Raw genomic sequence first — 212,148 nt, 5'->3', positions numbered from 1 at the left:
TAGGAATGTAGTTTGACTTATTAAGAAAAAAATGTAACTGGGAGTTGTCTTCTTTATTTGATTGGGAACAATTTTATAACGCTATCAGGTTTCATTGTACTGTTTTGAATCTTAGAGAAGATGTTTGAAATTTGCTAGGTTATTAAAAATATACATGTGGACAACAGTGAAGCCTATTTCATGATGTAATGGAAACACTTCCAAGAAATAACTGGTTAGGCCCAGAATTTGCACTTAACATAATTACATCACAAATCGAAGTTCCTTAATACGTTTGTTTTGAACTGATGTACGAAGCACGATATGCTAGGCCTGTTCAGCATGAAGAAAAGAGCAAGCAGCTAAGATATCCACGCCATGTGTAACACGCCATGTTACATGTCTGTTTTTCCATTCTACTAAGCACTGCGTGATTATGAATATTAACTAATACCTTGAGGCACATTTTCTAGGTCAGTGGTCTCCCTTTTTGATCACGTACCGCTATCAGTGACCATTTTTTGAAACCGTACCCCGTGATGTGTATACATATATATATACACAAATTACATACCTTACTATTATAAATATGTATATTAAAGCTGAAAAGTTTCCTTATTTTTATTTTTTTAATTTTTTAAACATTTGTTTCTCACAGTTTGTTTTTTTATATAAATTTATTTATTTTATTTATTTATTTTTGGCTGTATTGGGTCTTCGTTGCTGCGCTCGGGCTTTCTCTAGATGCATTGAACAGGGGCTACTCTTCGTTGCGGTGCGCGGGCTTCTCACTGTGGTGGCTTCTCTTGTTGCGGAGCACGGGCTCTAGGCGCGTGGGCTTCAGTAGTTGTGGCGCACGGGCTCAGTAGTTGTGGCTCGTGGGCTCTAGAGCTCAGGCTCAGTAGTTGTGGCACAGGGGCTTCATTGCTCCGTGGCATGTGGGATCTTCCCGGACCAGGGCTCAAACCCGTGTCCCCTGCATTGGCAGGTGGATTCTTAACCACTGTGCCACCAGGGAAGCCCCAAAACTTCCTTATTTTTAGATAAAAACTAACTATAAATGAGAGTTACAATTTCTACTTCTTGCATCCCAGTGGAGCATCCAGGTGTGCCCCTACTTTGGAGACTGCTGCTCTGGGAGATGTAAATACTCTGTGAAGTCTAATTCTACTCAGTCAGAAAGCAAACAGGTACAAATTGTCCAGGATATTGGGAAAGAGGCACCACTCTCGAAGACGCATCCTGGTTATGTAGCCAGAATCCTAGGCTGTTGAACTGGCAGGAACTTCAGAGGTCACGGGGTCCAGCAATTCCCCTGAGTTCTAATTCTGTGAAATGTGAATAGGTGTTGTATAAAGAGGGGGTTCCAGGGTCAAAGAAGGTTGGGAAATCCTGGTTTAGACAGGTATCTTTATAGCAGAACTTATAGAACATTTATTATGCCAATAGAGGTTGTGAATCTGGAAGAGGAGGATAAATTATGCAGTTTTTCTTTAAAAAAAAGAAAAAGAGCAACACTTTTTTTTTTGGACTATCTGTGGGATTCATAGTCCACAGAGCACACATGGGGAAACACTGTCTTATTTTACAGATAGATGCTAAAACGTCGGCATGAGTAATTCATACAGCTCGGTAGTAGCTTGACAGGACCAGAACCTAGGATCCTGATTTACTAGGTCTGAAGGGAAATCGTGGTCTGAACCTGTCTCTTTTCTAATAATGGTGCTGGGGTTCAGCACAAGCCCCTCAGGGACCCTCAGGGATCCCACTTGGCAGCCTGGGCAGTTACAGCATCTCTGTTGCTCTCAGAAGACCCACAGTCTCATTCCCAGACACCTGCATGAGCTTGTGGACAGACTGAATTTATTAAAAAAATTTTTTTAATTGCAGTATAGTTGGTTTACAGTATTGTATTAGTTTCAGGTGTACAGCATAGTGATTCTAAATTTTTATACGTTATACTCCATTTATAGTTATTATAAAATATTGGCTGTATTCCCTGTGTTGTACAATGTATCCTTGTAGCTTATTTATTTTATACATTGTAGTTTGTACCTCTTAATCTCCTAAGCCGTATTTTGCCCCTCCCCCTTCCCTCTCCCCACTGGTAACCAGTAGTTTGTTCTCTATACCTGTGAGTCTGTTTTTTTAAATATTCACTAGTTTGTTTTGTTTCTTAGTTCCACATATAAATAATACCATACAGTATTTGTCTTTCTTTGTCTGACTTATTTCACTTAGCATAATACCCTCCAAGTCCATCCATGTTGTTGCAAATGGCAAATTTTCTTTCTTTTTTATGGCTGAGTAGTATTCCATTGTATATATAGACCACACTTTCTTTATCCATTCATCCGTTGACGGACACTTAGGTTGCTTCCACATTTTGGCCATTGTAAACAATGCTGCTATGGACATTGAGCTGCACATATCTTTTCAAATTAGTGTTTTCATTTTCTTCAGATATATACCTGGGAGTAGAATTGTTGGATCATATGGTAGTTCTATTTTTAGTTTTTTGAGGAAACTTTATACTGTTTATGGATGGATTGAATTTGACCCTTAGGGGTGAAGATAACTTTTTGAAATCTATCCCATGAGGTGTTAAAGTGGATGAAAAGATGAACATACACATTCAAAGAATATAAAATAATTATTGAACAGAAGCTGGGAAAAAGGATAGAGAAAATGTATCAGGGAACATGCTTCTAGGCCTTTCTGTAATCCACCAGGGCGTGCACACGCTCAGACAATCATAGAGCTACGTCTGTCTGTGAAAAATTTCAGCCAAACATCTGACTAAAAGGTACTTTCATTATTGACACAAGAGTTAAGCTATGCTAATAAATAGGAATGAAATGACCTGAACCTTTCTCATTACAGTCTTAGAGCAGTTCAGCTCTGTGGAGTAGCTCCTTCTCTTAGAAGTCCTGTTCACACACACACACACACACACACACACCGAGAGGACTTCTTCTAACCTGTCAACCTTCCCTGTGTCACCCTGGCCAACACACCCTCGCAAAACAATTATTCTGTCCAGCAACTGCTTTTTCAAAACTGCTTCCGGTTTTCTGATCCTTTGTGTCCCTTTACTGAGTTGCTGCCAAGTGAGCCTGTTTGCTCTTAGCTGTTTGTTTTGTTCTGTTCTTCCTGCCTCTCAGCCTCCCAGGTTTATTCCCCGCCCTGCTGCCTAAGGCGGCCTCCCGACCACATGACTGCTTTCCTGCAAAGAGACGCCCTTCTCCCTTGAGATCTGAAAATACACCAAGATCTGGGAGTCTGGGCTCTGCCCTGATCACACTGTGTGGCCCCTCCTGGTCCCGAAGCCTGAGGTCCCCTTTCATCTTTCCTTCCCATTTGCTGCCCCTTTGGTTCCACCTGCCCTTGGCCATCCTTCTCTCCTTTGGCATCATGGTTCCAGTGCTGGACCCAGGAGCCGCTTTGCTCTCCTGCTACCCAGTGACCCTCACCCTCCCTAGGGTTCTGGGGAAGGAAGTGGGGTTGGGAAGTCAGGAGAAACCAGGTTCAGGCAGGTTCAGGCCCTGCTTCTGCTGCTCCCTGGCTGTGTGGCCCTGTTTCCTGACCTTTCTGAACCTGATTTCTCCAATTGAAACCCCCTGGAATGGTGTGTTGATTGCCGCTCACCAGCCCTGCTTCTCAAAGGCACAGTGAGCACTTTTTCTTCTCTCCCCGCTCCACACCCCGACAAGGCTGGGTTTGAGGTTCCGTGAAAGTTCTGGCAGCCCCGCCGCGGGGCTGGGGCTCGGCATATGGCCCCTGGAGTCTGGGGTGGGAGAGCTGGGCCCCTGGAGTCTGGGGTGGGAGAGCTGGGCCCCTGGAGTCTGGGGCAGGAGAGCCGGGCCCCTGGAGTCTGGGGCGGGAGAGCCGGGCCCCTGGAGTCTGGGGATGGGAGAGCCGGGCCCCTGGAGTCTGGGATGGGGCAGTGGCTGGCATCTCCTGTGGAGGATGGGTGCAGGGCATCCAGCTGACACCAATAGCCCAAGGATCAGGATATCAGCGGCCTGTGTTATCAAATAACTGGACCCGTAAGAAAAATTCTGGGTCCTTATTAACGGAACTGGGATTTCAATCTCCTCCCTCTCTCCAGGGTGCTGGCATGCTGGAACTTCCCTTCCCCTAATCCTCCCCTCTCAACTGAGAAACTGTGCTGACCGGGAGGGATTTGCTCCCCGCGAGCCAGGGCTGCCCTCACAAGTTAATGTCTGTGATCGGCTAAGCCCTCAGACTGAGCTCTGCTTCCACGTTCCCAGGGTGTCTCTGCTGGGGCTTCTGTATACGGCCCCCCAGCAGTCGCTGCGCGGGGAGCCGGGCCTGGTCTGGCTCCACTTCTTGCGGAAGAGACCCGGGAGGGCAGAAGCTCCTTGGAAGGGCCCCTCCATGACCACACGTGTTTCTAGGGAACTTAGGTCCCACCGCCCAGCTACAGGAAGAAGCCATCGGCCTCTCATCCTCGGAGTGTGCAGCTGCAACGGGCTTGTCCAAAAGCGTATCTGATCATAGCTTCTTTCTCCAAGTGCCCAACACCCTTCCTCTTCTTCCTTGGCTTTTGGATAAAAATAAAAAATTTTTTTTTCTTTTTTTGGCCACGCAGCACACGGGAGCGCAGAGTCTTATCTGTGCCCAGCTGTGGCCTTGATGGCCGCTGGCTGTGAACTGTCTGTTCTCCCGAGGGTTGAGGCTCTCTCCACCAGGGTGGATTCTTCAGACAGCTGCCAACTGGATAGATGGAAAGAGCATCAGGTCTGCCTAGGATAACACCAGCCTTTTAAAACTTTAACTACATTTGTCTCAGAATTTTATTTTATTTTTTTAAATATGCCACTTTGGTATATTGATTTTAAAAACTATTTATTTATTATTTATTTATATTGGCTGTGCCGCGTCTTAGTTGCGGCATGCAGGATCTAGTTCCCTGACCAGGGAACGAACCCGGGCCCCCTGCATTGGGAGCGTGGAGTCTTACCCACTGGACCACCAGGGAAGTCCCTAAGAATTTTCCTTATCTCAAAACCAATATTATAACAACACTGAAGAGATATTTTAACAGAAAAAAAAGACCCATCATAATTCTCCACCATTAGACCCAACCATTGGTCATCCAATCATGACTTTGGGCAAGACAAGAGCTTGCCAAGGTAGGATGGTGTCCTGCCTCGGGGGGGCCAGGTCCTCGGGCCAGCCCACCTGTGAAGGCCCGGGGTGGTGGAGGTAAGGGGTGAGGGGGACCCTTTATCTCTCGACCTCCCTTCAGTGGAGAAAGAGATGGTAGGATGGGCGAAAAGGTGAGTAACACGTAGACCCTGCAGGAAGCCATCTCCCCAAATCTTCTCACGCGATGTCTTGGTGGGCTGACGGAAAACAGTTTCTTGCTTGCCTTTGCAGTCACCTATATAAGAAGAACCTTGATGTGACCAAAATCCGAAAGGGAAAACCTCAGCCACTTCTCAGAGTGGATGACCATGATTTCACCATGAGGCCCGCCTTTGGAGGTAAGACTGCGTCCTCCCCTCGGCCCTCTGGGGACTGATCCCAGGGCTGCTTCCTGCTGCTCCTGCACTGGGTTCCCTCAGACACAGCCCTCCCCCCGGGGTCCCTGATTTTCCCTCACACTCAGAGAAGCCCAGCTGGCTCCTAGTCACTAATTATCCCCAGGAGAAAAGAGCTGGAAGGAAGTGAGTGGAGAGGGCTGTTGAGAAAAGGACCTGAGGGTGATTAAGCTGTTTACATTCACGGAGGCCCAGCACTGCTGCTGCCAACTTTCCTTTATGAAAAACATAAGAGCATAAGAGCTGCATGGGCAGGGGGCAGGGGGAGGGTGGGTGGCAGGGCTGGAGCGTCCACACAGAAAAGGACCCCCTGGCTCTGCTATCCCATGCCTGGCTGGGAATTTGGGGTTCTGAGGGGGGGGGCCCTGCTTGCCAATGCAGCGATAGTTTAACGCCTGGCAAAGCTGCCTTGCAGAATTGCCCCAAAGGAGCTTCCCTGCTTCGGCGGGGTGGGGAGGAGTGGTGGCCGGAACAGGAGGAATGCCACAGAGGGGAGGGGGCTGGGAAAGGAGCCAGCCATCTGCACCCACCAGGCAGGGAGAGGGATGAGAACTGCAGAATGCATGAGACACGGGGCCCACGTCCCCCCTGTGCAGGTGGGGAAACTGAGGCCCGGAGCATGGCCGCTGATGGGCCTCCGGCCAGAGAGACCCAGGCAGGCGAGTTTCCATTTCCCCTTTATCTCGCTCTTGAGCTCCTCTCAGGTGCAAACGTCTGCTGGGGCAGCAGGAAGAAGTAGAGGTGACTTGTGGGCAAGTCACCGACCCTCTCTGAGCTTCTGCTTGCTGGTTTGTGAAATGCGGATAGTAATCCGTCCATCTGGGGTTGCTGTCAGGATTAAACGAGATCATGTATGTAAAGCCCTGGCACATACAGGCTCACAGCCCCTTAGAAAAACCCAGCTGTCAGGCCTCCCTCGTGTGACTGTTAGGGGATTAGGACATTAATTTATCCCAGAGGCCGTTGCAATTTACAAGGACTCAAAGCCTCCCACTCAGTTCCCTGAGGCCTGATACCTGCCGAGCAGGAGAAGAGAGCAGGTGACAGATGACAAGCCCCTGCCTCTTCCTCCTGCCCGATGGAATGCTGCACAGCTAGGGGTTCTGGTGCCCTCGAGGGCTTGTTTTGGGTAATGCCACCAAAGAGTTTTTTCTAAAATTCAATAACATTTCCGTGAATAAGCAGCTTTAAAATTAGCTGTATGTGCTCCAGGAAGTCCAAGCGAGACATCCTTGCTCCCCTTGCCTTTCTTCTAGAGGGTCGGGTAAGATGCAGAGGGCGACTGGAACAAGGTTGACAAACAACAGCATTAATGACAACGAACAACTTCTAGTGACTTCTGTTTCAGGCACCATTCTACTCAGGGTGCTTACAGACACGATCTGACTTCATTCCTCACAACTCCGTGAAGTAGGTACTATTATCATGCCCAGATGGGGAAACTGAGGCGCGGAGAGGTGAGGTGACTGGTCCAGGTCACACAGCTACTGAGGCAGGCCCACTCTCCTAGCTGGGTCTCTTTCTTACCCCCTCAATCCGCATGTCCCCCAGTGCTGGGCCACTAGGCAGAGCAGGCGTGTTTAGGGCTCACAAGGAATACTCCTAGGGGCCCCTGATAAGATGTTATTTTAAAGTCAGAAGAAAAAAATAAAATTTTAGGTAGAAGAAAATGTTAATATATAATATTAATATATTCATCTTTATACCACCACAGTTGTATGCTTTTTAAATATGTTTTTTCTGGTGGAAGGGCCCACGAAGGCAAAAGTGCCCAGCACCCTCAAAAGTCGCAACGTGACCCTGCCTCAGTGCACAGTGTTGTAGGGCAGCTGTGTGTGTCTGGGTGTGGGTGATCTTCTGAATAACACATTGTAACATTCTGACGGACGCTGATGTTGCGGCAGGAGCCTGAGCCATCACCTGGTTAGGACTTTCAGTTTACAGAAGAAGAGCCTGGGGTCCAGGGGGTTAAGTGATTGCCACAGAACAACTGGGGGCAGAACTTGGGTTTCCTCTGTGATGTCACATGCAAAAGTGAAAGCCTCATTAAAACGCCCTCCTCCTCTGGGAGAAAGCCAGGGGAGCCAGGAGCTAGCTCTCAGGACTGGCAGGTGAAATCCTGCCACGTTCCCAGAAAACCCAGCTCTGAGTAGAATCATCCAACAGGCTGCGGCCTCAGTCAGGGTGCTCCTTCCTCGAGCCACGTTTGAGGAGCAAATTGGACTTCGTGTATCCTGATCCCTGCAACTTCTGGTGCCGCCCAGAGTGTGGAGGATGAGGACAGTCCCTTGCCCCTGCCTGAGTGAGCCTCTGAGGCTGGGAAAGACCCTGACTTTAGGGAAAGCCGCCGGGGAAGGAGGTGTCACCTCCAGCAGGTGCGGTAAGACCTGAGGCTCTTACATCAGCCGTCAAGATCTGGGTCACCAAAGCCAAGGGGGGGGCTATACCTCCTTTCCGAGCCCTCCCCCCAGAGCAGCTGGTTTTCTGGGCACCGTTTCTCCCCTGCAGGGCTTTCCTGGATGTCTAGATGTCACTTGGATGAAATAGGACCAGGGGAGCACATGGTGAGGTACACACACATGAACTCATAAATAAGAATCTTTGCAACTCGTGGAGTCCTGGCTGTTGCCAATCTGGCTCCCTGTGCACCGACGCCAAATAAAAATACGGAGACAGAGAACTGGAAGATAAGAGATAGAGAGGCTTTTGATTTTCCTTGCCAGGCAAAGGGAAGACACAGGAGGCTAAGGCCTCAAGAACTGTGCCCGCCTCCTTGGGGAATCGGAGAAGGTTTTACACGTGGGGCTCGGCTCGAAGGGGTATATGATAAGGATCAAAAGTAGTGAAGGTCTTGCATTTCTTTTCTTCTGCAAATTCATGGCCAAAGCTGGCATCAGGCAGCTCAGCACCCGGGTCTGGTGTCCCTGAAGTTATCGGCCCGTGAACTCCTTTCTGAGATGAAGAGTGCTACAAGGGAGTGTAGGGGGAGAAGAAAGGCCAGGTGCAAAGGGTAATTTGTATGGAGTCAGAGAGGAATCAGCTTGTGAAGGACAAGTCTAGCTACAAGTGTTTGTTAGTAGTAACAGCTAAACAATAACCAAGACTGCTTAACTCTTTCAGACCTGTTTATGTTGATTCCCCAGCCTGTTCATTGTTTCCTTATTTTCCTTGTTTATCAGAAAGGTCTCATTTCTATTTTTGCTGCAACATGGCCAAGCAGGCTGGATGGGGCCATCAGAGGAGGGAGCTTCCCACCGCCTGGGGTTCCAATGATTGCTATAATTCATAATCCCTGGAGCATCTGCCGATGGTTTAGAGCCAAGAAGCCTTCCTTGCAGGTCCTCCTGAGGGTCTCCATTCCATCCAGCCCCTCACTTCTGCGCAGAGGCACTGGCCAGGGGGTGGGTGTGTCTCTGAGGGAGGAGGCTGGCAGACAGCACATAGATGGCTCTGTGTGAGTAAGAGAAAGCCCGCCTTCCTTGGGGGCAGCCCTGTGCCAGATACCTGGTCCAAAGCAGAGCCTGGGCTCAACCGGCCCTAATGCCTGCCCAGCCTAACACGCCCCTCTAAAAGGCAGCCATGCACGCTCAGCAGGCCACGCCAACAAGATGCCCGTCAACAACTGTGGGGTATGTGTTGCATCCCTGTCTTCTCTTCCTAACTTGTTTTTCGAAGAGGGGCTTCCTTGTGGACTGACATTTAAAAATAATTGCTAGAGAGGAATTTGCCTAAGGCTAGATATCCCTCGGATGACCTTTTCAGTCTGGAAAAAGAAAAGATTAAAAATCTAGCAGCTTCCTAATAATCCCAGGGATCAGTTGAAACAAAAATATCTGGTCTAAGCTGCCAGCTGCCTGGTTTGCTGGTGTGTCCTGGTTAGGAGAACCTCCAGAGGCCTGGGGTTTCCCCTCCATTTGTTAGGAGAACGAGTGCAATGCTGATTTTTTAAAACTAAAATTAAAAAGACTGTGCTAAAACGTACATAGCATAAAATGTACCAGTTTAACCATACAGTTCAGTGGCGAAAGAATATTCACGTTGTTGTGCAACCGTCACCAGCATACATCTCCAGAACTTATTCATCTTCCTAAATTGTCAATGAAACAATAACTCTTTTTTTGAAAAAAACAAATTTATCTGTTTATTTTTGGCTGCGCACGGGCTTTCTCTAGTTGCAGAGAGCAGGGGCTGCTCTTCGTTGTGGTGCGTGGGCTTCTCATTGTGGTGGCTTCTCTTGTTGCAGAGCATGGGCTCTAGGCATGCGGGCTTCAGTAGTTGTGGCTTGCGGGCTCTAGAGCGCAGGCTCAGTAGTTGTGGCGCACGGACTTAGTTGCTCTGCGGCATGTGGGATCCTCCTGGACCAGGGATCGAACCCGTGTCCCCTGCATTGGCAGGCAGATCCTTAACCACTGCACCACCAGGGAAGTCCCGAAACAATAACTCTTTACTCCTGCTTCCCCCTGCCCCTGGCAACCACCATTCCCCTTTCTGTCTCTATGAATTTGACCGCTCTAGGTTTCTCATGTTAGTGGAATCATACAGTATTTGTCTTTTTGTGACTGGCTTATTCACTTAGCATTATGCCTTCAAGGCTCATCCATGTTGTAGCGTGTAAGGCCAAATAATATTCCATTGTATGAATATATCACATCTTGTTTAAGTGCCATTCATCTGTCAATGGACATTTGGGTTGTTTACCTTTTGGCTCCCGGGAATAATTCTGCCATGGACATGTGTGTGCAGACATCTATTCAAGACCCTGTTTTCAATTCTTCGGGGTATATACCCAGAAGTGGAATTGCTGGGTCACGTGGTAGCTCTATGTTTAGTTTTTTCAGAAACTCCCACACTTTCTTCTACAGCAGCTGCATCAGTTTACATCCTCACCAGCATGATACTAATTTTTAAATCAAACTGTAGAGATGGAAGGTAAAGGAGGGGTGTAATGTCATCACGGATTCTTTTGAATTACATCCAAGGAGTTTGTTAGGATGGTCAGGAAGTGACCACAAAGTAGGTTACGTTCTCCAACCAAAATACTTTCACTTTCATTCATAAGACAAGTACGGTGTGTTTTGGAGCTGTTATGTGTGAAGCAGGGTCCGTGGCATTCGGGGACCCAGCAGTGAGCAAGACAGCCACAGTCCTTGGAGTGTCAATGCTCTGGTTGGGGAGACCAGCGTTAATGAAATCCTCACATCAAGTTGTTAAATTATGGAGAGCTGCTGGAAGGACAGGGGAGCCGTGGGGTGCGAGCAGCAGGGTCTGGCCGTGGGCACCAGGGAAGGGTGGCCCCGAGGAGCCTGGGAGGATGAAGGCCAAGGAGCCACCCTTGCCGGGAAGGGTGTGCATTCGGTCACTCCGCCTGACATGACAGAGTGTTCCCAGGAAGCTAACAGTCTACAAGGGAAACAGAGAAATGACTAAGTGCAGTCAAGTATCACAGAAGCAATGTAGGGCATCTCTGCTGACGGGGGGAACTGAGTGGTCAGCTCCATCCAGAGAGAGGAAACCAGCAAGCTGGCAGTGACGCCTTCATTCAGGAGGCGATGCTCGCAATGAGTCGGGAAAGATGCGCAGGGGTGAGCCCAGCGGGTGGGAGGGAAGGAGGGATCAGGGAGGAGGGTGCTCACGGATAACAGGAGGGCAGCGGAATGCGAGCAGCGTGTGTGTGTGTGTGTGTGTGTGTGTGTGTGTGTGTGTGTGTGTGCGCATATGTGTGTAGAGGGGGCAGTGCAGCCCAGGCTGCGGAAGGGCAAGATGATACCTGTGCTTTAGAAAGCTCCCTGAGGGTCTGCTAGGAAGAGGCTGGAGCAGCTAAGAATGGATGCGGGACGCTAGCTGGCCACTTCAGCCATGGTCCAGGTCTGAGTTGATGGGGGTTAAGCTAAGGCCTAGAAAGAATGGATAAAGAAGATGTGTGGCTTCCCCAGTGGCGTAGTGGTTAAGAATCCGCCTGCCAATGCAGGGGACTCAGGTTCGAGCCCTGGTCTGGAAAGATCCCACATGCCGCAGAGCAACTAAGCCCGTGCACCACAGCTACTGAACCTGCGCACCTAGAGCCCGTGCTCTGCAACAAGAGAAACCACCGCAATGAGAACCCCTCACAACGCAACAAAGAATAGCCCCTCTCGTTGCAACTAGAGAAAGCCCACGTGCAGCAACGAAGACCCAACGCAGACAAAAATAAATAACTAAACTAAAAAAAAAAAGATGTGGTACATATATACAATGTAATATTAGCCATAAAAAAATGAAATAATGCCATTTGCAGCAACATGGATGAACCTAGAGATTTTCATACTGAGTGAAGTAAGTCAGACAGAGAAAGACAAATATCATATGATATCACTCATATGTGGAATCTAATTTTAAAAAATGATACAAATGAACTTATTTACAAACCAGAAACAGACTCACAGATTTCAGAAACAAACTTATGGTTACCAAAGGGAAAATGTTAGGGGGACGGATAAATCAGGAGTTTGGGATTAACATACACACACTACTATACATAAGATAGATAACCAACAAGGACCTACTGTATAGCACAGGGAACTCTACTCAATATTCTGTGATAACCTATATCAGAAGAGAATCTGAAAAAGAATGGATATATGTATATGTATAACTGAGTCACTTTGCTGTACACCTAAAACGAACACAACATTGTAAATCAACTATACTCCAATTAAAAAAAAAAAAGTGGAGGGATCGTGAGAAGTGAAGGAGGGAGACAGCCACCGATGGAACCGGAGGAAGCTGGGACACCTGAGTGTCTGCCTGGGGGCGGCGATCCACCCAGAAGGAGCCCAGGCGGGAGGCATTGGGAAAAGCTACAGTAACAGTGGGGGGACAGTGGAGAGTTTAATGAAGGTCTGTTCACAAAGGGGTGGGCAGGGTTAAAGGAAACCAGCAAGCTGGCAGTGAAGCCTTGAGGGCTGGAAGAGTGTGGAGCCTTCACCAGGTTAGGGGTGGAGGGCAAGAGGAAGGAGCAGTTCCCAGAATCTGGAAAAGAGCCAGAGCCTTGGGAAGGGGGTGCCCTACAGGGGAGCCCTGGCGTCCAGGAGAGGACGGGCCCGTGAAGCCTGCAGGGAGGGCTGGGGGAGAGAATCAGTTCGTCTTCGTCTCCTCCAGCCTTCTGAGACCCGCTGGCACCTTCATTGGCTGAACCAACCAGAAGGCAGAAGACGAGGGCCCGCTGTGAGCAGCGGCCATAGGTCAAGGCAAGGGGGTCCTGTGTGTGATCCTCACCTGCACTCAGGGCGTGGTCTGTGGGCCAAGAGGACGTGCCCACCTGAGATTTCCCTTCTAGGCCACACTTGGGTACTGGGACCCAGAATCATGTCCACACAGCCCAGAGCCCACCTCGGGACCTGCCCGGGCCTCCTCCCTAGGCGAGCCCTGGGGGTGGGGTTGGGGGCTGTACTGCGCATGCGGGGTCCCCCTCCCCTCCCCTCCCCTCCCCTCCCCCTCCCCTCCCCCTCCCCTCCCCTCCCCCTCCCCTCCCCTCCCCTCCCCTCTCCCCTCCCCTCCCCTCCCCTCTCCCCTCCCCTCCCCCTCCCCTCCCCCTCCCCCTCCCCTCCCCCTCCTTTCCCCTTCCCCCTCCCCTCCCCTTCCACCCCTCCCCAGCCCTACCCCACCCCACCCCACCCCACCCCCCGGTGCTGAGTGGGGCTGAGGGCTGCCTTTCAGACAGCTTTGGATAGAGCTCAGATAGTGGGCAGGGGTGTCCACCGGCACACGCCAGGCTCTTCTCTGTGCCGGCTGCTGCTGTGGGTGGGAAAAGGGCAGCTCCGGAGCTGGGCCCGCTCTCCCTGCCCTGCCATGTCCCAGCCGGAGCTCCCAGGAGTCAGAGTTCTGAGGCTGGGCTTGGCCTTCCGGGTTGATATGAACGTGTATTTGTCAGAGAAGTAGGCGAGGCTATATCTCGATTTGCAGTTTCTTAGCTTGATTTATAACCTTTAGACATTCAAGCGTGTGGCATATGGGCCCCCAGTTGTGCTCCTGCCTGGGGGTGGGTTTGTAAATGTGGACGCTGCCCTTACTGGTCAGCTGCCCAGCACAGAGCAGGGCGGAGTGTGGGTCTGCTTTCCCAGAGGGGCAACGACTGGACCGGCTGAGATTGAGTGAGCGGGGGAGGTGGGACCAGGGGCAGGTTGGGGCAGTGGCTGGGCCTGCAGTACTCTCCCCATGTCAGCTTCTAGAGCACAGGAGAACCCTTCCTGTGCCACATGCAACCACCAAAGGGCTGAATTTAGGAGACGAAATACTGGCTCCTGTGCTTTCTTGAGATAATTGGAAAACCCATACTTCCGGCCATCACTTAGGCAACCTGCTGATTTTCTATCAGCTTTCTCTTAGGTGACTCAGGCAGGGAGCTGTGGAGACCTTGCTGATTTCACCCCCCTCCCTCCTGCCCTTTCCCCTCCTAGATCAACCAAGTTGAATCAATTCATGCATCACAGTGTCTCTCAGATCTGCCCCCTCACACCACACATTCTCAATGCCTTCTTGGGGGGGTGAAAAAAATCTTAGACATTACAATGCTTGTGGCCCTCCAAAGCTCCACCTGACCTTCCCATCTTATTCCTTAGTATTTAATTTAAATTTAAATGAATTCATACTTAAATAAATTAAATTTTCTCTTTCGTGGATGATAATGATAAGAAGGTTGGAAGCACTACCGAAACCAACACCATGGCCCCCAAACCACACCTCATAGCCAAATTCACCTTCTGGAAACACCCCTTCCCTGTGCTGCTCCCTCAGAAACTTCAGGGCTTCCCATATTCCACGGGATGAAATGCAGACCCGCCTCTCCCCTCTGTGTCCCGAAAGTTCCACGGTCTGGCCCAGCTGCCTCCCCAGCTTACCTCCCCCTGACAGGACTCTTCTGTCGTAGAAGGCTGTCTCTTGCTGCACGTCCGTTCTCGAGTCTGCTATGAACATCTGTCCATGGTGGCCCCCTTGCTTCATCTGACAGCCTGTCCGATGAAAGAGAAATTAAGGAAAGAATCCCATTCACCATTGCAACAAAAAGAATAAAATACCTAGGAATAAATCTACCTAGGGAGACAAAAGACCTGTATGCAGAAAACTATAAGACACTGATGAAAGAAATTAAAGATGATACAAACAGATGGAGAGATATACCATGTTCTTGGATTGGAGGAATCAATATTGTGAAAATGACTATACTACCCAAAGCAATCTACCGATTCAGTGCAATCCTTATCAAATTACCAATGTTTTTTTAACATAACTAGAACAAAAAAATCTTAAAATTTGTATGGAGACACAAAAGATCCCGAATAGCCAAAGCAATCTTGAGGAAAAAAAAAACGGAGCTGGAGGAATCAGACTCCCTGACTTCAGACTATACTACAGAGCTACAGTAATGAAGATAATATGGTACTGGCACAAAAGCAGAAATATAGATCAATGGAACAGGATAGAAAGCCCAGAGATAAACCCGCGCTCCTATGGTCAACTGATCTATGACAAAGGAGGCAAGGATATACAATAGAGAAAAGACAGTTTCTTCAATAAGTGGTGCTGGGAAAACTGGACAGGTACGTGTAAAAGAATGAAATTAGAACACTCCCTAACACCATACACAAAAATAAACTCAAAATGGATTAAAGACCTAAATGTAAGACCGGACATTATAAAACTCTTAGAGGAAAACATAGGAAGAACAGTCTTTGACATAAATCACAGCAAGATGGTTTTTGACCCACCTCCTAGAGAAATGCAAATAAAAACAAGAATAAACAAATGGGACCTAAGGAAACTTAAAAGCTTTTGCACAGCAAAGGAAACTATAAACAAGACCAAAAGCCAACCCTCAGAATGGGAAAAAAAATTTGCAAACGAAGCAACAGGCAAATCTCCAAAATACATAAACAGCTCATGTAGCTCAATATCAGAAAAACAAACAACCCAATCCAAACATGGGCAGAAGACCTAAACAGACATTTCTAAAGAAGACGGACAGATGGCCAAGAGGCACATGAAAAGCTGCTCAACATCACTAATTATTAGAGAAATGCCAACCAAATCTACAATGAGGTATCACCTCACACCAGTTAGAATGGGCATCATCAGAAAATCTGCAAACAACAAATGCTGGAGAGGGTGTGGAGAAAAGGGAACCCTCTTGCACTGTTGGTGGGAATGTAAATTGATACAGCCATTATGGAGAACAGTATGGAGGTCCCTTAAAAAACTAAAAATAGAATTACCATATGACCCAGCAATCCCACTACTGGGCATATACCCTGAGAAAACCATAATTCAAAAAGACACATGCACCCCAGTGTTCATTGCAGCACTATTTACAATAGCCAGGTCATGGAATCAACCTAAATGCCCATCGACAGATGAATGGATAAAGAAGATGTGGTACATATATCACTCAGCCATAAAAAGGAACGAAATTGGGTCATGTGTAGAGACGTGGATGGACCTAGAGACTGTGATACAGAGTAGAGTAAGTCAGAAAGAGAAAAACAAATATTGTATATTAACGTATATATGTGGAATCTAGAAAAATGGGACAGATGAACCGGTTTGCAAGGCAGAAATAGAGACACAGATGTAGAGAACAAACGTATGGACACCAAGGGGGGAAAGTGGGGAGTGGGGGTGAGGGGGTGGGAGGGTGGGAGGGGGTGGGATGAACTGGGAGATTGGGATTGACATGTATACACTAATATGTATAAAATAGATAAATAATAAGAACCTGCTGTATAAAAATATTTTTTTAATAAATTAAAAAAAAAAAAAGGAATGCTCTGGTCAGCATAATGCATTCGTTAGAGCAGGGGCTCTGGAGGTGGACCCCTGGGATCAGCTTGTGGTGTGCCTCTCTCTGATGGGAACCTCTGTCGCTTCTCTAGTCCTCAGATTCTCACCTGTAGAATGGAGGTAATATCAGTACCTTCCTCAACAGATTGTCATGAAGATGGACTCAAGTGTCCTACAGGAAGCACTGAGCACAGCAGAGACCGTGTGTGTGTGTGTGTGTGTGTGTGTGTGTGTGTGTGTGTTGGGGGGGAAGGGGATGGTGGACGCAGTGCATCAAAGCACTGGTTGCTGACGTGATAAAGACATGGCTACGGCCCCAGGGAGCTCATGGCCTCCTAGACTCACAGCATACGCTCCCTTAGGGCCTCTCCTGGGATAAAGGCTTGTACTGTTACTACTACTATGATCTGTTCTGCTCACAACGCTTCTGACTCAAATGTGTGGGTTTTCCGCACCAAGCAATTCCCCTGTTGTCTGTGGACACCAGCTGGGTGTCCTACAATTTAATTCGGTTCTAACGCTACCTGGGGTTAGTGCAGACACCACAAGGTTAAGGGCTCAGGCCCAGAAGACTGCCCCTCAGTTCAGATACCAATCACAAGTAGTGGGTCCCCGAGTTACCTGCACTTCTCTCTGACTTGGCTGCAAAATTGAGGGTTCCCACAGCCCCCTTCTCAGGTGTGATAATTTGCTATAATGGCTCATAGAATCAGGGAAACACTTTATTTATGGTTCCCAGCTTATTATAAAGAACATTATATAAGACACAGATGGATAGCGGATGAAGAGGGGCATAGGGTGAGGACCGGAAGGGTGCTGAGCTCAGGGGTTTCTGTCCCGCGGAGTTGGGGGCACTACGTTCCTGGCATGTGGATGTGTTCACCAACCAGGAAGCTCACCAAACCCTGTTGTTCAGGGGTTTTATGGATGTTCCACTGTGTAGACACGATTGATGAAATCATTGGCCACTGGTGATTAATTCAACCTCCAGCCCCTCCCCCCTCCCCCTCCTTGGGAGTTGGGAGGTGGGGCTGAAAGTTCCAACCCTCTAATCACATGGCTGTTCCTTGGCAACCAGCCCCATCTTGAAACTATCCAGGAGCCCAGGAGAGCCACCACACTAGCATAAACTCAGGTGTGGTTGGTAAGGGGTTGTTATAAATAACAAAATACACTCCTCTCACCCCTCTCACTCAGGAAGTTACAAGGGTTTTAGGAGCTCTGTGCCAGGAACTGGGGCTGAGGACCAAATACATATTTCTCATTATATCACAATATCACATCACGATATCACAACTGCTGTGTCACTTTGCAAGGTTAATGCCTAGTTACGTCTCCAGCTGGACTGTCTCCAATGTGATGCCTTCCTAGGGAATTTTCTAGGAACACATGTGTTTCACCCAGTATACTTTAGCTCCACCCCCATTTAAGGTGCCCTCTGTGTTTGGGGCACCCAGACTGTGAGGGGAGACCCTCCCGAATGCTCCCATGCTTTACTCCGTAGCCTTCAACCCCTGAACTTCCAAGCCACTGGAGTCTGGCCACCAAGGCCCCAAATGCCACTCAGCTGGCCCAGCTGAGGCCCATGGAGCCAGTTCAAGGCGGGGTCATGCCTCATTTTGGAGCTGGGGTCTCCTCCCTGAATGCTTCTCAGGCCTCCCTGGCTCTGCCTCCCCTGTTCCTCATGCTGGGTAAGGTCTAGTGCTCCATTGTTACAGTGAACGGGTTAGAGCGCCAAAGCCAGGGAGAAAGCCAGCCTTCTGGGTCTCTGGCAGCCTTCTTCCCAGGATCTCCTGCCCTCAGAGGAGACCCCTCTGATTCCTCCTCAGTGCCTTTGGCCCTTCCCTTCTGGAGCACAAACCCTCACTCACACTCACACCCTGTTCCCGTTACCAAATTGAACTTGGGTCCACTTGGCCACCTCATAGCAAAGTCAATCTACTGTCCCTGGGTTGTGGTGAAGGGCAGCTTGTGCTCCAAAGACCTGACCACCCTGATTCCTTTCAGGGAAGGGTTTCTAAAGGCAACATTTGGAGTAAGTGTTGCAACTTGTGGACTTCCTTCTGTTTGGTTGGTGGTGGGGTAACAGGGAGAGGCTTGGGGAATCTTAATCTTCAGCCTTTTGGTTCCAACCAGTCTGCATGTAATCACCATCCTCCACTTGGGTGGGGGGCTCTTAGTTTCTGCAGAACAGCTCAGAGATATGGGTCAGATCATTATATATACCTGTTGAAGAGGAACTAGGACTCTGTTTTATCGCTGAACTATTGTTTAAGCTATCATTACTTTTCTTGTTTGACTGCTCTTCCTTTGTTTCTGCATTCCCTCACTTCCCTGATTAGTAACTGCTTGAGACTGGCACTCAGGAAAGGCCTAGGAGAATAAAGCCTTTTTCTACAAAAAAAAATGGGGCACATGGTAGGGGGTATTGTACCCAAGAGGGCCTCACAGGGTCCTGTTCAGTTTCAACCGCCACATTTCTTTGATGCTCCTCAATCATCAGGGGAACAAGGGCAGGACAAGAAAGGGAACAAAGTTTTGGATAGAGGGGTTAATGATAAACTCGGCAGAGGAGCTCAGTTTCAGTGGGACTCAGTTTCACAACTACTGGCTCCTTCCCCTAAAATTAAACTCCTCTTCCTGGCCTCTTCCTCCTCTGCCATCCCCTCCAGGCAATCTCACTCCTTCCCTCCCTGACCCCATTTAACCCCGGTGACCAAGCAGGTCACCATGTGCCTGAAGGACGGGGTGCTGGGCAGTGGGGCAGGGCTGGGCCCCGAATAGACAAGTCTGTTTGGGATGTTAAATTTAAGAACTTGGTTAGATATCCAGGGGGGACCTCTGTTAGACTTCAACAACAACAGGGTCAGAGTCCGGGTCAGAGATCGAGCCCAGGAGGGGCCCAAGGACCTCAGAGAAGGAGCCGGGGAAGAGCTGTGTCACAGAGATGGAAGAGGGACGGGGTTTCAGCTAAGGAGGTTGGTCATGGGAGGGAGGTCAGGCTTGGGTAAAGACTGCTCGACTCAGCAAGTATTATGGGGGAAGGAAGGCATGGATAGGTAGGAAGTGGAGCAAGCTGGTGGAGATGGGATCATGAAAAAGGTTGAAAACAAGAGAAAAATGGTAACCAGGACATGGGACGTTGTAAAATCTCACTCCTGGGGGTTCCTTAAAGATCAGTTGTCCTGGGCTTCCCTGGTGGCGCAGTGGTTGAGAGTCCGCCTGCCGATGCAGGGGACACGGGTTCGTGCCCTGGTCTGGGAAGATTCCATGTGCCGCGGAGCAGCTGGGCCCGTGAGCCATGGCCACTGAGCCTGTGCGTCCGGAGCCTGTGCTCTGCAACGGGAGAGGCCGCAACAGTGAGAGGCCCGCGTACAGCAAAAAAAAAAAAAAAAAAAAAAAAAGATCAGTTGTCCAGTGCCCTCAGACTTGATTGTGGATCAGCAGGACTTGTGATGTCTCCGGTGCAGGAGGCTCAGGGTGGGGTCCAAGAATTGCATCTCTAACAAATGCCTGCTGATGCTGATGCTGCTTGTGGAAGGGAGAGCCCCTGAGTCCAGCCTCGCCCACCCCACCCCAGGTGGATGGTTAAATGCCTGCCACATGGCACTCACTGCCTGCTCAGGAAGCAGTGCTCACCATGAGAAAAGTCAGGCCTCTTTTAAAACTGAAATGTTTGATTACACCCAACAATAAGGGAAAGTGTCTCAACCAATATTTCAAATTAACTCAGACTTTGCAAGAAGTCCTCAAGGAAAGGGAAGGGCCATGGAGGAAAGTCAAGCCATGCAACCTGCAGTGATGAAAATTTTATAGTGTTGTTGCGTGTAACTATACATTCCATTGTATGAATATACCACAATGTATTTAACCTATTCTGTAGATAGACTGCGTCATGAGGTTTATATATCTTCCATTTTGCTGGATAATGCCTTCTAAGGTAGTTGTACCAATTTACACCCACCACTGGCAGAGTATGAGCGTTCCTGTTGCTCCATATCCTTATCAACACTTGGTGTAGCTACTCTCATATGAGCCAAGTTTGTTAGTATATAGTAGTAATATCTCACTGTGGTTCTAAGGGAGCTGTTAATGCAATTGAGTACTTTCTCATTTGTCTATTGTTTATTTCTTCTTTTGCAAAATGCCTATTCAGATCTCTTGCCCCTTTTTGTATTGGATTGTCTGATTTTTTCTTAATGGAACTCTTAGGAGTTTTAAATTTTTTTTATTTTATTTTTTTGCGGTATGCGGGCCTCTCACTGCTGTGGCCTCTCCCGCTGTGGAGCACAGGCTCCGGACGCGCAGGCTCAGTGGCCATGGCTCACGGGTCCAACTGCTCCACGGCATGTGGGATCTTCCCGGACTGGGGCACGAACCCGCATCCCCTGCATCGGCAGGCGTACTCTCAACCACTGCGCCACCAGGGAAGCCCCCTATTATATCCTTTTTATTGTCCAACCTATTCTTTATGTTCTCTCTTTTTTTTCTCCTTCCTTTCTTGCTTTTGTTTAGACTGATTATTTTTGGTTATACCTATTTTGGCTTTTCTATTTTAGTTTTGAAAATATATACCTTTACTACTTTTTTTTTGTGGTTCCCTAGAAAACAACATGAATCTTTGGCTTATAGTACTAGTATGTTAAGTAACTATTTTTACTGTCCTCCAGACAATGCAAAGACCTCAGAACACTTTCACTCCATTTATACCTCTCCCTTCTTAAATGTTGTATATTTTTATTTAGTTTTTTCAATCCTACAACACATGGTTAATATTGTTTTATATAGTCAGTGTTCCCTTAGAATCATACATATATTTACTATTTTTGTTGGTCTTTCATTCTTGCGTCTCCAGCTTTCTTTCTGGATCATGCTCCTTCTGCTTGAAAAACACCTTCATTTAGGGCAGGATGCCTGTTGGCAAATTCTGTTTTAGTTTGTCTTAAAATTCTACCTCACATTTATTCTTGTAGAGTCAGTGGAGAAGAAATGACATATAGCTTTATTTCAAAAATGGATAAATCCCTAACGTGTGCTTTCCAGGACCATGTGAGGAGAAATAATTGCAGAAAGGCTAGGAACCAAGAATAGCTCTTGGCTAAACACGTATTTCCCTTCTGAATTTGTTGCCTCACTGGCTACACTGCCTGAAATTCCACCAGTGACTTCCATTTGGCTCACCAGATCCCTCTCTGAAAGTAGAAAAACCCACGTCAGTGTTCAGGGGCCAAGGCACAAATGCCTAGTTAGCTTATCTTCTTTCTAACACCTTATAGGACTCAATCATACTCTAAACATAAAACTGCTCACAGAAAAAGGAGAAAGACCAGTCATTTGGAAGAATTTCTCGAAAATCAGGTTGGGAAGGGCCACAAAATGAAGAGCTCGGGAGATCCTGGGGGTGGAGCGTTAGTCTTGGGCTGTGGGGCAAGTCAGAGGCAAAGGTCACCTCCATTGCACTTGGACCAAGGAGGGCAGAGCTGTTGGTCCCATTCAAGCTTGGGGTGCGAGTCCGCGAGCGCAGCTCTGGAGCCTCCTGAGCACACAGATGTTTTCCAACAACCCAGAATCCTTGGAGCCTGACCTGCAGTCCCATGTGGGCAATACCTCCAGAGGCTGAACGCCACCCTCACAGCCGTTATCAAATTTCTCTCCAAAGGACGGCTGGAACTGCGGAGAGCAAGGCAGGCCCCGGGGGACAGAGAGACACAGTGACAGGCACCAAGCAAGCTGTTGTACTTTATCTGGAAAATGTCCGTTGCCAAAACCAGCTGCTGGTCAAACACTGTGCCCATTATCTGAAAACCAGGCCACAGGGAAGTGGGTCCAAAGAGGGTGATGGCTATACTGTTTCTGCCCTTTGGCTCTTGGGACGACTGGATGTGGCACTTTAGAGAAAGGGAACAAGGGGGAAAGGTGATGAGGGTTAAGAGCTCCAGCCCTGGGCTGTTTTAATGTCTCAAGTGAAGGAAGGTCCGTCCAGGGGACGGGGAATTAACCAGCCCTGCTTCCCATGGTGATGTTGGGAACACACGGTCCTGCACAGGGGCTCAGGGGTCTGGGTCCTGGGAGGGGGCCCCAGCCAGGCTGCTGGCAGACCCTCCCTCGTGTTGCAGGCCCCTCGGGGGAGGAAGGCTGGACAGTCAGCCCTGAGGAGGGGGCTTCAGCCTCACACTGGCCATTCCACTCTGCCCCTTCAGTGCCCTCCTGGAGCCTGGAGTGAGAGAAGGCTCCGGCTGCTAGAGCAGTCATCTCTCATGGGGCCTGACCTGAGCCCTCGGTTGAGAGCACAGGAAAATAAAAAGATCAGCTTATGACCCAATTTATCTGGGAGGGAAAAATAAAAAATAAAATGTTGTGGGAATTCCCTGGCGGTCCAGTGGTTAGGACTCGGTGCTTTCACTGCTGTGGGCCCGGGTTCGATCCCTGGTTCAAAAAAAAAAAAAAAAAAGGTTGTGCTCATTTGCTTTCACGTTTAAGAACACAGAAAATATCCACTAAATCCCACCAGTAATAAATAAAATGCTGCCATTCTATCGGGCTCAGCCACAAGCCCCAAATCTTTCATGGTGGGATTGCAAGTCTTAGCAAACCTACCCGGGGGGAGGTTTGGGGAGAGTCGGCGAGCCCATTCGATGCCCTGGCCCACCAGATCCTGTCGGGATCTCTGATCCTCCTCCCCTGCCTTCAGCCAAAGTCCCCGGCCCTTCCAGTCGTCATTCCCTAAGACCCAGACTCCCCCTGCCACCCTAAGCTTCTCCCAGCTCAGACCACGGTGGGTCGGCACGCCCTGGTCCTGCACTCCCTGGCCAGGGCCCCGAGGACCCAGGCGCAGTGGGCTGGCCTCTCAGGAGGCCCCGCCCAGATGCCGCCTGACGCTCTCAGAGACATTTTTTTGCCTGTGAATGGAATAGCATTTATTAATATGCTTGACAGACACAGGTTTTTTCGTTTTCCCCATTTAAGGCTTTTTTTAAATATTAAAATCTAAAAACACATTTTGTGGAAGCATAAACATACATAATCTAGCTCATCCACTCATGCAATAAGCATGGGTTAAACACCCATGTTGGCCCAGGAAAGGCACTTAAGGTAGACACAGTCCCCGCCCTCATGGAGAAAGCTCAGGCACCCAACCTGCCAGGAAGTAGCGAGAAAACCCTCATGGAATCTGAACCACTGCCTCACCCCTGCTCCGCTCAGGCTCCCCTGGGAAGGGGGTAGGGGCTGTCTGCTTGCCCAGTGCTAGAGAGGAAGGCGCCTTAACCAGCCGTCTTTGCTTCTCTGCAGGCCCTGCCATCCCGGTGGGCGTGGACGTGCAGGTGGAGAGCCTGGACAGCATCTCGGAGGTGGACATGGTACGAGGCGCGCAAGGCGGGCAGCGCCGGGGCGGGCTGCTGTGGCCGAGGTCCCTTGGGGGCCTGCGGTGGGTGGGGCCACGCTGGGGCAGGCTGCGTCTGGGGGCGGGGCCAGAGCTGGAGGGGATAAAGCCGGGATTTGGAGGTTGGCCTAGGTTTAGTAAAATCCAGAGCCTGGCTTCTGCAGTTTCGTGGGTAAAAATAACTTGGGGGCGGGTGTGTGTGTGTGTGTGTGTGTGTGTGTGCGTGTGCGTGTGTGTGTGTGTGTGTGTGTGTGTGTGTGTGTGTTGGGGCGTGTTAAATGCAGATCCAAGGTCCCGCCCCAGACTTCCCGATTCGGTTTATGGGAGTGAGGCCCAGCCCTGAACGCGAACGCGCCCCTTTAGCGGTGTGAGGGGCTGGACCCGCCACACTTGGAGGAGCCGCGGAGGTGGACGTTATTCCCCTTCAAATTCTGTAGGTCTCTGCGCGCCAGCGCCCGTCGGGAGCACAGCTTCCCGGCTCACTCCTTGGCAGCGCCCAGCAGGCTCAGGCGGGTACCGGAGCGTCTTTGAAGAAGCCTCGTTTCAGCTGAGACCTGACAGCTGTAGGGAGGGCCAAGCAAGAGCACATACGAGGTCTCTGAGGCAGAAGAACAGGGAGTTTGCAAACTGAAAGAGTGGCGGACAAAACGGGGAAGAGAGGGGCTGCCGAGGTGGGCCAGTGGGGCGGTGCCCCCCTCCACGGGCGGGCCTCCGGAACAGGCAGGAGGAGCCTGGGTGTGGTTGGCAGAGCAGACGTGGGCCACCGCATGCGTCCTTCCAGCCTTCCTTCACCTGCTCCTGGAACAGGCTCTTTTGGGTAGTTATTTATTCATTGGCGTTCATGTATTAGCTCTGGCTACAGTGTAAGGGCTACACTCTTGGTTTCAGGCATCGGCTATGCAGACGAGGAGACACTTTTTAACAGGATAAGCCTTGAGGCTGAAAGTATACTAGACATGCAGCTGCCCATCTCCTCATTCATTCATTTCCCCCCGTTTTTCCATTCTGCAGATATTTATTGAGCATCCACTATTGTGCCTTGCCAGGCACTAAACTAGGGTCTGGATATTCAGGGGTGGGCAGGAAACAATTCTGCCTTTAAAGATACTACAAGCCTAATGGTAGAAACCCTCCATAATTGGACACTTAGGACTTCCCTGGCGGTCCAGTGGTTAAGACTCCATGCTTCCGCTGCAGGGGGGCACAGGTTTGAGCCCTAGTCAGGGAACTAAGATCCCGCATGCCACGCAGTGTGGCCACACACACACCAAAAGGCAAAATGGAACACTTGACTGTTCAGGTTTCTAGAAGTGTTTGCTAAGTTGAATTGAATGGTTAGCCAATAGGTAAGGAGCCATGTGTGCATAGGTCTAGGTGAGAGTGCAGGGCTTTGTGGGAATCCAGCCCTGCTGGCCCCAGGGCAGGCGGTGGGCATCACAGCTGCCATTTTCCTTTGCAAAGCCTGAAGGAGGGGCTGTGCTGTCTCCAGCCTCATGAGGCACAAACATGAGCCGTTCTCTTTCCTGTGGCAGCAGCGCCACTGCCTTGGCCATTGTCCCGCGGGGCTGCAGAACTGTTTCCTTCAACTCGGGAGGCTGAGCCTGAGGTGTCCGTCACAGCGGTGGACGGAGGGTCGGCTGTCAGGAAGAGAGCTTTGTAAGCCATCTCTGTCTGGTCTCCCCCCGACTCCCACAGGACTTCACCATGACCCTCTACCTGCGGCATTACTGGAAGGATGAGCGGCTGGTCTTCCCCAGCACCAGCAACAAGAGCATGACCTTCGACGGCCGGCTGGTGAAGAAGATCTGGGTCCCCGACGTCTTCTTTGTTCACTCCAAAAGGTCATTCATCCACGACACCACCACGGACAACATCATGCTGAGGGTATTCCCAGATGGGCAGGTGCTGTACAGCCTGAGGTAACTGTCCATGGGGTCGTGGCATCCTAATATGTGTGGACAATGCCAGGGATCGTTTGACTGATTTACCACTGTCTCATCAGAGCTAAACTGTGCTTTTCACAGTAGGTGAGAAAACAGTATTTGTGGAATGAATTAGCTAGTCAACTCTTGGTTTAAAAACCACCACAAAAAAACCCCTCTATTAAAAAAAAAATGTATATGTGTGGTCTGTCCCTTTGGCCCCGAAGAGTTTGTCACTGTGTTTGGGTCTGCGGGTTACATGGGAGGGTCTGAACCTTCTGATGATAGTTAGAACTCTCTAAAGACGAAATGAGCACCGTTGTAGGTGCTGACTTCCCTGTCATCGGGGGTCTTAAGGTTAGGTTAGGAGACTAATTGAACCTGAATGATCTGAGGGAGATGGTGACCTTCTATGTACCCTCCACCCCTGAGAGCCTATGATTCTAGTTTATTGGTAATAAACAAAAATAGGTAATTATTGGTAATAAACAAAAATTAGGGAAATAACCATAGCTACTCTTTATTAGGTGCTACTGCAGATTGGCTTCTGGGCTGACTTGAGTGATTACACAGTTTCATCCCACACCTTGTACAGTTCGCCAGAATTCAGTGCTAATAGCCTTGAGTCGGGGCTAGGGAGGCAGGGCATAACCTCCGGGCATCTCTGGGGAAGACGAGTCTCTGGATGCAGGCAATGCCCAGAGAAGGGTCCAGGTGTGGGCCATGCACAGCCAGCAGCCTCAGGAGCTGGGATCCCGGCAGAGCAAATACCATCATCTACAGAAGACAAAACTCTAAAAGTTAACTTAGAGGGACTTCCCTGACAGTCCAGTGGTTAAGACTCAGTGCTCCCAATGCTGGCGGCACGGGTTCGATCCCTGGTCAGGGCACTAAGATCCCGCATGCTGCACCGTGCGGCAAAAAAAAAAAAAAAAAAAAAAAAAAAAAAAGTTAGAGTCCTGGGTTTCCGAGCTTCTGATGTAGACGTGAAGAGGCAGCTGCCCTTGGTCGCGTCTTTGTCCTCCTTACTCTGGGCAGGTATATGAGCCAGTAACTCACTGCACGAGCCAACATGTTTGTTTGGGTTCTAGGATTACAGTCACCGCCATGTGCAACATGGATTTCAGCCACTTTCCCCTGGACTCCCAGACCTGTTCTTTGGAGCTGGAAAGCTGTAAGTGTCTGTATTCGTAATGACAAATCTTCGCCTTATTCCCTCTCTGTGCCATTTTAGTAACTATGAGACTGAGTACTGCCTGCCAGGGATAAGACCTATTTAATCCCTGGCTGAGGTAGGATGGCCCTGTTGCTCCTGCCTCAGAAGAAAAGGAGTGAAATTAACTTATTTTCCTCTTCCCAAAGATGCATATACAGATGAAGATCTGATGCTGTACTGGAAGAATGGGGACGAATCCCTGAAAACAGATGAGAAGATCTCCCTGTCTCAGTTTCTGATTCAGAAATTCCACACCACTTCCAGACTGGCCTTCTATAGCAGCACTGGTAGCTAACTTCTGCCATGGTCAGATTCAAATGTGGAAGAAAACACATTAGAATTCTTTTTCAGTGTTAACTTTTTCCCCTTCCAATAAAAATAACTTTTCATTATTCTAATAATGCCCAGTCCAACAAGACATAAACAACACTTAAAAGCAGAGGCTTTAAAAGTTGCTGCCCTCTGAAACTCCATGGTCAGAGGTAGTCATTCTGAACAATTCAGCAAACACCCTTGCAGACATCCTGCTTTAATTATGTAATTTTACAAAAGTAGGGTCAGAGTGTACACGCTATTCTGCAACCTGATTCGTTTGACTTAACGATGTGGGGAAATGTATTTATTACCTATTTATTTATGTATTTATTACTGGATTTACCTGTGTATTTATTACCTATATTCAGAGCTATAGATTCATTTCTTATGCGCAGTGTGACCCCTTCTTGGACCTTGGGGCCATGGTTGAAGTTTTGAGAGGATCCATTTGTCCGCTCTTCTTGAATCTCACCGTCAGCCCTTGTGTTAGTTTCCTAGAGCCGTCCTAACAGAGTACCACAAACTGGGTGCTTGAAACGATAGAAATGTGTTCACTCACAGTGCTGGAGGCCAGAAGCCTGAGCGCCATGCTCCTTCTGAAGGCTCTGGGGAGGACTCCTTCCTTGCCTCTTACTGGTCCTGGTGGTTATGGCATCACTCCAACCTCTGCCTCTGTTGTCACATGGCATTCTCCCCGTGACTCTGGTATTCCCATGGTGTGTCTCTGTGCATCTATGTGCAAACATCCCTCTTCTTTAAGGACACTGGTCACTGGATTATGGGCCACCCTAACTCAATATGACCTCGTCTTACTTTGATTACATGTACAGAGACCTGATTTCTCAATAAAGTCACATTCGCAGGTGGTGGGATTTAGGACTTCAACATACCCTTATATGCTACACAGCTCTGCAATATAGAGCTGCAATACACAGCTCTGCCGCAGCCACGGGACCCTGGAGGACTTCTCACTTCCTTACCCTTTGTCCCAGTGCTGAGAAGCCTAGGCCTGGCTGTGAGGAGCTTTTGGGCTACCGTCTGCCCCCGCATGGCCACCATCCCCCCCGCCCCCCCGTTCGCCTGCCCCCAGCCCCACCCTTCTGTTTGCAACATCAAACACTGGAGAAGAGTGGGCCCCAGCCAAGGTTGCCTTGGTGTCAGGACAGCCCACACCTGCTTTCCCTTTATGCCCATACTGCTCACCCCATCCCTTTCTTCTCCTTTGCTCTGATGTGCATTGCCACACAGTTTTCTTTTCTCATCTGTTCTTGGCAAGTCCAAATCAACTCTCTTTCTAAAACCATTTTTAAGAGTTCCTGGTATAACTTTTACTATGTGTCACTGTTTTGAGTGCTTTGTATGAATTAACTAATTTCTACCCAACAAATCTATGGTGTAGATCGTAGTATCCCCAGGTTACAGATGAGAAAACTGAGACTCAGAGAGATTAGATTTTAGAAAGGAAATGTATTATACGAAGCCAACCAATCATTAACTTTTTTTTTGGTTGCACTGTGAGGCTTGTAGGATCTTAGTTCCCCGATCAGGGTTTGACCCCAGGCCCCAGCAGTGAGAGCAAGGGGTCCTAACCACGGGACCGCAGGGAATTCCCTGTTTTTTTTTTTGATCATTAACTCTTTTTAAATTTATTTTTGGCTGTGCAGATCTTAGTTGTGGCACACGGGATCTTTGCTGCAGTGTGAGGGCTCTTCGTTGTGGTATGCAGGCTTCTCTCTGGTTGTGGTGCCGGGGCTCCAGAGCATGCAGGTTCAGCAGTTGTGGTGCATGGGCTTTCTAGTTGTGGTGTATGAGCTCAGTAGTTGCGGCATGCAGGCTTAGTTGCCCTGCAGCATGTGGGATCTTAGTTCCCTGACCAGGGATCATACCCACGTCCCCTGCATTGGAAGGCAGATTCTTAACCACTGGACTGCCAGGGAAGTCCCTTGGGTCATTCACTTTTAACTTTCTGCTGAAGATGAGTGTGGTGACAGGGGAGGAAGGGCCCCCAGGGAAGGAGTTTGTTTTTGCCTCTGCGATGGAACCTCACTGGCTTCTTCCTGTGTCCCCCAGGCTGGTACAACCGTCTCTACATTAACTTCACGTTGCGTCGCCACATCTTCTTCTTCTTGCTGCAAACCTACTTTCCCGCCACCCTGATGGTCATGCTGTCCTGGGTGTCCTTCTGGATCGACCGCAGAGCTGTGCCCGCCAGAGTTTCACTGGGTAAAAGCATTTGATAAGGTGTGATAGGGTGGTTACTTTTTTTCAATCAATCACTATGTAAAGAAGAAGTAAAATCATCATTCAGGGTCCTTAACCGATGGGCTGTCAGAGTCAGAAGGAGCGAACTTTCCTCCTGCTTCTTGCTTTCCATTCACATACTGCCCTCAGTTTCCCAGACTACACTGTGAAAACCACAGGGCGCTCAAACCGCATCAGCTCTGCTCGAATCGTTTCAGAAAGATAGCACCTACCTGGGGTGTAGACTTCCACCACTGGCAGTATCAGAGCTCAGTACTTTGATAAATAAGACAATTTGACAAATGCCCAAACTTACTGTGCAAATACAAAAACTTCGTTGGCCTTATTTAGATAGACTGAGAGTTTGGGAGCAGGGCCCATATTTCATGATTTCTGGGAAGGAGAGGGCTGTACTCCCTGGAGCTGTGGTTTAGTCCTTCACAGACCCTAAATGCCAGAGTAAACATTTGCAACTCATCAGAGATTTGGACAAAATCAGGTTGGGCACTGAGACATGTGAGACATGCAAGGCACAGTGAAGAAGAAACCTGTATGACAGGCTTCGAGGAATTTCCACAGTCTTCCTGGACTCAGGTGAGGGAGGATGTGTTCTTTCCCTGAAGTTTGGGAAGTTTCCTTGAGAGGGGTCCTGTAGCCCCTGCTTTTTAATTTTTATTTTTTATTGAAGTAGAGTTGATTTTCATAGCCACTGTTTTAAAGTCCACATCTGAGCAGATCCTTTGGGAAGCTCTGCTGATCTTAGCAACCACATCACAGAAACCCAGGCTCCCAAGTGGCTCAGAGTAAAAGGGGACAGGCGGTTGGCTGGGAGGAGAATGGGTTGGCTGCTCGGGAACAGATCCTTGCAGATCCTCACACCTCTATGAGGTGGAAACGTGCCCTGGCCACTTCCTATTAGATGTAAGAGAGAGCAAATGGGGCTTCCCTGGTGGTGCAGTGGTTGAGAGTCCGCTGCCGAAGCAGGGGACACAGGTTCGTGCCCCGGTCCGGGAAGATCCCACACGCCGCGGAGCGGCTGGGCCCGTGAGCCATGGCCGCTGGGCCTGCGCGTCCGGAGCCTGTGCTCTGCGGCGGGAGAGGCCACAACGGTGAGAGGCCCGTGTACCGCAAAAAAAAAATAAAAAATAAAAAGAGAGAGCAAATGTAAAATGGGACTTAGTGAACTTATTTACAAAACAGAAATAGATTTACAGATGTAGAAAACAACCTTATGGTTACCAGAGGGGGAGGGATAAATTGGGAGATTGGGATGGACATATACACACTACTATACATAAACTCTCTTTAAGCATCATAAGACCTTGGAAGAAACATACTACAAAAATCAATATAAAATGGTTAATAGTTGAAAAAAAAAGGGACTTAGTGAAATGTGAGGGCAGCTGTGTACCCTTGTCAGTGGCTGAACTAAAGCTGGATGCTGCAGGGATCACCACGGTGCTGACCATGTCCACCATCATCACGGGTGTGAACGCCTCCATGCCCCGCGTGTCCTACATCAAGGCCGTGGACATCTACCTCTGGGTCAGCTTCGTGTTCGTGTTCCTCTCGGTGCTGGAGTACGCGGCCGTCAACTACCTGACCACTGTGCAGGAGAGGAAACAGCGGAAGCTGCAGGAGAAGGTGAGAGAAGTTTCATTCATTTCCTTGTTGGAGCCCATGCTGCTGGTTGGATGAGAATAGCGGGAGGGAGCTTTCATGGAGAAAAGGGAGATGTTTGTGCAAAAGGAGGAGGATCCATTTTACAATATTCTAGCTTCCATCACAAAAGATCCCAGAAAGTAGAAAGCCTTTGGACAAAGACTAGGAAGACTTGGGTTCTTGGGCCCAACTCTGCCATTTATGTTGGGCCTCAGTTTCCTCATCTGTTAAAAAAAAGTATAACAGAACCCTCACCCCACCTTCCTCCCAGGGTTATTGTAAGGGTCACAATGCCCTTACAAAAATGTATATGAGAGTTGTTTTGAAATTGTGTGGTTCTAGATGCACATAAATTATCACTATCATTACTGAACCTATCTAGGGAGAATGTCTCTACGTCCTGTGAACAGACAGGAGGAAAGTTCTAGAATAAAAAACTCCTGTATTTATCAGTGCTCTGGCCCAGTGAAAATTCAGCCACACACAACCTTAGCCTTTAGACTCATTGGAAATACTATGCTATCTATACGATACTGCACTATAGCAAAGTCTACTATGGGATGGAATGCAAAGGGGGAATTCAGGGCAATGCACCTGGGCAGAGAGGGAAAATCTATCCTATTCATATGCGGACTCTTATTAATCACATTAAGAAATAAAATGCCAACTTGTTACCAAATCCTTGCTAGTCATTGTACTGATCAAAATGGGTGTTTACCTAAAAGTTGTAGAGATCAGGGGATGTGAAAATTCCACATTTATGTGTGTCTAGCTGGCTGAGAGCTCCTTAGCAAAGGGAGCTTTAAGTTTTAGGAAAGAGGACCTGTTGCCTTTTTAAAAATAGTCTTTTAATGCCCACATTATACCTGTTAAATATTTCCAGTTGTCTTCAAATATGCTAGATTGTTTAAGAGTTTATATTTTAAGTTGTCTTCAAAATACTTTTGCTTCAGCATTTGAGGATTTGTTCAATTTTTTTCCCAGCTGGTGGGATCTTAGTTCCCCAACCAGGGATCGATCCCAGGCCCTTGGCAATGAAAGTGCCGAGTCCTAACCCCTGGACCACGGGGAATTCCCTCAAATTTTGATAATCTGTGCATTGATCATTATCAAATGCCTTTGGAATATACTTAAACACTTTTGATTTGTAATCTGTTAGGCTTTCCTTGTGTAGAGCTGTTCAAAAAATAGCAAAGCCTTCATCTGACAGATATGCGCCCATGAACCATTAACAGCGCATAACTTGTACTCAGGCAGATCATTATTAACCTGTTACCATCTGATGGGCCCAGTGTTTGCCAGTGATGATACGATGCTGGCTAAAGAGCAATGAGGAAATCATACGTGGACAGCCCTTTGGGCTCCGAGTCTAGCTCCATGTCTATGGGAACAGACAGCCGGGAAGCGAGGGCTTGTTCTCCATTGTTGTCAAGCACGCGGTTGAAAGGCTGAGAAGCTGTGGTTGCTGGGGAGGCAGACCGGTGGGAGGACACGAAATCTCTCTCCCGCTGCCCCACAGAGAAGCCACTGTTCACAATGTTAACATGGCCCCCAGTGGAGCTGAGGTTCCCGAAGTGGGAGCCCAGGAGCACCTGGCCTGGATTCGCCTTCTCAGCCTATTAAAGATGAAGATTAAGGGCTGTACCCCAGACCTACGGGCTCAGAATCTCCAGAGATGGCACCCTGGAATTGGCCTTGCTGACAAGCTCCCAGACAGTTCTGATGCTCACTGAGGTTTGACTTCTGCTCTGCAGAGGGCAAAGTTGACTGGAGCCTGCTGGGTTCACCATGGTTCAAAAGGGGACCCACGCTGCTTTGGGTTGAAGCCGGCAGGCAGAGTATAGTTCTGCTTCCCTATGTGTGCTTGAATTCTTTGGCTGGTCATCCAGACCTGTCCAATGCGCCAGATGCCACTTAATTTTTCTTAGAAATGAGCTGATGTGGGAAATAGAGATTTTCCATAATTTGGGGCATTTCCTGATTCTAACTCAAAACCTTAAATGTCTCTTTTTATTTTAGCAGAAAGAATTTCAGTTTAGAGCAAGGAAAAAGAAGACCCATGTCTTACAAAAAAAGAAGTCCCCAGTGATATAACAATATCTCACAATTTTACCAAAGTTTGGGTGTGATTTTATCTAAATGCAAGGAATTGAATAGATGACCTCTCACTGACCTTCTATCCTTAAAATCTATGAGTTAATTATTCTAGGAATGTATTAATGTGCTACTTAATTATTGTTGCTGATGGGACAAGACATAGAAATAGTAATGAAACAATCAGGCCTGATTAAAAAAATAGCTCTCCCAACCACAGATTTCTTCAAGTGTAAAAGTACGTCAAGTAATTCTGATTTGACATAAAATCATTCATCTATTTTTGCATTCTAAAGCTTCCTGGTATCCATCTGCGTGCATATTTCAGGAGGCACCTGAAACAGAGGCACCACAGGGCTGAGAGCCAGGTTAGAAACATATTAAAGCCAACAGGTTGAGAATAAACCCAAGGTCAGTTGGCTGGATCAGGCAGGCGTCATACCTCTGGCCAGCAACAGCCAAACACAAACCTGTGTTACTTGGGTGTGTGAATCCTTGTTTAAATTTTCAATAATCTGTACATTGATTATTATCAAATACCTTTGGATTATATTTAAATACTTTTGATTTATAATGCATTGGACTTTCCTGTATAGAGTCATTCAAAACATGCCAAAGCCTCAGGGCTTCCCTGGTGGCGCAGTGGTTAAGAATCCGCCTGCCAATGCAGGGGACACAGGTTCGAGCCCTGATCAGGGAAGATCCCACATGCCATGGAGCAACTAAGCCCATGCGCCACAACTACTGAGCCCATGCACCACAACTACTGAGCCCATGTGCCACAACTACTGAAGCCTGTGCACCTAGAGCCCGTGCTCAGCAACAAGAGAAGCCACTGCAATGAGAAGCCCGAGCACTGCAATGAAGAGTAGCCCTCGCGCGCCACAACTAGAGAAAGCCCGTGCCGCAGCAATGAAGACCCAAAGCAGCCAAAAATAAATAAATAAAATTAAAAAAAAAAAACATAGCAAAGCCTTCATCCAACAAATATGGGTTCATGAACCAGCTGTTAACCGGAGCCAGCTTTGCTGACTCTAACGGTAGGGAGGAGTTAGACAAGACCATTCCCTTTCCCTTCCCTCCACCTTATAATTTCTTATAAACATTTTCATACTCACGGAAATGGTTGAAAAAAACAGGATAATATACATTCATACACCCTGCCCCTCCATCCAACATTGTTGACATTTTGCCATTTTTGTGTGAGCTTTTTCTCATATAAACATACTTTTGTTGGTGCAGCTGAACCATTAAAAAATACATGACAGGGGAAAGTGGGGAGGGGGATAAATTAGGAGTTTGGGTTAACGGATACAGACTACTATATATAAAAGAGATAAACAACAAGGTCCTATTGTATAGTGCAGGGAACTATCTTGTTATAACCTATAATGGAGAAAAATCTGAAAAAACGTTTTACATATATGTGTATGTATCTATCTCTCTCTCTATATATATCTGAATCACTTTGTTGTACACCTGAAATTATGCAACACTGTAAATCAATTATACGTCAATTAAAAAAAAAACTTGGAGGATTATCTAAGAAAAAATATATAAATAAAAAAATAAAAATAAAAATACATGATAGGTACCATGACCCTTTACCCTTAAATGGAACTCTTTAGAATAAGGACACTCTTCTACCTAATCATCTTTTGATTCACGGCTGGAACCAGAAGATGTGTGTTTAAAGTCCTGAATCTGACACTAACTGTCTGATCCCAGGAGAATTGTATAGCCTCTCTTGGTCTTAGTTTTTCCTTCTGCAATTGAGGGCATTTGGACTAAATCAGTGGTTCTGGACCCTGGCTGCATAGCAGAATCACCTGGGAGCCTTAAATTAATTAGTCTAGAGTGGAGCCTGGGCATGGCCAGTTTAAAGAGCTCCCAAGGTGACTCCAATACACAGCCAGGATAGAGAATCGTTGGACAAAGTGATCTCTGGAGATGCTTCTAGTTCTGTCTTTTCTGTGGTTCTGAGAAGCCATGGGCTTTACTCTCGGCCCAGGCAGCCTCCTCTGGGCCTCTCACAGGCCGAAACATACCTGACATCTCCCCTTGTGTTTGCTGCCCACAGTTCCCATGCATGTGTGGAATGCTCCACTCAAGAACCATGATGCTGGGTGGAAGCTACAGTGAGTCTGAGGCCAACAGCCTGGCCGGGTACCCGAGAAGCCATATTCTGACAGAAGAAGAAAGGCAAGACAAAATAGTGGTCCACCTGGCCCTGAGCAGTGAATCCAACTCCTCCAGGAAGAAGGGGCTTCTGAAGGGCCAGGTGGGTCTTCGCATCTTCCAGAACACTCACGCCATCGACAAATACTCCCGGTTGATATTCCCAGCTTCCTACATATTTTTCAACTTAATTTATTGGTCAGTGTTAGCCTAGGAGCTCTGAGGCTATGCCTGGGGAAGGGCACGGACATCTCCGGTGTCTGGCCGGCCGCCCACACGTGGACCTGCTGAGCGTGACCCCTCACAGACAGAGCAGCAGCCCCTGGACCACCTCAAGCAGCATCCTGGCTCCCGGAGGAGCCCAGGGGCCCTCCATCTGCCCTCCCCCAGGCCTCGTGGGCTTGCTTATCGTTCATGCTGTGTTGTGTCCCACTTCTTGCCGCTCTGGGACTGTCTTCTTCTGTTCTTGTGTGTGAACAGGTTCATGAGAGCCTCCCTCCAATAAAAAAAGACTCAAATGCCTCCCAGATGAATGTTCTGAGACCCTTATGAAGCCTAGGATTCAGTTATAAAGGGAAGGGAAAAATGAAGGGCAAGCTTAGGGGCATTCTGGATAGGAGACAGGAAATTAAGATTCAAAATAGGAATAAAAAAATCTGTAAACCCTACACTGGATTAAGTGCCTATCTAGGAAAGAAAAAGAAAACTCAGATCCCAGATGAAATGATTTGACCTGGGTGAGTCTGGCAACTCGCATGATTTTGCAATATTAAGGGACATCATTCATTCATACATCCATTTAACCGTTCATTAAATATTGAATACCTGCCCTGTGCCAGTGCTTATTTTTCTCAGCAATGTGTGATGACATGCACTGAGTATTGCCAACCAGGGAAACATCACCCAAACCCATCAAAGTGTAGAGTTTTTACTGGGGGCTGGCCATCTGAATACAGCTGACCGCCTGTATGGCTGACCTTAGTCTCCAGTTCCTTCAGAGGCTGAGCTGATACATCTCAGCCTGAGACCCCATCATAAACCACATTGTTGGCTTAGACCGTCTGGCATGGCCGTAGGCCCCCAGGTGAACAAAGACCCTCCAATCAGGCAGGACAGTCCAGGGGTTTAGAAGTTACCGCCCAGGAGCTAGAGGCCAAGGCCCAAACCTTTCTTTTGTCAAGGTTCATCCTTTACTGCACAGCAATCATTGTCAATTCCTCATTGTTAATGTGAATTACTCTGCTTCTAGTATAGATTCATGCAGCAAACATTAAAAAACTCCTGCACTAGATATAGTAGGGTCCACCTTAAGAGTAAGAGATCATCTTATTCTTGTATAGCTCTCAGAAAAAGGACTGGTCAAGGATATCGTATACGATTACGTGTAAGTTAAAAAAGTATTAAGCACAGCAAAAATGGTTCATCATGTAATGGGAATTCTAAGGAAGGAAAGAATGATTTCCAGTGGAAGACTGGATCTCGTGGAGAAAACAGCGTCTGAGCTGCTCCTTGAAGGTTGGGGATTTGGAGAAGAAATGTTCATGCTAGGTGCACATGTAGAAAGTACATGCTAGATATGTGCGGTCCGATGTGGTAGCCACTGGCTATATATTTATTTAAATTTAAGTTAATTAAAGTTAAATAAAATTAAAAACTCAGTTCTTGCCACGTTGTGCTAGCCACATTTCAAGTGCTCTACTCAACAGCCACATGTGGCCAGTGACTACTGTATTCAATAGTGCAGATCTCGAGAACATTTCCACAGTCACAGAAAGTCCTGTTACACAGTGCTACTGCAGATGGAAGGATTGGCCTGAGCAAAGGCATGAGAGAGGCAGGAAAGTTTGGGATTGCAGAGTATAGTTTGCGGGGCAAGTCATCTGTTTTGGCTGGATCCTAGGTTGTAGGAAGAGGTGAGAGACCAGCTTTTTCTGCAACTCTAGGAGTCACAGCAGGTCCCCCATCCCTCCCAGTGTTCATCAGGACAGCTTCCCCTCCATGGAGTTGCCTGGCCCAAGACCAGCGGCTCTCCCAGCTTCAGGGACAAATGAAGAATGAAGGTACATAAACAAGGAAATTGGATGGTACAGGGCACCTGGACATGTTTAGAAACTTCTACCCTTTAGAGACTCTCCTAGGCCACAGTGCTACTCAGAGAATGAGAATTATTGATACATTGTCGTTAAATATATCCTATTGCTTTGGTTGTCTTATGTAATTCCAATACTGCTCTGCTGCTGACTACGTTATCTTCATAAATTGAGGCTCATATAACATGGTGGCCTGATCACACTTAAAAAAAAAAATAAAGATGTATTTTAACTAGCTTATACAGTGAAACTGGAGTTCGTTCTGTAGCAAACATGTAGAATTGTAAATAGCATTTTATCATGTGGGACCATGAACCAATGACACCATCAGATTTAGCACAGCTTTATTGCAGTGTGATAATCTGACTCTACTTGAGAAAAGTAGAAAATTAAATGAGGTAAAAAGGACACAACAGTAGGAGTAGAGAACAGGAACTAAGGAAATTTTGAGAACTGAACGATTCACCTTAAAGACAGGAAGATAGAAGAGTAAACATAATTGTTATCAGGGATGCTTGAATAATACTTTATTCCACTGAATCTAAGACACTATCGAGTGTAAGATGCACCCATGGTTTATGTACCACCAAGAAAGAAAAAGTGCTGCTAATTAAATTATTGCAGCCAATGATTATAAGATGAAGCCTGACTCCACCCATAGTAAATTGTGAAAAATGTGCATGTAAGAATAAAAGAAATAGGTGTTATACAAAAACTGATGATCAGACATACCTCTTTGACAATAAGGAACCAACATGTATGGTGCACTTGTCTTCAAGACCTTGTTCCTGGGTGAGGGGAGGGGGCGGTGACAGATAAAGAAATGCATGGGAAACAGCTTTCAGTCATTAAGAAGCTTACAGTGGCAGCGGGCATGGTTCAAAGGAGGGGGAGATTACAGCATTTGAAGAGTAGTGTTATTTATGGTAAATTCTGAGCAATGGATAGGTATAATTTCAACTGGGGAGGGAATATTAACATGGAGAAGGAAAGCTTGGGTGTGTCTAGGGAACAGCGAGCAGACACTCCACCAAATGCACAAAAGTCTTGGGTTCTCATCCTTCTAGTTCCATGACCCTGGTGTCAAGGGTCCTTCCAGGTTCATTCCGCTTAGAATAAACCTGGGGAAGAAACTGGACGGGTCTGGTCTGGGCCACGTATGTCAAAGATTATCAGTGTTCTGGGCTGTGAGTAAGTTGAGACAGAACTCTTTGAAACCACTTTGATTTGGTTCAATCTTTTTGTAAACCTCAGCAGAAGGGAGAGCATGAATTTGGAAAATGGAGAGCTGCTGAGTTTCAGGGAATCAATGAGGCAGGAAAATAGTGATAATAATGTTAAGCTCAGTGATGTTTGAGAACCTCTGCCTGTGTGCTGACACTGGCAGAGACCAGGAAGCCAGGCGAAGGCGCTATTCCAGTGGAAGGTGAGGAGTTTGGTCTGGCAAGCAAGTGGAGATGTCAAGTAAAAAGTTATAAACACTGGTCTGCGGCTGGAGGGAAGTAAAGATTTGGAACTACCCTCCCCGATGTGCTCAATGAATGAAGCTATCAAGGTGGACAAAACTCCTAAGGAGAGAAGCGGAAGAGGGAAGGCCTGCAAACGAGAGCTTGGGAGTGTTTATTTAGGTGGGAAGAGAAGGGTTGATCAGAGACATGGAAGGAGAACCAGAAGAGTGTGTCACAGATGCAGGAAGAAGGCATACTCTCAAGTGGAGGAGGGTAGGGCTGGGGGCAAATAATAACCACAAAACTTGAGAAGGGTAAGGGCTATGAACAGACATGGCAAGATGGAGTCCAGAGGCTAGGTGGGATAAATCATGCAGGTAGATGGCCTTCCGTGGCAAAGAAGAGAGACCGTTCTCTCCAGTGTAAGAGGTTTATGTCGGTAGAAGGAAAAGTGTTCAGAGAACTGCTATTTACAGTGGAAAACTGGACTTCTCTGGTGGTCCGGTGGTTAAGACTCCGCGCTTCCAGTGCAGGGGGTGTGGGTTCCATTCCTGGTCAGGGAGCTAAGATCCCATAAGCTGCGTGGAGAAGCCAAAAAAATAATAATACCATGGAAGACTATTTTAGACTCTTGTTTACTTGAAGAACTTAAAAATAACACTATGGCATACCTTGTGTGGGTGAAGGTTGTGGTCTCAATGGTGCGTTCCCCAAACTCTTCAGTTGGAACTGGGGGGCGTGGTCCAAGAACAGAGTCTATAACCCAGCTACCAGGTCTGTGGACAGAGCTTGGGGAGCAGCAGTCTCGAGGACTCGTGCCGTCCTCCGTCTCCATACACGTGGGGTGGGCGCTGCCGGGCGGGAGCGCGGCACCTGCCTCAGACACCACAGAAGACGGGAGGACAGACATTAGAGCAACTGCTCCGGGACTTCCCTGGCGGTCCAGTGGTTAATGCTCTGAGCTGATACTGCAGGGGGCGAGGGTTCGATCTGTGGCTGGGGAACTAGGATTTTGCATGCCGCACAGTGTGGGCAGCTGCGTTGTGTAAAGGATGGCATATTGAGTGCCTTCTCTGTGCCTGGTGCCACGGTGAGAGCGGGACGTAGGGTTCCTAATTCAGTTCTCACATAAATCCTGCCAAGGTTGGAAGGATTTCCCCTAGTACACACCCACGGAAGAGTGCTGCCTTCCATAACTGTGTGAACACATCAGGTAGGTGGACTTTGCATGAAACAATTCATTTCGCACAGTATTTTCAGGGAAAAGTGACTTATTTCCTTACTTAGATGGACAGAGAAGGGGCTGAAAATAAAACCCAAATTGGCCTGGGTTGTGCTGAAACATGTCGGCCTGGAGTTATCCCTACACCCAGATGGAACCTGGAATTAAACTAGACCACGGGGTTGGCTCCTTGAGGCTGGAAGCTGGCCTGTGGGACGTGCAGCCATTCAGAGGGTCCTACCCACCCCCAACTCCCCACCAATCCCTAAGAAATATGACACAAGTTAAAATGGTACCCACAAGGAAGGCTGTGTGCCCAACATGTGTCTGAGGGCGAGTACACTGGTCTACCTGCACTGAGAGCTAAATCTGGTGCGAGAAGGGCCCTACATCCCAGCCTGTCCAACCTCCAGAGCCATCGGAGAGTGTCCACACCCGTAGTTTAAATACATTCCCCACTAGCAGATTGACTAAAACACTCAGTCCTCACCTTCAGACCTGCAGATGTCATCATGGAATGGCATTCGGGTCAACCCTTGAGAACATTATATTTGGGGTTTAAAAGATACATAGAAAAACCAACCTCAGGTGTAGGAAACCATTGATGAATCTAAACTGGCCAGGTTTATGATGCAGATGCACTTCACCTTGCGCATTTAGCCCAAGGCATCTCACACTTTAACGTGCCTATTAGGAACCTGGAGACCTTGTTAATAAACTTTATTTATTTTTTAAACTTTTTAAATTAATTTATTTATTTTGGCTATGCCGGGTCTCAGTTGTGGCCCATGGGATCTTTAGTTACGGCATGCGGACTCTGAGTTGTGGCATGCATGCAGGATCTAGTTCTCCAACCAGGGATCGAACCCAGGCCCCCTGCATTGGGAGCGCGGAATCTTACCCCCTGGACCACCAGGAAAGTCCCTGTAGACCTTGTTAAAATGCAGATTATCATTCAGTAGGTTTGGGAGGGGACCTAGGATTATGCGTTTCTAACGAGCGTCCTGGAGACATCAGTGCTGCTGGTCTGCAGACCATAGCTCAAGTAGGGAGGCCCTAGAGACCACCTTCCCTCATTTAAAGTTGAGCTCAGATGTCACCTCCCCTTTGTGACTTTTCCTGACATCCTCTCCCTTGCCCAGGCTTAATTTATTTTTAACTCACCTGTGTTTCCAAAGCATCTTATGCATTTGTGCACTGACGCACTACCTCTATGTTGTGATTATTCTCCTTAATCCATGCTTCCCAGCCCTGGTTTAGTCACCTGGGGAGCTGTTGAAAAAAATCTCAGTGCCTGAGCCCATCCCCAGAGTTCCTGGTTTTCTTGTACTCACAACTCTTTTTTTGGTTTTTGTTGTTAATAACATTAACTCTTTTTTAAAGGCTGGTACTAAAGTCTGAAATAAATTTCTCTGGGAGAGTTTTGCATAGTTTGCAAACTGGGTTCCCTGGGATACAAGGGGCTCTCTGGGGGTGCTTCAGGGTCTGCTCTGGGGGAGGACCCTGGGAGATAGGAGAGCAGGAATGAGCAGAGTGTGTGGGGACTGGGCTGTGGACCCAGTCAGAAAGTGAGGGAGGGCACTGAGGAAAAGAAGCCCACCCTTCCTCTTCCCAGCGATCTGTTCATCCCAATCTTGGGCAAACAAACCAGCCCAACAGGGACACTTAACCTACTATGAGCAGGTGCTTCTACAGGAACCCAGTCCTTGAATCCTTCCAAGAATCCAGTGAAGTAGGGTTTAAAGGCGGTAAGAGGTAAAGATGGCAAGTTACAGGCCAGAAATGGAACTTCTGGCCCCAAAACCTTTTCACTTTTTACGTTTTCCTCCTATAAAGCTCTGGGGTCCAAGACACAAAGGGCCCAAGGGAAGTTTCCATCTTCTCCTATCAACATTCCTCCCATCAGTCCAGAAGGTACCTGGCCCCCTGGCATGGGTGGAATGGAGGCCGGAGGTGGGAGGGACAGGCAGGCACCACCACCCGCAGAGCTTTGGTTTTCTGCTCTGACATCAGATTTGCCCAAACTGCTGGGAGGAAGATTCCAACCCCAGGTCCTGGTCCTCCGGTTGCCAGACTCTTCTAGCCTCCAGCCTTTATCCAGGTCCTCCTCCTGGCACCTTTCCTCTTCCCCCAGAGAGCACCTCTTCTCCCCCATGTCTGCGCTGCCGTGGTATCGGAAGGGCTGCAGAGTGGAGCATGGCCACGAGCCTCTCTCCTTCCTCCTGTGAGCAGAGAGAGTACACCTGGGTGAAAGCTGTAGCAGAGGATGTAATCACAGAGGTAACAAGCCCTAGAACGTCAGCTCCAGGGAGAAGGGTTTTTGTCTATTTTCTTAGCTGCTGTATCTCAGGGTACATAACAGTGTTTGGCACATGTTAGATGCTCAGTAAGTACTAACAGAAGGAATTAATGAAAGCTACTGGTTTTTTTGTTGTCGTTTTTTTTCCTTTAATTGAAGTATAGTTGATTTACAATGTTGTGTTAGTTTCTGCTATATAGCAAAGTGATTTTGTTACACATAAAAAATATGAACGGTTCACAAATTTGCTTGTCATCCTTGAGCAGGGGCCATGCTAATCTTCTCTGTATTGTTCTGATTTTAGTATACAGTATGTGCTGCCGAAGCGACACGAAAGCTACCGTTTGTAAGTACCCACTATGCTCTAGATGCTGTGCTACACACAGATTATGGTCATTTTTCTCTCCAAAAACCTTAGGCTTTTGCATTTGTTTAATTTTAATTTCACTGTTTTCCTTGATTATTTTCTTTTTTTAATTGAGATGTTGGAGAAACAGGAGAGAGTTGTGCCTCACCTATTGCAAAAATGTAACAATAAACTTCCTCAAACTAAGATATTCTTCATAGTTACACTGTTTACACATAAGGACACAGGTATGTTTTTTACAGAAAAATTTTTTTAACTCTCCTGTTTGTAGAGAAATTGTTTCAAAGATATTGCCTTATAGCTTTGCAATTAGAAAAAAAAGATGCTTTACTTACGTCATGTCATTTACTCTTACCTGTTGCAATATCTTATTCCTGTTCAATATGCAGGCAGGAAACTAGAGATTAAGTGAATGCATTTTGCCAGCTGTGGGACCTTGAGTAATCTACTACTCTCTCTGAGTTTTAGTTTCTCCATCTGAAAAAAAAGAAGGTGATAATTTTGGCCTCTTAGGATGGATGTGAGGACTGAGTTAAAGTGTCTGAAGTACTCAGCCCAGTGCTGGGCCCAGAAAAATAAGAAGTAGACAAAGGAGAGGAGAAGGAAGAAGGAAGAGAAGGAAAGGAGAGGGAAGAAGGGGAGGAAGAGCGTTGCCAACTTTTAACTTTGCTAGATGAAAACATTTAAACCACCCCATAGGGCTTCCCTGGTGGCGCGGTGGTTGAGAGTCTGCCTGCCGATGCAGGGGACGCGGGTTCGTGCCCCGGTCCGGGAAGATCCCACGTGCCGCGGAGCGGCTGGGCCCGTGAGCCATGGCCGCAGAGCCTGCGCGTTCGGAGCCTGTGCTCTGCAACGGGAGAGGCCACACGGAGCTTTTGGGGACCACCTTTCTAGGGGGATGTCTCGCCCTTCGTTTTGCAGATAAAAAGACCCAGAGAGGTTGAGTAACAGGCATCATGTGAGACAGCTAGTTTTTAAAGGAAAAGTGCCTGCCCAGATATCCTCTTCTGCTGGTTATAGAATTCAAATTAGTTAATATGCATCGAATTACGTGAAGTTGGTGACAGCACGTGACCTGGGTTGAGACTTGTCACTTTGGCTACAGATTTCAGCCCTCTGACCCACTGGGACACCTGTGAACACCCAGACTGCACAGGTTCTCCCTGAAGTTGGAATATGATGGCCCACCTCTCAGGATTCTTCACTGAATCATGCTTTTCACTGAGCATCGTGGAGTATATTTCTGGCCTCAGGAGAAGTCCTCTGAAAAAATTTGCTTGATGTCACTGAATGTCATCCAGGTTGATGCATTTGCTTTCAGTGACTTGCTGAATGTCACCTGCCTCAGTTTCAATTAGACTCAGCTACGAGCGACAGAACATGGGCTTAAGAAGAAAGAAGTCTGGAAGTGGCAGTCCAGCGTGGTATAGCAGCTCTGCTCTATGCAATCCTCAGGGACTGAAAACTCAGGCTCCTCCCAGCTCACGGCGTGTGGCCCTAGAGTGTGACCCTTGACCTCATGATCTAAGATGGTGGCAAGAGCTTTAGCCATCTTTTCTGCCACTGGAGAAGCAGGAAGCTTAAGGGGATAAAGGAGAAAAAGGGCATGCTGGCTAGCTTTCAAGGAAAGTTCCAGGAGGCTGCCACACACTTTCCATTGGCCAGAACTTGGTCCCTTGGTCACATCCACCTGCAGAGAATGCTGGGAAATGTACTTATTCTGAATAGACATATACCTAGCCCCAAACAGGGAAGTCTGGAAGAAAGGGAAAGCATAGAGCGTAGGAAAGAGCAGTTCCTGCCATACTAGACAAGAGCACACCCACTGGTTTCCAGTAAGCACCAGCTGAGAATTGTGAGGAAGCTCATATCAGAGAACAAAATATTTAGCCTTTGCCTTCTCCCTCCCTTTCTGTTCTACCTCAAGTGTGAGGCGGAGAGAAATGGGGCTTTCTAAAGCATTGTGGTAATACCAGGAGCTTCTGTTACAGCTGAGCTCAGAGAGACTTGGAATGTTTCTGTGCCTAGAAATAGGACCTGGGCAGTGAGTCCCCACCGCTGTTTATTTTGGGAGAGGGTAGGGTTTCTCCCTTTCCCTCCAGCTCTGCCGATTTGAGGGGCAAGCAATAGGGGCGGTAAATCTGAGCAATTCTCCTTGGGGTAGACTGCGGAGTCCCAAAGCCCCCAATTCCACCGCTGCCCCCTGTCCTCCCCACACTCTAAGGGGAGATTGATCACCAGATTCAAGAGGGCAGCACACGGCCTCCAGGGTGAGTCACCGCCTTAGTTGTCTTCCCAGGAGTGGTGGAGGGTTTGCCCAGAGTTACCCCCATCCTCATCGTCAATAATAGTACATTGTTTTGAGATGTCCTGCTGGCTGAAGGGATGTAAATGTGATCACAGAGGAGAGGAGAGGTTCTTCTGAGTTTGACTATTTTTAAGAAATCGAGTCAGTAAGTAAATATGATAGACATGTATTGAAAATAAGAAGAATACCGGAGTGAGATAAGTAGCTGGAGTTTATTGCTCTGGAAGTTCTTTCTTAATAAAAGAAAAAAGACTACATTTAAAAACAACATTGTGAATAACAATGCGTCACTAAAGGAGTTACTAGTCTGGACCATTTGATTCAAGTTACTGCTTACCTTCAGGTCGTAGTGTCCAAGAACAAAGGTATCTGTTGTCTTCTACCAAATTATCCTGCTCTTGTCTATTGAATGTTAGTCAATAGTCTGCATGAATATGGACATCTAAATAGTTGGCATGTCTAGTCATATCTGTATTTCTGGAAGAGCTACCTTTTAATAAACAATTATTACATAACCTACAGCTGACAGTTTTTATTGGACATGATTTACATGCGCAGACCTTAAGTGTACCGTGCAATGAATTTTAATGTATATAACCTTTAACCCACCTTCCCGTCGAAAGATAGACCATTTCTGACACCTCATAAAGCCTCCTCGCATCCCATTTCCAGTCAGTCCTCACGTTCACCTCCCCATGACCCGACAGCCAATGTTCTGTATCACCGTTAGATTTGTTCTGTCATTTCTAAAACCGCATATAAATGGTAGTATAAGGTAGGCACCCTTTTATGTTTTTTCACTCTACGTAACATTTTTGAGATGAATTCATGTAGTTACATGTATCTGTAGTTCATTCCTGTTTGCTGCTGAGAAGTAGCCCATTGTTGGAATAAATTGTGATTTCTTTATCCATTCTCCTGTGATAGATATTTGGATTGTTTCCAGTTTGGAGAAGTAAAGCCTCTTATAATAATTAAAATAAATAAGTTAAATAAACAAATAATGACTTTATAACTCATAAACAAAGAAACTGGCAGGTGTGCAGGTGTGTGTGCCTGACTTAGCAGCACAAAAACATGCTCATCAAGAAGTCCCTGGACTACATCGACAGATGGATGGATAAAGAAGATGTGGCACATATATACAATGGAATATTACTCAGCCATAAAAAAGAACGAAACTGAGTTATTTGTATGGAGGTGGATGGACCTAGAGTCTGTCATACAGAGTGAAGTAAGTCAGAAAGAGAAAAACAAATACTGTATGCTAACACATATATATACAGAATCAAAAAAAAAATGGTTCTGAAGAAACTAGGCACAGGACAGGAATAAAGAATTTGTAGAAGTTGGTAGGATGAAGCAAAATTCATGCAGTTTAAAAAAGTTGTTATTTATCAGTTGCAATCAAATGAGGAAAATAGGCTTGGTTTGAAAAGGCATGTCTACAATTTAGAGATGAGGCAATCCTGACGGGCTCTTAATTGTTCCATTTTACAGTGGAGAACATCCCTGGGCTCTTAGTTTCCTTAGCTGTAAAGCGGAGGCACTAATTCCCACCTAGCCGACCTCCTAGGGTTGGTGTGAGAAGCAAATGAGAGAATGTTAGCTTAAAGCTCTAAGGGCAAGGTGGTAGTGGGCTCTATCACAGCTTCACAGTCTTCCCTTGAGAGACTACAGTGGAACATTTTACATGTCGCACACTTTTTGTTTATTAACTCATTTACCTCCCTAAGAAGTAAGTGCAGTTGATGTCTTTCCATTTTGCAGATGAAGAACTTGAAGCCTGGGCAGGTTTACACCCAGAAGCCACCCAGGTATACATGGCAGCACTGGGATTTGAACCCAGGTCAAACTAGCTCAAATCTGAGCTGTTACTATTGTGCCATCTGCCTTTCTAAGCACTTGTCATCATACCTCCTCCTAGCCGCCCACTGTACAGTAAATGTCTTCATCCACAGCCTTTCTTTCCTCGTGGGAGGGTTGCTATATTCAAATTCTTTGGCATGTTATCTACTAGATGTAACAGAAGGAAGCTGAAAGTTTGCCTAAAATCTTAATGATTTCCCTTTTTGGTCTTCCTGGAGGTTTGCAGTGAGACGGTTGAGTCAGCCGTATTCTTGGGGTAAACTTTGTATTTGCAAAACAATCAAAACCTCTAACCAGCTGAAACAAAATCCCCTGAGCTCCTACATGTGGCTGCCTTTCTCAGGACACACAGCGAGGTGTCCCACGGAGGTGGGTAATGCCCCATGGCATTGACTGCTAAGAAGAGAGCCTCTTCACACCCAAGGCCATTTGGTCATTTACTCAATGTCTCTGTCCTCAGTGCCTGGACGGTCTGGACTTGCTTCTTATAGAATCCTAAGGCACTTCAGGGCCCACCTCCTTCTGTCTGAGAGGTTGTGAATAACCGAGTTGGGGAAGCCGTTTGCAAGACTGAGTATGGACAGGTGGGGATGGGCAGTCCAGCTTTCCTTTTTCTTTTCCATTTAAAAATTACTAGGTGGCAGGGGGGGAGGGATAAATTAGGAATTTGGGATTAACAGATACACACTACTATATATAAAATAGGTAAGCAACAAGGACCTACGGTATAGCACAGGGAACTATATTCAATATCTTGTAATAACCTATAATGGAAAAGAATCTGAAAAAGTTATACATATATACACACACATATATATATGTATAACTGAATCACTTTGCTGTGCACCTGAAACATTGTAAATCAACTATACTTCAATTAAAAAAAAATTACTAGGGACAATCAATTAACGCCTGTAAATGGACCTGAAAGAAAAATGTGGTTTTTAAGCAAACGAACCATGTCTAAAAATTATATGTCCCTAACAATGAGGTTTCAGAGCGTGAACTGTGAAAATTCTAAAGTTAGATGAAACTTCATTCAGCAACTCCTGAAACGACTGACTATACGCTTCAAGAATCAACTGAGAAAACCACAGGCATTGCTCTCTTTTGCATTTTCTACAGAACAGTTAGAAGCAGGAGTCACGGCTCCAATCCCACAGTCACCAGGGATTGGCCGGCTCTATCTCCAGCACTGACTAAAACCAGGAAATACTAGTTGTAACTAAATGGAACCAATAAAACAAGAACCTCCTTTGACTTTATAGCCAGTTGGAAAAAGCAACTAAAACCAAATCACCCATCTGGACCCATTTTCTGGTGGTAAATGAGGTAGGTTAACCTGGGGGAGTCCCAACACCTATGCCAGCTGGAAGAGTCATGATTCTGTACACTTGGGCCACCAACAGTCAAGGGCTGCAATCCTCCACACACCTGCGATGTTCACCTCTGAGCTGTCCTGGGTGGTCTCCCGGTGGGGTGGCAGGGTGATTGCAGAAGCCCCCAGAGAAATCCTAACCCTAACCCTCAGAGGGCAGAAGGTGGACACAAATCTACAAAAATCCTTTGTGTCACTGACTCTTGAAGATCTCCAGTGGTTTCTCTCTCCTTAAAGCAAAGAACCAAATCATTTGGAAACATGGCAACAAATGAATACACTCTGAAGCTTGCTATTAAAAAAATTTTTTCAACGGATTCAAAGAGAAAATGGAATTTATGTTAAATTACTTTAAGAAATTATATGCAACCAAAGTTAATCTGTGAGCCAAGATAGTGACATGCTGGGACTTCCCTGGTGGTCCAGTGCTTAAGACTTCTTGCTTCCCCTGCAGGGGGCACAGGTTTGACCCCTGGTCAGGGAACTAAGATCCCACATGCTGCGTGACCGAAAAAAAAAATGGAAAAAAAGAAGATAGTGACATGCTGAAAAAAGTTAAATAGTGAGGGAGAGCAGAATAGGTCACCTCCAAATAGGCCAATTTGACACGTGGATTATTTTGAGCTGAAGGTAATCAAGACCCAGCAGACTAAGGGAAAACTTTTACCTTTCCCTTAATTGCCTAAAAGAATTTAGATAACAGGCCTGGTCCTGAAAGAGAGATACTACCAGAGATAACGTTTTACTGAATGACCTATCTTCATGGCAGGGTGAACATCTAATCGTCAAACACCCGCTCTTCTTATCTTCTTGTGAATTACCCTCTTCCCCTTTGAAGACCCCGGGCCCCTATCCCAATCCTTGACTCAGGAAGACATATAATAAGCCTCAGTTGCCCAACTTACCTTTAGGTCTCAAATTTTTGTGGGACTCTTGTCAAAATTAAATTTGTTTTTCTCTTGTTAATCTGTCTTATGTCAATTTACTTATTAGACCAGCCAAAGAACCTAGAATGGAAATTTTTGCCACCCCTAGAATAGTCATATATTAAATTGCCCAACTGTCCTTTTCTGTTGTACATTTACCCATGAGTTCAGTTTAAGTCTCTTGTTTATTTTGTCATACAATTAAATTACATTCTTTTCTTCAACAGTTGAATAGTTCCAAATGTGACTTTTCATTCAAAGAATTCATTCTTACCATCGCCAAAAACCCTCTATTTCATTCAAATGAATCAGCTCCTCTAATTAGCAGGAAATAATCTGGAACTAATTAACTAAAAGATCTGAGTTGTGGGAACCCTCTTGCACTGTTGGTGGGAAAGCAAATTGATACAGCCACTATGGAGAACAGTATGGAGGGTCCTTAAAAAACTAAAAATAGGGGCTTCCCTGGTGGCGCAGTGGTTGAGAGTCCGCCTGCCGATGCGGGGGACGCGGGTTCGTGCCCCGGTCTGGGGGGATCCCACATGCCGCGGAGCGGCTGGGTCCGTGAGCCATGGCCGCTGGGCCTGTGCTTCCGGAGCCTGTGCTCTGCAGTGCGGGAGGCCACAGCGGTGGGAGGCCCACGTGCCGCAAAAAAAAAAAAAAAAAAAAAACTAAAAATAAAACTGCCATATGACCCAGCAATCCCACTACTGGACATACACCCAGAGAAAGCTATAATTCAAAAAGACACAGGCAACCCAATGTTCATTGCAGCTCTATTTACAATAGCCAGGTCATGGAAGCAACCTAAATGCCCATCGACAGACGAACGGATAAAGAAGATGTGGTACATATATACAATGGAATATTGCTCAGCCATAAAAAGGAATGAAATGGGGTCATTTGTAGAGACGTGGATGGACCTAGAGACTGTCATACAGAGTGAAGTAAGTCAGAAAGAGGAAAACAAATATCGTATATTAACACATATATGTGGAATCTAGAAAAAGGTTACAGATGTTACAGATGAAACAGTTTGCAAGGCAGAAATAGAGACACAGATGTAGAGAACAAACGTATGGACACCAAAGGGGGAAAGCAGGGTGAGGGGTGTGGTGGTGATGGTGGTGGGATAAATTGGGACATTGGGACTGACATCTATACACTAATATGTATAAAATAGGTAACTAATAAGAACCTGCTGTATAAAATAAAAGTAAATAAATGAAATTTAAAAAGATCTGAGTTGTCATCAAAATGCTTTGGGAAACATGTTAAGTAAGATAATAAAAGTAAGCATCACTTTACAGAACAGCCAGGAAGGGAGAAGAGGGTATAGAGTCAATGGAAAAGCACAGGTCCTGGGATTGAAAGCACAAATTTTCCTATTTATTAACCACGTGTCCTGGGGAAAATAACTTAATGTTTTGGGGCCTCAGGTTCCTCACTGATGAAGTGAAGGTAGTAACCTGTTATGATTGCTTCCAGAGCTCATTCTTGGGACCAAATGAAACATGTAAAAATGTTTCGTAAATGCCAAAGGACCATTCAATTGCAAACTACAATTATTCAGTAGTTGGGTTGCTTTGGAGACAGCAGAAAAAGCCCTTGTGTTTTACATTCAGCCCTCAGACCACGTAATACTGCTGAGGGAACCCCACATTTGCATGCCCTCTTCTAATGCAGCAGACCCCCTAAGGGGTTCCTCATGGTTTCTGTGGCTTTAGGCCTGGATTGATCTCATAGAATTTCCTCTTTTCTCCACAACAATTCTCCTGGAGCCATGACAAGCATATCACAGTCTATCAACAAGAAACTAGGCAACTTTTTGCGAAGTTAGACTTGAACGTAGAAGCCTATGCATTTCGGTTAAAAACAGACTTGGAAACAAATAAAAAGTTCAACAATTTTGCTATGAGTCCAGTAGAGGGCGACAGGGCCGCAGTGACTCTCCCACAGGAACTGCAATGTAATTCAAAGGTTAACAACACACAGAGCCTGCCTTCCTTCTTTCCTTTCTAATCAGATGATTATAGTCATAATTTTAATACCTCTTTGTAGAGAAAAGACATGGCTGAAGGCCATTATGCATTCAGCTGCACTTCCCAAACACTTCCAGAATGGGTCTGCATTTTTTAAATCACAGGAACCACTAGGGCATTTGGAAACAGCAACAAAGGCACATAATGTGTTCAGTCTCCGGATGCTTCACACCTGTGGGCACCATCGGTGGCAGAGCCAGCATTCACCCTGTTTTCTTCCTTCCTGAATCAGAACCTGGGGGTTGTTCAAGCATCTGTCCCATTTCCAGTCCAGAAGAGGGTCCTGATTAGTCTAAGCCAATCAGAGCATGTTTTAACCTGGTAAATGTAACTGGTCCAGGGATGGACTTAGGGCTTTACTTGGCCCAGTCAGACTGAAGTGTAGGGCTTATCTTCTATGATCTGGGAAAAAGTTTTCCCTCTTTCTCTCCCACTGGATATGAATGAGGAAACTTGTTGCTATTGGCAGCCATATTGTAAGGGTGGGTAAGATGGCCAGAGGAAAAATAAGGAGGGAAGGAAATAACCCAGGTTTTTGGTGACGCCACTAACTCCAATAACCCTGTCACCTGGACTTCTTGTCTTGTGAGATAATACATTTCTGTTTAAACCTGCTTTGGTCACGCCTTTATTTTTTGCAGATACCATACGTATATGGATTAATGAGCTCCCTTCACTTTTCCCAAGGCCACCCACTGGGTGAGTTGAAATAGTGGTTGAGAGCAACTACTTTGGACTATTTTTTATCTTAAACTATCTATTGGTTTTCCGTGGGTCACTTGCTGAGGATGTTGTTGCATATTATTTCTGTGATACTATCCTTTTCATTAACCCAGTGCTTTAGAGACACTTGTTATTTATTCCTAGTCCTAGATGGATCTATAACTTAGAGGGGTTATCTCTAAGTGAGAGACTGCAGTACAGTAAGTCAAAACATGTACAAAGTCACCCAATATGTCCATGACTGTGCTGAAAATACTGTATACTTCATAAGTGCTCTTCTCATTTGTAGTGCTAGCCTGATGGAGGGAAAAATTCAGGTTATCTAACATAGCAAACTATGGTAGTTTTAAAAAACAGAAATCTTTAGTGCTGTCTTACTTTGTTCTCTTTTTCTTTTTTTAATAAATTTATTTTATTTATTTTTGGCTGTGTTGGGTCTTCATTGCTGTGCACGGGCTTTCTCTAGTTGCGGCGAGTGGGGGCTACTCTTCATTGTGGTGCGCTGGCTTCTCATTCTCATTGCAGAGCACGGGCTCTAGGCGCACGGGCTTCAGTAGCTGTGGCTCGCGGGCTCAGTAGTTGTGGAGCACGGGCTTAGTTGCTCTGCAGCATGTGGGATCCTCCCGGACCAGGGCTCGAACCTGTGTCTCCTGAATTGACAGGTGGATTCTTAACCACTGCACCACCAGGGAAGTCCCTGTTCTCTTTTTCAAGGTTGGGGGATTATACATGTGTTTTTTCTTACTGATTTTGCATTGCTAGTTTATATTCATAACTTCTAATGAATTTAAACCAAAAACCACATTTTAAAAGCCTCTTGTGGCTCCTGGTGGAAAGAGCTTGCCAAAGCAGGAAGTAGTGGTTGCCTCACAGGAAGGAGACCAGGGGGCCCAACATTCCAAGGATTTTGGCCAAGTGTTTGAGGGATTGTTCAGAGAATCACCAGATAAATGGTCTAAGCATGCATGAAACAGTTATTATTTGGTCATAATTATGAGAAATAAAGAATCAAAAAGGAGGGGAGTTCCCTGGCGGTCCAGTGTTTAGGACTTGGTGCTTTCACTGCCATGGCCCGGGTTCAATCCCTGGTTGGGGTACTAAGCTCCCCCAGCAAGCTGTGCAGAACAGCCAAAAAAAAAAAAGAAAAAGAATCAAAACGGAATGTAATTTTTCAGCCAACAATATACAAAGTCTTGTGCTGAGTAATGTTGTGATTAAAAGATGTCCTTAGAGAAAGAAGACTCATACAGTATATGGGAAATAAGTAGCCAAATATTTTAGGCAGCAGAAAATGAAATGCTCAAGTTAAGAGGTATAGAATAAGTGTTATCAGTACACAGCGAAAAGGGCTTAGAATGAGCTATTGTGATCAGGAGAGGTTTTTTATGGAGGAAAAGAGCTAAACAGGATGGTTTGGATGTGGATGAACTTTCAAGGTGAGAAAATTGGGGCAATTATGGTATGGTGTTTAAAAAATTAAATCAATACTAGTCATAAATAATTTTTGTTTCAAACATTGTTGTTAAAAATGCTCCCAAGATGTATTAATACATGAGGATCTGAAATTGTTTATAATATTTTAGAATATTTTGAAATTAAACTTAGACAAAAATGTAAACAAATTTACACATTATCTTCCTTAGGAAATAAAAGCATTGGGCATTTAATAGGTTCATTTATTCATTTACTAAATATTTATTGAGCACCTACTGTTTACCAGCTAATGTTCTAAGTGATGAGCAAAACAGATATGCCTCACTGATGATTAAAATCTTAGGGATATCAACAAGGTCTGTTCAGATCACAAGATTTACACAGTTAAATAAAGTCAACTCTAGGTAACTAGAAGCTTCTTGTTAATTTAGACTTCCCACCAATCATGCAGATTTCAGTATAGATGGTGGGTAGTCTCCAGATAGCCTATTGTCATTGCTATATTAAATAACTTGAATTAAATAATCTAAGTGCTTTTAGTGGGATTGGTGGTTCAACAGGGAAGGGGCCACAGGGAAATGACAAAGAGAGTGCACATTACAGATGGGCTTTAAAAGACCTAGGGATCAAGGACTCTGACCTGAATTAAAATAGCGATGCAGAAGGGGGTGGATGCTTGCCATAAATACCACAGCCTTCTCAACATGCCTCAGATTAATGGCCTGACTGACATTTTGTCCCCTCTCTCTTTAGTCTGGATGCTCTGACCGATCTGGAATGTTTAGCTCTACATATAAAGTGGACCAAGGAGGAAAGGGGCCCAGTAAACCCCAGCAAAAGGGGTTTATAGGAATCGAAGTTGCGATTCAAGTCACTGCTACCTGATTCCTAAGATGGAAAGCAAAACTGGGCAGTTTGGCAGACTGTTGAGTGTTCCCCCCAGTTTATTCTCCTTTTTTCCCATAGTGATGGAGTTTTAGCTAGACAGAAGGTGACTCAGCTAGAGGCTGCATTTCTCAGACTCCTCACAGCTAGGAGTGGCTACGTGGCCAAGTTCTTGCCAATGGAATATGAATAAAAGTGATGAGTACAGCTCTTGTGTCACTAGCGAAATTGCTTGCCTTTCGTTTCTTCTCTTTGCCTCTCCCGGTGGCCTGGGCCACAATCTTAGAGGCAACCCAATTTTAACCATGCATCTAAGGACCACACGCTAAGAAGAAGCAACAAGACAGAAAGGCCATCATATGGAGCAGATATCCCCATCAGCCTGGACTATTTGCCTCTGAACTTTTACTTTTCTACCTTATTTGTTGATCTTTAAATGTCTTGATGACAGCAGCAGCTGAATTTGTAGGCTAGGCAATACAGTGAGTAATACACTGTTGTATCAGGGATGCTTCTGGTCATTGTTTCAACAGATTCCTTTCCTTTGTTCTTTCACTTATGCCTAATTCCTTACCTGGCAAGGTCCAGTCCAATCCATGCTGGGAAACCACATTTAGGCACTGAACTCAGAGCCAGAGAATTATTGGTGGGCATGTAGCTAGAGAATGTTCTAGAGGGAGCAACTCGAAAACAGTTAATGTGGGCCTGGGGTCATCGTCCGGGAGCAGTTGGGAGCATGGTGTCTGAAGCTGACCCTCTCAGTCAGTGAGTGCCTATGGTGTGGAGTGTTGGCTGGTTCTGAGGGCGGCAGCCAAGGGGACACTTGCAGAGCCTAGAAGAGGCAATGAGAAAGCAAGCGAGCCCCAACTGCTGCCTGGTCCTTTCTCCACGGAAGGAGTTACTACCCTGGCTGCCTTACGTTGATGTAGGGAAGGGCATGATGATTGAGGAATAAAAAGGGAAGTGGGAAAAAGAGAAGACTGGTATACTGAATAAAGGGAAAGGAGGGTTTGGTAAAACAAAACAAAACCAAAGAAAGAAAGAAAGAAACCAAAAAACACAGTGGTTTTTAAAATTGGTCTGGAAATCCAATACTTGGGTAAGTCAGTCTGGATCCCCAGTAAGGCTTGATTCTGCTTCCTAACTCCTCTGCCTTCCTGAATCTGGGGGTTGGCCCCAGCTGGTTCTCTCAGGCCCATGTGCTCTTGACAACTCCTCCCATGTCTGTGTCCTGCAGAGAGGGCACAGATACTCTGCAGCAGAGTCATGTGGTGTTAATGGGAAAACAATTTTTTTATTAAGAGCACTTACAAGCAGGGAAGTAGCAAAGTGCACATGGCTTTCTTATCCCCCTGAGTTGGGGTGGGCCAAGTGCACATGGCTTTCTGATCCCCCTGAGTTGGGTTGGGCATGGTTGGCCAGGGCCCTCCCAAGACAGGGCCCTTGCCCTCCGGTTCTGCCATGGGAACTTCCTGGTAGAGGAAGAAGTGGCCTTGTTGGGAAGGCTCAGCAGCTGGTATCAGTCTGTTCTCCCACAGAGCTAACCCAGACCTACTGAGCCAGCTCTCTGCTAAGCTACAGAGAAAAGGTTAAGAAATGCATGTGTGAGGCCATCCGGATTTGCTCTTTGGTTATGTCCAGGCTCCTGGCCCCTGGCGCTAGTCCAGGGTCCTCCAAATAAGAAAGAAAGACATTTTCTAATCTGAGCATCAAAAAGCCATTTAGGGACTTGCCTGGCGGTCCAGTGGTTAAGACTCTGAGCTTTCACTACAGGGGGCACGGGTTTGATTCCTGGTTGGGGAACTAAGATCCCGCAGGCCACACAGTGTGGCCAAAAAAAAAAAAAAAAAAAAAGCCATCTAAAGTCTCCCTCAGTGCCTTTGTGGCCTGAGGTTTTTAATGTACTCAACTCCAGAATGTTACCTATTTGCTACTTTGGCTCTTCAGATCAGCAAGTCACTATCAGTTAAGTATCTAATCGTGCTTAGCTTATAAGATGTGATGGAGACATCACATATTCTGCCTTTATTTCTGTATGTTGAACTGTTTCCAACATGTGTTTATTTAAAATGCTTTAGGCTGATTTATATAAGAGGATTGAATCATGACTCATATAACTATAAAATGAGCATGTGTCAAAGATTTTGTTTAACTCATTAATTAGTGAGGGGACCAGTAGGATGTTATAACTGGTTCAAATGAGGATTTGATTTACAGAGATTTATATTTCCTAGTGGACGAAAGGAATAATTTGCATAGCTATGGACAGGAAAGATATGCATTACTATCAGTTTTCTACATGTTAATATATACCTTTCACAGAGTTGTAAAATAGCCTGGTCAAAGACAATCAACCCTCCTACACTGTTGGTGGGAATGTAAATTGGTATAGCCACTGTGGAGAACAGTATGGAGGTTCCTTAAAAAACTAAAAATAGGGCTACTATATGATCTAGTAATCCCACTCCTGGGGATATATCTGGAGAAAACCATACTTCTAAAATATACATGCACCCCAATGTTCATTGCAGCACTATTTACAATAGCCAAGACATGGAAGCAACCTAAATGCCCATTGACAGACGAATGGATAAAGAAGATGTGGTACCTATATACAATGGAATATCACTCAGCCATAAAAAAACGAATGAAATAATGCCATTTGCAGCAACATGGATGGACCTAGAGAATTCTACGTGAAGCCAGACAGAGAAGGACAAATATCATATGATATCACTTATATGTGGAATCTAAAAAAATGGTAAATGAACTTATTTGCAAAACAGAAATTAGACTAACAGACGTAGAAAACAAACTTATGGTTACCAAAGTGGAAAGGCAAGGTGGGGAGGGATAATAGGAGTTTGGGATTAACATACACACACTACTACACATAAAATAGATAATCAACAAGGACCTACTGTATAGCACAGGGAACTCTTACTCAATACTCTGTAATAACTTATATGGGAAAAGAATATGAAAAAGAATAGATATATGTATATGTATAGCTAAGTCACTTTGCTGTACCCCTGAAACTAACACAACATTGTAAATCAAATATACTCCAATATAAAAAATAAAGAAAAAATGAAAAAATACAATAAAAGAACATATTTACCACTCTCCACATCAAAACAAAACAAAACAAAAACGAAGATAATCCAAACCACATCCCTAGAGGATCAGAAAATCCCTGGAGGGTTCACTGGACAAGACTTAGCCTTCTGTTGAAAGGACCCCCAGTAATCTCTTTTGCCCATTTCAAAGTTTGACAGCTTTTCCTGACAGTCTTCCTTCCCCTGTGATCATACATAATTTCAAAGGAAGATTATTCTTGATCAACAAGATTCTTCTTTTTTTTTTTTGTGGTACGCGGGCCTCTCACTGCTGTGGCCTCTCCCGTTGCGGAGCACAGGCTCCAGACGCGCAGGCTCAGCGGCCATGGCTCACGGGCCTAGCTGCAGCATGTGGGATCTTCCCGGACCGGGTCACGAACCCGTGTCCCCTGCATCTGCAGGCAGACGCTCAACCACTGTGCCACCAGGGAACCCCCATAGCAGAGTCTTTGATCAAGCATCAAAGGAAAAGAAAAACTATCTACAGTGTTAAAAAACAAAATTCAAACAAGTAAATTTTGAAGCTCTTATTGACTTTATTCAATTCATGAATCAGGCAGCGTTCAGTCTAGCAAGGAGCTAGAAAGGAGCTCCGAGAAGTGCTACAAAATAAAAGACTGTTACAGGCAGAAGGGAGTGGGAACACTAGGTAAAAAAGCAGGTTGGTTATTGCAAGATTACTTTCCTTTAGGGGACAGCAGGGGCCAACCAGGCAGATTAGCTAGCTAGCGCTTATCAAGTGACACCTCATTGGCTGGTTTAAGATTCCATTTCAACTTCCGGGAAGATGGCGGAAGCGTAGACGCGGAGATCACCTTCCTCCCCCCAGATACACCAGAAATACATCTATATGTGGAACAACTCCTACAGAACACCTACTGAACGCTGGCAGAAGACCTCAGACCTCCCAAAAGGCAAGAAACCCCCCACGTACCTGGGTAGGGAAAAAGAAAAAAGAATAAACAGAGACAAAAGGATAGGGACGGGACCTGCTCCAGCGGTAGGGAGCCGTGAAGGAGGAAAGGTTTTCACACACTAGGAAGCCCCTTCACGGGCAGAGACTGCGGGTGGCGCAGGGGAAAAGCTTCGGAGCTGCGGAGGAGAGCGCAGCCAGAGGGTGCGGAGGGCAAAGCGGAGAGATTCCCGCACAGAGGATCAGGGCCGACTGGCACTCACCAGCCCGAGAGGCTTGTCTGCTCCCCCGCCGGGGCGGGCGGGGCTGGGAGCTGAGGCTCGGGCTTCGGGCGGAGCGCAGGGAGAGGACTGGGGTTGGCGGCGTGAACACAGCCTGCAGGGGGTTAGTGCGCCACGGCTAGCCGGGAGGGAGTCCGGTGAAGAGTCTGGAGCTGCTGAAGAGGCAAGAGACTTTTTCTTACCTCTTTGTTTCCTGGTGCGCGAGGAGAGGAGATTAAGGGCGCCGCTTAAAAGAGCTCCAGAGACGGGCGCGAGCCGCGGCTATCAGCGCGGACCCCAGAAACGGGCATGAGACGCTAAGGCTGCTGCCGCCACCAAGAAGCCTGTGTGCAAGCACAGGTCACTATCCACACCCCTCCCGGGAGCCTGTGCAGCCCACCACTGCCAGGGTCCCGTGATCCAGGGACAACTCCCCCGGGAGAACGCACGGCGGCCTCAGGCTGGTGCAACGTCACGCCGGCCTCTGCCGCAGCAGGCTCGCCCCGCACTCCGTACCCCTCCCTCCCCCCGGCCTGAGTGAGCCAGAGCCCCTGAATCAGCGGCTCCTTTAACCCCGTCTTGTCTGAGCGAAGAACAGACGCCCTCAGGCGACCTACACGTAGAGGCGGGGCCAAATCCAAAGCTGAGCCCCTGGGAGCTGTGAGAACAAAGAAGAGAAAGGGAAATCTCTCCCAACAGCCTCAGGAGCAACGGATTAAAGCTCCACGATCAACTTGATGTACCTGCATCTGTGGAATACCTGAATAGACAACGAATCATCCCAAATTAAGGAGGTGGAATTTGAGAGCAAGAGTTATGATTTTTTCCCCTTTTCCTCTTTTTGTGAGTGTGTATCTGTATGCTTCTGTGTGAGATTTTGTCTGTATAGGTTTGCTTCCACTATTTGTCCTAGGGTTCTATCCGTCCGTTTTTTTTCTCTTAATTATTTTTTTATTTTAATAACTTTATTATATTTTATCTTACTTTATTTTATTTTACTTTATCTTTTTTTTCCTTCCTTCCCTCCTTCCTTCATTCCTTCCTCCTTCCCTCCCTCCCTCCTTTCTTTCTTTCTACTTCTACTAATTCTTTCTACTTTTTCTCCCTTTTATTCTGAGCCGTGTGGATGAAAGTCTCTTGGTGCTACAGCCAGGAGTCAGTGCTTTGCCTCTGAGGTGGGAGAGCCAACTTCAGGACACTGGTCCACAAGAGACCTCCCAGCTCCACATAATATCAAATGGCGAAAATCTCCCAGAGATCTCCATCTTAACACCAGCACCCAGCTTCACTCAACGACCAGCAAGCTACAGTACTGGACATCCTATGCCAAACAACTAGCAAGACAGGAACACAACCCCACCCATTAGCAGAGAGGCTGCCTAAAATCATAATAAGTCCACAGACACCCCAAAACACACCACCAGACGTGGACCTGCCCACCAGAAAGACAAGATCCAACCTCATCCACCAGAACACAGGCACTAGTCCCCTCCACCAGGAAGCCTACACAACCCACTGAACCAACCTCAGCCACTGGGGACAGACACCAAAAACAACGGGAACTACGAACCTGCAGCCTGCAAAAAGGAGACCCCAAACACAGTAAGATAAGCAAAATGAGAAGACAGAGAAACACACAGCAGATGAAGGAGCAAGATAAAAACCCACCAGACCTAACAAATGAAGAGGAAATAGGCAGTCTACCTGAAAAAGAATTCAGAATAATGATAGTAAAGATGATCCAAAATCTTGGAAATAGAATGGACAAAATGCAAGAAACATTTAACAAGGACCTAGAAGAACTAAAGATGAAACAAACAACGATGAACAACACAATCAATGAAATTAAAAATACTCTAGATGGGATCAATAGCAGAATAACTGAGGCAGAAGAACGGATAAGTGACCTGGAAGATAAAATAGTGGAAATAACTACTGCAGAGCAGAATAAAGAAAAAAGAATGAAAAGAACTGAGGACAGTCTCAGAGACCTCTGGGACAATATTAAACGCACCAACATTCGAATTATAGGGGTTCCAGAAGAAGAAGAGTAAAAGAAAGGGACTGAGAAAATATTTGAAGAGATTATAGTTGAAAACTTCCCCAATATGGGAAAGGAAATAGTTAATCAAGTCCAGGAAGCACAGAGAGTCCTATACAGGATAAATCCAAGGAGAAATATGCCAAGACACATATTAATCAAACTGTCAAAAATTAAATACAAAGAAAGCATATTAAAAGCAGCAAGGAAAAACAACAAATAACACACAAGGGAATCCCCATAAGGTTAACAGCTGATCTTTCAGCAGAAACTCTGCAAGCAGAAGGGACTGGCAGGACATATTTAAAGTGATAAAGGAGAAAAACCTGCAACCAAGATTACTCTACCCAGCAAGGATCTCATTCAGATTTAATGGAGAAATTAAAACCTTTACAGACAAGCAAAAGCTGAGAGAGTTCAGCACCACCAAATCAGCTCTACAACAACTACTAAAGGAATTTCTCTAGGCAAGAAACACAAGAGAAGGAAAAGACCTACAATAACGAACCCAAAACAATTAAGAAAATGGGAATAGGAACGTACATATCAATAATTACCTTAAATGTAAATGGACTAAATGCTCCCACCAAAAGACACAGATTGGCTGAATGGATAAAAAACAAGACCCATATATTTGCTGTCTACAAGAGACCCACTTCAGACCTAGAGACACATACAGACTGAAAGTAAGGGGATGGAAAAAGATATTTAATGCAAATGGAAAACAAAAGAAAGCTGGAGTAGCAATTCTCATATCAGACAAAATAGACTTTAAAATAAAGACTATTAGAAGAGACAAAGAAGGACACTACATAATGATCAAGGGATTGATCCAAGAAGAAGATATAACAATTGTAAATATTTATGCATCCAACATAGGAGCACCTCAATACATAAGGCAAATACTAACAGCCATAAAAGGGGAAATCGACAGTAACACATTCCTAGTAGGGGACTTTAACACCACACTTTCACCCATGGACAGATCATCCAAAATGAAAATAAATAAGGAAACACAAGCTTTAAATGATATATTAAACAAGATGGACTTAATTGATATTTATAGGACATTCCATCCAAAAACAACAGAATACACATTTTTCTCTAGTGCTCATGGAACATTTTCCAGGATAGATCATGTCTTGGGTCACACAAATCAAGCCTTGGTAAATTTAAGAAAATTGAAATTGTATCAAGTATCTTTTCCGACCACAACACTATGAGACTAGATACCAATTACAGGAAAAGATCTTTAAAAAATACAAATGCATGGAGGCTAAACAATAAACTACATAATAACGAAGTGATCACTGAAGAAATCAAAGAGGAAATTAAAAATACCTAGAAACAAATGACAATGGAGACACGACGACCCAAAATCTATAGGATGCAGCAAAAGCAGTTCTAAGAGGGAAGTTTATAGCAATACAATCCTACCTTATGAAACAAGAAACATCTCGAATAAATAACCTAACCTTGCACCTAAAGCAATTACAGAAAGAAGAACAAAAAAACCCCAAAGTTAGCAGAAGGAAAGAAATCACAAAAATCAGATCAGAAATAAATGAAAAAGAAATGAAGGAAATGATAGCAAAGATCAATAAAACTAAAAGCTGGTTCTTTGAGAAGACAAACAAAATTGATAAACCATTAGCCAGACTCATCAAGAAAAAAAAAGGAGAAGACTCAAATCAATAGAATTAGAAATGAAAAAGGAGAGTAACAACTAACACTGCAGAAATAGAAAAGATCATGAGAGATTACTACAAGCAACTCTATGCCAATAAAATGGACAACCTGGAAGAAATGGACAAATTCTTAGAAATGCACAACCTGCCAAGGCTGAATCAGGAAGAAATAGAAAATATGAACAGCCCGATCACAAGCACTGAAATTGAAACTGTGATTAAAAATCTTCCAACAAACAAAAGCCCAGGACCAGATGGCTTCACAGGCGAATTCTATCAAACATTTAGAGAAGAGCTAACACCTATCCTTCTCAAACTCTTCCAAAATATAGCAGAGGGAGGAACACTCCCAAACTCATTCTACGAGGCCACCATCACCCTGATACCAAAATCAGACAAGGATGTCACAAAGAAAGAAAACTACAGGCCAATATCACTGATGAACATAGATGCAAAAATGCTCAACAAAATAGTAGCAAACAGAATCCAACAGCACATTAAAAGGATCATACATCATGATCAAGTGGGGTTTATTCCAGGAATGCAAGGATTCTTCAATATATGCAAATCAATCAACATGATACACCATATTAACAAATTGAAGGAGAAAAACCATATGATCATGTCAATAGATGCAGAGAAAGCTTTCAACAAAATTCAACACCCGTTTATGATAAAAACCCTGCAGAAAGTAGGCATAGAGGGAACTTTCCTCAACATAATAAAGGCCATATATGACAAACCCACAGCCAACATCATCCTCAATGGTGAAAAACTGAAAGCATTTCCACTAATACCAAGAAGAAGACAAGGTTGCCCACTCTCACCACTCTTATTCAACATAGTTTGGGAAGTTTTAGCCTCAGCAATCAGAGAAGAAAAGGAAATAAAAGGAATCCAAATCAGTAAAGAAGAAGTAAAGCTGTCACTGTTTGCAGATGACATGATACCATACATAGAGAATCCTAAAGATACTACCAGAAAACTACTAGAGCTAATCAATGAATTTGGTAAAGTAGCAGGATACAAAATTAATGCACAGAAATCTCTGGCATTCCTATACACTGATGATGAAAAATCTGAAAGTGAAATCAAGAAAATACTCCCATTGCAACAAAAAGAATAAAATATCTAGGAATAAACCTACCTAAGGAGACAAAAGACCTGTATGCAGAAAATTATAAGACACTGATGAAAGAAATTAAAAATGATACAGGTAGATGGAGAGATATACCATGTTTTTGGATTGGAAGAATCAACATTGTGAAAATGACTCTACTACCCAAAGCAATCTACAGATTCCATGCAATCCCTATCAAACTACCACTGGCATTTTTCACAGAACTAGAACAAAAAATTTCATAATTTGTATGGAAACACAAAAGACCCTGAATTGCCAAAGCAATCTTGAGAACGAAAAACGGAGCTGGAGGAATCAGGCTCCCTGACTTCATACTATACTACAAAGCTACAGTAATCAAGACAGTACAGTACTGGCACAAAAACAGAAAGATAGATCAATGGAACAGGATAGAAAGCCCAGAGATAAACCCACGCACCTATGGTCATCTTATCTTTGATAAAGGAGGCAGAAATGTACAGTGGAGAATGGACAGCCTCTTCAATAAGTGGTGCTGGGAAAACTGGACAGGTACATGTAAAAGTATGAGATTAGATCACTCCCTAACACCATACACAAAAATAAGCTCAAAATGGATTAAAGACCTAAATGTAAGGCCAGAAACTATCAAACTCTTAGAGGAAAACATAGGCAGGACACTCTATGACATAAATCACAGCAAGATCCTTTTTGACCCACTTCCTAGAGAAATGGAAATAAAAACAAAAATAAACAAATGGGGCCTAATGAAACTTCAAAGCTTTTGCACAGCAAAGGAAACCATAAACAAGACCAAAAGACAACCCTCAGAATGGGAGAAAGTATTTTCACATGAAGCAACGGACAAAGGATTAATCTCCAAAATTTACAAGCAGCTTATGCAGCTCAATAACAAAAAAACAAACGACCCAATCCAAAAATGGGCAGAAGACCTAAATAGACATTTCTCCAAAGAAGATATACAGACTGCCAACAAACACATGAAAGAATGCTCAACATCATTAATCAGTAGAGAAATGCAACTCAAAACTACAATGAGATATCATCTCACACCAGTCAGAATGGCCATCATCAAAAAATCTAGAAACAATAAATGCTGGAGAGGGTGTGGAGAAAAGGGAACACTCTTGCACTGCTGGTGGGAATGTGAATTGGTACAGCCACTATGGAGAACAGTATGGAGGTTCCTTAAAAAATTAAAAATAGAACTACCATATGAACCAGCAATCCCACTACTGGGCATATACCCTGAGAAAACCATAATTCAAAAAGAGTCATGTACCAAAATGTTCATTGCAGCTGTATTTACAATAGCCCGGAGATGGAAACAACCTAAGTGTCCATCATCGGATGAATGGATAAAGAAGATGTGGCACATATATACAATGGAATATTACTCAGCCATAAAAAGAAACGAAATTGAGCTATTTGTAATGAGGTGGATAGACCTAGAGTCTGTCATACAGAGTGAAGTAAGTCAGAAAGAGAGAGACAAATACCGTATGCTAACACATATATATGGAATTAAAAAAAAAAAAAAGTCATGAAGAACCTAGGGGTAAAACAGGAATAAAGACACAGACCTACTAGAGAATGGACTTGAGGACACGGGGAGGAGGAAGGGTAAGCTGTGACAAAGCAAGAGAGAGGCATGGACATATATACACTACCAAACATAAGGTAGGTAGCTAGTGGGAAGCAGCCGCATAGCACAGGGAGATCAGCTTGGTGCTTTGTGACCGCCTGGAGGGGAGGGATAGGGAGGGTGGGAGGGAGGGAGACGCAAGAGGGAAGAGATATGGGAACATATGTATATATATAACGGATTCCTTTTGTTGTAAAGCGGAAACTAACACACCATTGTAAAGCAATTATACTCCAATAAAGATGTTAAAAAAAAAAAGATTCCATTTCTGGGAGAGCTAAAACGAATGAAGTTGTCTCCTTTTGGTGATGTGGAGCTTAGCATAAGCAACTCCATTTTGGGCCTCTGTCTTGTTTTTAACAATAGATAACTCAGACTTAATTGCTATTGTTAATTTATTACTGATATTTTCCAAGTGTGAAAAGTCTGATGAGGTTCACAGTATGAATAGTACTACTGATAAGAGAATTTCACTCTTACTGTGCAAAAAACAAAGACCAAAAAAAAAAAGCCTCCTTCCCCCTAGCCCTCCCAACCGCAGCCAGATAGATAACGGCACAGGTACAGAGCCCTGAGTTTCCACAGATTCAACCACAGGAAGGAGTGAGGGTGGGGAACCATCCAAATCCAGCCCTCAGCTAAAGCAAATAATAATGGCGAAAAGCTTTAAATAGATCCAGGGAGGAGCTCATTTTCGGGGCATAAGAAGCAGTGCAGCACCTCAGGTATGCCTTGTTTCAGAAATTGCTTTGGTTTGTTTTTACTTCCTTCTATTCTGTTGGAACAGAAAATACAGACCTTTTACGAACGTATTCACCACGTCTGACGATGAACTCATTTAGACCAGCCAAAATAATTGTCCGACAGGGACACAGGACTTCAACCTCAGTTCAGAAAATCCCTGACATCTGACGTAGGAGGATTTATAGGTTTAGTGGAAATTGCTTTTTCTCCTGCCCTCCAGATTACAGACTGTGGGTTGATTTTTTTTTTTTTTTGCATGAGTAAACATCTTTCTAATAATGAACAGAACAATAATGTGTTAAGAGAGAAAAAGAACATCCTTTTCCTTTTTTGCTGTTTCTTGAGAGAACTGTTTGGATTTGGAAACGCATGCTGGCTGTCCAGAACATGAAAGTTGGCCTTTTCCTTTTGTGGTGGCCATGGGCTTTGGCTACTGAAAGCAGAGTGCACTGGCGAAAAAGAGACGTACAGGAGATGTCAAAGAAAGGCAGGTGAGTGGACTTCCCCTGATCGAGAATTTAGGGGAAGAGGGTATGTAAAGCAAGCTTCTGGTTTTGTTGTGGAATCGTTTACAATATATGGTGTTTCCCGTGGATGCCTTTTGCCTTTTTACTCCTTTTCCCTTTGTTTTCCTGCTTCCGCCTACTCCCCCATTTAGGAAGTTAGAATTATGTTTTCTTTTTAAATGATGCTAGATTTGATACAGTGCTATCATTGCATATTCTTCAATCTCTTAGGAATTGTCCTGGGTAAAAGTAGATACTGGATAAAAGAATATATGCACATTAAAAAAAAATAAGGGCAGTTATTTGATGTGTGCATCCTAGGTTGGAGCAAATCTGGGAATTCTCAAATAACCCATGGGACCTCTAATTAGTGAGAATGATTCTGTGAGTTCTAATTATTTCTGCTAGATGTGTAAGTCCCTTTTAACATCTTTTAAAAGAAAAGAAAGCAGCTGTCTTCAAGCTGTGTGGCTAGGAGGATCGTTAGGTTATCCCCGCCAGTAGTAAATCGGGAGGAGGCAGGGATGGACCTGCCTGAGGACCAGCCGCTGCTGGTTACCAGCACGGTACACGTCACCCTGGCCATACCAGCCTGCGGAGGGAGCTTGGACAGAGCCAGACCGATCCTTCAGCATTGGTCTCACCTGGGCAGCTCTGTGACAGAGCTGGTAATGGAATACCTGCATACCTGCTCGTCCGATATGCATGAATAAAATAGTACATTTGGAGATCCCCCAATCCAACTCTCTCTCTTTCACTGAGGAAGAGATGGAGGCAGGAAGGGCACTGATTCTTGGTTCTTTATCAGCCTGAGTCCAAATTGAGCTTCAGCTTTCTTCATCTCTGAACGTAACATGAATAGAGGTCATAAAAAAGCAATTAGTATGGAAGGAAGTCCAGCTTTCTGGAGTTTGGGGCTAGTGGTTGGGCTGGGTGTCTTGTTCCTCAGTGCCCAGCTCTGTGTTTGAGAGAGCCCTCCACACATGGGATCCGGAACAGCCAGGTCTGGCTCACAGTGCTTGTCTCAAGCTGTTTTAGCAACATCACAAAGCTAGGAGCTGAAATATCCAGTGGTCATGGTGAGCCCGGGACACAGACAGAAACCGCTGTGCACAAGCCATATGTCCTGTTACAGTCAAGAGTCAGAAGCTGCTGGGCAAACGGTGGAATCAGTGGAGCGGTGCTGCCACAGAGATGCTCTGAACCAAATGTGCTCTCGAGGATTAAAAACAGCGACAGCAACAAATCCTATGGGTTGTCGCCAAAAACTTCTCAGCCTCTCTCCCAAGCCAGAGCTAGAGGGGGAGCTATTAGTAAATACCATTGAGGAAGAGAAGTCTAGAGAGTGAAATAGATTTTCTTTTAAAAATTACTTAAAAGAACTTTCACTTTTTTTAAATTATGAAAGCCATATATGACCATTACTTTAAAAACCATAGGAACAAAAATTTTTTCAACACGCAGAAATCACCCATAATCCCCAAACCTAGAAGTAAGCTTGTTAACATTTTTGTGTATTTTCTTCCAGTCTTTTTTTTCTCTAAGCATATATTGAGTATTTACTAGCCTGGGATTATTCTATGCATATAATTTTGTAACCTCATTGTATTTAATACAATGATTTTGTTTACTTATTTGAAGTCTATAGAATTATCGTTTGAATGCCCACACTATAATGCATAATAGTGTATAATTACCACCATTTAAGCATCTTCCTCTATTTGTGGACATTTAATTGCTTCCTCTTTGTTATTATAAATATTCTGTATGGATATCTTTGTACATAGGGTAGTTGCTTACATACACGATTATTTAATTAGGATAGACTCCTGGAAGTGTACTGGGTCAAATGGCAGAAGAACATTTAAAGCTCCAATATAACTGGCAGAATTGCCTTCCAGAATGGTGAACCCAGCCAGGTTTTTGTTTTTATGTAGCCTCGACTTTTAAAGGCTCACTTTAAAGGCTCACTTAATTTCAGCCAGACTCTAAACTCATAAGCTGCTGGTAATTTGTATCCAGGCTTCGTTTCATGGGTCATAATAATAACATAGGAAGCAAGGTGAACTCATGCACACAATGGGGGTGAGGCAAGTAAGGTGGCTACGATGCAAACTTAAAGGAGGCCCTTGCACGACCTGAGAGGGAGTGCCTCCTTACGTTTTGTGCTTTACTTGACTCTCGGTAAAGATCAGAATGCCAGGGCAGTGTTTCTAGAATAAATCAATACTTATGGTCTCTCCCTCCTCCCTGGAAGAATGAAGATCTAGGGACTTCCCTGGCGGTCCAGTGGTTAAGACTCTGTGCTCCCAATGTAGGGGGGCATGGGTTTGATCCCTGGTTGGGGACCTAAGATCCTGCAGGCCACACTGTGTGGCCAGAAAAAGAAAAAGAATAAAGATCTAGCCTATCTATACCACAGGCCCCTGGACAAATGCTGGCTCAAGCTCTAGGAGGGTAAACTGATAACATCAGAAACAAAGTACCGTTATCATATTGCTTTGTCTTGCTAAAGAATTCAAATTTACTCTGAAGGTAGAGAGGATCTAATAGTTTCAGCTGATTTCCATTTTGGAGAGATGACACTGGTGGCAGGATGGCAGGAGGATGGGAAAGTGCTACAGGGGGGACAGAGAAAGTCATCCAGTGTGTCTGCTTTAGACCAGATGAGAGATGGTGAGAGCCGGAACCAGGATATGAGTAGGATGAAATGAACAGGGATGGGGAAGATGGATGAGAGCTTTAAGGAGGTAGAATTGTCAGAATTAGACTGGGTGAAAGTCTAGCAGGTATTGGGATGGTATAACTGGGTAGAGGGTGGTACCAGGGAAGGGAGAGCAGGAAGAGAAGCACGTTTGGGGGAAAAGATGATGATTTTAGTATGAGCATGTGGACCTGGATGTGCCTGCAAGATACCAGGAGATGGTTGTCCAGTTGACAGGAAGGCCTACAGGTCCGCAGCTCGGGAGGGGATTCGGGCCTGGAGACGTAGTTGTAAAGAGAGTCCTCCTAGGGCTTCCCTGGTGGCGCAGTGGTTGAGAGTCCACCTTCCAATGCAGGGGACACGGGTTCGTGCCCCGGTCCGGGAGGATCCCACATGCCGCGGAGCGGCTGGGCCCGTGAGCCATGGCCGCTGAGCCTGCGCGTCCGGAGCCTGTGCTCCGCAACAGGAGAGGCCCCAACAGTGAGAGGCCTGCGTACCGCAAAAAAAAAAAAAAAAAGTCCTCCTAGGTGGTGGTGGATGAGGTGACCCAAAGACAGTGTGTAGCGTAAAATAAGAGCAGGACAAAGGACAGAGCCTTGGGGACAGACAACATTTAAGGAGAGGTTGGAGGAAGAGGACTCGGTGAAGGAAGCTGAAAACGAGGGACCAGAGAAGTAGATGCAGCGCTGGAATCGAGAGGTATCAAGAGGCGAAGGGAGCACCTTTGGGACAGTTATCAGTTGCTTGTTACGGGGCAGGCACTGCCCTGGGCAACGGGTGCCTCGCCAATGACTGAATCAGATACAGTCTCTGCCTGCAAGAGGCTTACAGACCAGAGAAGTGTTCCAGTGCTGTGTCAAGGGTTTCCAGAAGGAGGGAGCGATCAACAGGGTCAGATCCCACCAGAGTAAAAATCAGTTAGGCAGAGGGCCAAGATGTGAGCGGGCCAAGAGATACGGTATGAAGAGCCATTAACAACCTCAGCAAGAAGAGACGGGTGGTGGTGTGTTAAGAAGAGAAAACGGAGTGAATGTGGTTCACTCTTAACAAGAAACCTGGCTGTGAACTGGGAGACTGAGACTAGAGAAGGCGAGAGGGAGAGACAGGCAAGAGCTTCCAGGCAAAGGGAGACGAGCGGGTGCAGGTGATGAAGGGCAGAGGCCGGGAGGGAGGCAGTGATCACGCACGAGGCACTGCTGTCACATCCTGTCCTGAGAAAGCGCAAGCCTCTGGCTTATGGACAGCATCTCTCTGATTGCCCTAAACACCGTGGAATGTGATTTCCTCTTAAGTTACTAGTGTTCTCTCTGCATCTCATCCCTTCATTCTCCAGAGAGTTTGCTGGAACTTTGAGTCTCCACTTGGTGCTTCTCTCTCATCTGGTATGAGCTGCCCCTCATAGTGATGGCTTCCTGCGCCTCTGCTGGGCTGCTCCCATGCTTATGACACCCGTCTCTTCCCACTTCCTCTGGCTCAAGTCTTTTCCTCCTCTAATACTTAGCACAGATGTCACCTTCTCTGAGGAGCCTTCCTTGGCCCTCCCCTACCCCTGCCTCTCAAGTCTCAGGTAACTTTCTTCCGAAATTCCACGGCCCCTGATCGGTCCTATCTCAGAGGACTAATCATTCAGCATTATCACTTTTCTTCATCTGTCTCAGCTTCTAGACTGTGAGCCCCTTGCGGACTGTCTGCTCAGGTAGCCATAACAAAACACCACAGCCTGGGTGGCTTAAACAACAGACATTCATTTTCTCATAGTCCTGGAGGCTAGAAGGCCATGACCAAGGTGCTGGCAAATTCGATTTCTGGTAGGGATTCTCTTCCTGCCTTGTAGATGCCACCTTCTCACATGGCCTTTCCTTTGTGCTCGTCAATGCGGAGTGGGGTAGTGGGGGAGGATCCAGGTGTCTTTTCCTCTCCTTATGAGGACACCAGTCCTACTGGGTCTGGGGCCCACCCTCATGATCTCATTTAACCTTAAGTACCTCCCTAAAGGCCCTATCTCCAAATACAGTCACACAAAGAGTTAGGGGACTATATGAATTGGGGAGGGGCACAATTCAGTTCAGAACAAGGGCTCAACCAGCACATTTATTCTTGTCTCCCCAGGTTCAAGTACAATATCTGGTAGATAGTAGATGCTCAAGAAATGTTGGGCATGAATAAATGAGTGACTCCTAACCCTTGCTATTCCTGTACTTCACTCACTCATTCCTTCAGTCATTCATTCATTCAACAAATATGTGTTGACCACACTGCCCCAGGCACTGGAGGCAACGGAGAGGAACGTGGACCTCACTCCTTCCCGTGTCATGCTGACAGTTTAGTGGGGGTGACAGACCTTAATCCAATAATTTTTACAGAATGTCAGAATATCAAAGACTTTAGAAAGCCCCTCCTTTTAAAGATGAGGAGAGAAAGGCCCAGAAAGGTATGGAACTCATGCCACCCCGCGTACCCTCAGAGTTCCGCGTCCCCTGTTTCTCTACTTCCTGTGCCCTACTATGACCACCATAAAATGAGAACAGGAAGTTCTATTCATGGATGTGAAAGTCAGGTTGAACCATATGAGAATGTTTTGATACTTCAAAAACAGTGGAATATCAGCCATTTCCCGTGGTTCTAGCTAACATTTTCTTGTTTAATTCTTACAGTGACCCCCTAAGGTTAGTATTATTCCCCCATTTTATGGGAAACTGGGAAACAGAAAGATCAAGGAACCCACCCAAGGTTAACAGCTAGTTGGTGGCCACCCTAGGATTCAAACTGAAGTCTGAATGGTGCCAAATCAGTGACCCTTCCAATACCAAGAGCAGCCTCGTTAAAGAAATCTAACTTCCAACAAGTGATTGTAACTTGTGATTTCTGTGACATTGGGATCTGTGACCCCCTGTTCTAGGCCTGGTCTCCTCCCCATTCCTTGGATGAGAGGGCGGGAGGTCACTAGGCTGAGAAGTCACCCAGCAACTTCTCATTCCCAAACGCATCACAGGCTCCTTGATGTACATACGCTTTGTTTTGTTTTGTTTAACAGCTGGTGTATTTAATTAGTGATGGGAATTCCACTCATAAGACATTTATTGCAAGTCTAAAATGTTCAAAGCCATATAGGTACATTGTGAATAGGATATGATCACTAAACAAAGGTTGCTCATAAAGCAGGTGGTGTTGGTATTAGGGACAGATATTGATCTACAAGTTAGAAAGTAGAATGTTCTATAACGTATGGGAAAAATACAACCTGAGAATTCTGATAAAGAGAATAGGTGGGGAAAATTCAGAGCTTTAAACTAAAAAAAAAAAAAAAAAAGTAATGGTGTCTTCGAATGGGAAGGCATAGAGAATTTATGTTCAGACATACGAACAAGGAAAAAGGGATGATCTAGGTCGAGATTTTACCTGAAAAGCAGGTGGACAAACATGCTCCTACTGTGCCCTCTTGTCTCCCTGGGAGGGCCACAGCAGGCCAGGTCTGCGAGTTGAGGACCCATCAGCTTGGTGGGAACCTGGGTCTGTCATGGTGGCGAGAAGAAGGCTTGATCAGAGGAACCCAAGATAACACAGAAGCCACATCCAAGCTGGGCTGGTCCCACCCACACCAGACACAGCCTTCTGGGTCCAGGTGACTCAGGTCTGCCACAGGTATGCAGACTTCAGGTGTCAAGGAGTATTCACACTCTGGATTAGTCAGGGTTCTCCAGAGAAGTAGAACCAATAGGATATATATAATACCTATTTCTCTCTCTCTCTCTCTCTATCTTACCCACACATATGTGTATTGTGTAACATATATATAGTGTAATATGTGTGTGTGTGTGTGTGTGTGTGTGTGTGTGTGTGTGTGTGTGTGTGGTGTGTATGGAGAGATAGGGGGAGGAGGATTTATTTAAAGAATTGGTTCACATGATTGTGTGGGCCACCAAGTCTGAAATTTATGGGGCAGGCAGGCTGGAAATTCCAGAGGGAATTGATGTTACAGCTCTAATCTGAAGGTAGTCTGGGCTTCCCTGGTGGCGCAGTGGTTGAGAGTCCACCTGCCACTGCAGGGGACATGGGTTCGTGCCCCGGTCCGGGAAAATCCCACATGCCGCGGAGCGGCTGGGCCTGTGAGCCATGGCCGCTGAGCCTGCGCGTCCGGAGCCTGTGCTCCGCAACGGGAGAGGCCACAGCAGTGAGAGGCCCGTGTACCGCAAAAAAAAAAAAAAAAAAAAATTAAGGTAGTCTGCAGGGAGAATTCCCTCTTCCTCAGAGGACCTTAGGAGAAAAGACTGAGTTGATTAGGTGAGACCTACCCACATTACGAAGGGTAGTCTGCTTTATTTAAAGGCTACTGATTTAAATGTTAATTACATCTTAAGAATAGCTTCACAGCTACATCTTAAGAATAGCTTCACAGCAACATCTAGGCTGGCATTTAACTAAAAACTGGTACCATAGCCTAACCAAGTTGACACCAAAAATTACCTATCACACCTTCTTAGAGGCAGTGGTTTGAAAAAGAGATTGTTGGTTACCCCAAAATCCACTTAGTGAGGAATCAAAGGAAATAAACTATTTATACTTGAGGGAAAATACACAATACTGACTCATGATGTGGACGAATGCACAGCCTCTATAGCAATTCAAGAAGTGCAATGTAAATAACATTATGATAACATAAATAAATACAATAAATACAAATTAAATGCACACACACACACCCCATGCTGGCGGGTCCAGGGGAACACAAAACCGTCTTTGTGGGGCCCTGACAGTGGACTGACCCTTTCCACATCACCATCTGCCAACAGGACTAGAGCTGTAAAGTACGTCTGAGGGATGATGCTTCTGGAACAGACTTGAAAGGTCTCAAAGCTGCCCTGTGGCCCAATCCCTTATTTCATGGCAGAGGAAACAGACTTGGAGAGAGGAGGAACGTGCCGTGTTCCCTCATCAGTCAGAAAAGCCGGGGCTCCCGGCAGTGTGCCAGCCCCCTAACTGCCCAGTGCCCTCCGTGCCACGACAGGTCACTGCCTCAAAGACCTGTGCAGAAGAGCAGGGTGTGCAAACGTCACAGCAGCGTCACTTGGGTGGAAAACCAAGACACCAGCCCATGTTCAACCCTAGCTCAGTGGCAGAGGGAGCGCAGCTGGTCTGGCATGGGTCTCCTCTCCCTTCTGCTGTCCAACCAGCTTGGCCACACCGAGCAAGTCCCATCTCATGGCCTTTGTCCCTGCTGTGCCTCTGCCTGGACCACTCTTTTCCAGAATCGGCAGGTTGTTCTCTCACCTCCCTCAGGCCTCTGCTAGGTTGTCACCCTCTCAGGGATGTGTTCCCTGGCCACCGATATAAAACAACCCCCCCAGCGGCCCATTCCCTAACCCCTAACCCTGCTTACCATCACAGCCCCGAATTTTGTTCCCATAAGGTAAGATGGAGCCCTGGATGTGTGTCCGTGAGGATTTCCTTCGAAGTCTTGGCTTGGGCACGAACAGTTACGGGCAACCCCAAGAATCCGTCACCAAAGCTCCCAAGCTAGAGGGACCAAGTCAGGCTCAAACTGAAAGAGTGCCTGGCTTTGGGACCCGCCACTGCCACGTTCTCACACCGTGACTTTGGACAAGTTGCTGGATATCTTCAAGTCTGCCCCTTCCATAGAGCGGAGTCAATTATGTCTGTCACCTCAGGGTTACTGTAAGGATCGTGTGGACCAATGCATGTCAAAGAACTTTGACGGTAAAGCTCGAAAACCCATAAAGATGCTGGGCCTCATTTATGCAGTCCTATGGCGGACACAGGTCAGAAAGGCCAGTGTAGACCCTCATCCACCAGGAGCCCCGTAGAGGTGCCTTTGCTTTGAGGACAGTTATACTCCACACATCACCCAGTGATACTCCCTGATTTGCCAACATGGGGGTCCTGCCCAGGGGAAGGAGACCACTTCAGGGTGTCTTGCCCTGTCTGAACTCACACTGAACTCATATGCTATTGACATGATGGGACCCAATAACGTTCCTAAGTCGTCTGTGTAATCAAAGTTCTAGAACATGGCCAGGAATCAACCTGGAGCTTAACCTCAGCAGTTGCCACGATACTCTTTTTTTCTTCTTTGTGAATCTCAAGAAAGCGGCTTTCCGTCTCCAGTTTTCTGGCTTCTCTCCTAGTTTCCAGGTTTTCTCTGCTGCAGGATCCTTAAGTTTCTTGAGCTGTAATTCATCTGGGTCTGTAGGCTTGAGTTCCGTTTAAAAAGCTAGAGCAGTTGTTCTCTATGTTGGCTGAGGAGGTCTGCAAGCTGTTGATCGCTGGGTCCCACCCTTGGTCTGCGGTGTGGCCTGGGAGTTTTTAAGTCTCTCAAGTGAACCCAATGTGTGATCAAGGCTGAGAAACACTAAGTGAGATTATCTCAGGTTATCATTTTCACCACGCTGGTCAGCCGCTAATTCTTTTCACTCTTCCCTTCCCAATTTGAAGACCATTCTCTTTGATGGAGAGTAGCAAAGTAAAATTGGATTCTGTTAGCAGAATTACTGTCTTATTGTAATTGTTCACATTGCTCCATCTTTTCCAAGCAGTACTTCCTTCTACTGACTGTCCTGGTTCAGAACCCAACTTTAAAGAATTCTGCTTGTCTTTAGCACCTTTTTTGAGCCTTGCCTCGTTTACACCTTGGTCTTCATGCCATATTGCTTATGGACCCATTCATCTCTTTGGAATGCACCTGTGGGTTTGTGTTTCTCCTTCCATATTTTGTATATATCTTAGTAAAGTCTGAGCTCTGCAAACCATTAGGAGCTGGGGCCACAGAGATGTATGAGATAGAGTCCCTCCGACAGAGAGTGCACAGGGAAGTGGTGGGCTGATCAGAAAGCCCCCGCTGTGCAGGATGGAGCACATTCTGATGAAGGTATTGACTTCAGTGGGAAGGAGGGAAGCCCAGGAATTCTTCCCGGAGGAGGTGATATTGATCTGGGTGTGCAAGGCATCGTCTGGGTAAGAAAGTGTATGAAGACTAGTGGAAAGGACCTTCCAGATAGATGGGACAGCAGGAGCAAAGGCATGGGGCATGGGGGGTATAACTGGCAGCTGCAAGAAGAGGGGGGCAGAGAGGGAGCTGCGGCTGGGGAGGTGGGCAGGAGGCTTATTATAGGCCTTGTATGCCTAAGTTGTATAGATTTCACTTTGAGGGTGAAGGGTTTTAAGAGGGGAAGTGGCATGATTGTGATTCCCATACCATGCTGTTGGTGTGATGGTGGATTAGAGTAGGGTGAGACCAGAGGCGAGGAAGTCTTCTCCCTCCCATGGGAGAGATGATGGGCAGAGGGGGTGGGAAAGGAGAGGCCAGGATATGGAGAGAGGCCATGAGGGGGAAGCTCATCCAGGACTGGCTGAGCGCCTGGGGTGGGCGAGGCTGGCCGAGCCGGGAGGGCAGCCCTATGAACAGATACACCTCCAAGCAGTGCAGCTAGGGCTGCACATGCCCCACTGCTCTCCATGGCCCTGGATGGGGGTGTGAAGGAGGATGACATCCAGGTGATTTGGACCCACATTCAGGGTTTCTCTCCTTGGCTATTCATATGCCAAGAAAGCAAGAACATTTCATGAGCAGGTTCTTTCTTTCTTCTTTTTTTTTGTTTAGATTTTTAAAAAAATTGAAGTGTAGTTGAGGTACAATATTACATAAGTTACAAGTGTACAGTATAGTGGTTCACAATTTTTAAAAGTTATACCCAATTTATAGTTATTATAAAATATTGGCTATAGTCCCTGTGTTATACAATATGTCCTTGTAGCTTATTTATTTTATACGTAGTAGTTTGTACATCTTAATCCCCTACCCCTATCTTTCCCCTCCTCCCTTCCCTCTCCCCTCTGGTAACCACTAGTTTGTTCTCTATATCTGTGAGTCTGTTTCTTTTTTGTTATATTTAGTAGTTTGTTTTATTTTTTAGATTCCACATATAAGTGGTATACAGTATTTTTCTTTCTCTGTCTGACTTATTTTACTAAGTATAATGCCCTCCAAGTCCATCCATGTCACTGCAAATGGCCTTATTTCATTCTTTCTTTATGGCTGAGTAATATTCTGTTGTATATATAGACCACATCTTCTTTATCCATTCATCTGTTGATAGACACTTAGGTTGCTTCCATATCTTGGCAACTGTAAATAATGCTGCTATGAACAATGGGGTGCATGTATCTTTTTGAATTAATGTTTTTTGTTTTTTTGGATATATGCCCAGGGGTGGAGTTGCTGGGTCATATGGTTCATTAGCTAGCTCTTGCTTTCTTGTCAAAATTAAGTTCTCTACCTTCAGAGGTGAAATAATCAGCAAAGTGAAGTATAACTTATCAAGTGCTCTGCTATTGGCTGAATGAGACTTCCGGCAGATCCCTTGTTTCTCACACTCCCCCATCCCTGTTTTATCTAACCTCTGGGAGATGTTCTGAGAAAACATCATCCACTTACAAACTGATGAGGACAGCACAGCAAGGAAACATCAAGAAGAAGAACCATAGGTCAGAACTTTTCCTTTTCTCCAAGAGGATAGAAAAAACATATCAATAGATGTTCAAAAAACGTACACCCGCTGTTCATTCTAAAAAGCTGTCTCAAATGTCATCCTGTATCATCATAACTTGGGACATGTCAATTCCTTCTTCATAACTTTCCAGGGACTCATTCAATAAATGCACTCGTTTCATCAGTGAGTGGCCACCAGTTTTCTGCAAGGTCCATGCTGGCTTCTCTGTGAGGGGAAAGGTAAGGTTGGATGTTCCGCATGTAACCCACATTCCAGGCAATGGGAGCCAGGTCTTCCATCGAGACACTGTGGCCAACCTAGCCTCTCACCCTTGGAACCAGAGCCTCTGGATTTGCCTCCTGGCTCCTTCACTTTTACAAGTTATTCAAACCCTCTGTGTCTTAGTTTCCTCGTGTATAAAATGGGGACAGTGGCAAAGCATACCTCACAGGGTTGTTCTGAACACTAACCCAAGTTAATACATGTAATATAGGTAGCGTGATAACTGGCAGAGCGCTCAGGCAGTGTTAGTTATTCCTATTATCTGATGTGTGTCACACTTCATTTCAAGGTTAATAATCATACCTCGGCTGGTAAAAAGATGCTGATGACAGGAAAAATATTTGAAGATGTATTGTAACTTGAGTTAAAAGCAATATTTGAAGATATATTATAACTTGTGTTAAAAGCAAGTTACAGTATTTCTCTCTCAGGAGTGTAAGGATATACTCAGGATGGCACAGGTTATTTCTTAGTGGTTTTCAGCCTCTCCTTTATGTTTAAATCTATTTTTCAAAAAGTTTTAACATGGGCATGTAAACAGAAAAAAAGTTATTTTAAAATATACAATAAAACAATAACAATATTATATACAACAACAATAAAAAAAAAGACTTTAAGGGAGTTCCCTGGAGGTCAAGTGGTTAGGACTTGGGACTTTCACTGCTGTGGCCCGGGGTTCAATCCCTGGTCCTGGAACTAAGATCCTGCAAGCCGTGTGGTGAGGCCAAAAAAAAAAGACTTTAAGTATCTTATTTATCAGTTTTTTCTAAGCTAGAATCTAAGCTTCATGACGGCAAAGGCAGTGACATCTCAGAATTTGACAAACCTCCCTTTAGTCAGTGCCCAGTTCTGTTTCAGCCGGGCCCAAAGCCACAGTAAGACCAGGGCCAAACCTGATTTTCATTCCTGCCCCCTCTTTTGGTCCCTCCTGGCTCTCTTTCCTGGTGCCTGTCCAAGGCGCTGATCCCTTCCTTCATTCACGAACATGTGCTGGGAGTCCACAGGGGCCCAGCACTGTGCAAAGTGCTGACGATGAAGAGGACTCTGCCCTTGGTGGCCTGTGATCTCATCCTGCCCCTCCTGACCACCTGCCCGTTGCCCAACAGGCTGCCCTCCCTGTAATCTTAGCCCTTCCCACCCCCTGGGACCTGCCCCCGCACACCTGTCCCTGCTCCGCTTTGCCGCGGATGACATAATCCCTATGCATCAGCCCTGACGTGTCCCTGGGCATCAGTCTGGTCCTGACCGAAAACAGCGCCGCACTCAAAAGGGCTTAAGCAATCATTGAACAAAGGGACTGCTCGCAGAGCTGTGCAGAGGGTTCAGGGAAGCACCCAGGCAGGTGGCTGCCCCCCAAGCACTAGGAACAGAAGGAAGCCATGATGACCCACAGGCCTGAAGGGTAAATTGTGTTATTGGAGCTTATCGACGATACTGTGATTACCTGTAATCACAGAGCAACACAGACATTGCTAGTCCCTGGCATCAAAGCAGAGAGAGAAGGAGGAATAAACACTCTGTGTTTCATCTCCTGCCAGTGCCCATTTGGCCGAATCCCTAAGCCCGGGGGCAAGGACGCCCAAGTGATACAGTCCACCTGGCAATGTTTTCCTCTCCGTACTGACAGCTTCATGGTAGATCCAGGTTAAGAATGCCATCAATTTCAGTGGGGGAGATAGTTTAGGTTAGACCTTTTCAAATCAGGCCTACTGAGTAATTAATCCTCCAATTCCTCTTCCTGTGGGTCCTGCGAAAATGCTCATCAAAAAGCTAAATTAGGGCTTCCCTGGTGGCACAGTGGTTGAGAGTCCGCCTGCCGATGCAGGGGACACGGGTTTGTGCCCCGGTCCGGGAGGATCCCACATGCCGTGGAGCGGCTAGGCCCGTGAGCCATGGCCGCTGAGCCTGCGCGTCCGGAGCCTGTGCTCCGTAACGGGAGAGGCCACAACAGTGAGAGGCCTGCGTACCACCAAAAAAAAAAAAAAAAAAAAGCTAAATTAATGCATTGCAGCTTCATAGTTGTTTTTTTTTTTTTCTTTCACATTTTATTCTGGTTAGATTTGAAGCAAATCTGGAGGGTGAGGGATGCTTTGTTGATTTGAGTACCTAGACTCTCTAGAACACTTTTATTTTTAATTTTCATGGTAAGCCTCAAAGACAGAGACCAGGAGCACACAAAGATCCCCTCACTGGCCAGAGGTACCCACACACCCTCCTAAGGGGGTCTCTTCCCCACACCTCGGTTGCAGTGATTTCAGCAGCACCCCAACCCCTGGCCAAGGGGCGGGAAGCAGAGGGTGGGACAAGAGTAAGGGGGAGCTGGAAAGGAGGAGAAGGGAGGTGGCTCCCGGCTCCAGTGGGAGAGAGAGAGGAGGTGGGCGGCCATGGGGACCCCAGCTTCCTCCATTCCATCCACCAGCAGTGTAGCTCTGCCTGATTCACTAGTCCCAGTTCTTCCCCTGGGCCGCTGCCTTTGCTGCCAGCACAATGATTTCCTTCCTTTAGGAGGAATCTTCCTTATTGGCTCAGAAACGACAATGGCTCCTCCCATTTGCGTTTCCACCTTAGAGTTTGAAAAGCACACGCACGATCTCATTGGCCCCTCACACCCCTGGTCAGGTCACAGAGCTTCACCTTTAATCAGGCGAGAAAACCGAGTCTCAGGGAAATAAGATGCCCAGAGGCACAGAGTAGGCAGGTCAGTGGAGGGCAGAGCTCTGTTTTTCTGTCTCCCAGACATATATCCCCCCCACCCCAAAGGATAAGGAATTTCTTCAGGAAAGCAGATAGCAAAGGACTTTAAAGGTGGACGGAGCCAGTTATAAGGAAGGAAACTGTGTGTTGAGGATGAAGGCATCAGGGCCGTGGCTCTCAAAGTACTGTCTGCTGACCACCGGTAGAAGCAGCAACTGGGAACTCATTAGAGATGCAGATTCTTAGACCTCAGCACAGACCTACTAAATCAGAAGCTATGGGGCAAAGAGAGGTTCAGGAACCTAGGTTTGAACCAGCCCTCTAGGAGATGCTGATGCAGGCCAAAGTGTGGGAAATGTGCATTGAAAGGAAGAAGTGTGTGTGTGTGTTACCCGGGAGAGCACACACACTGGTGTTGGAACCAGGAGGAACTAGGAGAGCAGTTCATTGTTTCTGTGGGTTTTAGAGATGGTGATGATGGGTAAATGAAGGCCGTGCACTGATTGAAACAGCAAAAGACTGGCAGCAACTCACATGTCCACCAATAGAGGACTGAGTGTGTGAGCGACGGTGCATCCGTGCAATGGAACACTGTGCAGTGCGAAACAGAATATGAGGCTTAGGACATTTTGCTATGGGAAAAAAATCCAAGTCATATATAAAGAAAGAAAGAAAAAGTATAAGAGTTTATATAATATGTAAACTTTGTGTATAAAAATAGGAGACCCTTTGTGACAACGTGGATGACAAATACTGTGTGATCTCACTTCTATGTGGGATCTGAAAAAACGAACTTGTAGACACAAGAGAACAGACAGGTGGTTGCCACAGGTGGGGATAGGGTGTGGGTGAAATGGGTGAAGGGGATCAAAAGGTACGAGCTTCCAGTTATAAGATAAATAAGTCCTGAGGAGGTAATGCACAGCATGGTGACATAGTCAGCAATACTGTATTGTATATTTGAAAGCTGCTAAGAGAGTAGCTCAAAGTTTCTCATCACAAGGAAAAAACAAATCTGTGACTATGTAAGGTGATGATGTTAACTAGATTTATTGCAGTGATAATTTTACCGCAAAGTATGCATGTATCAAATCATCATGTTGTACACCTAAAACTAAGACAATGTTATGTGTTAATTATATTTCAGTGAAACTGGAAAAAAGTAGGAGATCTAAGAATATATATTTGTATTTACTTGTACCTACAAGATACTCTGGACAGATAGACCAGAAACCAATAAGAGAGGTACCAGAGGATGGGGGAATGGGATGGGTGGAGGCACAGGTAAGAGGCCAACTTTTCACTGTATTTCTGTTTTAAAAAATTGTCAAACCCTGCAAATATAATGCCTATTTAGAAAAAGTGAAAATAAAATGGCCCTAGATGCTATTCAGAAGCAGAAGCACAAGAAACTGCCTCCCAGGGAGCCAGGATGATTGGCATTTGACCCAAGGGCAAGTCCATGCTCCCTCCACAGGATGGGCCAGCAGAGGCCAAGGGAGCTGGGCTCAGCCCACACCCGCCGCCTCTCTCCTCTAGCTCCAACCTGCCCAAAATGGCCGAGGAACTTTGGGTGAGTTAGACTTATTAGTAAGCCCAGGACCAGCAGTTCTCAGCCTTGGTTACACATTAAAATCATCTGGGAAGCTTTTAAAAACACCAATGTCCAGGCCCTATTCCCAGACCACACAAATCAGCACCTCTAAGATGGGGCCTGGATGTTGGTATTTTTAAAGTTCCTCATTCACACTCCTAAACCCCTGTCTTGGACCTTCTGGGTCAGTTCATTTATCCAGAAAGCTGGAGGAAGAGAGGATTTCCATCAGCTTTAAAGAAGAAATAACACATCCCATCAAACTTGTCAAGATCAAGTCTGAATGCAAATGGGTTTTATCTGGCTTAATTAGGTTATGTGATCAACCTGTTTTCTCCCCCTCTGCAGCCCAGTTCTTAAACGCAGCCCTGATATTACCAAATCGCCACTGACAAAGTCAGAACAGCTCCTGAGGATAGATGACCACGATTTCAGCATGAGGCCTGGCTTTGGAGGTATGAAACACGCACTGTGGGGGCTTGTCTTCTTTCTACAGGTCCTTCTCTCTGTCTGTGGGCAGAAGTCAAGCCAAGGGTCCGCTCAACGTCGCTCCCTGCATTCAAGTCTGCCTTGGTTGTGCTTGGTGAACAAGGCCCCTGAGCCCCCAGCATCATCTGAGCACCTCCCCTGGCCGGCCTGCCCTGGGCTCTGCTGAACGCATTCTTGGGAGGCGGCTGCTGGTTGGTGGCCAGGCCAGCCCAGCCGAGCTGTGCTCGGGCCACTGCTGACAGGGATGGCTCAGCATCGGGGAGCCCAGCAGCTGGCTGTGAGGACGGCAATGGGAAGACAGGGCAGCTGCATCCCAAAGCTGCCTCCCGAAAATGCTCGGAAAGCACGATCTTGGACTAAATTTGTTCTCGTCTGGGAGCTGGCAGACAGAACTCTGGGTCCACATCCAAGGGCAGAGTGTGGTCTGCTGGGTTTAATTAAATGAAAGTAGTTAGAGAAAATAATGATTTAGTGCTGAGGGATGCCAAAGCCCTCTGAAGCTTAGCCTGCAGCTGCCAGGTTTCAGCTTTCTTAGTGTCAAATAGGGTTTTCATCGTTATGGGTTTTTTCCCTGGAAAAAAAAAATATTTATTTCAGAAATCATTCTCATGCCTTTTATTTCTTCCAGTCACCTTTGCCTAAAGAATAAACAGGTTCTGGAAGGGAGTTTCTGTCCAGTCCATAATCAGCTGCTGTTGGATCCAAACCCACCTTTTTACTCTGTGATGATCTAAGTGTGTTCCATGCCTGCCCTACACGCCTGAAAGCAGGGAGGAAAAGAGGCAACAGTTTACTTCCCTTATAATACTTTCTTTCTCTTTATGAATATTGTGTTTATGGCCTATAAACACCCCCCCCCCAAATCTAATGTTTTCATATCCATCCCAGTGTATCACATCCCCCATGGAAGCTACTCCATCATGTAGCAAAGAAGCAGATCTGTGGGCTTGGCTAATGTTTTGAATATGACTTTGGGCACTGATTTACCAAGCAATGCCTTTCTTATGGCCAGAGACATTGGCTTCCAAGATGAAAGAGGGTACAAAACCAGGAGGTAAATATAAAAATATAAAATGTGTGACCTCATGCTGAGGAGTAACTCCTTAGATGGGACCTGACTTTGATCTAGGTCTTCATTGTCCCCTTAGATGAGCATGTGTAACCAAAGACAGATGCTTTATATTAATCTAATTGTTTCAGAATCACCTGGATGATTCAGACCAAAAACATTTCTTTTCACTTTAGTTGGAATATTCTAGGGAGCCAGCCCATGACTCCACCCTTTTATCTCTGGTTATCCTGGCATGTGGGACACCAAACCTTCAAATCTGACAAGACACGGAGGTTCCAGGGGAAATGCTCCTTACGCCTGTCTCATTCACAGTCAGAGTTCAAGTGAAAAGAATAAATGCTCTTGCTGTGCCCTGTCCCCAGGCCCGGCCATTCCTGTTGGCGTGGATGTGCAGGTGGAGAGCTTGGACAGCATCTCAGAGGTCGACATGGTAAGTGCTTCTCTAACCAGAGCTGCAGACAGGGAGATTCCCACAGGGCCTATGCCGGGCCAGGAGCTCCACACACCAGAATTCACCAGGCTCATAACTCCCCAGGTGGTGGGAATTCCCACACTCGTTTTACAGTTCAGGGAGGTTGAGACACTTGCTCAAAGCTACACAATTGGTATGAAACAGAGCCAGATGACAAACATGATCTTCCCTGCCCCAGTGTCCAGGGTCTTGCCACTGGGATTGTTCTCCGGGCAAAGGCTCTCCAACACAAACAGCAGGGTCCAAGGATCCAGATATATGCTACTGCTGTGGATTCTGTGTCTGGCTGTGAAAATGCAGACAAAGCAAAAGTTTGCTTTGTTTTTCCTTTTTAGTGGGCTTAGATAAAAGATAGAACATTCCACAGCTCCTTGACTTACAGGACTTTGTAGGGCCTTATCTTAGTTTCGGTTCCCCAAGAAGCAGACCTGAGACAAGCATTCCAGCACAAGCAGTTTATTGCAGGCGATCCCGGGAAACACAAGAGGCTGGGGACAGGGGAAGGGAAGGAAGCAGAAAGGGCCATGCCATCCAACCAGATCTACGTGAGACTCGGTCCCTTGGGGGTACTCCGAGTCAGCAAAGAACTCACCTCAGCGTTGTCGCAGCTGAGGGGCCGGGAGCTGGGTTACTTATCCATCTCCCAACCCTTCCCCCAGCTCCACTCCCTGGCTGAGGGCTGCTTCCAGAGGCTTGAACTGTCTGGCATTTGGGGCTGGCCCTGTGCGTGGGCTGGGAGCCCTCAGGCTGTGGGTCTCATTGCCGGCGGTAGCAGCCTTTGCCCAGCGGAGGCGAGTGTCAGAGGATGGAGTGGGGCTCAGGTCCCCGCTCTGTAGAGCCTCTTGCTGAGTCCCCCTGCCCCAAGCAGGGTTCGAGAGCCTCCTGCGGCAGCAAACCCCAGGGACTAGAAGCAAGGCCTTCCCGGGCTCAGTTTCCTCCCCAGCCTGGAGTACAGAGGGTCCTGCCATCACCCAGGTGTTCAGTGGGTGGGGTCTCCCTCTCTGCCCTCGCCCCCCAGGACTTCACGATGACCCTCTACCTGCGGCACTACTGGAAGGACGAGAGGCTGTCCTTCCCGAGCACCAAAAACCTCAGCATGACGTTTGACGGCCGGCTGGTGAAGAAGATCTGGGTCCCCGACATGTTTTTCGTGCACTCCAAGCGCTCCTTCATCCACGACACCACCACGGACAACGTGATGCTGCGGGTCCAGCCCGACGGCAAAGTGCTCTACAGCCTCAGGTGAGCCCTTTCTGGCCTCCCTCTTTCCCTCGGAGTCCTCTTACTCCCGAAGCTGGGAGGAAGGGAAAACTTTTGTCAACCAAGAACATCACTGGTCCCACCACGGCAGTTTTGCTTTTACCTTTTTTTCTGGCCACGCCACGTGGCTTGTGGGATTTTAGTTCCCCAGCAGGGATGGAACTGGTGCCATCCTGCAGTCGAAGCGGAGTCCTGGTGCCATCCTGCAGTCGAAGCGGAGTCCTAACCATGGACCGCCAGGGAATTCTGCTTTTTGGCTTTGAACAGCTTAGCTTCTAACTTTCCAGGAGCTGCCGACTTTTCAACATCAAGAAAACCTAACTCTACACACGAGTAAACATTTATTTATTTATTTATTTATCTACCTTTGGCTGCGTTGGGTCTTCGTTGCTGCACGTGGGCTCTCTAGCTGTGGCGAAGGGGGGCTACTCTTCATTGGGCTCAGTAGTTGTAGCACGCAGGCTCAGTAATCGTGGCGCATGGGCTTAGTTGCTCCGCAGCATGTGGGATCTTCCTGGACCAGGGCGCGAACCCGTGTCCCCTGCATTGGCAGGCGGATTCTTAACCACTGTGCCACCAGGGAAGCCCCAGAGTAAACATTTTAAAGAATTATTTCGTCTTGCAAATACACTTGGGGAAATTTCTCAGGCTGGTGCTTATGATTTATGCCCTATTCAAGTTCAATTTCAAACGTTTAATGAAAGTTTTATTTCTCTAGTAGGGGTCAGAGAAGCAGCTAACGTATTCTTCTCAAAGACCTGCCTCCTTCAACTCCTCCGATTCCCAATTTCCGATTTGAAATTTTGGTTTAGAAAAAAAATTGTTTACCTCGCCTGGCCAGCTCAGGCTTGTTTTTTGTCCCTTCTCCCTGGTGTTCTCCTTGAGAAACTATGGGGACCCTGGGCCGCTTGATGATTTTAAATGCTATTTTGAGCATCACTTTGAAAACATAAAGAATAAGATCTTCTCACAAGCTTAGATACCTTAGAAATGTTTCTTTCTTTCATTTATTTATTTATTTATTAAAGTATAGCTGATTTACAATATTACATTAGTTTCAGGTGTACAACATAGTGGTTCAATATTTTTATAGTCTATACTCCATTTACAGTTATTAGAAAATATGGGCTCTATTCTCTGTGCTGTGCAGTAGCCTTAGAAATGTTTAATTGCTCATCAAGCACTGACGTGGGGAAGCTTTCCTTAAGCACAGGCATGCAGTGGGGCTTTCCCTGTACGCCCAATTTAGAAACTTGTGGTGCTCGCCTCCCCCTGGGAGGGCGTGTGGAGATGAGCTCAGGCCTTCACAGAGAAGCGACTCAGCTGCTGCCTGAGATTGACTCCTTCTGTGCTGTGCTGATGGTACATTTCAGTTTTACAGACTTGGTTTCGGTAAAGCTGAATCCGCACACCAGTGCCTACGTAGGGGGCGTCTGCGTGGATGCAGTGTATCTTTAGAGTCAGAGATGGCAGTGTCGAAGCTGACTTTCCGCCCCCATCTCCCAAAGGAATATTTATAATAAGCCTTCATTCCTCATGCTGGCTTGGAATCTAAGCAGTTAGATACCAGACTCAGAGCAGGGTCATGGGGTATTCCTCTGCAGGGCCTGAAATACCTCCTCTCACAGGAGTACCCAGGTGGCTCAAGGGTGTGCAACCCCTTCCCCAAGCCATGTTGGGTTGATTTTCCCAGGAGTCCTCACATCTGAGGCAGCTGCCAAGACATCTTCAGCTCAACAACCACCAACAAAATAACCCGATCGAATAACACCAGGGATTCAGAGGACTAGACCAAAACACTAGGTAGCTTGAAAAACCAATCCCATGGCTCTTGAATTCCCAGTCAGCTTCAAGATATGAGAGTCAGTGATTGTGGGAGGAAGAGATGTTTTGGGGGAGAGCTGGGGGCACTGCATGAGCGGGCCTGCAGTGGGACCACGGGGACCACTTGGAGAGCTTGGAGCATGTGTGCCTACAGTTGGGGGACACTGCAGTTAGTGGGCGAGAGAAGAGCTACCTAACCACCTAGGGGCAGAGCCAGGTGGGCTCGGTCTGCATTACCAGGGTTGTTGGGAGTAGTTCAGTGTGTGTGGGATGGACAGTGGGTGAGCCAAGCGCTGGCATGGGAGATGCGGCTGAAGGATGCTGGTGTCCAGCGGTGGGAATGAAGGACACAGGAAAGAAAGTCTCCGCTTCAACTGCATAGCAGGCCCAGAGAGCTTGAAGCCACCCTCACCAGAGAACTGTCCTGCCCCCCCCACCGCCCTCACTTCCGCCCACGTAGGTAGGAGGCGACCAGAGATGGGCAGACACTGACCAGTCAAATGTCAGCTCTGCCTTAGCTGGGGACGGGGAGAAGAAGTCTCAATGTGAATGAAATTTGAAGTGTTGATTAATATCTCGGACCAAAATTCTTTTAATTTCGGAAGCGAAATGTGTTTTGTTACTTCTGAGGGTTTTGACTGCCTGTCACATGAGAGTAAGCAGGAAAATCCCAGGACCTGGCAAGTTTTCATCCAAGACAGGGGATGATCCTCCCACTGGAACAGTTTAAAGGGACTTGTGGGAAGCATAATAATAAACACGGGTGAGATCACACCACACACTGTGCTTGTTCAGTGTGTGGGCTACAAGTGGAAAAGCATCAAGTCAGGGTGCCAAGAACCAGTCTGATGATGTCTGTGGTTCTAAAAACATCTGTTCCTGTACCTACTGATACAGAGAGTAGAGCTATTTAATCCTTTTGTTCACAGCAAAAACTGCCTGCATTTGACATTTCATGTCCCCAAAGTGTGCCACAAGTGTCTCCAAGCTTAGTTCCTAGTTTCTTTCTTGCTGGTGATGCTATCAGGTGTGGTTATCTGGTGATGTGCCCGGAGAAATGGGAGGCTGGCTACTCACTAAGTGTCCAAGTCAGGGGCCAGCCTGACAACCCCCCAAAAACATCCTGTATATCAGTATTTCTAGGGGAGATGAGATGACCCAGCTGTTAACAATACAGAAACCCTCCCAGAACACGACCATTCCAACACTCAAATGGAACGAGGAAAATAAGGTGAATATATGGATAATTAATTTCTTCAAGAAAGCTCTTTTCCTTGAAATTTCCATTTACAAGTGAATTTTTTTCTTTTTGGCCGTGAATTATCCAGATAATTTTTACAACTTATACATAACCAATTTTCTGTGGTTGAAGGAAAAATAGTATGTTCACTAGCCAATGACTGTTAATTGTAACCCGCCATGGGATTCCACACTGGGCGGGAGGTCTTTCTTCCATGACTGACAATCTGTATTTGCTTCTTCTCTGATGCAGAATCTTACTTTCCTGTGTAAACTCTGAAGCAAAACCGTTAGATGCCAACAAGTGCTTGCATGTTGATACCGTAAGATCTTCCAGTGTTTTTCCATTACTGTGATCTCCATGGAATTACCCATTAAAAACACCTGCGTCCACTAGTAGACGTTATTATCAATATAGAAATATCAACATTGTAAAAAAAAAAAGTGCCGATTTGGCAACTGGCATAAGTACTTCATGAATATTATCTGTAAGACACTGGACACAAATATTGAATATCAATAAAATCAGTAAAAGAAGAATTTGAATGATCTGAAACAGGAGAGCAATAAATGCTCCTATGGTTTAAGGAACCATATCAGATGAGTTGTGATTTCACATTGTTTTATCGAATGAGACCATTGCTTTACTACAATGCTTGCATGTGATAGGAGTTTAGTGCAATCATTGTTTTCCCCACACTGACCCTGGGGTTAAACATAAACACCAAGAGTACTCCAATGTGGGTATCACACATAAGATGCTTGGTTCTCTAAATCCTGGCACACTGCTTATGAATTACAAGAAGGAGGCAGTTGTATTGGGAGGAAGCAGAGGGCTTTCTGCTTGTTTTATCATTTTGCACTTGTACTTTGCAGCCTCTGCACACTTGGATTTTGTCTTTTTGTTTCTAGGGTTACAGTGACCGCCATGTGCAACATGGACTTCAGCCGGTTTCCCCTGGACACACAAACGTGCTCGCTCGAAATTGAGAGCTGTGAGTAGACTTGTGCCCAGATATCCACACACACATCTGAAGTTACTCTAAACACCTCTGACCCTCAACAGGAGCAGGACGTGTTCCTAATCGTGCCTATGCTTTTAAAATGACTTTTTAGATAGAAGCGAAGTCTGGGGTAAGTTTGAAAATCGGAAACAAATTTGGGACTCAAACCTTCTATTCCCATAACTGACCCTTTTAATGCCCATGGCAATGGCTTTGAACTTTGGTACACACGCACGCACGCGCGCGCGCGCGCCCTGGAAAGTTAAACACCAGCCCCAGGAAGAGCAAGGCTGCGGCAGCATCCAGGACTAGCCGCTGGCATCTCTAGCTCTCTGCGAACCTGCCCCCATGCCCCAATCTCTGCCAAAACGTTTCCTCTTATGGGCACAGTCTGGACCCTCCCATGACTCCCATTCCTATACTTCTCCCGAACCAACACACACCCACTGCCACGTCTCAGCCTGTGTCAAAGTCCCGTAAGGAGTCATGTTGGCCCAGGGCACCTTGGTAAGCCTCCCCGGGCGGTGGTGGTGCAGCAGGGGTCCCCTGGCTCCAGTCAACCAGGGCCAAGGAGCGCAGGGACGTGGACCCCCATGTAGCAGGGGCCGCATGGACAGCTCTGCAGGACGCTTGGTGTGGGACCAGGGGGAATAAACCCCAGGACCAAGGGGGTGACTGCTTCCTGCACCACGGCTTTCCACCTGCTCTGTCCTTTAATCCTCCCAAGCTCCCTGTGATCTCCATTACACAGAGGAGGGGCGTAACACAGTGAAGGACTAATCGTTGGCTCCAGAACCTTGCTTTCCCCACAATACCCAGGCGGCAGCATCTGTCAGGGTTCCACCAGAGAAGCAGAACCATAGGAGATACACAGGGAGAGAGTTAGTACAGGGGACCGGAGCGTAGGGCTCGGCGATCACCTGCAAGGCGGGCCATGGGGAAGGGCAGGCTGGGGACTCTCGGGCAGGAGCCCACCCTGCTGCCCACAGGTGGAATGTCTTCTTCCTCTGGGAAACCTCAGGTCCGCTCTTAAGGCCTTTCAACTGATTGGATCAGGCCCACCCAGATTAATCTGGGTCATCGCCTTTACTTCACATGAACTGGTTGTGGATGTCACAACTACAAAGCATCTTCCCAGCAGCACCTGGATTAGTGTCGGATTGAATCACTGGGTTCTTACTATAGCCTGGCCAAGGGGACACGTGAAAGCAGCCGTCACACAGGTCAAGGGTTAGAGGCAGAATAAAAGAGGAATAAAATAGAGCCTCAGGGAGCCCCAGAGAGAACTGTTTACACATGAGCAGACTGGACCGGCAACCCCTGAGGGTTTTATCCCAGTTCTGCCCCCGAAGCAGGTAGGTCTGCTTGGCTGGGGTAGGTGGTGTGCTCAGCCAGGTGGGCACGGTGGGGAAGCGTAGCGCCAGAGGGGAAGCAATCCTCAGGGGAATCGCTCTGATTCTACCCCGGGCCGGAGCAACCGGAAGCCTGCAGAGAAGGAACTTGTTCTGCTGCATCTCTTTATGGGTCCTTTCTTGCTGGAATGCAGCCCTTATTACCTGAGAGAGTGTTTAAAGGTATTTGCCGGGCTTCCCTGGTGGCGCAGTGGCTGAGAGTCCGCCTGCCGATGCAGGGGACGCGGGTTCGTGCCCCAGTCCGGGAAGATCCCACATGCCGCTAAAAACAAGAAAAGAACAACAAAGGAACAAAGGTATTTGCCATCAATAATGCATCGTCACCCTTTGAAAGAAGAAAGGTGTAAATCACCCATGGTTTAGAAAGCTGAACCATATGAAATGTTGCCGCTATTTAACCTGCAAACAAATTTTTTAAAAGAGCAAATTGTAGTTTCTGGTCTACAAGTATAGCAATTTCATCTGGTTTGAGGCTGAATTGAGGGGTGAGCGCTTTTGCAGCGATGATGATCATTTAGGCCTGAGGGCTTTGCCCTGATGACTTTTGGAAGGCCGAGGAGAATTAGATTTGTCTTTTTGGATTTACTTTTGCTTCATTTAGACTGCGGTTTGTTTATTCAGACCATCTTATCCCAATCCCCACAGAGCCTCACAGGCTCGTCGTCTTTCCTGGCGTCTGACGCTGTCTCTGTCTTTCCAGATGCCTACACGGAAGACGACCTCATGCTATACTGGAAGAAAGGCAATGACTCTTTAAAGACAGATGAGCGGATCTCACTCTCCCAGTTCCTCATCCAGGAGTTCCACACCACCACCAAACTGGCCTTCTACAGCAGCACAGGTGGGGGCGGGGCTAAGAGAGGGGCGGGGCTGAGAGGGGCGGGGCATCCTCCATCTCAGAAAGCCTGTGAATTTGTGGTCAAGTGAGCAGAGCCTGTGCCACTTGGATTTGAAACCAAGGATCTGGACTTCTAGATCAGGTCTAGAGGGTGGTGAGCATTGGGTGGGGGTGATTTTTTGATACTTCCAAAGCATCAGAAGTGATAACCTAGAAAATGCTGGTAAGGGCTCCAACATAAACCCCATGGGGAGGTCTGCTTGAGACGACAGCATCGCCAGTTTAGCAGCAGGAATCTCACCCTGATATAACTCCCAGAGCGCCCTCTCCTATGGGCAAGTAGTAGTCCAATTTCAGGTTTATTGTTTTCCGTTCACGTTCTCTTGGCTTCAGCCCCTTTGAGTGCTTCTCTCTTAACCAATCCCCTCCTACCATACGGCTTGCACGACCCTCTTGGTGAGCCACGGTGCAGGAACTACTCGTCATTGGTCATTCTCTGTGGGCAATGTTGTTGCTTTCTGAACCAAGGGCCTGGGCAAGCTTGCCAACCCTCCCCCCCACCCCACCCCCCACCGCCCGACGTTGCCTGAGGGCAGGCGCTGTGGTATTCCTCTTGGCCGCTGAGGTTACAGCTGAGCTTCACTCTTTCCAACCCTTGCCTCTTTCTTGACCAATTACCTTTCAGGCTGATTTTGCTCTAATCTTTATGCAGTTTCTGTTGCTAAAACATCGCATGGTTGACTACCCAGAGAAGTACCACCGTTTGAGTCTCTCTGATCTGTAACAGAGGGCACTGCTCCCTTCCAACACGTGGCGATCCCGCGTCTCTTAGCTTTTGCATACATCACCCACCAGTCTTGGTCCTTTGGGGGATCCCCCATTCCTTTGACTCTTAGCATTTTGACCTTCCTCCTTGCGTGAGTCCATTTCAGGCTGCTATAACAAAGTACCATAGACTGGGTAGCTTCCAAACAACAGAAATTTATTTCGCACAGTTCTGGAGGCTAGGAAGTCCAAAATCAAGGTCCTGGCAGATTCAGTGTCTATGAGAGCCCGCTCCCTAGTTCAGAGACTCACTGTGTCCTCACATGGGGGAAGAGGCGACGGAGCTCTCCGAGACACATGTTATAAGGGCAGCAATCCCGTTCATGATGTAATCACCTCCCAAAGGCCCCACCTCCAAATACCATCACATAGAGGATTAGGTTTCAACACACGAATTTGAGAAGGACACAGGCAGTCCGGAAGCACCTCCACAGTCACTTTTTGGAGCTGTTATAATTATAACCGTTGCACTAAAATTGTCCTGGATGCGAAGTTTTCTAGTTAATGTTGCCAAGTCCCCATTTTATTTTCAGCCCTCATCATGTCAAATTTATCCTGCCTTTTCCTCTCCTTCCACCATTCTCCTGTTCAACTCCTCCCTGTACGTTTTCCTTGTAAAGAACAACAGGGTGGAGCTAAAGCATAGCCTAAATGCATTGTTGTAGTTAGCTTGGTATTTTAACTTCAAACATATTTTCCCCCGTAAGAAATCCAACGGGCGTTGTTAAATCCATACATCTCAAGCTTTAACGTGTACAGGAATCATGTGGAGAGGAGTGTTAAAAGGAGGTTCTGAGTCAGTAGGATCTGGGGCGGGGCCCAAGAGTCTGCAGTTCCAACAAGCAACCAAGTGATGGCGGTACTGCTGGGCCCTGTGCTGTAGTTTGAGTAACAAGAGTCTTCAATGGCCTGGTTCCCTTTACGTACAGAACGAGGGCCAAAATTCCTTGAGATGGACTCACCCATGCGGTATGAGTTATCGTATAATCACTCTGTTCCATGTTTTTTCTCACTTCCCCTTTATAAAGGTAGGGTAAGTTTCCAGGGAAGCATCTAAGGCATTTATGATTCTCTGAATAAAGTTTGTCCTATGAAGGAGCTGAGTGGCTCTGCTGTGTGTTCTCTTTTCTTCCTGTGTCCCCCAGGCTGGTACAACCGTCTCTACATTAACTTCACGTTGCGTCGCCACATCTTCTTCTTCTTGCTGCAAACCTACTTTCCCGCCACCCTGATGGTCATGCTGTCCTGGGTGTCCTTCTGGATCGACCGCAGAGCTGTGCCCGCCAGAGTCCCTTTAGGTAAGAAACCTCTCAAGTGCACATTCCAGATATCTGAAAATACAAGTAATTCCTTCCAGATAAAACCATTCTTTCCAAATTGGCCCTGAACCCCTGTTGGTATTATAACTTGGAAAAACTTTGTTATTCACTCACAGGTAAAATGCCACTATTAAGAATCTATGTAGCAGGAATTCCCTGGTGGTCCAATGGCTAGGACTCTGTGCTTTCATGGCTGAGGGCCCGGCTTCCATCCCTGGTCTGGGCACTAAGATCCCAAAAGCATAGAGGCCAAAAAAGAAAAAAAGAAAAAAAAAATCTGTGCAGCAAAGCTGTTTCTAGGTCCCCATAGGTTCCCATGTAAACAACTCATCTTTAATCTTGTTAGAGCTGAGTTCTGGGGTGGGTGGTCCTGGTCTGTGGTGCTTTCTCTGCCCACCTGCCTAAGAAAGTCACATTCTGTAATGGGGTTTCTCCAAAGGTGGCCCAAGGGATCTTTGTGACAGTCTTTGGGGGAAATTGTTTAAAATGAAGAATCCGGGGTCCCATCTACATGTACAGGATCAGAAGCTCTGAGAGAGGACCAGGAATTTGCATTTGGAACAAGCTCCCCCAGTAATTTTTTTTTCTGTAAATGTTTTATATTTTGATTTGTATGGTAGTTATAGAAATATATAAATTCATTGAGCTCAATATTTAGGATTTATGCACTTTATTGTAAGCAAATTATTCTTCAATTTATCTCTCCGTTTTTAAAAATTTATTTATTTTCTTTTGGCTGCATTGAGTCTTCACTGCTGCGCACGGCTTTCTCTAGTTGCGGCGAGTGGGGGCTACTCTTCGTTGTGGTGCGCGGGCTTCCCATCGCGGTGGCTTCTCTTGTTGCGGAGCTTGGGCTCTAGGCGCATGGGCTCAGTAGTTGTGGCTCGCAGGCTCCAGAGCGCAGGCTCAGTAGTTGTGGCGCACGGGCCTAGTTGCTCCGCGACATGTGGGATCTTCCCGGACAAGGGCTCGAACCCATGTCCCCTGCATTGGCAGGCAGTTTCTTAACCACTGCGCCACCAGGGAAGTCCCACATTCTTCAAGTTAAAGTCAGAAAACTAACCAGATTTTAGGAAGTCTCGCTTTTTTAAATTGCTTGTCCAAATTTCTTTTTTTATTGTTATTTTTCCACTTTCTTGCGCATCTATTACCTTTTCCTGTCTTGACTGGTTTCCTCTTCTTACTCATTGATCTGTTGATCAAGTCTTTGTGATCTTTTGCCTTAGTTCACAAAGATAAAAACACCTTATCATTGGTGTCTGTCACTGCTTTCAATCCATAAGGTAACATAGTAACAGCTAATACTAATTGTGAAGTATTGGGCTGTTTTACATACATTATCCCACTTAATTCGCATAAAAAAAGCTCACGAACTAGCTATTATTATCAGTTTTACTGACCACCCCCCCTACCCCGCCCCTGTAATTCCTATACATACTCAAGTCTGAGAATCCCCACTCTACAAGCCTTCCATCAACAGCTATTTGCTATCAACTCTCTTCCCCGCTTTAAATATCGCACCCACTCCGCACACGGCACCATTGCTAATACGTCCAGGAGCTTCAAGGGAGAGATGACCCACCAGGTTTTAGTGGAATAGGATTGGCGCTGGCCCTTAAGATGACCCCAATCCGCTGTGATTTGGTTTGCCAAGCAAATGTTCTGAGCTTAATTTGAAATCTTGGGGAAATTTCCACTGACAGATGCCCTGGCCTTTAACGGTTGTTCTGTAGCTTGAACAGTTACTGTGCTCAATAAATAAACATTCTAGTTTAAAAAATCTGTTTCCCATAAATGAGGTTAACATCATTCTTGGTAAAATTGACTGAGTCCTCAAGTCAACATGGCAGAATGCGCAGCCAGGTGCAGCATAGTGGGATGGGGCTCTGCCAGAAGTGCCCTGACAGCTGGTAATATAGGCCCAGGACTGCTACACCAGCAACAAGGGCACAAAGATTAAAATAAAACTTGTGTACCTTTTTTCCCTTTTTTGGAGAAGGAGTTACAAGAAATATACATACCTGCTCATATATGCAATCTTTGTTTTTTTATTCATTTATTTTTATTTTATTTATTTATTTTTTGGCCGTGCCCCGCGACTTGCGGGATCTCAGTTCCCCGACCAGGGATTGAATCCGGGTCAGGGCAGTGATAGCCCAGAATCCTTACCGTTAGGCCACCAGGGAAGTCCCCGGCAATCTTTGTTTTGAGCAATTGAATGGGAAGACCCTGCCAACCTGTCAGGGGCTCTCTGCCGAAGAACAGAGTGATGCAAAGGCTGTGATGAAGATGCAGGGACACAGCTGGGAGAGGGTGAGCACGGGGGATGGAGAAACAGGAGAAGCTTCATAAAAGCTAAAACTGGAAAGGTGAGCAGGTGTTTGCTAGACAGAGGGGGCAGGGATGGAGACATTCTAGGCTAGAGGAGCAGCTGGGAGAAAGAACAGAGGCACGAAGCCATCCAGTGGGTTTGGTGAAAGACAAACCCATGCTTCTTTCTCACTGTGTCTGCAGGGATCACCACGGTGCTGACCATGTCCACCATCATCACGGGTGTGAACGCCTCCATGCCCCGCGTGTCCTACATCAAGGCCGTGGACATCTACCTATGGGTCAGCTTCGTGTTCGTGTTCCTCTCGGTGCTGGAGTACGCGGCCGTCAACTACCTGACCACCGTGCAGGAGAGGAAAGAGCGGAAGCCGCAGGAGAAGGTGACTTTACCATGAGCTGGAGTGTCTGCCCTGGAATGGGCGCCTGGACTAGCTCTGGACCCTGGCCAGGTCCAACCTCCTCTGTAAAATGGGACAATGACACCCCCTCCTCCACCTACTTCATGGGTTGGTGTGAAGAGCAAACAAAAACGGTGTGAAATTTACTCTGGGCTACTTCTTTCATTCATGCAAATATTTATTTGGCACCTACCATATACCAGGAGCTGGTAAGCCAAGTTAACTAAGACGTGGTCCCTTTAATCTTGGTGATGTTGGTAGTTTAGTGATAGAAATAAATGGCAGTTCAACACAGTGGAACAAATGATTTATGAACATAGAGGTATCATAAAAGAAGCTTGCAGGAATTTCTTTTTCCAAGACATTCTTTTTAATAGTGGTATAATAATAAGTGCCTTGGATGTAACATGATTTATTCCCCTATTAATGGGCAGTATATTGTTTCCATTTTTTGCCACTATAATAAATGCTTCAATAAACATTAATATATAAATATATATACATATATATTTATATATATACACATATAATATATATTATACATATTTATATATATATAAAAGCTTCCAGGGAAACATATCCTCCATTCTAGGAAATTTTCCTCCACATGTGACCTCATACATCTCCCATCACTTCCCAGATCATCTTCCCTCCTACCTGGTTTCCCTTTCATCCTCCTGTCTGCAATTCAATGGTTATCTCCTCCAGAAAACTCTAGCTACATAGGAGGAACTATCCCCACAATGCCACACCTTTCAAATTCCCCCCCCATCCCTCCCCCCCCAACCCCGCCGCGCTCTCTCTCTCTCTCTCACTCTCTCTCTCTCACTCTCTCTCTCTCACACACACACACACACACACACACACACACACACACACGCAATAATTGTAAACATTTTTATCAGGGCTCATATCAGTTTATGATCTCATGGAGAACATGCCGATTATCTGATCATGAACCTTCTTGTGCGTCTCTGATATGACGTGATGTTTCCTAACAGTTGACGGGTTACCTGCTGTTTTAGAATGTTTACTGTGCCACCACCGTTATTCCCCCAACCCCATAATAAAAACTAGAAAAAGGCAATGCTCTCCACTAGGCAGCTTCTTTGGAAGGGCTTCTGAGAGAGGATGCTGAGCTCACATCCCAACGTGCGTTTGCTGTGTCCGCAGCTTCCCTGCACCTGCGGGTTGCCTCAGCCACACGCGGTCCTGCTGGACGGCAGCTACAGTGATGGGGAGGTGAATGACCTGGGCAACTACACGCCCGAGAACGGAGACAAGCCAGACAGGATGATGGTGCAGCTGACGCTGGCCTCGGACAGGGGCTCCCCACAGAGGAAAAGCCAGAGGAGCAGCTACGTGGGCATGAAGATTGACACTCATGCCATTGATAAATACTCCAGAATCATTTTTCCAGCTGCATACATCTTATTCAATTTAATATACTGGTCGATTTTCTCATAAATGCCTGTAATTCTATAAATTTCACATTCTTCTATCTGTACTACAGAAATACCTGAATGATGAAAAATAACTTAAAGTTATGATGAAAAGAAAGTTCACAGCACCCACCCTTCTCCATCTTTCCAAAACTACTGACAAGACACTTACTGGTTTAATTTGCACTTACTGACCACCTATTGTGTACACAGCATTATACTCAGTGCTGCAGGTATAAACACCCATAGCAACTGATGATAGTTGTTACCGAGATCCCCTAGAAAAGCACGCTGCCAGTGAGGTGGGCACACTGTGGTTCAACCTCTTTTAGACCCTAAATGCTTATTCATACGAACCATGTCCCTTACGTGAGTGTCATTCTATTCTCTGGACCAGGTGGAACTGGGAAGCACCTAAAGTTCATTTACATAGAACATACATGCACCTAAACCCCACTTCGATCAAAATTCATACTTCAGTTTATAGCCTCTTACCTATTTTATATGCATCTCCTCATGTTGATTTCAATACAAGGCAATAATAATATTCCTCCTTTTATTTACCTCTTGTGGTTCCTGAGGTTTTACCTCTTCACCAGAAAAGCTCTTTTGACTGGGTGCAATGGCTTCTGATTTGGGTAGGAAATTTCCCTGGTAGGGAAACTTTGAAGAAGAGGGTATATGCATGCATTTTGTCCGTTTTGTCATAGAGGTAACTAGCCTAGAAAACGTGTTGTGTAAGTGTTCCCTGTTTAATAGTTGCTGCTTCATGGATCTCCACCTTGGAGCATGTCCAAGTTCAAAGTGAAGTCAGTAATGTGATATCTTCACTGAGGAACTTGGGAATAGACTGATTTTTTTTCTGCATAAACTTTTCAAGGAAATGCATAATTTGGGACTACCTGTAACTCTTTAGGATGAGAAATACACGGTTTCTGAATTTTGAAAAAAGAAACGGGAGCACATCACTGGTCATCTCCATTTATACTCAGTGAATACCAGCATTTTCTGTGAACCAGAAAACAATGGCCACTGATGTAAGAGCATGGGGTAAAGGAGAGTGTTCTATTATTTAAAAAACAAATAGCTATTCATACCATATATCTACAGGATCAACCCCTACCAAACTTATCCCAACAGCATTTGTTTGAAACTCAACTAAATTCTGTACACAGTAATGCCATTTTTATTCCAAAGTTAATTTGATCTCTATACTAAATAATATCATGTTATTTCTTAATGAGGGCTATACTTTAATCTTTAAAAAGACCCAAATTTGCAGAAAGCCTAATTACAAGGCAATCTCCCATTTCTTCCAATAAAAGCTCATCAAAAAAAAAAAAAAGATTTTTTAGCAAACTCTAGTAGAAAAACGTAAAGGAATATAGATGAAATAGTTGAACGTCAACTTTTAGTATTAAAAAATATTTTTAGAACATTACCTTTTTCATGCTTATTTTATGAAACAATTTCAATCAAACTTCATAAACATCTTTGCCACTTGCTTTGTCCTCATGAGCAAGGCCACTTTAAACCATCTGGCAGGTTTCTGGGGCACATAATCTGAACTTCCATCTACCCCATTTGGGAAACTCCACCATTTGAATCAACATATACGATGCTGTATTAGTCTGCTCAGGCCGCCAGAGCAAAGTACCGTTGACTGGGCAGCTTAAACAACAGAAATTTATTTTCTTTCAGTTCTGGAGGCTGGAAGTCCGAGATCAAGGTGTCAGCAGGTTTGGTTTCTCCTGAGGCCTCTTACCTTGGCTGGCAGACGGCCACCTTCTTGCTGTGTCTTCACATGGCTTTTTTCTCTGAATACATGCATCCCTGGTGTTGCTTCCTTTTCTTTTAGGGACAGTAGTCATGCTGGATTAGAGCCCAGCCCTTATGATCTCATTTAACTTAAATTACCTCTTTAAAGGCCCTATCTTTTAATAAGTTGCACTGTGGGGTGAGGGCTTCAACATACGAATTTGGGGAGGACACAATTCAGCCCATAACAGATGCCCATGGGAATTATTCAGCTGCATAATAGTGATATCCAGTGCATCTTATAGGTATTTATACTTGATCTTTGCAACATAATCATATACAGTATTGTTTTTTAAACTTATCTTTAAAAGGCTTGTTTACATTGATATCTATACTAGTGATTATGAAGAATAAGTTATTAAATTCATGTTGTTTCTTTGCTATCTTTTCTAGCAATTCTCTCAGGTGACCTCTACAAGCATTTAAAAGTAGCATCGACTGAGGTGATTTCCATGGTAATGTTTTCCCAAGACAGTACTTTGCTCTCAAAGCTATGTAACTGAGAGAGAACTCTGTAATTTGACTTTGTAAAGACCCAAATACAAAGCAACTCTCTTTTCTGATAATTTTGGAGAAAACCTCACCTTATATGTGGGCATCTGTAGTACTTAATCAACTTTTGCTGGCATGACTGGAGAATAGGAAGATTTGGTTAATAATATTGTCTGGTTAATATGCAGGTACCATATGGCCATATTGAATAATTAATTTTTAAAGAGTTAAAATACTGGGCTTCCCTGGTGGCGCAGTGGTTGAGAGTCCGCCTGCCGATGCAGGGGACGCAGGTTCGTGCCCCGGTCCAGGAGGATCCCACATGCTGCGGAGCGGCTGGGCCCGTGAGCCATGGCCGCTGAGCCTGCGCGTCTGGAGCCTGTGCTCTGCAACGTGAGAGGCCACAACAGTGAGAGGCCCACGTACCGCAAAAAAAAAAAAAAAAAAAAAAAAAAGTTAAAATACTGTAAAGTACACTTGACTAAAACTATATCAAAAATAATTTATTCTCTGTTGGATAGTTCAAAAGGCACTCCAGGAGTCTGAGGGATTCTTATTATTGTTGTGATACAATGTGGACATCACAAAGATGTGCAGAGTGTTAGCCAAGAGAGCACTGGGGCTAGTCAGACCAGCTTTTATTTCACGGCAACATTCTCTTCCTGAGTTTTATGTTCCTAACCAATATTCTTTAGTTTTTTCATAATTCGTATTTCATAGAGAAGTGTAGTGATGCTAGGTTTTAGAGAGAATAAAAAAATGGAAACAACCTAAGTGTCCATTGACAGATGAGTGGATAAAGATGTGGTATATGTATTACACAATGGAATGCTACTCAGCCATAAAAAATAACAAAGTCTTGCCATTTGCAACAACATGGGTGGGCCTAGAGTGAATTATGCTAAGCAAAATAAGTCAGACAGGGAAAGACAAATACCATATGATCTCACATATATGTGGAATCTAAAAACAAGACAAGACAAAAACACACAAAAAAATGAACAAGCAAAATAAAACAGAACCAAACTGATAGATACAGAGATCAGATTAGTGGTTACCAGAGGGGAAGGGGTTGGGAGGGTGGGAGAAATGGGTGAAGGGGCTCAACCATACGGTGATGGGTGGTAACTAGACTTGTGGCAGTGATCACTTTACAGTGTATACTGATGTTGAAGTATAATGCTGTACACCTGAAACTTATACTTAAAGAAAAAAAACGGTTTGTTAATAACAATGAAACCTCACATTTGTAAAACCCAGTTTTATAAAAAAGGAAAAAGTACTTTCACATTCACTGTTTCATTTGAAGCTGAATGAGGAAATTTTAAAGGCAGAGAAAGACTGACTGGCATGTATTGATAACATGGCTAACAGGTAGAAGACTCCTAACTCAGTTCTCATTCACCTTATTACAGATAATGGATGAATACTGAACAAGTAAACAAACTGTCACACACAATACATAAACATTAGTATGAGGGGGCTTCCCTGGTGGTGCAGTGGTTGAGAATCTGCCTGCTAATGCAGGGGACACGGGTTCGAGCCCTGGTCTGGGAGGATCCCACATGCCGCGGAGCAACTAGGCCCGTGAGCCACAACTACTGAGCCTGCGTGTCTGGAGCCTGTGCTCTGCAACAAGAGAGGCTGCGATAGTGAGAGGCCCTCACACCGCGATGAAGAGTGGCCCCCGCGCACCACAACTAGAGAAAGCCCTCACACAGAAATGAAGACCCAACACAGCCATAAATAAAATAAATAAATAAATAAATAAATAAATAAATAAAAAGCCAAGCATTTGAAGCCCTTTTTAAAACAACAACAACAAAACATTAGTATCAGGAAATTTTTTTTACCAGTGGCACCTTTTTATCTATTCCTTCATTCAGCAAGTAATTCTGAGCACCTACTGTGTAGCACGCAATGTTCAAGACCAGTGCTTCTCAAACCATCTGTGGTGAAGGACCAGTTTGTTTAATTATTTTATATTTCCAATCCAGTGGAGAATTCCTCACAATCCCAGGTCTGAGCCTGCATTCCACCCTTTAGGAACACGGACTTGTGGGTTTGACCATGGTGCTCAAAACCGTGTGTGGATGTGAGTCACAACGATCACAATAAAGTATGTGGAGAAAGAACAATTTCATTTTGATGTTATTAAGAACAACTGTTACAACTGAGTTTCTGTGTATGGGAAATTCCCATATCTGCAGTAATAAGGAAGCACATTATCCAGTGAGCACACCAGTAACGTTAGAATAACACCATTTAGTTAGGTTCAGTATTATCACAATTCTCAAAATAATGGGACGCTTTAACTTTTCAATTTCATATTCTGAATTTAATTTTAATCTATTTTCTTTCAATCATTTTTTAGTATTAGTTCCTTTGTGTGGAAGGAGACATCTTTGATTTTTGTTGACATCAGAGTATTTTATAAACTGTTTATTTCAAAAACAATTTACCTATTGGTGAGTTTAGTGGGTTTCAAGTAGCTCTTTTTTAAAAAACTAAATTTATTTACTTACTCATTTATTTTTGGTTGCATTGGGTCTTTGCTGCTGCACGAGGGCTTTCTCTAGTTGCGGTGAGCAGGGGCTAACTCTTCATTGCGGTGCGTGGGCTTCTCATTATGGTGGCTTCTCTTGTGGCAGAGCACAGGCTTCAGCAGCTGCAGCAAGTGGGCTCAGTAGTTGCAGCATGCAGGCCCCAGGGTGCGTGGGTTTCAGTAGTTGCGATGCATGGGCTCAGTAGTTGCAGCACACAGGCTCTAGAGTGCAGGCTCAGTAGTTGTGGTGCATGGGCTTAGTTGCTCCACGGCATGTGGGATCTTCCCGGACCAGGGCTTGAACCCGTGTCCCCTGCATTGGCAGGCGGATTCTTAACCACTGCGCCACCAGGGAGGTCTCCAAGTGAGGGTTAAACACAACCCTAGTGACTGTGAGATAAAATTCAATGCCTTTTGGGTCTATACAATGTCTGACAGTTTGACTAGTCTGATCAATTGAACAGTAGCTTTGGCATTTTGTAGACTGAACCCTCCTTACTTATCTGAATTTTGATTCTCCAATTTATAAACATTGTGATTCCCCGGTGGCTGGGGAAAAGCCATTGGAGCAAGAAAACTGGTGTTGGCAACAAATAAAATGTGAATTTTTTGTTGTTGTTGCAATGTAGAACCTAGATAAATGTAATTCCAGAACGTTGTCCCTAAAAATGATGGATTCCAAGGAAAAAGAAATTTTTGCAGAGGTCAACGTAATTGTTTGATAAGGATTAAATAAAGAGTCACGGAAGTTGCTTTAGGAAAATTTCCTGGCTACTACAGCAAGATTTCCTTTGAGCAAAGGCCAAGTTTTAAATCTCACTCAGGCATGTTTTAACAGGATTCCACTTGTAATTTTCCAGTAGGTTTCTTTCTCTTAGAGCTATTGGAAAGCAACCAACTTTAGTATTGCCCAACTTAATGATACACCCAGAAAAATAGTTCAAGTATGAAAAAATGATAACTTAAAAAATTATCTGAAAATGATAATCTGAAAATTTCTCAGTCTTCACCCCAAATTGGCACCGTTTTCTCATGTTGTGCGTCTGAATATAACTATCCTTATTTAAAAATCAATTTTAATGTTCTGGCTTTTCCCAAATATACCATGACTACAACTTAATATGAACTTAGTTAACATAGTTACTGGCTTTGCCGTTACAAATAGTTAACAATCTTTGCACAATGGTATTTAGTTATGAAATACGGCATGACTGTACTGCAATATATCTGGGAGCTAAAATCCAAGGATTTAAGCTACAGTATTACAACTATTTTCCCATTTTGTAATACTGTTCCATAATAAGATTTAATTACCATGGAATTCCTCAAGTTGGAGTTCCATTTTGGGGTAATCACTGCACCTCTTTTTAACTGGGACAAATGCAATTCCCAGAACAGTGCTGGCGTTACCTAGGAACACGTTAGGAAAGCAGAATCTCAAGCTCCACCCCACACCCAGTTAGAACTTTTATTTTAACAAGTTCCCTAGGTGAGTCTTATGTGCATTCAAGTGAGCAAAGCACTGAACTAGCGTTCGCCTAACCATATGCCTTTGAGTATCATTCACAAAAAGTGATATGAGAGCTGCATTTATACATTAATCAACTCAATATTGCGGGCTTACTGTATGTGATAAGCACTGTGTTCCGAGCTGTAGCTGCTTTGTTGATCTCATTCAGGTTGGTAAAGAACCCTCCTAAAGTCTACAGCCCTCAAGCACCAAACCCACATTAAAGAAACACAAATGCCTCTACAAAATAGGAAGAAATGTTTTTCCAGGAATATTTTAAAAATATTCCTCTACCACAAAGCTCAATTGAGTTAAAAATTTTTTTTAATTCTAAGGGAGTATGAATCTGAGTTACCAGAAATTTAAGTACAGATTTGGGAGGTGTATTTCCTTTCTTTTCCACCTTTATTTTGGTGGAGCAGGGGTAATTTGTAAAGTTCAAGTTATAAAAAGCAGGAAAAAACCCATTCATAATCCTATCAGCCATGGGCAAGTATTACTTCTCATCTTTTTTTCTATATAGTTTTATATAGTTGCCATCATATTTTAGATACAAATTGATATAGGTTCTTTTCCATGACATAGTATGACCGTTTTTCCTACTAAAAACTCCCTGTATTTTGCAGCCAATAAAATCACTCCATACTATGGATGTACAAGGCAATCTTTTCTTTAACACGGGATAAAAAATACTGTGATGGATATTCTTAAGCATATATTCTTGTCACACTCTAGACTACTTCCTCATATTAACAACGAATGTATAGAATGGATGCTGATTAGAGACCAATACTCTGTTACGTTGAACAAACTGTGTGTAGTATAGTTTCAGGTCCTTAGCTTTTTAAGACTTTAAAAATCACAAAAGGTATTACACTATACCTTAGTGGTATCTGATTCTGTGGAATAGTAACCCACTCAAACTAGCTTAAGAAGAAGAACACAGGAATTGCACAGACATGAAGTAAATAGAGAGAGGCAGAGCTGTGCCTGATGAGAACTGCAAAGATTTCAGACAGCTTCTCTTTCTCGGCAGTTACCTTTACATTTTTCTGGTTGATTGCTTTATTTGCTATGAAGAATGTCCTCTGCCCACACATGACATTCAGGCTCCAGATTTGTTGACCTTAAAATTCCAGGGCTCATCATCATCTAAATGGCCGCACTTCAGCTCTAAATTTCCAGGAGAGCTAATTCAAGAGTCTCTCCACCCTTATCAGAATTCCATTTCAGTTTGTACAGTTTGCCTTCTAGAGAGCTGAAAGAGGGTGAGCTGGCCCTTCAGGAGATGTGAAAGGAATTAGTAACCAGAGCTGGAATTAGATTTTTTTCTACTCAAACTACCCTGAGCTCAATGATGGCTGTCTGCAAATGAGGCCAGAATAAGGATCCTTCACACTGTTAAAAACAAATAAACAAACCCTCCAAATAACCAAAACATCAACAACTGGTTCAACATGAAGAACATGCTTCTGAATATGCAGAAAATATATTTCTTTGGCAGTGGGAATGGATAGATCAGGCCATATATTAATAGGTAATAAATGTGGTTATGACATATTGGAGTGAGGACAGAAAACAAGTTTTATTAGTCAAATTATCTGTTATCATCTTAGAATAAGAAATTTGTGCTTTGTGCGTTAATTTCTAAGCCTTTGTAGCTTCTTCCCCTTGATTTTCTAAATTCACTTTTGTCCAACCTTGGATCAACGGAATAAATATTTAGGCCAGAACTTAAAAAGTGGCAGAGAGTGGGTGGGGTAATAGCAACGTCAGAAGCTGGAGAACACGGGCTAAAATCTGATTGGAGACACCTACTTTATCTATTGGAGAGATAAAAATCCAAAATAACCATGGTTGCAATCTCTTTCTGGCTGGGATTTTCTATCACAAACTCTTCTTATATACATATTGTTTTACAAGGAAGCTTCTCTTAAGAAACACACAACCCACCTAAGTGGGTTTTGTGACTTGGGATAAATGGGCAGAAGCTAAAAGCTTTCTAAAGACAATGGGAGGACTTCCCTGGTGGCGCAGTGGTTAAGAATCCGCCTGCCAACACAGGGTACACAGGTTCAAGCCCCGGTCCGGGAGGATCCCACATGTCGTGGAGCAACTAAGCCCGTGTGCCACAACTACTGAGCCTGCACTCTAGAGCCCGTGAGCCCCAACTACTGAGCCCACATGCTGCAACTACTGAAGCCCGTGCGCCTAGAGCCCATGCTCCACAACAAGAGAAGCCACCGCAACGAGAAGCCGGTGCACCACAACGAAGAGTAGCCCCCACTCGCCACAACCAGAGAAAGCCTATGCGCAGCAACAAAGACCCAACGCAGCCAAAATAAATAAATAAATTTATAAAAAAATAAAAATAAAGACAATGGGAGGTATACCAAACAGTTGCTATGGGTAACCGCTCCATCTCTAAAGAAACATTAGGCTGAACGATAACTTAGTACCCATTACCACTTTCAGCGATTAATGGGGCTTGGACAATAGTTTAAAACTTTAGGCTTCAACTGCATCTAAGTCTACTTCTTCAAAGGTGGCATCCTACCCCTCTATCAAGCTATAAGCAAACTTGAACTCTTTACTCACAATCAAGGGGTACTTAGGTTCACATCAAACTCTTTAAGGTCCTCATACACAACACATGATCCTCCTACAGGGAATGACTCAGATCAGATGACAAGGCATGAAGTGGTTGTGAATCCTGAATCCGTATCATTTACAGGCAGCAACAATGCTTGGACCTAGAAGGTTTGGTATTCTTTGAATAAATTAAGCTCAAGTGGGAAAACATGAAGTTTTTGAACTGCTTTCCATTGTCTTGAGCCAAACAAAATATGGTCAGGCATTAGTGACACAACAAATAGATAAAAGTTCAAACTCTCTCAAATGCAATTTATTGTTTACCCAGTGGGGCAATGTCTACTTAGTCTTTGACCTAAATGAGATTCTTGTCTATTTAAGACCTTGACCTGATATTCTTTTGTATTTCTGAGGTTTATATTTTAAGGTGATTGGACGCTTTTATCCACTAAACCAACCAAAGCTAATCTTATATTTTAATCACTGGAAAAAAAGAACAGACTTGAACTCTATTTTGAAAGCAAGTTTCAACCAAAAAACACAGACACCTGTAATTTTTCTTACGTGAGGCACTTATTCTTTAGCCATTGTTAAGAATCTAAAAACCTGCTCTACTGCATTTGAGTTATTACATGAAATTACTTTGTATTGAAGTTGAAAAATAATTTTTAAAGAAAATTCAATACTGTAATTATGTACCTACCTCTTACCATGTAAAACTTGCATTGGCATTTTTCAGCATCCGAGACTAGTAAAACATTTATTTTTACACAAAAGAACTTAATTGTTCTTTTAAAATTCTCATATAAATAATACGACATTTAAAGTTTAAAAGCAAATCAACATCTGTAATACTGATGCATAAGAGAATATAATATATCACATTGTATTTGGGTAACTGTGCTTTATCTTCATATATTTTTAAAACTCCTTAATTATGTTGAAAAAAACCCCAAGACCATTGCTATTTGATAAACATATTTATTAACATTTTAGATTTTTTCATACATACTTTAATATGTATGTATTAAAATATTTTAAAAATGACTATGATCTGATGGTAGTAGAGACTGATTGCTTACTTGAAAAAATTATTTTATACATGTCAAAATGCACTATCCTCAACTATTTAATTGGTTTGTAAAATGCTTGAAGTATGTAAAAAAAATAAAGATGTAATTTTTCATACCTTACAGACTTATAAAGAGTTGCTAGCTGGCACAAAGACAATTAATTTATTTTACAATGAAAATTTACTTTGATAGTTTGAAGGCTAGCACTATGTAGGACATTTTCCAAAAGACTAGAGATGCTTCAGATAAAAAGAAATGTATAAAACACAGCTATCGGAAATGTTTTTTTAAAAAGAATATACTATAAAATAAGACAATCATTTTTTAAGAAAAGACTTTTCATATCGATTTCTTTTATTCAAACAGACTGACATGACTCAGGTATTTTTAAGTGTTTTAGAAACACTTCCTCAAAAATTTCCAAGACAGCAGCCTTCAGATGTTCCCTCAATCCCAGTGTGCTCAGATGAAGCAAATCTTATGAGAACTTACCACCAACCACAAGTTTTTTTGGGGCATGGACCATATCTTACTCTTTGTCTTCCCCCCAGTGCTTAGAAGTAGGCTCTCCTCGACAAACGTTCACTGAACTCCATTGCTGAAATTGTAACAGCAAAAATATCAACACAACTCATCAACAAATAAACAGTCCTTTGGAGGATTGTGGGAAATCAAAACACTTTCAGTTTATACAAGTATTCATAAAACACATGAAAATGTTCTAGTTTATCCTAAATGCCCCAGCCCTTATGAGTACTACACGAAGAAGCAATTAAAAGGGAAAATCTTCCTGAGTAGTTCATAAACTATGGGTAGTTTTTAAAACTGAATAGCAGTCTGATAATTTTAAGAGGCAAGCTAAATATTAGCTATACTCAGTCTAATATAATTGTTCAGTATAACTGTTTTATACAGGTCCCATATTAAGTCAGGCCTGCTTTTAAAATTAAGTCACAAAAGAGAAAACATTTTCAATCTGTAATTAAATTTAAACCATTATTTTGAATTATACCTTTAAAGTCTATTAATTTAACAAAGATAGCCAAAAGTTGCTATTTGAGGAAAAGGCCTTTCGTTCGGCCTGTGAACAGTGAAAGTTAAAAAAAAAAAAAAAAAAAAAGGGCATGTAATAAAAGCATTTTCCATAAAAACAAAGATACCTCAAGCAGGTCCACCTATATCTCTAGTTGAGGTCAGAAACTAATTCCATATTTAAAAAATTATATTATTTTAAACTTTACATGAACTCAGCTTGGCCTGTTTTTTTCCAGATGAGTCAGGTTTTAGTGTACTTGAAGGAAATTAAGCATATTGAGAAGACAATGGCTTCAAAGAACATACAGTCTAGTGGAGGAATAACACACAATCACCGAATCCAAGTGACAGTAAAGTGTCATCCTTCAAATTAATTCTGGGAGAAAAACTTAGTTGCCCCCTTCCTCAAAATCAAGACACAAAATTTTGAAAAAGTCCTATTCATGTGTCAAAGAGCTATATATAACCCTTTTTATCTAGAAGTGACACTGTTCTCCTGTAATCGAGTGCTTCCCCATTTATCTTCCAAAATCTTTGGAGACTTAATCCAAAGTATGAGGACAAATCAATAATGATAATTTAAGCTAAGTATTAATGTTTATGAAAATTTAGCACATTCCAAACATGCCACTGAAGTATGAGGATAAAGAAAGAACTTAGTTCCAAAAGGAAAAACTACCATTACAAATGAAGTAGTCTCCCAAATTCAAATGGCAGAGTGAAGATTAGCTACAATTGTTCCTCTGGACAGATTTTTTGACTCAGCATTTATTTATGTTATTTATTTACACTTTTCAGTGTAATATGGCTCAGTTATTTCACTGATATATAAAAAGGGATTTAAAAAGTCTGAATTATATTAAATAACTTAAAGTAAAATAATGTAAAATGTCAAGGTGAGATCTGGGGAAAAAAATATATACTTCTAGATAGACTCTGGAGCATTTCAACCTCTTTTCTGACATGATAAATCCAGGACATATTTCAATGGGTAATCCCATATTTTGACCAAGTTTTTTAAATGTTGAAAGGAAAAAAAAATCTTACAGAAACTCCGAAGGGACAGAAATCTTAGCAGTATTGTCAACATTACCTCCTCTGACTGGGCTGTGGCAGATAGCACTGGTACAGACTGTACCTCTCCCCTGCACATCAGCAGCAACTCGACACCTTGCCCTCTCATGCAGGATGCTTATCAGAACACAAGTGAATCGGCAACAACAAAATGCTAACCTGACATTTTCTCTAATTCGTTTTTAAAAAGTAAATTCATCACAAATACTTTGTATGAGTAACAAGAAACTTGTGACAGTTCACAAGAGACAGGAGAATATCAGTGTGTCAGGACACCAGTTAACAATCACTGTTCTAGAATTTTAGGGAGGCTTTAGAAAATAAAACCACATTCCTTAGAGTGCAGGATTTATATAAGGAATTTGAAGCTTGTAGTTGAGAAATGTATTAAATTGATAATTAGGAAACTAATTCTGTTTTTATAAACCAGAGGTCTTGGACATATCCTATTCTCAGCGTGAAGCCGTTGTTGATCCCTCTTCTGTTTGTAAAATACATACCAACCATGCCTGTTTGAGGTTATAAATAATCAGAGTGTCATGGAGGATCATGTTCTAAAAGCTGATGTGAAGGGTTAGAAGAGCAGCTTGCATAGAGGACAGCCTTAAGGCAGCAGGGTACCTGTATCCCAGAACAAAGTAAATGCTAAAAAAAAGCGAACTTCGAAAGAGCCAGAACCCTCAATGAAGAGAAACCACTGATGCATTATAATGGTCAACACAGCACTGCTGTCTAAATCCCTTTCTTAATGTTTTCAATTCAGAGGCTTCAAGTTTTCTTCTAGGAGATCTGATTATAAGATGTAGTCAAAGAGAAACAGTTTTTATTTTACTGTTACATAGGATGGGCTGGCAAACTTTATCTTACAAAGGGCCAGATTGTAAATATTTTAGGTTTCGCAGGTCACACGATCTGGTCTCTGACGCTTTATTTTTTTCTACAACCCTTTAAAAATGTACAGGCCATTTCCAGCATGCTAGCCATACAGAATCAGGCTGCTTGCCAAATCAGGCCGCAGTCTGCAGACCTCTGATACAGAAGAAAAGCAATTCTCAACTACTAACTCTCCACCCAAATTCCCTTCTCCTTGTTTCAACTTTAAATAATTTCAGGTAGAATAGGAATTAGAGGTTTAAAGGACTGTAAGGATGAGGGATCTAATCTAACTTTCCAAATGAGGAGCTGAAGGCACAGAGCACCCAAGTGACTTGCTTACAGCAGAGGCCAAATGCTCACTTTTCCCTCCTTCCCCTTCCATTTCTGGAATGCTTACACTCAAACTTGAGGACTCCCTTTAAAATAAAGTCTACTGGACCTTTACTATATTCACAGCGTAAAATATTCGTTTTACCGGATACTTGTTTCACATTCTCTTATCGTGTTCAAGAAAGTCACATCAGGAAAAACTTACAATACTTTTTAGTTTATATTGAACTAGCATGGGGCTTAAGGAGGCTTAGAATTCTGTCCCCTAAATTTAATAAACTGCTGAGTTTACTCAAGCTGGACAGGCTAGCTTCTGAGAAGAAACCTGAATAGGCCTGCTAGGTGGAGGGGATCAGTTATATGGCATTAACATTCAAGATAAGCAGACATCACTCCTCTAATTAAGTTCCTCTGGAACACATGGGGCTACCAAGCAAACACCTTACAGGAAGAGTCTAATCCTATCCATTTACCATTTTTTCTATTACTGAAATATGGAATGAGGAATAGCACTTTAATGCCACCTCTCAGAGTAAAGTATATATAAAAAAGAACATTTTCATTTTCCTTCAACTGGTAAAACAAAAGCTTATTCTTTGTACCTGAGTTTCTAGTTGTTTCCCCACAGCATTTCTGATAAAAAGCATACTTTTATTGTCAATGAAGAAATTCTCTAAACCAAAACAGATATAGTCAGATATTCCAAATGAACCTTCCCTAAAGTTAGAACTTGAATTTTAAAGCAACTTTATAGAACAATGTTACCACCCTATATCAAAAAAAATCTTTCATGTGGCAATTCTGGATATAAGGCTTGAAATCTCTTGGATCTTTCAAAATACACTCACACAACATATGGATTGATAAAATGTTATCACTGATAAACCATGTGTCATCCAGGTTCTTTATGAAATGCCATTACATACCAGCCCTGAAATGTCACAATTCCATCATATACAGATTTGTGAAATTTTCACTCTAGATATGAGGTAATGTGTTTTCTCCACATCGTGTCCTCACTTTTCAGGTAAGGGGAATATGACTCCCTTAAGACTGAAAAACAAGCCATGCCCTCCTCCCTCATTAAAAAAGATTAAAGAGGAAAATCATCACTTCTTCATGATCCGTGAGTGGCTCCTAAATCTTCCTTTTATTCTACTGTATTTAAAAACTCTTCTTCTTGAAGTTTCAATTTAAAATCCTCTCTGATTCTTTCTAGCAGCTCTGGTTTAAAAATAACATCCAATGCAGTCATTGCCAGAGCTTTGGCCGTTCTCAAAGTGTAGAACTGAGCTTCTTGTGATCCTAAAAGGTAGATAAAATGAATAAAGATAACCTCATACGTATTACAATTACTTTATTAGTTTTCTGGTTAGCTTTCAATATCTAAATTGCCTCTCCAACTGCCCACCACAATATAGTATTTCCTGAGGTGTTGTTAGGTAAAGAAGTAATAACAGGCTAACCTAAACAGTTAGAGAGGCAACTACTACTACGAAAAGAGTATATGCCAAAACATTCACTTGTAATAACACTTACCTGCAGCTTCAGTATATTGTTCTGTATGATTCAAGGCATTAGAGCCAATGTAAAAATATGGATGAATCCCAGGAACCACAAAAGTAACATTTCCAAAATCAGTAGATCCTTGGAAAGGTAAGACAAACCATGAATTTCTAATTGCTAGTCCAATGGACGCTAAAGCACACTTATCTTAATCTCTATAGCACCTGACATGATTTACTGCTCCTTCCTTTCTAGAAACTCTCTACTCTTTTGGTTTCCATGACTCCACTCTCCTGACTGTCTGGCTTCCTCCGTCTCCCTCTCTAGTCACTTTCCTTCACCTGTCACCTGAGTACTGGTGATCCCTAGGGTTTCATCTCTGGGCTACTCCTCCTCCTGTGTACTTGGGCAACCTCATCCACATTGAAACCTATGTTTTCAATCACCTCTCGTGTATTGACAACCCCTCAAGTCTCCACCCAAACAACTTTTGGAACAGGCTACTGGACGGCTTTCCTTAGAAGTCCTGTGAACACCTCAAATTTAACAAACTAATAATTAATACCAACCCACCATACTCCAGCCTGCTCTTTCTCTTGAACTCTTTATCTCACTGAATGACATCAACACCCTGTTTTTATCTCCAAGCCCCTCTGAGTCTATTTCATCAACATTTATTATTATATTTTAAGAGAGGCTTTTCTAACATGCAAACGTAATAATGCTCTTAAAAGGAAAAAAACCTAAAATAACCTGATATGCTTATGATTATTTAAATTCTAATAACTGTTTGTTACTCCTCAGAAACTGAAAATGCCCCCATATAACTAAGTCCTTAGTAACCTGTGTACTGATGACTGGAGATGAATTAAAATTCTATTTCCCCTTTAAGTAGCTTACTTAAAAATTAGAACTAAGCAAATTTAAACACTAGAAATATTTAGAATATAAAGCAAAGAGTATGTTGGCTATTTCTAAAAACAAATCTGTTCACTTGACATTCTACATTCACTGAGGGGTGCATTAGTGTCTTTCCCCTACCCATTAAGTTTGCGAAAAAACTCATTAAAAATCAGGAGCAATACCTCCCCCAACCTCGAAAGCTGTTAAACAAAACCATTTAACCATGGGTGGTACTTCCCTTCCTCAAATAGCATATGATATGTTTGAAAGAACTTAATCACCTGAAGGGCCATTCAACATTGCATCTTCTGAAATGAAGTCTATTCCCAGCTTTTTTCCATTTTCAATATAAGCTTTCCACAGGCTCTTATTGGGAAGAACATTGTAATAATCATGTGCTCCACCTTCAATTTCTACCTAATAAAAAAATTATAAAACAAATTTTGAATTAAGAAACTCAAATTCACTATCTAATTTTCAAACCAGCAATAGTTCTCTAACAGAAAGAGGTTTAAGAGGAGGCACCTCCCCTTCAGGATATAAACTCAAATCTTTTACCTTAAAAAAGTATGCTTTTCTATAATGGGAGTTCCTAGGACCCTCTCTCCTTTACATTATATATGCACCAAAGCACATGAGGTCACCTAGTCAGTGAGTATCAACTTCAGTCCCTAAACAGGGTGTGGGAGAGGCCAGGAGTCTCCATTTTAGCCAGCACCCCCAAGTAATTTTGATGCATGTGGTCCCAAAATCACATACTTAAGAAATACTGCCATAGGCTATAGCCTCTAAAAGAAAGAAATCAAGATTTACCAATTTTCAATATACAAACTGACACTGACACCACTGCCAGGTCTGAAAGGTATAACATATCCTGAGCAAGACAGAAGATTCACAATGCAGAAGGGTTGACTATGGTCCTCATTTATTAATTTCGGTGCATGAAAATACAGAAGCAGTTTATATGTGCCCAGTTAAGAGGATTTACAGATTTAGATTTGACTAAATCAAAAATGGGCAATACTCCCACAAACTAAAGATAATCCCAATAGCATTAGCAGAAACCAATTATAAAATGGCAGAGATAATATTCTACTTTTAGCAACATCTAAGTTAGAAACAATGACAACCTAAGTAGATACTACAAGTCAGCCAAAACATAAAAAATTATTAAAAGACTATTTAAAGTATAGGAGAAGAGGAGATAAGCAATCGATCTGATAAGATGTTTAAGGTAACAATCATAAAGATGCTCAAAAAACTCAGAAGAATGGATGAACAGAGTGAGGAGTCAGAAGTTTTTAACAAAGAGTTAGAAAACATAAAAAAGAATCAGAGCTAAAGAATACAATAACTGAAATATGAAATACACTAGAAGGAATCAATAGTAGATTAGACGATATAGACGAATGGACCAGCAAACTGGAAGACAGAGTAGTGAAAATCACTCAAGCTGAAGAGAAAAAAGAAAAATCAATTTTTAAAAATGAAGACAGTTTAAGAGTCCTCTGGGACAACATCAAGAGTACTAACATTCATATTATCAGGGTCCCAGAAGGAGAAGAGAGAGAAAAAGGAGCAGAGAACATATTTGAAGACATAATAACTGAAAACTTCCCTAACCTGGGAAAGGAAACAGACATCTAGTCCAGGAAACACAGAGAATCCCAAATAGGATCAACCCAAAGAGGATCATGCTGTCCTTAAACGGCAAAAATTAAAGATAAAGAGAGAGGGGCTTCCCTGGTGGCAGTGGTTAAGAATCCACCTGCCAAGGCAGAGGACATGGGTTCGAACCCTGGTCTGGGAAGATCCCACATGCCGCAGAGCAACTAAGCCTGTGCGCCACAACTACTGAGCCTGCGCTCTAGAGCCTGCAAGCCACAACTACTGAGCCTTTGCACCACAACTACTGAAGACCACATGCCTAGAGCCAGTGCTCCGCAACAAGAGAAGCCACCGCAATGAGAAGCCTGCACACCTCAATGAAGAGTAGCCCCCGCTCGCTACAACTAGAGAAAGCCCGTGCACAGCAATGAAGACCCAACACAGCCAAAAATAAATAAATAAAATAAATAAATTTTAAAAAAATTTAAAAGATGAAGAGAGAATATAAAAAGCAGAAAGAAGAAAACAACAAGTTCCGTACAAAGGAGTTCCCATAAGGTTATCAGCTGACTTTTCAGCAGAAGCTCTGCAGGCCAGAAGGGAATAGCACAATATATCAATCCTTAAAGTGATGGAAGGGAAAAACCTACAACCAAGAATACTCTACCTGACAACACTTTCATTCATTTGAAGGAGAGATCAAAAGTTTTACAGACAAGCAAAAGTTAAGAGTTCAGCATCACAAAATCAGTTTTACGAGAAACGTTAAAAGGACTTCTCGCCACACAGCATCTATATCCGCCACACAGCATCTATATCAGCATCTATAGCTGATAATACTATAATAAGGAGTTTAGGGATACACAGAAGAAAAGGGTGTGTAAAATATGATATCAAAAACAGTAAAGGTGAGGTGAAGGAATAAAAACACAGGGTTGTTAAAATGCATTCAAACTTAAGAGATCAGTAACTTAAAATAACCACAAATGTATATAGATTGCTATTTATAAACCTCATGGAAACCACAAACCAAAAGTCTATAATAGATACATATACAAAAAAAGAGAGAAGAATCCAAATATGGGGAATTCCCTGGTGGTCCAGTGGTTAGGACTCATTGCTTTCACTGCTGGGACCCAGGGTCAATCCCTGGTCAGGGAACTAAGATCCTGCAAGCCACATGGCGTGGCTGAAAAAAAAAAAAAGGACACAGAGTGGTTGAATGGATACAAAAACAAGACCCATATATATGCTGCCTACAAGAGACTCATTTCAGATCTAAAGACACAGACAGACTGAAAGTGAAGGGATGGAAAAAGGCATTTCCATGCAAATGGAAATGAAAAGAAAGCCAGGATAGCAATACTGGCAATACAGGATAGCAATACTGAGCAATACTCAGACTAAACAGACTTTAAAACAAGACTGTAACAAGAGACAAAGAAGGACATTACACAATGATCAAGAGGTCAATCCAACAAGAAGATATAATATTTATAAATATACATGCACCCAACATGTGGAACACCAAAATACATAAAGCAAATATTAGCTAACATATAGGGAGAAACTGACTGTAACACACTAACACCCTACTTACATCAAGGAATAGATCATCCAAACAGAAAACCAATAAGGAAACAGTAGCCTTAGATGACACATTAAGGCCAGATGGACTTAACAGATATATATAGAACATTCCATCCAAAAGCAGCAGAATACACATTCTTTTCAAGGATACATACAACATTCTCCAGGACAGGTAACATGCTAGACCACATAACAAGTCTCAGTAAATTTAAGAAGACTGAAATCATATGAAGCATCTTTTCTGACCACACATGAGACTAGAAATCAACTACAAGAAAAAAACTGCAAAAATCACAAATGTGTGGAAGCTAAACAATGCTCCTAAACAACCAATGGGTCACTAAATAAGTCAAAGAGGAAATAAAAATACCTGGAGACAAATGAAAATGGAAACACAACAATGCAAAATCCATGAGATGCAGCAAAATCTGTTCAGAGAGAGAAGTTTATAGCAATACAAGCTTAGCTCAGGAAACAAGAAAAATCTCAAATAAACAATCTAACCTTACACCTAAAGGAACTAGAAAAGAACAAACAAAACCTGAAGTTAGTAGAAGGAAAGAAATCATAAAGATCAGAGAAGAAATAAACGAAATAGAGCGTAAAAAACAACAGAAAGTATAGAAACTAAGAGCTGGTTCTTTGAAAAGATAAATAAAATTGACAAATCTTTAGCCAGACTCATCAAGGAAAAAAGAGAGGGCCCAAATCACTAAAATCAGAAATGAAAAAGGAAAAGTTACAAATGACACCACAGAAAAACAAAAGGATCCCAAGAGATTACTATGAACAATTATATGCCAGTAAAGTGGACAACCTAGAAGAAATAATCAGATTCCTAGAAATGTACCATCTCCCAAGACTGAAACAGGAAGAAACAGAAAATACGAACAGTCCAATTACCAGTAATGAAATTCACAAAATGAATCACTAATGAAAAGAACTTCTAATAAACAGAAGTCCAGGATCATGTGACTTCACAAGTGAATTCTACCAAACAATTTAGAAAAGAGTCAATACCTATCCTCAAACTATTCCAAAAAGTTGCAGGGAAGGAACACTTCCAAACTCATTCTATAAAGCCAGTATCGCTTTGACACCAAAACAAGACAAAGATGTCACAAAAAATGAAATTATGGGACAGTATCACTGATAACATAGATGCAAAAATCCTCAGCAAAATATCAGCAAACTGAATTCAACAGTACATTAAAAGGATTATATACTACAATCAAGTGCAATTTATCCCAGGGATGCAACAAGAATGGTTCAATATCCACAAATTAATCAATGTGATACACCACATTAATAAATTGAAGAATAAAAATCATATGATCATTTCAGTAGATGCAGAAAAAGCTTCTGACAAAATTCAACATCCCTTTATGATAAAAACTCTCAGGGACTTTCCTGGTGGCGCAGTGGTTAGGAATCCACCTGCCAATGCAGGGGACATGGGTTCAAGCCCTGGTCCAGGAAGATCCCACCTGCCACGGAGCAACTAAGCCCGTGCACCACAACTACTGAGCCTGTGCTCTAGAGCCTGCGAGCCACAACTACTGAGCCCATGTGCCACAAATACTGAGCCCGCGTGCCTAGAGCCCGTGCTCCGCAATGACAGAAGCCACTGCAATGAGAAGCCCACACACCATGGCAAAGAGTGGCTCCCGCTCACCGCAACTGGAGAAAGCCTGCACGCAGTAATGAAGAATCAACACAGCCAAAAATAAAATAAATAAATAAATTAAAACAAACAAACAAAAACCTCTCCACAAAGGAGGTGTAGAGGGAACGTACCTCAATAACAAAAGTCAAACAGAAATATAGATCAATGAACAGGATAGAGAGCCCAGAGATAAACCCACACACCTAATTATGGTCACCTAATCTATGAGAGAGGAAGCAAAAATATACAATGGAGAAAAGACAGTCTTTCAATAAATAGTGCTGGGAAACTGAACAGCTACACATAAAAGAATAAACAAACTCAAAATGGATTAAAGACCTAAATGTAAGGCCAGACACTCTTAGAGGAAAACATAGGCAGAACACTCTTTGACATAAATTGCAGCAAAGTCTTTTTTGACCTAACTCCTACAGTAATGAAAATAAAACCAAAAATAAACAAATGGGACCTAATTAAACTTAAAAGCTTTTGCAAAGCAAAGGAAACCATAAACAAAACGAAAAGACAACACTCAGACTGGGAGAAAATATTTGCAAATGAAACAACCGACAAGAGATTAATCTCCAAAATGTACAAACAGTTCATGCAGCTCAATATCAAAAAAAAAAATCAAAACATGGGTGGAAGACCTAAATAGACATTTCTCCAAAGAAGACATATAGATGGCCAACAAATATATGAAAACATGCTCAACATCACTAATTATTAGACAAATGCATATCAAAACTACAATGAGGTATCACCTCACACCAGTCAGAATGGCCATCATCAAAATATCTACAAACAATAAATGCTGGAGAGAGTGTGGAGAGAAGGGAACCCTCCTACACTGTTGGTGGGAATGTAAACTGGTACAGCCACTGTGGAGAACAGTATGGAGGTCCCTCAAAATGCTAAAAACAGAACTACCATATGACCCAGTAACCCCACTCCTGGGCATATACCTAGAGAAAACTGTAACTCAAAAATACACCTGCACCCCAATGTTCACTGAAGCACAATTTACAGCAGCCAGGATGTGAAAGCCACCTAAATGTCCATCAACAGAGGAACGGATAAAGAAGATGTGGCACATATATAAAATGGAATATTACTCAGCCATAAAAAGAAATGAAATTGTGCCATTTGCAGAGACATAGATGGACCTAGAGACTGTCATACAGAGTGAAGTAAGTCAGAAAGAGAAAAACAAATATCGTGTAATATTGTTTATATGTGGAATCTAGAAAAATGATACAGATGAACTCATTTGCCAAGCAGAAATAGAGACACACAAGTAGAGAACAAATGTATGGATACCAAGGGGGGAAGTGGGAGGTGGGATGAACTGGGAGATTGGGATTGACTTACATACACTACTATATATAAAATAGGTAACTAATGAGAACCTACTGTATAGCACAAGGAACTCTACTCAATGCTCTGTCGTGACCTAAATGGGAAGGAACTCTAAAAAAGAGGAGATATATGTATACGTATAACTGATTCACTTTGCTGTACAGCAGAAACTAACATAACATTGTAAAGCAACTATACTCCAATAAAAATTAATAATTAAAAAAAAGTCATATACGACAAGCCCACAGCCAACATCTTAATCAACAGTAAAAAGCTGAAAGCATTTCCTCTAAGATCAGGAACAAGACAGGGATGCCCACTCTGCCCACTTCTATTCAACTTAGTATTGGAAGTCCTAGCCACAGCAATCAGATAAAAAATAGAAATAAAAGGCATCCAAATTGGAAAGGAAGAAGTAAAACTGTCAACTGTTTGCAGATGACATGATGCTATACATAGAAAACCCTAAAGATACCACCAAAAAACTACTAGAACTCATCAGCGAATATCGTAAAGTTGCAGGATACAAAATTAATATAGAGAAATCTGTTGCATTTCTATACACTAGCAATAAACTATCAGAAAGAGAAATTAAGAAAACAATCCCATTCATGATCTCATCAAAAAGAATAAGATACCTAGGAATAAATCTAACTAATGAAGTAAAAGACCTGTACTTGGAAAACTATAAGACACTGATGAAACCAAATGAAGATGAGACAAACAGATGAAAAGATATACCATGTTCAAGGTTTGGAAGAATTAATATTGTTAAAATGACCATACTACCCAAGGAAATCTACAGATTCACTGCAATCCCTATAAAAATACCAACGGCATTTTTCACAGAACTAGAACAAATAATTCTAAAACTTGTAAAGAAACACAAAAGACCCTGAATAGCCAAAACAATCTTAAGAAAGAAAAACAAAAGGAGGTATCATGCTCCCTGATTTCAAACTATACTACAAAGCTATGGTAATCAAAACAGTATGGTACTGGCACAAAAACAGATACATAGAGCAATGGAACAGAACAGACAGCCCAGAAATAAACCCATGCACCTCTGCTCAATTAATCTACAAAAAAGGAAGCAAGAATATACAATGAAGAAAAGACAGTCTTTCCATAAGTGGCGTTTGGAAAACTGAACAGCCACATGCAAAAGAGTTAAACTGGACTACTTTCTCACACCATATACAAAAATAAACTCAAAATGGATTAAAGATTTAAATGTAAGACCCAAAACCATAAAAATCCTAGAAGAAAACATAGGCAGTTCGCTCTTTGACATCAGACTTAGCAATTTTTTTTTTGAATATGTCTCTTCAGGCAAGGGAAAAAAAAGTAAAAATAAATGAATGGGACTACATCAAACTAAAAGGCTTTTGAACAGTGAAGGTTACCATCAATAAAATAAGAAGGCCACAACTGAACGGGAGAAGATGTTTGCAAACAATAGATCCAACAAGGGGTTAATATCCAATCTATACAAAGAATTCATACAACTCAATAGCAGAAAACCAAACAGCTTCATTAAAAAATGGGCAGAGAACCTGAACAGACATTTTTCTACAGAAGACATACAGACAGGAACAGGCACATGAAAAGATGCTCGACATCACTAATCATTAGGGAAATGCAAGTCAAAACCACAATGAAATAGCACCTCACATCTGTCAGAATGGCTATTATCAAAAAAGACAACAAATATGTGTTGGTGAGGATGTGGAGAGAAGGGAACCCTTGTGCACTACTGGTGGGAATCTACATTGGTACAACCACTATGGAAAACACTATGGAGATTCCTCAAAAAATTAAAAATAGAACTACCATACTCTCTAGCTATTCCACTTCTGGGTGTGTGAAGAAAATAAAAACGCTAATTCGAAAAGATATATGCACCCCTATGTTCACTACAGCGTTATCTACAATAGCCAAGATATGGAAGCAGTCTACGTGTCCATCAACAGATGGAACATAAAAACAACAGCTAAAGGTATAAATATATACAATGGAATATTAATCAGCTGTATAAAAAGAATGAAACATTGCCATTTGCAAAAACATGGATGGACCTACAGGGTATTATGTTAAGTGAAATAAGTCAGACAAAGAAAGACAAATACTGTATGATTTCACTTACATGTGGAATCTAAAAAACAAAACAAATGGACAACTATAACTAAACAGAAACAGGGTCATAAGGAGAACAAACAGGTTGTTGCCAGAGGGAAGGGGGTTTGGGAAAAAAGAGTAGTAGGTGAGGGAGATTACAAACATTCAGTACAAAATAAATGAGTCACAGGTATGAAATGTACAGTGTGGAGAATACAGTCAATAATTCTGTAATATCTTTGTATGGTGACAGATGACAACTAGACTTATCATGGTGGTCATTTTGAAATGAATAGAACTATGAAATCATTATGTTGTATACCAGGAGCTAACATAGTGTTGTAGGTCAATTATACTTCAAAAACAAGCAAACTCACAGAAAAATAGATCAGATTTACGGCTTCCAGAGTCAGGTGCTGGCGGGAGGGGGAATTAGGCAAAAGGTACAAGCTGCCAGTTATAAGGTAAGTAAGTACTAGGGATGTAAGTACAACATGATAAAGATAATTAACACTGCTGTACATTATCCATGAAAGTTAGGGTAAGTTCTAAGAGTTCTCATCATAAAGGAAAAAAATTTCTTTTCCATTTCTTTAATGTTGTACCTATGTGACATGATGGATGTTCACTAAACTTATTGTGATAATCTATTTCATGATGTATGTAAGTCAGAGCATTATGTTGTATACCTTAAACCTATACAGTGCTGTATGTCAATTTTATCTCAGTTCTATATAGACTCAAATCTAATTACAATGAACATTATTATAAGGCAATATTATACCTTGGGGTATTAGCTAGTGATAATAGTTCATGTTTTATGTTATAAATATTTTAAATATCTATAATTATAAATGAATAAGGGATGAATGCTTAAATTTTTACTCTTTGGACACTTAACATATACTGTCTTAGAATCACTCTTACTATCTGAATAAATCATATATCTCCAGTCTACTGAGGGCAGAAAAAAATAAGGTATGAGGTGTTGGCCCTAACTCTTCACAAACATTATGCCATTTAATTCTCATAAGAACCCTAAGATAGATTATATCATTATCTCCATTTTTCAAGAAAAAATGGAGGCCCAGAGATATTAAATAACATTTCCAAAAGTTACAGAATCAGTGAGGCTGAGAGGCACAAATCCAGATCTTATCTCTCTCCAACCAGACTACAGGCTTGCCCCAGGGCAAGATTTATGCAGTGCTGGAGCTTCTCATCCCACTGTAGGCCCTATATGATTAGTACATAAACGTTGCCGACTTTATGAGTCAAATAAACAAAACCTCTTGACTACTGTGTCTATTTTAACTTTCATTCCAGCAAGCCATAAGTATTTATATCACTATTACACACACCTGTGACTTCACCAAAAATAGGTTTGGCTGATTTTGCCATAAAGCTCCCTTTACAGGAACTATATACAGCATTTCCAAAAGCATAACTGCCAGTAAGGAAAAATATAACTTGCAAAAAGGCAGGGAGTCTAGCTCAGCAATATCAGTTATTCTAAGTCCTGTGTAATAAGACGACTGCAGTCTTCCCTATGCAGACACTGAGTAAAATAAATAAGAATGAAAGATTTTCACATCAACTATTCAGTCAACTGGTTTTGCATATTCAAGGCACTGATTGCCAAATAAAAGGGAGACAAATTAGGTTCTAAATGTAACTTAATATAAACAACCCCGGCCCACATATATACTTCTGATTATAACTTAGATTAACTCTTAAAAGTTCTTACTGTGCACCCAGTAGCCAAAGCTGCAGCTCTGAAGCAATCTTCTGCCTTTTTGGTCAAAACTGGAAGTTCTTTCATTGAGGGTGCACGGAAGTAATAGATTAGTTCAGAATAAGAGGGAATGATATTGGGTTTTACACCACCATTTTTTATTATACCTATAAAAAGAACCAAATTACTGGAATTGAGCTTGGAGCTTGGAGATCATTTCTTTAAGCTTAAATACACCCATAAAGTTTTTCAGCCAATATATACATAAAGAAAAATAATTTAAACTTATTAGCGTCACATATATGCCAACCAAAGATTTTGATGTTATACAACAAGTTTCTATGCACAGTGTGACACTTTCTTGCTAATAGGAAAAAAAATAACTGTCTATATGTACTTTAGTCTGAGGAATTTATACGATGTTAAGAAATTATGATTCCCGACTATAAAGAAACTGCTACAAATTTTTACAACTATCTTAAGCCTTCTGGGAGAGACTTTTATTTCAGTGTGTTTTGTTACAGTTGTACATTTTGATAAACTTTTGACATAAGGAAAAAAACCAATGGTATGAGCCTCTGTAATTACCCTCATACCTCAGGAATCCCATTTTAAATAGCATTTGGCTCTGGGAGAATAATTTTCATGCCAACAAGAAACCAATGCAAGTCAAAGATGACAAAATATACTACCACTGTCAAAACAAGTGCATTTATTTGGAACTAGACTGAGAAGGAAGATGTATCCATTCAAAATAATAATGAAAATAAGTATGCAAAACCTATTTTATATGACCTGTTTTAAAAAATATATTTTTTACATATTCCTGTTTATTCTTTTTAAAGAAACTAACGTAGAAAATTGGTAAAAGTGCAGTTACAAACTAATTTCAGACTATAGCAAAATCAGGCAAAGAACAGACCTTAAAGTATAATAATTTCTTAAATCATAAGGAAATAAACTAAAAAATAAATCTGTACCTTCAAGACAATACTTTATTACTGTATATATATTAAGTTGATACACATAATTTAAAAAGATGTTACTTAGGATTAATAGCACTTGGGTACATAAAACCAGTAACCACCACTTTTTTTTAAATGAGAAAATGATGAAATTTTGTTATTAAGAGACAGTGAAGATAACTGAAAAAATCAACTTCTAACTTTCAAATACCCACAGAATATTAAGAGACAGTGAGGATAACTGAAAAATCAAGTTCTAACTTTCAAATATCCACAGAAAGAACATAGATCCTTACATAAAAACATTATTTCTAATATTCAAAATGACCATTCTATTTATGCACAAATAATCTTAACTATCTTCTTACCCACACATAAATGAACATCTAGTATCCTGTCCCAGGAATTTCTGAAAATGTTAAAAAATTTTGGAATATTCATAAAGTACATAAAATGTTCCCAAATGTTTTTTTAATCCAATATTAAGGAATAATATTGCACTGAAATATATTAAGCGCCATCTATTACCCAAAGTATTTGACATTCGTACCATGAACTCTCCAGGTAGGTTTCATTTGTTGTCTTAACACAGACAGATTGCTGTAGGCAAGGACAGCAGCATCTAATGCATTTAGTCCTTCCCAGGGATAAGCAGCAGCATGAGATGCTTTTCCATAGTACTTCACAGTCACACTAGGAAATAAAACATCATTCGGAATTACTTTTTTCAATATCACCAAAGTAAGAAAATCCAAGTAATTAGAACTACCCAACTATTATTCAAAATTAATTCACACTGCTGAATTAATTTGTAGCAATAATATAGCAATTTACATACCTTAGTTTTAGTTTATTATTATGTAATACAGTGACTAACACAAAGAAGGCATTCCAAAAAAACAGAGAAAAAGAACTTTGCTCAATCGAGCTCCTGTACAAATTAAATCTGTACACAATTCAATTTAAACGAACAATGCAATACTGTATTAAGTGCTGGAATTACAAAAGAGATGGCTCCTGTCTCCTTCTACACTGTACTGTGATAGCTCTATATCAAAGGTCTACAAAAACTCAAATAATTCTTTCTGTCTTAAAGGTGGGGAAAGGTCAAGGAAAGACGGAAAGAAGGTGACATTTGAAATGGGTTAAGACAACCTCTAAAAATCAGATTATATTCACAGTATTATAAAATATTCTAGCGTTAAGTCAGTTGTTCCTGACCAATATTTTATTAATGTTCCAGAATACCTGTATCACTAATACCTTAAAAGTTTTTTAAAAATTAATTAATTAATTATATTTCTGTCTGGGTTGGGTCTTCGTTGCTGCACGTGTGCTTCTCTAGTTGCGGTGAGTGGGCGCTACTCTTTGTTGCGGTGCGCGGGCTTCTCATTGTGGTGGTTTCTCTTATTGCGGAGCATGGGCTCTAGGCGTGCGGGCTTCAGTAGTTGTGGCACTCAGGTTCAGTAGTTGTGGCTCATGGGCTCTAGAGTGCAGGCTCAGTAGTTGTGGCACACAGGCTTAGTTGCTCCGTGGCATGTGGGATCTTCCCAGACCAGGGCTCGAACCCATGTCCCCTGCACTGGCAGGAGGATTCTTAACCACTGCACCACCAGGGACATCCCCCTTAAAATTTTATAAATTGTTTTTCCACTTCCCAATAGTTCTCATACCAGTCTACTCAGATACAATAAAAAACAATAAGGTTTAGAGAAAGAATTGTATATTAAATAGTTATTTATAAAGATGACTTGCCTCCATTTGTTTTTTTAACTCTTTGAACACATGACTCATGGCCTTGTCTGATAACTCCAAAAGAAAAAAAATTAATAATGGTGACTTGTTTGGATAACACTTTTTAAGCCTGATTAATAGTACCCACATTTAAATTATTAAAAAGTCACTCTAGGGCTTCCCTGGTGGCGCAGTGGTTGAGAGTCCGCCTGCCGATGCAGGGGGACACAGGTTCGTGCCCCGGTCCGGGAAGATCCCACGTGCCGTGGAGCGGCTAGGCCCGTGAGCCATGGCCGCTGAGTCTGCGCGTCTGGAGCCTGTGCTCCGCAACGGGAGAGGCCACAACAGTGAGAGGCCCAAGTACCGCAAAAAAAAAAAAAAAAAAAAAAAGTCACTCTAGACTTTTTTTTTTTTTAATGAGCTAGATTCAGGAGGCTCATGGCATTTCTTTACTGATTCCAAACATTCTATTTAAAAAACAAAATCCAAATATATATTTTAAATTTTAAGATACTTGTTATTTCCTCAATCTATATCTATCACCATCACTCAGAAACTGGAATTTTAACAAAACTGGTGATAAATATTATAAAATGGAAAAAGATGTCCTTTATGAAAATGGCTCTAGCACCATTTCTTCTAGGGTTCAAATCTATGTACAATTAAAGCACAACTACAGGAAAACAAATGTTAATGCCTGTTTTATATCAGCATTAGTATTTTAGGCTTAAAAAGCACATTTAAGGGCTTCCCTGGTGGTGCAGTGGTTGAGAATCAGGCTGCCAATGCAGGGGACACAGGTTCGAGCCCTGGTCTGGGAAGATCCCACATGCCGCGGAGCAACTGGGCCCGTGAGCCACAACTGCGGAGCCTGCGCATCTGGACCCTGTGCTCCACAACAAGAGAGGCCGCGATAGTGAGAGGCCTGCGATGAAGAGGGGCCCCCACTCGCTGCAACTAGAGAAAGCCCTCGCACAGAAACGAAGACCCAACACAGCCAAAAATAAATAAATAAATAAATTTATTTTTTAAAAAAAGAACATTTAAAAAAAACTGATATGGAATGATATTCAAGACACATTGTTTAATTTTAAAAAGCAAGAGCCAGATCAACAATATATTTAGCAGACTATTTCAGAGGGGGGAAAATCCTCCTTTAAGATTTAATTTATACATGTACCTATTTTATGTCTACAAATATACCCCCAAAGTCCTGGGAGAATATATATCTCTAGAAAAGGGACTGGATGTGAAAAAAGGTGATTAATAGGGACATAGTGCTTTATCTTATTTATTGTCACAGATTTTTAGCATGAATAGATTAGTAATTTTTTAAATTAAATTTTTGTTCTTGCTCTCTTTTCCATCTTAAAAGTTGGCAAATGAAAAATCTAAGAAGCCAGATATTAAGAAAAGGCCTGAGGCCCAATGGACTGACTTCAGAATCAAGGCCAAGAAGCCTAACTAAACCTAAATCCTAGAAGGCTAATGGACTGGGAAGCCTGCCTGCAGCCACTGGTCCCTTCTAGCCAGAGGCATTGGCAGAGGTTTCTAACCTCTAAGGTTTTCCAGAGGTGTACTACTGTACAGCATCCCTGAAACGGAAGTTGAAAGATTCTTCCTACTGTCACAATACCAATTCCTGGTGATAAGACCAAAAATACCAGAACAGTTAAAATAGTCACCCTCTGAAAACAAGGCATGCAGAGAAATGCAGGATAACTGAACACACAATCTAGAAGCACTGCTGGGGTGGTTCTGCGATTACTTCCAGGCTACTGTAGAGGAGAACATGGGGTCTTCCTCAAGCAGCTGAGCCATGGCTCCTTGGGACCAGACCCCTAACTGGACCATTAAATATTATGGTTGAAATTTCTGATGTAAAAAATTTAAACCACTTAAATGATGCATGCTCCTAGGTACCAAAAAAAGTGAGCTTTTCAACATAGAGAAAGATAAAAAAGAAAAAAAAAGTTTCAGCACCAGACGAATCAGAAAAGGATATATTGGCAAATTCCAATCAAATCCACAGCTAGTCAGTTTCTGTATTTTTTCGTCAGGAACATAATTTATCCTTTTTGCAAAGAGCTCAAAATAAGTAAACTAGAGAAGTGTGTTTTCTTCCCAAGACTAACAAAGCTGTCTCTTGCAGATCTATTCAGCTGCAAATGCAACTCCATATCAAAGGACAGACATTGTCCAGAAACCAGATTCCTCTCAATTCAAAATAGAACATACATGTCAACATATTGTTTGCTATTCTTACGCTTTTTAGGCAGTATTTTAACAGTTCAATTATGAACACCATATTAAATCTCAATTAGAAGGGGCCTACAAAATGTCGTTCAATGGAAATCAAATATCACATCATTATCTTTCAATTTACTGTTTTTTTTCAATTTACTTTTTAAATGCAGAAGTACCGAGTTTTAGCCTCCAGTTAAGTCACTAAAGTATTCTAATAGCCTGTTTTCCACTACGAAGTTTATTTCAACTTGATTACTCACTCATGTTCAGCCACATCAGGTAGATAAGCAGCATTCTCTTGAGATGGATGGGCCATAAAAACAACATCAAGATTTTTAAAAGCCCCTGCTTCGATTAAATCAATTTTGCCACCACCATCTTCTTCTGCAGGGGTTCCCAGAACAATTACCTAGAAAGAAATACCTGTGTCAGAGCAACAAAAAATCCTAGCAGGCAATATCAGTCAGGTTCCCTTGCATATGTATTCACAATCTAAATCAAACTATGAAGAGAGGTTTTGTTCTCTGACTCAAATAAGGCAGTGGGCATAAATCTACCATGCTAAATTCACCACAACTTGCAATTGACATTATTATACCAATTTGGCTCAAAGTATGTACTAAAGCCTCTGTAGGAAACTTTTCCCAATCTTATAACACAATTTTATAGAACTAATGTCAAAGATGAAAAGAGATAAGTACTATATACTAAGTTCCTCAAAATTATTTAGGACTTACTTCTTAAAGCTTATTTTTGACTGTCTTTTAGTATATGTGTATATAATTATTCATAAGCCTTTTACTGGTAAGGAACTTTCTAGTTACTTATTAGTTATCCTCACAACAACCCTGTGAGGTAGGTGAGCGATCTGTATCATCATTTTAGGAAGGGTGGTTTTGAGGCATGGAGTGAAATGTCTTGCCCCAGATCACAGAGCAAGGCTTAAAGCAGAGCTGGGATTAGATACCCTGACCTTCAGGCCCGAACTCTGTTTCCTTACCAAACTACCTCTTTAGAAGGTCTTAACGCATTCATCCTTTATGAAAAGCATTGAATAAATCTTAATACCACGGTTAGAAACGGCCAACTATTACACAAACTTACTAATTCGATTCCACCAGCTCAACCAGGCAGATTTATTGGTCACCAAACACCTAATTAAACAAAAGAGAACTTTACAGAATAAACATTTTACTTTGATATTTAAACTTAACTTCTTCAAACAATTTTTAAAAGCAAAGAAAAATTATAAACAACTAATATACTTTCAAGGTCACGTATAAGAACACAATGAAACAAGTTGGAAAAGTTCTTGGCTTGCAAAGAGAATCAACATAAATTCCATTTTCAGATAAGACAGATAACCTTACTAAAACTGAGTATTACCATTCAAAATCAGAAGTGTGTGTATTTCCCAAAGTCTTGCTTTAGTCAGAAGTTATAAAGCACCCAAACTCTTAAACTGCTTTTTATTCTTAACCCTTGACTCATGAAATCTGATGACTTTTCAGGTTAAATCTTGTTGACTTCTCTGAACCTTTCATAAACCTGGTTAAAGCTAAATCTCTCCAGTGCTTCATGCAATGGCAAAGGACATCTCCTCCCCCAAACAAAACAAAAACCTAGCCAGATGAAAAACAAGGCCCAGAGGCAGAAAAGAGAAGGCAGCTAAAGAGAAAAAGCCACAAAAGATGGAACTGTAAGGATAAAAGAGAAAGGTTACTGACACTGGAAAAAATGGGCTAAAGAATATTAAAATATAACATTAGTCTTCCCCTTAACCTGAGCAGTGGTGATTCAATCTTAGCCCACAGAAAGAATATACCACCTGGAAAAACAGAGTAACATAACACAAGGTTAAACTTGTCCTGTGGCTAACATAAACACTTCCCCGTTTAAAGGATCGAGCTATATCTTAAAATCGCGAAATAAACTTTAAGACTTAAGGATCATGTAGTTAATGTTCACTCTCTTCCCATTTTTTGTATACTTCTAGAGGTTCTGTAGTTCTAACGACTGAACATTTCCTATCCAAATTCCAATGATTCTAATCACAACAGCTCCTAGGACTGCCACAAACAAAAGATTTTTTGGAGGCTAACGAAGAGGGTCTACAGGTATCCCTATAACTACCTCCCAGAGATTGCACAACCTTGTCAGCAAATTGCGATTGCCCGTTACCAAAAACAAGCCATCACGAAAACCAGGCTTGGTTCTAAGTCCTTTCCTAAGGGAGAGAGTTCACTCAATTGTTTACAACTACGCAGGAGAGAAAAAGCAAAAATCTGCAAAATGTCGCTAGGTCGGCAACTCATGCACTACTGACTTTGATCCAGGGGTTCTGCCTACTAGAAAAAGCCAGGACGTCGAGTGCTGTCCCCTACACCTGCCCCGGGGTGGGAAGGGACGGAGGCGCACGGGAAGCGCCGGCTCCCGCCCTTCTCGGGTCGGTCCCGGCCTGGGCTGGCGATGGGAATCCCAAGCCCGCGCCCCACCTCACCTTCACTGGCAGAGGCGGCCCAGGGAGGCTCTCCAGGGCCCCCTTGACGCCCAGCGCGGCCGCCGCCCCGACCTCGGCGATCAGGTTGTGGCCGCAGGCGTGCCCGATGCCTGGCAGCGCGTCGTACTCGCAGAGGAAGCCCAGGTGCAGCGGGCTCGGCGCCGCCCAGCCCCGCGGCGGCCCCCACTCGGCACGGAAGGCCGTGACCAGCTGGTAGTGCGGCTGCACCACCCACGACGCGGCCGGGCGCTCGCTCTGGAAGAAGCGCGTCAGCACGTCGTGGGCATGGTGCTCCTCGTAGGCCAGCTCGGGCTCGCTCCAGATCGCGCGGCTCAGGGCCCCCAGGCGCTCGGCCGCCTCGTCGATGCACTCCGCCGCGCGCAGCTTCAGCAGCTCCACCTCGAAGACGGCGGCGCAGGCGCCCCCCTCCACCGGCCTCTCCTCTCCGGGTCTCATCGTGCTCACAGCCGGTGACCGGTCAGCGCTCTTCCCGACCGCCCGCTAGGTCGCTCCCTCCCGGCGGCCGACTGAGTCTGCGTACATGCCCGGCGTTCCCTGCGCAGGTTGTCTCCGCAGCTCCCGGGAGACCCACCCCCCGAGCCCCCGCGCCCCGCCTCCAGCGCCTCGCCGGAAACGTGCTCCGCCCCTTCTGCCGCCGGTCGCTGGGAGGAATCCGAGTCTTGGCGCTAATCGTCTCTCCTTCGTCCCCTTGGCTGTCCTGACAACTTATTTATGGTCTAAGGTCATTACTCCTTTTCGTTGTTGCTTATGTCCCAGAGCAGCAGAATAGAACGGTTTTATTGGTTAATAGGCCTCAGAGACAGACCAAGTGGAATACAGTCCCCTGAAAAACGGCACTCTCCTTTCTAGAATAGTAATACAATTTTTTTTTTTTTAGAATAGTAATACAAATTTATACAAGGGTTTTAGTTCCTAAAACTGGGTGTCGATATAAATGTTTTACAAAGAACACTGGTCTATAGACTACGTAGTTAAGTTTTCGGAACGCCCTCACTTTCTTCTCCCTGAGGTTACTGTGTTACATAAAAGCTGAAACTGCTGTATATGGCATTCTTATTAGAATCAGAACTTACTAGTAACTCGAACAGCAGCTGGAATGTAAATAGTAAGCACTAGATATGTATTCGCTATTATAGTCTACTTGAGTAGAGTAGAATTAGAATTAAGTATTTAAAATGAGGTTTTTTAAAAAGCCCAAAACAATTAATAAAAACATTTATGGTCATATATATTCATACTATTTTGTTGATTTGAATATGTTTTGTTAAATAGTAACAGCTTTGAGAGAGAGCATATTTACTATTTTCGTTTACAACTTTGATGCTGAACTCAAGTAACATGTGTGCAGTTGGTGTCCACATTATAACTCGGTTTTAAATTACCCAGTGAAGAAATTCAAGATGCCGTACTCTTTTCTCCAGAGTGAAGCACAAAGTCTGAAAAAATGTTGTTGATGACATAACTATTAATAGCACTGTAGAGATTTATATTCTAAGGTGTTCCACATAGTAAAAGCTTCCATCAACATTTCATACTCTATCACCTCTTTCCTTCATTTGTTACAATTTGGTTAAATGGGACACAATATATTCATATAATAAGACGAATGTATTTTTTCAAAATAAGTCTAAAGGAAGCTAACATACATGAACACTATCTACTACTATTTTTAACTACTACACATATTAACAATATCAGAGTAAATGTCACATTCTAAATCAGAAAATACTGTCATTCTCAGGCAACACCCTAACTGAAACGCAGCTCTAAAGACAACAAATGTGGTATTAAATTCCTGACCCCCTTGTCTATGCTTAATAAACCTTACTGAGATACACTTCCGCAAATATCCCCTCTGCGACTATGAGATTCAGTATTATTGTGTTCAGATAGTTGGCTAAAAAATGGCCTTGTTTGAGCAAATACAGTAGGTGACATTTGTAGAGCACTTACTCTGTGGCAGGAGCTTAACATGTGCTAAGTGCTTTACGAGCATTAACTCATTTAATTCTCATAATAACCAATGAGGTTGTTAATGTGATTATTTATCTTCACTTTACAGAGGCACTGTCTGAGATTACACAGCTATTAAGTAGTGGATCCAGTATGGAACAGAGGCCAGTCTGGCTCCAGTGGGCTACTTTCAGCCACCGTGCTCTATTGTTTATGTAAGTAGACATCCAAATTCTTAAATGCATCTACAGCTTGTCTATTTGCATGAGAACCCATAAATATCACTCAGTTTGAATAAGTTTACTGCAGCAACCCTGCCTGTTGCCATCAATAGTACCCGTGTTTGCTTGCTCTTATCAGGCAGCTATAAACAACAGAAAAGGGGTACATATAAATTCTATATAGAAGCTGCTGTTTATATTACGTGTTATGAATTAATAAAGCTGTCACTTGAGGTAGAGAAAAGATAGATTCATTTCAAGCTCTGTTCTGTGTGTATGCACATGCATGCATGTATGTGTTGGTTTTCCATTGTTGGCAGCCTATATTTCTTACTTATTGTATCCTTAAATTAATTTATTTAATAAATTGTGATAATTTGTTCAATATGTATCTTCCCCTCCAGTCTTTAAACTCCATTGCTTTCTCACTGTATTCCCCAACACCTAACATGGTGCGGTGGTGATACAGCCCTTCCTCGTCAATAAATGTTTGTTGATTGATTATTTTTGAATCTAATAAGCTAATTGAGTAATGGTAGCAGTTAACCACTCAACTATGCCAACTGCCTGCAGATACTGTGTGTATCAGTGTGATGCTTCTCCCCAGACTTCTCAGTCCTTTACCTCTGGGAGTTGAGAGGCAGGAAGAATGGCTTCTGGAAGTTGATAGAGTAGGACATATGGCCTTGAATCTGATCAACTCAGTAATTCTTACTATCACTTTCATTTGTATCCATAATGTTCATACAACTGTCTACCTCTATGTGCTGCTACTAAGGAGCCTGTAATTCTTTTTACCAGAAACATTAAAAAAATGGAGAATACTTCTCTTCCTTTAGTAGATGCTATATCTGAAAAAAATAATACAATACCCAGAGTTCAGTATTAAGGTGTTAATTTTGACCTTTGCTTTGGAGGGAAGGTGGGTAGAAAGAGTTCTCATCAAAGAACTGGTTTTTAAAGTAGAAAGATACCTCTTCTCTCACTGCTCAGAAAACCAGCCGCCATGACACCCAACTCCATAACTTTAAGGACAGCAAATTCATGACAAATGAGTGCTTTGGTGGGGATAGTAGATCAATTATTTCCTTTACCTTGGGAAAGCAACGTTGTCCATGGCTGAAATACTAGCCAAATTGTACAAGACTAGACTGGATATTATTCTGGACTTCAGATTCAGAACGCTTTTTGGCAAGACAACAGACTTGGATATGGTTGATATTATTTTAATTAGAATAAAATAAAATCCTCAACATAGTCTTGCAAAGCATGACCTAAATGAGAAGACAAAAATATGTTGAGAACCCAGAAAAAGAAATGGAATGAAAAACTAGATAGCACATTAAGAAACCACTTCTGGGACTTCCTTGGTGGCGCAGTGCTAAGAATCTGCCTGCCAGTGCAGGGGACACAGGTTCGGGCCCTGGTCCAGGAAGATCCCACATGCTGCGGAGCAGCGAAGCCCGTGCGCCACAACTACAGAGCCTATTCTGTAGAGTCCACGAGCCACAACTACTGAAGCCCACATGCCTAGAGCCCGTGTTCTACAACAGGAGAAGCCACCGCAATGAGAAGCCCTCGCACCACAACGAAGAGTAGCCCCTGCTCGCCGCAACTAGAGAAAGCCCACGCACAGCAATGAAGACCCAATGCAGCCATAAATAAATAAATAAATAAATAAAATTTATTTAAAAAAAGAAAAAAAAGAAACCACTTCTGGGGACTTCCCTGGTGGTCCAGTGGTTAAGACTCCACGTTCCCAATGCAGGGTACCCAGGTTCAATCCCTGGTCAGGGAACTAGATCCCGCATGCCGCAACTAAAGGATCCCACATGCTGCAAGGAAGATCCCACGTGTTGCAACTGAGATCCGATGCAGCCAAATAAATAAATATTTAAAAAAGAAAAAAAAAGAAACCACTTCTGGGCTAAGGTGTTGGGAAAGCTGGCTGTCATTTGGCAGAAAGCAGTGAACCAAGAGAACAGGTAGGGAGAAAGGTGAATTTTGATGGGGTGGGGAAGGGACATAGAGGAATTCTGTATACATTGTTAAAGAGATAAAACTCTATCCAGACAGTGGATAACTATCGAATGTTATTAAGCAGGAGAAAAGTAAAACCAGATTTTTGTTCCAGAATAGTAATTGATGACAATGTGGAAGATAAATGGAAACAGAGAGACTTTGAGCTGAGACAAGCTAAAAGCTTCCTGCAAAGTCCCTGGAATCCAGAAACATTCCACAGACAGAAGTGGCCAAACCTGATGTCTGATGGAATGTGTTTGGAGGAAGGGGACATGATGGAGAAAAGGAGGCAGGATGACTGAGTTTTCTAGTGTGAACGGCTGGGTGGATGGTAAAATCATTCAACCACATAGGGGCAATGGGAGTGTAAGGGGCCAGTGGATGGATGTGTGTTAGAGGAGGTGGATGCCACCATCCAAAAGACTAGCAGTGGCGCTAAGGAAAGTGGAGGAGCTAAGGAACAGTGCATGTCCATGTATCTACTATGCATAATGGTTATACCCAGAAGAGAATTAAACCATCCGGGGAGTGAGTGAGTAGGCAGGAAATAACTTAAGGTGAGGAAGAAACTCTGGAAAATAAAAGCAAAGGAAATGAACAAAAATGTCTGGCGAGACCTTGCTTCTGTTGGGTAAGGTTCTATTACAGCTTGTTTTCAAATTCTGTATAGATTTCTTCAAATGGCCCATGAGGTAAAGGCAGCTATTTTAAAGCCTGGAATGTCCTGGTACTAAGTTACTTGAGGCTCTCTTTGACTTCCCTCCCTCTTGGCAATGAGATTAGCTGCTCTGCTGAACATAACTGTTACTGAAATGAGGACAGTGAGGTTCTCTTAGAGGAAAGGCTTCTCCTCTGCCTGATTCCCTGAGGCTGGTAGACTACAACACTGTGAAGACACAGCCCGGCTTGCTGGATGAGAACATTTCTCTCCTAAGGTTATGGTTTGGGAAAATGGAGAGAACTTTTTTGGCTCCCCTGCCCTTCTTGATACAACATTTAGAACTTGGACCCAATGCAGTGCTTGAGGGTCCTTCAAGAGATTCCTCTCTTAAGCAACGTGTACACTTTCACCATGTGCGTATCTACTAAGGATTCATCTCTCAAACTTCTCAGTTATTTTGGTGTTACTTATTTTACATTGCTAGCAGGAATGGATTACGTGGATGGTCACAGGGTGCTTAAAATACTCAAGATGTTTTATAAAAGATGTGGTAATGAAGAGCCATAAGTAAAGTTTAAAATGTGTGGTCTAAAAATTAGGAAACATCTAACAATTAGAGGTATGATGGAACATGAAATAGGAAGCAAACTGGAAATATCCAATAAAACTGATTAGGAAAAATGCAATTACAGTGTTCCCAAAGGTCTTCTACATAAAGTGCTTCCTCTTCTGTTTTGCTACAAAGTGTGAGACCAAAATAAGAAAAGAGGAGACACTGGTGGAAACTTGTAGCAGACCAGAAAAGATACAAAAGCCAAGTTAAGTCTTTTTACTAGATAACATTTAAAATATTTACTGTTTGTTAATATGACACAAAATAAGCTTCTGGCACTTGGTTAAATTGAAACGGGAGCAAAGCTAGAGGGTTCAGTGGCTGGAGAGAAGTGGTCAAAGGGTACAAAGTTTCAGTTATGCAAGATGAAAAAGTCCTTTTCTATTGGACAGCGTAGTGCCTGTGTTGACAATATTAAGAATTGGCTAAGAGAGTAGATCTTATGTTAAGTGTCATTATCACAAAAATTAATAATAATAAAGAAGGCAGGAGGAAACTTTTGAAGGTGACGGCTATGTTTATGGCATACATTGTGGTGATGGTTTCACTGGTATATACTTATATCCAAAATCATCAAGTCATATACGTGAAATATGTATAGCTCTTTGTATGTCATTCATACCTCAGTAAAGGGGCTTATTGAGAAAGAAGTGCCTGCGAGAACCTCAAAGCCTTTCCAAGTGCTGTAGGTATTTCTCCCATAGCATGGTGATTTCCAAGTTAAAAGGTTTCAGGGGACTCTGCTCAACTCTAGGGATAGTTCCTAGCTTAGCTTAAGAAGTAGCTGAGAACATTTGAATATTAGTGGTTGTGGTAACATTATAGTTGAGTTCGCATTTTTAAATTTATTTATTTCTTGGCTGTGTTGGGTCTTCGTTTCTGTGCGAGGACTTTCTCCAGTTGCGGCGAGCGGGGCCCACTCTTCATCGCGGTGCGCAGGCCTCTCACTGTCGCGGCCTCCCCTGTTGCGGAGCACAGGCTCCAGACGCGCAGGCTTAGTAGTTGTGGCTCACGGGCTTAGTTGCTCCGTGGCATGTGGGATCTTCCCAGACCAGGGCTCGAACCCGTGTCCCCTGCATTGGCAGACAGATTCTTAACCACTGCGCCACCAGGGAAGCCCGAGTTTGCATTTTTAAAACATGCCTGTGAATTGTGTAGCCTCTGTTTATGTAGCAACAAGAGATGGATCTCATCCAGGTCCTTGACACTTTACCCGTGTCTCCTTGGGTCCTTCAGGTTCTCACCTGTAAAATGAGGAGATTAGACTCAGTTATGGGTAAGACCCATTCTAGGGTAAAGATACTCCCCTAGGATCCCATTCTTTAATCATGCTGCTTATCTGCTTCAATAAAATATTTTCTTTTTTAAAGCACAATTGACTAGTAAGACATGCTTTTCACTGTGATTTAGTTGATCATGGGTGGGGAGAAAAAAGGACCTAGCACAACCTAGATTCTGATTGTTTCCTCCCATCCCCACTCTCCCTTTTGCTCTCTTAATTTCTTTTTAAATATCGTTTTCCTTATTTCTGATTTTTATTTATTATTATTTTTAAAAATTTTTGGCTGTGTTGGGTCTTCATTGCTGCGAGCAGGCTTTCTCCCTAGTTGTGGCCAGCAGGGGCTATTCTTCATTGTAGTGCGTGGGCTTCTCATTGTGGTGGCTTCTCTTGTTGCAGAGCACGGGCTCTAGGCATGCGGGGTTCAGTAGTTGCAGCATGTGGGCTCAGTAGTTGTGGTACGCAGGCCCTAGATTATGTGGGCTTCAGTAGTTGTGGCACACAGGCACACAGTTGCTCCGTGGCATGTGGGATCTTCCTGGACCAGGGATCGAACCCATGTCCGCTGCATTGGCAGGCGGCTTCTTTACCACTGCACCACTAGGGAAGTCCCTCTGATCTTTAAATGTAATACGTCGTAAACATTTCCTCATCTGTAAAATGGAAGTAATGGTCCCTGTATAGCAATCTCACGGGTAGGTTGTTATCTGAATTAAACAAAGTCAGTTTATGTAAACACTTGGAACAGGGCCTGCCATGTATAATCATGTAAGCACTCAAAAATGTTAATTATAAGAGTATCAAGCCCTTGCCTTGCATCTCTCCATTTGCAAAAGTCCAGGCATCCATAGTGCTTTGAAAGAAAATAATAGAATTTCTACAGTAATCGAAATATCAACAATAATAGAAATTGCAAGTCCCCAGTCTCTTCTGCAGTGCTTGAAATACTGTTAGCATCTGTAATTTAGTGGCCAGCTGAATGAAGTCGATGCATCACCACCATCAAATTACTTATGTTGTAATGTTTTTACTGGAAATATCGCCTCTGTTCAAAAGTGGTATTTTGATGCTTTCCAGGGTGAATCTGGTGCTGCCATCTCCACACTGTGCATCACATCAGACCTTGCCAATCTGCAGATTCAGAATTTTATAAAATGTACAGCCCTTTTATGTCTGTACTGTGCCTTTATCTACTATATTAGTCTGCCCAGGCTGCCATAACAAAATACCAGAGCCTAGGTAGCTTGAACAACAGAAATTTATTTACTCACCGCTCTGGAGGCTAGAAGTCCAAGATCAAGTTGCTGTCAGGATTGGTATTTGGTGAGGCCTCTCTTCCTGGCTTGCAGACAGCCATTTTCTCACTTTGTCCTCAAATGACCTTCCATCTCTGCTGGGGAGGAAGAGAGGGAGTAGGGGGGAGAAAGAGAAAAAGAGATGTATCTGGTGTCTTTTCCTCTACTTATAAGGACACCAATCCTATTAGATAAGGAGTCCATCCTTATGACCTCATTTAACCTTTATTACTTCCCTAAAGGTCCTATCTCCAAAGACAATCACACTGGGGGTCAGGGCTTAAACCTATGAATTTGGGGGAACACAGTTCAGTCCATAACACATACCAAACACCAGCAGTCCAAGCTAACTACATATCAGTAAAGCAGATGATTTATTCTGATATTTCATTATAGGCTATAATAATAAGTATTTCTAAAAAGAGACACGTATGATAAACACCTAACAGAATTAGATAAATTTTTCATAAGGGCTTCCCGAGTATTTTTCTTGAGAAATTAAAAATTCTTAATATACATTTATGATAACATTAGAATTGAAAATGTTCATTTCCTTTCAAGAGATCATTCCTTGAAATTTCATGTTTTTTCATAGTGATAAATATGAATCAGGTTAAAGTGTTCCTCAAAAGCTGCATTTCACAGTCCTATTTGCTCTAATACATTTTATGTCAACTAACAAAATTTAATTATTGTTATTATTATAAGCTACTCAGCTTCACTAAAACTAGCTTCATTTGTTATAAATTAATATGGCTTAGGAGAAAAATTTAGTCAAGCTGAATTATGAGAAAAGAGATATTTCATTCAATATTTTAATTTTTTTCAGGCAAATATGATAGCTGGCCAATTTTTAAAAATCTAGACTGTCACTTCTATTATCATTTCACAAAAAGAAATATTTTATCATTGTCTAATTCATACCAAATGGCAGCAATTGATGCTCTTGTTTTTTTTCTTGTCCAAAATTAGTTTATAATTTCACCCAAGAGTTGTTGTTGCCAAGAGGTCAGTTTCTTTCTCCAGGAACACTTGACCATGCCGAGATCTGCAATCATGAGGACATGTAATATGGATCTATCATGTTGCTTTGAAAGCTTTGAAGCCCAGATTTGAACATAACATTTAGTACCAGAGTTTAGCACAGAACAAAGTTAATTGTGGAACAGTGTATACCACTGAATGGAAGTGAACCAAAATTATATTTGAAGTGGGAATAAAAGGCCTGAAGTCAAAGTTTCTACACTGAAATGTCCAAGGTTTATATTCATCATTAAAAGAGATAGACCTTATACCACATAATTTTAGAATACTAGAGAAACTATTAAGAGAAACAATGCAATGTATATGAAGGGGAGACAGAGAAAAAGAGGGGGAATAAGGAGACATTTTGCAGCTGTGAAATGTTACTACTGCTGTAGTCTTATTTAAATAGCTTTATTTTTTAAATTAAAATGTATTGCATTTAAAATTAAATGCAATAAATACAATTAAACACACAAACAAATATGCATTTTTTTAACCCAGGAATGCACAATGAAGGTGAAGTTGAAGAAAACAAACTAGGCTAAATTAAATAAGTAAAAAGGCCAAAACTGCCAATCCGTGACCAGCCTATCTGTCTATTTTCAATTAATGGCTAAATGAGTTTTACGTGAGATCATATTAAACCTGAGTGTCTACATTGCACAATAGGATGATGCATCGTAGCTGCTAAGCCAAGCACTGGGAAATAAACAAACTCCTCAAACCTTAGCCTAGAATCTAGTTTCAAATTCCTAAATTCTCTCTATAAAGTGCTTCTTATGTCCCTTTTGGACAGTACTAATATTTCCATTAGCTTTATTGTATATTTTTAAATCAATATAGAATCTCAGCAAGTATTTGTTAGTTAACTTTGGTTGACTTGTTTTCTGAAACAGCAATTATTAGCAGTTATTCTCTACAGAGAATCAGCTAAACCAACCCACGATCCTGATAGTACAGCAAGCCTGTGGAGGTTGAAAAACCTAAAAAGCTGGCAGAACACTCCGGAGGAAAAATCTTGTGAAAAATATCGACTGCTCTGTAAGGTGAAAGTACTGTAGTAATGGTTCTACTTTTAGCCTCTGCTACTCATACCAGAGAAATTATCCACCGTCCCATTGCTACACTGCCATTTTCTTTAACTTATAATGAAGTGTAGAATTGATCAAAAGAAGAATATATTCTGAGGAAATTTATAAAATTAATAAGTATATAAAACATGGAACTTTTCTGAGTATAAAATTTTGCATGATATATCTGGATAGAAGTTATATAAAGGATTAAAGCATCATGTGGATATATGTGTTTGAAAACTACTTTGTGTATTAATAAGTTAGAAATAAATTGTACTGAATTAGCAGGTAAACATGACTCATTTGCTAAGAATGTTAGAAATAAATTGTACTGAATTAGCAGGTAAACATGACTCATTTGCTAAGAATGTGTCTTGGTCAGCAAGATACTTGGAAATAGGTCCAACAAAGAGGATGAAACCTCACAGTTTGAAGTTCCTGCAACCACAAAAAAAAAAGAAGGAGAAACAGAAGTGAAATTTGGGAGGAATTTATGCAGAAGCCAGTGATTAAGACCACAGAGAAGTGTGGGGTTTGTGAGTAAAAGAATGTCCCCAAGTCCCATTCAACACAAGAAATTTTGGGCATAGTGACTGTTGTTTCTCCTGGTACTGTGGTTGCCACAGCATAAATAAACTAAGTGTTCCTGTTTGTTAAATGTTATTCCACCTGTCCTACCCAAGGCAGATATACTGTGAAGCTAATGGAGCTTAAGCTTCAGGGTCCCTCACTTACACAGACTCCTTCCAAGCCCATTAAGGGCCTAGAAATGATCTCATGTGGTCATATGTTTGAGTAAAATTCGCCCAAGGTATTTCCATCACGATCAGTTAAGATCTCTATTTCCTTCCATTCTGATGTTCCTTCTGATAGACTTCCCTTAGTCATGTCACATTGGAATGGCCACAGTGTGGCCAGTTAATGGGATCCAGTTAATGGGAAGTTGAACTGAGCATACATTGGTTTGGGTTTTGTGGAATGGGATTATGTGTGGTGCAGTATCTCTAAGTATTGCTAGCCATCCAGGAAGAGAAATGGCTCCCAGGAATATTCCTACTGCCCTCTGTGCCAACTCACCTGGGATCCTGTCATGTAAAGGTGCAGGGCCAGAGGTTACACTGCAATGTGACTTCATCCTGCAGTGGATGGCACCATATATACAAAGACTAAAAGGAAAGGAGGTATGAGTCAGTCTATTGGAAATTCTTCCAATCACTAGATATGTAAAATTGTTAGGGAGAGAGAAGTCTATTTTTATCCTCCTGGTCAGAAAGGAAGTTCTGTCCTGTCGGCAACGTACTCAGTAATGCAATGTACACAATTATCAATGTATCATAGTCTTTCCCCCTCTTTTGAAGGAAATTGTACATGATAGAATTTATCAGAATTACTGTTAGTATAAAAGAAGTCCGCCGTTAGTCTGGGATAACTCCACAGCCACCAGGGACCAAGGCTCCTATATTTCTGCTCTGTCATCCTCAGTATGTGGCTTCCTTCCTCAAGCTTCCCTCATGAGTTCAGGATAATTGCTGGCGTTCTAGCTATCATGTCCACATTCCAGGCAGTAGGAAGAAGGGAGAAGAGAAGGATAAAAGGATGTGCTCCACAGCCGAATCAAATCCCGTTAAGGGGCCATTCCTGATGTTTCTCATAGCATTTCCCCTTTGGCCAGAACTATATGCAAAGGAGGCTGAGATAGGTAGTCTTTTCAGATAGGTGATTTGCTGCTAGAGTACAACTTGGAAAATGGCAAGCAGGTGGACAAGTGGAAACTTAAAAAAGCAGAGAAAGCTGAAATTTAAGCATCTGCACTCGGAAAAGCCATAAAGCAAGACAAGAATGGCTGCAGAATTGGAGGCACCTGTCACTTTGAATGGGGTATGGATTAAAAACAAGATTAGTTGAAAGTCTAATAAAAAGCAGCTAGCTCTCTAGATGCCAGCCCTAACATTGCATAGCCAGGCACCTAAACCTTTCCCACCCCAACAGAGGAAGACATTCCAGGTATTCTCACTGGAAAAATTGAAACAGAGCTCTAGCCTCAGGAATATTTCAGGGAAGTAAGACAAAAGGTAAAATAGGGAGGTAAAGTTAAATTTTACATACTGAGTTGTGAGAACTTTAGTCCCCTGCCCTTACTCAACTCCTAGAATAATAGCAGCCAGGCTTACACCCTCTCCTGAAATACAGAACAATAACAACAGTACAAACAAACAGAAGACTAGCCCAAGAGAAAAAAACCCTACAGACGCTAACATTTGGGCATCTACAAAGTAAGGCCTGAGTACAGATCTACAGTAAACTGTACAGTGAAGCCACTAGTTAACATCCTGGCCAAGTTTCCAAGCCATTTTTGGTGTTTCTCTCTTAAATAAGAACAGAGAGCCAAAAATCACTAGACTTTTAAGAATGTCTCTACAAGATCGCCTTTATTGGCAATCTAAAGGCCTGTGAGCATAAGTCCCAGAGATGCTTGCAACTAACATTTATGCTACTTCCGAAGCTCTCAGTTCAGAGAAGCATATGTTGGCCTGAAAGGCTACAGGTGATTAAAAAGAAAAAGAAAAGACAGTGTTCATGCTTGGTATTCTATGCTGTACTCTGCTCGGTCTTGTTTATCGCACCACAAGATTGATGGGGTGCAATAAATGCTCTAATGAGATGGTCTCTGACGTATATCAGGATTGGCTTAAGGATTGAGGCTCTTGGCCCCTAAAATCACCCAATGTAGCTGCTTGCTACTTCTCTACTGAAAACGAATTACTAGCCTGGCAGACACTGGTTGAGACGGCACCACAGTTGAGGGACAGCTAAGACCAAAGGTTCCAGTAATTTCCTGGGTGATGTCAGAGAAACAGTGGAATAAGGAAGGAGCAGCTCAGTTAGTCTCATTGATTTAATGTGACCGATACATTCAGGAATGTGTGGAAGGGGGCAGGATGGGAGGGGTCTAGAGAATTCATGGACCGGAGGCATCCACTGCCTGGAGATGACACTGTCCCCATTACATGCTGTCTTTCTAACAACGGGGACTGCAGTTCAGAAAGATGTGACCAAGCTTCATTTATTGATGACAGTGTCCACACCCCTCGTAGTAGAAGGCGAGGGAAAGTCAGCCCGAAGGGCCTAGTTATATATTGTGTGGCTGGCTGTACATTCCAATGTCTGTCTTAGCTTAGTTTCCCCTGAAAGCAGAGCCGGAGACATACTCTCAGGTGCATGTAACTTATTTGGAAGGTAATCCCAGAAAATGGAGAGTGATACAGGCAAGGAGAGAAAGCCAATAAAATGTGTGTCATTGAATGGTTATCACCCTGTACAGCTCAGGCTCAATCCTGCTTGGGACCCTCTAAAGAACTATAGAATCTTCTTGGAATTGTATGCTATTGATAAACTGCACGTATAATTAAAGAAAACATCATATTTATATTATGTATAGAGAAAAATTAAGTAAAAATAATTTAATTATAACATTTATATAAAAATAATTTTACAAACCCTATTCTGAGAACTAAAGTTCTATTGATTGTTATTATGAGCACAAGTATGGCCCTTTAAGTTTTTGTTTTTGTTTTTTATTTTTGCGGTACGGGGGCCTCTCACTGTTGTGGCCCCTCCCTTGTGGAGCACAGGCTCAGCGGCCATGGCTTACGGGCCCAGCTGCTCCGCGGCATGTGGGATCTTCCCGGACCGGAGCACGAACCCGTGTCCCCTGCATCAGCAGGTGGACTCTCAACCACTGAGCCACCAGGGAAGCCTCCCCCTTTAAGTTTTTTAAATGCTAACAAATGAGATTAAAATTCATTTTGAAGAGGCCCGATTTTAAATCTCTAGTTTCTTGATGTTGGTTCCAATGGTTCATTTGAAGTTTGGACTAACTTCAAAGGAACTCACTTTTGTTTTTAGGATTTGAGGGTAGAGGAGAAACTCCAGCCCAAGAAGGGGGCTCTATAAGCTCTTCCCAGAGGAGGATGAGAAGGAAAAGGAGGTCTCTACAGGAACTGCTTGCATCTGGAGTGACGATAACATATGAGAGGGAGGTGGGTGAATGTGGCCTGGCAGCACAGGAGGCCTCTGCTTTCAGACCAAGGCCACCATCTGGAGGGACAACAGGGAGTTATTGTTTGGAAAATTTATTGTGATGTGGTGACTCCTAGTTCAGTGACCAGATCATTCTTGCAACTTCAGCCATCAGCTCCTTTTTTCTTGAGTGTCTGGATCTTTCATCTATTTCTTTTATTAGGGAAGTATTATTTTATTATTTCCTCCTTCAGGATAGAGTTGGTACTCGTCAGCATTCCATAGGTGTCCGCCAGGCTCTGAATTTTTGTTGACTCTTTCTCTAGGCTAATATCCTCCAAAGATGACTCAGTTGCTACAGTCCCCCTTTGAACAGTGCCATCCTTGCCAAGGAGTTGACACTTCTCTTGAATTTGTTATGCCAATGTTTGTGAAATTTCAGCCAGCATTGTGAAAGCAGCATTTCCCATTTCACATGACGCCAGCTTCCAGACAACTAGACAAGTCTAAACAAATATGAGACCCACTAAAAAGCCGATGACGGGCGCACACACCATGGACTTGGCTGGAGGCTGCAGAGGGCAGGGCCCGGATTCCCATCATCCAGCCATGGCTCCACCACCACTGCTTGTGGCTTTCCAAGGATGCCTGAAGCCAAGCTCTGTGGTGGCTTGAAGCCCTTCCGTGGCACTGAAGCCCACCACAGAGCTCTATGGAGTAACCACACCTCTCCCAGCTCACGAAAACTTCTGAGATCCCTCTACTTAACCCCCGCAACATCCCACACTGGCAGCCTAAGCAGGCCACCAGTGGAGCTGGCCCAGAGAATGGAGAGATCAACTTTAAACAGTTTCTCAAAATTACTGCCCACTACCCCTCTTCTCTTCTTAATTAAGAAAAAATTATGAAACTTTTTATTTCTCAGCTGCATTGCACAGCATGCGAGATCTTAATTCCCTGACGAGGGATGGAACCCATGCCCCCTGCAGTGGAAGCTCAGAGTCTTAACCACTGGACCACAAGGGAAGTCCTGAAACATTTTTATTAAGGTAAAATAGAGGGGACTTCCCTGGTGGCACAGTGGTTGAGAATCTGCCTGCCAAGCCAGGGGACATGGGTTGGATCCCTGGTCTGGGAGGATTCCACATGCCGCAGAGTGGCTAAGTCCGAGCGCCACAACTACTGAGCCTGTGCTCTAGAGCCCGCGAGCCACAACTACTGAAGCCCACGTGCCTAGAGCCTGTGCTCCGCAACAAGAGAAGCCACCGCAATGAGAAGCCTGCGCACCGCAATGAAGAGTAGCTCCCGCTCGCCGCAACTAGAGAAAGCCTGCGCGCAGCAGTGAAGACCCAATGCAGCCAAAAAATAAATTAAAATTAAAAAAAAATATATATATATATATACACACACACACACACTCTGTGATGTATTCATATCGTAAATGTATACGCTTTGATGACTTTTGACAACTATATACACCTGTATAACCAATATGCCAATGTAGATATAGAACACTTTCATCACCTTCAGAAAGTTCCCTCATTCCCCCTTCCAGGAGACCCTACTCCCTAAAGGCAATCATCTCTTTGATTTTTATCGACATATATTAATTTGGACTCTTTCTGAACTTCATACAAATGGCATCATGCAGAATGTATTCTTTTGTATCTGGATTCTTTTGCTCAACATCATGTGTTTGGGGTTCACCCATGGTGGTCACCCCTTCTTTCGTTCTGAGTCGAATGCCATTGTACAGGCACACATGATTGGACATCAGCCCACCCCTCTTGCTCCCCATTCACTCCACCTCCTCCCAGCCCCCTCCTTTATTTTACTGACTGAAATACTTTGGGAAAGAAAACTTCCCTCATCAACCATTTGGGTTTCCCTGAGGTATAAATTTGTACAGAAAAGTTAGGCTTAAAAGGTGATCAATTAGACTTGCTTTTTAGTGTACATATGACCCTGCACTCTTACAGATATTTGATATGTTTTAATTCGTTGCAGTTACTATTATTATCAATACTCAAATTATCCCTTCTTTAGCTAGTATTGTCTTTTGAATCCTTTTGACAGGACCCCAGAAGCCTTTGATGGCTTCTTTCCTTCTGATGTGACAAGTTATTCCGGGTTTATCTTGTACATTTCCTGCCCCAGACCTGACATTAGCCACTCATTCAAAGTCATGGCTCCTTTGAGGAGAAAATGATATTTAGAGACCATAGTCTGTGCTCGGGGTGCTGAGTGCTACTGACTGGTCATTGTTTCTAAGCCTTTTCAGTGAACAAAGCTAAGAAATATTATTTAAGTTGAGATATATTTGATATATAACACTATTAGTTTTAGGCATATAACACAATGATTTGATATATGTATATATTGTGAAATGATTACCACTAAAAGTATAGTTAACATGCATTACCACACATAGATACAAATTTTTGTTTTCTTATAATGAGAACTTTTAAGATCTACTCTTCTAGCAACTTTCAAATATATAATACAGTATCGTGAACTATAGTCACCATGCTGCACATTACATCCCCAGGATTTATTTTCTTATAACCGGAGATTTGTACCTTTTGATCACCTTCACTCATTTTGTTGAGTGAAAATGGTAACCACCAATCTGTTCTCCGAATCTGTGAGCTCCATTTTTTAAGAACCCATATGTAAGTGAGATCATATACTATTTGTCTTTCTCTATCTGACTTAAGAAATATATATTTTTTTAAAGAGAAAACATATCAGGGACTTCCCTGGTGGTGCAGTGGTTAAGAATCCGCCTGCCAATGCAGAGGACATGGGTTTGATCCCTGGTCCAGGAAGATCCCACATGCCACGGAGCAACTAAGCCCATGCGCCACAACTACTGAGCCTGCGCTCTAGAGCCCATGAGCCACAACTACTGAGCCCATGTGCCACAACTACTGAAGACCACGTGCTTAAAGCCCAAGCTCCTCAACAAGAGAAACCACTGCAATGAGAAGCCCACGCACCGCAACAAAGAGTAGCCCCCTCTCGATGCAACTAGAGAAAGACTGTGTGCAGCAACAAAGACCCAACACAAATAAATAAATAAATAAATAAAAGAATGTACTCCCAGACGTATGAAAAAAAGAAAAGAGAGAGAGAAAACTTATCACATGCAAGAACCTTTTAACTGATCTGCCTATACCAGTTTCTACTTCACTACTCCTTCCAACTCATGCTCTGCATTTCTGTCAGAATCATCCTTATGAAACACAGATCTGATCTTCATAATCCCCTGCTTAAAAACTTGTGATGGAGTCCCATTGCCAAAAGGATTAAGCCAAAGCTCCTTGGCATGGTATACATACAGATCCTCTAAAAATTTGTCTCCTGGTTTCCATTCCAACCTCTTTAACATTCATTCTTCCCTCTCCCATAGTTCAGCACACCATACTGCTCCCGCCACACTGTGCCTTTTCTCATCTGGTTCACTTTCTCTGAAACGCCCTGATTTTTCTATTTCTTGGTAAATTTGTATTCATCCTTCAATAAATATCTCAAACATCAATTTTCTCTAAAATAAATTGCAGTCTCCTTTCCCTACAGAGGACTAATCTGTTTCCATCATATCCTACACAGTATTCCAAATGTCTTTACATAGCACTAATGAAACTATATAATAATGATTTGTTTACATGCATCTCTCTCTAGCTAGAGTGTCCCCCAAAATGTTGGACACTTACCATTAGTGGTACTGTAGATGGTTTTACGTGTTACACTGATATGACGTTAAATATTGAATTGCATAGTGTGAGAGTTATCCCCTTTTTAATACTTTAGGGAGAAAGTTTTAGTTTTGTGCTTATGGCTTTAACATCTCTCTATTATTGTGTGATTAATTTCCCTTTTTTAAGAGAGAGCAGGCCTCAGGCTTAAAACTTTGTAGATAACAATAATTGGCTAGAATTTATATATTTCTTCATGATATTTTCTGATGATTATTTTCTGTCTATGAAACTTTAAAAATGAATATTGATGAGTGACTTCCCTGGTGGTCCAGTGGGTAAGACTCTGTGCTCCCAATGCAGGGGGCCTGGGTTCATTCCCTGGTTGGGGAACTAGATCCCACATGCATGCTGCAACTAAGAAGTCCACATGCCACAACTAAGAAGCCTGCCTGCCGCAACTAAAAGATCCCGCGTGCCACAACGAAGACCTGGCGCAGCCAAAATAAATAAATAAATAAAATATTTTTAAAAAGATAACATGGTCAACACATAAAATCAATTGTATTTCTAGGAAAAATTAATATTGATGATAGATTTTTCTTTTAAAATAAAAGTGAGATAAAGAAAAATAGTAAGCATATAATGGTAACAAAGTGCATCATTATGGCAAAATTCTCGTAGGATATGTGAAAATGACTTAACTCTGGGAAACATTGGGCTAGGTCCTTCAGAAGCAGGAGGCATAACTTCTATTTTTATCCCCAGTTCCTAGTACTATGTTTAACATACAGTAGATCGTCACTAAATATTTGTCAAATTAAGTTAGGAAGAAACACTCACCTCCAACATTTTCAAGATTCAATGTCATTTTGGGGGATATATACCTAAAGTGAAAGGCCTTCTGTAACTGACTTTTCTGAAAAAGTTAAATAATATCCATTGTTATCATATAAATGACCTTTAAAATGATTTCCTATAGCTACCATGGAAGAAATCAAATTCACAAGAGGATACGACCATAGATTCTCCAACTGGGTTGTGTGGAATGAGGTCTTAAAAGCCAAAGTTCAGGGGCAATAGAAGAAGGTTAACAATACATTCTATTACAATCATCACATCAGTTTTCACCATCAAGGTCACGGTACATTTTAAGGGAGGGTAGACCAGAAGAGCTCTCACTAGAGGTGAGCTAGCACCATCTGTTGGGGAGTGAGTTCACAGCATAAGATGATATCAGCTGACTTCGTTACTCCGGAATTTATTTCTCCAAAGTACTTTCTTTCCATCATACAAATTTCAAGACACTCATGCATACCCAAGTACAATTTAATTTTCAGTCAGGTCTACTATGATAGTCAAAAACAAAACTCTTTAATTAATCTGATTATAGTGTACTAGTTTTTCATGATTTGACTCTTTAATTACAGACCTGATAATTAGACTACTTTGACCCATTTAAGAAATGGAAAAAAGGTTAGTAACATTATACAGCCACGTGGATTATAGGTTTGCTGTAGAATGACAAATATGTGTTGCACAAAACAAAAACAAACTCATAGATACAGAGAACAAGTGGGTGGCTGCCATAGGGTGGTAGAGGGGTGGGCAAAATAGGTGAAGGAGGTTAAGAGGTACAGACCTCCAGTTATAAAATAAATAAACAACGGGGATGTAATATACAGCATAAGGATATGGTCAATAATACTGTAATAACTTTGTGTGGGGACAGATGATTATTAGACTTATTGTGGTGATCATTTCATAATGTATGTAAATGTGAAATCACTATGTAGTACACCTGAAACTAACATAATGTTGTACATCGACAAAACTTTAAATAAATATAAAGCAAAAAACAAAAGTACATTGTTTGTTCTTATAAACCAGCCTTGATTATCTGTGGTTATTAGAAATAGAGGTAGCCTTAAATTTTAAACTTTACAAATAAGCTAGAGACAGTCATTTTCTCCTTTCATACTCCTTCCCAAAAAATCTATAGGTGAAATTGAGAGGGTAGTGTTTCTCTTGTTTACCATTTGGAACAGATGCTCCAGAGTGACAAAAAGGGAAGAGATAGCCAGCTGAGTGTGTGAAGGTAGGTGGAAAATGAGGGGGAAATCATAAGCGCTTGGATTCTAAATGACAACAAGTGTGTTACCAGCAGTTTCCCCAGAGACAGGGCTTAGGAGTAAAGTTTCAAACATTAGAAATAAATTCGTATGTGCCTCTATTTTAATTTTTTTATTTTTTTATTTTTTGCGGTACGCGGGCCTCTCACTGTTGTGGCCTCTCCCGTTGTGGAGCACAGGCTCCGGACGCGCAGGCTCAGCGGCCACAGCTCACGGGCCCAGCCGCTCCGCGGCATGTGGGATCCTTCCAGGACCGGGGCACGAACCCGCGTCCCCTGCATCGGCAGGCGGACTCTCAACCACTGCGCCACCAGGGAAGCCCCTTTTTTTATTCATCTTCCTCCTCCTCCTCTTCGTCCTCGTCTTCCACCTTTTTCCGGGCAACTTTAGCAGGACCCTTGGCACCATCAAACTTCCCTTTAGACTTACAGTCTGAGACATCCTTCTCGTATTTCTCCTTCAGCTTCGCTGCCTTTTTGATATATGGCTGCTTCTCGCTGTCACTTAAGTTATTCCATATCTCGCCCAGCTTCTTTGCCACATCTCCAATAGAGATGCCAAGGTTTGTAGATTTGACCTTGGGGCGGAATTCGGAACAGAACAGGAAAAATCCAGACGGTGGCCTCTTGGGGGCATTCGAGTCCTTCTTCTTCTTGCCTCCCTTAGCTAGTCCGTAATCCTTCATTTCCCGATCATAGAGCACTTTATCTGCCTTTGCCATTTCATTAAATTTAGACTTCTCTTTCCAGGACATTGTCTTCTACCACTCAGAGCACTTCTTGGAAAATTCTGCAAAATTGTCAGGGACCTCGGGGTTTTTCTTCTTATGTTCCTCTCTGCACCTCTGCACAAAGAAGGCATAAGCAGACATCTTGCCCTTTGGTTTCTTGGGTCACCTTTAGCCATCTTGACTGTATTGTTCGCTAGTCTGGGCAGCGCAGGGCATGACGCGTGGCTCAGTGCTCCACAGCTGTGCGCTCCATAACTTATTTTAAATCAATTCCAGCTACCTTTAAAGTTCAAGTTTCTAATTGAACCTCCTTCCACAGTTTGTTCCTTTCCTCAAATACTTCTATCAATAGGAACAGGAAAAAAACCTCCTACCTAGTCACTAAGTCTTTTCAGATATCCCAATAAAAGCTTTTTTCAAACTGTAAAGAGCTTTGTAGGGTTTTTCCAATTATAAAAAGTATTTAAAAATAATATGACAGGGGCTTCCCTGGTGGCACAGTGGTTAAGAATCCGCCTGCCAATGCAGGGGTTCGATCCCTGGTCAGGGAAGATCCCACATGCCATGGAGCAACTAAGCCCACACGCCACAACTACTGAACCTGCTCTCTAGAGCCTGTGAGCCACAGCTACTGAGCCCTCGCGCCTAGAGCCCGTGCTCCACAACAAGAGAAACCACTGCAATGAGAAGCCCGCGCACCACAACGAAGAGTAAACCCTGCTCACCGCAACTAGAGAAAGCCCGAATGCAGCAATGAAAACCCAATGCAGCCAAAAATAAATAATTAAAATAAATTAATCTGACAGTACCAAAGGTAAGAAGTGAAAATCAGAGTGTAATGCCTCCACCTAGAAACAATTCTATTTATAAATGAACATACCAATACACATATTTTTAACTAAATAGGTTCATGGTTTACACAGAGTCTACTGAACTTATACTCCACTTAATATGTCAGGGGGGAGGTTTATTAATAACGCTCACCTCCTCCCAAGTCTCTTTTCTCTGCAAGGTCAGTGTAGTGGGTTGAATGGTGGCCCCAGAAAAGACATAACCAAGTCCTGATCTTATTTAGAAAAAGGGTCTTTTCAGGTACAATTAAGGATCTTGAGATGAGATCATCTTGGATTACCTGGGTGGGCCCTAAATCCAATGATAAGTGTCCTGGGACTTCCCTGGCAGTCCAGTGGTTAAGACTCCACACTACCACTTCAGGGGGCTCGGGTTTGAGCCGTGGTGGGGGAACTAAGATCCCGCATGCCACGTGGCACAGCCAAAAAAAACCAAAAAAATTACAAGTGTCCTCGCAAGACAAAGAGGAGAAAGCCGCATGAAGACGGAAGCAGAGATCGGAGGCACCAGGGACCAGAAGAAGCAAGGAAGGATCCCCCCCGAGTGCCTTTGGAGAGAGTGTGACCCTGCCAACACCTGGACTTCAGACTTCTGGCCCCCTGAACTGTGAGAGAATACGTTCCTATCAGCTTAAACTACTGAGTTTGTGGTAATTTGTTCCAAGAGCCCTAGCAAACCCATATGGTCAGCATTCCAAACTTCCCTATCATACACTCAGCCTGCTCCCCAGCCTCATTTTCCTGTTCTTCTCCAGCCTGACGCTCCTGTTTGCCTCCTTTCATTTCCTGTATTGCCTCAAAGCCTTTGCACATGCTGTTCCAGTGCATGGATTGCTCCTCTTCATTCTTCAAATATTTCTCCAATACTCCTCAGGGAAAAGTTCAGTGACCCTCTAGGCCTGCTCACCAAGCCCCATAAGGTACCCTTCTAGCAGCATGTAGCTCTTTTCATAGCCTTTAGCCTAGTTTGTGTGTTTATTAGTGCCATAATTCGAGTCTGCCTCCTCTGCCAAACTGTAAGCTTCCTGAGAATGGGGGGCCCTCACCCACCCCTTATATTCCCAGGCCAGGCCTGAGCTTGCTTTGCCATAGCAATCACTTTTTGAATGAATGGCCACTATTCCAGAAGCATTTGCCGACTTTGGTAAACTCTCACAGCCTTTGAGACCGCTGTGGGCTAGGTAGGGTGACCATATTATTTACCCTCCAAAAGCGACCACTTCTGAAAAGGGGTGCTACTAACAATTACAAGTCACCTGGCTACAGTCCTGGTAACAGGCTGTACTGACCACAGGAGCAAATGTGAAGGCAGGAGGATAACCAGAAGAGGATGGATATGTTTGGAGAGACGTGAAGAGGATAATTTAAATTTGCTTAATTGCCTCTGCATTTTCATTGATTCCCTCTACACCATGTATGCATTTGTTCATTCTTTTATTGTCTGGTCTTCACTCATCGATGTGATGATGTAAGCTCTCTGAGGACTGGGACTTGGCCTCTTTTGTTCGTTGCTCTAAAACGCACCTAAAATAGTTCCTGGTGCATAGCAGGTGCTCAATAAACACTTGAATGAACGTACTCAGAGCTGAACGGCGTACCCTCAATGAATAATGGATGAAGAATCAAAACACATAGAAAAAAATCCTCCCAGTTTGAAAGCCTAAAGAGACTCAACACTAAAGGGGACAGGAGGCGGAACAATTGCCCCCGCCTTGGGCTGAGGATGCAAGAATGAAGGCCCCAGCGTCCAAGCGGCCGTTGCGCGGTTGAACTCAGCCTTCACCCCGCCCACTCCCCCCTCGTGACACCCTCTCTCCGGAAGCTCCCTAGCCCCCGGCTCATCCGCTTCAGCCCCTACAACCGCTCTGGTTCCTGCCCTCCTGTTACACTCTGACCCCAGTCGTCTCCTCCCCGAATCCCATTTGACTCCGGGACCCCCGCGCGACCCCCTCTCCCGATCCCCTCAATCCCTGGCCTCCTGCACCGCCCCCGTTTCAGACGCCCTGGAATCCTGGCACGCCGCGTCGCCCCCTCCCCGCACCCCGCTGGGCGTCGGCGTCGGCGCCGCCCCCGCCCCCGCCCCCGCGAGGTCCGCACAGACTGACTCGCGCCGCACAGCGCTTCCCCCGCGCCCGCCTCTGCGGCTGCGCGCTGGCGGGGCCGAGGCGGAGGGGAGGGGGTCGCGCCGGGGGCCGGCGGAGCTGCTTTGGCTGCGGCGGCAGCAGGAGACGGAGCGAGCCCGGCGGCCACGGGCAGACCCGGAGGGAACGGAGGAAGCGGTCATGTCTCGCTACACGAGGCCCCCCAACACCTCCCTGTTCGTCAGGAACGTCGCGGACGCCACCAGGTGAGCGGCGGTGCCGCCTCAGGTTGGGGCGCGGGGGAGGGGCGGGTAACGGCCGCGGGGCGGAGCCCGGCGGCGGCCCGCGGGTCTGCCTAGCACCTCCCCGCCGGCTGGGCCGGGGCGCTCCGCGGAGGAGCCCTTCCCGGGACCGGCGGGAGCCCTCGGGCTACTCGGGGCCTGGGCGGGACTCGCGCCTCCGCCCTCCCGGCCGGCGTTCCGCCCCGCTGCGGCCCCGCTTCCGGGCCCCGTAGCGCTTGACCGCCCCCGGCACCTGGGCGGCGGGCCGGTACCCATCCCCACCGCGAGAACCGGCGGAGCGCCGGCTGACTCTTGCCCGGGAGCCGGTCCCTCCCCGCCTCTGGCCCTCAGTGTTCCTCGGGTGGGTGCCTGGGTCTCGCCCCTTTGTCGCTGTACTGGGATAAAGCCGCGCATCTTGCCTCCTAAATGGGAAGGAATTGGGGATGGTGAGAACGCGTTACGGAATAATGCGTACCTTGGGCCTTACGATTCCCTTTGCCTGTAGTCGGTAGTCTGGTCTACTTACAGGTGGTGCTGGTTAAATTTTATTCGTTGCACAGTTTTATACTATATACAAAGGATAACTTCAGTGGATGAGATTTCTGTGTTTTTCTTTAAAGTTCTGAGTGCAATATAAACACCCATCATAACGGTTTGGATAGACTTCCCTGGTCGGTTCTGATGCACTCAAACCACCCGCCCCTCTTTGGAGAATTCTGTCTACATAGTACCTGAACATAGATGTTAAGGAATGACTTCTTATAACAGTGTCTTTCTCTCTTAATAGGGGCCAGAGGAATGCCGGGGCGGGTGGACATTTTGATAAATGTCTAAAATAATAGACATTTTCGTATCACTGGGCTTGCTTAATTTACTCTCCAGCACCATCCCAAACTTTATAGGTATGCAGGATTATCTTATTGTACATAAGGGAAAGCTGCAAGTCAGCGTGTTAATGACTTACCTGGGGCTTCACAGCTGGAAACATATTGGAGCGCTTGACTCCAGAGCCATCAGGAGTAATCATCATAATTTACCTTTGAGAAGTAAATGTTAGGTCTTTTTAAAAAATTTGATCCCTGCTATTATATATATGTGTCACAACTGTAAACTGTGAGTTAATATACTTTAACATCCTAAAGATGCCTGTGTTTACATTTCTTCTCTCAACCTGTTTAATCAATATATTACATAGAAAACAAGCAAAATTTATAACTTGGGTAAGATTAAAACAATTCCCACAGTTAAACAGACCACTTGAATACTGAATAAGATCAAGCCTCTCCAGTGTGCCTACAAAAAAATGAAAGGTTTCCAATTCTAATGGCCACAGGGGCCAGCCAGGGTAATATGAATGAGTGAAGATGTCACGTTAAGGGACAGTAGGATGGTATGGACCCTGGCAAATGAAAAAGAACATGTGCCATCTCAGCGGGACAGTGACTGCTACCAAGCTTCAGCTGATAACTGCTGTATAGACATTTGGACTTGTTTTAAATGTTTAAACATTGTGTAGGCCAAACAAAACATATACACATGTGACACATGACCTCTGATCTAGATAATCAAGACTGATAATTGAGATTTATTGATTTCCTTTTCCATTTTTTTCACGACTTTCTATCACTGCCACTGGGGGACAGTCAAAATCTAGGAGGTTTGTATTAATGAAATTATAATAATCGCTAACATTTGTTGAGTACTCACTGTATACCAGGCACTGTACTAAAAACTGTACTATGTTATCTTATTAAATTTTCAGTAACCTTATATAACAGATAAGAATCTGAGATTTAGAGACATTAAGTATCTTTCCTAAAACTGCACAGCTGTTGAGTAATGTTATGAAAGTAGAATCATCACATGTAACCTTAATTAATAGTTTTTTTTGTACAAGGTGGCATATAGTCTAAGTTAACTAGCAATATGACACCTAGACACATTTTATTTATTTATTTATAATTAATTAATTTTATTTTTGGCTGTGTTGGGTCTTTGTTGCTGCGCGTGGGCTTTCTCTAGTTGAGGCGAACAGGAGCTACTCTTTGTTGCGGTGCGTGGGCCTCACTCATTGCAGTGGCTTCTCTTGTTGCAGAGCACAGGCTCTAGGCACATGGGCTTCAGTAGTTGTGGCACGTGCTCACAGGCTCTAGAGCGCAGGATCAGTAGTTGTGGTGCACGGGCTTAGTTGCTCCATGGCATGTGGGATCTTCTCAGACCAGGGTTCGAACCCGTGTCCCCTGTATTGGCAGGCGGATTCTTAACCACTGCGCCACCAGGGAAGCCCCCTAGACACGTTTTAAATTAGCTTTAACATTTGGTATGCTTATAAAGAAAATCATTGGGATATATGTTAAAACAAACAGGGTATAAAATTATAAATACAGTTTGAATTCAATTACATAAAAAAATGAAGGGAAAATCTATATATATCTTATAGAAAATGATCCTGGAAAGAAATCCCTTTGAGTGGTTTTCTTTATCTTTTTTTTGTTTTGTTTTTTTTGCGGTACGCGGGCCTCTCACTGCTGTGGCCTCTCCTGTTGCGGAGCACAGGCTCCGGACGCGCAGGCTCAGTGGCCATGGCTCACGGGCCCAGCCACTCTGCGGCATGTGGGATCTTCCTGGACCGGGGCACAAACCCGCGTCCCCTGCATCGGCAGGCGGACTCCCAACCACTGCGCCACCAGGGAAGCCTGAGTGGTTTTCTTTATCTTGTTTTCATATTTTATTTAATGTTAGTTTTATAACAAAGCCAAATTTTATTTTAAATGTTTCTTTGAAGTGGCCATTTTAATACATATGATAAAGCACAAGACATTAAAACACATTATAGGTTAGCATTAAATTTGTTAGGAATGAAATTGAGCACAAGAACTAAAGAAAGATTTTAAAATTTTATAATTTGTGTTATGTTTCTCTTCACTGGTGAAGTAAGATGTGGACCAGGAAGAATATTAATTTTAAATCTTGGCATTTTGTGTACAGTAATCTTTTTAATGTCAGATATAGTTTTCTGTTGGAACAAAGTAATGTCGAAATCTCAAAACATTCTCACTTTGATGCTTTTACCATTATGTTAGGTTGGGGAGTACCCATTAAGTACTTCTCTTGGATATACTTAATAGCATTCTTTGGTTACAGTGTGTATGAGGCTACATTAATATTGATATCAGTGGTCATGTAGAAAAAGCATTAAACAAAATCCAGCGAGATTCATGATAAGAAGTCTCAGCAAACTAGGAAGAGAAGGGAACTTCCTCAGCTTAATAAAGGACATCTGTGAAAAACCTATAGCCAATAACATACTTAATGATGAAACTGAATGCTTTCCTCTTATAAGACAAGGATGTCCACTCTCACAACCTCTATTTAGCATTTTATTGCAAGTCCTAACCAATGCAACAAGGCAAGGAAAAAAAGACATAAAAATTATAAAGGTAAAAGTAAAACCTGTCCCTATTCTTAGGTGACATGTTTGTTTACATAAAGCTATAGTAACTAGTAATGAGTTTCAGTGAGTTATTAGGATATGAGGTAAACTTAGTGAAAATTCTATTTCTGTATACTAACAGCAAACAAATAATGAAAAAAAAATTTAATTCCATTTATCTTAGTATTAAAAACATACTTAGGTGGGACTTCCCTGGTGGCGCAGTGGTTGGGAGTCTGCCTGCCAGTGCAGGGGACACGGGTTTGATCCCACGTCTGGGGGGATCCCACATGCCGCGGAGCAACTGGGCCCCTGCACCACAACTGCTGAGCCTGCGCTCTAGAGCCCACGAGCTATGGTTGCTGAGCCCACATGCCACAACTACTGAAGCCCGTGCGCCTAGAGCAATGACAAGCCACTACGATGAGAGGCCCGCGCACCGCAGCGAGGAGTGGCCCCCACTTGCCACAACTAGAGGGCCTGCACGCAGCAACGAAGACCCAATGATGAAGACCCAACGCAGCTATAAATAAATAAATTTATTTAAAAAAAACAAACATAAAAACATAGGAATAAGTTTCACCAAAAAACACGTAAAAACCTTTGCATTGAAGGAGACTATAACACGTTGCCAAGAGAGATCAAAGACCAACATAAATTGATAGATATACTTTGTTCTTAGATTGAAAGATGAAATTTTATTATCAATTCAGTCCCAATTGATTATAGATTCAAGGCACTCCTGCTCAAATGCTTTTTAAAAAATAGAGACTAACAAGTTAATTCTAAAATATATTAATATACAAAGGATCTAGAATAGCCAAAATAATTTTGAAAAAGGTCATTGAAGCTGGAAGATTTATACTACCTGACTTAAAGATTTACTAAAAAGTTACAGTACTCAAAACAGTTTGATATTGGCCTAAGGATAGACAAATATATCAGTAGAACAGAATAGAGGGTCCATAAATAATCCATACATATAGAGTCATTTGATCTTTGACAAAGGCACTAAAGCCATTAGAGAAAGGAAAGTCTTTTCAACAAATGGTGTTGTAACAACTGGATGTATGTACTAATTTTATGAAAAAAATGTGCTGCAGCCTCTACTTCACGTAATTTGAACTGGATCATCAATTGAAATGTAAAAGATGAAACTGTAAAGCTTGTAGAAGAAAGCATGGGAGAATATCTTCATGACTTGGGGATAGGCAGAGATTTCTTATAGAACAAAGACAGTAATTACCATAAAAGAAAAAGGAATATTGATAGATTTCTCCAAAATGAAAATTTCTGTTCATTAAAAAATAGCATTAAGAAAGTAAATAGGCAAGCCAAAGACTGGGAGAAAATATTCACAAAACATGTATCTCACAAAGGACTTTTTCTCAGAATAATAATGCACTTTTACAACTCAATAATAAAAAGACATGTTATTATTAAAAATGGGCAAAAAACTCACACTTTCAAGAGAAAAATATCCGAATGTCCATTTAGCACATGAAAAAGTGCTCAGCATCATTTGTTGTTGCAGAAATGCAAATTAAAACCACAGTGAGATTCCACTTAACACCCACTTGAATGGCTAAAATTAAAAAGACTGACAATACCAAGTGTTGACAAAGATTGGCACAACTGAAACTTACATGTTGGTGGTGGCAGTATAAAATGGTGCAACCACTTTGCAGAACTGTTTGGCTCTTTCATAGAAATTAAATATATACATCCTCTCTAAAAACCCAGAAATTCTGCCCCTGGAATAAATGACCCATAAGCATGTAAAGATGTTGCACCTCACTGGTGTTTAGGTAAATTAAAATTCAAATAATGAGATACACATTCACCTTATATCCTTCAGAATGGCAAGGAGTAAAAGATGTTAGTGAGGAGTTGGATCCTTAGAAATTCTGATGCATGTCTTGAGGAGTTTAAGTGGATTTGGCTACTTTGGGGAGAGCATGTAATGAAGCTGAAGATATTTGTACTCTCCAACCCATCAGTTGCATAGCTAGTGGTACATCCCAGAGAACTCTGAAGAGCTCTAGGAAGCACACGCATCATAATGTGCGCTCTAGCACAGTTTGCAGTTTAAAAAAGAAGCATTTTAAAATGTTCATCCACAGAAAGATGTATGAATAAATTGTGGTTTATTCATAACCATACCAATACAGAGTTAAAATGAGTGAACTAGAGCTACATGGAGAAATCTCAAGGGAAGAGAAGGAAAGGTAGAGAATTTTACAGATAGTTTGATACCATTTATGTGCATTTGCAGTAGAAATACAAAGTTATGCAGAGGAATGAGGAACACCAACGGTTGTTTCTAAGGTAGGAGGATGTAATATTTCTTAAAAAATACTAAAAATTACAGCAAATAGGGCAAGTGTTGAGATATAATAAATCTTGTTGGTAGATACATGGGTGTTTATTATCTCTATACATTTCTGAATGTCAAAATAGATCACACCAAAAATGCAAAAATAAATGAAAACAAAACAACAGCTCACAGGTGAGGGAGTGGAGACAATGAAAGAGAACCAGCTCTTTTGAGATTTGTTCCTTCAGACTTCTGGGATTCTAAGCCTTTGTGACACACACACTGCTCCAGCCTCTTTTATATTATCTAGGATCCTCTTCTGTCAGCCACTCATATTTGGTTAATGGAATTGGTTGCCTCCTAAGACATTTATTTGAATACTAGCTTTGCTACTGGCTGTGTGTACCTCTGGGCAAGGTGACTGCTCTCACTCTGTCTCCTTGACTATTAAATGGTAACAATGTGTTCTTTGCTCATTAATACAGCAGATGCATACTGAGCGCCTACTGTGTGCCAAGCAACTATGCTAGGTACTGAGATACACTAGTGAAGACACCTGCTTTAGAAGCGATTCTCAATCCTGAGCCTCAGAATTGCCTATGAAACCTTTAAAAACTTTAAACATAGCTGGGGCTCACCATGGGAAGCACGAATTAGGTCAAAGATTAATGCATCAGGCTGGAATGCCTGTTTCTATAATATCTCCTTCACAGATGATTGCAATATTCAGGAATGGTTGAGAATCTTTACCCTGTAGTGTATGTTTTATGGGAGCAGGAATTGTGTTTTTCTTGTTCTCTATCATATTCCTAGAGCCTGGCCCATAGTACATATTCAATAAGTATTTGTTGAATGAATAAACAGAAGAAAAAAGACATTATCACTGTCCTCTAAATCTAAAGTTAATAGTCTCTCAGAGAAGGCAGACAATTAAACATGTTATATTGAGTATTAAATGAAGTAAATATAATAAATAGTAAAAATATAATAAAGTTTGTCATAATATTGCCGGCACTGCCTGGTATGTAGTGGCTACTTAGTCAGTGTTAGTTGAATCTTTATGTAATAACTCCTAAATCCAATCTCTAGCATTAATCACTGACTTCTAGTCTTGAAAAGAAAATAACTAATATAACTAATATAATAACTAATATAATTCGTATAGTCACCATTTTCAGTTGCTTACAGAATTCTTACAGATATTCCACCATCACCTCAGATTTGGCATTTCTAACCCTGAAAGTTTCTTCTTTTGCCTCTCCTCCCTCTTATATTGAACTGTCTTTTCCAGCTATCTAATTTTTATCATGGACACCATCTTTCTTTCATTTACCCAAGGTAGAAGCTTTGCAGTCATCTTAGGGTCTTTTTTCTACACAATATGTTTTGAAATACTCATATCTTCTGAGCCGTGTTTTGTGCTCATAGCTTGATTTTGAATCTCTAAGATCTCCACGAGGCAGCAGGGTAGAGTGGTTACAAACCCAGATTAGTGTCAGACTGTGGGAGTTTGCTTCCAGCTCTGTTGCTGGCTGGCTTCATGACCTTAGGTGAGTTCACTTGTCTGTGCCCTCATCTGTAAACATCTGTTGTTATGGGAATTTATAAATGCATTACAACTGTCAACTATTAATGCTAAGTATTTTATCTCTTCAGTTAAATTGTAGCTCCATGAAGACAAATATTATGCCATGTATTTCTTTGGTGTCCCCTCTTTAGTACCTATCACAGTAGAAAGCATATAAGTGACTCAAAAATACTTGTCAAATTTGAGATTATGGTAGTTATTTTTGCTTTATGTTTACTAGTAAAGCAACCATTTTTCTTTAAAGCCTGAGAAATAATTTTAGGACTTCTTTAGAATCTAATTCTTGCTATCTGAAAACAATGAACATAAAATGTGAAATTATAGTGAGATGAATGTGTTCTTAATGAGTTAATAGAACTCTCTGTATATTGACAATTGAAAAGTCTTGTAATAGGAGTAACTTTCAGAAGTGGATATGCTATATATAAAATAGGTAACCAACAAGGACCTATATTGTATAGTACAGGGAACTGTACTCAATATTTTGTAATAACCTATAAGGGAAAAGAATCTGAAAAGGAATGTATATATATACACACACACACATACATATATACACACTCTGAATCACTGTGCTATACACCTGAAACTAACACAGTATTGTAAATCAACTATACTTCAATTAAAAAAAGCAAAAAAAAAGTGGATGTCCTCGGTTAGTGTTTCCTCAACCTGACTAAGCATAAAAGCACACTGCTTGTAAAAGTACAGATTTCCAGATGTCATGAATCAGAATCTCCAGAAATGAGACCTGAGAATTCGTTATTTTCTTTATTTTTTCCTTCTTTGCTAAATCCTGGGTGATTCCTGTGAGAGACAATTTTAGATAATGCTAGTCCATATAATATACTTTCTTTTGAAGGTTTCAACTGGATTTCTGTAGGCAAAATATTTTAATCCAGCTATTCATATTTCTTTACCTTATTTCTAAAACACTTCAGGCCTGAGGACTTGCGCCGTGAGTTTGGTCGATATGGCCCTATAGTAGACGTTTACATTCCACTTGACTTCTACACTCGCCGCCCGAGAGGATTTGCTTATGTTCAATATCCTTTATTTTACTGTGTGCATGTGAATAGACTACATACATTTGCATATACATATATGTACTCAGGAGTATATTTTATGAGATTAATACTGCCTAATTAAATGTGTTTATTTCTTTATCTCAGAAAATCTAAAGCAGTCCACAGTAGCTGGCAAGCGCCCCTCAGTTTGAACCAACCTGTTAGCTAGAATCCAAGCATAAACCGAGCAGGCGAGACAAAAGGCACCTAAAGTTCAAGCATCAAGGAGTAAAGAGGGAGGGTGGACACAGATATAAAGACCTGGAAGAGGGGAAGTCTTTATCAAGCAAAAGACAAAGCCAACACCAGGTTGAGACTTCGGCTTTCCTACATTTACTCAGAGTTCCAGAATCAAAGCCAAGTCTGATGTTGTTGGTTCTGCGTCTCTTATAAAGTCCATCTTGCAAGCCCTAAAGAATAAAGGTCAAGGTTCAAGATCAAGTGACATTGAGGTAATTGCCAAAGTCTCATTTTGTATTGCATTACTTGAGCTTTTTCTGTTTTCTATTTTTAAAAAAGTTAATCCAGCAACAACCTCCTGAAATACAACTATTTAGTCGTTTTATATAATTTGTTTCCATTTATTTAGGTTTAATATATAATTTATATATATAAGGGAGTTTAGTGGGGTATTAGGAATCAATATATGTAATTCCAGATATTTGCAGATTGTTTATATCTTTTATAATCATATCCCAAATAATAAAAACATAAAGGTATTTTAAAGCAGTAGGTTCAAAGTTAAAATATCATTTTTAAAGAACCAAATCAGTTTTGAATATATGTTTTAGCTCACTTACATGTGTGCACTTTTGTTTATAAGTAATTTCTCCTAATTTAAAAAGCCTTTTAATGAAAGAGTAATTTTAATTTCAGAATAAAGATTTCTGCATGCTGATTTTTTTTCAGTGAAAAACCTGATAAATCTTTTACCTAACAGAAGGGAGTGAGTCCTAAACAGTTTATTTGATAATACTAGCCAATGTTGGACTTATCTTTTTCTCATAACATGTTTCTAATTATACATGCATACTACAGCTACACTGATGTATACATTAAAAATATAGAGATTTGTTTCTGTTTTTATTTTTAGATTCACTCTTCTGAATCATAATGGGGCATTTGTTTTGATAATAAGTGACTTTTTTTCTGATTATTCATATTATATTAGAGATGTGAGCTTAATAACTTGAGCTTGTTTTCCTAATAATTTCATGTCACATGTAAATAATTCTTTAAAAATAATATTTTTATTTGATATCTGATGTTCAAAGTGTCCTTAACAGCTAGTCATATTTGAAGATGTTCGTGATGCTGAAGATGCTCTTTATAACCTCAATAGAAAGTGGGTATGTGGCCGTCAGATTGAAATACAGTTTGCACAAGGTGATCGCAAAAGTAAGTGTGACTAAATAGTGGATCTTGTTTATTTAGCAGAATGAATTTCAGCAATGACTGATTTTTTTAATTTAAAATTCTTTCCGAAAATACTATTCGAGTAGTTTATTTATTGAGTGGTTATTTATTGAGGTTTTCAGGTAATGAATTATAAATCTTGAACTTCATATTCTAGCACCAGGCCAAATGAAATCAAAAGAACGTCACCCTTGTTCTCCAAGTGATCACAGGAGATCAAGAAGCCCCAGCCAAAGGAGAACTCGAAGTAGGAGTTCTTCATGGGGAAGAAATAGGCGGCGGTCTGATAGCCTTAAAGAGTGAGTACAAAATTAAAGAGTTTTCAAAAACAGGCCACCAGAATCATTTTATTTAATATACATAAAAGAAACAACTTTTGTAGAAGGATATGCTCTTCTCTGTTTGTCATGTATTGTTATTTTAACTTGGGTTTATTAGATACTTTCCAGTGTTTTCATTTCATGACAGACTTAACTTTAACCTTTTTAGTAGAAAGATAATATATACTGAGGAAAAAACGAAAAATTAAAAAGTGTATACTTGGGCTTCCCTGGTGGCACAGTGGTTGGGAGTCCGCCTGCCGATGCAGCGGACACGGGTTCGTGCCCTGGTCCGGGAAGATCCCACATGCCGCGGAGCGGCTGGGCCCGTGAGCCATGGCCGCTGGGCCTGCGCGTCCGGAGCCTGTGCTCCGCGGCGGGAGAGGCCACAACAGTGAAAGGCCCGCGTACCGCAAAAAAAAAAAAAAAAAAAAAAGTATACTTGACAAATAAAATGAGGATTTAAAAAAATAAAATTTTCCTAAATGAACCCCCAGATTAAGAATCTTGAAGTCTTATGATTAAAAACTCATAAGAAATACAGTGTAATCACTGTGAAAGGAAGTTGACTAAAGTTAATGTAAATCAATATATTTATAAAAGGCAAATTATTTTCAAGAATATATTCCAAGTATGGTAGTATTGTAGGAAGAAGACATAAAAGTGGTAGATTTTTCAGAAAAAGATATTTGCAAGTTATCTATTTTGCCTGCTAGGAGTTTGTTTCTGTTAGAATAATAGTAAATCACAATGGAAATTAATTACTTGGTGAAGCTATTTAAGTAATAACTGAAATTGTACTAGCATGCCTGAATTCCTAAACACTTAGGCACTATTTATCTTGAGTTTTAATGCTGTGATTTTTTTCATAGGCATGTAGAATTTTAAGGTGAATTCTGTCCTTGAAGAATGATCAGCGTTTACACTAGTATCCTCTTTCTATGAGTAATAAGAGTTGGCTCTCCTGGGGACTTCCCTGGTGGTCCAGTGGTTAAGACTCTGTGCTTCCACTGCAGGGGGCGAGGATTTGATCCCTGGTTGGGGAACTAAGATCCCACATGCTGAGCTGTGCAGCCAAAAAAAAAGAAAGAAAGAAAAAGAGTTGGCTTTTCTGGGCCATATGTTGTACCCCTATGCTGTCCCCTGACGACATAGCCTCAAATCAAAAATGATCTGCAGAACTGCTCACTTTCACTCCAGTCCTTCCATTCCTCAACTCCAAGAGCCTAGACAAGGAAAAGCCCAACATAGGATATATGTACCAGAGCTAGACAGAGAGTCCTTGCCCCAAGTCCCTAGTTCTAAAAACAAGACTGTGAAGTGGCCTGGCTCCAGTCCCTCCAGCCAAGTGGAAAGAAAAGATAGGAACAGAAATATCCAAGAATCTTGATTACTAGAAGATGTGGCCTCTTCAGAGCCCTAGAAACTTACATGTCAGCTCGGTCCCTCTCCTTGGGTATGAATCAAATGCTTTGATTTTGGCTCATTCTGAGGGAGGCATGCAAGTAGAAGGAAGCCTTAAGCTCCTTTTTTTTTTTTTTGTGGTACGCGGGCCTCTCACCGCTGCGGCCTCTCCCGCCGCGGAGCAACAGGCTCCGGATGCGCAGGCCCAGCGGCCACAGCCCACGGGCACAGCCACTCCGCGGCACGTAGGATCCCCCTGGACTGGGGCATGAACCTGCGTCCCCTGCATCGGCAGGCGGACTCCCAACCACTGCACCACCAGGGAAGCCCAAGCTCCTTTTATAAGCCAGAAGAACCCAGGTCAGGATTGAGCCATCACCAAGATTGGTAAAGAAATATTTAGGAACAGTCATACTGTGTTCTGGAATTTGATTCTTTTTATCATACTTTGATAGTATAAGAATATAAACCTCCCTTGTGTCTGTGGAGAATAATCCATTTTGTTCCATGGCTAAGGGATAGCCATTTTCCTACTGATGATTTGAGATTTTGACACTGATACACTCAAATACAAGTTACATTTATAGAACGTAAAATGTGGGAACAAATTAAGAAATTTTACATGCCATGTGTATAGGAAAGTCACACCAGTACCAATGGTACTGCCTCTGGCTTCATGAAGGACATGAATAGTAAGAAAGTGATGTTCAACAGTTCACATTACTATAAATTAATGAATGGTTAATAAACCAAAAATCAAAGTAGATGTAATATTGTATCTAAAGCAGCACTGCCCTAATTTATTGAATAATATCTACTGGCCTTGGTGAAAAAGACTTAGTTTTAAAAGAAAAGGAAAAAATTGCCCATCTGATTCATTAAGAATATAAGCAGTTTCCAAATGTATTAGAGCCTTGATTAACCAGAACATTCACAGCATTTTCTGCCTTCTAGTGGCAGTATACTACTTGGCTGGAGAAAAAACAAAAAGAAGTCTGTCAGTTTTCCCAGTCATCATGGCGTATCAGGAATAGAAAGAACGGGGACTCCCTGGTGGTACAGTGGTTAAGACTCCTTACTTCCCCTGCAGGGGGCCTTGGGTTTGATCCTTGGTCGGGGAACTAAGATCCTGCATGCAGAGCGTCCAAAAAAAAAAAAAAGAAAAAAACACATTTTCTTGTAAGACAATGCTGTTCTGCTCTGTTCTAGTTATAAGACCGTTGCTTAACCTCTCTGACCTCAGTGTTTTTTATTTGTAAAGTTGTATTATAGAGAATGCAAATCTTACCCAGCTTTTAAGTTTCGTAAGGATCAGATTGTATGTGTGTGTATGTGTATGGGTCAGCATATAGATAAGTCTAACATGTACTATAAATATATTCAATGTATGTGTTGTATTACCTTAGATAAAAAGAGGTCACTGCTTTTGCCTTTAGTGGATGTGGGAAAAAACTAGTTTGCTGCTATCATTAGACTGTGAACTCTTTGTGGAGCAAGGACTTTTGTCTTAATGCTTAATATCCCTAGCATTTATCAGTAGTCCCTTACTCAGATATTCCATAAATCTTTGTTAAATTTGTGTCAGTGAATGTGTATATACTCCTAAATATTCCTGAAGAATGTTAAAATGGCCCCTAGTCCAAATATAGCATCCTTTTTTTTTTAAGTTTTATTGAAGTGTAGTTGATTTACAGTGTTCTGTTAGTTTCAGATGTACAGCACGGTGATTCATTTATATATATATATATTCTTTTTCAGATTATTTTCCCTTACAGGTTATTACAAAATATTGAGTGTAGTTCCCTGTGCTATACAGTAGGTCCTTGTTGGTTATCTATTTTATATGTAGTAGTGTTTATATGCATCCTTTTTCTTTCTTACGTTAGAATTTTTTTTCCCCAAGGACAATTTTCCCATTTTGTTTTCTGCAACTATCTACAATAGGAATGAAACAATTTCTAAAAAACTGTGCTTTTAAAAAAATTAAAATAAAATAAAAGACTGTGCTTTTATTCTAAAATATATTCTACATCAATATGTTTATACTTTCCAGTGTTCTTTGTTCCTTCCTGTAGTTCCATGCTTCTACCTGGGATTATTCTCCTTCATCTTGAAGCATTTTTACCGTTTCTTAGAGTACAAGTCTAATGGCAGTGAATTCACTCAGTTTGTCTGAAAACATCTTTATATTCATTTTTGAAAGATATTTTTGCTGAAGATAGTGTTATAAGTTGGCGGGAAGTTTTTTTCTTTCTTTAATAATGTCATTCCATTGTTCTGATATCCATAGTCAGTCTTAATGTTGCTCCTTTGAAGGTAATGTGTCTACTGCTCTCTAGCAGATTTTCAGATTTTTCTCTGACTTTGGTTTTCAGCAATTTCACTGTGACATGCCCAGCATAGGTTTCTTTGTATTTATTCTACCTGAGGTTTACTGAGTTCCTTGAAATTGTGAGTTATTATGCCTTTCATTAGTTTTGGAAAATTCTAGGCCATCATCTCTTCAAACATTGCTTGTACCTTATTCAATTTTTCCCTTAGGCCACATGAGTATGTACCAAATAACTCTTATGCTCTGTTCTGGATTTCTTAAAACTTCTTTTCTCATTGTGTTTCACTATAATATTTTTCTAATAACCAGTTTGCTATTTCTTACTTCTGCTGTATCTAGACTGCTATTAAATCCATCTAATGACTTTTTTAAGTTCGAATATCATGTTGTTGGTTCTAAAATGTCCATTTGATTCTTTTTATAGATTCCAGTATTGTTTAAATTCCCCATCTTTTTTATTTCTTTGTCTTTTCCTCTTCTTTTCTTTTTTTTTGTATTTTTTGGGCTGTGCCACGTGGCTTGTGGGATCTTAGTTCCTTGACCAGGGATCAAACCTGGGCCCCCTGAAGTGGAAGCTCAGGGTACTAACCACTGGAATGCCAGGGAATTCCCTTATTTTCTTGAACATATTAATCATAGTAATTTAAAAAATTATTTTCTGAATAATGCCAATATCCAAATTATTTTGGGTCTCTTTCGTTTTATTTTCCTTAGCTTTTAGTCATTTTTTTCTGTTTTTCACATACCTCATAATTTATTTATTTATTTTTTTTGTGGTACGCGGGCCCCTTTCACTGTTGTGGCCTCTCCCGTTGTACACGCTCCGTTCGTGCAGGCTCAGCGGCCATGGCTCACGGGCCCAGCCGCTCCGCGGCATGTGGGATCCTCCCGGACCGGGGCACGAACCAGTGTCCCCTGCATCGGCAGGCAGACTCTCAACCACTGCGCCACCAGGGAAGCCCTACCTCATAATTTTTTATTGGATGTTGGACATTACTGTTGAAAGATTATAGAGGTTTTGGATGATATGATTCTCCAAAGAAAGCTGTTTTCTTCTAGCAGGCAGAGCATTGGCAGATCACCTTGATCCTGTCAAGGCTTGGTTTGAGGCACTGTTAAGGCTGATCCATTTCAGCTTTACACTTACTCCTAGGGCATGACCCTTAACCTGGAGGATGAGGCCCTTCTGACTTCTTAATTGAAAGCCTGCGTTGTCACTCAAGGCTCCTTGACCTTTTGGGGGGCTTGAATTCCAGCCCTCTCAACAGCAACTCTGTATCTGAGAAAATTTCAGCTAAGTTCTTTTTTTTTTTTAACATCTTTATTGGAGTATAATTGCTTTACAGTGGTGTGTTTCTGCTTTATAACAAAGTGAATCAGCTATACATATAGCCCCATATCCCCTCCCTCTTGCTCAGCTAAGTTCTTAAATCTTCCAGCTGCTGTTTTCTGCTGACCTCTTAGAGTCTCATCCTGTGCATGTGCAACTTGGAAGATGGCCAGCGACCTGAGGAGAACTTGTAGGCAGATCTTAGGGGATGGGGGTTGCCTGCAGTGTCCTCACCTCTGGGATTTTCGTGTCTCCAGTCCTAGCCATTTTCGTGGCCCTGAATTCTAACTTCTGTCTCTGCAGCTTAGTCCAATAGCTGTTTTCTAGTTGGGCTCAAGTCTGCCATGCTGGCATTTGGAAAATGGTCTTAGGAAAAGAGCCATGGCTTATAACCCCTCGAGTTCTGCTTGTGTTGGTAATTCTCCAGTGCCTTTTAACAGTTGTTTTATAAATGTTGTCTATCTTTTTTATATAGCTCTTTTCTATGGGAAGATTAGTCTAGAACAAGCTGCTCTGTCATGGCAAGATTCAGAAGTCCTCCATCTAGGTTTATGTCTTTATAAACATTTGATAAGCTTTAAATATTTTCTTTCTTTCTTTTTTTCCCCTTCAGATTTTCTAACCTCTTAGGATTATGTAACCCAGACTAAATATGCAAAATAAATATATTTTTCATAAGATACATTGATATCTAGCAAAGTCAAAATCTTTTGGTCAGATATTACAAACTTGTACTTATGTTTGAACCAGAAGCATGCATGATAAAATTAGAGTTTCTTTTAGCTTATCCAATAAAAACATAACTAATGTTATATAAAGTATATAAGTTCCTGAAAGTGTTGTTTCCTAACCTATTATGTATTTTTGTGTGAAATATATACTCTGATATTATGGATGTTTGCAGGTCCCGACACAGGCGATTTTCTTACAGCCAGTCTAAATCTCGCTCCAAATCACTACCAAGGCGATCTACCTCAGCAAGGCAGTCAAGAACCCCAAGAAGGAATTCTGGTTCTAGAGGACGGTCACGGTCCAAGTCCTTGCAAAAAAGGTCCAAGTCGATAGGAAAATCACAATCAAGCTCACCTCAAAAGCAGACTAGCTCAGGAACAAAATCAAGATCACATGGAAGACATTCTGACTCCATAGCAAGATCCCCATGTAAATCTCCCAAAGGGTATACCAATTCTGAAACTAAAGCACAAACAGCAAAACACTCTCATTTTCGATCGCATTCCAGATCTCGGAGTTACCGTCATAAAAACAGTTGGTGAACAGCGACAGAAGAGTGCTACGTAGTATTTAATATGTTATTAAACCTCTCGTTATGTTAAATAAAAATTCTTCAAGGCTTACAGAAAAAGTGAGTTGATATTAGTTATTTTGGGCATGTGCAAGAGATAAAATCTCTCTATCTTGGGTTAAGATTTGGTCTCGATTTAAGGGCCCATACCACAAATTATGATGTGAGTAATGTCCCATTTTATGGACCATTTTTTGTTTACATTGTGGCAGAAGGGTACTTTTCAAAGGAAATGGAACTAATTTGGAAAATTAGACTTGGATGTTAAGAATAATACTAATAACTTTTACGAAAGTATTTTTTACTTTAAAGCACTTTTCTTTCATGTAAAAAGTAATTATGACTGTATAATCGCATAGGGCAAACTTAAGACTATTTGACATCTTACGTCTCCTTTTTGTTTTCTCTTTAAACTTGGGCCAATTCCTGATGGATATTAGTTCATATTACAAAATTCTGACATTTCTAAAAGTAGAGTTTATAGAGAGATCAAGCGTTCAAAAGATACATTCTTTCCTGAGCTCAAAAAAGGTTTTATTTTTACTGGGTGGAACAGTATAGATAAGTTGACATTAAATTGCATTCTATACCATATTTATTCACTTCAGAAATATCAAAACGTTATAAAAATTCTGAATTTTGAATGGTTTAAGACGAAAAATGATGTGCAACACTCATAGTCCAAAAATTCATATCAAGCCTTACACATTTGAAGAGTGGTACATTTTGTATAAAAATCATACTTTATACTGTTAATTCTGCATACCTACTTTTCATCTACTGCTTAATTTTTCTTTTTAGAGCTCTAGCTGATGACTTTAAACTGTATAGAATAACTCTTATTTATTTTTGGAAATGTTTAGTACCTTGTATTAAGAAACTCAAGACTGCCTCCTCAAAAAACAACTTTGCAGTATTGGGATTTACATTACACTGCCCTTCATTTTTTTAAGCCAAATAGCTTTATTGATATTCATTGCTTTTGTAGTTGTTAAAACTAAGAATTTCTTTAAAAATGTGTTTGTAGATTATGTTTTTCAGAGGGTTTTGGTAGTATTTGTGATAAAATGGTTTTGCATATGGTTATTATAGGGGATATATTTATAGAGCTCTACTTGTGTACCTTGTTGAATTACATTGAAATTAAAAGTTCTCAGCCCATACAGTTAATATTTGTATCTAGAGTGCTTTAGAAAAAAAATATGTCTTATATTTTTAGCATATAGGAGCCAATATTGCTTCCATTTGTTCTGAATACAAATTCCATCTTTTTTTTGCATTTTACATCCTGTGTGTAAGAAATAACTTTACAAAATAATTTATATGCTGGTAATATTTGGACAGGTACCGTAAATTCATGTATATTGTACTTTATGAGTAGATTTTCTCTAATCATAGCAAAATTTATTTCAAAATTATAGCTCTTTGAAGTGTTCAAATGTAATAAAACTTTAGTTATAAAATTATGTGGCAGTATTGAAAATTGAGAGAACAGTCTGAAGAAAGAGCAAGACAAATACTGATTTTTTTGTATCTTCTAAGTAAATGTTTGGGTTTACATACACATATATGTAGTTATTCCAAATACTAATTAGGAGTTGATTATAGTGTCTTTACATTTAATCATTATATCTTAGTAAAAAGTTAATAAGGCAGTGTTTCTGAACATGCTTAATCCTTCGATTTATCTCTGATTTGGTTTTCCACTGTAATCCCTGGGCTGCTTAGGGAGGGTACTGTTTGGTTTGATGGAAAAACTGGAATGATAATAGTTTAAACTTTCTGATCATTTACTATGTGCTTGGCACTGCTCTGTAAGTTTTACATTACTCGCTCATCACAACAGCTTTATGAGGTCAGTACCACTGCAGATAAGGTAAGTGAGACGCAGAGAGGTTAAATGACATGCACAAGGTCACACAACCATTACACTTTGGAGCTGGGTGGTGGCTGGGCTCCATACAGCCCTCCCTGATCACCATGCTTGTCTTTTTGGAAGAAAAAAGTCTTTGGGAAATATATGCTAAACTAAGATAATATTGAGAGGAAAAGGAGAGAATAGAATTTGGAAAGGAAATGATTATAGGGTTCAGTGAAAATGGGTTCTGTGACTGAGTGGAAATTGATTGGCAGTTGTGCTGATACCCTGGAAAATTGTCCTCTGGGTACATCTATTCTAGGGTTCACTTCTGCTGTAGAATTGTTTCTTGGACCTTTTAAGAGAGGATACTTAGAGTAAGATTGTTAAATAAAGCAAATGTATCACACATCTGTGATCATTTCCTGTAAAGATAATATATTTACTCAGGTACTTCCTATGTTTGGTGTAGGGGCACTGCCTACCTCCATTTGTTCAAGATTCATAGAGGATAAGTTAATGTCAAAGAAGATAAAGGTGGCCACCATGACTGCTTGGTTTCTTTCTCCCCATGAATAATTCACATTTCTGTGTAGCAGCTGGTATTTTGTAGCTGCAAACGTAATGGGGGAATATGCCAAATTTTTTATCTGTAGTCTGCGGTTTAATCTTGTGCCTCTGGGCTGTTTATTTTTAAATGTAAAATATTAACTAATTTCAGGACTTTATATGTTATCTGAGATAACGACTATTCTAAGACATGATGTTGTATTACAAATAAATAAGAATTTCTGCTTTTATTCCAATTCCATTGCATGAAGCAAAATTAGTCGAAGTTTAAAGGAAGAAGCGTTTAGAAATACTTTTATAATTCTTCTATACTACATTAAAATTGTAATTTCTTATTTAGAGTTAAAAATTAAATTTGTTTTCCAGACAGGATGGTAGAATATTTGGGGTATCTGTATAAATAAATACATGCTACTTACGCAGGAGATCTTAATCTGGTATCATGAAACCGAAGCTTCAGATCTAGGTCCTCTAGATATTCAAACAAGTCCGTGACTCTTGGTATTTTAAGGACCAGTGGTTCAGTGAGACATACGGATATTACTCTCAAAACTCATATATTTGATTAGAAAAATTTAAGTATTAAATGAAGATTATGAACTTAGCATCTAAATTACTCCCTTGATGAAACTAGGGTATTTAGGATCATAACATTAGCTCTGGCATTGATCGAACCATGTCAGTTTAGGCCCTCTGGAAATTTTATATCATGTACCTTTAAAAAGATGCTCTTAAAATTAAGCAAATTAACCACAGCTTTGTGCATCCCAGACAAGGCCCCATTGCCTCACACAGACAGCCTTGGGGGAGTAAGCACTTCATTCCTGACTGGGCTAGGGCCTGGCCCCCACTGCTTAGAGAATGCCCCTAATGCACTGATCCCATCCCAGGAACACAATAGAGCTGGGACAGCCCACAGAGAAGGTGAATGGACTGTAATTGATCGATTGACTGTGATTATAGAATTAAATTGGGTACATCTTTTGAAAAGAAGCAAATTAAGTGTAGAGATACTATAGTCAAAAACCTATTTAGAAATATAATATTCCCTTATAGAAGTGTTAGATATGCCAGGTTGATTGAACTTCATTCAAGTTAAAACAGTACTTCACAATAATGACAAATACCATTTTTTATTTAAAGGAATCATGTGAGGAAAGACTGAATTTAAAAATATACATAGCATACTATACCACATCAGTAATATTTTCCAAAAAAAAGGTATAATGTTTTTATTTTATTTGGGGGAAAGGGTTATATGATTAGTCTTTCTTGAATCTTATGTTCTAGGAATGTACCACAATTTTGAATTTATGAAAAGAAATAGTATCAACTTGTGGAGATAGATGGATGCTCAGTGGGTTAATGGTTACTGTTTTTTAAATGTATTATGTGATTTAAAGCATATGTTTGGTTCACATGTTTCAGAACACCATATTCAACCTACCTGTAAGTTTATGAACTAGTAACGTTACAAATTAAAATCAGGAATATCTTAGGGTATGTCAGGTTTCAGGTTCTTTCAGAATGCAGACAGAAAATTTAAAGGGTCAGTCTCTCCAGATGAGACTATCTAGCCAGTAATCAGTGCTTTGTGCTAGAAATGGATTGATTGCATGTTTATTACTGTTTGATCTTATGTATTGCAGCTTGTGTAGGATGAGCAGTTTCTCAGAAAAAGTGTAATTGAAACAAGAAGCAAAATTACCACTTTTCTAATTTAGGAGTATAATTCTGTGAACTAAATGCCTAAGAACTATATGCTTTTTAGAAATGTGTCCATAGAAATTGAGGAAAACCACATTCTAGTTTTCTTGGCTTACTCCTTATAGTATAGACTTAAAATGCTGTTAAATTGACTAATTTCAACAAAAATCTCAATATAAAATAGTCTTCCAGGCTCAAGTGATAGCCTTTTTTTTTTTTTTTTCAATACTAAGAAAAATTCAGTGGATTTCTTTGTGGGGGAAGTTAAGAGCCATTCCTATGACATTTGTGAGGTGGTGTCTGCTTCGTGGGAATACTACTTTACACCTTGAGAAAAAGTACTCTGTTGAAGACCTTTTTTCAAAATCGACATAAGCTGTATAACTGGTCTGACTCTTCAGGGCATTCTTATATTTTAAAAATGAGATGGAATGTTACTTAAATTTATTTTAACACGTAAAATATTTATATAATTTCATAAGAACCTTAAGGAAAAGCATTAACATTCACATTGTCGGTAAACCTTAAGATTTGGGCCTTAAAATGTTAAATGTAACTGAATTAGCAAAACTAATGCTCTAGTTTTGTTAGAATATTCATTATAATTTTTAATGTGTATACAAAGTCTAACCATTTTTGGTGTTATTTTATACTTTATAATTCCCTACTCTTGCCATATAATCTATGTGGGATTTTTTTAAAAATACCACTTAAAAACATGGATAAAAAATTTTCTAAAATTTATTTGTAGTGAGGTGTCATAGAGTCTGTCATACAGAGTGAAGTATATCAGAAAGAAAAATACTGTATTCTAACGCATATATATGGAATCAAAAAAAAATGGTACTGATGAACCTAGTTGCAGGGCAGGAATAAAGATGTAGACATGGAGAATGGACTTGAGGACACGGGGTGGGAGTGGGAAGCTGGGGCGAAGTGAGAGTAGCATTGACATGTATACACTACCAAGTGTAAAACAGATAGCTAGTGGGAAGCAGCCGCACAGCACAGGGAGATCATCTCGGTGCTTTGCGATGCCCTAGAGGGGTGGGATAGGGAGGGTGGGAGGGAGACGCAAGAGGGAGGGCATATGGGGACATATGTATGCATATGGCTGATTCACTTCGGTGTACAACAGAAACTAACACAGTACTGTGAAGCAATTATAGTCAAAGATCTATTAAAAAATAAAATATACATGAAAAGCACTTGTATGAGGTGCTCTTAGCTGCCTGTCCGTAGTCAGATATAACTGATACTGTAAGAGGTTTTGGTGACTGCACTTTTGTCCACCTTTTATCTACCTTGACTAGAAGGTGGTGTTTTTACATGAATATCTATCATGGAAAGTGGAACTACACTTAAGGAATAATTTTAAATGCTTTTAACTTTCCATTAACTCCACTGATATTAATTCAACATTAAAGGCTTTAAAGAGTAGGCGCCAACCAAGTGTTAAGAGTTGCACCCTGCTTTGCCCTTCTACCTCCTGGTCACTCAGTGCTCACCAGCCCTTCGGCCATCCCCTTTCTTCTTTGGGAATCTCAGACAGACACACTTCCTTACGCTACTTGAAGTTCAAGTTATTCCATGTTAGATAATTCTTCAACTTTCCCCTCAAACGATGGGCAGTTATTATAAATGCCCTTCAGAATCTTTATAGTCTCCACCTACCTCTTTATCCTCTCCTAATTAAAGTTTCTTCAAGCTTTAACATTTATTTCAACATTAACATTAAATGTCAACTGTCACATTTCCCAAATAAGACAATGCTTAAATACAGTATCCTTTCTCTAATCTTTCAGTTCTTGTTTACAATGGCTTTGGTATTTCAGTCATTGACTAGAATTGTTCCATTATTTTAGAAGTGTTATAACCAACTAACCAGCCTAGTTGAAAGAGCAAAGAAAAAACATTTAGGATATTCAAAGTTTACATCAAAAGATTGACTTATTTGTGCTTAATGTTACATGTAAGTGAGCTTTTGGAATTATTGGCAAATACTCAACTTCTGTGTAATGTTGGAGTGAACTAGTAAAGCAGCGTTAACTTTCCCGAATTCTGTTAACATTTTGTTGTAAAATTCTTTAATAAGAAAGTAATCTTAAAATGAACACCCATATACCCACTACGTAGATTCTACAGTTAAAAGTTATGCTTGTTTTATCACATATATTTCCATCAATCTTCTCCTCAATTATTTTGAATTTAACATATAGTAAATTTTTGAAAATTGGAATATTCATAAGTGGGCTATTCCAATTAAAGAGTGATCAAAAATCTTGGTTGAATATCTTTTGTAAACATAATTCTATTTTCTTAGTTTTGAAATTCAGGGTCTGGCTTCAAACATCAGATGATTTACAGTAACCTAAGAAACACAAATGGTTAAGGAGACTGGACTGAATGCACAGTGACTAGGACCCTTGGAAGGCTGATGGAAAAGGGTAATCCAATCTTTGATGTTAATCCTTTTGTTTTAAAATTTGAGAGCCCTTAGTGTCTGATCAGTTGAAAAGAGTAAGGGCAATTTCAACGTTGGAAGGGACGGTTGAGAGCCCTTATTATAGCAAGAAGATCCCCCAAACTGTAGATCTCTCTAAGGGTTTGGTAGGAAGAACCAAAGCCCTCTGATTCCATGTTGCCAAATAGAGTGAAATAATAAAGATCTTCCTTTTTAAAGATCTTAACTGTTAGAAGGCAGTTTTGAGTTCAGTTAAATCAAACATTTCCATGTTGGAAATAAAAGTCATCAAAATGTCTTCTACTTGCCATCCCCTCTTCAAGATTCTAGACTCTTAAGAACACATTTGTAATTCTGTTTTGACAACTAATCAGGTTAATCTCTAATCTTAGAACAATGGAACTATCTGTAATAATTTAGGAGTAGCTATATATATATGACCAGTTTTGGAGGAGTCTGATTAGTATCTATTATCTTTACAATCATATATAAAATACCACATTTTCCTGCCACTTTATGTAGTAGACTGGGAAAAATTACTTAACTTTCCTGGATCCTTTCTTACACATGCATAAAAGTTATCGTATGAATGACTAGAGAAATGAAGTTTTCAACGTTATTGCTTAAGAATGTCATTTTGTCTTTTAAGCTATTATACATTCAAGATATATGATCTCTCCTAATTAAATAGAGCTTGAATAGAACCTGTAGCCTCCTTTGACAAATGTGCATCTGATTTTCCATGATTATCCATGTAGACTGCTTTCTGCCAATTCTCCCGTTTTTCCCCTTCCTACCATTACTTAATTCAGAGACCGTAATTAATGCCACATCATCTATGATAAACTATTCCTCTAACAGAGGGAACTTTAAATTTGTGTCACCAGTTCTACACTAAGGAAACATTACTCTAAACTCTGCTTTAGAAAATGAATTCTGAGATCTTGACAGTGAACCCACAGTAAATGTAACACCTTCTATAAGTCTTAAATTGTAATTCACAAGTTTAAGTTTGGCAAATACAATTCCTGGGTGTTAGGAATATTACTCATACATTTTAGCATATTTAACTTAGAACTCCAAGAGAATTGCAAAGGATATGAAAAGTAACTTAATCCGAAAACTGTCAGATTAATTCAAGACAATCTAATCCAAGAGATATAAAGAAAAAGGGTTTAGTTCAACCATAAAATAGATCATCCCTATTCTTAGAACTTTATCCACCCCACAGCTTCAGAGAATCCTATCTAAAATTTTCAAGAAAGTCTCTTTCAAAGGTTAATTTTTATGAGCTTTTATAAATAGCACTGTATAAAATGTACTCTCAAATTTCCTTTCAGATACAAAAACAAGTAGCTCCTGAACTACACGATTTGTGCCTACAACAATCCTGCTTCCTACACCATCTCATCTCAGCACAGACACACTCTTTCCCATTTGGAGACTTGTATTTGGCAGTCTTTGAAAGATTTATGGATAGCTCAGGGCTGAAAGAGCAGGCTTGTGATTTTTAAGTGTTTTCATTCTGCAATGTCCTTCAAAGTTTTAAGTATATAGAGGAAGATAATGAGACTCTCAGCCTTTCATACCCAAGTATAAGTACATATGTTTGATTCCCTCAACGTGAAGCAGGTATCAACTGCATAGAGTGCATGGGATTTGGGGGCCTTCCATTCTCTAAATAAAGGATAATTATTCAGCAGTATGATGGGATGGTCATTAGAAGGGGGGAGATTTACAAAAAGATATAGAATGTTAAAAGATCAGTTTCACCCAGCATCAAAACTTGGACTAAGGGAAGGAAACTTTGTTCCTCTTCAGCAGCTGGGCCCCTGCTGTCTGAATCCAGAACTTAACATTAGAACCGTCCACTAACATAGACTTTTACAGGTCAGTAATAACTAACCACCATTTAACACTTTCAGAGGAAATACTTTCAGTTCAGCAACTAATTTACTATCATAGATGAAGTTGAGAGTCCACAGGAGGCAGAAAAGATGAGGTCAAGAGTACTGGTAAAGGTGTTAAACCCAGTGAGGGAAAAAAGAATATAGGAAGACAAAATATTTCAGTTCCATATTCATGTTGTAATTAGTGCTTCTGTGCACTATTACCAAAGCTGTACCTCTCAGCCTGACCTATCTTCTACTTGCTGTGTGTTTCCACGTGGATATCCTACATGCATCTCGAAGTTCAACATGCAAATCAAAATTACCTTCCTCTATAATTTCAACCCCCTCCAGAGTTCCCTAATTGCTGGTTTTAAATTCCTGATTGCTCAATTTAAAAATTCTTTTCTTACCCTTCATTCAGTTGCTGAATTCTGAATTCTACCTCCAAAGTATCTCCCAAGTAAGGCCATGCCCCTGTATACCCTCTGATAATATCCTTTAAGGCTCTTTTTTAAACCACTGAAATATCAAGTGGCTTTCATGTCTCAAGCTTTCCCTTTCCAAACTGTTCTCTGTATTTTCACCAGTTTTCTTTTTGAAGCAGAAATCTCATTACCTTGCTCATAAGCCTTTGGTGACTCTGCCATGCTTATAGAATAAAGTTGAAACTCTTCAGCATGACATTCAAAGCCCTTCATGTTACTACCCCAATACACCATTCAAGACAGTGAATCTTCCTTCCCTGCACTTCTCTTAAGCTACTGGGTATTCCACATCTTTTCATAACACTGCTAAAACTTTTATCTCTGACAATATATTCAACTCTTCTTTGCATGGCAGATACAACTGAATATTTTAAGGCCCCACTCAATGCTACTTCTAATAGATGTCCCGATTCCCAACTAGACAATCCCTACTCACCAGCAATAGTCACCACCTGCTGCAAGAGACAATGACTTGACTTTTGTTTTTACCTCCTCTAAAAACGTTTCTTGTAGGGTAAGCTTGTATTTCAATTATGGCCATCATTTCTTCCTCACCCACCTACACTGCTTTTAGCTCTGCCAATTATCCTTGTACAGCTGACCCCTGAACAACTCAGGGGTTGGGTGTGCACCAACCCCTTGCGGTTGAAAATATGCATATAAATTATAGTCTGACCTCTATGTCCCTGATTCCTCCATATCCAAGGTTCCACATCCTCGGATTCAACCAACTGTGGATCATGTAGTAGTGTAGTATTTACTATTTTTAAAAAATCTGTGTGTAAGCGGACCTGCTCAGTTTGAACCTGTGTTGTTCAAGGGTCAACCATCTCCTGAACATACTTCACACTTAATCCCCCGCCACACTAAATTGTAGACATGCTACTCAAAAATGACACGAAAGAACATATTTCAAACAAGGAGGGGAGGGGTGGTTGAGGCAGTTTTATCCAAGACAGGGACTCTATATTAGTTTCATTGTTAGGATTTTTATAATATGCAGAAATGTGTTATCAAACATGTGCATAAATGAGCCGTTTGCTGGAGTCATAAGACTGATTTGGGAGATGTCAGAACTCACCTAGGCCAACCCATTAGTAATGTTTACAACACGTTATTTAAAAAAGCTAAAATTGGGCTTCCCTGGTGGCGCAGTGGTTAAGAATCCGCCTGCCAATGCAGGGGACACGGGTTTGAGCCCTGGTCCGGGAAGATCCCACATGCCACGGAGCAACTAAGCCCGTGCCCCACAACTATGGAGCCTGCGCTCTAAAGCCTGTGAGTCACAACTACTGAGCCCGCATGCCACAACTACTGAAGCCCACGTGCCTAGAGCTCGTGCTCCGCAACAAGAGAAGCCACTGCAATGAGAAGCCCGTGCACCGCGACGAAGAGTAGCCTCCACTCACAACTAGAGAAAGCCCGCGTGCAGCAACGAAGACCCAACACAGCAAAAAAATAAAATTTATTTTTTTAAAGAAAGGTAAAATTGGTGACTACCAACTGGGGAATTTTGAACTATGGCCTTAACTCCTAAAATGAGATTTCCCATCTATTTGTAAGGAAGATACTTGCATTTACGTGAGCCGGAATGAAGACTCATACAAAATGCCAGTATCAAATAAAAGTTCCTTTGCATCCTCAAACCCTTTCCCTTCTTTTCTATAACTGATTGCTTAATATCCCCACTCAAAATTTAGCTGCCTTTCTTTATACTACCTCTTGAAGTCCTTAATCACAAAACCAGTCTCCCACACACAAACACATGCCCTGCGTTTTTTGGTAATCTCAAACCATTTAATAATTATGGTTCTCTCCCCAAGCACCGTTTCTGGAAGAAACCAGGAATAGGGCAGAGGTCGGTGGCTTTGAGCTAAGACAGCCCTAACCTTCCCCAGACATCGAAATGCTTTTACTTGAGGACATGCTGGGAGGTGAGGGACAAGGCCTTGGAGGAGTCTAGCTTATCCACCACCCCCACAGCTCCTCATAATCCTAACTTCTTTGGCTTGGGCGGGTGCCCACCATGCCCTCCTTCCCAGGTCCATCCTGGGCCCTAGTGCTGAGGGGCAGAAGCATGCACCTGGGGCCTGGGTTTTGTTCCTTCCCAACACCGAAAGTTGAGTCAGGGCTTTTAAAGAAGACAGATAAAGACAAAAGCAAATACTGTGGGAGTTTTGAGCTAGTTTAAAATCATGTACTACGCAAAAGAAATGCAAATGGTTTTCCCCAAGTGTAGCATGACTGGATCCCATTCAAGTCCCACATTCATACTAGCTTTGTATTAAAATCTGTGAAGGAAAGGGGTAATTACATAGTACTGCCTAAAAACCTAAATGCTTGTCCTGATAAAATGTAGATTACTTGCCTAACACATTCTAGTCTTTAAATTTATAAACCACCCTAAAATTTGTATTTTAACTTACAAACCACCTTTAAGTTTGAAAAGAATGGCTCCTGTCAATCTGTTAATATTGTAATTTGGTCTTTTATTGCCTTCTTTTCCCTTTATCTTCCTAACAAGGACACTAATTACTTAGCACCAAGATTAATGCAAATAAAAGCAGCTTTCTATAGTCTCACTACGTCAGTGGTATGAGCTGAATAAACTCAGTATCAAATTGTACAAATTCACCTAAAAGCAACTTCAGTACAAAATACTAAACCACATACTGGTATCTGTTTTATAGGGAAGTGCCACTGCATGGAACAATTTTTTCCGCTCACATACTACAGTTACAAACCTTTTACCCCTTTGCAATGGTAATTTTTTAATCAGACCATTAGTTAAAGTTTAGGCCTGGAGCTGGTAACTGCAAACACCAAGTGTGCTCTATACACCCACAAAACACAAATTACAGGAGCATTGTAGGAGATGTTTCAAGACACTTCAATAGGAGAAGAATAATGGCTGAATAATTGGGCTGCAGTATGATCTGAATTCCTATGTTGAAACCCAACCCCCGAGGTAACATACAGGAGGTAGAGACTTGGGGAAGTGATTAGGACATGAGAGCAGGAACCCTCATGAATGGGATTTGTGCCCTTATAAAAGGAGCCCCAGAAAGCTCCCTCACCCCTTCTGCCAAGTGCATACACAGCAAAAGGACACCATCTATGAACGTTTAAAACTGGGATCTCACTAGACACCAAATCCACTGATGCCTTGATCTTGGACTTCCCAGCCTACAGAACTGAGAAAGAAATTTGTTTATAAGCTACTTAGTGTCTAGTATTTTGTTATAGCAGCCCAGAGGGACTAAGACATGCTGCTAAATGTTTTACTTTAACACCAAAACTATTCAACTTTTAAATTTAACACCTTCTCACTAAATATATCTGTAGTCTATTTCACCCACTCTTCAAACTATAAAATCTGTTACTTTATAATACAACCTATTTCCTTACATCATCCTTTAAAAAATTTAACCATCCTCTTTACCAGTGTGTTAACACTTCTCTTAGCTAAAAAAAAGTCTTATCTTCTATAAGGTCGAAAGTGCACTTGTATCTTAAGTTTCTCTAAGTGCTTTTTTAAAATCCATCTACATATACCTATATGTAAATGAAGTTAACTTTCTCTAAATTCATTTAAGAACAAAGGATGTTACAGTCAATGCCAAGAAAAATGGTTGGTTGGGGTGTTGACAAGCTGTATAGTGACCACATCTATTAGAAATTCTCTGATTTTGAGGTGGCTATAACAAGTCATCATGCCATCCTGGCATTGCTTATTAAGTCAATAGTGATTCTAAGTTAAGGTTAGGTAAGTGTCCTCCCTTCTTGTGTGAACCAAAATGATACAAGAAGTTGAGACTTAAGGTTCATTTATTTCTTCCTCAGGATGGTGGCACCTTTCTCATCTATACTACCTTATAGGATCACATATAGCCTCTGAACACCTTTACTTTTTCACATGTCTAAATACTGACCAATTACTTTTTCCTTTGTATCATTTGGCATAAACTTTGGCCTTGTATAACATAATGAAAAACTATGTGCGGAAAATTGTGTTCTAGAATTTCTTACTGGAATAGACTTTATAGATACACTACTGAGTAGAAGTTTGAATTTTAAAGTAAAAATACATATGCTGCCATAACTTAAAGCAAGCCTGAGATTCCAAAGTCTCCACCTAATATTTTAACATCAATTATATTTGCTTTGATTCAAGTATCCCATTCAGTATCAGTATAAATTTTGCAAATCAAACAAGTGCCGTTTTCTTTCATTGTAAATATGTGGTAAGTCAAATGGTGTTTTATGAAACAGCTCAAAAAATAAACGCATATTCTAAGCTATAAGCTAATCAGCTTTACTTTTGCCCACAACCATTTCCATTCATGAGATGGGGAATTCCTCCCCTTAGAGGTAGTAGTGTTAAATTATTGGACTCTCCAGCTTTCAGAGGGAGGATGTACAATTAGTATAGACATTTAGCCAGTAAAATGGAAAGTTAAAATCCATCTCCTAGTTACACATTCAAACATGAAAAAACAATCACACACAAAGAGTCAAGACTAGTTGAAAAGGGGGGGGCCAAATTATTATTATTTTAAAATTTGATTACAACCGATTTTGTTGGCATTAAAATTTTAAATTTGAATGGATATAAACCAAAACCCAGAAATTAAGTTTGGTAAAAATGGGAATAGGAGTTTTCCGGTAATTACAGATTAGAAGGCAGAAATCAATTTAGAGAAACATAGACAAACCCCATGTTTACAATGATTGTGCCACAGATTTAAACTTCAGTAGTGCATTAGTAAACTGTTCACATTGAGATCTTCACCTTGAGATTCGACAGCTGTTTCTTGAAAAAAATCTCAGTACCTTGTGCAAATAAATCGGTCTTTCAGGTGCCTTAGCACACTTAAAATTTCTCCATTGTATATATACAAAACACCTACCATTTGGGCAGGGCAAAATACATACTTTCATAACAAAACTATAATGTACCTCTCAAGTATGAACAATATACACATAATACATGGTATACAGTATTTACAAAATATAAAATATAATACAAGCTGTTTGTAATTTTTTAAACTCATCTTTTGCCCTTGTAAATTGCAACAAGGTAATTTTCCATTTCTGTACCACTGCTTTTCAAGAGTCCAGGGATTTTGGAAAAGCTATGTTTTACATACATACTGAAATCTGAGATCTAAGTTTGAACTTTTAGGAGAGTTTTTAAGTGTACTGCCATCAACTCCCTATTTTGGTTGGAATTTTCAATGGTGCTTCCCATCCAGTGACTAGGAGGCTTTGGAAGAACACTAGGAGAAGGTGGGTCACTAAACTTTGCCCCAGCATAATTCTCCTTTTGGCTCACTTCAGTTAGAAATGATGATTTCTTCAAATGCTTATTTTTAATATTCTCAGTATTTTTAAAAGGCTTTTTTTCCTGCTTCTGAATTATATCAGATGAAACAGAATTCTGCCAAAAGTTATTTTCATTTCTTTTTGCAGAGGTGATCTTGGTTAGTGGTAAGTTATATTTGCTTTTCTGTCTGTTTATCTTTGGTTGTTCACACAAGTGTATACCATGAACAAGCTGGCCGTGGGGAATGGCAATTTTCTCCGATTTTCCCATCTTTGATTTTAAAACCTACAAAGACAAGGAACATAAAAGTGAATACAGTCTCATGATAAAAATCAGTCATGAACCTCACCATATATCTAACATATTTTCTTTTAAAAAGTTCCCGTGGACTTTAGTTCACTGTCTTGATTAAATGCTTGCTGCACTTATCCCTGGAAGTCCAAATATGCACACATCTAATTTTATCACTAAAAATAGTTAGTAATCACTGTTACCAATGCTGATTCTAAAATGTCAAAGAACCCAAGGTAACCAAGTCCACCTTTCTATAAAGAGTAATGAGCTATATTCCAAACATGTATGACAACCTCTTCCTAACTAACAAAGGTCAGCGTTTTTACAGCAGGGTATTTCCAAGAGAAATTTTCAAATGCTTTGGTTGATTAGAAAGAAAAACTATGTTAATAGATACACTATTTACCTTTTAAGACAGGTTCTTTAAAAATTATGTCAGAATAGAAATTTGATTAGGAGATTGATTTTAAGTGAGAAAGTGTTTTGATAATGGTTACTAAGTACACACATTAAAAATTATCCCCCCAGCTTGTGAAAACAAAATTTCAGAAATTTAAATACTAAAATACTTACCACTTTCTATCATCTCGTCCAGTTACACATATAATACATAGAAGAAAATGCTTTCTGCCTGCCCCCTACTTTCTGTTGTAAAAACTACTTCAAGAACTTTACTGCCTAAATTCCAGTCACTTTCCTAACTCAAGTGATCCTTACAGGAAGCCATGATAATGGAAAGACAGGGTAATCTATTCGATCACTGCCCTTTCAACACTTGTAATACGGTAGGTAAGCCAGGACACAAATAGAAAGCCGGAGCACAAGGTAACATAATCCATGTCAAAAAGGGTAACTGACAACAGAGCTCCCGGTTTCAATACCGTTCTAGAAAATAAAGGAATCTTACTAGGAAACAAGTACAAAAACTCGCTTTTACAGTAATTAATATTACAGAAGAGCCGTGGAACTGAAAAGAACGTATACAAAATTTAAGTAATCACGGTGGACAAATTTAAGTTTTTGCAAGGGCACAGCTAGATGAGCTGCAAATCTCTCAAACCAATATTCTTTCAACAAATGTCAGTAACTTATTTTCATTATTATGATGAAGGTTTTTGAAATTCAAGTCAAAATGTTTTTATTTTGATACAAAGGTTACTTTAAGTAATATAGCCACTTAATACCCTTTAAGTTTTAATCAATTTTATCCTAGTCCAATAGCAACTGGGCAGCATATCGTCAATTCAATTGGGAACTCTTCTTTCGGAAACTTCATCATTCTGGACACAAGCAATAAAACTACCTTCCGCTAAGAAAGCCTGGCACAGTACACCGTGGGGATGCGTAGTAAATTCCGTTCATCTGATAGACTAGCCCAGAGAACTTATCGCTTCAAAGAGGCAACAGCTCTGCCGTCGCTCCTACCGACTTTCGAAGTTGAAAAGCACAGCTAAGTAGGTCGGCCCCGCGAGGAGCAGCGCCCCAGGTGGCCCGGCGCCCCACACCGCGCACCTCACAACTCAGCAAAAAGCCAACCGGAAGCGGGCGGCTGCCGCCCCGTGACAAACCCCACACCGGGTACCGAGAGACCGTACGCGCGTCCCGACGAGTCTTGGCGCTGCCAACGGTCGGAAAGCCGCCAGCGGGCCCGCGCCCTCGCGCTCCCAACCCCCGCCCGGCTCGCCTCCTTCATGGGCGCCGAAGCGCTCCGCACGTAGCGCGCGCTGACGTAAGCCTCCCGCGGGTCTCTTCCTTCTCCCGCCCCCCCCACCCCCCACCCCGCGCCCAGAACGCCGAAACCCCCTGGAACGTCGCCAGCCTTCTAAATCCGGACTGTTGCTGGGGCGCAGCCGCTCCTCTCATTGGCCGGCTCCCCGGAGCCAATCAGCAGCGCCAGCGCTGGCCTCCCCTCCCCCCCCCACCAGCAAGAACAGAGCGGGCGTCACGGAAACTTCCCTCCCGAGTAAACAACCGTCCCTCAACCCTCAACCCGGCCCCTCCCTTCCCGACCCCAGAGCGCAGGGCCCCAAACCTCGCGTCCGGGCTGTGGCCGACTAGGGGCCGGTACGCCAGTGGTACCCCCGTCCCACTCGCGGCCCTTACCTCTCTATTGAACGAGGGTTGGCCGGGCGCCGCGGGCGGCAGCGAGCCAGGGAAAGGGCTCGTTTCCTCAGTTCGAGCTGCGGTCGCAGGAGCCGGGGCCCAGGCAGCGGCCTGGGCCGGGACTTGCTGCGCTCCGCCGTGGCCCGTCGCGGGGCTCCGCCCGCCCTCCAGGCTCGGCCGGTGCTGCTGGTACTGGTGGAAGCGGCTGGGAAGCTGCCCCGACGGGCTGGCCCGCACCTTCTTCTTTCGCCGCTTCTTTGGTGCTGCCCGAGGGGTGCCCCCCGCCGTGGCGAGGCTGCAGTTGGGCAGAGGTGCCGGGGCGCGAGGATGAGGGGTCAGACAGGGACCATCTTCCCCTAAGAAGTGAGGAAGGAAGAGAGTGGGGGGCAACCCCCGTGGGTCCGGGATCCGGGGCAAAGGCGGCGGAGCAGTGGTAACCATCGGGAGGGCCCCGAAGTAACCGCGGGCGGAAAAACCCATGGGCGCAAGGCGGCCGCCCAGAACAAGCGGCTCCCGCTGTGGGACAGAAACGACGGTCATAGCACTACGAGGAAAAGTGGCTCAGCAAGAGTAGAAGGAGGAGATAAGGCCAGAAATCACAGGGCGGCGGCGGCGGCGGCTGCTGCTAACAGAGCCCGAGAAAAGAACATACCATGGGTCGGGCGGTGGCGGCGCAGCAACAAATAGCCTGAGCCTCCGCTCCGAGTGTTGTTATCGGAAGCTCCGCCCTACCCCGCCCACCTCTCTGAGAAAGCCCAATCAGAATGCGACAGGGAGGCCACGCCTCTCCTGCTCCGCCTCCACCGCCTTGAAGAGGCACACACAAACAACCCGCTTGCTGCAGCCCGGCACAAAGAGCGCGAACTGCGCAGGCGCTGTTATCGGGCTATTTCGGGAAGAGTCAGTCCCGGGAACAATGAAGTTCAGTTTCAGTTCCACCTGCCCCACCCCCTACCCACTCTTCTTCCTCACCCCCGCACCTCATCCTGAAGGCGGTGGTCTGATGGCTAGATCTAGGCTGAATCTTGGGGATGGGGATGGGGGCGGGAACCAGGGAGAAAGAATCGGGAAGCATCAAGGCCACTGACACCTACTCCCTCGGCCACTGACCTTGGGGAAGTACTTATTTCAAGCCCAACATAATAGCATTATTATTGTTTTTTTTTAATTTTAAGATTTCAGAGTGCGCGGTAGGGGTTACATTCGTCGCAGTCGGAAAGAAAACCAGTCCACATTTAAATTACATTTGATGAAGTGTTGCTTACGTTTTTTTTCATTAACTCGGGTGAGAAACGCTGGTCATTAGCCATGATAATCGGAGTAAAAATTAAGGGAGTGACTTACTGAAATTGGCCTCTTAACGTATAAAAAGTTGTCCATAAATCCGTAATTGCACATTGGAAATGTTACTGATTTCATACTGTGGGACTTTGGGATCACGAAACAGTGCCTGATACCGAGAAGAAAGCAAAGGAGGCTTGCGTCTCAAAGGGAGAAACTGAAACAGCTCTGCAACATACAGTGTATTTTGCTAGGTCTGTGTTGATAGAAATTCCTCATCTCCGCGCACTGCGCTCACACACAGAAAGAATTGTGGCTATTTTTCAAGCACATATGTGCCACGAACTGTTCTTTACATGAATTATCTCATTTGAACCTCGGAACAACTCTAAGGAATCGGTACTATATTTTATCCCCAGTTTACAGGAGAGAAAACAGGCTTAGGCAAAAAGTACTTGTCAAATGTCATACAGTAAGCTAGTAGCAGAATTTGAACTCCAGGTCTGGTAAGACTGAAATTTTAACACCATCCGTACTACCTGCCACACTAGATTATAGGTTTTTAGAACACCACAATAAACTTCTTTGTATCCTACCAGCCTTTAACCAATATTCTTCAGCTTTGTGGTGCTTGATAAGTGTTTTGTGATAACAGAGTTGGACAGAGGCAATATCCAGAATAATGCTTCCCAATAACTTTATATAAACTGTTAATACTACCTTCCATCATTATTGATTGCTGGACTTTATCATTTTTGCTGGATTTTACTCATTTTTGTGTTTCCAACACTTAATACATAGTAAGTGCTCATGATCATTGGATGAATGGGAATCATATACTTCCAACCCTGTAAAAGCTCCTCAGGCTGTAATTGAAATTATCAGGTCTGTTAGTTGGGTTTAAGATCCATCTGAAGAGAATAGCCTGGCAAGTGTTGGTGGATGCACTTCCCTGGTGGTGCAGTAGTTAAGAATCCGCCTGCCAATGCAGGGGACACAAGTTCAAGCCCTGGTCTGGGAAGATCCCACATGCCTTGGAGCAACTAAGCCCGTGCGCTACAACTACTGAGCCTGAGCTCTAGAGCCTGAGAGCCACAACTACTGAGCCTGCGTGCCACAACTGAAGCCTACATGCCTAGAGCCCGTGCTCCACAGTAAGCGAAGCCACTGCAGTGAGAAGCCCGCTCGCCACAACTAGAGAAAAGCCTGTGCGCAGCAACGAAGACCCAATGCAGCCAAAAAAAAAAAAAAAGTTGGTGGAGAAGAGCAGGCGAAGATTATGGAACCTCTGGAATGAGGTAATTTGTTCTTTTGTTTTTGTAAGAGTTTCTGCTTTTTCAAAGGACTTTTTCATCTGTTATCTCATTTTATTCTTACTCCAATCCTTTAAAGTAAATAGCAACATGTAAATAATATAAATAAAGCCTCTAAAGGTAAAGTGACTTGCCTAAGGGTCACAGTCCCTTAGGTCCGAGTTAGGGACTAAATCACTTGAACTCCTAATGCAGTGCTCTTTTCACCAGATCCCAAGGCCTAAGATTTGACTTTACTAGGGTGTACTATCAAACTGTCCTGAAGAATAATTTACCCTTCAGGGGGCTGCTAATTTGTAGTCAGTTCAATGGGGCCCTTGATCAAGAACACCTGTTGTTGTCTATGTATGTGTCTTGGGTGGGTGTTGGGATTATTATGTGGTATGTAGTTTATCCTTTTGAGACCTGAAGTGTAGGCCTTGCATAAAACCCTGGATTCTGTACTTTAAGAAAGGTAGCCTTGCAGCTGTGGCCACCTGGGTGGTAGGTGCTAAGATGGTGCCCACCACCAAGGGACTGGGAGCTGGAATGGACCACTGGAAGAGAGTAATTTGGGATTTATAAACCATATTATTGGATTTCATTTTTACCCTTTGTGTAGAGTTCCCATAGACTGCTAGTCTTTAGTAAAGTCTGGTTTTAATATTCAAACCTGGTTTCATCTGTGCTATACGATATAAAGGAAAAGATCAGATACGCTTGTCTGGGCCAATATGGAGGTAGCAAGACATTCCAAGGGTAAAGTTAATCTTGAGAGGACTTTAGGGTTCTTGAAGGTTTTTGTTCCATTGCATGTCTTGGTTTTATTTTTGTTAAGTCAACAGTTTATTTACAGGAGGTGTTTTGTTTGTTTGTTTGTTTAAATAAACAATTGAAAAGTAGTCAGGTATTAAAGCCCACCTGTGTTTCTTTTTCTTTTATTTTTGGCTGCTCCAGAGGCATGCAGGATCTTAGTTCCCTGACCGGGGATGGAACCTGTCCCACCTGCAGTGGAAGTGCAGAGTCTGAACCACTGGGCCGCCAGGGAAGTCCCCCCATTTGTGAAATAAGCAGTTTACCTGCATTGACATTCCAGAGCCCTCTGAATTCCTCTGCCCTCTCTTCTGTCTACCTTTGTCTCTCTCACATTTCACTTCTGCCCTCATCCTCTCCCTCTCTCTACCTTGAATATCATCTTTCTCTCCTGCTCTGAATGTCCTTCTTCCCCCTTCACCGTTACTTTGTTTCCATTTCCTCTGCCTATTGTTGCTTAGATCTTGAACATCTAAGCTCTGAAGGACACGTGTATGAAAAGAGGAACACTTACTCCAATTTATACTTTGCTTAATTCTCAAATTATTACTCTTTCAAATCTATGAAATAATATTCCTCTAAACATTGAACATAACCATGAAATCACAATGTTTACACTTAATGAATAAAAATTTCCCTGACATTTAAGCCTGGATCACAAACCTTATTTTATCAACATACCCTGAAAAGTTTGTTTGAAATTTAAGGTTTACTTTTTAAAATATTTATTTATTTGGCAGCGCCAGGTCTTCGTTGCTGCATGCAGCCTCTTAGTTGCGGCATGTGGGATCTAGTTCCCTGACCAGGAACTAGAACCTGGGCCCCCTGCATTGGGAGCAAGGAGTCTTAACCACTGGACCACCAGGGAAGTCCCAAGGTTTATATTTAATAGCAAACAAAATATGCACAAATTTTCACAAAATTTATACTGACACTTAAATTGCTTGTGAAGTATTATTACTGTAGGTCGAAATTGTTGTCCTCATTATCCCTATCCTCCTTCATTATACCTTTCTGGGGTTGCAGTAATTTTACCACGTGTTTATTTCTTAAACCTTCCTAAGAAGGACAGCAAGCCTTTGCAGGCTGTGCTTTGCACAAGGGTGCCTGGCTGAAGGGATGAGGGGGTGCTGAAATACAACTCTAAGTCTGCTCTTGAAAGCTGTTGTCCCAGGGGCTGGGGCCACCTGGAGGAAGGGATCTCTTTTTCTTATTGCTACAAAGGTTTCAGAAGAACTAGTGGCAGCCCTGGGGTACAATAATATTATGGATACTTGATACTATTTCATCCTAGATATGAAACCAAAGGAAAAAGCATGTTATTTAGACCAGCTGAGGTTTCAACCAATTGAATCTTAGTTGGAGGTCACAGGCCTGGTTGTGCCTTCTGCCTGGCTCTCCTTTTATACACTGATAGAACTTTAAAAATCCTTACCACTCACAGAATGCAACCTATTGCCTCTCCTGAAATGCTTTTGTTTCACTTGGCCGCCTTACAGAACCCAGTTTCTTAACATTATATATTGATTGATCTAGACTGTTCATTTTTGGAAACAGATTTTGTCTCATTCATTAATTATGATAAATATGACCATTAAAAGGTTTCATCTTTCATGAGACAGGGATGGAATCTACATTATTAACTGTCTTCTGTTTTCCTCAGGACATTTGGCAAATCATCTTTTTTTTTGAAAACTTTGGAAGACATTTCTTTTTAAAGTCACAAGTCAGGAATTCCCTGGTGGTCCAGTGGTTAGGACTCCACGTTTTCACTGCTGTGAAACACACCACTGAATTCTCCATTTGGTCATTTTGCAACCAAAATGTTGGATCTCCTTTCTACCTGGTTGTTTTGTGTGGCAAATAATGTGAAGCAGTTCTTTCTGTTGTTGGTATAGTTAATAATTTTCTCCAGGGCTGCTTGGCGGATTCCCAATTCCTCCATTCATCCCTCTCTACTTTCACAATTAGAGAAAAGGCGTGTTTGTACTTTATAAGCTAATATATGGTTTTGATTTTTATAAAACCCCATGCATACAATTCTCTGTACTTTAAAAAAATTAACATATCTATATTATCACATTCACTATCTTTTATGGCCAAACTACCTATTACTAAATTGCAAACTTTTTCCTTTGGAGAATCATTATGAACTTTCATGCATTAACATAGTTTTGATGATCGATAATTATTTTCCCTTTTTTGCTCAAATCTTTAGAGCTTGGCCAGTAAAACGCCTTTTAGGATGGTTCTATTGTCTCTTCAGCACTTCTCCCAAACATTTTTGAAAACATTCTTGCTTTGTATACACAAGATGTTCCAGATTATCCTCATCTTTCTCTGACCCAAAGCGTGGAATGAGCTATTTTATAAGGAATCTTAGTTCCTTTAAATGAAGAAAAATATTAGAGGCAAAATCTGGGCATCAGGAATGGATATCAGATTGTTCTGCATGAGTACAGATTGGGATTATGATAGTATCACTGTTAGACCTTTTTTTTTTTTTTTTGACAACTTTGGAAGACATTTCTTTTCAAAGTCACAAGTTGGGAATTCCCTGGCTGCCCAGTGGTTAGGACTGTGCATTTTTCTCTGCCGTGGCCTGGGTTCAATCCTGGTCAGGGAACAAAGATCCTGCAAGCCATGTGACTCGGCCAAAAAAAAAATTAAAGTCATGAGTCTGTTTTTTTTTTTTTAATTCTAATTTAATTCAAACACTACAGAATCATTTAACACGTTTATTCCATTGTAAAAAAATTTAGTTTTCTACCCAACATAATCTTAAATTTTTAATCCCTCACCCAAACTGCAGTTGTGCCCTCATGTGTAATCCTTAGGTGTCTCATCAGTCATCATTTCTGTAAACACCTCATTAACTTTGATGTCTTAGTCTGTCTGCTTTGTCTCATGACTTACTCCCCTTTTAATCTTTCTGGTTTTTTCTACTGTTCTCATCATCATGCTTATTTCATCTCCTTTCCCTTAAATACTCAAAGCATGGAAATAAAGCATAATTCCTGCTCTACAATTTTTTTTCTTTTTTTTTTGCTACTCGGGCCTCTCACTCCTGTGGCCTCTCCCATTGCAGAGCACAGGCTCCGGATGCGCAGGCTCAGCGGCCATGGCTCACGGGCCCAGCCGCTCCGCAGCATGTGGGATCTTCCCAGACCGTGGCACAAACCCGTGTCCCCTGCATCGGCAGGCGGACTCTCAACCACTGCACCACCAGGGAAGCCCTACAATGTTTTGTAACTCTGGAGAGTTATTGCTGTGTCATGATTTAAGCTACTTGTAAAACTTGGGACATCCAGGCCCAGCCCTACTTGCAACTACTCCAGATCAAGTCATCAAAAATTTCATGCCATTTGTGTGTGTGTGACAGAATGCATTCTAGAATATTGGCACATTTTTATTGACTTATTGATATACTTCTACTTTATAAGCACAAAGAAAATAGCATATCTCATTTCTACAAAATAGTGCAATGCCCTAATTTTTATGGTATTTGAATTTAGGGTGATATGATAAAGTAGAATTTCAGACTCTAGGGCTCTTTCAACTATGTGATGGTAAAAGGTTCCAAAATGAATCTTTTTGTTTTAGAGAAATGCTTATGATTTTCAAGTCTAAGTGGAACTATATAGAGTTTTTTTGTGTAGTTTGTAACCCCAGAACACAAAAAGAAAAATGAGGTTTGGCCAATTATTTTTCTATTAATTCTTAAGAAAGAAGATTTTCCATGTCCTTATAATATCCATAAAGATTTAGGATTTGTCCAAAACAACCAAATCAACATTGCCTGAGTTATCTTTACTGTGTCCTATTTTATCCTTGGAAATTTAAGATTAGTATAAGAAGATGAAATTGACATTCCCTGAGTTATATCATTTTTTTTAACATTCCTGAACACACAGAGAAAGACCAAAACAATGTTTGGATTGCAGAGCCAAAGAAGAGCACAAAGAAGCTCAGAATGAAGCTGTGATGTTGATATTTTGCCAGGTTTTCTCTGAGATATTGATTATGACTCGCAGTCAGATATGACTCATTGCTATAATCTAACATGATGTCATTAGCTTTTTGAGTTGCAGGAGAGGTGCGAGTGATATTTTGGCCTAATTAGTAAGTTAGCATGTTACAGTCATTCTACGTGTACCACAAGTGCATATCATGTGATTAGCTTAAATATTGACATCAGGGATTCTTTAAGATATAGGCCAGCCAGATCATCCCATAGTGATGCCCAGTAGCCAATAATACATGCCATGCACACAGAGTTTACCATCCGCTTCTTATTTCTGTACCCTAAAGTGTAAGCCATCAGGCAAGGATCACCAGACAAACAAACAGGAATAAAAGGAACTTGCAGGACACAGAGAGAGTAGGAGAAAGTTTTAAAAAGCCCCTCTAATTAATAGCCTCAGAGTGTTAAGAGTATAGTACACCCATGAAACAAAAACAAGATGCTATAAAAAGGAAATAGAATTTTTAAAAAATAAATTTATTTATTTTTGGCTGCGTTGGGTCTTTGTTGCTCCGAGTGGGCTTTCTCTATTTGCGTCGAGCAGGGGCTACTCTTTGTTGCGGTGCACGTGCTTCTCATTGCTGTTGCTTCTCTTTGTTGTGGAGCACGGGCTCTAGGCACATGGGCTTCAGTAGTTGTGGCACGTGGCCTCAGTAGTTATGGCGCACAGGCTCTAGAGTGCAGGTTCAGTAGTTGTGGTGCACGAGCTTAGCTGCTCCACTGCATGTGGGATCTTCCCAGACGAGGGCTCGAACCCGTGTTCTCTGCATTGGCAGGCAGATTCTTAACCACTGCACCACACCACCAGGGAAGTCCCAAGGAAACAGAATTTTAAAAGAGCTATTGAAAGTGTAAAATACCATGGCAAAAATAAAAATTCCAGTTGAAAAAAATAAAAGGTAAATTTAAGGCAATCTCCCAGAAAGTAAAATCTAAATTTGAAGAGTCTGAAAAATAGAAAATAAAAGAGAGTTAGAGGCCAGTATTCCAGGAGGCCCAGTATTCCAAATAAGAATTCCAGAAAGATAAAACAAGGCAAATGGAGAGAAGGAAATTAACAAATAAACCACACAAATTTCTGAGAACTAGAGAACATGAGTGTGCAGGTTGAAATGGCCCACTGAGTGCTCAGTATAATGGATGAAAATAGGCCTACATGAAGAAAAAAAAAGGCATGATTACTAAATTCTAAGGGAAAAACAGGTCACATACAAAGCAACAAGATTAGAATAGTATCTGAAATATCAGCTTGAAGCTAGAAGACAATGGAACAATGACTTCAATTCCAAGGGTAAATGAATTACAACTCAGAAGTCTGTTTCCTCCTGTTTGTGTCCCTCCAAAATTCATATGTTAACACCCTACTTCCCTGATGATATTAAGAATTGGGGCCTTTGGGGGGTGATTTGGTCATGAGCGTGGAGCTCTCATGAATGGGATTAGTGCCCTTGTAACTGTTCTGAGAGAGCTTGCTTCCTTCTCTTTGCTCTCTACCAGGTGAGGATACAATGAAAAGTCTGCAGTCTGTAACTCAGAAGAGGGCTTTCCCTAGAACCCAGCCAGGCTGGCACCCTGATATTGATTGGACTTCCAGCCTCCAGAACTGTTAGAAATAAACTTCTGTTATTTATTTATAAGCCACCCGGTCTATGGTACTTGGTTATAGCAACCTGAACTAAGATACCTCTCAAACTATCAATCAAACCTAAGATCACAATAAAAATCTTTCAAATACAAAACAACTCATGAAATTTCTCCCATGCATTTTTTTCCCCTCAGGAAGCTACTAGAAGAGGCACTTCATTAAAGAGAGTAAACCAAGAAAGAGGAAGACATGGGAACTAGGAAACATGAGAGCCCACAGGAGAGGAGTAGAAGGAATTTTCAGGATATGGGTGAAAGGTGAGCTCAGGACAATAGCTGTACTGTGGCCTAGAAGGCAACCAGCTCAGCCTGCAGCAGGAAGCTGGATGACTCTGGGGGGAGGGGAGGAGTTCCAAGAAAAAGATGAAATTGATAGAATCCTCAATATGTCTGAAGGAACTGAGAAGAGATGTACACCTTTGGCAGAGAGCTTGGGGACCAATGAATGCTGGGTAAATGGAAAATGAAGCAAGGAAAATAAAGTCTAGGAAAGAGCAAGGCAATTATTGATTCCAAAGAAGAGGAAAAAGCCCAAGAAAGAGAATATATTTATAGTAAAACTGGTTACATGTCAACGCCTGTTAAAAAGAAACAACAGGCCCCAAACAGCAGTCACTGTGCTAAGTCATACCAAGACTTAATACCTAACCTATTCGATAATTGCTGTTTTAGCCTCTCCTGGAAGGTTTCAAAACCACTAAGTCTGAAATTTCCTGGTTGGCACTAGTGAGGTAATCTGCCTAAAACCCCCTGCCTTCCCCTTAGGGAAGGTGACCTTCCCTGAAATAATCTGCTCTTGTAATTTCCTTGTCCAACCCTCTTTCTGCTATAGAAACCTTCCATTTTGCACAACTCCTCTCTGCTTGCCAGAAGAGACGCTGCCCGGCTCATGAGTCATTTAATAAAGCCAATTAGACCTTCAGACTTATTCAGTTGACTTTTGTTTTTTAACACACCAAATAGCAACAGAATCCATACTTATAGCTATATTGGGAGGATGGGGAAGGAGAGTATATGTATATATGTATATGTGTAAGTATAGTTGGGATCTGGGTGATAACAGAGCGAAAACCTCTTCTTTGTAGTAGAAAGTCATCAGTTTATATTCAACCAAAAAAACAAATATATCATTATTGGCATTTTATTTTAAAATATGAAGGTTAATACTAAAAGAACGGATAAGAGTGTTAGAAGGTTGCGGGGAGGTGCCCGGAGGAAGCGTGGACAGGAAGCAAAGGGTGGGTAGAGTAAGGCTGATTTCATTTCAGGCCTTATACTTATTTTAAAGAAATAGCATTTTGTTTTTAAAGTAAACCTACAGGATTTCGATATTAAAGCAAAGGCACAGAGGCATGAGTATGCAGGGCAAGCATGGGTAGGAAACAAAATAATCCAGAGAAATTGGAAATTTAGATGGAGGTCAACTGAAAGGGGCACTCAGGGCTCTGCTGAAGAATTTTGAATTCATTGTCTGTGCTGTGGGTACCCCTAGAAGGTGGGGGAGTAGAGATGCCACATGTGGGAGAGTATATTTTGGAGGGGTTTGAGAGGGCCGAAAAAAAAAGAAGAGAGAGCCAAGACACCCAAAACTGAAAGGCAAGAAGACTACTTAGAAAATATTTTAATTGATAAGTATTTTAATTGTATTCTATTGCTATTTGGTGTTTTCTTTTTAAATTTTAAAATTTTATTTACTTTTTTATACAGCAGGTTCTTATTAGTTATCCATTTTATACATATTAGTGTATATATGTCAAGCCCAATCTCCTGCTATTTGGTGTTTTAAAAACCAAAAATCAACTGAATAAATTTGAAGGTCTAATTGGCTTTATTAAATGACCCATGAGTCGGCAGCATCTCATCTGGCTATTAAAATATCAGTTAAAGTATTTCCTTTAGTCTGAGGGAACTAAGGCACCTTGGGTGGGAGTAGAAGGGATTGGATATATGAGAAATACTCCAGGTGGAGCTGACAGGATTTGCGTTACTGATATGATGTGGAGCAAGGAGAAAAGAAAGTTTAGAAGGACTTGGGTTTTTCCAAAATTTAGTTTGTCCAATGTCAATTGTCATTCTCATTCCTGCGTTTGCTTCAAAGTTTGATCTTTAAGAAAATAAGGCACTGAGTTTGGCCAGAAGCAAACAAAATGCTTCCACTGGTTGGATCTACCTACATTATTACAGGGTCATTATGAGGTCCCAAGGATGTGAAAGTGCTTGTTACACTGTACAAATATTGGTGATTCTATCATAGCCATTATTATTTTCTAAAGAATCTGACTCAATTTCTAAGGGCAATGTCAAATGAAAAGTTCCAAAAAACATTTTGAGCAATGTCAGGAATATTAAACACTGATACATATTGCCAACATGTATCAGCAGGCTTCAAAATGGGCATATCTTTCACTGTGACGTTATTTTATTATATATTACATTATATACGGGTGTAGTGGGTTGGATGATGCCCTCCAAAGATATGTCCATATCCTATTCCCTAGAACCTGTAAATCTTACCTTATATGGAATAAGGGTCTTTACAGATGTTATTGTTACAGATCTAGAGATGCAGACATCATCCTGGATTATCTGGGTGGGTCCTAAATGCAATGACAAATGTCCAAAGGGAGCCTGACCCTGTCTTTTGGACTTCTGGCCTCCAGAACTCTGAGAGAATAAATTTCTGTTGATTTAAGCCACTAAATTTGTGATAATTTATTAGGGCAGAAATAGGAACCTAGTATAATTGGTAGTATTACATAACCTAAATGTCCTAAAATAGCTAATTACTAAATGTCTTATATATAGGATTAGATGTTTGGTTTCTTTCTTTCTTTTTTTTTAAAATAAATAACTAAATTAATTAATTTATTTATTTTTGGCTGCGTTGGGTCTTCGTTGCTGCGTGGGCTTTCTCTAGTTGTGGTGAGCGGGGGCTATTCTTCTTTGTGGTTCTTGGGCTTCTCATTGCGGTGGCTTCTCGTGGCAGAGCACAGGCTCTAGGTGAGCAGGCTTCAGTAGTTGTGGCACACGGGCTCAGTAGTTGTGGCTCTCGGGCTCTAGAGCGCAGGCTCCGTAGTTGTAGCACACGGGCTTAGTTGCTCCGCGGCATGTGGGATCTTCCTGGACGAGGGATTGAACACGTGTCCCCTGCATTGGCAGGGGGATTCCCAGCACTGCGCAGCCAGGGAAGTCCCAGATGTTTGGTTTCAAGGAAAAGAAACCATACAAGCTAACTCAAGCAAAACAGGATTACTCTAAGAATGCCAAGCTCAAGGAATCTATGGAAAACTAACCAAGCATCAACACAACCTAGTAACTCACAGAGTACTGCTTTCCTGTCCAGTGGCCAAGTCAGCCATGGGAATTCCTCTTCCAAATTCCCAAGAAAGGGCTTGGAGTGACCCAGCCTGCTGTACTTGCTATTCACTCTTGGCCCAATCAATTTTCTGGGGGTCTTCAGGCAATTTGTAATTTGTTTGTCCTTTCTACTAAATAGATTTCTGCTGTGGCTTTTAAGTCTCAAAAAAATTAATATGGGGCTTCCCTGGTGGCGCAGTGGTTGAGAGTCCGCCTGCCGACGCAGGGGACACGGGTTCGTGCCCCGGTCCGGGAACATCCCACATGCCGCGGAGCGGCTGGGCCCGTGAGCCATGGCCACTGAGCCTGCGCGTCTGGAGCCTATGCTCCGCAACGGGAGAGGCCACAACAGTGAGAGGCCCGCGTACCGCAAAAAAAAAAAAAAAAAATTTATGTTTTTCCTTGAAAGTTTGCATTATTTTTTAAATTGTGGTAAAATATACATAACATAACATTTACCACTTTAACCATTTTAAAGTATACAATTCAGTGACATTAAGTACAGTCACAGTGTTGTGCAACCATCACCATTGTCTAGGTCCAGAACATTTTTATCACCTTGGAAGAAAACTCCTCACCCATTAAGCAGCCACTCTTCATTTCCCCTCCCGTCACCTCTGGTAATCACCGATCTGCTTTCTGCTTCTATGGACTTGCTTTTTCTGAACGTTTCATATAAATGTGGCCTTTTGTTTCTGCCTTTTTTTTCACTGAACATAGTATTTTCAAGGTTTATCCATGTTGTAGCATCTATAAGTATTTTATCCCCTTTTAAAGCCAAATACTATTCCATTGTATGGATATACCACATCTTGTTCATCGAGCCATCAGTTGATGGACATCTGGGTTGTTTCCATCTTTTGGCTATTGTGAATAGTTCTGCTATGAACATTTGTGTACAAGTTTTTGTTTGAGCACCTGTTTTCAGTTCTTTGGGGTATATACCCAGGAGTGGGTTTGCTGAGTTACATGGTAATCATACGTTTATTGGAGAACCACCAAACTGTTTGCCACAGGGGATGAACCATTTTACATTCCCACTAGCGATGAAAGAGTCTTCCAATTTCTGTTTTCCATTTCCCAATTTCCGTTTTCACCAGCACTTGTTTTCTGGGTTTTTGTTTGTTTATTTGTTTGTTTTTGTGATTATATCCATCCTAGTGGGTGTGGTTTTGATTTGCATTTCCGAAGGACTGATGATGTTGAGCATCTTTTCATGTGCTTATTAGTCATTTACATGTCTTCTTTGGATGTCTATTTAAGTCCTTTGCCCATTTTTAAATAAGACTTTTTGTTGTTGAGTTGTAAGTATTCTTTATATACTCAGATACTAGGCCCTTATCAGATATACATTATTGTTGTTGTTTTTTTTTGGCGGTATGCAGGCCTCTCACTGTTGCGGCCTCTCCCGCTGCGGAGCACAGGCTCCGGACTGTGCAGGCTCAGCAGCCATGGCTCACGGGCCCAGCCGCTCCGCGGCATGTGGGATCTTCCCGGACCGGGGCACGAATCTGTGTCCCCTGCATCGGCAGGCGGACTCTCAACCACTGCACCACCAGGGAAGCCCCATTATTGGTTTTTAAATATGACTGCAGAAGCAAAATCTCTTGCCATTTTTTGGTCAGGGTATTCTCAAACAGAAAAAGATCAAGGTCCTTGTTTGTGCACACTCACTGCAGGTTAAACCCATATTTTAATGAGCATCTAAGAATAGCCTATGTTCCTTCCTAATGATTCAGTAGTTATAGCTGTACAAGTGCTGTTTGTCATCTACTTTCCTATCAAATTCATCTCGGGGTGCCCCAGGGACAAGAAATGACATGTCTATTTCAACCTTTTGTGATTTTAGGTTATTCTGATTCCCCCTGCTCCCCCCTTTTCTTTTTTGCCTTTTCTTCTTTTACCTGTTTTGAGATTATACTTCAAACTTTCTGTTTTTAACCACCTATCCATGTTTGGTTTAGAAAATTTAGTTTTTCAAAATTATTACACTATAAATAGGTAAGTCAAAAAATGACACCAGCAATCAAGAAAACCAGGATCTTTGATATTTTTGTGTTTTCAGGGAACTGTCCACAGTGAGAAGTGGAGCTAAATACAATCTAGTAAATAAAATAAAAGTAAATTTAAAAATGAAATAATGATAGCAGGACAATGACCTGATTTGTGTGAGTTAATGATTTTTAAGTGATCAAAAGTTAAAAGTCAGGGGCTTCCCTGGTGGCGAAGTGGTTGAGAGCCAGCCTGCCAGCCAGGCCCAGGAGGATACTACAGAGGTAGAAAGACAATTATGTTATAACACCAGTTCCTTCCCGTCTGAGAACCGGCTCCTTCCACATATGCCCAGCAGGTTGGGCTTCATTTTGTTTCCTTCTTTCAGCCCAGGCACTGAGTCATCTTTGTTCATAAATGTGCCCGAACTTCCTTTCTCGCTGAAGAAGGATGGTATGTTTTCTTTCCCTCACCCCCTTTCTAGAATGTCTAGTCCACGCCCTTCTTCCAAGACTAGAACCCTCCCTCAGGAACTTACATCTTAGCTAACTTTCCTGCTCCAGGCTGCCAGCTGTCTTACACATGACTGAAGAATTGTGCAATCCTAAGTCAAGAAACGGGAGGCAGGGAAGGTGAGAAAGGGGGATTCTGTTTTTACAGCAGGATCTAGAGTTTCTGGAGGGCTGGGGCTCTGTGACAGAGACGGTCATTATGGCTGCAGCAACTGTCCCTTTAGGACAGCAGTTTTCAGAATGAGGTCAGAAACCCCTGAAGTCCCCAAGATCTTCCCTTTCCTAGCTACATGTCAGGGTGAGGCCAGATTTCAACCAAAACATATCACAACAGATTGAACAGAGGAGCAGATTTGAGAATCCAGCTGCCTTCTATTAAGCCAGACACAAGAGACTTGCAAAAAAAGTAAATGCCACTCTTCTCGGTAACTTTTCTTTTGGAAATATAGCTGTGCTTTATACATACTACTGTATATAAAATAATCAACAAGGACCTACCGTATAACACAGGGAACTATGCTATGTGTGTATATATATATATGAATCACTGTGCTGTACACCTGAAAGTAACACAATATTGTAAATCAACTATACTTCAACAAAAAAAGGAAAAAAAGAAAAAATAGCTGTTTTAAATGAAAATATTATTTATGCTAACATGGAGTATTTTCATTTTAAATAAATTAATAAATATTTCAAATTTTTTGTGTTAATTTTAATACAAGTAATATTGACATAACCCATGTAAGGAGAGCTGCGTGGAGTCCTCAACAATTTTTAAAAGTGTAGAGGGGTTCTGAGATTTAAAAGTTTGAGAACTGCTGCTCTAGGGCCAATCTCGGCCCCCATGTGCGTTCTTTTTTGCTCTTCCTGAGGAGCCTCACCAAGACCCACTGCTTCAACTACCACCTCCAAGCTGGTGATTGCCCTGGGCAGCACGCAAGCTCCTGGGTGCCACTCTGCAAAGACCCGGAGAGAAGGGAAGTAAGATTGCCCTGAGAGTTGGACTGAATAAATCCACACACAGAAGATGTGATGGACCATTCAGTCATTCAACAAATATTTATTGAGCACCTATCCTGTGCCATGTGCTATTTTATTTTATTATTTTTTTAATTTAAAAAATGTTTGCGGTATGCGGGCTTCTCACTGCTGTGGCCTCTCCCATTGCGGAGCACAGGTTCCGGATGCGCAGGCTCAGCGGCCATGGCTCACGGGCCCAGCCGCTCCGCGGCATGTGGGATGTTCCCGGACCGGGGCACGAACCCGTGTCCCCTGCATCGGCAGGTGGACTCTCAACCACTGCGACACCAGGGAAGCCCCATGTGCTATTTTAGATGCTGCAGTTACAGTAGCAAGCAAAACAGAAAATCCCTGAATGTTCTACTGGGGGTATATAGGGAGAACATAAAAAAGAGTATAATGGGAAATCGAGCCATATGTAGAAATAATACTAGAAATTATTTGTAAGAGCTTGATTTCATGAAGTTTGGGGAATAATCCCAAATTCCAGGTTTCTTTCCCTACAACATTCCCAAAGGTCATATTCAGACAACAGACAATGATAAAGGAAAGCAATGTGACAAAGATTACGTATGTGGGGTGTATGTATGTGTTTTCTTCTATCCCATAAATTATGTTTCCCCAGGAGCCATTCTGCTAGTACAGTTCTGGGAAGTAGGTGTTTATAGATTTCTTCTTGGTGGGGAGGCAGATATGATGCAAGAAAAGTTCCTGCCAGCCAGGGGAGTGGGGGAAGGAGCAGAGCCAGGAGAGCAGACCTTAGGATTGGCAGCTCGAGGGCAAGACCAGACTAGCATCCTTGCAACACAGGTTGGTGACAATCCAGAGGGGAAGAGCCATCATGGGGTGCCTGAACTTGGTAACATCTTCCCTCTAGACACCGTCTCCAGGAGGAACGGAAAAAAGGGAGAGAAACAGCTCTGATAGAGAGTTGTTACCTGGGATAATACTATCTTTCATTAGAAGAGTGAGACACTTTCATTGGTGATTTTAAGCTCCATCTCCAACATTTTCTTTGCACGTCTGAGATATCTGTGATCAAATTTCGATCTGGCTGTGTTAACCTTTTATTGTTGCTGGGCTCATAAGTGAAATCCTGGGGCAGGGAACTCTGGCAATAGTGACCCCATTGGACCCTGCCTTCTCCTTAAGCCTTAACCCAGATGTAACGACCAGTTGGTCGTTACATGGGAGACAGGAAGTTGAAGCGAAGAGATGCCAGAAGGAAAAGAGAACAGGTTGGACAGGTCTTTTCTCCAGAAGGAAATGGGAACCATTTTCTCTGCCACTTAGGCCACCTGGAAGGAAGAAGCAGAGAGAGATCTGACCACTTACCACTTACAGCATGCACACAAGAAAGAGAAGAGAGGAGACTTCCCTGGTGGTCCAGTGGTTAAGAATCCACCTTCCAATGCAAGGGACATGGGTTCGCTCCCTGGTCGAGCAACTAAGCTCACGTGCTGCAACTACTGAGCCCACACATGCCACAACTAGAGAGAAGCCAGCACGCCACAACGGAAGATCCTGTGTGCCTCAACTAAGACATAACACAGCCAAATAAATAAATATTTTTTACAAAATTTTTTTAAAAAAAGGAAGAGAAGAGAGGGCTAAGAGAAAAACAGTGTGTGTGTGTGTGTGTGTGTGTGTGTGTGTGTGTCAGGGGTGGGGTGGTGGGTCTCCTTCCATGCTGACCTTCAGACAAGATAAAGAAAGGGAGAGAGCCCCTCTCTCCTGTGGCGCAATCCCTAACCCATCAGATTGCGGTCCCCTCTTTGGAGGAGGAATGAAAGCAAGGACCAAGAAAGAGCCTGAGTAGACTCCCTTCTCATGCCCAAACTGTAGCATCCCTGAAAGTCAGGCATTTTAAATAGGCTTATCGAATGAGACTCAAGAAAAGAAATTGAAGTCCTACGCTAAGCAAGGAGCAAAGTCAGGGTTTGAATCCAGGTTTGCCTATTTGCAGTTGCCAGTGATCCATGCTGCTGCCCCCCTAAGCTCCACCCCACCCCACCACAATCAGAACATGATTGGTTAATGTAGGTAGTCTTTCTTGTATCTTGCTGTCCTGTGTCCTTCCCCACCCTGGGATATTAGGTGAAATTACTGATTCAGAAGGACCACACCTATAGGCATTATTTATTCATCCAGCTAATGTTTATTGAACTTGAGGCCTTTCCTCAGTTCCGAGGCCTGAAACCGCTTCTGTGATCCAGTTCCCTGAAAGGTGATATGCAGTGGAATGGATCCAGCCACAGGAGGACAGCAGGCTGAAACGTCAGGAGGTGGAGGATGAGAGGAGAAAGAAGACCCACATTCGCCAGCCCTAAAGGAGCTGCCATTCCTGGCTGTGAGCAGGACACAGGGACCGCGTTGTTTACAGGAAATGAGATTGTGGTGATGAGGCCTCCCTCTGCTGTGTGGTTTCTCCTTGACAGCTTTGCTGACTGTTTCTCCTTGACTGTCTGCTGTGCTGATGGAATCTTGTCCCATGGATAGATTGTGCCTTTTTTAAAATTTAGTTTTTGGGAGTTCCCTAGTGGCCTAGTGGTTAGGATTCCGGGCTTTCACAGCTGAGGCCTGGGTGCAATCCATGGTTGGGGAACTCCGTCTGGCACAGCCAAAAAAAGAAAAGAAAAAGAAAAGAAAAAAAGTATTTTAAAAAGCTGAGAGGCAGCTCCTGTGTTCCCAAACATTCCCCAAGCCATTTGAATCACCTTCTTTCAACTCTCTTTGAGGTGCCTACACAAAATGACCCGGATGTCAGCTGTTAAAAGACAAACGGAGGTATATAAAACATTTTAAGAGTTTATTTGAGCAGAAATCAGTTGGAATCAGGCAATGCCAAACTGGAAGTCGTTAGGAGCGCTCCACCAATAGGAGCTAGGGGAAAGACTTACGAGAGAAGGTGGATGCAAAGCAAGGAAATTATTTGATTGGCTATAGCTTAAGTGCTTGCCTTATATGGGAAAACCTGCTTGGCTGTTTGTGATTGGCAGTCCTGAGTTTCGGCTTTCTTCACCGTGAGGTATTTATAGGCTCGGGTTTGGGTCCGTTTACGCCTCTAAGGCATTAGGACCCCCTCAGTGTAACAGCCTCCCTGTTTAGTTGAACACTGCATAGACCAGTGCTTGTCTGTACAACTAACCCTAGCACAGAACTGGTTATCCACAGCAAAATTTATTTATTTATGTATTTATTATTTAAAGTTTATTTTAGAATATTTAGGAGGCAGTACAGCAGGGTGATAAAATGGCAAGAGGCCCTGATGTTGGACCATCTAGGTGAAGTGAGTCCCAGTGACTGCATTTACCAGCTCTGTGACTTTAGAAGAGTTATTTGACCCCCTCTGCTTTGTTTTTCTTGTATGTAAAATGGGGATAATAATAGCTTCTTCAGAGTTGAGAGGAAGTAAATGAGCCAGTTACTACCCAGTAGATAATAAATGACAGTAAATGTCAGTTTCATCATTATTAGTTTTTAAGGTTCTTCCCTCTTCTTTTCGTCCATTAGCACAGTTAAGCCATTTACTTCTTTTTCTTTTTTTAAAAAAATACCTATTCTGATTACAGAATTAATACATATTAGTAAAAGATTCAGAGAACACATAAAAAGATAAAAGAGGAAATAGAAATTACCCGCTAATCCCAGGCCTAAGAGATATAACCGCTTTGAAAATGACTCTCAAGAAATCTAATTACTAGCATTTCTGAGAAATGCCTGAAATTTCCACTATTTGGTTTTATGGAAAGAAAAATCTCATTCGTACCAAGCTGCTAGTTCTCTTCCCTAGACTGCCTTAGTGTGAATCTGTACACGAGTAGGTGGACTTTTATTCACCACGTACAATTTTCTTCGCCAAAAGAAATCAATGAATTATCCTCAATATCCACTCTGTTCTCCTCTGACAGCCTCAGAGGAATCCATCGTTATACTTTTCCCATCTCCATGTGTTAGCGTTGTCATCTGAGGAATAGGGACAGCGAGAACCTGACCCATGTGTTTCACTCGGGGACACCTCCCCAGACACCGGAGGTCCCCTCTGGGGCTGGAATTAGAAGCTGGATCACCTGGCGTCCAGGCCGGTGCCCTTCCCACTACACTGTGCAGCTGTGCAAGGCTGGACTCAGAGAGTCTGCCCACGCGTGGGTGATTTCCCACCTCTGAAGTCACGGGGTCTGTGTGGGAGAGGCTGTTTTTAAAAAAGAAAGCACAGCCTCTGAACCCTGAAGAGGGTGGTTGGCAAGGTAGATCTCCTAGGGGCTGGGGGGCCCTCCCTCTCCGAAAAGGCAGGGAAGAGGGCCTGAGGCTGAGGAAGGACTTTAACTAGAAAACACAGTATTACAGAGTAACAGGGCAAACCCCACAGAACCACAGAAACAAGTATACAAGTTGATACTGGGTGGTACGTGTACATAGCTAGATTGGGTAATATATCTTTGAAAGAAACTCTAGTTTTTGTGTTTGTTTGTTTTTTGAGGGAAAAAACCCCACAAAGTCGTCTTATTTGAAAAATGTTATTAAGTAGGTGTTTTCTTTCTCTAAAATGAATATCAAAGGTCTAGATTTCAGTCAGACATAAATCCTTTTAGAAAGATTTTCAGCACCGATTATTTCAATAATAATAAAAGAGAAATGTTTAGGATCCCATACAGAAAATTAAATGAGTCATTTCCTCTGTGACTTCTATTTGGTCTTTTTAAGGAAAAGGCCACACCGCTTCAGTGCGTTTACATTTGAGCTATAGTCAAAATTAACTAAAAGATCAAACATGCAAAGTGCTTGTCTTAGAGTAAGCCTTCGATACATATTTGTTTCTTTTCCATTTTTAAAAACATATGTATCATTAAACATGATAACACTAAAATATTAGGGTTGACTTTGCATATAGTTTAAGAATTTCTGAATTCTTATTTAATCTGTACAATAGTGCTCCCTTTATCTCTGGGTCATTCCAGGACCCCCAGTGAATGCCTGAAACCATGGATAGAACCCAACCCTATATATACCAACATATACTATGTGTTTTCTTATATATTCACACCTATGATAATGTTAATTTATGAACTAGGCACAGTAAGAGATTAACAACAACTAATGATAAACCAGAACAGTTATAACACTATACATACAGCTTGAACAACTCGGGGGTTAGAAGCACTGACCCCTGTACAGTGGAAAACCCGCTGTAACTTTACCGTGGGCCCTCTGTGTCCTCATCTGTGGATTCTGTACTGTAGTATGTATTTATTGAAAAAAAACCCCCACATTTAAGTGCATTTCAAACCCATGTTGTTCAAGGGTCAACTGTGATAAAAGTTATGTGAATGTGGTCTCTTTCCTTAATCAATTTCTTCAACTCTGCCGGAAATGTGGCAGTGGCTTCTTCATCAACAGACTTGATCTCTCCAGTGATTTTTTATTTTTGTGGATTCTACAATGACAGTTCCTTTTTTTTTTTTTTGCAGTTTATTTAAATTTTTATACAATTTAAAAGGTTATATTCCATTTTACAGTTATTACAAAATATTGGCTATATTCCCCGTGTTGTACAATACATCCTTGTAGCCTATCTTACACCCAGTAGTTTGTAGCTCCCTCTCGCCCTGTCCAAACCTGTTCCCAAGTGTGTTCCCTGACTTACAGGAAGTAGCTGCTGTCACTCGTTTCAGGGGGTTCCTCGCTCAAGTCTTCCTATAGGCTCGTTGCTTTCTGGCACAACACGTTGCCACCAATCAGAACACCTTTTCTGTTTATGTCTCCCACCCACAAATTTAATACCTTTCCATCTTAACTAAGCGCTTATGCACTGTGGTCGTAACCTCTGCAGTTTGAGGTGTGACTGTAAAACTAGCACAACTTTACTTTACTTTCACAATTTCATAGACAGAAGATTCATTCCCACTGTAGATCTTAGCAAACTCAGCAAACCTTTTTCTTTCCTTATTAAAGTTGAGAACTTTCAACTTTTCACTTAAAGAAAGCACTTTATGGCTTCTCTTCCGCATATTGGAATTGCCAGCATCACTACTCTTGGACTTTGGGGCCATTATTAAATAAAATAAGGGTCACATGATTACAAGCACTGCAATACTGCGACAATGACAACCCAGACGGATACTAAGTGACTAATGGTCAGGATACACTGGACAAAAGGATGATTCACGTCCCAGGCAGGAAGGATCGAGATTTCATAACAATAATCACAATGATGTGCAATTTGGAAACTTACAGTTTATTTCTGGAATTTTCCATCTAATATTTTTAAATATTAAACATATTCAGTCACTGCAGGTGACTGAAACCACAGAAAACGAAAGCACAAATAAGGGAAGACTACTATAAAACATCTATGAGAAAGATAAACTGGAAGATGTGAAAACCGACAGGCAGAGAGGTTGAATTTGCCCAATTCCTGTAATCAGTACTAGTAGATTCTGAGTCTGTCAGATCCATTTCAACCCCATATAATCAGACTTTCTACCCCCCTACCACTCTACTGAAACTATGTTTTCAATGGCTTCCCCATCACCCAACCCAATGATCAGTTTTCAGTCCTTATCACTATCTGATATAATGGACCACTTCCTCTTTCTTGAACACCCACCCCGCCTTGGTTTCCAGTGCCCTGTCCTGCCCCACCTCTCTTGCATTTTTCTTAGCGATTAAGACTCAGTCTATTTGCCTACCCCTTCTCATTATCCCTAGCATCCCAGTGTTCAAGCCTTGCATTTCTCTATATCTCACTCTTTAGGTGATCGTGATTTAAACACCATCTTCCCCAAACCTGTTCCTCCCTGAAAACTCCATATTTCAGTAAATGACATCCTTCCAGTGGCCCAGGCCAGAACCGTGGAGTCATCTTTTTAATCTTTTTGGTCTCCCATTTCATACCTAATGCATCAGCAAATCCTATCGGACCATTTTCCCCACCTTCATTGCTACCACCCAAGCTCAACTCCCACCTACTACTTCAGTAACCTCCTAACTGGTCTCCCTTTGCCCTGTCTCACCCCTCGACCGTCTAGCCTCCACATAGCACCAGAGTGATTCTTTAAAATGGGATCAGATCCTATGACTGCGCTGCTCAATGGTTTCCTTTATTTTGCCAGAGAAAAATTCCAAGTGCCCACCTGGCCTCTGACGGCCTCTCTGCCCACGACACCCTCTCCTGCTCTCTCTTCACCCCTCATGTTGGCTTTGCTTTTCCTTGGTCATGCCAAGCTGGCCTGGCCTCAGGAGCTCTGAAGCTGCTGGACTCTCTGCCTGAACTGCTCTCCTCAGGCCTCTGCAGGGCTCACCCTTGTACTTTATTCAAGGCTTTTGTTAAGTGCTACCTCCTCAGAGAGGATTTCCCTCACATGCTATCAAAAATGACACTCCCACTACTCTATTTCTTTAAATGATTTATTTTCTTCATAGCCCATATCCCTACTGGCCATCTTATATCGTGTTCATTTGTCTATCGCTTGTCTCTATCACTAAAATATAAGCTGCCTGAGGACAGGCGCCATGTCATTTTTTTGTTCACTGTTATATCATCAGCACCTAAAATAGGGCACATGGTAGCTAGTCAGTAAATATTTATTCAATTCATTAATCATTCAATACATATTTGTTGGATACTTTCCGTGGGCCAGACACTGTTCTAGGCTCTGGTAATGCAGC

The 212,148-nt window shown here is 42.6% G+C and overlaps 5 protein-coding genes, 1 long non-coding RNA gene, 1 other non-coding gene and 1 pseudogene across 15 annotated transcripts in view; 3 read left to right on the top strand and 5 right to left on the bottom strand.

Annotated features, from left to right (window-relative positions):
* GABRR2 (gamma-aminobutyric acid type A receptor subunit rho2) overlaps positions 1-37,602 on the top strand; it is a 38,547-nt gene extending 945 nt beyond the window's left edge. The window contains exons 2-11 of one of the 3 annotated variants that reach the window (XM_060283557.1): positions 5,386-5,492; positions 23,652-23,719; positions 25,438-25,661; positions 26,756-26,838; positions 27,027-27,167; positions 28,860-28,913; positions 29,266-29,418; positions 30,884-31,080; positions 35,273-35,473; positions 35,574-37,602. In XM_060283557.1, the coding sequence (XP_060139540.1) occupies positions 5,386-5,492; positions 23,652-23,719; positions 25,438-25,661; positions 26,756-26,838; positions 27,027-27,167; positions 28,860-28,913; positions 29,266-29,418; positions 30,884-31,080; positions 35,273-35,473; positions 35,574-35,579 (1,234 nt within the window). In that variant the 3' untranslated portion in view covers positions 35,580-37,602. Of the gene's footprint in view, positions 1-5,385; positions 5,493-23,651; positions 23,720-25,437; positions 25,662-26,755; positions 26,839-27,026; positions 27,168-28,859; positions 28,914-29,265; positions 29,419-30,883; positions 31,081-35,272 lie in introns of all 3 variants that reach the window. The other 2 variants (XM_060283556.1, XM_030859492.2) reach the window with 2 other exon arrangements.
* Positions 37,603-42,650: 5,048 nt separating this feature from the next.
* LOC115854876 (U6 spliceosomal RNA) lies at positions 42,651-42,762 on the bottom strand. The gene has a single exon (XR_004040154.1). It is a non-coding gene; the product is annotated as a U6 spliceosomal RNA (small nuclear RNA).
* Positions 42,763-66,260: 23,498 nt separating this feature from the next.
* Positions 66,261-98,182, top strand: GABRR1 (gamma-aminobutyric acid type A receptor subunit rho1). Its single transcript, XM_030859491.2, has 9 exons — positions 66,261-66,382; positions 82,524-82,630; positions 84,099-84,166; positions 85,227-85,450; positions 89,444-89,526; positions 91,648-91,788; positions 93,756-93,908; positions 96,444-96,640; positions 97,832-98,182. The coding sequence occupies exons 1-9, from the start codon at positions 66,261-66,263 to the stop codon at positions 98,123-98,125; spliced, it is 1,389 nt and encodes a 462-aa protein (XP_030715351.1). The 3' UTR covers positions 98,126-98,182.
* A 9,847-nt stretch (positions 98,183-108,029) lies between these two features.
* PM20D2 (peptidase M20 domain containing 2) lies at positions 108,030-131,942 on the bottom strand. The gene is made up of 7 exons (XM_030859489.3): positions 131,377-131,942; positions 129,137-129,285; positions 125,446-125,588; positions 123,943-124,097; positions 114,136-114,271; positions 112,985-113,092; positions 108,030-112,750 (listed from the first exon to the last, which is right to left on the bottom strand). The coding sequence occupies exons 1-7, from the start codon at positions 131,830-131,832 to the stop codon at positions 112,596-112,598; spliced, it is 1,302 nt and encodes a 433-aa protein (XP_030715349.1). The 5' UTR covers positions 131,833-131,942; the 3' UTR covers positions 108,030-112,595.
* Positions 131,943-134,527: 2,585 nt separating this feature from the next.
* Positions 134,528-146,721, bottom strand: LOC115854842 (uncharacterized). The gene is made up of 4 exons (XR_004040125.3): positions 142,618-146,721; positions 140,366-140,489; positions 139,418-139,536; positions 134,528-138,111 (listed from the first exon to the last, which is right to left on the bottom strand). It is a non-coding gene; the product is annotated as an uncharacterized lncRNA (long non-coding RNA).
* Positions 146,722-151,718: 4,997 nt separating this feature from the next.
* On the bottom strand, positions 151,719-152,508 carry LOC115854840 (high mobility group protein B3 pseudogene; annotated as a pseudogene).
* A 2,640-nt stretch (positions 152,509-155,148) lies between these two features.
* On the top strand, positions 155,149-177,018 carry SRSF12 (serine and arginine rich splicing factor 12). Of its 6 annotated transcripts, none has more exons than XM_060283856.1 (5): positions 155,149-155,318; positions 163,613-163,719; positions 165,035-165,136; positions 165,312-165,453; positions 171,445-177,018. In XM_060283856.1, exons 1-5 carry the CDS (start codon positions 155,254-155,256, stop codon positions 171,812-171,814), a joined length of 786 nt encoding a protein of 261 aa, XP_060139839.1. In that variant the 5' UTR covers positions 155,149-155,253; the 3' UTR covers positions 171,815-177,018. The 6 variants fall into 6 exon arrangements, with proteins under 6 accessions (XP_060139839.1, XP_060139843.1, XP_060139841.1 ...); XM_060283860.1 differs by having other exon boundaries at positions 170,364-171,566; XM_060283858.2 differs by lacking the exon at positions 163,613-163,719 and adding an exon at positions 163,844-164,190 and having other exon boundaries at positions 155,184-155,318; positions 165,025-165,136.
* On the bottom strand, positions 168,026-189,244 carry PNRC1 (proline rich nuclear receptor coactivator 1). 2 transcript variants are annotated; one of them, XM_070043468.1, is made up of 3 exons: positions 189,195-189,210; positions 188,543-188,898; positions 168,026-186,430 (listed from the first exon to the last, which is right to left on the bottom strand). In XM_070043468.1, exon 3 carries the CDS (start codon positions 186,413-186,415, stop codon positions 185,987-185,989), a length of 429 nt encoding a protein of 142 aa, XP_069899569.1. In that variant the 5' UTR covers positions 186,416-186,430; positions 188,543-188,898; positions 189,195-189,210; the 3' UTR covers positions 168,026-185,986. The 2 variants fall into 2 exon arrangements, with proteins under 2 accessions (XP_069899569.1, XP_030715348.1); XM_030859488.3 differs by having other exon boundaries at positions 188,543-189,244.
* Positions 189,245-212,148: the final 22,904 nt, after the last annotated feature.

The sequence above is a fragment of the Globicephala melas genome, chromosome 14 (genome assembly GCF_963455315.2).
Source record: "Globicephala melas chromosome 14, mGloMel1.2, whole genome shotgun sequence".
Lineage (NCBI taxonomy): Eukaryota > Metazoa > Chordata > Mammalia > Artiodactyla > Delphinidae > Globicephala > Globicephala melas.
The sequence above is the reverse complement of the archived record's forward strand: the minus strand, read 5'-3'. Positions and strand labels throughout refer to the sequence as shown.

Excerpts from the sequence above, each read along its gene's own strand:
- GABRR1 (XM_030859491.2), top strand. The coding sequence starts at position 66,261 with ATGCTGGCTGTCCAGAACATGAAAGTTGGCCTTTTCCTTTTGTGGTGG. Across the intron at positions 66,383-82,523 it reads GAGATGTCAAAGAAAGGCAG|CCCAGTTCTTAAACGCAGCC; the intron begins GTGAGTGGACTT and ends CCCCCTCTGCAG. Across the intron at positions 82,631-84,098 it reads CATGAGGCCTGGCTTTGGAG|GCCCGGCCATTCCTGTTGGC; the intron begins GTATGAAACACG and ends CCCTGTCCCCAG.
- PM20D2 (XM_030859489.3), bottom strand. The coding sequence starts at position 131,832 with ATGAGACCCGGAGAGGAGAGGCCGGTGGAGGGGGGCGCCTGCGCCGCC. Across the intron at positions 113,093-114,135 it reads AATGTTGAATGGCCCTTCAG|GATCTACTGATTTTGGAAAT; the intron begins GTGATTAAGTTC and ends TACCTTTCCAAG. Across the intron at positions 112,751-112,984 it reads ACAATATACTGAAGCTGCAG|GATCACAAGAAGCTCAGTTC; the intron begins GTAAGTGTTATT and ends TCTACCTTTTAG.
- SRSF12 (XM_060283856.1), top strand. The coding sequence starts at position 155,254 with ATGTCTCGCTACACGAGGCCCCCCAACACCTCCCTGTTCGTCAGGAAC. Across the intron at positions 155,319-163,612 it reads AACGTCGCGGACGCCACCAG|GCCTGAGGACTTGCGCCGTG; the intron begins GTGAGCGGCGGT and ends AAAACACTTCAG. Across the intron at positions 163,720-165,034 it reads AGGATTTGCTTATGTTCAAT|TTGAAGATGTTCGTGATGCT; the intron begins ATCCTTTATTTT and ends AGCTAGTCATAT.
- PNRC1 (XM_030859488.3), bottom strand. The coding sequence starts at position 189,082 with ATGACCGTCGTTTCTGTCCCACAGCGGGAGCCGCTTGTTCTGGGCGGC. Across the intron at positions 186,431-188,542 it reads AACCCTCGTTCAATAGAGAG|GTTTTAAAATCAAAGATGGG; the intron begins GTAAGGGCCGCG and ends TTGTCTTTGTAG.